The following is a 255600-nucleotide window of genomic DNA, read 5'->3' on the forward strand; positions in this document are numbered from 1 at the left end:
GTAAAACTGGATCCCCCACGGTAAAACTAGATCTCGCATGGTAAAATTGGACCTGGCAATTGACTCTACGAATATATTGCTGAAATAATCTCACGGCCCAGCTCTGAAACTTGAGTGTGGCTGCGAGAGAGGCGCGCGAGGTCGCTCCCCGCGGACAAAGTGGGGGATCCGTCACCACAGCGGCGCCCGCTTGATCATCCCCTTCCAGCCGAGAGACTCTGCGGTCTGACCCAGCACACATGGGGAGGGAAGATCACAGCGCGCCGACTCAACGCCACGTGTGTGCGTGCGTAGGCAGCATTGGTTCACGCAGAGCACCGCAAGAGGAGTTTACAGCTGTGGAAAACGCACGCTTCTGGCGCTGTACGCCGTGGTGAGTAGTAGATGCGTCCCAGAATTAATAAGTAATATATTTTTAAAAAGTGTTTTAATGCACCGTACTAGTAATGGAAGAACTCCACGACTCCAGGAAGTGGCCCCGAAGCTTGTCGTAACGAAAGGGGGCCGTGGTGATTTACAGGCAACGTCAGTTGAGCGTGGGCAATTAGAGCCGTTAAAACGATTGTTTAAACATATATTTTTATTTTTAATGATAGAATATAGTATTGTCATCAGTATGGCATAGCTATACCAAGTTTGCAGTCGATACGACATTGGGAATACGGTTTAAATTGAGTTACAAGATTTTTGGATACAACACATGCAGTAAGTTAAATAAAAGCGTGTAAAAAGTTTTAAAATATATGTTTTGCATTTTTAATGATAGAATATCGTGTTGTAATCAGTATGACATACCTATACCAAGTTTGCAGTCGATAGCACATTGGGAAGTGGGTAAAAAATGAGTTACAAGATTTCTTTTTGGAGGATACAAATCATACAACAGACGAAGTGAGTTCAATAAAAACGTCTTAAAAATTGAGTTTCAAGATTTCTTTTTTGAAGATACAACAGACAAAGTGAGTTAAATAAAAGTTTGAAAAATAAAAAAGGGGCGCATTCGAAAGCGTGATACGAACGCCTACCGAGTGTCGTGCACGGTACGCCCACACATTACCGCCCCACGTCCTGCCCCACCCGCATCTCAGTGATTTCAAATCGCACGCATTGGGAGAATTTAGGGTGGACCTAAGTTAGTCGCGTATGTTGAACTTATTTCGCACGGTACGTAGCCAACCGTGCTACTACCATTGCGTAAATAGAGCCGTGGGTGTGTGTGTGTGCACAGGTGTTCCGTGTGTACACATGTCCGCGTGATGCAGATGATTGCTTGGCGTGTCACTTGGGACGTGTTGAACAATCATCGGGCGCGTGCAGCGTGGAGCGAGTTAATTAGTCTTCTTGGTTCTTTCGGTAAAGTCACGTAGAAAGGAAATAATAATTTTATAAAAATTAAACAAAATAAAATATAAAATACAATTATGTTTTATTTTTAGTATTTCCCTTCTACGTGACTTTACCGAAAGAACCAAGAAGGTGAATCCCTGCAGTCACGAAAGCTTTAAATCGAGAGTTGATTAGTATTTGAAGGGGGAGTAATTTGGTGAATGCGGAAAGACAAAGTTGGGTGGGTCGCGAGGACTGGCGTTTGGGAAACCTTTGACCTGGAAAACCTTTGACCTGGAGAGAGCCCAAATCAAGTCCAAGATACCAGTTATTCACTCAACATGACGTTCACAAGGTGATGTGTGCGAGTGGATGGATGTCGTAGGGCAATGCTGCACAATCTCGACAACCTTGCCTCGATTGCCAGCCACCCACGAACGCCGGTGGCTATTGGGTATGCTACCAAACTTGGTTTGGGCCCCCTCTAGGTCACCTCAGCCCGAAATGAGTTCGCAGTCGCATTGTCAGCACTGTGGAGCACAGAGGTGGCTCGGTTTCGCGTGGCATTGGCGACACGGAACTCATGCGGGGACAATGCCAGCCTTAATAGGTGCTCGCAAACGGCGTTGTTGTTTTCGTGAAAAGAAATATACAATCAGTTTAATACAAATTTGACTGTCGCCTGATGAAGCTAGTTGTAATTACTGGCGAAACGTCGTACTCAGATTGTAAATGTCTGTGTGTCTATGTTGTGTGTCTCTCTCTGTGTGTCTCTGTGTTGTCTCTCTCTGCTTGTGTGTCTGTGTGTGTCTCTCTCTGTGTGTCTCTGTGTTGTCTCTCTCTGTGTGTCTCCGTGTTGTGTGTCTCTCTCTGTGTCTCTGTGTTGCCTCTCTCTGCTTGTGTGTCTGTCTGTGTGTCTCCGTGTCTGTGTTTTGTCTCTCTCTCTCAAATTTAGTTCTACATGATGACGATTGCTTGTGTTGCAATCGAAACGTCGTATTATATTTAAAAAAAATTTCTACGTGACTTTACCAGAAGAACCAAAGAGCAGATTGTAAATGTTGTGGCTTGGCTCTCCAACACACAACCGGTTAGTGCTGTAATAGTGACGAATAGGCCACATTCTGTTTACGTGACAACCCTTACTAGTTGGCTGTGTCGGGTAGTGGCGGGTTTTAACGACACATTCATATATTTACGCGATCTAACCCCCCCAAAAAAACCCTCTTATGAATTCTACAATCATGATTAATAACATAATTACCTCCATCCGCTGGTTTAGGAACAGCATCTGTTTTTCCAAGCATTCAATCTCCTGCAAACGGATGGGACAACAAGGTCCGCCAACCATTTTACACAATTATTATTATTTGTGCCATCATATGGATAATAAAACATTATTGTGTCTCTGCACAGCAGGTTGGTGAGCGTCGCCTGAATGCATTTCAATTGTTTTTGTATTTACGTTGCCACGGAATCGGCCTTATTCACAAACGCACAATGCGTACGTCCACCTGGACTACACGTCACGTCATTGGAACCTCATTTGCCAGTAAAAATATGATAATTGGTTTTTTACCCTTCTATCTGGCAACAAAACTGACACCTTTTTACAAGGAGTCATGTTTGCATAGACCACAAAACCTGCAGTCATAATGCAAACAAAAAACACAACTCTGATAATGTATGCACTGTCCTTGAAGTTAATTGGTCCACACCCGAGACAGCTTTCCTTAGAGCCTAGTCTCACATGGGTTGGACCAGATGACGCCAAAAGGCGCACAACTCAAAGACAATACACCATCAGAGTATGAGAGCTCGGGGTAAGCATTTACACCATTGGAACCTCATTTGCCAGTAAAAACTATGACAATTGGTCACGTATTTGTGTGTCCCACTCCACACTTGTATTCCAACATTTACCTTACGTTTGTAAATGTATAAAGCACACGGTGTTAGTGCCAGACTTGGCCTGCTTATGCCTGTGAGCGCACACACATATGTGCCAGGGCAGTGCAGTGGTAACGTACGGATATGGATATGTATTATGTTGAACTTATTTCGCACAGTACATAGCCAACCGTGCTAATCGGAGGTGCCTCCGATTGATGTTTTACCTACGTGACTTTACCGAAAAAACCTAAGAATAGGCAAGAAGGGGTATGGGTTCGATTCCCCGACTCGGGTGCCTTTCAGTGTGGAGTATGTACTACTGCTGTTCTTCATGGGTTTCAAATATCCCCGCCATTGTTCGAAAAGAAATCGTACAATACAACTGGTTATTGTCCAAACATGCCAATGCTGAAAATTAAGCTGCAAATTACTCATTTAGGATCACACAGAAGAAGCAGCAGCAGCAACATCGCCCCTTACTGCGAAAAAAAAACAAACTTGGCAGGACCCTCCTGAAAACGAGTTTTGAGACTCGGCGAGGCTTTACCTGGGCAAGCAAGCAAACACAACAATAATAACAATTTGGATTTAAAGCTTTCGTGACTGCAGGGATTCATCTTGTTGGTTCTTTCGGTAAAGTCACGTAGAAGGGAAATAATAAAATATTATGTTTTATTTTTTATTCTTTTATTATTTCCCTTATACGTGACTACCGAAAGAACCAAGAACAATAATAACAATACTATGTGATATCGTTTGAAACTCGAATCACTCACAATCCTCAGGTTCTCTTGTCGATGGCGGTTGATGTGCGGAAGATATCTCTCCAATCTCTCCACCTGACCCCACAGAGGTGGACGAACAACCTCAACACTTGGACTCGCACGCAAGCAGCATTGTGAACACGAATGACACGTGGTCTTCACACGTCTTTAAACGGCCACGGGTCAACCTATGAATTGACGCCAGAGGCAACGCGCTTTTGCAGCCCCAAGACGCACTCTCGATTCTCTCGTGCCACGTTTCCGAAGTCAACACGAAGTTCACTCGGCAACTCTTTCGCGTGCATTGCGTGCCCTAGCACAGCGACCAGCAATTGTTTCAGAGTTAAAGTTAAAGAACCATGTTGCACCAGTCTGCAAACACATTCCTGCGGAGGGAGCTGGTAGGAACGTTGGGTTGCTCGGTCAATGGCCAGGGTCAACGGCGGCGTGGTGTATTCCGCAAATATGCCCGACTGTGAGGGCGGGCACAAGCCGGCGTGAGTAGGTTAAACGTTGAATTTTATAAGGGCACCACGGGGTGACCAGCCCCTCCCCACCCAGCCCCTCCCCACCCAGCCCCTCCCCACCCAGCCCCTCCCCACCCTCCCCACCCAGCCCCTCCTTACCCTCCCTCCCCACCCAGCCCCTCCCTGCACGACGGACGGACGGACACAATAATCCCCTGTGGGCTGGTGGAACTAATGGGTTCCTACCAGTATAAGTCTAACACGTAGGCTGCAATAAGCTACTAAATTCCTGACTCAGAAATTATTAACGTGAGTGAGTTATGTTATTTAAGCGCCTACGCTTTTGGAGGTGGGGGGGGGGTCAACTCCTTTTAAGTTATACATACACTTTATATTTTACTTTCAACAAATCATCTACAATGTGTGCCTCATCTGGTCAGATATCGGAAGTATTAGCAGAGTTGAGCTTGGATAGTGCTTGGATGGGCAGCACTGCATGGCGAGCAGCAGAGGGCAGCAACAACAAACCCATTCCATCTTACTTTGCTCCCACGTCCATGCTCTCCACTTTCAACCAAACCGCACTGACCAGCGTGGTGAAGTATGGTCGAACCACGAGGCGTGGGGACAATTTAATCATGTAGTGGAATGACGAAAGGGATCTGCGTCGGTGTGCACGTTACGGTCATGAGACAAAAGACAAAGATCCCCCATATAGCCTGTAACAGACTTGGAGCAAGTGCTGTTAGCTGAGCACCTATGAAGACCGGCACGGCACACGAGGGGGTGGGTTGCCAGCAGCACGTCCAGCCGCCTTTGTCTCCCTAGTGGTGATGTTTACAAACGGCACCAGGTCCTCATTACAGGCTGAGTTGACCTATGGGAGGCCCAGGGCCAGTTCAGAAAACGTCACCAGTTGACCGTGAGCGGGAATCGAACTCGGGTCGCTGGGTTCGTAGCGCAGCGCGCTAACCGCTGCGCCACCGCTCCCCTCGGTCGACACGCACACAGTACGTGCACAAAACCCACAGATCACAGCGAGAAGATGCCATTCAAAGATCACGTGTCCCAACTTGCTGCACTGCCACCTCCTGGTCACCAAAACAGACCTCAACGAGTTCCGGGACCTTTAAACATTTTCATTCACAAACCCAGCTGCCTGCTAAGTGTTGGTTTATAGACAGGAGGCAATCACGTACATTCGCATGTTACGTGATTATTGTTCGGTATGCAATGTTCTGTACGTATGTATGCATGCTTGTGTTTATGTATGTTATGCATGCAGTAGGGGGGGCACAGGTGGCGGTGCATCGGCCAGTCATCTCAGTCAGTCGACCCATGACACCCGAGTCTGTCCCGTGACCTCCTCGCCAGCGTCCGTTCGACACTTCACGTGGCCCTAACGTGCACACAGCCTGGCACAAGCCTCGTGGTGATGTCACTGCCACTTAGTGGCTAATGGTTGTTGTTATGTATGTAGGAGCGGTTATACATTTTGGGGGTCCCACTGTAAATTCCACTTCTTCCCCTTCCTGTTTTAATGCCACCCAATTTTTAAAAAAATATTTAATACGCGAATAGTAAACCTAAATCAGAGTTAAAAACTGACACGACTATTTTAATTTTGGCACATCACTCACTGGCGGTCACGCACATTGCGATGCTGCGGCGTTTGGCTTGAAATTTCCCAAATTACTTATCGAATTCGTCATCAGTGCTGCAGTATTGCATTGCAACTATTATATACAACGGCGTCTTATTTTATATTCACAGAGCGCGTATAGTAACAAAAGTTACGTGATTTAGATGGCAAACGGAGGCGCGTGCAAGGGCCGAGGAATGGGTGACATTGAGAGAAATAGGTGACATTGAGAGGAATGGGTGACCTTGGTAGAAATGAGTGACCTTGAGAGAAATGGGTGACCTGGAGAGAAATGGGTGACCTTGAGAGGAATGAGTGACCTTGAGAGAAATGGGTGACCTTAAGAGGAATGAGTGACCTTGAGAGAAATGGGTGAACTCGAGAGAAATGGGCGACCTTGGGAGAAATGAGTGACCTTGAGAGGAATGAGTGACCTTGAGAGGAATGAGTGACCTTGAGAGAAATGAGTGACCTTGAGAGAAATGAGTGACCTTGAGAGGAATGGGTGACCTTCAGAGGAATGGGTGACCTTGAGAGAAATGAGTAACCTTGAAAGAAATGGGTGACCTTGAGAGAAATGAGTGACCTTGAGAGAGATGAGTGACCTTGAGAGAGATGAGTGACCTTGAGAGAGATGAGTGACCTTGAGAGAGATGAGTGACCTTGAGAGGAATGAGTGACCGTAACAGAGGACACGTAGGGTTCACGAGAGGACACGGGAGGGAACATTTCATGACCCAGGGCGCCGATCGTACCCGCTTGCCGATGCCTTGTAGCCGGGTGGCAATGATTCTCTCCAAGGTGGCCGCCGTTTCAGACCGTGCTGACGGCTCAACTGCAGCGCAGGCAACAGAGCATGTGCTTCTAACCTCTGGTTAGCACGGTTCGCTACGTACGGCACGAAATAACTTCAACATACGCACACTGTAACACGACCACTATCGTCTCGTGAACAATTTTGGAATTTAACATAAGATAGGCCCTGTTGTAAAGCCATTAATGGACTCCGATCATGTTCGTGAATGGCTAGAGCTAGGAGACTTTAACACATTCCTGCGGAGGGAGCTGGTAGGAACGTTGGGTTGCTCGGACAATGGCCAGGGTCAACGGCGGCGTGGTGTATTCCGCAAATATACCCGACTGTGAGGGCGGGCACAAGCCGGCGTGTGTAGGTTAAACGTTGAGTTTTAAAAGGGCACCACGGGGTGACCAGCCCCTCCCCACCCAGCCCCTCCCCTCCTACCCCCTACACAGTCCCACCCTCCCCACCCAGCCCCTCCCCACCCTCCCCACCCAGCCCCTCCCCACCCTCCCCTCCCCTCCCCACCCAGCCCTCCCCACCCATGCCCCTCCCCACCCAGCTCCTCCCCACCCTCCCCTCCCGACCCAGCCCCACTCCTCCCACCCCCCACCCAGCCCCACCCCTCCCCACCCAGCCCCTCCCCACTCTCCCCACCCAGCCCCTCCCCACCCTGCCCCTCCCCACCCAGCCCCTTCCCACCCTACCCTCCCCACCCTCCCCACCCAACCCCTCCCCACCCAGCCCCTCCCTGCACGACGGATGCAATAATCCCCTGTGAGCTGGTGTAACCAGGAGGTTCCTACCAGTATAAAGTGTCACCGAGTCCAGAACCTACAGGTTGATCCATTTACAGACGCCTCACTGATTTAGCCTGAAGACCCCTCCTGCCTTCTTGCTTGCTTGCTTCTCAGGAGGCGGATTAAATGTGGTGAAAGCGATGGCTCCGTATTCGTGGAGGGTATGAGAAGTTTGAACGAGGGATACTCAGATTGGCCGAGGATGTGGAGAGGCCTTGCAATAAAATGTTTAAATTTCGATTTAAAGCTTTCGTGACTGCAGGGATTCATTTTCTTGGATATTTCGGTAAAGTCACGTAGAAGGGAAATAATAAAATAATAAAAAATTAACATAATAAATTCTCACGACGTTTCGGCCACAACGCAAGCAGCCGTCCTCAGGTGAAGAACAGAGCTGTCGGAAAGACAGCGTCCAAATGATCAATGATCATTAGGACGCTGTGAGAATTTGATAGTTTTATTTTTATTGTGTTATTATTTCCCTTCTACGTGACTTTTCCCGAAAGATCCAAGAGTAACAATAAAATGTTTGTTTTCTCTGACCTATCCGTCACCTTTTTAAATGGGATATTTATAAATGGACCACTCTATAATTTGACGAAGATTTTTACTTATCTTCGGGGTTAATTATAGGGTGACCTGGTGGTAGACTTATTACCGTTTTGATGAGGCATCACAACTTTGAGGGTGAATGGCCTGGAAGGAGGGGGACAGGGGAAAGAAAACCTGAATCATTAAACAATAATGTACGGCCCTTTGGAACTCCACTACTGGATGAGAGCTTCCTAAGCAATGTCAGTTGTTTGACCATACTTCTCCACGCTGGTCAGTGCGGGTTGGAGTGGCAGGGGGAGCAGTGCCATAACCAGTTCAGGTATCACCACTGATGTTAGCCGTGGCCGGGATTCGAACTCAGGTTGCCGAGTTGATATCGCAGTGCGGTAACCACTATGCCACTGCTTAGTTATAGTATTGTGCAAAACAACCGTTTATTTCCCACTGATTAATCGCGAAATAGGTTTAGGTTTTTATCATGGCACAGGTAAACCCCATTGAGAAATACATTATAATGTTCAATGGGGACTTGGTTACAACATAGAAACCTGTTCAACAGCAAACAGTGAACAATATAAATACTCTGGAGTGGTAGTGCCTTCCGCTGATAATTATAATCGCTGCTGCAAGCCAGCCGAGCATTCTTCAAAATACTGAGACAGAAACTCAGCCTTGGCTCCACCTATGCATTGCCCACACCCGTGTAGGTGCCTGTGTGTGTGCGCGCTGTGTGTGCTTAGAGGGAGCTATAAATGCCCTTGGAAGAGATGAATGTGGTTGTTGATCGGCAACAGAGCCCCATCTGCAGTCCGCAGCTGGTGAGACACAGGCAAGAGGCTCGTTAGCATAGCCAAGATCCCGTGACACTCTTCACATGGTGCGGCCCCTGTTTGCCCGTGCCATGGCACCAATCACGTCTGCTTTCTCCTACCTTGAGAATGAGTGTATTGTCCTCGATTCCAAAAGCGTCCAGAAGGATCTGTCCAACATAGCAACAACAACAACGTTAAACTTATATTCTTGGTTCTTTCGGTAAAGTCGCGTAGAAGGGAAATAATAAAATAATAAAAATATCAAACAATAAAAATGCTCACGACGTTTCGACTGCAACACAAGCAATCATCGTCAGGTGTGAAATCCACAGCAAGAAAATCTAAACGTCGTGAGAATTTTTATTGTTTTATATTATTATTATATTATTTTCCTTATACGTGACTTTACCGAAAGAACCAAGAAGATGAATCCCTGCAGTCACGAAAGCTTTAAATCAAAACGTTAAACTTATAAAGACGTCGATCTGTAAGAGGCACACTAACTACTACCGGGCTGCAATGATTCGTCCCTGCCAATTGGCATTAGAACCTCAGCAACAGATGGCAAGCCGATGATGATGATGGAGACGATAATGATCGCCAACAGTGCAGGGCTGCTGCCAAACATTTATGAACCAAGCGGGCGCAGCTTTTCTAGACGTCTGGCAGTGCATCATCCTAAGTATGTTAGGCACAGTGGTAACACTTGTGGCTCACGGCAAGACGGGCCTAGGTTTGATTCCCTACTCGTGTGTATTTTGAACTTCTTTCGCACCGTACGTAGCCAACCGCGCTAATCGGAGGTGCGGGGCGGGTGAAGGACAACATACTAAAACACAAACAGCAGTTCTAATGAAATGCAATTTGAATCTAGATTTAAAGTTGCAAATCTCCAGCGGCTTCCTAATATCGGAAGGAAGAGCGTTCCAGACGGCCGTTCTGCGTGGATTTTATCCGGGTTCTGCGGTTTCTTCACCATAGCTTTCCTGGCGAGGCTTTCCTTGGTCAATAACGCTAATCGATCCATAGAAAGAGATGGTGGCACGCTCCAGCTTGTCATCAAGGGTACCTTTCTGACTGCGTGTGCGTCCGCCGCCCTGTTGATGCGCACGCACCGCGGACTCTCCGCTCGTTCACCTGCGAGGAAGGCACGGGGCAGATTCGGCTGTCGATGATCCGGAGAGATGGGAGCGAGGGGTGGCCGAGATTAAGCAACATCACACGTTATGCATAAAGGTGACAACGTGCGTATTATTATTTTCCCACCATAGCATGGGTAGTGGGGAGGGGAGATATAGGATGTGTCACGTGATTTCTTGGCAGCGATTTCAGCCGCATCATCTCTACATAACAAAAAGACTCAGTCCCTTTTACACGCACTTTTACATCATCCGCACCTAGTTTACACAACAAAGGCTAATTCCTAACAGCGTGCTTCAACCGCACCGAATCTCACAGAAATAATATTCAGGGCCTACCTTGGCTCCTCCCACCCTCAACCAGTATATATACAAATACTGTGTTCTTGTAATTTCTCTTACTTGATACAGCTATCGTGCTGTGACGGTTCCACCTGAAGACGGAAGCTTGTGTTGCCTCCGAAACGTCGTGATTTTTATTTAATTTTTATTTAACTTTTATTAATTTAAATTTTTTACCTACGTGACTTTACCGAAAGAACCTAAAAATATGAATCCTTGCAGTCACGAAAGCTTCAAATCTAGAATTAACACGTGATTATTCTTTATTAAAGTCATTGGATTACTCGCCGACATGCTTTGTGGTGTACGTGGACACTGATGGAACCAGCGTGTGTCAAAATATAATTTATTTGCAAGATCGGTTACTCCACCCCACGCCATCCCTGCCCCCGTGCATCCCGTTGCTGCAAGTCGCTGTCATTTGCACATCTTTCTAAAGTTGTAAATATCAGGATGGCCACCTGTTCTTGTTTTCCTAGAGGCATCCTCCTTTTGACGTCGCTGTCCTGGGAAATCTCGAGATATTAAAAATCTCTGTTATTGTAGTAGTAGGTTTTTACCCTTTCAACTGGTACAAAAACTGACACCTTTATACAAGGGATCATGTTTGCATTAACCACAACACAAGCAGTCAAAATGCAAACAAAAAGAAACAACTCTGATCATGATAATGTGCACTGTCCTTGAAGTTGATTGGTCCACACCCGAGACGGCTTTCTTAGAGCCTAGTCTCCATTGGTGTTGGACCAGCCACCACATTCCGAAATAATGTTCCAGTCATATTTATTTTGCACGCCACATCCACCTCGCCATGCTTTGTCCCCTTCATACTGCGGTAGTGTGAGTGTGTGGTGATGGGGGCCGTCCAAAAATGACGTCACGCGATTTTGGATGATTTTTGACCCCCCCCCCCCCTTTCGCCAAACGGCGTCACACAAAGACAGACCCCCCTACCTAAAATATGACGTCACAAAGCTCTGCCCCCCCACCCCCCCAAAAAATAAAACATGCTTCAAATCGCTATAAACTATTGTCATTGTAGTGCGTATTTAATGTGGCGCTGCACTCTGATGTTGTAGGAGAAAATATTTATTACAAAGTCTATTTAATTAAGGAGAACGTGTTCGAGAGGAACGTTGACAAATAATGAAGAAAGGACAGAATAGAAAATTTATGTCAGATTAAAATAAATACGACCATGACAAAACTATCTGAGAGCTCTAAACATATTTTTTATTAAACAATCAGTGCAGATAAAACAATTTACATTGAGAGAAAAATACAAACGGAGAAGGCTTCAGACCAAATCTAACACTTCCCATGAACAGTGAGGATATCATAGAATGAGTACATTTGCTATGAGAAACTGATCACATCTCTGATTAACTACGCACGGTGGTGATGCCACCATCAGCTCAGATGGTAGCATCACGACTGATGTGAGGTCACGAGTCAATGCGGCGTGGATGAAATGGAGGCAAGTCACCGGAGTCCTCTGTGATCGGAAAATGCCGGATAGGCTGAAGGGAAAAATATACAAGACCATCGTCCGACCGGTGGCACTCTATGGATCCGAGTGCTGGCCAGCCACAACTGTACACGAACAAGCTCTCCACACCATGGAGATGAGGATGCTCAGATGGAGCCTCGGGCTCACTCGATGGGATTGTGTCAGGAACGAAGACGTTCGGAAGCGACTTGGTGTGGCCCCCATTGCGGACAAGATGCTTGAGGCAAGGCTTCGGTGGTACGGCCATGTGATGCGAAGTGAAGAGTCATCAGTGGCCAAGACTGCGTTGCGTATTGAGCCAGAGGGCCGCCGTCCACGCGGACGTCCGAAGAAGCGATGGATGGACCGAATAAAGGAAGACATGAAGACGGTCAACGCATCCCCTGAAGATGCCCTGGACCGAGCCAAATGGAGAAGACAATGCCGAAAAGCGGACCCTGCGCCACAGCGGGAACAACGCTAGGAAGAAGAGAATGTGGTAAAGAAATCCAACATACACGCACACATCAGACCGCAAGGTGCGCGCAGATTGCAAGCAAGGCAAGGTAATAGCAAAGGCAAAATGAGACGGGGCTTCTTTGTCTTACCGTTGTTCAGGAAAGCCACCCACACCAAATCCCCGCCATCCGCCATGCTCCCTATTGCCCCAGAGAATAGGCGGCAGCGTCATTACTCAGTGCACCGCTTCAATACCCCTGCGCATACATTAGCACGGCACGCGGCCGGCTATGTAAACACACCGCACTGTAGAGGATTCGTCTGCTCACCATGTCCACATGGACAGGAGCAATTATAATGCGACTTGAAATGATGAGTTGAGCTGTAATTTAATGTTTAAAAAAAACACCATAACAGTAACTTCGTTGCTTATTTCTAGATTTGAAGCTTCGTGACTGCAAGGATTCATATTCTTAGGTTTTTTCGGTAAAGTCACCTAGGTAAAAAATTAAAATTAATAAAAGTAAAATAAAAATAAAATAAAAATCACGACGTTTCGGAGGCAATACAAGCTTTCGTCTTCAGGTGGAACAGTCACATCACGATAGCTGTATCACTTGATACAGCTATCGTGCTGTGACTGTTCCACCTGATAGCCGTATCACTGTATCACTTGATACAGCTATCGTGCTGTGACTGTTCCACCTGAAGACGGAAGATTGTATTGCCTCCGAAACGTCGTGATTTTTATTTTATTTTTATTTTACTTTTATTTATTTTAATTTTTTACCTACGTGACTTCACCGAAAAATCCTAAGAAAATTCGTTACTTATCTTTATTCTTCTGCATATTATCAATCCACTGCTGTACGAGGGCTTTCTCGCACCGTACGTGCCGTGAAGGGTTATTTGACCATGCTTCACCACGCTGGTCAGTGTGGGTTGGTGAAAGTGGGGGGCGCATAGGTGCACGGTACAACGATGGCTTTTACTGCGCTTCCATATGTTGGCTACCACAGAGCGCCACAGCGTATAACCACTTGTTTTTTAATGCATGGCGGTCACTCATTTAAAGTACCATCCAGACTGAACCCTGATTATTAATAAGCTTTTGAGGTGTGATGAGGTGGGATGAATTTCAGGTGATATGACAACAGGCAATTGGTATTATGTCATGTCCACGCTCACAGAATTGCAGCATGGAACCGAAAACAAAACTATTCAGAAAAACGCCTCAATGTTATTCGAGCTTCCTTTAACGTATGCTCTGTAGTGTAGGTTTATTCTTGATAGCGGTCAAATATCAAGCTTGTAAAATACGTATTGTTATTGATAAAAAGGCCTTCTCATCTGCAAAATCGAGTTACATAATACAAAGTAAAGGTACAGGCCCTGCAATGACTTGCTCGAGCCACTGCTAGAGGAAGGGCCTCCACGAGAGGGAGTTGTAGAGAGCCCCCATGGAGAGCATTTATTGACCCACTCTTTCATAATACATGGACTCAAACCACAACATGGGAAATCAATGGTATACTCGGGCCATGGTGAACTGGACTCCCATGGTAAACTGGTCTTCCATGGTGAACAGAACTCCCGTGGTGAACTGGACTTCCATGGTGAACTGGACTTCCATGGTGAATAGAACTCCCGTGGTGAACTGGACTTCCATGGTGAACTGGACTTCCACGGTGAACTGAACTTCCATGGTGAACTGGACTTCCATGGTGAATAGAACTCCCGTGGTGAACTGGACTTCCATGGTGAACTGGACTTCCACGGTGAACTGAACTTCCATTGTGAACATAAGTACCGTGGTGAACTGGACTCCCATGGTGAACCGGCCTTCCATGGTAAACCGGATTCCCGTGGTGAACTGGAATTCCATGGTCAGGGGTCGGCAACCAGAATAACAAGAAGAGCCATTTCTCTTTAGGAGTTCAAGAACCACCACTGCAGTCCTTAAAGAGCCACCGCATGCGGCTCTGGAACCGAAGGTTGCCGACCCCCGCTCGAAATTAAATACAGCTGTTCATCTTCTTGGATCTTTCGGTAAAGTCACGTAGAAGGGAAATAATAAAATAATAAAAATAAAACATAATAAAATAATTCTCACGACGTTTCTGCCACAACGCAAGCAGCCGTCCTCAGGTGAAGAACAGGTCTGTCGGAAAGACAGCGTCTGAATATTTAAGCTTAGATATACGCTGCCAAGCTTGGTGGTGCCCATTCAGACGCTGTCTTCCCTACAGACCTGTTCTTCACCTGATGACGGCTGCTTGCGTTGTGGCCGAAACGTCGTGAGAATTATTTTATTATGTTTTATTTGTATTATTTTATTATTTCCCTTCTACGTGACTTTACCGAAAGAACCAAGAAGATGAATCCCTGCAGTCACGAAAGATTTTAATCGAAAAATGAATACAGCTGGTACATGAAAGGGATACATGAAAGGGAATTGTAGTATCGATCAGTGTTTCTGATCACTGCTGCCATCGTTTGAGCCTGACCAGATAAACGTAAATACAGTACACGCACATTGTGATTTCGAGACAATTGTCTAAAATAACATGGCCATCATGTTTGAGACTCTTTTTTCCTAAGTTGGTGGTCCAGAACACGGCTGTGTGCATGGTACACGCGGCACGGTGATGGGGTGCGTCATTTATCATAAAAGCACTCTCTGTTTCTAGCCTGAACTAATTTTGTATCTCATAATGTACAGAAATCGAATTGGCTCCAAGCTCGGTTTATACATCATAATTTAAAAAAACAGACAATGCTCCTCCTTCACATCCACATTCTAAAAAAGAATACATCCCATCAGCCACACGGCTTTTTGGGAGTGCATTATTTCAGCGGCATTGGTTCAACGCGAGCAAACTGTGGACTGATTTAGACATTAATCATCTCATCGGCAGTCAGATTTGTTTGAACCATCGGTGTTTGAACCATCATCGGTTAAAACAAGCCAACTCTGGACTGTTTCAACAGTGTCTCATCAGAAGAATCAGCTGCAAATATCTGAACTGTTAATATATCAACTGTCAGATATTCACAGGCAAAGAAAGGGGCCCTCAGCGAGATATCGCGGTCGTTATACGGGACCTATTCCGTGTGTTTCCACAAGGGGGGGGCAACACGTGGGTAGGGCGCCACTGTGGCGAGATGTTAACTACCTCGCTGGGTCTACAGGAGGTCGAGGTTTTGAACGCGACCCTGATGCGTCCCCCCCCCCCTCCCCCCGTGGTCGCGTGGTTTTTTCTATGAGCCTCTGGTTTTTTTAATTCCCACATGAACCGCTTCGTTGACTTATCATTTGTGTTCTTGGTTCTTTCGGTAAAGTCACGTAGAATGGAAATAATAAAATCATAAAAATAAAACATCATAAAATAATTCTCACGACGTTTCGGCCACAACGCAAGCAGCCGTCCTCATTCAAACTCTGTCGTCTCGACAGACCTGTTCTTCACCTGAGGACGGCTGCTTGCGTTGTGGCCGAAACTTCGTGAGAATTATTTTATTATGTTTTATTTGTATTATTTTATTATTTCCATTCTACGTGACTTTCCCGAAAGAACCAAGAAGATGAATCCCTGCAGTCACGAAAGCTTTAAATCAAAATTTATCATTTGTGACCAGGTCGTTTCTGAAAAAGAGCTACATCGCTAAGTGTGCCTCATCTGATAACATCTAATTAAATTTTTTTCATTTAATTTTATTTGTTTGTGATTTGCATATCTTTCCTATGCTTTGCATTCCTAATTCCTATTGTGTTTTTTGTATTGTTGTTGTAACGTTCTGACCCGCCCCTACTGGGCATCTGTGAAGAAGAACTCTATAGCTCATCGGATTCATCCAGTATAAATAAATGTTTTGATTCTGACTTCGCTGAGATATCATTTGTGGCCAAATCGCTTCTGGAAAAAAAAACCTATAGCCCAGTGGGCCTTACCTGGTCAAATAAAAGAAAAATCAGTGGTTCTTAACATTTACTGCACCCCTTTGGTTTTCAATCGTTGGAACATGTATAACGTTAATAACTACATAGTTTTTTATGAAACAAAGTAGTTGTATTTACGTGCCCGTGTTCAATTTGTTTAGATGATTTACCCTCTAAAATTTGAGATGCACCCCAGCTTAAGAAGAAGAACCAAAGAGTTTAAGGGTTCCAATGTGCTCCATAATACAGGCTATTTTGGGTTAGATCGCGATATTGGTCGCGAAAGCCCTTAGGGGCCGTCCATAAATGACGTCACGCACGTAGGGGGGGGGGGTCAGACATTTGTGACGATGTGTGACGAAGGGGGGGGGGAGGGGGTGAGAAATGTGACGTCACATCAAAATGCGCAACTTTAAATAAATATAGACAACACGTTCTACTTAATTAAATTGACTTTTTGATAAATGTCTTCTCCTACAACATCAGAATGCAGCGCCACATTAAATACGCACTACAATGACAATAGTTTAAAGCGATTTGAAGCATGTTTTATATTTTTTATGGAAATGTTGTTTTGGGGGGTGGGGGCAGAGCTTTGTGACGTCATATTTGAGGTGGGGGGGGGGGTTACTTTTTGTGACGCCGTGTAACGAGGGGGGGGGGGTCAAAAATCGTCCTTAATCGCGTGACGTCATTTATAGACGGCCCCTTACGCAGTGCCAATGTGCGTTTGTGCCATAAACACATTTTAATTTCTTTTCCAAACGCGAAATTTCAACGCGCGGCTCACCCGCGGCGGGGCACCCGTAGTCACGAGACTCGAGGGGAAAGCCCCTCCCCCACGTGACCCGCGTGTTTACTTCAGAGTCGGGGTCGTCCGCTTCAGCGGTTCGCTCCGAGTGGCAAAAAAACTTTGTAACAAAATAATTTCTCGAACGTAAACGCCAGAGCCACTTTGTTTTTTTTGCTTTCCGCGTCGCCCTCGAGTTGCGTTGTTGGCGCCGCGCCAATAATATGGATAAGCTGAGGCGAGTGCTCAACGGGGAGGAGGATGAGAACGAGAGCGGCCTGGTCGGGCAGGTGAGCCTACGGTCTTGCCTGTTTCGCCAGCGGGAAAAGTTGCATGTCGTGCCCCGCCGCCAAAGCATCGTGCCCTGGTGGCGGCGGGCGCTGTGCACGGACCTCTTTGTTTTACGAGGGCTGTGACACCCGGTAAATTGTATGGTTGAGTTAATCTCCGGATATTTTGTTTGTTTGTTTGCCAAAATGTAAATGCCAGTACAATCAGGGCCTAAGTGTGTCTCTGCTCGCCTTCGATCCGGGGGCTTTGGAGGCGAAGGGGTTGGTGTGTCACGCAGAGATTTGTTAAACTCCAGAACCCGATTCGGCTGCGAGGTGGTAGGTACAGCAAGTAGGGTTTTTTTAATCCGCGTGAGTCTTAGAGTGATGTTACCCCTCCTCACCCTCGTGTGAGTGATTGGTGTTTCCATGTGCAGTACTCCGTTTGGCAACCCAGACATTGGTGCGTTCATTGATAAATAACAGGATATTGGAAATGTAATCGCATCCGTTGTTTGGGATAGTAGTTGGACTGCATAAAGACTCGCCCCTCCACCACAGGAATCTGGTATTTTGGCTGACTTGGAGCTGTAAGCGACTAAATTGAACGGGAAACAATTTTGCGTGAATGCAATGAAGTCTCAAGACGAGATACAAAAAACACAAGCCGGTTCCGCAGTGATTTGGAAGGCTTCCAAACTTGCTGGACTGCGAATGGGAATGCTTGTGACAAGCTGAGATTATCTTAAAAGTCTGCGGTAAGAATGAGGCGTTTCTACCTTAACAATAACTTGGCAGACAATTGTAATGGCAGTAAATACTCCGTTAGCAGAGGGGAAAATGCAAGTCTCCGAGAAAGCTATTCAATGAGGGAGAACAAGTGACAATGACGATCCCATTAGACAAATCACGTCGTTTGCCCTTATTCTCAACTTACGTTGGTATTGTGGAATCATTAAACGCGCTCTGTTTTTTAGCCCTCTTTCGCAAGTGTGCAACGTGTACTTGAAGTGTCGATTGAGTGTTTGCGTTCATGATTTGAATTGTTTTTTCTTTCCCCCTGATGTGACCCAACGGTATTGGGGGGCAAGGGTTGATGGATCACGCAGAGATGTTTGAAACTTCCTAACCCGCTGGGTCACGATGCGACCATGGACATGGGAGCACGGTACACCAACTGGTGTTTTTGCCGAATACAATTTGCCTGGAGCTCTTAAGTGTTATTAATTTGGTGTATTTTCTTAAGCTATTCCAGTTTTTGACCACATACCAAACACTAATGAATGGAATTTTCCTAACCTCACAATGTAAGACCCGCCTAGAAAACAATTATTTGGAGTCGGTGAGGCTTGTTAAGATGTGCATGGTGCGGGAAGGGTCAGGAATCATAGGGATTTCGTGACCGCCACACTTTGCGATCACCCTTCATTAATGACTAGAGATGGAGGCTGCTGTTCCAGCAGATTGATGGCAAGATAAGCAGTCTTAGTACTACTGGCCCTAACCCATTAGCCTACATTCGAACCCTTAAACCTTTACCCTGAGACTCAATCTTAACTCCGAACACCAAACCCCAATTCTTAACCCTGATAACTAACCATATTCTCTTAACCATGTATCCTAAACCCTTAATCATACACAAACAAAACTAAGCATTTCCCCTGAATATTTCATCAACTGAAACCCAAAGAAGGTTTGTGATAGTATTTAATTTAGGTTCTATGTAGACATTAAACATTTGTAGGGGTGGTAGTGCCACAGACGCTTTCTCATCGTCTGCGTGGACAGTTGTACGTTTTTTTAATGTACTGTACAGAAGTATGGTTCCTGTTTTTTGCCGCACCCTGTTTAAAAAGGTCTTAATATTAAAGTCAAACTATGTGTGTGTGTCTTCTCAGTTGAAGTCAAACTAAGTGTATGTCTTCCTCCGCTAATGAGTGTAGGGGTGGTGCTGATATCTGCCGGGCAACCTTGAATCGGTGGTGGAAATTCCACATTCCTATGGTTTGGGGAAAGTCATGCGTCATGAAGTGGCATACTGTACACGTTTAAGCGCTCTCTTTAATGGCTGTATCTTGTTACATGTGTACAGATGTGTGGGTGTAATGACCTTCTGAGGTTAATAGTATCCGTGATGTATTTTGTCAATGCATTATATATGACCTTTTCTCTTTCGCGACACACTTTGTTGAGGATTAGGGTAAGGTTGAGCCAGGTGAGTGCATTGTCCAGGCTTTGCCCAACCATGAGACGTCATTTGCAAATTGCATGAATCCATTTAATGCCAACATCAGTTTCCACTCTCGAAGAGCCAAGCCACGGTTGTTACGAGTGTATAACAAACATGACAGGGTACAATAATCATAACATATGTAGCAATAATTTTGTACATTGGATGAGTTTTGAAGAGTTGCGACTCTTGGTTTGAATGCAGATAAAATTATATTTCTCTTTTGACGCATTGTGAATGACCATCATGGAGCATTGTTACGTAGAGTACTTGTGCTCAAATCAGGGTGGCATTTAATGGACGAATTCCAAAAAATATTTCACCAATAGACCTGGAAGTCGCAACATGGTGTGTAATGTTAACGTATTAGGAGATTAGCATGTAAGCCATAACAAACATTGTCCCCCTTCCTGTTTTTCATGGGACACTAAATTTAGTTGGTTGGGGAATGTGTTGAGTAGAGACAAACCCGTAGACTTGCATAGAGACCCATAGACATGGACACCCACCCATAGATTATAGGGAAGATGCAGCGCCTTGCGACCTCTGGGTGAAACGCGCTTTATAAGTGTAAATTATTATTATTATATGGAGGTGCCACCGGATTAGCGAGAGACCGAGGGTGAGACCGGGGAATGTGGCAGATTGAGATATCAGGACAGTGGATGTGACTCGAGAAAAGGCACAGAATAGAAGCATATGGAGAAGGACCAATTGAGCAGCCTATTCCATGCAGTTATGGCTAATTTTTTTCTGAAAAATGGAGTAACTCCCTTTAAACAAAACGAGCTCTTGCTTGCAAACTTGAGCTTGTACAAGGCCCTTAGGCAACGAACTGCATAGCCACTAAGTTGACTCGCAAATGAATGCAGGTGATCCACTTTTCCCCTTGATAGCTTGGTCTGAAGGCTTTCTGACTAAAAATTTAAAGCCCCATTACATGATGGGTTTGGGATGCTGCCACTGGACTTGCATTCCAGGGGTCGCCGATTGATTTCATGGCGTGGCAGTTGAAACAATGGGACAAGTTTGTTAAAATCTCCCCGCCTGTGTCCGCCCAGCAGTATAAATGATAACACCATAGTTCATAGATCGGCAGATAACTTTGTTGTGGTAATGTGTGGGTACTCCCATCCCTTCCAATATGTCTGGTCAGTGTGGACAGTAACCCAAAATACACCCTTGTAAACAATTTATGAAGTTTTAGGAGGAGCACGGTATATTAATCCCATTCTCCTGACGTATAAAGGTTGATCCAACTCAAAGACAAACAGCTATTATCTTGTAGCACATGGGCTGTGTTCGGCTTGGCTGTCACAAGCACGTTTTCAGCTTCCTTCATGAGAAAAAGAGCCTTTTAAAATGCATTTACGAGCTTCCTCACAGCACTCCTGAGGAGTTGCGTTGCAATGAGGTTGTGAAGTATTGTGGGAGTAATGTTTGTGCCATAATAGCGGTTAACATTTCTTGGCAATTAAGCTTCACACGATCTGACAGCCCAGGACGCAGGCCTAGGTAAATATTTATAAGATTAGAGCTCTTTCACTAAAGACATATGCGCCAACGACTGCATAAAAAAAACATGTTAAATTAGTTTCTGCCCCAGGGTGGTTGGGAAGGCGTAAGCTCCCCTTACGGCACGGATTAGCGGTCACTTGAAAGGATCTTGGAGGCAACTCTGTGACATCCGCTTCTGTGGGCGGTTCTGCAATGCGAAGGGTTGCGCCGCTGTGCGAGCAATTCCCAATTGACATTTCGGGGGGCATGGCGTGATGGCAATAGCACAATCGGGATACAATAGTGGGGGGTTGGGGAAAGATAGAATGCATTTTTCAAAAAAAAAAACGTGGAGTGTGGCCAGCGTACGTGTGACTGCATGCAAGCTTTGCCTTCTGCAGCTCGTGTAGCTGTCTGCGTTCCGGAGAGGTTGTGCCACAGACGGGTGTTACATTTCGTTATCGTCGAGCGTGGATGTCAAAACCTGACACCGCCTTGCAAATTTAAAATTGGTCCCGAAGAAGGATTTACACTTTTACAGCCTGCGGTTATTGTCAATAAAATATTTAAGGGGGGGGCTGTAAATTGCTGAAAGTAATGTCACAGTGGCAATACGAAAGCGCTCGCAGAGAGGGCATTCCGAATTAAAAATGCATGCAAGGAAAGGGCTGCTTTGTCAGCTATACAAAATCAGCTGTTTCAAATTTGTTACCGGGCTACGTTTTGACACATATACATGAAAGCTTGTGCTGGTCAGCACACTAGCATTTCAATCCAGAGGTGGCCGGTTCGATGCTATCTCGTCGGCACGGCAGTTGAAAAGATGGTGGGGATCCTGTCTCTGTCCACCCAGGAGTGTAAATGGTTACACCACAGTTTCCCGCATCTCTGAGTAGTACGGTTGGCTGCGTACAGGGCAAAGGAAGTTCTACATACATGCATTCAGTTAGCCATTCGGCATCTGTGAAAAAGAGCTTCATAGCTCATCGGATTCCTCCATTGTAAACACATTTTGATTCTGTAAATTGTGGAGACTTTCAATGCTTCCATGAAGAATAGGCTAAATACCTAATATAGGGTCATTCTAGAGCTCCCTCTCGTGAGTGGAGGCCCTTCCGCCAGTAGTGGAGTGAGTAAGGTATTGCAGGATGGCACTTTTACCTTTTTTTTTTAAACATGAAAACTGTGAAGAGGAATTGCACAACTTGTAAGCACCGAGGAAGGGACATTAATGACTACAGTTCTTGTCATGAATTCACGTCTGCCATTAGGTTATTTTTTCATCATCATCATCATCATTTAAAGATCCTTGTTTGGGGATTGTCAGAGATGACTATAACCGCAGCATCTCTCAAATCCTCCTTAACAGGATCTTTATAACCCCCATGCCTGCCTGCCCCTTTTCGTTATTACTTTTCTTGTGTTCTTTCAAACAATGGCCCTCACTTCATTTAATAAGTTATGGGCGGCATGCTGCGAATGGGCTTAACATCTCCTCACACCTGTAAATTCAGCCCATCTTCCTGTTTGGCATGAAGCCCAATTGCCCCATGATACTGAAAGAGTTCAATAAAAAAAACCCTGTTGATAATGCATTTTAGCTGGGTGGAGGTGGCGCAAGTTTGTAATCCAGCATTGGAGGCGACGGTTGGTGGATCACTCAAACGTTGCGAAACTCCCCTCCGTTAGGCGTCGAAGTGTCATACCCTGGCTGGCCAGGAGAATTCCGTACAGCAACAATGCGGATTCCACCTGTTACATCTGAATGGATTCGAGTGTTTCTCCCTCACATGCGTGGGTTTGCTCCGGGTGCTCTGGTTGCCTCCCACGCCACGCATTAATTGGCCGGTGACGCCTCAATTGATAGAGGACTCCAGAGCGCTGGCAATTGTTGCTGCCTTCAAGCTTGTCTCTGTACGCGAGCGAGCAAATCCTGTGTGATGCGTTAACATTTTAAACTTCTTCTTCTTCTTGGTTCTTTCGGTAAAGTCACGTAGAATAATCATGAGGACGGCTGCTTGCGTTGTGGCCGAAACGTCGTGAGAATTATTTTATTATGTTTTATTTTTATTATTTTATTATTTCCCTTCTACGTGACTTTACCGAAAGAACCAAGAAGATGAATCCCTGCAGTCACGAAAGCTTTAAATCTAAACTTATTCTTATTATGCTCGATGTTGGTAAGCCAAACATTCACTGGCCCCTGTGCATTCATGTGATCTTAGGATTTGGCAAAGGACCTTGTGTGAATGAATACACCACGAGCATAATAAAAACGGCTTCGTGTTCATCTCCTTTGTAACCGTGCCCCGTGATGTTGTTGCCCCGTGCGACTCGCCACCCGCCGACCCCCTACGCCCAGATCGTGGAAGGATCCACGCTGAGTTGGGGAACACGCTTGAAGTCCTTCGTTGCGTGTTTCATCTTCGGAATCCTGTGCTCCATCCTGGTGAGAGAAGCTGCTGCATCTTCGTTCACATGGCGACACGCACATCCTACCGCAACCATAATAGAGGTTTTTTTTGGGTTAGCTCACGTAAATATATAAATGTGTCGTTAAACCCGCCACCAGCCGAAACAGCCAACTAGTAAGGGTTGTCACGTAAACAGAAGGTGCCAATTCGATACTAGTACAGCAACACTGGCGTGTTGGAGAGCCAAGCCACAAGATTTACAATCTGAGTACGACGTTTCGCCACTATTTACAACCAGCTTCATCAGGCGACAGCCGGATTTGCGGAGAAGTCCTCCTGTTTCGTTCCTTATATAGAGGCGTAGATGCGGTGACCACACTACCGCCGGGCGCGGTGGTGACGATGAGAAGGGTTAACTGCAGACCAACAGATGTGTACCGAGGCGCATCTGATAATTTTGTGATCGCTCTTCGTGTGGCTGGGTTTGAGCAGGCTGCCACAAGCTGGTTTAAACTGACAGCGGCAAAATCTGGCGGTTTCCAAAAAACTGGCTTTTTTTTACTGGTTCATGGTAGCTTTGTTTTTGGAAGCCACGTCATGCAATGCCTGGTCAAAACAAATAAGCTCATGGTCTTGCATGCACATCAGTTCTTAAACGTTTGAAAATGTTATGGCGATTGTATTATGTGTCCTAGGATATAATATTCGCGATAATCTCGTTTTTGTTAAATGTTTCATTTTGAGACCAAATATTGACGAAACAACAGCAATTAAAGTTCGCAATACTCATTAAAGTTAGCAAAATATAGCTATTTACCCATGAAATGTGGGCGTTTTCATATGTTTTATGGAGTAACTGACTACGTAATGGCATCACTTCTGCATTTCATTTAGAATGTATTTAGTAATGCCTCGTTTAACGAACAGCATGTGCATCATTCGTATTATAGATCATAATATCATTATTAGAAGATTTATGGCAGGAATACGTTTAGTGAACTGCAGTTAAAGACAGTTTAAGTCATCTTTATTCGTACTGGAAGAACATTAGAGCATACCAAGGATGCATTAAACTTGTGAAATCTAATTACAAAGTTAAGGGAAACTGATATAGCGATGATCGTCATGTTGTGGCATTTAGTCGTATTATGTAAGACTGTACGCTTGGCCAGATTTGCAAGTGTCTCTACGAGAGATAGTCTGTAAACAATTGACAGGTAAGCGTACACACATACACATGTGTGTGTGTGTACGCTTTCAGTTTAACATTCACCTCTCCTGCAGTTGGCCGAACTGTCACAAGGATGACGATTTAAAAATGTATTATTTTGTTGTTTAGTCTCTTTTGTATTATTCTTTGGGTCTTTGTGTTGCGATCGAAACGTCGTAGTTTTTTGTTATTTTCTTTGAACCTATCTACGTGACTTTTACCGAAAGATCAAAAGAATATGAATTCCTGCAGTCACGAAAGCTTCAAGTCAAGATCTCTTTTGTATTGTACGGCTCATTACATATGTCTGTTTTTCATTGTAATTCTGGCAAGTTCTGTCTCATTAATTGAATCGGCCTGAAAGTATCATCATGTTATAAAATTGTTTCCATGAACAATTGTTTTTTTTACTCGCACAATTTGATGCACATATCGTGAACGTCAACGCCGTTCTGATGGGAGAATTGTCATCGAGTTATTCTGTTTAAACTACTTTCTGCCACCAGGTGTCATCACGGTATTGGTCCCAAATTTGATCATCGGGCAAAGACCCATTTTTAAAAAGGGTTTACCCTTTTTTTCATGCTTGTGGCAGGCTTTTATTTTGTCTTATTCCCCCAACTTTATTTTATTGTGCTAGTGATGCCATGTCATAGATGATGCATCCAATCAGATGTCTCGCATAAGCGTGCACTCCTTTCATGGTCGAGAATGGCCCACGGAAGAGGATACAACAGAGCTACCTCTGAGTTCTCTTCAAGTTACCTCTGGTCTACACAGCATGGAAAAGGACTTCCCCACCCTCCCTGCCACAGGAAGTAATGTTCATCACGTGACAATCAAAAGGGTATTGTTAAGTGTCACACGTAGATTTTAGCTACACTAATTCGCCGAACCAAATTTAACGTGATATTATACTGGTAGGAACTCACTGGTTCCACCAGCCCACAGGGGATTATTGTGTCCCTCCGTCGTGCAGGGAGGGGCTGGGTGGGGAGGGAGGGGGTGGGGAGGGAGGGGCTGGGTGGGGAGGGTGGGGAGGGGCTGGGTGGGGAGGGTGGGGCTGGGTGGGGAGGGGTTGGGTGGGGAGTGGCTGGGTGGGGAGGGTGGAAGGGGTGGGGCTGGGTGGGGAGGGGCTGGTCATCCCGTTGTGCCTTTATAAAACTCAACGTTTAACCTACTCACGCCGGCTTGTGCCCGCCCTCACAGTCGGGCATATTTGCGGAATACACCACGCCGCCATTGACCCTGGCCATTGACCGAGCAACCCAACGTTCCTACCAGCTCCCTCCGCAGGAATGTGTTTTCTGCATAGTTATTGGTGGCAAGGCTGAGACCATCAACTCCCTTATACAATACTTGAGAACCAGGATTCATCACAGGCTGCTGCCTGGATTTGAACCTAGGATTTGAACGGTGCCAGCTCTGTGCTTTGACATCTGGGCCACACTTGGTCTGCCTTCTTGGTCCTCTTTCTCCACTCGTATTTTTCTCCTGGGCCATCTGCACATCCACTCCTCAGTTCTTCATATCTCTGGCTCACCTCTTCGAAACGCCTCTTCCTAGGCCTGCCCCCCGGTGCTTTGCCCTGGTGCTTCCTTGCTCCTAACCTTTCTTCCAATGTCCGTTTTATTTTATTATGTAACATCCCTGCCATCTGAGTCAACCATCTTATTACTGGTCCAACAGATCATCTATTTAATTAATAAAGCCTTTTATTTTTTGAGCCATCAAAAAAGACTGCTTGACAACTTTAAAGGAAGGTGGGGGGGGGGGGGCATGCAGTGAAAGGAAGAGGAGAACGCAAGATTGTACAGGATGGAGGGAGTTGAAGCCAACGATACTGCCCTCGAGCAGAGAAATACAGACATAAAAAAACGAAGCCTTTGTTTGTGAAACTATTCAACTCTGAAATGAAGTAATGTTCTGAGCGTGCTTGCCATTGCTTGATCTTTAATCCATGGCTCTCCTTTCCCCCATCACTCTGGGACAGGGCACTGTGTTCCTGTGGTTGAAGAATGGGCTCATCCTCTTTGCTGTGTTTTACACGCTGGGGAACATCTGTGCTCTCTGTAGGTAAGGTCACATCACAGCTGCCTTGGCCTTGAGTGGGCAACATACAGCCTCTCGGCCAGAAGCCCAGGGCCTGCTTTTTGTGTTTAGTTTGTTGTCCTTCCCCCGCACCTCCAATTAGTACGATTGGCTTCGTACTGTGCGAAAGAAGTTAAACGTACATACACGCGTGTTGCGCGCTTTGCGTGCTCGCTCGCTTGCCTGTGTGACCTTGGTATGTTCCCCCCCACAGCACCTGCTTCCTGATGGGCCCTCTCAAGCAGCTGAAGCGAATGTTCAATCCGGCGCGGGCCATCGCCACCAGCGTCATGCTGGTGAGGCCACTCTTGCCGCCATCGCATAGTCGTCGTCATCAAATCCTATCACATCATTGGAACGTTTGGTATTTCCGCCATTCTTATCGCGCAGGGGTCGGGCAACCGGCGGCTCCGGAGCCTCGCGCGGCTCTTGACGGCAGAGGTCGCAAACGGGTTTTGATTCCTTACCCGTACCCGTACCTGGCAGCACCAGGGTCGCGAACGGGTACCCGTACCCGTACCCTACCCGATACCCGGCTACCCGTACCCAGCCGGGTATCGAGTAGGGTACGGGTTACGGGTACCCGATTGCGACCTCTGGGATGAAGCCATCTTGCAGGCCCGGGTGGGTTGATTCTAGGAACTTGAATTGTGAGAAGAGACAAGACGTTGGGAAATGAGTGACAAACGGTGACTCACCAGTGACTCACGGTCTACCCGTACCCGTACCCGGCCGCACCAGGGTCGCAAACTGGTACCCGTACCCGTACCCGGCTGGGTACCCGGCTGGGTACGGGTAGCCGGGTATCGGGTAGGGTACGGGTATCGGGTACCCGGTTGCGACCTCTGCTTGACGGACTGCCTCGTGACGTGACGTATTTATGTATTCACATGCACTGGGGCTCTTAAAATATTGAGTTTTTTACCGAATTCGAAAAAACTGCCTCTTGTTATTTTGGTTTCCGACCCTTGTTATAGTGCAAGGCCCATCACAGAGTCTGTGTTGTACAGATAGAGTCTGCAGTCTTTTACCCTTCTATCTGGCAACAAAACTGACACCTTTTTTACAAGGCGTCATGTTTGCATAGACCACAATACCTGCAGCCATAATGCAAACAAAAAACATAACTCTGATAGGTGTCAGTTTTGTTGCCAGATAGAAGGGTAAAACAACAATTATCATATTTTTTACTGGCAAATGAGGTTCCAATGGTGAGTCTGCAGTCGTTTCGCAGGAGGGGGCGACATTGCTATGTGTTTTCCCCAGTTGAGTCATTTGCGGGTACATTTTACAAATGTATCAAATTTGGACCATGATGCTGGCACACCATGGCCCACTCTGCAATCGTCATTGTGTTGTTCCTTTCATTCAGGGTTTCCCACTGAAGGATTATTTCGCCTTGAGATTCCATATCGCCTAAATGTTTGATTAGTCCCACATCACCTTAACCACAATTGGGCCAACCCGGAGTGTCTCTCATCGTCCTCTCTACTGATGTTTCATCTCCGTGTGTGTTTATGTGGGTGGAGCGGTAGAGTGGTTTGTGCAGTGTTTTGTAACTTCCCAGCCATGGACACCATCGGTGCTACATGTCCTGACCCTCCGCTGGGTCAATTGAGTTTCAAATGAGTACCTAATGTCGCGTGATGTTTTCAGCACTGGAGAGACAAACCTGGTCGGGCTTGATGTTGGCCTCGCCACGCCATCTTTGCCCATTCCCGCCTTAATAGGTGCTCGCTAACACCACTTGCCCCAAACAGTCTGTTAAGGCGATAACGGGGGATCTTTGTCTGTGTATGATTATATTTGGCTTTGTGTGTGTGTGTATGCAGTGCTGTCTGGTGTGCACGCTCTGCTCTGCCTTCTGGGTAAGTGCGATGGTGGACTAAGCCTTGATGTGGTGGGCACCCCACAGTGCCGTGGCCAATGTGCGGCACTGCTTTCATCTGTCTTAAATACCGCTCGGCTGCCTTGGCGCTTGCTGTGTCAACACTTGCCAGTGACCAAATCGCCTAGAATGCATCAGATCTCGGATTCTAAGCAGGGTTGAGCCTCAAAGCTCAATCGTTACGTGCCTTATGCACACGTACGTGCCTACGCGCATTGAGTTTTGGCCTGCGTATGTTTATGAACCGCATTGATGCACATTCAAACCGCTTCATAGCCAATTGTTATACGCGTCATGTGGGCGTGGTTAAGGTGACCAACGCCAACATTGTCCATTGAGTAATTTAATATAATAATAGGGTTTCACCCCTTTTTTCTGGCAACAAAACTGAAACCTTTTAACAAGGAATTCATGTCTGCATTAGCCACAATGCTTGCAGTCAAAATGCAAACAAAAAACACGCTGTGATAATATATACATTGTCCTTGAAACTGATTGGCCCACACCAAGGGACCAGAGTTTTGTTGCCAGAAAAAAGGGGAAAAACCCTATTATTATATTTTGGTACTGGCAAAGGAGGTCTAATGATGACATTGAGTAATTGTTTCACAAGTGGCTAAGGCGAGCTGGCTGGCTGGCTGATGAAGGATCGTGGGTGGATGACGATAACCCGGCACTAATTGTGCTGTCTGCGTTGTCTGTTGAGCTCTTGCCAATGTGGGTTTCTTGTCCATGTGTCCGCCGTCTCACTTGTGTCGTTTTTGTCTGTCTGCAGTGGAAGAACAAGCCTCTGGCACTGCTCTTCTGTGTCCTGCAGTTCCTCTCCTTGACCTGGTAAAGATGATATCTGCCCATGGGCTCTGCCACCAGTGTCTGCAAAGGCAGTGGTGGTGGTGGTTAGCATGCTCTGTTGTGAGCCTGGCGACCTGAGTTCAAATTCCCGGCCACGGTTAACGGCAGTGGTGATTGCTGAAGTGTGGGTTGACAAGTTGTATTGAAGGAGGTTCCCCAGGACCCAGTTGAGCAGTCTGGGTTGACCCAAACTGATCAGCGTGAAGTATGGAGAAAGGTGCCTAGTGCATATGAGACTACGAGTGTTGTTATTCGTGGACACGTTTGCGTATACTTTCAGATTACAACAATTCTCCAATATTGGAGTTATTTAGTTATTTTCAGCACAATTTTGAACTTTTTCTCATTTTCAGACCTCCATCTATTCTGTACCAATGTAAAATGTCTTCATTCAGCATGAAAAACGGGACAAAAAAAATCGGATTGTCCTTATTTTCAGCTTTTTGAGATTAATCCAAAAATCGGGAATGCATCTCAAGGGTGCGCATATATCCAGTGTCCACTTCGTCTGTTAAATGTTATTGTTCTAACAAGTAAAAATGTTTCTGCTCAATCGTGTCGTTATAATGTCTAGAGCCATAAACGTCTTCCACCTGACACCGCCAAACAAGCCAAGTTGTCACGCGGGCAAATGTCCCAATTGATTTTGTATTTCAGAAAAAACTAATTATGTTGAAAAGAAAGGAAACATTTAGATAATTCTGTACGCTGTTGCTTTTCCGCACATTCTGCCACGTGACGACTTGCTTTGTTTGGCTGTGCCGGGTGGTAGACGCTTACAGCTCCAATTGGCGTGATACGCGAACGATCTGGCCTAATATAAACCAATTACAAATCGCAGTCTTGATCGTGAAAGCCTACAAATGGAATTAGTCTGACAAGCGTAATAAAGGTATTTCTGCAAGTCGTTGTTGCTATGATAATGCCAGTGTGTACTTGGCTTTACATTAGCGGCGGCAGCGCGGCCAAATCTAATGGGAGTGTCTTTATGGTCCTTTGCCAACAGGTACAGCCTGTCGTACATCCCCTACGCTCGGTAAGCGCCTGCATTCACTTCTTTCACATCGACACTGGTTTCCCCCCCCCTTAAACACACAGCAGCGCGGTTTGATTCCTCGCTGAATATTTTATGGGCTCTCGCTGGCTGACCCGGAGTCGGCGGCACGTGAACTCGGAGCCACAGCTCCTTTTGCGGGGAGGTCTACTGGATGTGGTGTGCCTGGTGCGGGCATTTTTGCCGCGTCACTGACCCGGACAGGTCTGGCTGAAATGAAGCCCTGGATAGCGGTGTTCACCTAGCAAGCATAAATACGATGTCTTGTGATAGAAAAGACAAGGTTAGTTGAAGACAAACGCCACACTGCCCTCAATATAAAAAAATAAATCGGTGGGGTTCTGTAGGTATGTTTGTTGAACTTCTCTCGCATCGTACTTAGCCACAGATGCTAATCGGAGCTGCAATTGCCGCTCTTCATCGGAGCAATTTAAGGGAATGTTTCTTGTTTCGCCCCCCCCCTCTCTCTGTTCCTCTGTCTCCCACTGCCACCCCTCTCTCCCATTCCCCCCCCCCCCTGTCTCCCATTGCCCCGTGCGCACACCGCTCTTGCTTGTATTCCCCCCCCCCCATACCTGTTCCCCTCCCTCTGTCACCCCTCGTCCCGTGCCCCCCGTGTGTATCCTCCAACAGGGACATGGTGAAGAAATGCTTCACGTCCTGCCTGGCTTAACCGCAGTCAAGGGGCCGTCAAACATTCCCTCCACCACCCCCCGCAAAGCTCACGGATTGTACCCTCCCACGGGGGCATCATCAGCAGCCACGATCAATCCACTGCCGAGTGAAGGCCTCACCAAGTCGTCGCGCCACCTCTTTCCGATCCTACGCACGAGCCGATCTCGTCGCTCCATCTCCCCGGGTGAACGTGCTGTCGCCCTGTCGTTATTGTTGACCGTCGGCCGCCATCACTTTCCTGCCATGACGTGTCTTTTGGAGGGGAAGGCCTGCTTACTTCCTTAAAAGTCTTAATGGTGTCTTTAACCCGCGTACGTTTCTCCCGCTGCGCGTAAAGACATAGCAGCCATGCCCAAATGAACGTATTGGCGGTACACCAGTGCGCGGAGTGTAATTTTATTTTGCTAATTTTGGCCAATACTTATTTATTTTACCGCGATTCGCAACCCGATCAAAAAGTCTTGCCTGGGTGGTGCGTCAACATCAGTTCTGGTGATGTCGAAGCAGTTGTAAGGCGAATGTCCGTTGAAATTTAGATTTTAGACTGGTGTGTTATGCTGCACCGGTGTACCGCTAATACGTCCAAATGCTGGTTTGGACATCTGCTACGTGCTTCAAGGGAAACTTGCTTACAGACGCCAATGAAGCTCAGTGTTCTGTCGCCTTAATAACGGTTGTGTTTTATAGGCTTATGCTGCAGTGTCAGATATGTTGAGCTGCATGCAGCACATATACTCAGAAGGCCCGGGCTCTGCAGGGCTCGACGAATCAACGAGGTTCATTCTTCACACTGACTGTGGTGTTTAGTTCAGCTTTGCCGATTCGTGCTGTCTGAAAGTGGCCTTTAATGACGTCGCGCCTTTAGATAATCATGATTGATTCCACACACACAATGTTAGACATTTATACGTGAATGGTTTTTCGTGGCTGTACAGAAAGGCACACAATGTTACATTTTCACTGAAAAAGCACACATTTAAAAGTTACAAAAAATGTTGAGGTGACTGGGTGGATCAGAGCATTTAAGTACTGTGCCAGCAATGCTAATTTCTTGGGTTCGAATCTAGGTTCACAAGTACAGTGAGTTAATGTTCTCAGCCTGGTCACCAAAAACGGCACAAAACATCGCATTGAATTCGATTTTGCACATAATTTGGCTAAATGTCGGCTATGATAATACAAAATATCGCTCTGTCACGCGATGAGCATCACTCAAATTGGCAGAGTGGGTGAAAAAATTGGTTCCCACTTCCGCATACACCAGAGGTCACTTAAGGGGATCTAAGCGGTAGCTCTCCGATGTCCGCTTCTGTGGGCCGTTCTCTAACACGAAGGGTCGCACTGCTGTGCGAGAGATCGTTTGGATACTTTGTCTCACGACACAATGGCGGTTGCACAGTCGGGATAATATGTGTCAAAATAAAAAAAACGGTGTACAAACATCAAATATAAGAAGTATTTAGGACATGTTGCCTTCTTTTTGTAACGAGGAATCCAAAAAAATACAAAAAGCAGAGTGGCTTTATTTTTACGGTATATTTTTCATGAAGGCCTTTTGAGCGCTGTTTATATTTCTATGTGCACAATATTTGTAGAAAGGTATTTTAATAACTTGCTGCGATGCATTTTGAATAATCTTAAAGATATATTGAGCTCATCGATGCGAGTGTTGTCAATTCACCAGCTACGAATACGCGAGAGGAGCTTTGCTTTCAAAGGCTGGGGGTAACCTCTTCTGCGGGGGAGAATATTCGTGTAACAATCGGCAGCACAAACTGGGACATCGAAACGCTGTACACCACAACCACAAAAACCGACGCAGGAGTGTATAACGTAAGTCGATCATTTGCGTATAATTTGCATCGTGTAAATACTGTAGCAGATGGGTGCATATTGAGCCTGTGAATTGTAATCGATGAGACTATATTCGTACATGCCGAATAGTTTGGGCTTTGGCCATCCAGTGGTTTAGTAACACGTGAAATTTCTTTGCGCTGATTAGCTTGCCAAGGAACTGTTCGTTACAGTCCTCTCAATGGTAACTGCTTATTTGCTTTCACATTCACACACTTAGCGGTGTTAATCTCTATTTTAACTACTTACATTGTTGTTTTCACCGTAATTATTTCTGTTGCATTATGGTGTTCCTTGTACGTTGATGCCAAAATCACGTCGTTCTTAAAGTGCGGTAGTTTGTAAAGTGTTATTTTGTAAATGCCTCATGTTAGAAACAAGTCATTTACGCCTCATTGAAAGATCACTAAGGGGTGCCATGGTGGCGAGGTGTTAACTCCCTCACCTGGTATGCAGGAGGTCGTGGGTTCAATCCCGACTCTGATGCCTGCTGTATATTTGGAGTTTGCATATTCTCCCCATGGTTGCGTGGATTTTTCTCCAGGTTCTCCGGTGTTTCACTCCATATTTAGAAACATTCGTTTAGAGTATTTGGCCGCTATAAATGTCCACATGATAAACCGCAACTTGGTTAAGCTATCATTTGTGGCCAGGTCGCTTCTGAAAAATAGCTCTATCGCTCAGTGGGGCCTTACCTGGTAAAACAACAATAGTTTAGTTTAGTACTGTATTCATGTCGTGAGCATCGCTAAGCACTACAGCTCAAGCACACGCAGTGATCCAGTGCCCTAGACGCAGCCATCTAGAGCAAGCAGCTGAGTGGTCATCATCATCGTCATCATCAGCCATGGTCAATCCCTGATGCACAAAGGCCTCCCCAAACCGCGGCCACCTCGCGCTTGAGCAATCCCAACGAGCACCTTGCACAAGAGATCGGGAAAATACTCGGAATATGATACGTGCGGCATTAGTCTTGCAAACAGCGGACTGCTGGGCACTATCCAGTTGTGTGCGGGTTTTATCTGCTAGATCACTTGTTATACGTTCAATCCATGCGTAGGACTACTTCATTCACCCGCAGGCGTTCTGCCAAATATTTTCCGTTCAGCGACGTTTACACACTCGCATGCCAACTTTCGCGTGCTGACCGCACACGTTTAGGAGTGCCCGTTCGTGAAAAGAGCAAGCCACGTTAGCTGAGGCTGCAGGTGGTCCCCCTTATCCCCTTCTTAATTTGCACCCTTATCGAGAATATGGAATGTGGGGAATGATAATTGATTTTTTAATAATGGTCCCTGACCTCCACGGCGCAGTAGACCTCCCCGGAGTGTTTTATTCAGTCGTGGAAACTAGCAGCAACTCGTTAGTCCCGGACTGGGTGGACACCGGGCCAAGCAGTACGTCGATTGTTGCTTCAAGCCCGGCGGCCTCTCTGGTTAATGCAAAAAAAATATTTCTCAAATCAGCATCAAGGCAGTGCCTGTCTCCCGTTTACAGCCATGAGAAAAATTGGACGCTCCACATTTCTATGGCGAAGGTGATTAAATCCGTAGTCGAACCACCTACCAAAAACAAAAAATGTGTACTAATTTCATCGAACCAAGTAAACCTCCAGCCTGGATTTGAACTCGCTTCCTTCCTATTGCGGCCCGCTTGCTGTGCTGCTGAGGCACGTGGCCGGTGTAATGCTGTCGGGGTATTGACCCTAAATATGCACCGTCTGCCTCGCACCGGCCACCGATGACTGCACGCCCCAAAACAAAACCCGACGCATTCCAATGTGGTTTCTGCATGCACTTAATTTGGCTACAACTCCAGCCTCGCCGAGCGTTCATCTCGCGTGGCAGTGCTGGTGGCAATTTGGTGTTGCACCTACCGCCCGGTCACTTGACCGGATTCCCCCGGGGGGGAGGGGGGGGTAGTTTTGTGGTATCCGCTTCCGTGGGCCGTTCGCTGACGCGAAAGAAAAAGCCGTGCGGGAGATGCGGACGGATGCTTTGCTTTGTCACGCGGGACCAATGGCGCTGTTGGGACGAAATGGTCGGGGAAAGTTTCAGGAGCGTTTCGGTGGTGACGTTGCCGAGCCCGGGTGCAGTTTGTCCAGCCGAAAACGTATACGAGAACAACATTCCAGGAGCGCGCGTCCACAAGCTCGCGATCGCAGCCGTATTGTTTGAAAATGAAAATGTTTGTTACAAGTTACCGTTTATTGTGCACCCACCGAAGGCGGACCGCTTCGTACTCGATCCTCACCCACCTTTGGTGTGATCACGTAACGATTGCCGCTTTAGTCTTGGGAGCGGCCGAGGATGTGGAGCATCGCACCTGCTTTAAGAAGTGCAGCGTGCCGCCATGCTGCGTCGTCGTGCGCGCATCGATTAGGGGTTTGGCAACCCGGTGGGTGTGCCGCGCACGACGATTGACCGGACGTTTCGCTCCGCTTGCTGGGAGCTTCTTCAGGAAAGAAAAACCAGAACAGGCACACGGGAGCGATATGCGGCGCGGCCGAGGAGGCAGTGTGCGTGTGTTGGGTATTCAAGGAGGCAGCTGCACAGCTTGACACGTGGTGTGTAAGTCCACGCCTGTTTTGGAAGTGCACCCCAAGTTGAACGCACATTTGTGGTGAGACCCAGTGGCATAAATAATGCAAAAAGGCAGTTATGCTCTTGACGTGGGATGTTCAACCTGGGCAGGAGTAGAGAATTGAGTATTTGACAACTTTGTATAAAAACACTTTGTATAGTTTACATTTGTGGTTGAATTTAATATTTGAAAGCTAACAAGGACCTTGTTCTCTGGATTATCGCCCCCCCCCCCCCCCCCCCCCATTTTAAAGCGACATTTATGGTGCGGCTTATAATCCGGTAGAGGGTGGAGGGTGAGAAAGACCTGATTTGTATAATTTTATTTGACACGGAGCACAAGTTTGGAGTGAGTCGTATCCTTTTAGGAGCGTCTTGCAATCCAGAACTTATAGTAGCTGTCCACATAGGAGCCTTTGTTAAATTTGAGTGATAATTAAGGATAGTTTGCCTTCAACGGAACTCTAATTGTTTACCTAAGGTTTTGTTGTTATGGTCAATGTAAGCTTTGTGTAGTGTGAAGTGCTGGAAGTGAATATCGTGATGGGCAGAGTTGAGGCCTGAATGGATGATTTGATTTCCTATAATTCGGTTTATTTTATTACCATGATTCGCCAAACTAAGTCGGGTTACACTTTTGCTGTAATAATCACAAGTTGATTCTACATTTTCAGTTAAAGCGATTATGATCAACCTTGCATTGATGTTTTTACATCGCTTGCCGTGTTTTTTATAAATTATTTTTTGGGGGGTTCCATATGTCCGTTCGCAATCGAGCAGAAAACAAATTATTCTCCCATGCTTTTCGCGCAATCATTTTACCAACGGGAACGCGTTCGAACGTGCCTCTGCAAGAAAAAACAACAGCTCCAATTTCCCCGTTGTATTCGCCTCCTCCGCTCACCTCTCGCGAGGCCCCAGAGAGTTGCTACTGTGAGCCCTGACAGAGCGCGGTCGAGTTTAGGTCTGCCCGGTCCACCGCCCGTGTCCACAAATGCGCACCCACCCTCGTTTCGCGAAGATTTTGTTGCTGATAATCCGTCGGGGGGCACCCACCGTTGGCACAAATTATCCCCCCAAAAAAATCCCAATTCCCTGCAGCGGTTGTCAAGTGGTGGGTTGTGTCAAAGGATGTTTAATCTTCACCCTCAATGTTATTCTTCAACAGGCGCCGGACCAAGAGATCACAGACGCGCGCGTTCGTTCGTGTGTCTGTGTGTGTGTAGCGGTTAGCGCGCTACGCTACGAACCCAGCGAGTGATTCCTGCTCAACGCCAACACTATTGACGATTATCTAAACCGGTCCTGAGCCTCCTCTAGGTTGACTCGGCCTCAATTGAGCACCTGCGGTGTGGAAAATATCGCCACTGGGGAGACAAAAGCGGCCGGGCGTGGTGCTAGCCACCCACACCCTCCTGTGCCTTCATAGGTGCTCTCCAAACAGCCCTTACCCCAACAGTCTGTTTAAGGATATACGGGAAGTACTTGCCTTCACATGCCATACCGATGTACCAATTTCCATAAGACACGACGCTTTATACACTTTACACCGTAACAATTCCGTGTACCTGCTCGTGCTTGTCTTTACCACCTCTGCAATGTCGCATTGGGTATATTTATTTAATTTTCCCTCCCCTATCGTTACTTCCCGCTAGTCGGCGGCTGTGTTGGGAATGCCGATGTTTTCACGAGTGCCTGGTTCGGGTTGTGTTATTTGCCACTCGTTGTAGTTACACTCGGCCATTTGTGCCATTGTTACTTTTTAACGAGCCGAGGGTTGTTGTTGTTGTTCAAGCCGGGCCAGCAACATGCCATAATTCACCTTCGTTGCACGTTCTTGTAAAATAGCCATTAGCAAAATAAATACTTTTAAGCAATCTGGCCTGGGGATGTGTTTTTATTGTTGGTTGTTGTTTTTCAGTCCGCTAAGTTGTAGACGCACGACTTTAACAATGCTACTGCATCTGCTTCTCATGGTGGCTGTGATATTAAACAATAGCCCTGCCGGTTTGTTTCGTGGCTCTACCGCGCATTGCTCGGTACGATGTCCGACGTTTCGCTTCACATCTTGGGAGCTTCTTCAGGAACTTATACACGCGCCCCCAACTTACTGCCAGCACGTAGAACGACGCGTCGAATGTCACTCAAAAGCAACACGCGGTACAACCCCAAAGCCACTTGGGAGAGCTGCCAGCGTGTTTCCTTCCATGTAAATGTAAGGTCCGCATGCGTGGGTTGGCCGGCTGATGACTGAACACCCCAATTGAAGCAAAGTCAACTCCACCAATAAGCTCCAAGCATTGTCTCGATTTCGGTGAAATGTTAATGTTGCCAACAATAGCAAAACGGAGTTTGCGGAGCACTTGTGTACGACAGTGTGTCTGTGTATGTTCAAGCGTCTACGGCCACGGGGCAGAATGTTCGGTGCGTCTCAATTAGCCTCTGCCTTGTCCGCAGTTCCGTGTGGTAAAAGCAATTTTGAATAGAGCAATCTTTGGAGCTCGCAAACCTGATACGGGGAGAGAGTAAATAGTACTTTGTGTGTGTCTTTGTGAGGCTGTAAGGTTATACTGCACTATTTTGTGAGCGCTCCAGTTGAGTGTGCGTGTGTATTGTACAAGCGACGGTGTAGCGCTTAGCTGGCCGCGGTACGAACCTGGCGACCCGAGTTTGATTCCCGCTCAGGGCCAACACCAGTGACGCTTTTCTGAACCGGTCCCGGACCTCCCCTAGGTCGACTCAGCCTTAAATGAGTACTGTACCTGGTGCGGTGTGTAAACATCGCCACTGGGGAGACAAAGGCGGTCGTGCGTGATGCTGGCCACCCACCGCCACGTGTACCGTAGCCGGCCTTCATAGGTGCTCGCTAACAACACTTGCCCCAGCAGTCTTGTTAAGGCTATACGGGGGATCTTTGTTTTGTTTTCGTATAGGCGTGATACGAAGACAGCGGGTAGCGTAGTGGTTAGCGCACCGATGTCCCGAGTTCAATGCCAGGTTACGGCTAGCCTAGCATCACTAGGAACGATCTGAGCTGATGCTGATCCTTGCCTCGGTCAACTCGGGAATACAAAGCAGGCTGGGCGTGTTCCTGGGCACACCATCCCCTGATACGGTCAAAATAAGTGTTCGCGAACAGCACTTGTCCCAACAATCTTCTCCGGCTGCAGGGGGGGGGGGGTCTTGTACTTTTAAAGCTGTATGCCCCTTGTGCTTTTCAAGAGCTTAATGTAGAATTTTCCTGAACTCAATAACGTGACATAATGGGTCATTGAATGAACGTTTAAAAGTCTGCCTCGGGAGATCAAACGTTGCTGCGTTTGCCAAAATGGCTCGAGGAGGGCGCGTAGCGCAATCGTCGACTTGCAACCAACGCCGTTGCATGGCTAAAAGAAGCGACATTAATTCGTTCAATTATAACAAGATCATCTGCGGCACGCCACACGGAATGAGAGGCGCGCAACGTGTTTGTTTTAACAGGCGTCACTGTCGATGGGACTCGGAAAGTTGAAACCCTGGCCGCGTGTTTGCTCAACCAATGATGCTGTTGGATAACATTGGCCCGGACTGAAGGGTTTAAAGTGATATTTGATGTGAAGTGGCGGTGGCTTTCGTCTGTTTATTAATGTGCAATTGTGGTTTTTGACGTTGGTGCCACAAAGTGCGTTGCTCTGTACACGAAGCCACTCGAGTCAAGTGCTGTTTGTGAGCAGCCATCGTAGTGGGGACGCACTAATCCCACGCTAAACTAATTCTAAACTTTTTTTTAACCGGGTAAGGCCCATTGACCTTTATAGTTCTTTTTCAGAAGCGACCTGGCCACAAATGATAGCTCAACGAAGTGGCCTATCATCATCGCGTGGAAATGTTTAGCAGCCCAAACACTCTACACGTGGAGGGAAAAGCCGGAAGACCCGGAGAAAAATCCACGGGGAGAGAGAGAGAGACACGCAAACTCCAAATATACAACAGGCGACAAGGGTCGGGATCGAACCCACGACCTCCTGTATACCAGGCGAGGAATCTAGCATCTCTGGCTTTACCCCAAAGCACCTTTTACAAACGTGTCCCCCTGCACCATGAACCCGACGACCTGAGTTCGTTTCCCGACGCCGAGCCAGAGGGGGGAGCAGGCGTTGGGTTAAGAAGATCGGGGAGAATTGCGGACATGGGGACTCAATTATAGATTGCTTGCAACAAGGCCTATGGCAATCACTTTGTCATACAGAGGGACTAACCCTGTGGAATTTCCGCGGTCTGTATCCGTGCTATCAACACGGACGACCATCGCCACGGGATCTCTAATCCGGCGGGCGAAAGCCTTTGACGGAGGACTTCTCCATGCAACCCAAACCCCGGGTCGCGTCGTAAACCCACCGCTTCTCTCCTGAAGCCCTTTTGCCGTGACCAGGAGACCTCGACATTGACATCCCGCTGCTGAACATACAGCTGCCATTATGCGCAAAACAAGGGCAGCCGATCATCATGGCAAGGACGACTTGGTTTCGCTATGCATCCGATCGCCCCGCGCGTGTGTCTGTGTGTGTGTGTCTGTCCGTGTGTGTCTGTGTGTGTGTGTCTGTGTGTGTGTGTGTGTGTCTGTGTGTGTCTGTCCGTGTGTGTGTCTGTGCGTGTGTCTGTGTGTGTGTGTGTCTGTGCGTGTGTCTGTGCGTGTGTCTGTGTGCGTGTGTCTGTGCGTGTGTCTGTGTGTGTGTCTGTCCGTGTGTGTGTCGGGGGAGCGGTGGTGTAGCGGTTAGCGCTACGCTGCGCTACGAACCCGGCGACCCGGGTTCGATTCCCACTCACGGCCAACACCCAGTGACGATTATCCGAACCAGTTGTGGGCCTCCCCTAGGTCGACTCGGCCTCAAATGAGTACCTGGTGCGTTGTGTAGTAAACAACGTCACCGAGGAGACAAAGGCGGTCGGGCGTGGTGCTGGCCACCCACCACCCTCGTGTTGCCGTTCCAGCACTTGCCCCAACAGTCTGGTTAAGGCAACACGGGGGGGTGGGTGGGTGGTCTTTGTATTTGTTTGTGGTGGTTGCCATGCCGTGGACAATGTCAACTGCGCTTGGCACGCGGGCGGAACGCGGACAAAGGGAGGCGAGAGGCGCGCCCCGCGTCGCCCTTTTCAGAGCGGCTCGCTGAGTGACAGCAGACGCTCCCAAAACCCATCCGCCAATGCCTCCTCCTCATCCTCCTCATCCTCCCGGCTTCCCCGCTGTGTTGCTGTTCCCTCCTCTCAGCATCTTGAGCCCTTGCTGCTACTGCCGCTGCACCGTGTCACATCGTCGAGTGTGCGGGGAATGATTTTTTTAAATGTTGCACCGGGCCAAGTGGTCGTGCAGGGCCCCCCATCGATTGAAGTGGCAGCAAATGGGCCGAAGATTTGACACTCGATGTGTTTATTTTATTTTATTTCCCGGAACGACTGTCTGGCTGTCTGGCTGTCTGGCATGCACGAGGGATGATCGGCTTAAGGCACTACCTGCACTGGAGGCACAATTTGCGTCGCAGGAAAGTAATCCCGTCGTGTTTGTCCCCTACATTGCTGTGGTAGTGATCATTGTTATGCTTGTTAGCCGAGGAAAGCCTCGCCCAGCCGGCTTCGTGCGTCGCGTTGAAATCACGCCCCCCTCACCCCCCTCCCCCTCACCCCCCCTCACCCTCACCCCCCTCCCCCTCACCCCCCTCACCCTCAACCCCCCCTCACCCTCACCCCCCTCCCCCTCACCCCTCCCCCTCACCCCCCTCACCCATCCCGCCATCACCCCTCCCTCCATCACTCCTCCTCCCCTCATCCCTCTCCCTCCCCCCTCACCCCTCCCGCCATCACCCCTCACCCCTCCCACCCTCACCCCTCCCACCCTCACCCCTCCCACCCTCACCCCTCCACCCCTCACCCCTCCCACCCTCACCCCTCACCCCTCCCCCTTACTCTCCCCCCTCCCCCTAACCCACCTCCATCTGCGCTGGATACGCCACCATAATCTCTAACAAAACAAGTTTTGGTCGCTGGCTGGCTGCCTGGCTGCCTGCCTGCCTGGCTGGCTGCCTGGCTGGCTGCCTGGCTGCCTGGCTGGAGTGAGAGCCAAGTCCAAAGGGCTTCACGTCCTTGGCTTTCCTCCCCTTGTCGCCGCGCGCCTTGGACCGCCCCCGGTGGCCAAAGCGACGAGTTGGGGCTCCCCCCTTTGACAAACGCCATGAGAGACGTTTTCAACAACAGTGAATAATAACAACAAACTTGATCATAGGGGTTTCCACTTTTTTCCGACAACAAACAAGCCTACGTGTTAAACTGTTAAGATGTTAGAACACCAAACATCTTGACACCTGTTTTGTTGCCAGAAAAAAGGGGAAAAACCTATTATCATATTTTGGTACTGGCAAAGGAGGTGCCATGATGTAAACAACTTATTTAAAACGCGGTTTCAATAAATGTAGTTTTCATTCAAATGTATACTCTTTGGTTCTTTCGGTAAAGTCACGTAGGTATAAATAACATTTTCACCTGAAGACGAGCGCTTGTGTTGCGTTCGAAACATCGTGATTTATTTTATTTTATTTCTACCTACGTGACTTTACCGAATGAACCAAAGAGTATGGATCCCTGCAGTCACGAAAGCTTCAAATCAAGATTCATGAAAATGTTTTCATTTACGTTCCACGTTTCGTTTTCATTTAATCATAGCGATAACGCAATATTGCAAAGAGTTACTCCTACGCAGCTGCAGTGGCTGCATTTTGCCAAGACGGAGGGCGCCTGCAGCGTTAAATGTTCGAGACCGTGAGGGTAACGACGTTGTGATTCGGGCAAGAGGAGCCGCGATGTAGAAGTGCCTCCAGGTGCGACCGTGAAGAGACGAACACAATATTGGGGCCCCACCTGATGGATCACCGCACCCCCTGAGCTGATAACGTCGTTACTACGCCACTGGTAACGTCAAGTTCAAGTTTCAAGTTCATTTATTAGGTAGAGCCCTGTGAGCCATTCGGCTCTTGAATCGGGTGCAACCGCATCAAACAAAAACATGAACAAGAAAACTTCTTAAGGTGAATATGTGACTAAGTGCAAACAGAAAATCCAAGAAAAGACAGCAAAATATTGCAGAACAAGTAAACCCGTAAAAACAAAGTTTTTCACTCTAAATCCTTTATATGCGTGGCGGCTAGAGTTCTTTCGTCCTCTGGCTTGAGATGGCTGCAATCTATGGGTCAGATGATTGTCTGCCAGTATTAAGCAATTGGTAATTAAATATTTAATTTGTTTTCCCTAAACAGTGTAAAATTTTTGAAAAAAAATTTCACGAACAATAATTGTCTGGCACAACGAGTCTGTGTGGAAAATGTCAGCTCGATTGGATCACGGGAAGTGGGTTAAAAAACGACCGAAAGATTTGCACGGTCCTAAGCAAGCAAGCAAGCACGCAAGCAAGCAAGCACGCGAACTTAATATAAAGGATTTAAAAAGCACCGTACACCAACGCTGTGTGTAAAAATCCCAATGGGATGCAAGTCAAACAACAACAACAACCACAAGACAATTTAGATTAAGACCATCAGTCTAACTCTGTACTACAACAAACAAACGTCGTTACTACGCCAGGGGGTGGGTGGCCGCCTTTGTCTCCCTAGTGGCGATTTTTACACATCGCATCAAGTACTCATTTGAGGCCGAGTCTACCTAGGGGAGGCACAGGACCGGTTCAGATAATCGTCACTGGTGTTGGCCGTGAGCGGGAATCGAACTCGGGTTGCCGGGTTCGTAGCGCAGCGTGCTAACCGCTACACCCACCGCTCCCCATATACTCGACACACACACACGAGCACACACACACACACGGGCACACACACACGTGCAGACACACACACACGGGCACACACACGGGCACACACACACACACACGGGCACACACACACACCGGCACACACACACACCGGCACACACACACCGGCACACACACACCGGCACACACACACGGGCACACACACGGGCACACACACACACGGGCACACACAGACACACACACGGACACACACACACACACGGGCACACACACACAGGGGCACACACACCGGCACACACACCGGCACACACACCGGCACACACCGGCACACACACACGGATACACACACGGACACACACGGGCACACACAGACACACTGGCACACACACACACACGGGCACACACACACACGGGCACACACACACGGGCACACACACACACACCGGCACACACACACACACACGGGCACACACACACGGGTACACACACACGGGCACACACACACGGACACACACACACACGGGCACACACACACACACAGAACCCGGCACACACACACACGGGCACACACACACACACGGGCACACACACGGGCACACACGGACACGCACACACGCACACAGAGGCAGGCCACTGGCACGACAGCTTTTGTCTGAAGCGGCGGTAGCCCGTGACGCATGCTCGGTTGACGCATTCCCGTGCAGCCGAATTAAAGCGCCCGCCGAGGCGCGCGCTAGAACAGAGGCGTGGCGCTGCTGCTGCTGCACGGTGCTGCGGTGCTGCTGGGCACGTAAGCTTTACACGTGTGTGTGTCTGTGTGTGTATGCGTGTGTGTGTGCCCGTGTGTGTGTGCACGTGTGTGTGTACCCGTGTGTGTCTGTGCGTGCCCATGTGTGTGTGATGTGTGTGTGTCTGTGTGTGTGTGGCCTTGTGTGCGTGTGTGTGCGCGTGTGTGTGTGCCCATGTGTGTGTGTCCGTGTGTGCGTGTGTGTGTGCCCGTGTGTGTGTCTGTGTGTGTGTGCCCGTGTGTGTGTCTGTGTGTGCGTCTGTGTATGCCCATGTGTGTGTGATGTGTGTGTGTGTGCCCGTGTGTGTGTGCCCGCGTGTGTGTGTGCCCGTGTGTGTCAGTTGTTGGGGAGCGGTGGTGCAGCGGTTAGCGCGTTGCGCTATGAATCCGGCGGCCCGAGTTCGATTCCCGCTCACGGCCAACTCCGGTGACGATTATCCGAACCGGTCTTGGGCATCCTCTAGGTCGACTCAGCCTTAAATGAGTAGTTGATGCGGTCTGTAATAAACATCGTCACTGGGGATACAAAGGCGGTCGGGCGCGGTGTTGGCCACCCACCCCTCGCGTCTCCATAGGTGCTCGCTTTGTGTCAGTGGTCGACTCAGCCTCAAATGAGCTCCTGATGCCTTGTGTAAACATTGTCACTGGGGAGACAAAGGCGGTCGGGTGTGGTTATGGACACACCACCCACTCGTGTGCAGTGCCAGCCTCCAAAGGTGCTGGCTGACGGCACTTGCCCCAAAGAGTTCGTTGAGACTACACGGGGAGATCTTTGTCTTTACTAGGCGGAGTGGTGGCGCAGTGGTGAGCGCACTGCACGGCGCAACGAAGCCCTACGACCCGAGTTAATTTCCCCGGCTAACATCAGTGGCGTAGTGAACTGCGATCATACATGACCGACACGGTAGTGTTGGGGGAGGACTTCATCCAACGGTGGATAAACATAGGACTGTAATTTATTTTCGCAATTCTTACGATTTGATAGCAGAATAACAACGTGGGACAGGGAACGTGCTCTTCGTACTATAGCTACTGTTTAACATGAGCGTCGTTCGGGCAATTATAGTTTGCAAATGTTCTTACACAGCCACCTGGTGTGATACATAGTCTCATTAAAATGTGAATAATGTATGGGCATGTGAGCATAGTATGGTAACTGTGCAGGGTCGTCAGCAACCCGGCCAGTTGTATCATTGGAAGCTCAGTTTTACCTTGGGATGTGAGTTTTACCATGGGAGTGCAGTTTTATCATGGAAAGTCCAATTTTACCGTGGGAGTCCAGTTTTACCGTGGAAAGTCCAGTTTTACCATAGGAAGTCCAGTTTTACCATGGAAAGTCCAGTTTTACCGTGGGAGCCCAGTTTTACCATTAATGTTGTGAATGTTAAAACTGAACTGCCATGGTAAAACTGGACTGCCATGGTACGAGTGGATTTCCCACGGATGTTGTGAATTACAACGGCGTGGATGAGTTGAGACGCAGTGGCTCTCTGTTCAAACGAGCAATGGGACAGCGCTCTTCACCGTCAATAACCAACCCCAAGCCAGCGGTGGAAACTCCACATTCCTATGGGGGGGCAGTCCATCCATGGGGTTAGGTTTAAGTGTATTAGGTTCACTTTCTTATACGCGAGGCTTTCATCCAGCAGTGGCTTGATCATGGCTGACGATGGTGTGTTCCACTACTTGGCTGCTGCTCTGTTGTTCCATCGACGTCGTTGTCCATCAGACCAACTTAGAGCGGCGGTTCTCGTCCGGAGAGGTGGGAAGCACGTGGCAATGTGACGCGATTCATACATCCGTGAAATTATATCGTACGAATCTTGCCAAACATTAAATAACTACGATAACATTTAAATCCACACGGTACCCGCCGGGGAGAGGACGACAAACTGAACACGAAAATAAAGTTCTCAAGAAATGAGCAGTCCAGTGTAGAGGTCTGCACTTGAGACAAAACGACGATTTTCTGAGGTCCTGCCGAGGTTTCGCCACCCAGCGGCAGCCGAGACCTCCTCTGTACGCAAGCGGTTCGGGCATCGTTCTGCGCAGATCGCCCTCGGCTCTTCCGACCGCCACGGAGGAAGAGTCAACAGGCGATTTTACGACCCTGCGCACATGCAACAGGCAGCGAAGCGACTCGTCAACAACACCGCGGCCTTCATAGGAACAAAAACACATCACAGGGGTCGACAATCTGCTACTCATGAGTCGCATGCGGTGGCTCTTCAAGGACCGCTGGCTTCGTCACGTTAGTCATTCCGAGACCGCCGTCTCGTATTCACCACACAGTCCATTGCGGATTTTTAAAATATATTTTAGGTGTTTATTTTGTTACCGAATTCCCCAAAAAAATTCCTCTTCTTGATAATTGTTTTTTTACCCTTTTATCTGGCAACAAAACTGACACCTTCTTTACAAGGAGTCATGTTTGCATAGACTACAATACCTGCAGTCAGAATGCAAACAAAAAACACAACTCTGATAATGGATGCACTGTCCTTGACAGTGCAATAAAAAAAGGTGTCAGTTTTGTTGCCAGATAAAAGGGTAAAAAAACAATTATCATATTTTTCTACTTGCAAATGAGGTTCCAATGGTGAATTCCTCTTCTTGTTAATTCGGTTGCCGTCCCCTGCGCTATGAGACAGAGTCATTGTCCAAAGCGTCGCCGGTCATATAAATGTACATATTTATTTATCCTATCATATACATTTAAATATTTATCACATCAAGGCCGCAGCGTTATCGACGAATCTGATGGAGAAGTCTCGGCTGGGGCGCAGTCCTCGTCATCTCAGCAGCCGCTGGAATCGCTCGCCGCCGTAGCTTCCACGCAGAGACGAGAGGTCCCGTGGTGATGGTGGTGGAGATGATGGTGGTGGTAGTCAGACTCTCGATCGTCAGCCCCATCCAGCGACGTTTCGTGCCCGAGGCCCAGCTAAGATTTCTGAACAATGCTACCGCCTATCTGTCAACCCCTTATTACAGACCAATTCAGACCGTATTGGTCACCACGTGCCCTTATAAATCCCAAAGTTCATCTTACAAAGTCCCATCGCAAGGGAGAAACACAAACGCATAGATACAAAATAATTACCCCTATTGAATCGCCTATACGCCGTATGGACCTGAAAACTCAATTTCGCTGCACAAGAATACGGAGTAAGCCGTATCGGTTGATAGCTATGCGACCGATGTAATTAAATCTGGGTATAAGGTGCAGACGAAGTGTGGGGCAAGCAGCGACTTGCGCGGTTTGTATTTTGGCAATTTGCATCGCTTCGTGTTTGTTGAACACGTCAGCCAGCAGCTGCCAATAACGCACGCGGGCAACACGCAATGATCGAACACACCGTGTTTACACTGCGTCTCGTACACACAGAGGCGACCAGTGACTCAACGACTGCTCTACATCATACCGGTGGTCTCGAAACCATTAGGAATCGGACATTTGTCTCGAATACAATGCAGTTATGAATTAGAAAGAAAAGGCGAGAAGCTACATTTTAGACTGCGTAATTGTTTGGGGCAAATATTGTTGACGAGCGCCTATGCATGCTGGAACAGCGCGAGGGGGGGGGGTGGCCAGCACCACAGCGCACACACACTGAATGTCAACACTGCGGAGGTGTTCGCTGTTGCCCTGCTGTATAACTCTCTGATGTGTTTGTCGTGGTTGCACCGCGTGTTGTTAGTTGCTGAAGAAGCTTGCACCACGTGGAGCAATAACGTCGGACATCGGACCGAGCTGAGCGCGGTCGAACCCAAACGCACGTGGTGGCGCAGCGCTGCGCCGAGTGTCAATGCTTGCTGCGCAACCTCAGGGCACCGATGTCTTCTGCAGCGAATCTTGGCTGGCACAGCATCGCCAAGGGTGGCATCGTCATCCCTCGCCCACCCGTGGACCCGAGAGACCGGGCACATCGTGGCACCCCCAGGGACCCCGTCGCGCTCTCCCTGCCACCCATCGGGAACCGCGGGGACCCCGGGCCCTGCACCCCAAGGAGAGGGGACCCAACTTCCTTTCGGGACCAGCAGCAGCAGCCGCAGCACCGCGCCACGCCTCGCCGTCTCCTCGCCCTGCAACCGAAGCAGACGCTGCGGCATTCGTGGCCAGGGTTTGTCAGGGGGCCCCAAGGGATGGGACATCGGGGATCCCTCCTCCTTGGGGGTCGGAGTGAGGGTAGACTTTGTCAGCCTAGGCCACCCGCGGGCGAGAAGGGGGGCACAGCAGAGGGAGGAGCTCTCCCGGGTGCCGAAGGAGACCCGGCGGCTCCGTTCTCCCTGTGCCTCACCCCGGAGGCGATCGGGGTCCTGCAGAAGAGGAGGCTCGCCCAGGGGCTGCGGCTGGGAGGAGTGGACGAGGAGGGAGAGAAGAAGCGACGAGGGCAGGCGGGGAGGGGGCGAGGTGTGGGCCACGTGGCGAGTGGAGAACTGGTCCAAGGTGAAGCTGCTGCTGCTGTTGTTGATAACGCGGACACAGACACGCACACGCAGGGATGGAGACGAGCACATGCCCACAGCGAGGCACACATACACAGCGACACATGCACAGAGCGATACGGGCACCGAGGAAACGAACATTCACAGGCTGTTGTGTATAGCTTGGGGCAAGTGCTGTTAGCGAGCACCTATTAAGGCCGGGATGGGTGGCCAACGCCACGTCCGGCCGCCTTTGTCTCCCCAGTTCTGATATTTACACACTGCACCGGGTACGGTACTAATTTATGGCTGAGTCGACCTGGGGGAGGCTCATGTCCAGGTATTAGATAGATTTGTGCATCGCGGGTCTGTGAGAGAGAGCAATGTCTGGGCGGAGGTGACGCCTTCATCCAGCAGTGGATAAATCACGGATGATGACGACGACGACGACGATGATGATGATGATGATTCGTGTGTTGTCACAGGATTTGGAGGCGAGATCTTCAGCGAGACGGAGGTACCAAAGGGACTTCTCAGGATTTCTCTGCTCAACGACAGACATCGCTACGACGACGTGGAGTACGAGGACGATGATGACGACCGTGGTGGTGGTGGTGGTGGAGTGAAGTCAGCCAGGACGCTGCACGTGGACGCAGGGGTTCGTGACAAGTGCGTGATGTGGCTGCGAGGGCTGGAGGAGGCAAGGGGAGGTCACAGTCTGCCTCACCTCATTCTCTAGACATCGTCAACATCTTTATCAGTCTTCACTTCGGCTGGAGGAATCCGATGAGCTATGAAGCTCTTTTTTCACAGACGTTCAGTAGAGGCAGTCGGCAAGTTAAATCATCATCATCATCGTCAGCATCGTCACGTTGCCATGAGATAATCAGGAGCATAATCGTTGAATTCACATGATTCATAATGATGTTTAATACACATTTGCATGTTATGCATTAAGAAAGGTCTATCACCATCATCATCGCTATCAACATCCACGTAATTTAATTCATATCCTCACAATCACAGATGGCTCACGTGATTACCATGAGTTAATCATTGACATCGCCATTCAATTCACATCATCATCATCATCACATTAAATTCACATTGTCATGACGCATATCGGGCCGTGGTGGCTATGCACGTCGCCTGCAATCCAGCGCTCTGGGGGCAGCAGCGAGGGTTGGCAGTGCCGGACTAAGCTGGTGCGGGGCCTGTTGCGTGATGTTATAAAGGGGCCCTAAAATAAATAAAAACACAGAAATATTAAAACACTATTTTTTTTACTTACGTAGTAAAGTAATTGTATTTTTTCATTTGTTATACAGCCAGATAATATGACACATAGCTAACCTTAAACATCCAGTCCTTCATAAAAGTTGAAGGCGGTATAGTACTATAGTAATAGAGCAAGTGCAGAATCACTGAACCGGAATTGATAGCTTGAAATCATTTAGCGCGGGGCCCATGAAAGTGTGGGGCCCGTAGCTACTACATGTGTAGCTACTACACGTGTAGTACCTACTACACATGTAATAGCTACTATACGTGTAGCTACTACATGTGTAGCTACTACACATGTTGTAGCTACTACACGTGTAGTAGCTACTATATGTGTAGCTGTTACATGTGTAGTAGCTACTACATGTATAGCTACTACACGTGTAGTAGCTACTACACGTGTAGTAGCTACTACACGTGTAGGGGCTACTATACGTGCAGCTACTACACGTGTAGGAGCTACTATATGTGTAGCTGTTACATGTGTAGTAGCTACTACATGTATAGCTACTACATGTGTAGGAGCTACTACACGTGCAGTAGCTACTACACGTGTAGTAGCTACTACACGTGTAGTAGCTACTACACGTGTAGGAGCTACTACTACATGTGTAGTAGCTACTACATGTGTAGGAGCTACTACACGTGCAGCTACTACACGTGTAGGAGCTACTACTGCATGTGTAGCTATTTTTGCTACGAGGATAATCCGGCACTGGGGGTTGGTGAATCACCACACGTGGGAGTCGCCACACTCCCTTACGTGGACGTCGAGGATGAGCCGTATACCCCGGCTCGCCAGGAGAAGGCGGGACAGCAACAAAATGTGGACTCCACCTGTCCCGTCTCTGTGGGATCGAGTGTTTCTCCCTCCACGGGTGGGTTTTCGCCGGGCCACGCCGGTTTCCTCCTACATGGTAAGCACTTAACACATTCCTGCGGAGGGAGCTGGTAGGAACGTTGGGTTGCTTGGTCAATGGCCAGGGTCAACGGCGGCGTGGTGTATTCCGCAAATATGGTCGACTGTGAGGGCGGGCACAAGCCGGCGTGAGTAGGTTAAACGTTGAGTTTTATAAGGGCACCCACGGGGTGACCAGCCCCTCCCCACCCAGCCCCACCCAGCCCCACCCCTCCCACTCCCCACCCAGCCCCACCCTGCCCACCCATCCCCTTCCCACCCTCCCCTCCCCAACCAGCCCCTCCCCACCCTCCCCACCCAGCCCCTCCCCACCCTCCCCTCCCCACCCAGCCCCACCCTCCCCACCTAGCCCCTCCCCACCCTCCCCTCCCCACCCAGCCCCCCCCCCCCACCCAGCCCTCTCCACCCAGCCCCACCCCTCTCATTTTTGGATGCACGACGGACGGACACAATAATCCTCTGTGGGCTGGTGGAACCTGTGGGTTCCTACCAGTATTAATTGGCAATCCATACAGCATCTACTGTTGCCTTGGATTGGTTGTAGGACCCTTAGCATTCAACTCTGCCATCTATCCATCATACAGCTTTTTGGGTTAGATCGTGAGGTCATCGTTGGAGGCCATCGATGAATTTACACGATCATCGTCGTCGTGTGTAAATCACGCGATCATCAGACATCATCCGCTTGATCATAATGCAACCTGAACCATCATCACAAGCAAGGCACGCTCATGATCATTGCTATTTAACCACCACCACCACCACCATCATCATCGTCGTCGTCATCTATGCACTTATATTCTTTGGTTCTTTTGGTAAAGTCACGTAGGTATAAAATAAAATAAAATCTATGCAGTAAACATGACAAACTTAATCGCCATAGAGCACCCTCTCCATCACAAGCCATCATTCTGTAGCGCAGTGGTTTTTAACCTTGACTGCAACCTTGCACCCATTTGGTTCTCAATCCTTAAAACAAATGTACACTTTTAATAAACACGTCGGGTTTGATGAAATGAAGTAGTTGTAACTCATGTGGCCGTGCTTAATTTGTGTGTTGCGATGATTTACCTTCGAAACAACTCTGGCCACGTTTCGCACCCCCAGAAAGGGCATCTCGCAGCCCCAGGTTAAGAACTCACTGGTGTAGTTTGTTGTTCATTAATTGCGTTGTGGACCGCTGCTATATTATAATGAGATTGTACAGAAATAAGCCGAGGCAGCCACGCGCCCCCCCCCCCAACTTTCAACTGGAGTGTTATTGTTTTGAGTGTGTGTGTGTCGAGCCAATGTGTGCGCGCGCGTGTGTCATTTGTAAATACGTTCGAACATTTTCATAATAAAACAAAACGAATAAAAGCAATGGACGAAGCCCAAAGTGTGACGGTGTCGTTGTAGTATTGTTATTGTAGTAATACGAGGGGACATGCCCGTGACTTCACACACAGTGGGGGGGGGGGGGGTATGGGGAGGTTATGGAGTTGGGTGGCTAGCGGCATACCTGCTGGTTGTGTAGGAGGAGCGGTGGGATAGACGTGTGTGTGTCTCGATGTAAAGCTTTCGTGACTGCAGGGATTCCTCTTCTTGGTTCTTTCGGTAAAGTCACGTAGAAGGGAAGTAATAAAATAATACAAATAAAACATAATAAAATAATTCTCACGACGTTTCGGCCACAACGCAAGCAGCCGTCCTCAGGTGAAAACCAGGTTTGTCGAGGCGACAGCGTCTGAATGAAACAGCACACGTGCTTGGAGTGTATATATAAGCTGGGTTGGAAGGGGGGGGAAAGGGCGCCTTGACAAAAGCCTTTTCCCCCCCTTCCAACCCAGCTTAAATATATGCTCCAAGCACGGTGCTGTTTCATTCAGACGCTGTCGCCTCGACAGACCTGGTTTTCACCTGAGGACGGCTGCTTGCGTTGTGGCCGAAACGTCGTGAGAATAATTTTATTATGTTTTATTTTTATTAATTTATTACTTCCCTTCTACGTGACTTTACCGAAAGAACCAAGAAGGTGTGTGTGTGTGTGTGCTGTGTGGTTGATTGTTGGTGGGAGAAGTGGCGTAGTAACGACGTTATCAGTGGCGTAGTAACGACGTTATCAGCTCAGGGGGTGCGGTGATCCATCAGGTGGGCCCCAATATTTGTTCGTCTCTTCACGGTCGCACCTGGAGGCTCTTCTACATCGCGGCTCCTCTTGCCCGAATCACAGCGTCGTCACCCTCACGGTCTCGAACATTTAACGCTGCAGGCGCCCTCCGCCTTGGCAAAATGCAGCCACTGCAGCTGCGTAGGAGTAACTCTTTGCAATATTGCGTTAGCGCTATGATTGCATGAAAATAAAGCGTGGAACGAAAACGAAATAATTTTCATCAAAAATATATTTAATTCTAGATTTGAAGCTTTCGTGACTGCAAGGATCCATACTCTTTGGTTTATTCGGTGAAGTCACGTAGGTAAAAAATAAAATAAAAATGAAAACAACTAAATAAAATCACGACGTTTCGGGCGCAACACAAGCGTCCGTCCTCAGGTGGGGGCAAACACAGCGAAACAACAATAGCTGAAGTTTGCCTCAGAGATAGCTGTGACAAGGGATTATATATGTACGCGATCTAACCCAAAAAAACCTCTAATTTATGATATTGGTCGCGAAAGCCTACGTGTTAAACCAAAATACACAAACTTTATTTCATTTGGATCACATGTACAACAGTTGTTGTGACGTCGCCTCTTACCGACAGACGGACGGAGAGACGGGCAGAGAGACAGAAGAACAGACAGACGAACAGAGAGACGAACAGACAGACAAACATACAGACAAACAGACAGACAAACAGACAAACGAACAGGCAGACGAACAGGCAGAGAGTCAGAAGAACAGGCAGACGAACAGGCAGACGAACAGACAGACAAACAGACCGACAAACAGACAAACGAACAGGCAGACGAACAGACAGACGAACAGGCAGAGAGACAAACGAACAGGCAGACGAACAGACAGACAAACAGACAGACAAACAGACCGACAAACAGACAAACGAACAGGCAGACGAGCAGACAGGCGAACAGGCTGACGAACAGGCAGAGAGACAAACGAACAGGCAGACGAACAGACAGACGAACAGACAGACAAACAGACCGACAAATAGACAGACGAACAAACAGACGAACAGACAGACAAACAGACCGACAAACAGACAAACGAACAGGCAGACGAACAGACAGACGAACAGACAGACGAACAGGCAGACGAACAGACAGACGAACAGGCAGACGAACAGGCAGACGAACAGGCAGACGTAGACATCGGCATCGATTTGAATGCTCCCTCCGCGTGCTGCATCAACTCGTGACGCTTTCCATACAGGGCCGCGCGTCACCGCTAGAGGGCGCGTGGAAGCTGTGAGTGCACAGTGTGGATGTTGATGATGGTTTAACACGTGCTAGGATTTCGCAAGCAATATCTTCCATAATCGAGGTTTTTTTGGGGTTAGATCGCATAAAGGTATAAATGTGTCGCTAAACCGGCCACCATGCGACACAGCCAACTAGTAAGGGTTGTCACGTAAACAGAACGTGACCAATTCGTCACTAGTACAGCACTAACTGGTGTGTTGGAGAGCCAAGCCACAACATTTACAATCTGAGTACGACGTTTCGCCAGTAATTACAACTAGCTTCATAAAAAACCCTCTATTAGAGATGATTATCATGATCAACATACAACTGCCGATGATGAGAATGCTGGTGATACTGTTGACGCCGACGATGATGATGGTGCCACTGATGATGGTGGCGTCTGCTTCTGCATCTGTTAAGATCGTTAGATATATAACATCACGATTGTGCTATATTAATTCTAGATTTGAAGCTTTCGTGACTGCAAGGATTCATACTCTTAAGCTTTTTCGGTAAGTCACGTGGGGAGAAAAATAATAGATCACGACGTTTCGATCGCAACACAAGCAACCGTCATCAGGTGTGACAACCACAGCAAGAAAAACCATCGTTCGCAGTTGCGCGGCCGCCTTTGTCTGCCCAGTGCCGATGTTTTCGCACCGCACCAGGTTACGCACCGGTTCAGACATCGCTCTGAAGCGGCCCTGGGCGTTTATTTGCGAGTTACCCGGATAACCACTTCACTGGACCGCACGAGAATGTATGCCCCTGCAGTAGGCATCAGGGACGCGTCTCATACTCACACCACCCAGCCAGCCACCCAATCCAGATCACTGCTCTCAAGATTGAACACAACCCAATTCGACAAAGCCTTTCTCGACTCGGAGTCTCGCTCATACCGGTCCGTTGTCTCTGCGGTCCGTCTACGTTCAACCACCACCACCACCACCACCGCATTGCAGCTCAACACACACTCACTTCTGTTCACGTTCATTCAACCACCACCACCACCACCGCATTGCAGGTCAACACACACACACTCACTTCTGTTCACGTTCATTCAACCACAATCACCACCACCGCATTGCAGGTCAACACACACACACTTCTGTTCACGTTCATTCAACCACCACCATCACCACCACTGCACTGCAGGTCAACACACACACTCACTTCTGTTCACGTTCATTCAACCACCACCACCGCATTGCAGGTCAACACACACACTCACTTCTGTTCACGTTCATTCAACCACCACCACCACCACCGCACTGCAGGTCAACACACACACACTCACTTCTGTTCACGTTCATTCAACCACAATCACCACCACCGCATTGCAGGTCAACACACACACACACTTCTGTTCACGTTCATTCAACCACCACCACCACCACCGCACTGCAGGTCAACACACACACTCATTTCTGTTCACGTTCATTCAACCACCACCACCACCGCACTGCAGGTCAACACACACACTCACTTCTGTTCATGTTCATTCAACCACCACCACCACCGCACTGCAGATCAACACACACACTCACTTCTGTTCACGTTCATTCAACCACCACCACCACCACCGCATTGCAGGTCAACACACACACTCACTTCTGTTCATGTTCATTCAACCACCACCACCACCGCACTGCAGATCAACACACACACTCACTTCTGTTCACGTTCATTCAACCACCACCACCACCACCGCACTGCAGATCAACACACACACACTTCTGTTCACGTTCATTCAACCACCACCACCGCATTGCAGGTCAACACACACTCACTCACTTCTGTTCACGTTCATTCCCTAGTATTGCTTGGAGTTCCCTCCCCATTGTCTCTCTACCCTCCCCCCTCACCTCTCCCCCCACGTTCTTACAACCTTGCACAACCTTGCTGGATTCGATAAACCGTATCGACTGCTACCTATCACAGCACAAACGGTGCCGTTTGTTGCCGACCGCTTGGCGTTTTTTTGGGGGGGAGGGGCGGGTGGAGGGGGACAACTGCCATGGATTGACTCATGCACCCGTCAAAGCATCTGCTCGGGAATTCAATTCCAATGTCAGCCCCTTCAGTCACCGCAGGACGACATTAGAATTGACAGCAGTCAGTCACGTGGGGATTTACGCGAATTAGATTTGTGTAGAACGAGGGGAGCGGTGGCGCGGCGGTTAGCGCACTGCACTACGACCCTAGCGCCCTGGTGATCGATTCCCGGCTACGGCTAACATCGCTGAGGGAACGATGTTTCCCACTTTACCAACTCGCACTGACCGGTGCGGTGAAGTATGGTCAATCAGTTTCAAAGACAATGCCGTACATCATCACATCGCGTTTTGTTTGCAAGTAGCGCGTGCGGTTAACGCAGACGTCATTCCTTGCAACATTTTCTATTCGGTGTTGGAAAAATCTTAACAACTCCTATGTTATTGATAATTGGTTTTTTACCCTTCTATCTGGCAACAAAACGGACACCTTTTTACAAGGAGTCATGCTTGCATAGACCGCAATACCTGCAGTTATAATACAAACAAAAGACATAACTCTGATAATGTGCACTGTCCTTGAAGTTGATTGGTCCACACCCGAGACAGCTTTCCTTAGAGCCTAGTCTCACATGGTGTTGGACCAGATGACGCCAAAAGGCGCACAACTCAAAGACAATGCACCATCAGAGTATGAGAGCTCGGGGTAAGCATTTACATCATGGGAACCTCATTTGTCATTAAAAATATGATAATTGGTCTTATACCCTTCTATTTATTGCCAAAAAAGGGGTAAACCCATTCTTATTTTTCATACGTTGCTACCGGCAAAAAGGTCCCATGATTTCCACTAAACATTGTGGCTATTTCATGGCATCCTCGTTGACCGGGCTGAGAACATCAACTCGCTACGCTTGAGAACCCAGTTCGATCCTGGGGGGCCCAAAATCCGGTTCAGCGTCTCCGACGCGGCCGTGATGAAGCCGTGCCGAGACAACCTTGGAGCTCCACTGGTCATTACTTGTCGGCAGCAAGGGCTCACCTCTGTGCTGCTCACCGCAATCGACGATACCATCGTGGCCTTAAGAGGAGAAATACATAATAATATATCACAATAGGCGACGTTTCGGGTAATGGCCCTTCTCCAAAGCGGTGTTTCGCGCAGCGTGCAGCGGATGGGAGGTGTGGACTCGAGGAATAAACGAAACCCCACGGCGTTCACACGGGGCGTGTGGACACACGCGGAATACACGCGAACCTGTGTTCATCTCTAAATACAAATATCTCCCCCGTATAGCCGTCAACAGGCCGTTGGGACCAGTGCTGTTAGCAAGTCGCAACTCATGAAGGCCGGTGCTGTGTACACATTTAGAAACATGCGTTTAGATTATTCAATGATTTGGCTGATATAAATTTCCACATTATAAGCCACTTTGTTTCGCTATCATTTGTGGCCAGGTAGCTTCTAAAAAATAAACTAATAGCTAAATGAAAAATAGTTTCGTTTTATTTTTCCTTGAATTTTTTGCGATTTTCCTTCCTTGCCTATACTTTGCACTCCTATGGTGTTGTTGTATTGGTTGTTATTATTGTAACGTTCTGACCCGCCCCTACTGGACATCTGTTAAAAAGAGCTTTATAGCTCATCGGATTCCTCCAGGAAAAATACACGTTCTGATTACGATCTACATCAGTAGCATTTTCGGAATCATAGGGGAGGGAAGGACCTCACTGTTCGCAAGGCAGGCAGACGAACTCTCCTCCATGCCGTTCAGTGGCCGATCCCCCCCCCAAACCCCCCCATACCCCACCCCCCTCTCCATTGGACGAGCATCGAGCGAGCTCGAATGTGTGCCCTGTGTGGTGGGATGAAAGGGGTTGGGAAGCACCCATCTCCATCATAAGCAGCACCTCACACTGCTGCTGAACGTTGGGCCCTGCGGTAGACGTTGGATGATGGTGCCCTGCGCCGTATCTGCTGCAGGTTACGACGCGGAGTTAACGACAGCTTTGCTGTCCTGCACAACAGCGTCACCACTCACTACCTGGCACCTCGGTCACCAGCAGGCCAGTCCTTGTCTCCGGATATGCATACTTTCATGAATGCATGCAATGATTCATTTGTTGTTCAATTCCATCGAAAGCATTCACGTGGAGAGTATTGCTCGTGGCGCAGGGCTAACGTACCCGCGCAGTAATTTTGGCAACCCACTGCTGAACGAGGACCTGCTCAAGCTGCGCGGGCCGTGGTCGTTATTTGACCATACTTCACCACGCTGGTCAGTGCACATTGGTCGATGACGGGGAGTGCAGGTGTGGGAGCGTAGAAGGTACACAGGGATTCCTTCCTCACCAAACGTGTCACTGTGTAGAGTGAAGGAGGGATCGGGTGTTGTGGCTTTACAGCCGACGCCGCGGCGAAAATCCACCGCTGCGGCAAGGATGATGAGCGCAATTCGCGTGATGATGGTTTGTGATGATCATCGTGCAGTGTGTCATGTCAAATTGTTTTTAAATCCTTTATATTAAGTTCGCTTGCTTGCTTGCTTGCTTAAGACCGTGCAAATCTTTCGGTCGTTTTTTAACCCACTTCCCGTGATCCAATCGAGCTGACATTTTGCACACAGACTCGTTGTGCGTGACAATGAACTTTCGTTAAAATTTTTTTCAAAAATTTTACACTGTTTAGGAATTTTTAAAAAAAATATTTATTTACCAATTGGTTAATGCTGGCACACAATCATCTGACCCATAGGTGGCAGCCATCTCAAGCCAGAGGACGAGAGGACTCTAGCCGCTCCGATGCCACGCATATAAAGGATTTATAGTGAAATACTTTGTTTTTACGGGTTAATTTTTTAACTAGAACTCTCCATCACCCGACAGTCATTCAAATGAAGTTGTCACTTCAGGGGCAAATACACGAAATGATTCGGCAAAATAAGGTAATTATGAAGCATGATTTTGCTTGTGCAAGCCTACATTTTTTACAAAGGTATTAATAAAATAGAGGTTTTTTGGGTTAAATCTCGTAAAATAAATGTGTTGTTAAACTCGCCACGACCCTGCGCAGACAATCAGTAAGGGTTGTCACGTCGTGTGGTTGGCAGGTTTAACGACACATTTTTGTTGACGCGATTTTACTCCCAAAAAATCCCTCTCTATTATGGATAACGTTGGTCGCCGAAAACCTACTTGTTAAATGCAGGTATTACGACTGTTTATGGTGTTCATATTAGAATTATACTGATAGGTCCCACTTGGTTCCACCAGCCCACAGGGGATTATTGTGTCCGTCCGTCCATCGTGCATCCAAAAATGGGAGGGGTCGGGCTGGGTGGAGAGGGGAGGGTAGGGAGGGGCTGGGTGGAGAGGGGAGGGTGGGGAGGGGCTGGGTGGGGAGTGTGGAGCTGGGTGGGGGTGGGAGGGGTGGGGCTGGGTGGGGAGGGAGGGTCTGGTCACCCCGTGGTGCCCTTATAAAACTCAACGTTTAACCTACTCACGCCGGCTTGTGCCCCTCCTCACAGTCGGGCATATTTGCGGAATACACCACGCCACCGTTGACCCTGGCCATTGACCGAGCAACCCAACGTTCCTATCAGCTCCCTCCGCAGGAATGTGTTAATATGATGAAAAAAACCCTAATATTTTTCTCAATGCAGACCTGCCATGCATGGAGTTTGTTTTTGTTTGTTGTTGTTGTTGTTGTTCGTGTGCCGCTCTCCAGTTCTGGGCTCTGGACGATTGTGCCCCCGTTGAGCTACACTGCCACCCCCCCTCCCACCTGAATCCCAGCCCTGGTGTGGCAGCGTCTCTGTGACCCCGTGCCCAGGGGCAGGCGGGGAGGGCTGAAGCGACGCTGCCACCCACGAATGTCTCTCCGTGTCTCATCCTCGCCGCAGTCGTCTCCCAAGACACAAGAGGAATGGAACGGGATGCTGTCGTGCAGGCTTCAAGATACCCGTATCACGCGGTCCCTTTAATGCGCAGCTTTGTACTTGCGCGCCATGGTGATTTGATAATGTAATCGTAATAACAATAAGGATTGTTTCCTTGAGCCAGGAAAGCCCCACTGAGTCTCAAGACACTTTCAAAAAGATGGCTCTTGCTACATTGGGATGTTTTTTCCCCCTCTGTTTCCATTGCAATGCTACTGGATAATATTTGTCTGGAACACCAATAGGACGATGCACTGCAACGCATTTGTGTTTTTAAGTCGACACATGACGGGAGTTTTGCTTATATGTACACTGTTACCCATGATGCTCCACTGGAACTCATAATACACGTGTGCTTTATTCATTTTTTCTTTTACGCTGAATGGTGCCCAGTAGTTTATGTGGAGTTGCTCTTGCCAAAAGCATCTGGCAATCCAGCGGAATGTGTTTCACGAGCCTGGCCCTGCTGGATGAGATCCTAGTATGTCGAAAACGGTGCCGAATTGGCTCGCTTCAACATAAAACATCACCTGGTAATATTGGTCTGTAATATTATCAAGCAGCAACGAGCTGAGAGACGCATGCAAACATATACGCATTTAAATGTTGAGGCACAGAATGGAGTGCTGCTGTTAGCGTTGTGCTTTAGTAGCATCCACTGATGGAAAACGGAGCCGCATCTGTGCCTCATACATTCGTACCGTACCTACGATCAGCAAGGTTGGCTACGTACGGTGCGAAAAAGCTCAACATACGCTACACACATACTGCCATAGACACACACTGCCCATAGACGCAACACTGCACCTCCGATTAGCGCGGTTGGCTACGTACGGCGCGAAAGAAGTTCAACATTCGTACAACGCACGCACGTACATGCATGCCTACCCTCCCTCGTTCATCGGAGCCAGCATCCCACGCATACACGATTTCTCCATAATGTCAATTACATTTTCAGCTTCTCGCTTCACCATTGGATGAAGGCCTCCCACCCTCCCCCCCCCAACTGGGTTATTTGACCATACTTCACCACACTGATCGGCGCGTGTTGGTGGTAGCGGAGGCAGGTGGGGGGGGGGGGGGGACGAGACCCGTTCAGGCTATAATTCGCCACTGATGTTAGCCGTGGCCGGGATCTCAACCTCAGGTCGCTGGGTCCGTTTCACATTACGCTAACCACTGCACCACCACTCCACCAGTCCCAACAACAACAAGAATCAATTATAATCAGCGGTCACATACACGGGTTAATTTTTTTTTATCAATTGCTCATTCATTGTGGCCAAGGTTTTGGGGGTGCCACCAAAACCAAGCCACAACAAAAGTGTGGGGGAGGGATGGGAGGGCGGTTGGGGAGAGGTGTCCCTTTAATGACCAGCCTCCTCCTCCTGCTGCTGCTGCTGCTCCTCTTACAAGGTGGCTTTGGAAACTGCAGCATTTTCGCTCTCCATCAATTGGCAGTTTCCATGGAAACGCTGATATTGTGACTTCATCCGGCTGTACCACGTTGCGTTGCGACGGGGTGAGGAGGGTGGGGGCGAGAAGCCTTGGGTAAGGTGACGACAATTTGTAGAAAACGAATGCGCACGTTGCTTAGTACAGGCCAGCACAGCAACGGATGGGCCTGGGAATAAACAAAAATGAAATGAACTGTGTCTTGTATTATTTGATGTTATAGGTAAATGCACAACGTGGAATTGGAGGTGGTTGCACCAATTACTTTGCGTAAATATTGTAGCAACCGCGGCTCCTTTTGTTGTTGTTGGTGTCGGTGTGCGTGATGGATTGAAACATTATAACAGCTTGGGTGGGGGGGGGGGGGTGCTGCGAGAAAAGAGTTAAAAGGGGAGAGAGAGAGAGAGAAAATGAAATAACTCGCGGATGAATGAATGGGCTTGTGCGCGTGTGCGTCACCGCTGTGGGGCTGACGTCATCGCTAGCCTCGGGGATCTATTCCACAATTACAATATTGAGGCTGGGGGGAGGGGGGAAGGGAATAAATAAAATAAAATGAAAGAAACAAAGAAGGAAATAAATTAAAGCGGGAATAATATTAATAATTAATTTCCGCCCCTCACGTAATGTATAATGCAGCATTTTTTGGGGGGTCTTTATTTTATTTGAAAAAAATTGTGTAAATCAAAACCGTTGTGGCCCTTTTATGGGAACGTGCTCGTTATTGAACGCACGTATCGATTCTGATTACGGAGAATCACACGAGAAGAGTCCTTAAAAAAAAGATATCGATTTTCATTCGCCAGCATGCATTTAATTATTCGTTCAATATCCCGTAATTCTCTAATGACTCAACTCGCCCCCGTTTTTGATCGCCACGTGGCTGAAATATGTAAGCTGCAATGCACGCGCGCGCGCGCTCGTGCAAAAGCGAGTGAACAAAGGATTGAATGTACGCGCGTGAATAACGATCGCGGCGTGCTCTGCTCGTGTCTGCTGCTTGGATACACGAGTGGAGTGTGGCTGTTGTTGTTGTTGGTGGTTGTGGTGGTGTGCAATTGGGTCGTGGAACCAGCGCAGGAAGAGGTGGCGAGATGGAATCACTCGAGTGTAGCAGCCACACTTCCCGATGTACGTCGCTTCGCAAACGCGTCGTCGTTTTATTGGCACCGCCACCACGATTTGTGGCGGCGGGCAGCAACGTCCGCTCCTCTCTCTCTCGTTACCCCGTCGCCTTTTCAGCCCTTCGCCTCCACCAGCCACCTGTCTGCCTACGGGGCCCGTGCATCGCTTCGATTTTGCGTCGTTAGTAACGTTCGTCGTTCAGGAACGCATCCCCGACGTAAAAGCGGGGAATTACTGCGCACGATTTTGGAGGGCACTTACTGGACACGGGGAGGAGGGGGGGGAACGTTGCCGTGGTTGTTATTGTGTCGCACGCTGGTCTGGTAATACAGAGGTCGGCGGGTTCCATTCGATTTCCCGACGCGGCAGTTTCAACGTTGTTGCGAGTTTGCCCCCCTCCTCCCCCACCCCCCGCCGCATCTGATCAATGAGCAGCTGAATTGGTTTAACACGACCGATATTATCCAAAGTATGTTTTTAATGGGTTAGATCGCGTAAATATAATTGGCTGTCGCCTGATGCGGCTCGTTGTTTGCTGTAATTGTAAATGTTGTGGTTTCACTCTCCAACACGAACGGCGCGCTCAACTCGTAAACGAATTGGCACGTTTTTGTTTACGCGACAAACCTTAACAATTGTCTGTGTCGGGTGGTGGCGGGTTTAACGACGCATTAATATCTTATGCGATCTAACCCAAAAACCACAAACCTCTTCTGGACAGTTTCAATTGTTGCGCAACGGTCAGTCGATGTCGTGTGATGATGGTGGTGTTGGTGTAAAGTGTGAGTACTCCCACTGCTCCCATAGCACATGGCCAGCGTGGCAGGCGAGTCAGGAGAGCAGTGCTCCTCTCTCTCTCTGCAAAGGCTTCTCTCGTGGAGCGCCTTCCAACTGCAGTGTCGTGAACGGGCAATTGCAGGGCTGCGCCTCTATCATTTGCTGGACTAAGGACGCAACGATTTCCCCCCCCCCACCCCCTTTTTATTCTTCCTCCGCAGCGGCAACTTTGACGGCTGACGACAACAACTTGTGCCGCAATGCAGGACGGTTCCATTCAACCACAGCACCGAATAAACTCGCACCCCCCCCCCCCCCCCACCACCACCATCACCCTCGCGTGAGCCCTGCGCATGTATCGTTGCGCTCTCGTCCTCTCGTCCTCCTGCACGGGTTTTGCATTCCGCCCTCCGCCTGCTCGTACATCGGCAGAGCCCTTAATGCAATGTCAATACATGAATACTTAACCCCCACGACATTTGATATGTTTGAATACACGCGTGTGCACGGGTGCGCTGTGTGTGTACTACACAAAGACAAAGACTCCTCCCCCCGTGGAGCCATAACAGACTGTTGGGGCAAGTGCTGTTAGCACATTTGAAGGCCGGCACGGCATACGACGTGAGTGGGTGTCCTGCACCACGCCCGGCCGCCTTTGTCTCCTTAGCAGGCAATGTTCACGCTCATTAGAGGCTGCGTCGAGTGAGCGAGAGGCCCGTCGTGCTCGTCACTGGTGTTGGCCGTGAGCGAGACTGGAACTCGGGTGGCCGTGCTCGCAGCGCAGCGCACAGACACCTGCGCACGAGAGAACCTCACAGATTCCTAGAAGAAACCGCACGTGGTAATTGTACACGGGCTGTCAGACAAAGCCCACTACGACTGGAGTGCGCAATGCAGACACAGAGACACAGAGATACACACAGAGAGAGACACAGAGAGAGAGAGAGACACACACACACAGAGAGACACACACACAGAGAGACACAGAGAGGGACACAGAGAGAGAGAGACACACACACAGAGACACAGAGAGAGACACACACACAGAGAGACACACACAGAGAGAGACACACACACAGATAGACACACACACAGAGAGAGACAGAGAGAGACAGAGCGGCAAGGAGTCTCGAATGCCCCCTTTTGCTCTGCGGCGCGCTCACTTGCCCCCCCCGCCCCCCAATAATAAAAACAACCCAGGCTGTTCGCCGCCGCTGTACGAGAGAGAGCGTGTAATTGGCACTTTACAGCGCGAAACGTGCATGGAATATATATCATAATTACAACAAAGCGTTTTGCTCTCGCAGCCTTATCCGCGCATGCTGCCGCTGCTGCCGCATTCGATGTGAGCGAAACGCTTCGCCGCGTGGCACCGCGGTCAAGGTCACCGGGGGTCTTTGTGGGACAATTCCAGTGCACCTCGCCATCACCGCCTTGCCTCTGCTCGGCTCGTTCAAGTCGCTGCACGAGCAACGCCCGGCGCCCCTAAGAACCGCCCCTTACATTCTCATCGTCGTCGTCGTCGACATCGTTATTACCACCACGACTACCATCTTGGGCTGTAGGTCTTCTCTTCCCCTTGGCCGCCCACCCTTTGGACGCCGCTCCAATGCCGCTCCTCGGCCACCCGCGTCACTCCACCCTGCGCGTCACGCGTCACGCCACAGCAGCCGCGTGGCACGGTTGGCACGGTTGGCAGGGTTGGCACGGTTGGCACGGTTGGCACGGTTGGCACGGTTGGCACGATTGGCACGGTTGGCTACGTAGGGCGCGAAAGAAGTTAATAACGCAGACGTGACAACCTCCTCTTCGTACTGACATCAACAGGAATGTTTTGTCACATTCTGCTCAAGACTCCCAAGCTGCTTAGCGCTATCCCGCCGTTAAATTACCAGCAGCCTCAGCGTGCACACATTTATATATATATATCGTTAACCCTTGTTGATCATAGTGGCTTTGTTAAGGTCCAGCTCTCTAAGCCACACAGCAGGCTGACACTTTGTACAATATGTAGAGACGACAGCTTCACTGTTAAGACGCGGGCATTTGAGGCGGAGAATAAATACCTGCTTTGCTGCGATTAATAATATTTTTTTAAAAATACAATGAAAAACAAAATCATCATCATCATCAGCTCCGGTCAATTCGCTGCTCGCAAAATGAATTGCAATGCAATAATAACTGGGTGGTCTCAAAACGAAATCACCACGAAGACTGAAACGTGGCGACGAACTCAACATTCCCGTTGCACCCCTCTTCGAAGACAAAGATCCCCCCGTGTGGCCTCAACGTGGTGCAAGTGCTTTCACGCACGCGCGCGCACGCACGCGCACACACGCACGCGCACACACGCGCACGCACGCGCACACACGTATGCACGCGCACGCACGCGCACACACGCACGCAAGCGCACGCACGCACGCATGCACGCACGCACGCATGCACGCGCACGCACGCGCATGCACGCACGCACGCGCGCGCACGCACGCATGCACGCGCACGCACGCGCACGCACGCACGCGCACGCATGCACGCGCACGCACGCCGGCAGGATGCGTGCTTTGCCTTCGTGTTTGCGACACGCAGAACCACGCCGTGGCATCTGCGATGTCACAGTCGGGTTCTGCGCGAGAGAGGCCGGTGGTGATACGCGCCACGACTCGTACAACGTGAATTCTTCTTCCGCTGGTCACAGCGGCTGTGTAGAGCAATACGCAGAAATCATCGTCGCCGCGACGATATCCGTGCGAGCCGTAGATATGGCAACAGCGTTCACGGAAAGAGAGAGAGAGAGAGAAAGAGAAAAAAAACCGACTCTGGAAAGGTTAAGAAAATGAAGGGGGCCTTCTTTTTCCCTCGTCCGTACGCGAGCGATCGAAGGCGTTGATTTGCGACACGCGAGAAATCTGCCGTCTTCTCACGATGAATGGGAGGTCTCCATTGACAGCGGCGCATGAGGGGTGTGGGAGGGATGCTGCTGATGCTGCTGCTGCTATGGCCACAGTTGCACGATAGCAACGGCGGTGAGAGAGAGAGAGAGGCGTGGTGGTTGTTGTTGGTGGTGGTGCACGCCTGCGACCCAGCACGATCTTGGGGTTCACCTACACGTGCTCGCTAGAGAGGCGTGGTTGTTGTTGTTGTTGGTGGTGCACGCCTGCGACCCAGCACGATCTTGCGGTTCACCTACACGTGCTCATCGTGTGACGTAGGGCTGTGACGACTCCGACGAACTCAGGGAGTGGTGGCACCGGGTGGTGCAGAGGTCAGAGCTCTGAGCCGGCGCCGTTGACGAACCTGGGTTCAAATCCGGGTTGCAGCCGCCTCCTGCGATTCAGTTTGGTTTTCAAGGGTGGTGAGTTGATGGTCTGAGCCCGGTCACTGATGACCGCACAGAAATAAAATGAAACAAAAAAACCCCCCATCACATTAAATTTTGGTTTTCCACTTAATTTGACGAGATTCCAGCTCTGAGCGGCACAATATTGGTTAGGATGTCATGCGACAAACCTTTATTTTCAGATGTAGAGTGCTGACCTCTGTCAGCAAGAGGCCGCTTGACAGAATGTCAGAAGTAGCTCTTTGATATCCACTTCTGTGCGTCGTTCTCCAGCACGAAGGGTTGCACTGCCCTGCAAGAAATCCGAATCGATTTTTCATCGCGTGACGTGAAGGCGGTTGCACAATTGGAGTAAATTTTGGGGAAAATTAATATAATAATTAAAAATAAACCTAGCAAGTTGGTGCGTAACATCCATCTGTGTGGCCCATCGAGTGTTAGTAGCAGCAGTAGTATTCCACTGTCATCAAGGGTTCTCTGGTTTCCTCTCACACGCAACACCCTTTCTCTACAGAGGAACTGGCCAAACATACCAACGCACAAGCTTCTCGAAAGAGTCTTAAGACCCAGTGCAGATGTCCTGAATATATGAATGACATGCACCTACGGATTATCACGGTTGGCTACGTGCGGTGCGAAAGAAGTTCAACATACAAACATACAAATGGGTTTTCTCTGGTAAAACACTGTCTTCTGATATTCCTTCCAAATTCCACTTAAATGGGTGGGTGGGGTGGGATTGTGGTGGAGAGAGTGTGAGGGTACGGTCCAGGGCAGGGACACATTTAGCAGAGAGAGGGAGATACCATCAGTCGCCATTCACCACAAAGTGACGGTGACGTCACCACGGCACCTGTGCCAGGCTAGGTGCACTCTGAGGCCACGTGAAGCGCCGAAGGCTCGCTGCTGGCAGGAGGTCACGGCAAAAACCCTGCAGGTGCCATGAGTTGGCTGACTGAGATGGCTGGCAGATGCACCGGTGGTGCCCCCCTACTGTGCCAACTTGCCGCACTTTAGCCACCCGGTGCTCCGTTCGTTGTTGTGAGCGTCGCTCCTCTGCCCTCCGTCGTTGCTGGAGGGCGACTGCCTCCACCTGCCCAGTAGCAGCAGCAGCGTCCTTCACGAGCCTCCTCCACAGAGGCCGATCTTGTGGGAGAAACCACCAACAGTAACAACAAGGAGCCCCAGGGGCCGCCACACCTACACCAATGGGTCCAAGGACATCCCCAGAGGGCCGTTGACCAAATGGGAATTAATACAATTGGCTAAAACTCTCAAAGTAGATTGTTTGGGGATGTTGCTGCTGCTGCTGATGCGGCGTTGGCAGCGGTGCAATGAAACACATTTAATGTCAAATGGAAACTCAGCAATAACGCAGCCGGTTACAATAACACAAAATAGGTGACGTTTCTGGCAATAGCCCTTCTTCACAGCACATGCATAGAATATGCCAAGGAGACAAGAGTTAGCGAGGGTTGGAGACTACTCTGAAGATCATGGACGCCTGCTGAGAACACATTTGCATATGCTTAGTTAGTCAATAGGAGCTATTGAAGACGACCGCTTGTGTTGCGATCGTAACGTCGTAGTTTTCTGTTATTTTTTATTTTTTTCTTTGAACCTATCTACGTGACTTTACCGAAAGACCCAAGAATATGAATTCCTGCAGTCACGAAAGCTTTAAGTCTAGATAAAAAAAAACATTCAACAATCAAATGTTAATACTGGTCATCAGAAAGGATTTTAAAAACGTTATTCTCATCAGGGCCCCGTGGTATTAAGTGCAGTCTACAACTCTGCATCCACTCCATCTCTTTGATGGCTCTACTCATGTGCTTTGAAGAAAGGCTATTCCCCAAAACCTACGTTATATAATTTTTTATTTTAAAGCCAGAGTGTTATTGACGAATGCGTTGAGTATTTATTTTATAATAATAATTAAAATGTATAAAGGACTCGCGTGAAATAGTGTGTGGTCGTGATACTCGATGTTGTTGTTGTTGTTGTTTTTCTGGACATATAAAGGGGACATGTATACGTGCCATTGCGAATGTGATTCATTACAAGAAGCACAATTGCCCGATAAACGCGCTCCTAACAACAGGAAGAGTTACATCGCATTGTTAAATCGATGCTTTGTGTGTGTGTGTGTGTTGATGACGATGATGCTGCTGCTGCTGCATTGGCATCAATGATTAAGCATAAATAACAACCATAATACAGGTTTTATTTTGGGTTACATCGCGTAATTATATAAATGTGTCGTTAAACCCGCCACCATCCGACACAGCCAATTAGTAAGAGTCGGGTGGTGGCGGGTTTAACGACACATTAATATCTTTACGCGATCTAACCCCAAAAAAACTATTGTGGATGATATTGATTGCGAAAGCCTAAATCATGAATAACAAACAAATAAAACGCAACACGTTGAATCTGGATTTGAAGCTTTCGTGATTGCAGGAATCCATACCCTTTGGTTTCTTCGGTAAAGTCACGTGGGTAGACAAAATAATAGATCACGACGTTTCGATCGCAACACAAGCGTCCGTCATCAGGTGAGAGACAATCACAGCAGGGAAACTGCCGAAGGGCTTCAGGTGAGACAATCACACGGTCGCTTGTGTTGCGATCGAAACGTCGTGATCTATTATTTTGTCTACCCACGTGACTTTACCGAAAGAACCAAAGAGTACGCAACACGATTGTTAATAGCACTGCTCTAAAAAGAAAACAAATATTAGTGACGTCTCAGGACTTTCTTTATCGGATCTCTGTGCTATATAAGGCCAGTGCCTGAAACGTTAGCTATGATATATCAGTATAATTTTAGGGCAGTGCTATTGACGAATGTGCCGATAATAATGTGTTACATTGTACGGCGCTACGCGGGACAACGATGTCCCAGATAGGGGGCTACTAGCTATGGCATCAGTCAACAAGCCAGCAGCATTTTGTTTACATTTGTAATGACCGAAAAAGACCCCAAGGCCAATGTTGCAGCCTAACGGCTACTCAAACAATACACCCAGGGTCTCCGATTGGAGGAAAGAGGCCTCCACAGGGATTGGCCAGGAAGGCGGAGGGGCTTTTGATGTGATTGGAGGGAAAGTTTTGAAGGCGAGTAAGGCGGAAAACAATGGGGTGGAACCCAATAGGCGACGGTTTGGAACCGTTAAGAGGGAAAGGGCAGTGATTGGCCGAGGGAACATTCCAGAAGGGGGGGGGGGGGCTGAGGGATATATAAGAGGAGAGAGCACGAAGAGGCGGGAGCTTCAGACTTTTGACTTGTAAACAACTTTTATTGCCGCCAGCAGCAACAGCACTGGAGGCGATTTCGATATGAAAAACACAAAGTCACCAGCAAACAAATGGAAATAAACGCTACAAATCCACGCGCTGTGGCGCTAAAAGCACCGCGCACAACACGAAGGAAAAGTCACGTGGTGGTATAAATCTTAATTTAGGAGCTTTCGTGACTGCAGGAATTATTCTTTGGTTCTTTTCGGTGGTTGTGGTGGTCATCGCGCACGCCACGGTGACGAGCGAGCGCTTCAGAAGGTGAACACCACGAGGGTGCCGTCCACGCTGGTGCAGAGAGGGGCTTGTCCGGCTCCCCAGCGTTCGAAGAAGACGTGCACATCAGCTTCAGAGACAGATACAAGCTGGAAGAGAGTCACGAAGCCTCGGGTCCTTTACTGTGTAATCCATAGTAGGGTTCCTTATGGTGTAACTAATAAAAGTGGCTTTTATATTCTTGCCGTCGGAGTCATTACACATTTAACAGGCAAAATTCTGATGATGGGACCTAAAAAAAACAGTCGAACCTGTCTCTATGGAATCCTTTTTGTTTATTGCCAGTATCAAGATGGCAATAATACAGGAGGCGTTACGGTGTTCGTACACCAAAATGAGCACCTATTGCAAGGCATCAAGTCTGGAATAATCACACGCACTTGTGGTGAAATGTGCAAACACGTGCGCTTTGATAACGAGTGCATTGTCCTTGACAGTGATTGTCTGACACCAAGAGAAGCCATTCTCTGCTAGATTTGCCTGCCCAAACGAACGCTACTCGAAAGCATAGGTGAAAAGCACTACCGGCTAATGGGCCAACATTTTTGTGATTAACAAACCCTTGTCTTTTGATTTAAAGTTGTCGTGACTGCAGGGATTCATATTCTTGGTTCTTTCGGTAAAGTCACGTAGAAGGGAAACAATAAAATAATATAAATATAAAACAATACAAATTCTCACGACGTTTCGACTGCAATACAAGCAATCATCATCAGGTGTGAAATCCACAGCAAGAAAATTTTCAAATTTTCTTGCTGTGGATTTTCAAATTTTCTTGCTGTGGATTTCACACCTGATGATGATTGCTTGTGTTGCAGTCGAAACGTCGTGATAATTTTGATTGTTTTACATTTTTATTATTTCCCTTCTACGTGACTTTACCGAAAGAACCAAGAATATGAAACCCTTGTCTGTTTATGATTTCAATATAAAAAAAACTTGGGTATTCCACAAAGGCCGCCTGCCCGGGGCAGTGCAGTAAACGTGAAGAAGAATGGAGAGGGACGGCCAAAGGAGATGGAGCGATGGAATGAGCTGGATGGATCGTAGCATCGCAACCCCGTGAGAGACTGCAGCGGCTTGGGGGGAAGCCTTAATCTAGCAGCGGATAGGTCATGGCTGGTGATGGTGAGAGCCCATCCGAAGGGGGTTTCTTAAGCAGGAAGGAATGTTCAAAAAAACAATGTTGAGAGCGTGGACAAGGAGGGTAAATGAGAGATTTGTATACTAAATTAGCACAAAATCTTGACTTGAAGCTTTCGTTACTGCAGGAGTTCATACTCTTTGGGTCTTTCGGTAAAGTCACGTAGATGGCACTGCCCGCGTATTTGCGTGGGATACATGGCCCGGGTGGAGGGGAGGGGGTGGGGGGATGGGGGGGAGGGGCGGGGGGGGCATTAAGTCAACACGTGACGTCAATCACGCAGACGGGCGCCTCGTCGCCCACGTGGAAGGCAGTTTCACGCCACTCTGCGTGATCCACCGACCCTCGCCTCCACAGTGCTGGGACCATGTCACAGGCCACGTGAACAGCCACCGCTGCCCGGCTTGGCCAAGGGGCTGCGCCGTGCATGTGCTGAGACTTTGGCCGCTGATAAGACGCGAGCCGCGCTCTTTGAAAAAGGCTGCGTGTGTTGTTGATGTGCTTGGTTCTTTCGGTAAAGTCACGTAGATAGCAAAAAAATTACAAAAAAATGACAAAAATAAAAAAATAAGAAAATGACAAAATAAAAAAAATTTACAATTAAAAATAAAAGCAAAAACCACGAACGCTTCAATCGCAACACAAGCAGTCTTCATCATACGGAGAGAGTGAACAGCGGTTAGCGCACTGCGCTACGAACCCCGGTGACCCGCATTTAATTCCCCGGCTGCGGCTAACGTCAGTGGCGAGCGATGGCTGAACCGGTTCTGGGCGCTTCCGCTCGGTCAACTCAGCCTTGCAAGTGGGTAACGTGGTGCAGTGCGTACACATCGGCACTAGGGAGACAAAGGCGGCCGCGCCTTGCGCTGGTCGCATACGTAGCCGATGGTGTACTCGTGCGCATTGCTCAAGGCAGCCTGTGCAGAGGCTACACGGGACAACTTTGTTTTCATCTTGAGGCCCACTATAATAATTTTGTTTCTTGCTGTGGTTGTCCCACCTGATGACGGACGCTTGTGTTGCGCCCGAAACGTCGTGATTTATTTTAATTTATTTTATACCTACGTGACTTTACACGAAAGAACCGAAGAGTATTTGATCTTGTTCTTGTTGCTGTTGTGTGGTGCTCACAGCATACACACACTAACTAAGCAATTTTATTTTTTATGTTACCAGCTAAGGCCCACTGAGCTAAATAACTCTTGTTCAGAAGCGACCCACAATTGATCGCTCAACGTGACGGCTTATCGGGTGGAAATTTATAGCGGCAGCGAAATGCCCTAAACGCGCGTCGATTCTAAACGTGGAGGGGGAAAAATTAACCCGTAAAAACAAAGTTTTTCACTATAAATCCTTTATATGCGTGTTCAATGGGCCACAACCCAGCCCACATTGGTCTTTGAAACGGGCGGCTAGAGTCCTCTCGTCCTCTGGCTTGAGATGGCTGCCACATATGGGCCAGATGATTGCCTGCCACCATTAAGCAATTGGTATTTAAATATAATTTATTTTTTCCTAAAAAGTGTAACATTTTTGAAAAAAAATTTCACGAAAATAAATTGTCACGCACAACGAGTCTGTGTGCAAAATGTCAGCTCGATTGGATCACGGGAAGTGGGTTAAAAAACGACCGAAAGATTTGCACGGTCGTAAGCGCGCAAGCAAGCAGGCAAGCAAGTGAACTTAATATAAAGGATTTAAAAATAAAATACAAACGGATGAAGCCGGAGAAGAATCGTTGCGAGCACGGTGAGAGCGAGAGACGCGCTCCAACAAGCGCCAGGGTCGGGGTCGAACCAGGCGGCGAAGGAGTTCACATCAGCCCTGGTCACGGTGGAGTTGATATTAACCTCGGAGCAAGTGAGGACAGCGAGTGGATCAAAGTGCAAGCAAGGTCTGCGGTTGTATGCGATGGGAGCGTTGGGGTGGAGTGGGTTACGGGAGGGGGGGGGGGGTCCACAATGCATGCGCAGGCATGCGCGTGGATGGAAGGCGAACTCCGCGTGTTGGTGCTGTTGATGTTACAGCCCAGCGCGTGTGAGTCGTCTATTGATTAACGGCCTCTCCCTCCCTCCCTCTCTCGTGCAATAAACGACGACCCGCAAGTTGGTTCCGCACGGTCACGGGCGATGGTGCACAACACCAGTTGCTATGGGCGCCCTGCACATTGACCTTGTCTTCTTATAGCCTCACGCCCGAGGTCCGCTGAGCACGGAATTAACAGCGGACAGCGAACGGAACGCGACTGAGATGCGAGGAGACCGCTGCTAGAGAAGTCTACGGCCACGAGCGAGGTCAATGAGCGTTGCTGAGTGGGGTGCCTGGGGGAGCGGTGGCGCAGCGGTTAGCACAGCGCGCTGAGAAGCAGGTGACTCGATATCGATTTCCGACCACGGCTAACGCCATCGGCGAGCGATACTCGAACCGGTTATGGTTGCCACCCCCCACCAAACCGCGATGACCAGCGTGGAGAAGTATGGTCAAACACAACCCCCGTGAACCAAATGTGGCTGCAGATCGCAAAGGTGACTTACAATTAACAGGAAAGAGTCGTATTTTCGGTACATAACTGGCAGTGAATCACGTAGTTTCGCTCTAACTTCGATTACCAATCCCCTACAGGATTGATCATACTGCTACAGTGTCGCGTTAAACGATTTTATAGCAGTGGGGACGATTGCCTTACCTCTTCCAAGACGTCTGAGCAGCGTGGAAGAGTAGGCCAAAGGACCATCTAGCGGCGCTCTCTAACAGCTCCCTTTAGTCGAGGCCCCTTCCACCGGCAATGTCGTGAGCCAAGCCATTGCGGCCATCTCTGAACCCTTAAAAGCCGCGGCAGGTTCACTCCTCGGTGACCGCGAATTGTCGAAGAGAAAGTGGCGCGTAGCAGCAGAATGTTCATCGTGAGCCACGCTGCTGACGACTGCACGTGCGGAGTGAGTGGGCGAGCAAGAGAGAGAGAGAGAGAGTGGAGAATGAGGGAAGCTGGGAGGGAGGTGTGTTAACCGAAGGAGAGAGAGAGAGGAAGGGAGAGGTGGGCGAGAGAGTCAGGGGGAGGGGGTAGAGGAGAGGCTGGAGGGAAAGAGAAAAACAGAGAGAGAGAGAGCGAGCGTACGGGCTGATTGTGTGTGCGCGCTCATGGGGAGAGAGAGATATAGCCGAGGCTGAGTGCAGTCAGTGTGCGTCTGGGGTAGAGGGAGGGAGGATACGCGGGGGGTGGTGGACGCATACAGAGAGTGCGCGCGTGTGTGTGTGTGTGGCAGAGAGATAGTGGGGAACGAACGGAGGGCCCTTGGTGCTTTGAGACTTTTGTTTTTGTAGATTTTTTTCGTGTCTCTCCCGGCTTGTTCCCCGGCTCGGCATGAACGCAACGGCACCGCGAGGCACGACGGCGCCTCGTGGCGACACGAAGATCGGCAGCTCCGTGCGCGGTCGCGCCTGAGATTGTCAGAAAGACCATGTAAGCTCCCGCGGTAGAGAACACTCCTCTACCTTACCCACCTACCCTGCTACCCCCCCCACACACACACTCACACTCGATGTCAAATAGCCGGCAAATGTCGAAGAAACGAAGAGCGGGCGAAGATGGATTACAACATTCATCTTCATCATCATCACCGTCGTCGTCATCATCGTCGTCGTCGTCGGCATCGTCTTCATCTCCGTCGTCGTCTTCGTCATCGTCCTCGCTCAAGACGAAGGACAGCATTGAGCATGGCGAAGGTGAGTGGCTCGAGCATGCATCTTATATTCCAGGTGTGTGTTGTGTGTTGTGTGTGTTGTGTGTGTGTTGTGTGTGTGTTGTGTGTGGTTTGTGTGTGTTGTGTGTGTGTGGTGTGTGTGTTGTGTGTGTTGTGTGTGGGTGGGTGTGTGTGGTTTGTGTGTGTTGTGTGTGTGGTGTGTGGTGTGTGTTGTGTGTGTGTTGTGTGTGTGGTGTGTGTGTGGTTTGTGTGTGTAGTGTGTGTGTGGTGTGTGTGTGTGGTGTGTATGTGTGTGTTGTGTGTGTGTGTTGTGTGTGTGTGTGTGTGCAACCGTCGAGGTTGATTCCGCCTTGCATGAGTATCAGAGGCGTTGTCAACATCAGCACGGTGGAGGGAGACAGAGAGACAGAGAGGACCGCATGAGCGTCGTGCCTCACCACGCCACCGCATTCCGTGCGCCCGTGTGTGCCCTTACAGAGGTGCTCGCTAACAGCACTCGCCCCAGCAGTCTGGGGGGAAGGGGTTAGGTATATCTTTGTTGTTGTTGTTGTGTGGTGTATGCGGGGACAGCGATGGGCTTGACGTGACCATCATTTTGATTGCGTGGTGCGCGCGCGCGTGCGTGTCCCGCGAATTGACGCGAGCCCCGCTGGGTGCACGACTGAAACGCACGCAAAGCTCCACTTATTGACACGCTGTGTATGCCTGCACACACGCCGCGTGTGGGCAGTGTGGTTTGCTCGCATTGTCGCTCTCCGCTGGCCACTTTGTTCCCGGCAAGCGGATCGACTCGGCGTGCATCTGATGACCCCTTGCTCGCACCGGCACCTCTGCGGAGGCGTCCGCCGAGACTCAAGTGTGTGACACTTTCGTTTTTTTTTAAAAGTCATGGTGAGCTCGGGGCAGAACGCGTCGCTCGGAGGCAATGACGCTCAGGTGGTTGAGACGAATGTTGGACGAGGTGGTGGGGGGGGGAGGTGTCCGAGATACGGAGCTCGGACCTCGGGCCGTGTGCGCGCGCAGGTGCGAGATGGATTGCCAAGGAAGGCGATGTGCACGCGTGCGGTGGGTTTCAGCATCGCAAAGTTGAATTGCACGCCGGTTTTTTTTGCATTCATGCCAGGCATCGGATTGACGACGAGAGACCGAGAGAGGGGGGGGGGGCACGCGCATCACAACAAACGCACGCGCGCGCGGTGAAACCACTTTACATGCAAATGATGTGCAGAGTAAATGGACTTGGGCAGTGCACGTGACTGAGAAAGGTCGAGGAGCGGTGGTCAAGACGAAGGTCGGAATGGAAGCCCAAGGAGGGATCGCGGCGCGGAGATGGAGCTATGAAATGAGCGCGTGTGCGGGTGCGAGGTGGACTGCTACAGCGTAGGGTTGTGAGAGACGGTGACAACTTCGGAGGCCTTGATACATCCAGCGAGCGGACTGCTCACGGCTGCCACCGACTTGATAATGATCATGGTGAATGCATAAGCTTGCGTTGCGTCATCGAGGATGATTGGTCAGTGCAATGTGTCACGTGCAAATGATTAACAATGCAAATATTGCGAAGTAGACAGAAAGCACGTGTATATAAGTTACTACATTTGCATACATGCGTTCACTGTAAGTGTAAGGTGAGGAGAAACCATTCATTCATTGGCGCCCTGAGAACGATTGTTTAAAGGCGCTTTATAAATTGAAATTATTATTATTCAAAAAACGTTTATGCAGTGTTGAAATATCGGTTGAGAAAAATGGGCAATAAATATTGGGAGAAAAAAAACAAGGATGCCAAAAATATTGCAAAATAGACAACTACAGCATGAATAACGCCACGGCATGTGGCACCTTGAGACGTCGTGAAAGGCGCCTTATAAGTGTCCGAATATTATTCTACACGGTTATGTGTGCAAGATAAACACGCGCAAACAGGAGCACACAACAACCAACAACACCTGGCAGATACATGTTAATCACAAACACCGGCAACCCATGACATCGTCGTCAGTATCATGCATTATATGAAGTACCATTACCTTTATAGAATATTTGTTTTCACGTAACATTGATCACGTGCCGAAACGAAGACGCCCCCGCCTTTGCCGGCCAGTGCTCGAGATCACCCTCGTCTCAGTGACAGAGCACCACACGCACTGACCCAGTTCGTGCAGATTGTCGTGCAATTGTTTTGGATACAAATTCAGCGACGCTGCAAACTTCACAAGAGCACATTTCATCCGGAGCGGTGGATTGACACATTTTTGGGGAACTTATTTCTCATAGTACGTAGCCAACCGTGCTAATCAGACACGTGTCTACGATAGCCACAGACGTGGTGAAATGTAAGTAGGATGTGGTGTGCCGGGTGGAGAAATGTATTTCCGAATCACCGTCCTCGATAAACCCGGCGGAAGTGAAGCTCTAGTGTTAGATGGCCGTTGTGAAATTAATCGCTTTTATTAAACAACACAGAAATGAGCGGACAATGAATTCATATTTGCCTGTCCACATGAAAATTTTAATGAAAACAAACATTACGAATCTCATCAGCCGCACGGCTTTCTGAGAGGGTACAGTTTCAGCAGCGTTGATTCAAGGAAAACTCTGGACCGATTTATTTTGCTACGTGGAGAGATGGATAGCTGAAGGAAACCTGTCGTCTTCCGATTTGCTTTGTCATTTATATTCTCCACAAGGACGCTCATGATTATTAGGAATTGTGTTTCGCGATGCACCGTATACCCATTCTTTGGGTCTTTCGGTAAAGTCACGTAGATAGGTTCAAAGAAAATGACAAGAAAATAACAAAAAAATTACGACATTTCTACCTGATGATGACCGCTTGTGTTGCGATCGAAACGTCGTAGTTTTTTGTTATTTTATTTGAACCTAGTTACGTCACTTTACCGAAAGACCCAAAGAATATGAATTCCTGCAGTCACGAAAGCTCTAAGTCAAGACTGTATACGTAATTTTGCGTCACTTCGTCGGCAAGAGTTTCTCCAATATTGATTCATGCAAGGCTGCTGATGAGACGCTGCGTGTCAAAACCAGTTTTGCTTGTCATGAAACAATGCTGCTGAAATTATGCACTCCCAGAAGTCCATGTGGCTGGCGGTGTGCGTAGGGGCTTGTGTGGAGACAGACAGGCATGTGAAGGGGACATGGTCTGCTTTTATTTGTTTTTCTTTTGCTATGAGCAGGTAAGAGGTGTAGCTGTTGGCCACGTGTTGTTCAATGGGCTACTGTCACTACTGCCACAACGCCTTCCACTCACGAGTTATTGTGACCGCTGGAACAAATGTATTTATTTATTTATTTTATGCACCAAATATAACGTCTCCAATACAGGGCGGCGGGGGGGTGGGTCACAGTTCACAAACTTCACAATATCAACCGTTTGCACCAAGGCCGTAGCCATGGAGTCAACATTGGGGGGCCAAAATCTTCCAGGGGATGTGAGGGTCCCCCCCCCTCAGAATTAAAAAAAAAAACTAATTTTTTGCCTAAAATATTACAAATATCAATAACACATGGGATGGACTTTTTATTTATTTTTTACAATAATGTCTAATAGTGTATTGTATTACATTGCTCTGTTTTTTCTTCTTTACCTTTTCTTGTTTCATTGTATGTAACGGCAGAGATTAGGGATTAATAAAGTACAACCATAACCACAATAATATAAACAGAAATCTATTTTATAGCAATATATTGGGGGGGGGCATTTTGAGCATATTTGATGTGTCCCCCCCAATATCTATTATAATTACGGCTTTGGGTTTCACCCGATAGGCTGGAATCGTAAAGATCTGTTGCCATTGTGACCATCGCAAATCGTGTCCATACAGGGCTAATTCTAAACAAACGCAAACAAACGTTGTACGCCACGTGATGTGCGTGCAAGCGTCGGGATAAGTCCGTCCGTCCGTCCTGCGTTCTGAGGCTCCGCTACCTTCGCCTTCGTGAGGCTGAGTCGACTTAGGGGAGGCCCAGGACCTGTTCAGATTTACCGGTGTTGGCAGCGGACGGGAATCTAATCCGGGTCGTCCGCTTCGCTTGACAACTCCCGGACACGCCGAGGAGGAGGTTCCTCATCCAGCAGTGGATTTAAAAAAAGGGCCGTGCGTGCATAATGACATTTCATAGTTGTGTGCATTCCTGAGCAGTCACGGGTGAGCTAATAACAGCCCAGGCGTTCCCGCAGAGTCCGTGACTATAATTGCCCACCGTAAGTGCGGAAGCTTCAGGGCATTTCGCCCATTCTGTTTGTCTCCAAGCACGCCGGTGTTGGGGAGAGATTCATGTAACGCGCCCCACCCCACCACTTGTGTATGGACTCAACGATTTGCGACTGATGCCCAAGCATTTGGGTTGATCCGATGTGCGAGAGATTTAGAATCACCGAGTACGGCGAGATATGTCAGTACGCGGTGGCTCTTTAAGGACCGCTGGCTTCGTGACGTTATTCGTTCAGGGACCATCGTCTTGTATTCATCACAGAGTGCATTGAGGCTCTTGAAATACTGAGTTTTTTTTTACTGAATTCGAAAGAAACGGCTCCTCTTCTGATGTTGGTTGCCGACCTCTGGTTCATAGACGGACGCTTCCGTGTCGTAATGGATAACCCTCAAGAGGCCATATTGCGCTGTCCAGAGCTCTCTCTCTCTCTCGAGTGGAGGCCCTTCCGCTAGCAGCTTGCGCTAGCAATAAATTGCAGGGCTGCGCCTTGACCCATAATGCTTGTACGTACAGGAATGACAATAACGACCAGCAGCAACAGCTGTGACCGCGTCGTCGTCGTCTTCAAAAAAATAATAATAGTTGAGCGCGTCAAACGTTGCCCTCGGAATGTCCCCTTGCGTAAAAACCAGTCCATCGAGTCTGGCGCGCCGTGAGCAGCGCAAAGGGAACGCCGTCAGATAATTTCAGCTGCCACACGTTTGACAACGCCCCCCTTTGATAATCGTCCACACCCCCCCTCTCCCCCTCGAGACTCGTTGACATATTTATTTATTAGTTCTCTCTCTCTCTGTATTCTTCAAGTGGAGTAGTCTAGTTCCCTCCTGGTCGGCACGGCAATCTACACACAAATACATACGATCATCACATGACCACCACGAACCACCACCACCACGAAAATCATCACCACCGCCACCACCACCGCCACCACCAACTGTGCGTCGCAATGGATACCTGCACCTGACCGGGAGAGTGGCAGCAAGCTGCTGATGTTATGGGTAACATATGTAAGTACCGTACAACACAATGATCATCATAATACTACTACTCATAATCTTGTTCCAGATTTCTTTTCACATGTCACATACACTCGCCTTTGCCCACGCTTTGCCATTGAGTTCACTTTGCTGCTTGGCACTGCCTTAATTTCATCTCGCAGTGTGTCTGTGCGCATACGTGTGGAACGGTGGCGCAGTTGTTAGCGCACCCATAAGCTAAGAACTGTTGCTGTTCGATTTTTCCGGTCACGGCTAACGCCAGCAGAGCGAGTGATAGGTTTATTGGGTCGGAGGGGGGGGGGGGGGTCATATTCGTTACGATGTATCTTCTTTAATGTGTGCACATATAACAAAACATTTCTCGTGATATAATTTGTATGTGAGATATATTATCTATACAAAAAGGTAACATCACGTGTTTTCTGTATCGCTATGCTGAACAAAGTTAGAGACGAAACAGTCAGTGCGGTAACTCGTGTTCCTCTACAGCGGTGCAGTGAGGGACTGTTAAACAGCGCTAGTAGCGATAGAAGAGTGAAAAGGAGGCGGCTGACCACCGCTGGTGAGCTCGTGACTTTGCAAACTAAAAAAATTAACCCGTAAAAACAAAGTTTTTCACTATAAATCCTTTATATGCGTGGCGGCTAGAGTCCTCTCGTCCTCTGGCTTGAGATGGCTGCCACCTATGGGTCAGATGATTGCCTGCCACCATTAACCATATAAAAAAAAATCCTAAAAAGTGTAAAATTTTGGAATTTTTTCCCCCGAAAATTAATTGTCACGCACAACGAGTCTGTGTGGAAAATGTCAGCTCGATTGGATCACGGGAAGTGGGTTAAAAAACGACCGAAAGATTTGCACGGTCGTAAGCGCGCAAGCAAGCAAGCGAACTTAATATAAAGGATTAAAAAATACCCGCAAATTACTCGAAGTTGATGCTTCCACGTGCGGAACATTTCCCTCCACTGCTGGCAGCAACGGCGGACTAATGCCCGCTTCTAGGCCAGGTGCCGAGTCATCTTGTGCCGCACAGGGATAGCTGGCACTGGGGGGGGAGTGGGGTGCCCATTTCAACTGTGTCGAGATGAGACGCTGCGTGACGTCGTGGCGTGACGTCACTTATCGCGTGCTAGCAAAGCATGATCGTTGCCATTTTTTTTTCTCTGCGAGCGCGCGTGACGCATAGGCCGGCCTGCATTTATGTTCGCACGGTGAACTTCTTTCGCACCGCACGTCGTAGTCAACCGCGCTAATCCGAAAGGTGCGTGTCGTTCACATATTCAGAACATCTTCAATGGGTCTTAAGATTCCTTTCAGAAGCTCGTGCGTTGGTATGTTTGGCCAATTCCTATTCAGAGAAAGGGTGTTGTTGCGTGGTATAGTGGAAACTGGAGAACCCACGACGGCAGTGGAAATCTACTGCTGCTACTAATACAAAGATGGACCACAAAGATGGAGTTAGGGGGCGTCCATAAATGACGTCACGCACCTAGGGTGGGGGGGGGGGGGTCAGACATTTGTGACGATGTGTGACGAGGGGGGGGGGTGAGAATTGTATGAAAAAAACTAATGATTGTTATGAAAGGACCGATGAAGAATGGTTTTATTAGAAATGTTTACATTTGAAGCTCTGTTTGCTTGTGGTCTAACGTAAGGCAAGTCCTCGGTTAACGCTTGGCAGTGTTCACACTACAACGCGTTTCCACTAGACAGCGGTTGTTACCGTTATAACGCGGTTTCTGAGCGGTCCACGAGGAACTACTTTCTTGAGCTGTGGCTGAGCGGAGTGATACAGCGACGCGGCGGCGTAACCTCAGTGCTTTGTCCCGCCGTCTCACTGCGTGGTATGCGTCGTAGTACATCGTTTCTCCTCAGTCCTTCGCGTTGCACTATATACGGGGAAATTGTTTTCGCTCAACCCGTTAGGGGCCGTCCATAAAGGACGTCACGCGATTTTGGACGATTTTTGACCCCCCCCCTTTCGTCACACGACGTCACAAAAAGTCAGACCCCCCCCCCCCTCAAATATGACGTCACAAAGCTCTGCCCCCCCCCCCCCCGCAAAAATCAATACAACATGCTTCAAATCGCTTTAAACTATTGCTATTGTAGTGCGTATTTAATGTGGCGCTGCACTCTGATGTTGTAGGAGAAAACATGTATTCAAAAGTCTATTTAATTAAGTAGAACGTGTTCTTGGTTCTTTGGGTAAAGTCACATAGAATGGAAATAATAAAATACTAAAAATATAAAACAATAAGTGAGAATTTAATTGTTTAATATTTTTATTATTTTATTATTTCGCTTCTACGTGACTTTACCTAAAGAACCAAGAATATGAATCCCTGTAGTCACGAAAGCGTCAAATAAAAATGTAAGTACAACGTGTTTGTCTATATGTATTTAAAGTTGCGCATCCCTAGGTGCGTGACGTCATTTATGGACGGCCCCTTTTTCACTTAACGCGGCACTGTTCAGGAACGCATCTAGCGCATTAAACAAGGACTTACTGTTCATCAACATCAGTTCAAGGCTCCCGTCAATCACGTACGCTTCTGCGTGGCCACCTGCATTTAAAATGTCTCTCTCCCCATGGAAAAATCCTATTACAAGCAGAAATGCAAGAGTTACACTTCAACATTTATCAAAAAACAACTTATCAAATAATTCAAGTAAAAATTAAAGTAATACATTCATTGGGGAAATACGAAAAAAATCACAAATGGACATCAAAATCAGAAAATCTGATTTCTTAAACAATGAGAAGTAACACTTTTCACTGGCATGTGGACAGAAGACAAGCGCGAACAGGTCACACACAAACACACACACTGCGGATGGGACTCGGCAAGTTGGAATTAATCCCGTGAAAAAACAAACATCGTTCCGTAAAGCTCATAGCGCCTTATCGATTAAAATATGAATGTATTATTCACGTGAGAAAAACCATACCCTTGCCTCTATTATTATTACGTTTTTTTTTAGCCTGTGGGCATCTCGTGTTCACGTTGCGGTCTACGTTGGGGCTGACGGATGACGCTCCCTCTCCCCCACCGCGTCTGTGCTCTCTCGCCTTCGCTACCTTTCCGATCTCGTCAAGGAGGTTATCACCACCATCACACAAACTCTCGTCATCCTCGCAGCGAAGACGGTGGCCACCGCATCGCACGGCGCTTTCAGACGCGCGCTTCTGCGGCCGTCTGGAACGTTGTTGCTTCCCATGTTAGGAAGCCACCGGAGCAATGCACTTTTAAATCTCGACTGAAAACTCATTTCTTTATATCTGATTTTGTCGTTGTCCTTCCACCGTCGCACCTCCGATTAGCACGGTTGGCTACGTACGGCGCGAAGGAAGTTCAATGTACACACGCACAGAGGCCGCACTCGCCATGATGGTCGTCTCGTAACTTCCATGACATGCATCAGGCACGGGGAGGCCCTCATCCAGCATTGTGATTGACAAATGGGCTGCGACGTTTACGTAAAGCTGCCCTCCTTGAGAAGCTACCTGTGCAACTTCGTGCAAAACAAGAATCGAGTAACGCTGAACGCACGTGACTTAGGCTATGCTACGTTTTTACTATTTATCTATGTAGAATTTAGGGGGGGTGGGGGTGGTGTGGGGGGGTTAAAGATGAAAGATTTGTGTTTGAGTTTTTATTGCTTATTAAAGTAATTGGTTTACTTTGCTGACGCGCATTGGGGCCACGTGGGCACCGGTTCGCTGACCCCCGACGGGTAAGGAGCGCATGAATAATGCCTGACGTGGAGCGTGCGCGTGAGACGTGCGGACGAGGGGCGGTGAATTCGCGACTCGAATGACCGCTGCCCACAGCGTTAATAGGCGGCGTCTTTTGGGTCATCAGCAGACAGATCTCTGTATAATTTGAAAGTACCACGAGACCCCCAATCGGTGACGTTTGGGGGCAATGGAAATGCTTCATAGCAGAGAGACCCTCTCGTATATAAAGAAGGGCCATTGTTTGAGTGAGTGAGTGGGTGAGTGTTGTGGTGAGTGAGTAGGTGAGTGGGATAGTTTTGTGACCTGCAGTGTGGTGAGTGACTGGGTGAGTGTCTTGGTGAGTGAGTGGCTGAGTGTCGTGGTGAGTGAGTGGGTTAGGTGGGTTAGTGTCGTGGTGAGTGAGTGGGTGAGTGTTGTGGTGAGTGAGTGGGTTAGTGTTGTGGTGAGTGAGTAGGTGCGTGGGATAGTGTTGTGACCTGCAGTGTGGTGAGTGAGTGTTGTGGTGAATGAGTAGGTGAGTGGAATAGTGTTGTGACCTGCAGTGTGGTGAGTGAGTGGGTGAGTGTTGTGGTGAGTGAGTGGGTGAGTGGAATAGTGTTGTGACCTGCAGTGTGGTGAGTGGGTGGGTGAGTGTCGTGGTGAGTGAGTGGCTGAGTGTCGTGGTGAGTGAGTGGGTGAGTGTCGTGGTGAGTGGCTGAGTGTCGTGGTGACTGACTGGGTGAGTGTCGTGGTGAGTGAGTGGCTGAGTGTTGTGGTGAGTGGGTGAGTGTCGTTGTGAGTGAGTGGGTAAGTGTCGTTGTGAGTGAGTGGGTGGGTGTCGTGGTGAGTGAGTGGTTGAGTGTTGTACCGTGCAGTGTGGTGAGTGAGTGGCTGAGTGTCGTGGTGAGTGAGTGATAGATGCGAGTGGCTGGTGGTCCCATGGACAGGAGCGGTTGCGGTAAAAAAAAAACCCTGCGGATCCTTCTATGAGTCGATCAATGGACTGCTCACCCTGCCATCGCATTCCCATCGCCGCCAGCCCACACACCCAACCCACCCCTGCCCTCCAACTTCCTAACACTCGAGACGGCCGCGGCTTATCTTCTTTCGAATGTCACCTGTATCCTGTGACCGTATCCTGTGTCCCGCATTACGCACTCGCTGTTTTGTGCGCGCACCACCGCACCACCGCCCTGTCTCCCCTGCGCCTTGGGGTACAAGTGGGGCGCTGTGGTTTCTGCTAGAGGATGGATCTGCCGCTGCTGATGCTGCTGCTGCTGCAAGCCACGAGTGATATAATAACGGCCTTGAATCATGCGCGCACTCACACACACACACACTATATATATGTAATGTGTACGTAGAACCGCGTGTTGGTGCGTTGCGGCGGGCACACTCAACTTTGAGAAGATGTGGAATTCCTGTAGAATGCGTGGGACAATCTCGACAAAAACAGACGTCAATGGCGCACAGCATTGGCTGAAGCTGCTCGGTTGCGTGAGAGACGGCGTCTTAGAGACACGGAGAAACAACGAGCCAGGAGACGCGGGGCTAGAAGTGGTTAGAGTGTCAACCGGTGCATCTGCATCTCAGGAGTTACCGTCAGCCCACCGTGCGTGCGGTCTACGCGACAAGGTGCGTCGCTCAAACGGCGGTCTTGCTCGTCACAAACGCAACGGCCACGTGAGATGACGAACGATGCCTGCCTGCCGATGCAAGAGAGCTCATCGTCCTTGGGGACGGACTTGCGTGATGATGAACTGTGTCTTTAGGGCATGTTTTAAACATGTTTTAATTTGTTTTTGATCAAGCGGCCTCTGATATCCCTGGGAACACTTCACACCTCGTCTAGAACACACTTGAACGGGGGCATCCCCAGTAACAGCTGCCCCTGTACGGGTCACGTGGGCATTAGTCTGCCAGGAGGGGGGCTTGATGATCGCTAGGTGGTCTAGCGTAGGGGCACCTCCAGTGGAAGCTGCCCCTGTACGGGTCACGTGGGCATTAGTCTGCCAGGAGGGGGGCTTGATGATTGCTAGGTGGTCTAGCGTAGGGGCACCTCCAGTGGCAGCTGCCCCTGCGCGGGTCACGTGGGCATTAGTCTGCCAGGAAGGGGGCTTGATGATCGCTAGGTGGTCTAGCGTAGGGGCACCTCCAGTGGCAGCTGCCTCTGTGCGGGTCACGTGGGCATTAGTCTGCCAGGAGGGGGGCTTGATGATTGCTAGGTGGTCTAGCGTAGGGGTACCCCCAGTGGCAGCTGCCCCTGTACGGGTCACGTGGGTATTAGTCTGTCAGGAGGGGGGTTGATGATTGCTAGGTGGTCTAGCGTAGGGGCACCTCCAGTGGAAGCTGCCCCTGTACGGGTCACGTGGGCATTAGTCTGCCAGGAGGGGGGTTGATGATTGCTAGGTGGTCTAGCGTAGGGGCACCCCCAGTGGCAGCTGCCCCTGTACGGGTCACGTGAGCATTAGTCTGCAAGGAAGGGGGCTTGATGATTGCTAGGTGGTCTAGCGTAGGGGCGCCTCCAGTGGCAGCTGCCCCTGTATGGGTCACGTGGGCATTAGTCTGCCAGGAAGGGGGTTTGATGATTGCTAGGTGGTCTAGCGTAGGGGCACCTCCAGTGGCAGCTGCCCCTGTATGGGTCACGTGGGCATTAGTCTGCCAGGAAGGGGGCTTGATGATTGCTAGGTGGTCTAGCTTAGGGGCGCCTCCAGTGGCAGCTGCCTCTGTGCGGCACAGGGTGAATCAGCACCTGACCTGCAAGCAGGCATTAGTCTGCTTGTCGGGGCGATTATTTGACCACACCTTGGTGGCGGGTTGGTGAAGTTGGTGAGCATAGATGTGGGAGCGTAGAAGTGCAGTCCAATGATCAGCATGGTCCCGCAGTCCCTAACATCTGTTTTCAGGATATGTATTTATACTGGAGGAATCCGATGAGCTGTAAAGATATTTTTCACGGATGTCCAGTAGGGGCCTGGTCAGGACGTTACAAAAACACACAATACAAAGACACAAAAAGAGTGCAGAGTATAGGAAATGTAAACAAATCACTTGAAAAGATATGCAAGTCAAACTCAACTATTTTTTTTTCTTACCAAGTAACGCCCGCTGAGCTATTATCTTATTTTTCAGAGGCGACCCAGCCACAAATGATAGCTCAAGGAAGTTGCTTATCGTGTTACACATATGGTGGGTGTCTATTCCCAGCACTAATCAGGCTCACGGCCTGCTTCGCTTCCAAGATCAGATGAGTTCGGGCGGATTCCGGGCGATTTCCTCCAGCTGCGTTCTGAACCCACTAAACCCGAGTTCAGTTCCTGGCCATGGTTGTGAGTGACACTGAAACTTTAACAAGTCCTGGGCCCGACGCCTTAGACCGAGAGCCACAGCGCCCGGCGTGGTGAAGTATGGTTTTTTAAAAAAAAACCACTGCCACCAACACGGTACAGGGGAGGCATTCATCCAGCAGTGAATTGACGGATGTCTGTAAGTTGGTTAATAATTACAGGCGTAACCGCGTGTGTCGGCTGCTCTTGAACGATTCTACAACGCACCACGCTGCACACACATATAGAGTAAAACCTTGCATTGCGAGCATAATTCGTTCCGGAAACGTGTTTGTAATCCAAAGCACTCGTATATCAGTTGTGATCACGTGACGCTCGGCAGGCAAAGCGTATACACGTGCTACTCGTATTGCAAGACCTCGCTCGTTTATCAAATTAATATTTATCTAAAAAATGTGCTCGTCTTGCAAAACACTCGCAGACCAAGTTACTCGCAATCCAAGGTTTTACTGGATATCGTAACAATGACGCCACTTATTTACCAAGGACAATCCTGATGAGTCTCACATCTCTTCTTCGGTGGGGGGGGGGGGGGGGGTTCTGTATTGGGAACGTTGTGGCCATTTCCATTAATTAATCGATTTGTGCTGGGGCCGAATTCCCCAGGGAAAAGGGAAAAAAGCCACCACACAAACGACGGGGAAAAGTGGTGGGGGGTGACACTCAACACTGCCATCTCCTGGCCACACGTGGCAAGCCGCAGGCCTATCACACCTGTCAAGCCCCTTCCGAGTGTCATTATGAAAAGGGCCAACCCAGTTTGGTTGACGAGATCCGGCGACATTGTCGCATGTCAGGGTGGATTTGGTCATAAGGCATGACCGACGTGTGACCGCGCTTCGTGATGGTTCAATGCTTTGGGTGGTATTAAACACATGCATTTGAGGACGAGGATACCTTTATGAAAGCAAACACGCTTTAATCAAGAAGTTGGCCTCGTGACCCTACGGCGAGCGGCCCACCCGAGCAAATAGTGCCGGGGTCAGGAGTGAGGCCTTTTCTGGTGGAAGATGTCACGACACGGAGTTGGATTTCAACGCGGTAAACACACGCGCGCGCACATGCTGCTGTCGTGAACGTGGGGCTAAAGGTAAGGAACACGTGGTGCTGGCCACCCAACCCCTCGTGTGCACCGTACCGGCCTTCATAGGTTAGCTGCTCGCTAACAGCGGCGTAGGTTTTTTTTGTTATTTTATTTGAACCATCTACGTGACTTTACCGAAAGACCCAAAGAATATGGATTCCCGCAGTCACGAAAGCTTTACGTCAAGATTTAACCTGCTGTTTTGATTTGGAGTTTGCACGTTTTCTCTCCCCGTGGTCGCGTGGATTTTTCTCCGGGTCCTCCGGATTTTCCCCTCCACAACGGGCGTTTTAGAGTTTTTGGGTGCTATACATTTCCACGTGATGAGCCACTTTCAACTGAGGCTAGGTCGGTTCTGGATAAGAGAGCGATGTAGCTAAGCGAGCCTTGCCCGGTAAGAATAAAAATTACTTTGTTAGGTGTTCAGTTTTCCACGAACCAATTTCATCGCTCCATCTCCGCTGTGGTTTATCCTCGCAACGATTCCACCTCTCTGGCTAATCTGGGTTCCTCCCCGACGAAGGAAATCAACAACGCCACCAGCAGCAGCAGCAGAAGCAGCAGCAGCAGAAGCGGCAGCAGCAGAAGCGGCAGCAGCCGCGGCAAGCCTCGGCAAATTGAGGGTCAAAATTTAAACTGCTCCGTTCAATTGCCGAGGAAGCTCCCGGCACGTGGAGCGCAACGTCGGACATCGTGTCCAACGACACCCCGGCACATCCGGAGGAGCCGCCGTGCAGCGCTATCGCTCCCGCAGTTGCGCTGTGCTCCCCCCCCCCCCTCTGTCCAACAAGTTTGGGGGAAGGTAATTTTTTGTTTGTTAGGGGGCAACTCTTTTTCAAGTGACCTTGTGGGTGCCTGAAAGTTGCCAGCAAGTTGCGCGTCTTTCGTGGGACGCTGATTCGGTGCATTTCTCACGGACGCCGTTTTATCCACTCGCTCTCTCGCTCCATCGCCCGCTCGCCCGTCCGCTCCGGCGACTCAGAGATGGCGCGAATATTTTGGGAAGGCTGCTGCACGAAGCGCTGCTACGGGTTGGGGATGGCCCGGGAGAGAGAGAGAGCGAGAGGGAGAGGCAGGCGACAAAGAGCGCCTGACTGTGACGTCAATGCCAGCCGTGCGTGTCCAGAGGGAGGGGGCGAGAGGGGATGGAGGCGGCGGGGGGGGGGAGAGGGCGGGGGGAGCTTTTAAAGACACGCGATCTGCGCTGCGCATGAAATGTGTGCGCTTTAAGCAGGAGCGGTGGTGCAGCGGTTAGCGCGACGCGCTGCGAACCACCAGCCACCCGAGTTCGATTCCCGCTCACGGCCGTCAACACCCAGTGATAGCGATTATCTGAACCGGTCCTAGACCTCCCCTAAGTCGACTCAGCTTCAAATGGGTACCTGGTGGGGAGACAAAGGCGGCCGGGCGTGGTGCTGGTCACCCACCCCCTCGTGGTGCCGTGCCGATCTTCATAAGTGCTCGCTAACAGCACTTGCCCCAACAGTCTGTTAAGGCTATACGGGGTATCTTGTCTTTGTATGTAAGATAAGTTTGATTTTGGTGAGCGTACTCGCTGCAAACCGCATCGTCTGGTTCGATTCCCAACAGCTAACATCAATGACGCGTGGTGTTTGAGCCGCGCCTGGATATCCCCCAGAACCCTGAGTTCGATTCCCGCTCACGGCCAATGAATATTCACCCCGGGCCTTCACTAACAGCACTTGTCTCAGCAGCCTACTCGACTACACGGGGGGTCTTTATCTTTGTACGTAATGTCTGTCTACGTATTGGCTGTTTGTATTCTTGTGAACATATTACAGGAACGTAGACAATTAATAATTGCGTGTGCACGTGACAGACGACGCTACAGCAGTGGATTCCTGAATCCATCTGTGCGGCATCGTCAAACAGCCCCCATGACGAACACTGCATGAAGATGCCTTTATCCATTGACAGATCTGTAGATTACCAATTTATTATGAATTGCCTATTAGTGTGAATCTTAGGGGCCGTCCATAAATGACGTCACGCATCTAGGGGAGGGGGGGGGGTCAGAAATTTGTGACGATGTGTGACGAGGGGGGGGGGGGGTGAGAAATGTGACGTCACATCAAAATGCGCAACTTTTAATAAATATAAACAACACGTTCTACTTAATTAAATAGACTTTTTAATCAATGTATTCTCCTACAACATCAGAGTGCAGCGGCGCATTAAATACGCACTACAAACACAATAGTTTAAAGCGATTTGAAGCATGTTTTATTTTTTTTGGGGGGGGGCAGAGCTTTGTGACGTCATATTTGAGGGGGGGTCGGGTAAAAAATCGTCCAAAATCGCGTGACGTCATTTATGGACGGCCCCTTATTGCTTCGGTGATCACAGTTGAAGTAAAAATAAAAGGGGGGGGGGGGAGGAGGGGCTGATGTGTAGGATTTAATTCTCTGTCTGCGAAATAAAACATAAATGACCGTCACCAAATGAACCATTTTGGTCACCCGCTACTGCCCGATGAACACACTGCTCAGAAGGTCCCCTCCCCTCCACCCCCCACTTCCCCCACCATCTCAACCTCCCCTCCAACACCCCCATTATGTAGGCTGCGTACAGGGGCACGATGCTCGTTTATGTCCAAGGGCGTTCGTGCGCTGCCGGGTCGCTTCAGCGTGAGGGTAGCGCCATGGGTGGCCGTCAGCGCCCTCGCTGTTTGTGGCCTGCGGGGTTCGCTCCACGATGGTGAAGGTGACGGTGGTGACGGTGGTAACGAGGACGATGATTTGAGGGGTTATGCAGCATAAGCCGTCACGCGAACTCCGCTCATCGCAGCAGCAGAATCAGCAGCAGCAGCTGCGGTTGCGTCGGTGGCTTTTGGCGAACCGTCGGACAAGAGGCGGTGGTCACCGCATCGCGCGGAGCATCCAGATGCGCTTCTGCGGCCGTCTGGAACGCTCTTGTTGTTGCCGATATTAGGAGCGGTGCACTTTTAAATAATCTAGGGCGAAAACGAATTTCTTTAAAACAGATTTTTTTGCGTGTGTTTAGTTCGTTGCCGTTGTCCTGCACCTCAGATTAGCACGGTTGGCTACGTACGGTGCGAAAAAAGTTCATCATACACACGTACATAGGCCGCACTCGCCATGCTGGCGTATGGTGGACACGTAACTTTTATGATGCACACCTGCATGGGAAGGCGAACATACATACATACAAAATACATAATACTGGTAGGAACCACCTGGGTCCACCAGCCCACAGGGGATTATTGTGTCCGTCCGTCCGTCGTGCATCCAAAAATGGGAGGGGTGGGGCTGGGTGGAGAGGGGAGGGAAGGGAGGGGCTGGGTGGGGAGAGTGGGGCTGGGTGGGGGGTGGGAGGAGTGGGGCTGGGTGGGGAGGGGCTGGTCACCCCGTGGTGCCCTTATAAAACGCAACGTTTAACCTACTCACGCCGGCTTGTGCCCGCCCTCACAGTCGGGCATATTTGCGGAATACACCACGCCGCCGTTGACCCTGCAGGCCATTGACCGAGCAACCCAACGTTCCTACCAGCTCCCTCCGCAGGAGGAATGTGTTAACGTTGTGAGCGATTCAACGTAGCCAACACAAAGTGATGCCCATCTGTCGCAGCCACTGGGTAGGCGAAACGTCATTTATCTGACTAACTGAACCGAGGCGCATTGCGGGTTTGTGTGAAGGTCAGACACGCGACACATCCGCAGACAATGTGACAGTCACGCCACCGCGCACAGCATGGCTTGCGAGCGGCACGTAAGCAGGCGTGCCAGGGGTGCCGTTTACGCGTTGTGTAAACGCAGACACAGATCAAGATTCCCCTCCCCTCCACCCCGTGGAGCCTAACACAGGCTGTTGGGGGCAAGCAGCTGTCAGCGAGCGCCTATCAAGGCCGGCACTGCCCTGGTGTGATGGCACTGCTACCATCAGGACATCCACGGCAGCATCCGATGGGTTGGGCAATGACCCTTTGAATAGGAGGCATTGACTCTTCACCACGTGGCATTGTTGAACAGGTCCTTGTGCAGGTAACTTATGAAGTCGGTCATCGTTACCTTAGGGGTCACTTGTGACATTGGCCATCTCTATGGGACTAACCCCCCTCCCCCCAGCAATTACAGCACATAATCAACGTTATTGGGTTTAGATCGCGTTATTTATAAATGTGTCGTAACCCTCCACCACCCGACACGGCCAATCAGTAAAAAAGTGTCACGTTGACAAAATACAAATAGTTCACTGCTTTAGCCCACCGGTGTGTTGAAGCGTGAAACCACAACATTGTGGTGGAGGGTTACGACACATTTATAAATAACGCGATCTAAACCCAAAAACGTTGATTATTAATAATATTGATCGCGAAAGCCTACGTGTTAAAATTACAGCACAACTTATTCGGCTGCTACATGACGTATTGTAGCCCAATTGGGCTTCACAGTGAGGCGTCTTGCGCATGTAGCAATGGGCAAGGGCGCAGCCCTGCAATGGCTTGCTCACGTCACTGCCGGTGGAAGGGCCTCCACGAGAAGGAGCTCTGGAAGGCCCTTTTAAATTAGGGTATTTGGCCTACTCTTCCACGCTGGCTAGACGTCTTGAACTAAGTGGGAGTACCCACACTTTACCCCACCACATGTCACCTGCCGATCGACTAGCATGCACGCTGCTGGGTGAACAGAGGTGGCGGTGGGATTTAAAGTGTTTTAAACTAAAACTAAAGTTTGTATTTTACCAGGTAAGGTCCCACTGAGCTGTGTAGCTATTTTTCAGAAGCGACCTGGCCACAAATGATAGCTTAGCGAAGTGGCTCATCATCGCGTGGAAATTTATAGCAGCCAAATGCTCTAAACGTGTGTCTAAGTGTGTGAGGGAAAAACCAGAGGACCCGGGATCGAACCCGAGATCGAACCCAGGATCTCCTGCATACCAGGCGAGGTAGTTAACATCTCACCACAGCGGCGCCCTAAGAGATTTGCCCTGTTGTTTGTACCATGCTGGGCGATCCAATTGCGCCGACGATTACCCCACGACAGCTTCTCTGCCAGTACAGAACTCTATTTGGATACGTCTAAGATTCTCAGGGCTCACTCGTGCAATCGGTTAGAGCTCATTTCCACTGGAGGCTCTTTAAGACAACGCAGGCAATTCCACATTCCCATGGTGGGTGCCAGTCGATCCATGGGATGACAGCTAATACAGAACTCTATTTTGATACGTCTAAGATTCTCAGGGCTCACTCGTGTAATCGGTTGGAACTCATTTCCACTGGAGGCTCTTTAAGACAACGCAGGCAATTCCACATTTCCATGGTGGGTGCCAGTCGATCCATGGGATGACAGCTAATACAGAACTCTATTTTGATACGTCTAAGATTCTCAGGGCTCACTCGTGCAATCGGTTAGAGCTCATTTCCACTGGAGGTTCTTTAAGACAACGCAGGCAATTCCACATTCCCATGGTGGGTGCCAGTCGATCCATGGGATGACAGCTAATGGGTACATGGGTGTTGTAATTCCAACCATTGGAGGGTAGCCATCTCTCACTATAATTTTTCACGGCACGATAAGATATTAGATTTCACCCTATGACGATTTGCAGCGATATCGGGTTTCCTTAGCTTAATTAATTTCATTTCACATGTTGTATTGCCTTGTTGTACTTGAGCTACGAAATAAATACAGCTTTAAATGTGTTCAGCTGCAGTCCACTTCCCAGTAAACATGGAAAGTCGGGCCAACGTTCCAGGTCGGACCGATGTTCCAACGTTGTCAATGCTCCAACATGGAACGTTGAGCCAACGTTCGGCCGAAGTTTGGCCGACAACTTCCAATCACATGCCAACTTTTCCCCAAGGTTGGCATGTTTACCTGGTGGACGTACACCTGTGGAAAGTCTTCTAACAATTTCAACGTTACGTTTTATAACGCTTACAAGGCACATGCTGTCCGAAAATGGCGATGTGATATTAACACCATTCTGTATATTAGTCTGGAAAATGTTTTTTTTTTACAAACCACTCATTTAAGTTTGTGATATTAATTTCGAACACCCTTGAATATGAGACCGATGTTCCACCCCAATGGATTTCCCAGGTTAAATATTTTGTAATACAAAGTTGAATAAATAAAAATTAGATACAAAAATATACTTTGAGAACCTGTTGCTATTGTTGTGAACGTTAATTGTCGTTATAAGAATGTTTTCGTTGCGAAATGAAATCGAAAACAACAAAAAAACGAGCAAAAAATAACCACAACGTAATTACATATTTATTTTTCCAAACGTGGATCCGACGATATATTGAAGCGTTGCCATATCGTGACAACTCAACTACCCGACAGAGCTGATCTAAGGAGCTTAACACGTTGTAGGCTTTCGCGACCAATATCATCCATAATACAGACAATTAGTAAGGGTTGTCACGTGAACAGAACAGTTGTAATTACTGGCGAAAAGTCGTACTCTGATTTAAATGGCTTTGCTCTCCAACACACCGGTTATGTGCTGTACTAGCAACGAATTGGTCACGTTCTGTTTACGTGACAAACCCTGTTACTAGTTGGCTGCGTGGGGTGGTGGCGGGTTTAACAACACATTTATATATTTACGCGATCTAACCCAAAAAAACCCTCTATTACGAGCCGTTCCAACATTGGAAACAATAAATTAGCCTCGCGTTGAACTGCGCAATGGTTAAACTTTTATCTTGTTAAACATTTCAATGGGAGCGCGTTACAGAGCGCATATCGCGACGTGAGAGGGAGAGGGGTAGAGGGGGGGGGGGTCAGAAAATCCGCGGACCTCTGTCCCGAGCGATGTGCAATGTGAGTTGAGAGCATGGAGGAGAGTCCACCGAGTGGGAACCACCAGCGGTGCGGACGTATGGTGTACTTTTATATTTGTTTTATTTAAACACATTTTTGTTTATTTTCCACAAGATAAGGCCCCACCCACAGAAGCGACCACGAAAGAAAGTTGATAACGAAGTGGCTTATCAAGGGGGCATTTATTGCAGCCAAATAGTATTAAACGCACGTTGATTCTAAATGTGGAGGGGGGAAAAACACCGGAGGAACCGGAGAAAAATCCACGCGAACACGGAGAGAGACGCAGACTCCAAATATACAGCAGGCGTCAGGGTCGGGATCGAACCCACGACCTCCTGTAGACCAGGCGAGGTAGTTAACATCTCACCACGGAGAGAGACGCAGACTCCGAATATACAGCAGGCGTCAGGGTCGGGATCGAGCCCACGACCTCCTGTATACCAGGCGAGGTAGTTAACATCTCACCACGGAGAGAGACGCAACCTCCAAATATACAGCAGGCGTCATGGTCGGGATCGAACCCACGACCTCCTGTACACCAGGCGAGGTAGTTAACATCTCCTAGCCACCGTGGCGCCCGATGTGGAGCCGCGGAATGTTTTTTTTTTAATGTCGAGCTGAGTTCTGCTTCCAGTGACCGTGGCGGCTGCAAGCGCGGCATGAATAGAGGGGCATGGATACACAGCTAATGTTTCCTTCACATTGTACCCAGTCGGGTCAGAGCGATTCCCTTTTAAAAGTGAAACTGGATACACTGGCAGTGTACAAACACTTAGACGCGCGCACACAAAGGGACACAGATCCCCCGTGTAGCCTCCGCAGACTGCAGGGGCTGTTAATGAGCACCTGTGAGCGATGGGATTGTGACCAGCACCAAGCTGAGCGCCCTTTGGTCTCTCCAGTTGAGATGTTTTCACAGACCGCACGGGGTACTCAATTCAGTCTGAGTCGACCTAGGGGAGGCCCAGGACCGGTTCAGATAATCGTCACTGGTGTTGGCCGTGAGCGGGAATTGAACTCTGGTCGCTGGGTTTGTAGTGCCGCGCGCTAACCGCTGCACTACCGCTCCCCACACACGCACACGTTTGCACGCAGCCATTCGTACCAGCTGGGGTGTCCGACGACAAATATGAGCCAATCTCTCTTGCCTCCCACACCCCAGCTCCTACGAGCACACACACACAGCCGATGAGCACACACACACACAGCCCACACACACACACACAGCCCACGAGAACACACACACACAGCCCATGAGCACACACACACAGCCGACGAGCACACACACACAGCCCACGAGCACACACACACAAAGCACACACACACAGCCCACGAGAACACACACACAAAGCACACACACACAGCCGACGAGCACACACACAAAGCCTACGATCACACACACACAAAGTACACACACACACACACAGCCCACGAGAACACACACACACACACACAGCCCCACGAGAACACACACACACAGCCCATGAGCACACACACACAGCCGACGAGCACACACACACACAGCCCACGAGCACACACACACACAGCCCACGAGAACACACACACACACAGCCCATGAGCACACACACACAGCCGACGAGCACACACACACACAGCCCACGAGAACACACACACACACACAGCCCACGAGAACACACACACAAAGCACACACACACAGCCCACGAGAACACACACACAAAGCACACACACACAGCCCACGAGAACACACACACAAAGCCCACGAGCACACACACACAAAGTACACACACACACACAACCCACGAGAAGACACACACACAGCCCCACGCCATGCTCTGCTTTTAATTACAACGAAACTTATCTCGTAATAAGCTATCGCGTATCGCCCCATTGTATACATTCATTACGTGCGTGCGTCACTGGACCAGCTGATAGAGACGAGGCCGACATGTCCAACACTGATACCTCGCGATATATATATAGAGAGGGAGCTGACAGTTACACACAACTCCCTATCTGTCCCTACGATTTCAATATCTTACCGGGCGTATGCGACACGCCCCGGCTTGCTGGTCTGTTGACTGTCGACTTTTATTGCCGCCCTCAAACGTACGCGGTGGCCCAAAAGTCAGGACACACACAGGGATGTTATATTTCTTTTGACGAGTCACGTGGGGTTATTTCCTTTGTGTGTTTTTTTAAAAACAAATCTTCGAACTGACTTCCGTGAACATGAACGGCCTCGCCACTTGAAATCAGGGCAATCAGAGTGGGTAGATATATTTAAATGTCGATTTGAAGCTTTCGGGACTGCAGGGATTCATCTTCTTGGTTCTTTCGGTAAAGTCACGTGGAATGGAAATAATAAAATAATAAAAATAAAACATAATAAAATAATTCTCACGACGTTTCGGCCACAACGCAAGCAGCCGTCCTCAGGTGAAGAACAGGTCTGTCGTTGTGGCCGAAACGTCGTGAGAATTATTTTATTATGTTTAATTTTTATTACTTTATTATTTCCATTCTACGTGACTTTACCGAAAGAACCAAGAAGATAGATATATTTAAGTCTGCTTTGAAAGCCCATCTCGTTTTTTTTAAAGTGGCCTTTATCTCTCTTTAGTTTGGTCGGTTGCCCCTGGTTCTATTTTTGTTTCCTGATTTTCATGCGTTGCGTATTGGGATGCTAGGATGGAATGCCACATTATACATTTGAATTATTAGGAACGCACGCATGGATTCTCTATTTAAACGAATAGAGGATGATTATTTTGATTATTTTGAAAGATTTGCAGGCGTAATCTTTGAACGTTTGTTAATTTGGTTTTGTCTCAATTCCCTCGGCGTTCTTGGTCGGGTTTTGTAAACAACGGATTGAAAGTGTCTTCTTGGTTCTTTCGGTAAAGTCACGTAGGATGGAAATAATAAAATAATGACAAGTAAACATAATACCGAAAGAACCAAGAAGATGAATCCCTGCAGTCACGAAAGCTTTAAATCTGGATTGAAAGTGATCGCGCAAAAAAGAAAAAAACGTTAAGAATGATAACGGACAAAAAATTATTCGCTTCAAAAATAAACAAATAATAGTTTTTTTCTCATGTCAGTGCTTTGAAATGAATGAAATAGCCACATCTGTGTGGGGCCACCCTGTGCCGCGATTTGAACCTGCGCCGAGCTTGAGAGCGAGCGGCCAAGCGCCGTCGTCTGCAGGATCGACAGACGCGGGGCCGTGCCAATGTCGAACAAAATCATGGACACCTCCTCCTCCTTCCCACCCACTCCTTCACTGTTGTTCCTCTTGCCCCCCCCTCCCCCCCACGTAAGCCAGGGGTAAGCCAGAGGTATCTACGGTATATAAACATGGTGTCCATAACACAGGACAATTTGTGGCTATAAAGGGGTGAGCGTATCACGTCATTTTCTTGACATGGGGTACACCCATCTGCTCTCTTGCCGCTCGGAATAACGAATAGCACCGATCGATCAAAAGACATCATCATTGAGTACTAGAACACTAATTGTACTAGTACACTAATTGTACTCGTAACGAATTGGCATGTTTTGTTTACGTGACAACCCTTGGTAATTGGCTGTGTCGGGTGGTGACGGGTTTAATGACACATTTATATTTACGCGATCTAACCTAAACACCTCTAGGATGGATAATATTGGTGGCGAAAGCATGCGCGTTAAACTCATAATAATGGATATCCACACCAAACAAGGATTCCTTGTTGATGACTGTAGTTGTTGTTGTTATTGTTATTATTCTGCTTGTTTAGCCGGGAAAATGTTCAGGATGGCGCCGCCAAATGCCCCCAGGAGGGGTGCTGACGGCGGCTGCCTGGAACCCTTTGAGCGATTTGCAGGGAATTCTTGAGCATTGGGATGTTTGGCCGATACCAGTTAGTACATTGTACGCGCGTGTGTTTGTGTGTCTGTGTGTCTGTGTGTGTGTCGCTCCGCACGAAGCTTCAGGTCTTCTCGGCCACGGTCATTCCCTCCCTTCTCTACGCTTGCGAGACGTGGACCCCCCTGGTGGAGCATCTTCGCCGGTTGGAAACATTTAGGCTGGCCTGCCTACGATCCATCCTGGGTTTAACCAGGCTGGATTGTGTGAGGAGCTCACAAATCCTTGAAAGATCTGGGCAAAGTCCCATCAGTGAGCCCCTCCGGCAGGCAAGGCTGCGTTGGCTGGGTCATGTAGCCCGCATGCCCAGCCACCGCATGCCTAAACAGCTTTTGTTCGGCCGGATCGAGGGGGCTAGACGGGCGCGGCACGGGCTGGAGAAGAGATGGAGTGATGTGGTACAGGAGGACGTGGAGCTGAGTGGACTTGCCGATGACTGGTACCAGCGGTGTCAAGATCGGCCTCAGTGGAGGAGGCTCGTGAAGGACGCCACTGGGCAGTTGGAGGCAGTCGCCCTCCAACAACAACGGAGGGCGGAGGAGCGACGCTCACAACAACGAGCGGAGCGCCGGGTGGCTAAAGCACAGCAAGTTGGCACAGTAGGGGGCACAGGTGGTGCATCAGCCAGTCATCTCGGTCATCTCGGTCAGTCGACCAGTGGCACCTGGGTCTGCCCCGTGACCTCCTGCCAGCGGGCTTTCGACACTTCACGTGGCCTCAAGGTGCACTTGGCCTGGCACATACATCGTGGTGACGTCACCGCCACTTAGTGGCGAATGGCGGTTGTTGTTGTTGTGTCTGTGTGTGGGTGTCTGTGTGGCTATGTGACACACAGACACACACACATATACAAAAATCTTTGATCTTTGTGTATGTGTGTATCTGTGTGGATCTGTGTGTCTGTGTGTTTGTGTGTGTGTCTGTATGTGTGTGTCTGTGTGTTATTTTCTTGTGGGGAGCGGTAGTGTAGCGGTTAGCGCTACGCTGCGTTACGAACCTGGCGACCCGGGTTCGATTCCCGCTCACGGCCAACATCCAGTGACGAATATCTGAACCGGTCCTGAGCCTCACCTAGGTCGACTCAGCCTCAAATGAGTACCCGGTGCGATGTGTGAGCATCGCCACTGGGGAGACAAAGGCGGCCGGGCGTGGTGCTGGCCACCCACCCCCTCGTGTGCCGTTCCGGCCTTCATAGGTGCTCGCTAACAGCACTTGCCCCAACAGTCTGTTAAGGCTATACGGGGGATCTCTGTCTTTGTTTTTCTTGTTAGTTCTCGGAGAAATCACCGCGTAGAGCAGGGAGAGAACATACACACAGGAAAGGCACCCGGACGTACATGTTGTGTGTTAAAGACAAACAACGCTGCTCGTGGCAATGGGTGCACACACAGGAAACGACGAACACTTTGGACGAGAGGGGAGAGTTCGGGCCAGAAATGTGGCTATGAAACTGGCATCGACAGCCCTCTGTAAATCCACTGCTGTAGACCGACCTCCCCATATTACTTGAACGGGTCCATGTTGTGGGTGTGGTGTGGGTGGGGGGCTATGTGACCACACTTCACTCTGGTCCAGTGGCGGGTTTGGTGATTGTATGAGGACGGTGACGCCAAGCAAAATCAAAAGGCGGTGATCCCTGGGAAAAGCGGGACTGGTGGCAACTGCGAGCGAGCGGGGGCGCTGTGCACACGGTGGCGCTGTCCACACGGGGGCGCTGTGCACCCGGGGCGCTGTCACCAAGGGGCGCTGTCCACAAGGGGGCGCTGTGCACACGGGGCGCTGTCACCAAGGGGCTCTGTCCACAAGGGGCTCTGTCCACAAGGGGGCGCTTGTGCACACGGTGGCGCTGTCACCAAGGGGCTCTGTCCACAAGGGGGCGCTGTGCACACGGGGGCGCTGCCACACGGTGGCGCTGTCACCAAGGGGCGCTGTCCACAAGGGGGCGCTGTGGCCGCGTGGCTGTCCAAGGCGCGACGCTCGCGGGAACTCTGCAGGTTTCACCCTGCTTTGCAGGCACGTGTCAAACACACGCACACACACAATGTGTGTCGGAAGCAGCACACAGCCGTTTGTGGGTGTGCAACAACAAAACAACAACATCAACAAAAACAAAAACAACAAAAACAACATCAACAACAACAACATCAACAACCCGTTGGCGTTTGCTTCTGTCGTTCAACTCTTTTCGTCACCGCACAGCCACCGAGGGCACGTTGCGACAGAATTCGCACCGAATTGCTTTTTGCTTGTCGTGAGAATTGTATTTTATTATGTTTTATTTGTATTATTTTATCATTTCCATTCTACGTGACTTTACCGAAAGAACCAAGAAGATAAATCCCTGCAGTCACGAAAGCTTTAAATCGAAATCTAACTAGATTGTGTTGTTTTTATTGTTGTTGTTCGGGTAAATGTAAGGAACCGGAAAGGGAGGAAAACGCAACCGAGAGAATTGCTTGATGACGCCGCGGGAGATGGGTGCCAGAGAGATGTGCGCACTGCTCGGGGCATGTTGGCACGGAGAGAGAGGAAAGAGGAAACGAACGGGGAAATGCGCAGTGGACACCTCACGGAGATTCTTCCCCATGGGTCGCGATGACGCTGACGGTAGATACTGATTAGCAGGCGGGGACCAATGTTTTTTTTGACTCGTCGGATGAGAATTGACCGACGGTACGGACCGCGTGTCATATTTGGTACATCATGACGGAGGCTTGAATTGAAGCTTTCGTGACTGCAGGGATTCATACTCTCTCGTTCTTTCGGTAAAGTCACGTGGGTAGAAAAATTAAATAAAACAAAGAATAGTATTTGGATTTGAAGTTTTCGTGACTGCAGGGATTCATTATCTTGGTTCTTTCGGTAAAGTCATCACGTAGAAGGTAAATAATGAAATAATAAAAATATAAAACAATACAATTCTCACGACGTTTCGACTGCAACACAAGCGCAATCATCATCAGGTGTGAAATCCCTTCTCTGTGACTTTACCGAAAGAATCAAGAACATAAACAATACTTTATCACGACGTTTCGATCGCAACACAAGCGTTCGTCCTCCGGCGGAAAAAAAAAATCCAGCTTGTGTTGCGATCGAAACGTCGTGATCTATTATTTTTATTTCATTTTTTTTTCTAGCTACGAGACTTTACCTAAAGAACCAAAGAGAATGACGTAGGCTGTTTACATCGCTTGACGCTAGATTTGAAGCTTTCGTGACTGCAACGATTCATATTCTTAGATTTTGTCGGTAAAGTCACGTAGGTAAAAAATTAAAATTAATAAAAGTTAAATAAAAATAAAATAAAAATCACGACGTTTCGGAGGCAATACAAGCTTCAGTCTTCAGGTGGAACCGTCACAGCACGATAGCTATCGTGTATCAAGTATACAGCTATCGTGCTGTGACGGTTCCACCTGAAGACGGAAGCTTGTGTTGCCTCCGAAACGTCGTGATTTTTATTTTATTTTTATTTAACTTTTATTAATTTAAATTTTTGACCTACGTGACTTTACCGGAAAAAAAACCTAAAAATATGAATCGCTTGACGCGTCACATTTGCCCGTAAACAAAATCGCCCAGAGCGCTCCCCGATCTCGGGATTTATCCACCGCTCAAGGATCGCGGTTGCAAGGTCGCGTTCCGGGCAGCAGACGGCATTGCAGCAAGATGCATCGTGTGCTGATGCACTGTGGGCCAGAGGTCGCAATCGGGTACCCGATACCCGTACCCTACCCAATACCTGTTTGCGACCCTGGTGCGGCCGGGTACGGGTACGGGTAGGCCATGAGTCACTGGTGAGTCACCGTTTGTCACTCATTTCCCAACGTCTTGTCTCTTCTCACAATTCAAACCACCCGCGCCTGCAACATGGCTTCATCCCAGAGGTCGCAATCGGGTACCCGATATCCGTACCCTACCGGGTACGGGTAGCCGGTTATCGGGCACGGATAGGGTACGGGTACCTGTTTGCGACCCTGGTGCGGCCGGGTACGGGTAAGGAATCAAAACCTGTTTGCGACCTCTGACTGTGGCCTCGAAGCGCCTCGTTCCCTCGCCTGTCGCTAACCCGGCATGGACCAGTGTGGTGAAGTATGGTCAGATAAGCTCCGTGACCCGCACGGCGTGTGGAGACCCCCCCCCTCTCCCTCCCCTCCCACGACGCCATCCAGCAGTGGATTGACAAAAAAGGGCTGTGGGGCCGTCCATAAATGACGTCACGCGATTTTGGACGATTTTTTTACCCCCCCCCCTCTTCGTCACACGGCGTCACGAAAAGGTAGACCCCCCCCTCAAATATGACGTCACAAAGCTCTGCCCCCCCCCCCAAAACCATATTTTCATTTAAAAAATACAACATGCTTCAAATCGCTTTAAACAATTGTCATTGTAGTGCGTATTTATTGTGGCGCTGCACTCTGATGTTGTAGGAGTGTTGTTATCACAATTAGTGTTGTTAGAACAATTATATATATTTTTAAAGTTGCGCATTTTTATGTGACGTCACATTTCTCACCCCCCCCCCCCTCGTTACACATTGTCACAAATGTCTGACCCCCCACCCCCTAGGTGCGTGACGTCATTTATGAACGGCCCCTGTACCGACACACCCAGTAGACGTTGTATGCTTCCTGGTGCAGTATTGTTACATTTAGGCTCACGGACACTAGATAATTAACGAACATTTTTTTTAACGTTACCAGGTAAGGCTCACAGAGCCGCTACTACGCAGCCCTGTTTCAGCAGCGAGCTGGCTGCCACCAATGACAGATCAACGAAGTGGCTTGTCGCGTGGAAATGTCGAGCAGCCGACTACTCTAAACGCGTGATGGCGATTCTAAATGTGGAGGGGAAAAAACCGGGAGGACGTGGAGAAAACATCCACGCGACCACGGGGAGAGAGACACGCAAACTCAAAATACACAGCAGCAGGCGTCAGGGTGTTCGGGATCGAACCCACGACCTCCTGCATACCGGGCGAGGTAGTTAACATCTCGCCACATTGGCGCCCCTAATTGATTTGATGAATCGAAAGGTGACCACCCTCCCTCCCCCCTCCGAGATTGTGATAACAACTCCTCGCCTGCAGGGTCACGTGTGACGTTCCTGCTCGTCCGAGGTGGTGGTAACGGGCGCTGGGAGTCGCTCAGCGGTCACAGCTGAGATCCCGTCGCACCGTAGTTACTGGGTGAACACACCGTGGTTACTGGGTGAAGCCACCATGGTTACTGGGTGAAGCCACCGTGGTTACTGGGTGAAGCCACCATGGTTACTGGGTGAACACACCGTGGTTACTGGGTGAACACACCGTGATTACTGGGTGAACACACCGTGGTTACTGGGTGAACACACCGTGGTTACTGGGTGAACACACCATAGTTACTGGGTGAACACACCGTGGTTACTGGGTGAACACACCGTGGTTACTGGGTGAACACACCGTAGTTACTGGGTGAACACACCGTAGTTACTGGGTGAACACACCGTGGTTACTGAGTGAACACACCGTAGTTACTGGGTGAACACACCGAAGTTACTGGGTGAACACACCGTGGTTACTGAGTGAACACACCGTGGTTACTGAGTGAACACACCGTGGTTACTGGGTGAACACACCGTAGTTACTGGGTGAACACACCGTAGTTACTGAGTGAACACACCGTGGTTACTGAGTGAACACACCGTGGTTACTGAGTGAACACACCGTAGTTACTGGGTGAACACACCGTAGTTACTGGGTGAACACACCGTGGTTACTGGGTGAACACACCGTGGTTACTGGGTGAACACACCGTGGTTACTGAGTGAACACACCGTGGTTACTGAGTGAACACACCGTAGTTACTGGGTGAACACACCGTAGTTACTGGGTGAACACACCGTAGTTACTGGGTGAACACACCGTGGTTACTGGGTGAACACACCGTGGTTACTGAGTGAACACACCGTAGTTACTGGGTGAAGACACCGTGGTTACTGGGTGAAGCCACCGGGGTTACTGGGTGAACACACCGTGGTTACTGGGTGAAGCCAGCATGGTTACTGGGTGAACACACCATGGTTACTGGGGGAAGCCACCATGGTTACTGGGTGAACACACCATGGTTACTGGGTGAACACACCGTGGTTACTGGGTGAAGCCACCGTGGTTACTGGGTGAACACACCGTGGTTACTGGGTGAACACACCATGGTTACTGGGTGAACACACCGTGGTTACTGGGTGAACACACCATGGTTACTGGGTGAACACACCATGGTTACTGGGTGAACACACCGTGGTTACTGAGTGAACACACCGGGGTTACTGGGTGAAGCCACCATGGTTACTGGGTGAACACACCATGGTTACTGAGTGAACACACCGTGGTTACTGGGTGAACACACCGTGGTTACTGGGTGAACACACCGTGGTTACTGGGTGAACACACCGGGGTTACTGGGTGAACACACCGTGGTTACTGGGTGAAGCCACCATGGTTACTGGGTGAACACACCATGGTTACTGGGGGAAGCCACCATGGTTACTGGGTGAACACACCATGGTTACTGGGTGAACACACCGTGGTTACTGGGTGAAGCCACCGTGGTTACTGGGTGAACACACCGTGGTTACTGGGTGAACACACCATGGTTACTGGGTGAACACACCGTGGTTACTGGGTGAACACACCATGGTTACTGGGTGAACACACCATGGTTACTGGGTGAACACACCGTGGTTACTGGGTGAACACACCGTGGTTACTGGGTGAACACACCATGGTTACTGGGTGAACACACCGTGGTTACTGGGTGAACACACCGTGGTTACTGGGTGAACACACCGTGGTTACTGGGTGAACACACCATGGTTACTGAGTGAACACACCGGGGTTACTGGGTGAAGCCACCATGGTTACTGGGTGAACACACCATGGTTACTGGGTGAACACACCGTGGTTACTGGGTGAAGCCACCATGGTTACTGGGTGAACACACCATGGTTACTGGGTGAACACACCGTGGTTACTGGGTGAACACACCATGGTTACTGAGTGAACACACCGGGGTTACTGGGTGAAGCCACCATGGTTACTGGGTGAACACACCATGGTTACTGGGTGAACACACCATGGTTACTGGGTGAACACACCGTGGTTACTGGGTGAACACACCGTGGTTACTGAGTGAATACACCATGGTTACTGAGTGAATACACCGTGGTTACTGGGTGAACACACCGTGGTTACTGGGTGAACCCGTCGTGGTTACTGAGTGAACACATCGTGGTTACTGGGTGAACACACCATGGTTACTGAGTGAACACACCATGGTTACTGGGTGAACACACCGTGGTTACTGGGTGAACACACCGTGGTTACTGGGTGAACACACCATGGTTACTGAGTGAATACACCGTGGTTACTGGGTGAACACGTCGTGGTTACTGGGTGAACACACGGTGGTTACTGGGTGAACACACCGTGGTTACTGAGTGAACACACCGTGGTTACTGGGTGAACACACCGTGGTTACTGGGTGAACACACCGTGGTTACTGGGTGAACACACCGTGGTTACTGGGTGAACACACCGTGGTTACTGAGTGAACACACCGTGGTTACTGGGTGAAGCCACCATGGTTACTGGGTGAACACACCGGGGTTACTGGGTGAACACATCGGGGTTACTGGGTGAAGCCACCGTGGTTACTGGGTGAAGCCACCATGGTTACTCGGTGAACACATCGTGGTTACTGGGTGAACACACCGTGGTTACTGGGTGAAGCCACCATGGTTACTGGGTGAACACACCGTGGTTACTGGGTGAACACACCGTGGTTACTGGGTGAAGCCACCATGGTTACTGGGTGAACACACCGGGGTTACTGGGTGAACACACCGTGGTTACTGGGTGAACACACCATGGTTACTGGGTGAAGCCACCGTGGTTACTGGGTGAAGCCACCATGGTTACTGGGTGAACACATCGTGGTTACTGGGTGAACACACCGTGGTTACTGGGTGAACACACCGTGGTTACTGGGTGAACACACCATGGTTACTGGGTGAACACACCGTGGTTACTGGGTGAAGCCACCATGGTTACTGAGTGAACACACCATGGTTACTGGGTGAAGCCATCGTAGCGAGTTGATGAAATAGTCCACCGATCATTCGGCTAATCGGATAGCCAGAAAGTATTTGGGAGTCACATTGCTGATTCTACGTGTGCCGCTGGACGGGAGATTATGGGCGGGGCTTAGTGAGTGACGTCATATGTATCATCAGGGACCTAAGTAATCCACTGCTGGATGAAAGTCTCCTCCCCAAGTCGCTGCCACCTTCCACGATCCTGCGATGTTGGTAATCGATCTTTATTTATACAGGGAGAAATCCGATTAGCTGTAAAGCTCTTCATCACAGATGTCCAGTCGTTACGCAGACGCGTTCCATCCCTTGGCTGCCACTCCGTGATTATTCTCGACCACCGGTCATCATCTCATCTTGGGAAGCCACCGAGCAATGCACTTTTAAATCTAGATTTAAAGTATTTTTAGGAATCGCTTTTTTCGTTCATTTTCTTGTCCTTCCCCCGCTCCCCCGATTAGCACGGTTGGCTATGTGCGGTGAGAAAGAAGTTCAACGTAAATACACAACCTCAAGCCACAGTGTTGTCATATTGGATAGAATATAACAGCGACGCTGCGCGGATGTCAATAATGTCTAACATTCTCTTTCAAGTTGGCTTTAAAAAACATTTTTTACGATACAGTATATAAAGAGGGGGGTATATCTATCACAGTTATTAAAAACAAATCTGACTCGCACATCTTTACACAATTATAGCGACCAACAGCTTTGCAATCCATGTATGGGGCGCGTTTAAGAATTGACAATCCAGCGCTCAAACACAACGATTGCGATTGATGCATCGTTGGGGCTGTGGGTTCACACAAACCCGCGGGTTAGTCGCACGAGAAAGTCTGTGAACGCGCACACTTGCACAACACAAGCGCCCGCCTCTCTCAGAAACGAACAAGCCAAAAAAAGCCCCCAACTAAGTCGTGTTCTATCATTCCAGAGCTGTGCATTTATCGTACGAACTTCAATCTGTACCCCGGGCGATTGCTGGTCACAAAGCCACATCGGAGTAACAACCCGCTCTCAAATGGTGACCGCCACCACCTAGACCGATGTATTCGTGCATCGGGACTCGTGTGCGCAATTGCGGCGAGCCCCGTGGCCCTGTAACTAAATAAGGCAATGCAGCACTAGCAGCCGCGTGGCACGGGTTGCCGGGCCCACGGATTCGAGCGGTGTGTGTGGGTGGGAGGTTCGGGCGAGAGCTCAGTCGGTGGTGGTGGTTGTGGCGGCAGTGAGGTCAGAGTGTTTATCTCCGATGTTGACAGGAGACGGTGTGGTTCTCGTCGCGATAAACGAGCAGCCGCGTGGACCTCTGGAGTTGCCACCTCTGTTGTGGAATAAATCCGGGACGCGTCGCGGGGAACTGGGGGCATGTCACACAATAAGTGTGCTGGATGATGGGACAAGCACACGCGCGCGTTGTCTTCAGTGGCGTATTATTATTATTATCATCAAAATATGTATCTGTACTGGAGGAATCCGATGAGTTATAACGCTATTTTTTCTCCACATGTCCAGTAGGGGCAGGTCAGAACGTTATATGCACAACGTTGCAAAGTACACAAACAAAATCCCTGGAATGATAATGCCCTGGGAAGACTTCATATATTTCGTCGGACAGCTATCTCAAGAAGAGGGCAATCCTGGAAACAAAACCAGACCAGGGCAGGTGGTAAATCTTGTTGGAGAGTGCTTCGGATCAGGACTGCAATCACCACTGACCGTCGTGAGCGAGCGAGTGACTGTCGGCATCATGTGATTTGCATTTGAGGGTGGTGTTTATTGTCATTATTGATCATATTATACATCCGCAATTGTATCCCGTGTCTGGTTAGGACGTGACCGCGATCTTCCTCCGCACGCCGTTAGGGGGGCGGGCAGCACTTTTCCCACGCGCTCTGCGCGTGACGGTAACGTTCGTCACGTGACACTCAAACCCGATATGATGGGGTTTAAAAAAAAAACGAAACTTTTTTCTTGTTAATCAAACCGAGTGCACATCTGGACTCCCGCTGCTTAAGCAAAATCTCGAGCGTCATCGTCTGCTGGCCGCGTTCGCTCCGTGAAACGCGCGCCCTGCGTGTCGGCGTTTCGCGCGTGTACGCGTACAACGCCATCTGTCAATCCGCTTCTGGATGAGGTGGCCAAAAATACGTGACGTGAAGGTTTCTGAAGCACAGTCTCGTTGGCGTCCGGGCTGAGGCCGTTTTCCAAACTCGCTACAGCCCACGCGAGAAGAGCCGCTCACAGTGTCATCAACGGGCTGCTAAAAAAAAAACCTGGCTCCTGAAACAAACCCAAAGTTCTCTCAGCGTTGCTGGCTCGGCGTTCCTGACCTCTCTATGAGCCACTCGGGCACCTTTTTATTTTATTCTGAGGGTGGCTTTCAATGCGCATGCCAAGGACACCGAACCCAACCACCCCCTCCCTCCCTCGGTGGCACGACCCCAAATAATGACGCCGATCCGCTGCTGCTACAGGACCGCACAGAGCGGACCCTTTCAGTGAATTCGGGATGACTGCGTCCGCGGGTCTTGTATCAACTGGCAGATGGCAAATATCTCAGGGGCGCTCTTAGCAAGACTTGGCGGCAGCGAGCGCGTTTCATAACCGACTTTAGTGTCACACTTAGAGGAGTCTTATTACCGCACAACAAACACGGCTCCGTTGTCAACACATTGCTCACAGACGCGGGCCACGCTGTATCAACGCTCTATCAAGACATTCATGGAGAATTAAGCTGCCCCCCTCCTCCTCCTCCTCCCCCGCGTCTCCCTCGGCGGTCAGCCCACAATGCTTTCTTGTAAACAAGCCGTTCGCAGGGTCAAGCTTCACAGGGCCTATCTTGTGTAAATACTCGGCTCAATGCAATGAATGAGCACCCCCTCCATCTCACCCCCTCCTCCCCCCCCCTTGTAAACACCGCCCAACGCACGGCTCCAGAAGGAGACTCCCCCGTGGAGAGACCTTCAAAAACAATGACTTTTTTTTTTTACGCGAGAGGTCAGACTCTGACGACCGTATCTCCAAACAATACCCTTTTGACATCCTTGATGTCGCAGAGAAGTGTGTAAACCGAGCACTTTGGGCGTGGAGTATTTAGCAAACGCACGCACGCACGCGCATGAAATACAAAGATAAAAGATCCGCCGGTATGGCCTCAACAATCTGTTGGGGCAAGTGCCGGAACGGCACGCGAGGGGGTGGGGGGTGGCCCCAGCATCACTCGTGTCCATGTTTACATACCGCGGCAGGTACTCATTTGAGGTTGAGTCGACCTAGGGGCAGAGGTCGCAAACGGGGTTTGACTCCTTTCCCGTACCCGTACCCGGCCGCACCAGGGTCGCAAACGGGTAGCCGGGTATCGGGTAGGGTACGGGTATCGGGTACCCGGTTGCGACCTCTGCCTAGGGGAGGGCCCGCGACGGGTTCAGATAAATCTCAATGGTGTCGGTGGCCGTGAGCGGGAATCGAACTCGGGTCGCCGGGTTTCGAAGGCGCAGCACGCGAACCGCTTGTGTCACCGCTGCCGTGTGTGGATGACTCACGTGTGTGGATGACTCACGTGTGTGCACGCACATGCCCAGGGACGGATTAACACAGAGGGAGCTTCAGGGGACTGCAGCCCACAGCCTCGGATTTTGAGGGGGTCCCCCAAAAATTATGAATACAAATCATGGTTGAAACTCAATAATGTGGCAGTAAGATATCCCCGCGATAAATCCGATTGGGAATTTGGTAATTAAAGCCCTGGCATTGCAATGCGTGTCGCTGCCAGTTGCGTGTCCAGTTGGAATTCATGGAACCATCCTTGCGGTTGAACTTAGGTTCTGAAGTTGAGCAGGTGCATGGTTTTCAGCTCGGTCATGAATGACCGCGTAAAAAAAATGGTATAATAATTAGCATTTTCACTTCTGCTCATTTCCATCTATGAGAATAAAAATAAAATGGTTCAGGGTTGAACACTGTCTGAAGGGTGTTCCCGTCGTGCGAATAAAAGTTTCAATTCAAGCAACTTCAGAAGTACTCTGAGCCGATGTCTGGGGCTGTTCCGTGGCACAAGGAGGTGCGCTGCTCGCTGTCAGAGTTGGGGGTGGATATATCTCTGGCGCCGATAGCACAACTGGCACAACATTGGGGTGAAAGCTAGAACAGTCTAAAGAGTCAATATGACCCCCCCCCCCACACACACACACAGAAAACGATGACGCACACGGATACTGACACACACTGGCAAAGATTCAACCTTTCAGTTTTGAACTGTCAAGTCAAATAGAGTTTTGCAAACACACGTGTGAGGACGTGGTCTGGTCATCTTTACATATGCCCAGCCGTCTTTGTCTTCCAAGCCGCTGACGTTGATCATACCACAATGGGCGCGGTACTAACTTTGAGATCAGTCGAAATCGGAGAAGCCCAGATAAAGTTCAGATGCCAATGGCGAGTTGGTTAATAATCACATTTTTTGCGGCAGAGATTTTCGCAAACATTGCGTTGACAGCTGCAACACACACATGCATAGACAAAGACAAATATCCCCCGTATAGCCTCAACATACTGTTGGGGCAAGTGTTGTTAACGAGCACATACGGAGACCGGGATGGCACACGAGGGGTGGGTGGACAGCACCATGCCCGGTTCGCAATTCTCGCCTTTGCGGCGATGTTTACGCACCGCACCAGGCACTAATTTGAGGCTGAGTCGACCTAGGGGAGGCCCAGAACCATTTCAGATAATCGTCGCTGGTGTTTGCCGTGAGCGGGAATTGAACTCGGCTCATCGGGTTCGTAACGCAGGGCGTTAACCGGCTCCACTACCGCTCCGCACACACTCACACACATCCCTCGTAGAGGCAATGCCGGAAGTTGGGGCAAGCACTGTCAGTGTGCATCTATAAAAGGAAGATTGTGGTGACAGCAATTATGCCTGGTCGCCTTTTTTTTCTACCCAGTGTCGCTGTTCAGGCACTGCAACTGGTACTCACTTTAAGGACGTGAGTTTGACCGAAGGGAGGCCCCAGCAAACCAGTAGTGCGGTGCACTGACCACTACGCTTCCTCTCTCCAAAACAACAACAACGTTATGTTTGCCACAAGATGTTACTCGAGATATTGTACCGGGCTAGGTGAACTTTGAAGGCACGATCCGTGGCAGGAGGTCACAGGACACACACATGGGTCTTATGGGGTGAACTGAATGAGATGATCACACGCATAACAGGCACCACGCCCGGCCGCCTTTGTCTCTCCAATGCCCATGTTTACACACCGCGCCAGGTTCTCGCTTGAGGCCGAATCGACCTAGGGGGAGACCCGGAACAGGTTCAGCAATTCGTCACCGATGTGAACCTCGAGCGCAAAATCGAACTGGGTTCGCCCGGGTTCTCACCGCAGCGGACTGAACCATCGCTCTTCAGGGACACGCGCCGTGAAACGCAGACGTACGTCTTGATGTGGCTATGGCAAGGACGCAGCGCGAAGCAGCCATCACCCCCCCTCCACACACACCCCACCGCCTCCTCCTCCCACAACAACCACCACCACCACCAACAACATTCCCCGTGCGTCACAGCAGTGGGCGCGGCACAAGCCGGCATGCCACAGCGTGCGTCAAGGGGCTCCGGGGAAGATTGCATCGCCGTCTCTGTGGTTGGCGCGAGTGCGTGTGTAGCGCGCGCGTGCCCGTGTATGTGCGCGTGCGTGTGCGCGTGCCCGTGCGTGCGCGTGAGCTGGGGGGGTGGGGGTCGTTGGCGCAGCGGTCAGCGCGCTGCGCTACGAGTTCAATTCCCCCGCTCAAGGCAAACATCGGTGCCTATTACAGGAACCGGTCCTGGGCCTCTATCCCGTTGGTCGACTCAGCCTCAAATGGGCACCTGGCGCGGTGTGTAAATGCCCGCCCACTGGGGAGACGAAGGCGGCCGGGCGTGGTTGCTGATGGGCCACCTATCCCGATTGTGCATTGCCGGCCTTTCAAGGGTGCTACTCGCGACCGGCACTTGCCCCAAAAGTCTGCTGAAGGCTATAAGGGGGGTGTCGTGGTCTCCGCCTTTGCGTGCGTGTGCGTGAGTCTCGTTTCAAATGGCAACACGCGTCAGCTTTGTTGTCTGCAATCTGCAATTGTGGCAACGGACGAAGCCTGCGCGCGTATAGAGAGTTTGCTGCTGCTGCTGTTGTTGTTGTTATCGCCTTGCACACAGAAAGAAGCAACGTTTATCTATAATTGTTATACTCGTGTGTGTGTTTTTCTTAATTTCCGTGACGACGACACTTGCCCCGACAGTCGGTTTAAAAAAAATGACGCCTTACGGGGGGACCTTTGTCACTGTGGGGAGCGGTGGCGCAGTGGTTAGCGCAACTGAACTTTGGCAGTCGCTGCAGACGCATCATCATCATCATCACCACGTGAGAGCCGACCGACTATTGCGTATTACAGCGGGTCTCTCTTTTCCCTTCTTCTCAAGAATGTGATGAATCACTCGGGGAGCGGTGGCGCAGTGGTTAGCGCCCGATTCCCAGCCACCGTGAACGATTCACAGCCACGGCTCACGTTGGTGACGAGTATTTCCATCGATCACAACCGATAGGGGGGCTTCCCTTTGGTTGAGTCAGCCTTAAAACGGTGCGCTACTCTATGTTGAACTTCTTTCGCGCCGTACGTAGCCAACCGTGCTAATCGGAGGTTGCGGATCGTAATTTCGTGCGGTGGATAAACAGCAGAAAGTGGGGAAAGCAGGAGGTGGGGTGAGCGTGGTGATGTACAGTGTGGTCCAGATGTCTTGTGTCCCCCAATTAATTCACCCCTAACGTGTTTCTCTTCCCCTTTGCATTAGCGTTTTTGTTTTAAATAAACCTTAATTGAAACAAATATGACGCTTTAGAGAATTAAACGGGGGTCACAAGACATTTGGACCACCCCATAAACCCCCATCCCCATCCCAACAGTCTGCATGGCTGCAATGGGATCTTTATCCGAGAGAATCGCTCATCCATACATTCACTCGTATGTTTGATAATTTGTTTTCATTACTCCCGTCTATAATTGCGCGTGCGCTTTTGCTAAGTTAATTTGATCGAAGTTGGTTTTAACCTCACGGCAATACGAGGTGCGTAGCTATATATAATGAATTGTTAAGATTGAGATGTCATTGTGTGCGCGCGTCGCGTGCACGCGTTCCACGTGACCACAGGCAGCGATAATTGCCCATCGCGTCACGTGGGCCGTGTTTAACAATCATCGGGCGTGTGCGGCGCGGAACGCGTTAATTTGTACTTGAGTGACGGTGGAACCGGAGTTTGGGTAACCTTGTCATGAGTAGTTCTAGTGTTTATTTAAGAATCTTTGACAACTTAAAGAGACCAACTTGCATTTAAAAAAATGCCTCGTTCAGAGAGTTTATTGCAAACGTAAAAACAATTGCACACTGTCATTATTAGTTAACTCCAAAAAATATATACTGTGCACATATTACGAAAAAAATATTACCAATAAAACATTTGATTCACTTGACATTAAAATTAGCGTGGGATGTGAGGTCATCGCCTGTTTTCAGCTGAGATCCAGCGATGAAAAAAATTCCATAATCCGATGGCAGGACCGGTCTATTTATAGGAAAATCACCGCGTACTTCCCACAAAGCGGTACTTATTTTATCGACCCCTGAGGATGAAAGGTTCCGACGGAATTGACCAGGACCGGGATTTAACTTCGCGCCCGGCTGGTTGCGTGTCACGCGTTCTAACCAGTGCACCATCCAGCCCTGATCACACGCACACACACGTATGTGCGCATACATCTAGTGTAACATGTTACATGTCTTATCGGTGAGATACCCAACCTGATTTGCCAATCCACTGACGGATAGATGGGGCGTGAGGGGGGATTCCCCCCCTTGATTTTCGGGTCATCGAGGTTAATTTGCCATACTTCACCACACGGGTCAGCGCGGAGAGCACGTGGGTGGGGAGGGGGGACATCACGATTCGTGACGCATGCGTTTCGGAATATGAATGAGCCTCAAGGCGAGAGTGCAGCGACGCGCCAGTTCAGCTCTCAAACGAAACGATGTCTGCACAGGGGCCGTCTCTGTCGGTGGGAGCGAGCGGCGTGGGTTTTGCCACGGCTATGACGCAAATGAAGGAGGCGAACGGTTGGAGTTACGTAATGAAAGCAAAAATTCGCTCAAAAAAATATGAATTTGCGTTTTGGTCGTGCGCCCGCCCCGATGAGGCGTACACAAAAAAAGAGAACCTCGAAGGAGTTTTATAATTATAGATTTGAAGCTTTCGTGACTGCAAGGATTCATATTCTTAGGTTTTTTCGGTAAAGTCACGTAGGTAAAAAAATGTAATTTATAAAAGTAAAATAAAAAAATAAATAAAAATCACGACGTTTCGGAGGCAACACAAGCTTCCGTCTTCAGGTGGAACCGTCACAGCACGATAGCTGTATCAAGTGAGAGCTATCGTGCTGTGACGGTTCCACCTGAAGACGGAAGCTTGTGTTGCCTCCGAAACGTCGTAATTTTTATTTAACTTTTATTAATTTAAAATTTTTACCTACGTGACTTTACCGAAAAAACCTAAGAATATGAGTTTTATAATCCACAATTAAAAACGAGTCATAAGCTTGAGGTGTGTTTTCACACGCGGTGTACAGTAGGAGCACAGCTTTGCCCCGAAGAATTACTTTTTCAACTTCCCTTCTGGATGACACAAACACGCGAATAGTCAAAGGGAATTTCGCGTTCAATCTTCAGCACGGACATGGGCGTATTCGTTTGTTTTTTGTTTGGAGTCAGATCGCGTAAACAAAAATGTGCGTCGTAAAAACCCTCCTTCAACCGACACAGACAATGAACAAATTAGTTACTTGAATGTAATAATGTGGCAAATGTATCGTTAGGGTTTAACGACACACACACACGTTATTTCATCGATATGAGCCAAAAAAAAAATTTACGAATCATAATGTTGGTGGCGAAAGCCTTCGTTTTAAATAGTTACAAATTTTGTTTTAAATGCGAGGATTGTGCGCCTGGGTTTAATACCATGAGAAACCAGCAACCGTCAGATGTTATAACAAGAAATTAACAAAAAATAACAAAAAACGACGACTTTTCAATCGTAACACAAGCGTTCGTCATCAGGGAGAGGAGGATGACGAACGCTTGTGTGGCGATCGAAACGTCGTAGTTTTTTGTTATTTTTTTATTTCCTTTCAACCTATCTACGTGACTTTACCGAAAGACCCAAAGAACGTGAATTCCTGCAGTCACGAAAACTTTAAGTCAAGATTTAACCGTCAGATGATTTGAACAGAGGCCGTTGCACAATCTGGTTTGAATCCAGGGTGTGATGCCGAGTACGAGAGTCTCGTATTAGTCATATGTTTGGGAAACGCAGCTCATAAGTTGACTATTTGCAAGAGGAAATTTGTTCATCTCGTATTGTATTGTCTAAGATTGCAACGGGAGCGTTGCAATTGAAACAAGTAGCATACACAATAACTTCGAACAGAACAACAATCGCTATGGCTCAATGATTACACTGGTCAACACACTTTTTCTGGCATAAGATATTCCAACGGTTTTAATGTAATTTTGTGGTGCTGATTCCAAATCTGGCATCAGTTTTTGTCCATCACATCAGGTTCTTGAGATATCAAATATTGCATTTTCAATAAAAATTGCAGAAGAAAAATATTAAATAAATGTGGATATCTACATAAAATTATATTATAAAAACACCATCCTAAAAATATAGCACCATTTTTTAACACTAAAGCAGTCACTGACTCGCAACAACTTGCAATCATAAGTGACAGAGTTAATTTCGGGTAAAATCAATGAAAATGGGGTATGCCGATAGCATAAATGAGATGTGATAGAGCAAATCTGAGATCAGATTTGGAATCAGCGCCCTGAAATTAAGTCTAAAACAGCTGCAAAAGTCCAGGCCAGAAAAAAACTTTTTTGTTGTTGTTGACCAGTGTATTTGTTCAAACCCATTTTCCTCCAATCTCTTTAAAGCCTTGCCTGCCCACCAATCCCTGTGGAGGCCTCTTTTGGTCAATCGGAGACCCCTTGGTTATCTTCAAACTCGCCGTCGGGCTGCACATTGGCTTGAGGTCATCTTCGGTCATTGCACTAAGTAAGGAATTGGCACGCTTTGTATCATGGAGACAATCATTGCTGCAATCGTTAAGTTCACTGCAGTGTAACAGCGTGGTCCAGATGTTTCGTGACCCCCCCTCCCCAATTAATTGACCCCTAACATTCATTTCCTTTGCCCATTCATTTGAATGCATTTGCTCGAGTGGACCTGGCGATGTTGCTTAACATGTTATCGTAGGACGTGACGGCTAATCATCCCGTGCAAATGAAAATGCTGGCTCTCATGCAGCCTTTGCACGTCCGTGTTGTTGAACTTCTTTCGCACCGTACGTAGCCAACCGTGCTGATTGGAGGTGCAGGGGAAAGGGCAGCAGACTAAACACAAAAAGCAGCTCGAAAGAAATTCGTTTTCGACCTCACTGGACTTACTGGACCCTTAACAAGGACACTGCTCGTATTTACAATAATAATGATGATATTTAATAACGTCATTATACGTTAAATCTTTTTTTTATATTTCTTACGTTACATTACACACCCATTGGTATGCAAATATTTTCTATTACGTTGTAGAGGATTGAAAGGCGGGGTCACAAGACATCCGGACCGCGCTGTACAGTGTAATTGTTTCTACACTGTAGCCGGCAATGCTGATGGTGACGGTGGTGACGATTTGCTATCGGCGTCTGTGTGTGCACAGCGTGACCCATTTATAGATGCCCGACGGAAACAACATTCATTACGGCTGGGGAGACATTCTAGACGTCCAATTCTTCCACAAACCTCCCACCAATCTCCATGCATTGAATTCATCTTGTAACCCCCCCCCCCCTTAAGATCTGGGAGCCATCGCCGGTAACAATGCCGCCTTTAATCGCCCGTTGAAAGCAAAGTAGAACAGAGGGCGTCAAGTGCCAGTGGGGTATCTGTAAATGGACCGGCCTGCGCTTGAGTGTGGTGTGATGATGGATGTGCACGACACACAGGAACGTGGACACGTGCGCAAGCGATGCATGTGGCAGGACTGTGGGGTGGAATAAAAACAATAATATTATTATTATTATTATCCACAGTAAGCGCTGTACGGTTGGAATGATAATGTTAACGCTGCGTTTTCGTTTTATTGAACGCAGCTGAGAATAAGGATGAACATTTACGCCTTTTTTACCAAGAGGCGCATTTTGCATTCAACTTTTTGCATTCAACTTTGTAACTAATGTGAAGTTTAACGTGTTATCAACAATAGAAACGTTGGTTAATTATTAAAAAATACACAATCGAATCACCCCCCCAAATTATAATCTTTGCTTAATCAATTTAATTTTGAGCACTAAAGTTAACAAATGGGAACTGCCAACCCCATATATGCAACATATACATATAGTCGCTGTATACGTATACTTGACACGCCAATCTAGACACACCGCTTCGGCCCGTGTACAGCTGTTTTTCACACTGTCGGAGGCAAGCGTCGTTAGCGAGCACCTATTGAGAGGGCATTGCAGTGCCATGTCTACAGCAACGCAATTGCATTGGGCCAGCACCACACACTCAGGACCGCCTTCGTCTCTCGTTGTTGTTGTTGTGAACTGTGGCTTGTTTACCACTGCCCACGCAGAAGCCTCACCCGACACACGATTTGTGTTTCATGTACATCCACCACTCTCCTCTTACGCAGGGGTTTGTGTTCTTGAAACCGGCGCGTTCACTTCGAAATCGCGTAAAATGAAACGTGACTTTAAACGAGGCAGAGTTCACGCGGACAAGATGTTAACAGTGGCACGCGAGGAGGGAGATGCTGATGCTGCTGCTGCTCCTGCTTGCGGATGGCGTACTGCTTTGCTGATTGTACCTCAGGCAGCAATCGCTCCTGAACTTTGCTGCCCCGACTAAGGATCGGCTCGCAAGCGCGTTCCGTACACACCCTGGCCAAACGCGGGACGGAGGTGGAGCGCAGTTATTTCAACGACAGCGCGCGCGTAACAAGAAGAAGTGTGAATTCTTCAAACGCGCTCGTTCAATAAAAATTGCGTGACGTTAACGCGCGCAAGGACGCGAGGCGACTGCACAACTGCGCACAAGATGTGTGGTGATATGGGGCGTTCCTTGCTTTGAGCTGTTCGTGGACTGGCGGGCAAACTTCTCGGGGGAATATTGCCCCTTACTCATTACGAGCGGCTTATTAGGTCACGACCTTACATCGCAAATCCCTTGTGTGTGAATTGTATTTTTCAAAATAAGCTCGTACTGTGCCCCAAGTTTTACATGTTGTTTTTTTAAACCACAAAAGGAGATCACCAGCAATGGGACAGGCTGGGCGAGCTGGTGTTGTTAGCGAGCACCTATTTTCTGTGATATTTTTTTGTTACAATGCTGGCCATAATATTGGCGATTTAAATGTTGTGGTTTACTCTCCAACACACCGGTATGCTGAACTAGTAACTCATTGGCATGCTTTGCTTATTTGAAAAACTTTACTAATTGGCTGTGTCGGATGGTGGCGGGTTTAACGACACATTTATATTTACGCGTTCTAACCCAAACATCTCTATTATGGATCAAATTGGTTGCGAAAGCCTACTGGGTTTATATTCTTGGTTCTTTCGGTAAAGTCACGTAGAAGGGAAATAATAAAATTATAAAAAGAGAACAATAAAAAACTGCCACTTTTTAAAAATAATTCTTGCTGTGGTTTTCACACCTGATGATGATTGCTTGGGTTGCAATCGAAACGTCGTGAGAATTTGATTGTTTTATATTTTTATTATTTTATTGTTTCCCTTCTACGTGACTTTACCGAAAGAACCAAGAATATGAATCCCTGCAGTCACGAAAGCTTTAAATCGAAAAAGCCTACTGGGTGTTGAACTGCCGATCACGACCTGATGATGGCTTCCTTCCATCTCCTCAGCTAGTGTGTTGACACGCCACATGCGTTTTAATTTTAGGCTGAGTTGACCTACGTGATTCTCGAGACACGTTCAAGACGAACAATAATTTTACATTTCGATTTAAAGCTTTCGTGACTGCAGGGATTCATTTTCTTGGTTCTTTCGGTAAAGTCACGTAGAAGGGAAGTAATAAAATAATAAAAATAAAACATAATAAAATTATTCTCACGACGTTTCGGCCACAACGCAAGTAGCCGTCCATTCTACGTGACTTTACCGAAAGAACCAAGAAGAATAATTTTACACTCCTACACACGTAAAAGTGTTGAGGTTGACACGCCACGTTGTTCCTTTATTATTTATTGGAAAGCTGTACACACCGCACAGCGTCGCATATCCGACTCTCGCATATCCGCCACGGTCCAAAATTGATGGCCCGCACCTAGTGAAGTTTGCACGCACTGGATGGATTTGTCGTCTGATACCGATGTACACACATATGACCATCGCACGCAATGAAACATTCTTAATCTCGCCGACACTCGTCCACTTTTGAAGCACAGAATGAAGCATCCCACCCACTTTTAAAGCAGTTTGCTATTTATATTGTCATTTTCTCCAGATGTTCAACACATCAGGCCTTCTTACGTAACTGCCTGTAAGCAGGAGCCGGCAGCCTGCGGCTCTGGAGCGGCGTGGCGGCTCTTTAAGGACACTACTGCCTTGTCACAGTTATTTATTGAGGACCACCGCCGTCTCGTATTCACCACTTGCATTACGGGTTTTGAAATATTTTTTTTCACCGAATTAGGAAAACAATACCTCATCTTGTAATTTTAATTGCCGACCCCTGACCATGGGAGTCCAGTTTACCATGGGAGCCCAGTTTACCGTGGAAGTTCAGTTTACTATGGAAGTCTAGTTTATCATGGAAGTTCAGTTTAACGTGGGAGTCCAGTTTACCATCAAAGACCAGTTTAACGTGGGAATCCAGTTTACCATCGAAGTCCAGTTCACCATGGGAGTCCAGTTTACCATGGGAGTCCAGTTCACCATGGGAGTCCAGTTTACCATGGGAGTCCAGTTCACCATGGGAGTCCAGTTTACCATGGGAGTCCAGTTCACCATGGGAGTCCAGTTTACCATGAAAGTCCAGTTCACCATGGGAGTCCAGTTTACTATGGGAGTCCAGTTCACCATGGGAGTCCAGTTTACTTACCATGGCAGTCCAGTTTACTATGGGAGTACAGTTTACCATGAAAGTCCAGTTCACCATGGGAGTCCAGTTTACCATGTGCAAGGGGTCAGCAACCTGCGGCTCTGGAGCCGCGTGCGGCTCTCTCAGGACTGCTCCGTGACCGTTGTTGTTGATTCAGGACAACCGCCGTCTCGCATTCACCACGCGGTGCATTGCAGCTCTTGAAACATTGAACATTTTTACCGAAATAGAAACAAAAATACTCCTCTTGCTATTTTGATTGCCGACTCTCTGCACTAATGCCCGAGTCCCCAGCAAGTGGGATGCATGACGATGTGCCGTATACATTTCATCGTGTACGTTTATTGCTCTATAAATGCACGTTTGTACTTGATGCGGTGTGTAAATGCTCCACTGTGTTTGGTTAAGTTGGAGTGCGCGCCTCCCAATCCGAAGCTTTTCACTTCAAATCTCGGCCAGGCCCTTTATCTAGCACGGGGCGGATATATTGTGTGCCACTTGATTGGAAGTAAGCGAGTGGAATATCCCAAGAAATTACTCGAACCCACTTATTGGAATGATGCATTTCTACCCATGGCTCAGGGCTGTCAGGAGGGAGATAATCACCAACCCGTGACGTTAGAGTGGGAATCCCCTTTGACTCTTGACTTTGATGGAACAAATGTATGTGGGTATGATGGCGAGATGTTCACTACCTCGCCGGGTTTGAAGCTTTCGTGACTGCAGGAATCCATACTCGTTGGTTCTTTCGGTAAAATCACGTGGGTAGAAAGATAAAATAAAACACCACGTTTCGATCGCAACACAACCTCATGCCACGGCAGCTCTCTCGCCTTCTTCAGCAGTTGTTTCTAGCTGTAGTTGTCCCACCTGATGACGATTGCTTGTGTTGCGATCGAAACGTCGTGATTTGTTTTTTTTATTTCTAACTACGTGACTTTACCGAAAGAACCAAAGAGTACCTCGCCTGGTTTCCAGGAGCCCGTGGGTTTGATTACGACCCTGACGCCTGCTGTATATTTGTAGTTTGCGTGTTCTCCCCGTGGTTGCGTGGATTTTTCTCCAGGTCCTACGGGGTTTCCCTCCACATTTATCAACATGCGTTAAGAGTAGTTGACTCCTGTAAATTGCCACGTGATAAGCCACTTAATTGTGCTATCATTTGTGGCCAGGTCGCTTCTGAAAAAGAGCTATATAAAATAAAAAAATGTGTAAATATTAAATGTTTGTGTTAATTGACAGGATGGTCCAAATGTCTCGTGACCCCCATTAAATTCTCTAAAGCGTAATATTTTTTCAAATTAGGTTTATCGAAAACAGAAATGTATATGGAAGAGATAGAAAATGTTCGGAGTCAATTAATTGGGGGGGGGGGGGGGTGCAATGCAAGTATCTGCATGTACCATCATTCGCGCATGCAGCTGTGCCTGGAACACATTCCTGCGGAGGGAGCTGGTAGGAACGTTGGGTTGCTCGGTCAATGGCCAGGGTCAACGGCGGCGTGGTGTATTCCGCAAATATGCCCGACTATGAGGGCGGGCACAAGCCGGCGTGAGTAGGTTAAACGTTGAGTTGTATAAGAGCACCACGGGGTGACCAGCCCCTCCCCACCCAGCCCCACCCCTCCCTCCCTCCCTCCCACCCCCCACCCAGCCCCACCCTCTCCACCCAGCCCCTCCCCACCCTCCCCTCCCCACCCTCCCCACCCAGCCCCTCCCCACTCTCCCCTCTCCACCCAGCCCCACCCCTCCCATTTTTGGATGCACGACGGACGGACGGGCTGGTGGAACCAGGTGGTTCTTACCAGTATAACAAGGCATTTACAGTGTGCGTTTAACCAGTGTCAGAGCGCGACCGCGTCTCAAGACGCTGTGCGGAGCGAGATAATTTCAGGTCATTTTGAGTCGGCAAATCTCTATCGTTTTAATGGGAGGGCGTGGCAGGTAGAATGCTAAAGGTCAGTGAGCGACCTTTGGGTAAAGGTGAGAATGACAACATTTCTTTGAGAGAGAGAGACGTTAAAACTGAACTAAAAACTATTTGTATGGCACCGGGTAAGGCCCACCGAGCTATAGAGCTATTTTACAGAAGCCACCTGCCTATCACAAATGATAGCTCAACGAAGTGGCTTATCGCGTGGAAATGTACAGATGCCAAGTACTCGAAGCGCGTGCTTCTAAATGCGGAGGGAAAAACCGGAGGAGCTGGAGAAAAATCCACGCGACCACAGGGAGAGAGACGCGCCAACTCGAAATATGCAGGTGTCAGGATCGGGATCGAACCCACGACATCCTGTATACTAGGCGAGGGAGTTAACATCTCATCGCCACCGCGGCTCCCTTCTCGCCACGGGAAGCGAAGACGAGGAAAATCTTGAGCCTGGTCTTGAACGGGGGCTTCCCCCCCCCCGCCCGTCTGTGCAGCTCACGATGGTTAGCGTTGACCATACCTCCCCACTCTGGTCAGCGCGCACTTTTTGAAGGTGCGGCGAACATAGACACGGGGGCATAGACGTGCAATACAACGGTGAATTTCGCTGCCGCCGTATGCCTGGGTCATGAGTTGACGTGCGGATGCGGTGGCGCGTTTGTTTAGTGCGTAGCAGGCTTTCGCGGGCAATATTATTCGAAGCAAAGGTTAGTTCTCGTAAATATAAATGTGTCGTTAATCCACCACCACCCGACACAGATAAATAGTAAAGTTTGTCACGTGAACAAAACGTGTCAATTAGTCACTACGTCAGCACTAACCGGATGTGTGCTGGATAGCAGGCCCACAACGTTTTTAATTTGAGTTAACGACGTTTCTTTGGTGAATACAACCAGCTTCACCAGGCGATGTTCCAGAATTGTGATGAAGCCTCCCTGTGTCCGGTATTAAATAGAGTAAGATAATGTCATCACTGTGTGCCTACCGGGTGCGAAGATCAGGGGGTGGGGGGTTAATGTAATCATATAAATTACAATGGATTATATTAAGCTGATAATGTGCAGTACTGTGCATATTGTGTGGACACACATTCAGCTCTTTTGTGCTTTTTCTGCGGCCATCTGGAACGCTCTTCCTTCCGATATTAGGAAATCACTGGAGCAATGCACGTTTAAATCATCATCATCATCATCTAGATTGCAAACTAAGTTCTTTAGAGCTGCTTTTTGTGTTTAGTTTGTTTGACCTTTCCTCGCACCTCCGACTAGCACGGTTGGCTACGTACGACGCGAAAGAAGTTCAACATGCAGAAGTACATAGCACCGGTTGGGTTAGCCACAGTTAAATCAATGTACACGATAACTAATCATTTTATTATTTTTATTTTTTATTATTATGAAGGCGCGTTTAAGTGCGTATACAGAGAGGCGCTCTCGCATTGCATGCGCGCACGGGCCTCCGGGGTGGACTTTGACCACGGCCCCCGTTCCATGCCAATACAGTAGTCGCCAATTGTCACGGCGGCAGCCAAAGCCGACGCGCCAACAAACAAATAACCGCCCTCCACCAAGTCACTCAGCCGAGCACGGGCGATGGACGAGCGGGGCCAACCACTCGCCGCTCACGTGGGGTTTGTGATGAGGAACGCCGGGGGTGGGTGGGTGGGTGGCTCGTTTGCGGTTGGGTTAGTGCGATTTGGCAAACTTGTGTTGTGCAGGTCTCATGGTGTACTTGCCAAAGAGGATCTTCGTCAAGCAGCGTTTGCCGATGGGCAGGATGACCGCGCCGTTATCGATTGTTGTTGTGATCACACGGCTTGCTCACGCAGGAAAGCCTCACAGAGTTTGAAGAATGGAAATAATAAAATAATAAAAATAGAACATAATAAAATAATTCTCACGACGTTTCAGCCACAACGCAAGCAGCCGTCCTCAGGTCTGTCGAGAAGACAGTCTAAATTCAGACTCTGTCTTCTCGACAGACCTGTTCTCCACCTGAGGACGGCTGCTTGCGTTGTGGCCGAAACGTCGTGAGAATTATTTTATAATGTAATATTTCTATTATTTAATTATTTCCATTCTACGTGACTTTACCGAAAGAACCAAGAAGATGAATCCCTGCAGTCACGAAAGCTTTAAATCGACATTTAAAGAGTTTGAAGATTTTTGTCAGGAAGGTCCTGCCAACTGTTTGCAGTAGTGGGTTTTAATCCCAAACAAGTATATATATTTTTGGCACTGGGATATTTTGTCCGATACCAACTATGGCGTGTGTGATTTCTTTTCTTAGCTGTTGAGGTTAACCGGAGAACCTGGAGCAAAGCCATGCAGTACAGGGGGAGAACACACAAACTCTACACAGGAAGGTGCCACGATTTGGGAACAGAAACCCATGCCCTTGCTGGTGTGAGCGTGGCACAAGTGTCACCACCGTGCCATCCTAGCCACTGTCGTCCTAACAGAGGAAAAGTGTGAACGTCGTAGAAGAAGTGTCACCGGCTGTTGGGATGCATTTGCTAAATTGTTGCGTACGAATGATATAGGGCACTTCAAGCGTGGAATTATACTTCCATCGTCATTTTATTCAAAGGATCATACAGCTGATTGGAAGAGTCTATTGAGCAATTAAGTGAGCGTATGCGCACAAGCTAGATGGATCGTTGCATTGCGAGTTTGCAACAGCTTTGTGAGGGCTTCATCCAGTAGTAGATAAAGCATGACTGATGATGAATATACGTAAAATAAATAATAGTTTCAATTCTGTTCATGTACATATTGTTCCCGGTTGGCTAATACCAGATGAATAGATATGTTTCATTTTTCCTGAGATCCTGGGTTTATGTACGTGGAATTATTATTGTTATTAATCTGCCCGGAACGATAATGCCGTGGAATCTACAGAAATAAACGGCAAATGTTGCAAGTTGGGTGGCCTCAGCTACAACGTCTCAAAATAGAAGCAAAAAACCAACCCCATCCCACCATGAAAACAACAAGGGGTAATCGCCCCTAATTTGGAGGGCCCCTATCCTCAGCGGATGAATCAATTGGTCAACATATTTACCCTTCTATGTCCAGATTAAGAGTGTTGCGTGATGGACGATGTGAAGTGAGTCCGATTGCAAGGACTATCCGTGATGGGAGAGGGGGGAGGAGGGAGGGAGGGAGGAATGGGGGCTAATACTCTTTCCGTGGCAGTTTCCTTTCATGACAAAATAATTCCTATTGTCCATGTGGAACAAAGGTGCTCCGTTGTTTGCCAGGTACTTATATAATTTGCAACACAACAGATTGCGACCGCCATCTTCAAGATTATGTAAACAAACAGCCTGCAGACTTGTTTGTAGAGAGAGAGAGGGATGGAGTGAGAGACGGTCGGTCATAGGGCAGAAGAAATAAGGAAGGTCTTGAGCCTGGACTTCACCAGGGGTGGAGAAGTCGACAGCACGGATGGGCTTGAGAAGGAGGAGGGCGTTTGTCAGCCATTTGGAGGGGTAGCAACAGAACAGAATGAGCGAGCTCTTGCTGAGAGAGAAGATTGATTGGGGCCATGGTTGATCGAGCAGATCGGTGGCGAGACAAGAGGGGAGAGGTAGGGAGGGGTGATCTTTAAGATGACGAGTGCCATTTTGAAATTGATTCAAGATTGCATTGGAAGCCAGTGGGGAGAATGGAGTTGTGGTGATGTGGTTTTATTTATAGGTGATTTTACTAAGTCTGTGGGGCACATTTTTGATCGTCTGGAGTTTGGAGATGAGGGATGTGGGTAGGCCGACGAGGAGAGGGCCGCAGTGGTCGGGTTGGGATATCCGGCGACGGCACGGACGAGAATCTCGGAGGCAGCAGCTGGGGCTAAGCAAAATGAGAGATGCGAACGATGGTGCTCAGATGGAGGTGCCCAGGTCCTCCTGCAGAGTTGAGATAAGGAGCGAGAGAACGATGGCTCGGGATCAACTCAGTCGGTGAAGTGGCTCGTGCATTTCCGTTATGGAATAAACCAAACAGTTATTTTTTTTAATGGGCGGTGTAAATGACTCCACTTTTATATGGCTTTACATAACGACTTATCTCTATTTATAACCCTGGGGCGAGGGTCGATTAAGGAGTGACATCTCTTGTGCAAGAGAGCCTGGGAGCACGAAGAATTCTAGAGGTATATTCTTGGTTCTTTCGGTAAAGTCACGTAGAAGGGAAACAATAAAATAATAAAAATATAAAACAACAACACAATAAAATTCTCACGACGTTTCGACTGCAACACAAGCAATCACCATCGTGGTGTGAAACCCACAGCAAGAAAAGAAAGAACCAAGACTATGAATCACCTGCTGTCACGAAAGCTTTAAATCAAAATTTAATTCTAGAGGTGTTGCAAAAGGGGAAATCGTCCATGCGGAGTGAAGCGAGCGACTCGGCACCGTGTCGCTCGCCATCGATTCATCGTTCCTTCACCGTTCTCATCGATTTTGCTCCCTCGTCCGCTGCTCTCTTCAATATGTCCACTACTTCGCCTGGTATGCAGGAGGTCGTGGGTTCGATCTCGACCCTGACGCCTATACATTTGGAGTTTGCGTGTCTCTCTCTCCCCGTGGTCGTGTGGATTTTTCTCCGGGCCCTCCGGTTTCTCCCCCCCCACAACCCACATTCAGAATCAACATCACGCGTTTAGAGTATTTGGCTGCTGTACATGTACACGTGATAAGCCACTTTGTGGCCAGGTCGCTTATGAAAACGAGCTTTATAGCTCAGTGAGCCTTGCCCGGTAAAATAAAAACAACGTTTAGTTTTAGTTTACCTGCCCGCACGTCCTTCTGTGTTGAACATCGTCTATGACAGTGGTTTTTAACTTTTACTGCAGCCTTGCACACCTTTGGTTCTCAAACGTAAAGAATATAAAATGTTAATACAAAGGTTTGATGAAACAAACTAGTTGTATTCACGCACCCGTGCCTAATTTGTGTTTCGATGATTTACCTTCGAAACAAATCTGGATTGTCTCGCACCCCCAGAAAGGGCATTTTGCATCCCCAGGGGGTGCGTACACCCCAGGGTAAGAACCACTGGTTTATAACGTCATTGTTCGCCCTCTCCTTCCCTGCTCCTCCTCATCCTCCTCCAGCAAGTCATTCCCTCTTACTACCTGCCCGATACCAACTTCCTTCAGTTCATTCCCTCTCACTCGCACGTGCATCAACACGTTCCCTCTCACGACCTCTTCCTGATTGATGGAGCGAAGTCCACATTGATGTCCCGCCTGACGCAGAACCCCTGTATTCTTACCCCCCCCCCCCGCTTCTTTGTCAATCAAGGGAGAGCAAATGAAAAGTTAAATCAAAGTAAGGGGGTTTGCTCAGAGCTGAAAGGGGCAGGAATTGTCTAGCTGTCGTCGAGTGAGTGTGTTTGAGAGGGTTTTTATCTAGACGGGCACGACATAGGCTGGAGAAGAGATGGGGCTGATACGCTACGGGGAGGATGTGGAGCTGAGTGGACTTGCCGACGACTGGTACCAGCGGTGTCAAGATCGACCTCTATGGAGGAGGCTCGTGAAGGACGCTACTGGGCAGTTGGAGGCAGTCGCCCTCCAGCAACAACGGAGGGCAGAGGAGCGACGCTCACACCAACGAGCGGAGCGCCGGGTGGCTAAAATGCTGCAAGTTGGCACAGTAGGGGGTACAGCTGGTGGTGCATCTACCGGTCACCTAAGTCAGTCAACCCATGGCACCTGCTGGGATTCTGGGAATGTCCCTTCGACACTTCACGTGGCTCCCCGACAGACCTGGTCTTCACCTGAGGACGGCTGCTTGCGTTGTGGCCGAAACGTCGTGAGAATTATTTTATTTTTATTATTTTATTACTTCCCTTCTACGTGACTTTACCGAAAGAACCAAGAAGAAGACTTCACGTGGCCTCAACGTGCACCCGCCTGTCACAGGCGTCGTCATTTAGTGGCGAATGTCGAGGTATATATATTGGTGTTGATTTAGTTTTTTGGCTCGGGGAGCTGTTGTTCAATACGTGAGTGGACCTCCAGGCCGGATGGGGAAATGATTTCGTCTCGTCAAATTTCTCGTGGACTTCCCGGGGTTAGCCGCGCACCGCCAGGATGAGCGGACGGGCTCGTTCGCTGACACCGCAAGAGCAACAACACGAAACAACGCGCGACTGAGCGAGCGAGCGAGCGATTGCCAGATCAAAAATTAACAGCACGGATGCATTCCGTTCAGTGCGGTCAACGCAGGACTGCGATGTCTCAGAAGAGGAAGACGAGTAAGGAGAATGGGAAGAAAAAAAAACCCAACTGCTCGGCAGTCATTGCAGCACCGCAGGTGCACGAGACGACACCGCAGAAAATAGCAGCAAGGGGAGGCGAGTGGAGGCTGCGTGATTGCGGGTAAAGAGTGGCAGTGTGGTGGGGGGTAGGAGGGGAGAAGGGGAACCCCCCCCTCCACACACACGCAGGAAAGAGAAGTTAAATATAAAATGAAATCAACGAGTGCGTAACTGCAATCTCGAGGGCAAATCAGCTCTCAGCTGACGTCACGCCAGGCAGACGATGCCGTTGCCACACCGCTAGGCTGCTGCGTGCGCGCGTGTGTGTGTGTCTGCTGTGTGTGTGTGTCTGCTGTGTGTGTGTGTGCCTGCTGTGTGTGTGTGTGCCTGCTGTGTGTGTGTGTTAGCCTGCTGTGTGTGTGTCTGCTGTGTGTGTGAGCTAGCCTGCTGTGTGTGTGTGATCCTGCTGTGTGTGTGCCTGCTGTGTGTGTGTGTGATCCTGCTGTGTGTGTGTGTTCCTGCTGTGTTTGTTAACCTGCTGTGTGTGTGTGTGCCTGCCTGTGTGTGTGCCTGCTGTGTGTGTGTGTTCCTGCTGTGTGTGTGTTAGCCTGCTGTGTGTGTGCTGCTGTGTGTGTGTGTGATCCTGCTGTGTGTGTGTGTTCCTGCTGTGTTTGTTAACCTGCTGTGTGTGTGTGTGCCTGCTGTGTGTGTGCCTGCTGTGTGTGTGTGTTCCTGCTGTGTGTGTGTTAGCCTGCTGTGTGTGTGTGTTCCTGCTGTGTTTGTTAACCTGCTGTGTGTGTGTGGATCCTGCTGTGTGGTGTTAGCCTGCTGTGTGTGTGTGTTCCTGCTGTGTTTGTTAACCTGCTGTGTGTGGTGTGATCCTGCTGTGTGTGTGTTAGCCTGCTGTGTGTGTGTGTTCCTGCTGTGTTTGTTAACCTGCTGTGTGTGTGTGTGATCCTGCTGTGTGTGTGTTAGCCTGCTGTGTGTGTGTGTTCCTGCTGTGTTTGTTAACCTGCTGTGTGTGTGTGTGATCCTGCTGTGTGTGTGTTAGCCTGCTGTGTGTGTGTGTGATCCTGCTGTGTGTGTGTTCGCCTGCGTGCGTGTGTGTGGGGCGTTTGCTTCGCCGTGAGGTTGGGAGTGGGGTGGGGGGTGGTGCATTAGGCGATGACGTAGGGAGCGAGAGAGAGTCGAGAGAGCGAGAGACTGAGTGGCACACACAGAGACACGCGCCGCAGAGCGAGAGCGAGAGGAAGTCACAGCGCTGCTGGAGAGAAAGAGAGATAGGGGACAGATGGTTTCGACAGAGCAGGAGATGGAACACAAGTTGGGTTTGTAGAAAGAGGCAGGCACGCAAGTTGAAAGAAGACGGACAGGCAGACACAGACACAGAGAGAGAGAGACAATGCTGCCAAGTTCACAGCGATTGATGCGTGCTCTTAGGGATGCATGGGATGGATGTATTTGAAGTCGTCTTGCAGCGCGATGGGACATTGCTGGTGCCGTGAGTCTGTCTGACAGGCCGTACATCACGAACGTCTCGGCCACATATACACCATAGACACACACACACGCGCGTTCATTTGTAATACGTATAACAGACATGCTACGGGAATATATCCCGTGTGGAATTGCAATATACACGTGGGGTGCATATTGGCCTTAGCAGTAGCAGCAGCAGTCCGCCGCTAAGCCAGTGATGCTGACGGGTTTTGCCTTGGCTCGTGCAAGCCTCTCGATTCGGTGCCATTCACGAAGAGGCAATCGTCAAGAGCGACGATCTCCACGACTGACGGCGAAACAAGTCGGAGAGACCTGCAACAGCTTGGCGCTGGCTGCTGCTGCTCCTACTGCTGCTGCTGCTACCAGGGTGCAACAGCTCCCGTAGGCCGGCTTGGAGCGGTGGGGGGGGTGCCGACTGTCAGCCGAGGTTTGAGAGGTTTGGGATACTAAAGCATTAGAGAGCTGCGAAGCGAAGAGCAGTGACCACGCAGCGTACCGCATCTGTGCGTGTGCGCGCATAGCTAAGACGAGGCTTGTTTAAAGAAGTGGGGTGTGGAGGAGGAGGAGGAGGTGGTGGTGGCTGCTATTGCCGGCCAGGCTACCTTGGCCGCTACCGTCCGCACCGCACCAGAGACGGCTGCCCTGGTCCGTGCCGGCACCTTGCTATGTGACACACGGGGGGTGGGGGGTGGGAGAGGAGGAGGGGAGGGGGAGGGGGGTGGGGGCTGACTCGTCGCATCAGCTGAAGAAGATTCCGAACGGGAGAAATCTTCATCATCATCAGCAGCAGCAGCTGCAGCTGTAGCGTCACAGCAACTATGGATAACGAGCACACCGGCTGCTTGCGGAGGCTTACGGACTGCTTCCTCGCCACAAGTACGTACTGCTGCTGCTACTACTACTGCTGCTACTACTGCTGCTGCTGCTGCTACTACTGCTATGGCTACTGCTACTGCTGCTACTACTACTACTGCTGCTACTACTGCTATGGCTACTGCTACTGCTGCTACTACTGCTACTGCTGCTGCTACTACTGCTATGGCTGCTGCTGCTGCTACTACGGCTGATACTATGACTGCTACTACTACTACTGCTGCTGCTACTACTACTGCTACTACTGCTACTGCTATGGCTACTGCTGCTGCTGCTACTACGGCTGATACTATGACTACTACTGCTGCTACTGCTGCTGCCTCGACTGCTGCTACGGCTGCTACTACTGCTGCTGCTCCTGCTACTACTGCTGCTACTGCTGCTGCTACTACTGCTGCTTCGACTGCTGCTACTGTTGCTACTGCTACGACTGCTGCTGCCGCTGCTGTTGCGGCTGATGCTGCTGTTTCAACTGTTACGACTGCTACTACTGCTATGACCTCTGCTGCTGCTCATGACTGCTGCTACTGCTGCTACTGCAACGACTGCTGCTACTGCTGCTACTGCTACTACTGCTATGACTGCTGCTACTGCTATGACTGCTATGACTGCTGCTACTGCTACTACTGCTGCTGCTACTACTACTATGACTGCTATGACTGCTGCTACTGCTGCTACTGCTATGCCTGCTATGACTGCTGCTACTGCTGCTGCTACTGCTGCTACTGCTACTACTACTATGACTGCTATGACTGCTGCTACTGCTGCTGCTGCTACGACCTCTACTGCTGCTCACGACTGCTGCTACTGCTGCTGTGGGCTCTGCTGCTACTGCTGCTACGACTGCTGCTACTGCTACTACTGCTATGACTGCTGCTACAACTGCTGCTACTACTGCTGCTGCTGCTACTACTGCTGCTGCTGTGGGCTCTGAGACGTTGGACTATTTCCCCGGTCTGGCTTGTCACGCGTCTGTCTCTGCCTCGTGCGTGATGGGGGGTCGTGTGGGGCTTGCCGACAGCACTTGGACCCCCCCACCCACCACTCCCCAGACAAGACGCTTAGAGGTTATGCAGGGGGTCTTTGCGTTTTGTGTGAGTGTGTTTATACTATACGTGTGTGTCTTTGTATGGTACGTGTGTGTGTCTGTGTGTTTATACTATACGTGTGTGTGTGTGGCTTTGTATGGTACGTGTGTGTGTGTCTGTGTGTTTATACTATACGTGTGTGTGCGTCCGTGTGTGTGTTTATACTATACGTGTGTGTGTGTCTGTGTACGGTACGTCTGGGTGTGTCTGTGTGTTTATACTATACGTGTGTGTGCGTCTGTGTATGGTATGTCTGGGTGTTCTGTGTGTTTGGTACATCTATCTGTGGTGTGTGTCTGTGTATGGTACGTGTGTCTGTGTGTGTGTCTGTGTGTGTGTATGGTACGTGTGTCTGTGTGTGTGTATGGTACGTGTGTCTGTGTGTGTCTGTGTATGGTACGTGTGTCTGTGTGTGTGTCTGTGTATGGTACGTGTGTGTGTGTGTATGGTCTGTGTGTCTGTGTGTGTGTCTGTGTATGGTACGTGTGTCTGTGTGTGTGTCTGTGTATGGCACGTGTGTGTGTGTGTGTCTGTGTATGGTACGTGTGTGTGTGTGTCTGTGTATGGTACGTGTGTCTGTGTGTGTGTCTGTGTATGGTACGTGTGTGTGTGTCTGTGTATGGTCTGTGTGTCTGTGTGTGGTGCATCTCTCTGTGTGTCGCTGGGTGCATACTCCGTGGGGAGCGGTGGTGTAGTGGTTAGCGCGCTGCGCTCCAAACCCGCGCTACCTGAGTTCAATCCCCGTTCACGGCCAACGCCGGTGACGATTTTCTGAGCCCGTCCTGGGCCTCCCTTAGGTCGACTCAGCCTGAAATTAGTACCTGGTGCGGTGTGCAAACATCGCCCACTGGAGAGACAAAGGCAGCCGGGTGTGGTGCTGGCCACCCACCCCTTCGTGTGCCGTGCCGGCCTTCATAGCTGCCTGCCTAACAGCACTTGCCCCAACATTCTGTTTGGGGCTATACATGGGATATTTGTCTTTTGTATGGTAAGTCTGTTTGCCTATTTGTCATTAAGGCAGTGTATATGGTAGCGTAGGCTTTCGCGACCAATATGATCCATAATATAGTTGTTTTGGGCTGAGATCGGGAAAGAAAAGCTATATTATCGTAGCCTATTGTGTTTATATAAGCTTGTGTGTTTGTATCTGTAATGTGTGTGTCTTGTTTGTTCCTGCCTGTGTCTTTGTCTTTGGTAAGGCTGTCTATCAGCCTCTATGTTAATCAATTATATCTCTGTATATGTTCCGTGCGTCTGTAGTGATTCTATGTACAGTATATGTGCATGTGCGTCTGCCTACCTGCCCATCAAACAGCCGTGTCTGTGGATCTGTTTGGGGTTTGTCAATTGTTTCTGTCTCCGCGTCTGCTCGTGTCCCCTGCTTTCCCTCTTTTGTAATATGCTTTTACATACGAATGCAGTTTTCTGTGACCGTCTGCGTGGCAGTCGAGCTGGCTGGCTGCCCATCTGTAAGTCTGCCCACATATCTGCGTTTTGTCTGTTTCTCGCCATGAGTTTCCCTATGTCGATATCAAGTTGTGTCTCCGTGTCTCTGGGGTGTGTGTGTGTCAGTGTACCCATGGCCTCGTATTAATGCGATGATTGTGTTCCTGTTCAATGATGCCGGAGGGTATTGTACAAAGCAAACTGAATGCGTCTCTAGAAACTGTGACATCTGGACAAATAACATATATCTGGTTCGTTTTAGCGTCAGCTGCACTGCGACCTTACAAGATCCCGCTGTTGTACGTGTCTGTGCAATACGCAATGCGTGTGCCCATGGGTATAATGCGCAACTTTTAAATCAATGAATTACAACCTCAATTATTTTTAAATGACAAAAAGTAGTATTTCAGTGTGCCTAAAGAGGAAAGTGTTGCAATCGGTCCGTATCGCCTGCTCGGACACGTGGATTGTAAATATGGACGGGTACAGTACGTTGAACTTCTTTCGCACCGTTCGTAGCCGACCGCGCCGATCGGAGGTAACAAAGAAGGTGGAATAACAACCCCGAAAAGTGCACACGGGGAGAGCCACGCTTGGAATCGCGCTGAGAGACGGGAACGTGAGTCCCGGAGGACAAAATCGAGGGACATCACTTTGAACCGTTTGGAAAAGTGGCTCCTGTACGCGTGGCTTAGACGGGGGGGGGGGTGGGGGATAGGTGACAGCTGACGGGGCGAGACTGGCGACAGAGTCGCAGTCGAAAGGAGGGAGCAAGGGGGAGAGATCGCCGCCCAGAGAGACACGATGGAACGATTCGGGCAGGAGCGAGATGGAAACCCGTCGTGGCAAGACCGTCAAAGCGGGGTGGAGGCGGCACCGGGGAGGGCCCCCACTCATCCAGCAGTGCATAGAACATGGCCGGTTATTTTCCTTGTGCAATTATGGTTCCGCACGCACAAATGCGCGCACGGTGTATGTGTCTGCGTTTGTTTTACAGTGCAGTCGTATGCACGGGACATTGCCTCCTCTGGAAGCCTTAAGCCATATTTAATTTGATTTCGCGCTTGCTCGCCCGCACGAGTAAAAGGCCCCCCTCGCTGCAATCGATTTCGATCGAAGTGTAACGTCACTTTGAAGACCCTGCCAGGGGCACCCCACGGCACTGGTGGAGTGTGGGGGTGCACATCAGCGTGCCCCCCCCCCCCACCACCAATGCTGTGTCATTCTGACCCCATTTGCCCACCCCCCCAATAGCTGCGCATTCAGCTGTTTAATAGGTCACGGTTGCAGGGCCGTTCACGAAAGCCTTCCCGACTCGCTCAAGGTGCACGCACGTACATTGACCGCGAGTCCTGATGACGACCGCTTGTGTTGCGATCGTAGTTTTTTGTTGCTATTTTCTGTGAACAATATCTACGTGACTTTACCGAAAGACCCAAAGAACGCGAGTGGAATGCACACCTGTGCCTTGCCGCATCGCGTGACTGAGGCAGTTGGCGTCGCTATCAAAGGGTGTAAGACGGTGGCAGCGGCATTGGGAGCCGACGGGCAAGTGGTGGCCCAGGATCTCTTTCTACGTGGCCCAGGTCATGGGCCACCTCTTTGTACGTGGCCCAGATCAGAGGCGACCTCTTTGTACGTGGCCCAGGTCATAGGTCACTGCCGTGAGAGACGACCCGAGATTTTCGAGGCCCTTTAATCCAGAAGTGGATGAAAGGTCGCGGCTGCCGCTGATGATAATTATGATGGCAACGGTAATACCAGATTTGACCCACAGTAGTTGTAGATGGGCTTGCCACTCGGACCAGTTTTTACGTTTATTTTGTTTGTAGCACTGGATCAACTGGTAATGCAAGTTCCGTGAATTCTACGCGTCTCGTCGACCGCGTTGTATGACATTAAAGAAGACATTTACACTATGAGACCTCCTTTACCAGTGGCAAAATATAGTAATAGGTTTTTACCCTTTCAACTGGTATAAAAACTGACACCTTATACAAGTACGCCTTTTGGCGTCATCTGGTCCAACACCAATGGAGACTAGGCTCTAAGAAAAACTGTCTCGGGTGTGGACCAATCAACTTCAAGGACAGTGCATATCATTATCATCATCAGAGTTGTTTATTTTTGTTTGCATTTTGACTGCTTGTGTTGTGGTTATTGCAAACGTGATGCCTTGTATAAAGGTGTCAGTTTTTGTACCAGTTGAAAGGGTAAAAACCTATTACTATTAAAGAAGACCCTGGTGGGTTAATTTTAAAGAGGTTTAATCGCTTTGGGCGACCATTATCGCCCCCCCCCCACCCCACCTCCACCACGCTGAACTTGACGATCACCAGCAGCCAAACAATGACGCTGAGGTTATCGATACACGCGTTAATGCACGGTCACCGAGGTCGCATATGCGGTCGCGATTTCCCATCACCGGGTGTTCTGGTCGGGGTTCCGCGTGAAACGTCTATCCCAGCGACTGAAATGTTACGCACGCGAGCCCCTCGTTCGTGCGTCACGTCTGCCGCCTGCATCGATTATCGGCTCGTGTCCAGTGCAGTGTGTGCGCGTGATGGTGCGACTGTCATTTCATTTTGGCGTGGACGAATCCGACCTTTTTCGCGTGCACAGCGACGCTTTCTCAATCACCCGCACATTCCCTTACAGTACTTGTAGAGCACAGTGAAGCACCATTCCACCCCCCCCCCCATCTTTTAATGCAGTTTTTGCACGTAATTCTTTGTCCGGTAACACGACAGCAATTGTGTATGTCGTAACTGTAGTTTTCTGTAGATGTTCTCACATCCAAGCTTTTGTCATATCTGTCGATATTGCAGTTACCAGTGATTCGGACGCTTGTGCTGTATTGTATGCATGTTGAACGTCATGCAAACCGTGCGAATCGGAGGTGCGGGTTGTTGTGTCACACCTGGATTGCCCTTTTGCGCTCACCTCTCTCAAGCCCTTTGCCAGGGCTCCTTCAAAAAAATCCCGCCCTCAGTGATACCACTTTGGACGTCTGTCAAAAAGTGATTCATAGCTCATCGGATTCTTCCGGTACAAGTAAAGAGTCTGATTCCATTTACTGTGTAGAGAACAAATATGTACGGCACTTGGTCTATCCATTGCGGGGTAATGCCCCCCCCCCTCCCAGACCATATGTCGGTCTTGGGGGTTGTTTGACCATACTTCACCACACTGCTCATGGAGAGTTGGTGAAATGGGGAGGGGGGGATTCAGAACTGCATCTCGCCGCTACGACCAACGTTAGAGCTGTGACCGGAACTTGAACTCAGGTAGAGGCAGAGGTCGCAATCGAGTACCCGATACCCGTACCCTACCCGATACCCGGCTACCCGTACCCGGCCGGGTACGGGTAGCCGTTTGCGACCCTGGTGCGGCCGGGTACGGGTACGGGTAGGCCGTGAGTCACTGGTGAGTAACCGTTTGTCACTCATTTCGGGTACGGGTACGGGTAGGGAACGGGAAGCCGTTCCTGGTCGGGTACGGGTACGGGTACCCATTTGCGACCCTGGTGCGGCCGGGTACGGGTACGGGTAAGGAATCAAAACCCGTTTGCGACCTCTGGGTAGAGGCCTGTGCGGTGTTGCGGGTGAGTGTGCTAATCACTGCGCCGCCGCCCCACCCACTTCATCAACACATCACCCAACAGATCGATTATCCCACTATTTTCCCGGCATCTCAGGAGTGTATTTATTATGCTATGACGTCAGGGCTATTTGGCCAAAACGTTGCCGATTTTATATATTTTTTCCTGTTTTTTAAAATTATTATTTGCGCTTGTGCACCATTTGCCAATGAATTATCGCCGAATAGTCGCGTTAAAAACTAAAAAGTGAGACAACTCAAAAGTTGCCACAGATTCTGGAATGGGCTTCACTCTTTGCGTGCCCACCGCAGACGGCGAGAGAGATCCACCGTCGTTGATTTCGAGAGCGAGACGTGTTTCTTAAAGTACAGCACTGTACGTTCGTCAAATCTTGGCTAGGTTCACGAAATGTTAAATGTTCCTAGACAATGCGTGCCTTCACAATGACTTGACGTAAGCCAGGTCGCCCTGGATCTTGGATCATGTGTCTCAACTGGCCAGTATTTCATCTCCCGGTTGAGTAATGTGTACGTATCACATTGCTGAATATTAGGGGTGAGTTTCGTATTCAATTTTGCGGGCCATTTTCAGGTTTTATTTCTCATTGCCATGGATTTAAACGTGAAAAAAATGTTCGTATAACGTTATTTGTTTATGACCCACATTAATGTCCTTTTAACATTTTGAACTAAAATTGAATTAAAAAAAACATAATTTTAATGTGAGGATGTTTATATATTTATACGTAAAGTAAAAAGTGATACCAACGCATCGTCTCAATGACTTCCCGTGGTGGCTGATCTTTTGGTGGGAAAAGCAAAGAAGTGACCCTATGGAAGTGACATCACTTCCTGTGACATAACATTTTTGGATCAGTTTTGAGAAAAAAAATATTTCAAGTCATCCAAAAATAAAATTTTTAAGCCGGCTTTTGATAACTTTCTTTGGATGTATGCGATAATTGAGAAAGTGTCGGCTTGTTTATGTGCGTAGCCAACCGTGCTAATTGGAGGTGTGGGAGGGAAGCACAACAAACAAAACACAAAAAGCAGTTATAAAGAAATGAGTTTTCAACCCTAGATGATTTTAGAGTGCATAACTCCAGCGGCTTCCTAATGTCGCAAGGAAGATCGTTCCAGACGGCCGCAGAAGCGTATCCGTAGTCGCTCAAGGTTGTCGGTGAAATTTTACGCGATGCTAAACTCCCACATTTGGCCAGGAAGGGCACACAGGGCGGGACGAGGGTTGTGGAGTTTGCACCGCTGAAGCCACGTGGCCAACAATGAACATCACTTTGCTGGACAACCGAACGGCAAATCTGCATTCCCCGTGTTTGTTGTTTAAACCGACCTCACTGAAACGTCAGTACATATCGTGCTGGTGCCAGAGGTCGCAACCGGGTACCCGATACCCGTACCCTACCTGATACCCGGCTACCCGTACCCGGCCGGGTTGGGTACGGGTAGCCGTTTGCGACCCTGGTGCGGCCGGGTACGGGTACGGGTAAGGAATCAAAATCCGTTTGCGACCTCTGGCTGGTGCACAGGTAGGTTTGTAATGGTGGGTGGGTGGTGGGGGGGTAGCCATCTGCTCAAAACTTATCGCACTTACAAACAAACATTATAAAAGATGAAAGAAAATTCCGCAAACTGACTCGGGTCAATTGATAGTGCGTTGGTGCTAAACACGGACAAGTGTTTTCAACCGAACCGTAGCAGCTATGCGCAAGCTGGCACGGGTCACTATTTCAATCAAACACAAAGCAGACACTGCACTCCTCTCTCAAGAGGGGGGGGGGTAACCCACGTCATACACCCCCCCCCTCCTCGCTGGGCCTGCTCTTGGCCCTAGGCATGCGGCTCGTGGCTTTGAAAGCAAAACCCCTCTTTGTCTAAGCCATGCGCCACGAGTCTGGCCCTCTCGGTCACTTGTGCATCGCGGACTTTGCCGGGCGAGTGTATGCGCGCCACGCCGCACATTGTCGCGTCACCGCCGTGTCTGTCTGTCCGTGCCCCGACTACGAGTTGGGGCGGGGGGGCAGCAGTGTAGGGGTTAGCGCTACGCTGCGCTACGAACCCGGCGACCCGAGTTCGATTGCCGCTCACGGCCAACACCCGTGACGATTATCTGAACCGGACCTGGGCCTCCCCTATGTCGACTCAGTCGCAAATTAGTACTTGGTGCGGTGCGCAAACATTGCCCACTGGGGAAACAAAGGCGGTCGGACGTGGTGCTGGCCACCCCACCACCCCCTCGTGTGTCGTGCCGGCCTTCATAGGTGCTCGCTAACAGCACTTGCCCCGACGGTCTGTTACAGGCTACACGGGGGATCTTTGTCTTTTGTCCGCGCGAGTCCGTGGGGGGACTAATCGTGCTCGCCGACGCTTCAGGACGGCGCGCGTGTCGCACAACGATAGCGCGGACACCCACCCCCTCGTTATCTCCGACCCTGGGCGACCAAGGAGAGAGAGAGAGAGAGAAACACAAAAACAACTTCCTCTCTCGCCGACAAGACGCCCGTCCGCAAATGTCGAGTTGCGAAAACGAACGGCCGATGTAGTTCGTTTAAAAAGCGCAATTTTCGTGGCGCGAGTTAAGGAACGTGTCGCGGGAAGGGGGAGGGGGCAGTTTTATTTTTGTTTACTGCAGCGAGAAATTTCGATTTAAAGCTTTCGTGACTGCAGGGATTCATCTTCTTGGTTCTTTCGGTAAAGTCACGTAGAAGGAAAATAATAAAATAATAAAAAGAAAACAATAAAATAATTTAAAACTTTCGTGACTGCAGGGATTCATCTTCTTGGTTCTTTCGGTAAAGTCACGTAGAAGGGAAATAAGAAAGAACCAAGAAGATGCGGCTAGAAAGTTCAATGCAACTGCGGTGCGCCCGGGAGGGAAATGAGAGAATTGTTTTTGTGCGTTGTGTGTGGTCATCGTGCTGGCTTCTGTGTCGTGAACATGCTGGCGCATCTTTACTGCAACTCTGTACCGACGACGGTGGTAAGATGTTGTTACCCGCCTCGCCTGGTATGCAGGAGGAGGGTCGTGGGTTCGATCCCGACCCAGACGCCTGTATATTTGGAGTTTATACTCTTTGGTTCTTTCGGTAAAGTCACGTAGGTAGAAACAAACTAAAATAAATCACGACGTTTCGAACGCAACACAAGCAGCGTTCGTCTTCGGGTGAAACTCGCAATAGCTGCGATGTCTGCTGCGAGCAGCACATCGTGTATGGATTCGTGTAGTCACGAAAGCTTCAAATCAAGATATTTGGAGTTTGCGTGTCTCTCTCTCTCTCCCCCTCCAGATTTTAGAAACGTGCGCTTCCAGTTTTGTTTGCCTGCTCATTGTGGCCTTACCTGGTAAAACAAATAAAAAAAAATAGTTTAACTATTAATCACAACTCTCAATAGTGCTGTTTGTTACTGGAGGCTTGGAATTTTGGAGCCTTTGGGAACGTGCTCGGCAAAACCGTGATTTTAACAAAGGCGACACGGCCGTGACGTGTATTTGATGTGCGGCTCCTTTTTTGTGAAGAGCTTTGTAGATGGTTGGTGTGTACTCTGTTCTAGTAACTTGCGTCAGTAGCAATACATGTAATGGGTGCGGAATGGTAAAACGTAACCGGTGTGTAAGCAAAGAAATAGGAGAGCGTGAGTCTGGACGTTTGACATTTATACGTGGGCAGGTGCGGTTGTGTTTTAATCGGCTGTGGTCCTGTATCATGCGCTCAAAAATCTGTCACGTGATATATATATTGATTTTTAAACATATCAACAAGTATTACGTTTTTTTTTAAGTCAAAGCGATTTCCTGCTCATGAGCATCGACACAGTGCTTATCATCTTGTTTGACACCGTCAACCAGCGGTGGAAATTCCACTCACCTATGGCAGGAGCCAGTCTCTTAAAGTAGGAAAACGCTGTTTTCCTGCTTTAAGTTTTAGCCACCAAGCAAAGTAGCAGGAGGCTGTTTCTTCCTGACCTGCTTTTTTGCTTTTACCATCTACATGGCAGAGGCTCGGTCCCATTAGTTGCAGCCGCACTTTAACAACTCTGGCACCCCCCCCCCACTTCTCTCAGCCAGTCTACATAACAAAGGCTCAGTCCTTTGTAATGTAGACTAGCCGTAGCTTCAGCCGCACCAACCTTATCATAATAATAAAAAACTCCTATCCAGGGGCCTGTCCTGGCTCCTTCCCCCTCAACCAGTATATATACTGGGGTCGGATCTCTTGGAATTTCTCATTTACTTGATACAGCGAAGCGTGCTGTGACGGTTCCACCTGAAGACGGAGGCTTGTGTTGCCTCCGAAACGTCGTGATTTTTATTTGATTTTAATTATAATTTTCTACCTACGTGACTTTACCGAAAAAACCCAAGAATATATACTCCAAGGCAACAAAACTGTGCAGTTACATTCGGGCGTGAGCAAGTTGACTTTATTTTGCCAATAAATACAGTGACTGGGCCTCTGAAATGACAGCTTACACGAACGACGTCAAATGACCTCTAGGTCCCCGCCTCGTTCTAATCGGGCGCAATAAAACACGTGCATCCGTGGAACTTGTCGTCACACGCGAGATAAAATACTCGAGCACTGCGAGTCTTCTCGCGCGTGGCTCTGTCTCGCAACTGACGTAGTCCATCACGTGCAGGGCAGATAGCCGGAGTACAGCCTCGGGTGGAAGCCGAGCGGGGGGTGTCTTCACAACGCCTCCGCTGACTTTAACCGCGGGTCGCGAGGCGGTCCCCTATGGCCCCCCCTACGGCCGTGGTCTGGATTTCTGCAGTCGTATGTCGCCGGGGCTCTCTCTCTCTCTCTGTCTCTCTCTGTCTCTCTCTGTCTGTCTCTCTGTCTCTCTGTCTCTCTCTGTCTCTCTCTGTCTCTCTCTGTCTCTGTCTCTCTCTGTCTCTCTCTGTCTCTCTGTCTCTCTCTCTCTCTGTCGTACTTGCTCCGGCAGTACATATACTAAAATTGGAACGATACAGAGAAGATTAGCATGGCCCCTGCGCAAGGATGACACGCAAATTCGTGAAGCGTTCCATATTTTTGCCCCTGTTCGCAAATCCGGTTCTGCCCGGCTTGCGGGGGGAGCACGCCCTGGCCGGGCGTTTTGCCGAACGCGGCATCGCAAGGGTCGGAGACCTGCTGGCGCCCGGACGGGTCACGTGGCGCACGGCCCTTGAAATCTCAGGAGCGGCCGGACGCCGCACAGTCCTGGCGGGAGCCAAGGTGCTGAGAGAGGCCCTGCGGGCGATGCGGGCGCTGGACGTTCGGCTGACGGAGGTCGGGGAGGAGGACCCCCCCCCGTTCCCTCTGCTGGCCTTTTCGGTCCGCGCCCCCGACGGCCACGTGGAGGACGGGGCGCTGCTGCACGTGGCGGGGTGCACAGAGGTGCCGCTTGACGGCGCGGGCAAAACGCGGCTCTACGATGCCTGCTTGAAGGCGGCGCTGACCGCGGAGCTGGCGGGCCAGCCGGACACGGCATGGAGAGAACATTTTGGGGCGCTGGACACCGCGGGGCCTCAGTGGAGGAACCTGTATCGCCCTCCCACCACCAAGCGATGCGGTGACCTGCAGTGGCGGCTCGTGCACCGCACGCTGCCAGTGGCCGTGTGGGTCAGCCGCGCCGTGCCGGGGACCCCGGACACGTGCGTGTTCTGCGGAGTGAGGGAGGACGTGGTCCACGCTTACCTTCAGTGTGCAAGGCTGGCCCCGCTCTGGGATTTTGTGAAAGAGGTGTTCCGGGAGCTGGACGTACCGGCCAGTGAGAGCGCCTACATATACGGGGTGACGGGAGTGGCGAGCCCCGCCAGAGACGTGGCAAACTTTGTGTGCGCGCAGGCAAAGCTTGCGACGTATACCACAAGGAAGCGTGCGCTGGAGGGGAAGGTCGGCGGCGCGGGGGTGCTGCAAGTGGCGCAGGCCCTAATAAAAGCGCGCGTGCGTTTGGAACTCGCCCACTACAGACTGTCGGCGGCCGAGGGGGAGTTCCTCCCGCGGTGGGGTAGGGCGCGGGACGCCCTGTGCACGGTCAAGGATGGCGCGGTCCGGTTTTCGTTTGACCCCCCCCCCCCCCCCCCTGAGCGGATGCCCCCCCCCCGCCCCCCCCCAGAACCCCCCCCCCTCTCAGTGCAAACGGAGCCTGCATACTGACGCGAGCGCGACGTTGGTTGTGGTTTGTGCGGTTTTTGTGTTTATTGGATTTATTTGGCGCACATGGGTGCCACTGCATTTTGCAGACGGTGCCGAAATAAAGACATTCAAAAATCAAATCTGTCTCTCTCTCTCTCTGTCTCTCTGTCTGTCTCTCTCTGTCTCTCTCTGTCTCTGTCTCTCTCTGTCTCTCTGTCTCTCTCTCTCTCTGTCGTACTTGCTCCGGCAGTACATATACTAAAATTGGAACGATACAGAGAAGATTAGCATGGCCCCTGCGCAAGGATGACACGCAATTCTCTCTCTCTGTCTCTCTCTCTCTGTCTCTCTGTCTCTGTCTCTCTTTGTCTCTCTCTCTCTGTCTCTCTCTCTTTGTCTCTCTCCGACCGTCCGCTTTGAATGGGCGGTGGGTGCCCCATCTGGCGTGGGCGCTGCGGGTCGTTCACTTCAGCGTGGCATCATTATTCATCCGAGGAAGATCTGTGACCAGTCTGTAGTCAAGTCGGAGCGATTTCTTCCTCAAATGTGCCCTGACGTAGCGCATATCTCTTTATAACCTTGAGGCCAGTGGTGGACATTCCGCATTCCTATGGCTAGGGGTGAGCCTCTCCATGAGGACAACCCCACTGTGGACCTCCCCACAAAGTGGGCGCCTATTTCATTGCCCCTTCACGGAAGGACGATGGGCTGAGTCAATCCGCCCACACAGGAGTTGAACTCACGACCTTCCGTTCGCTCGCAGCTCGCTCTACAGCTGAGCCACCTGGCTGGACACCCGGACCTCCGGGGACCGAGTGTCAACTCTCTTCTTGTCACGTGGACATTTCACGAGTAGCTTGAAGACCGAACGAGCGGTGATTGGCACGGGTCCAGCGAGCGTCAGCGCCACAAGGGTGCGTTGCCGATGTGTATCGCAGTCCGTCCAAAGTGCCCCGCAGTACAAGGGCACTGACCTCAATTCTAACTGGCAGGCTGATGGCCAGTGGCGCGTGTGTGTTCGTGCACATGTGTGGGGGGAGTGGTGGCGTGGTGGTTGGCGCACTGCACTACGAAATCCAGTGTGCCCGAGTTCGATATTCCGTTCGAGGCCAATAACAGCGACGATTGTTTGAACCGGTCCTGGGCCTCCCCCAGGTCGACTCAGCTGCAAATCAATACCTGGTGCAGTGTGCAAACATCGCCCACTGGGGAGACAAAGGGGGTCGCGCGTTGTGTGCCGTGCCGGCCTTCATAGGTGCTCGCTAACAGCACTTACCCCAAAATGATGTCAAGGCTATAAAGGGGATATGTGCCTTTGTGCATGTGAGTGAGCGAGCAATGTGCATGGGAGTGGATGTTTGCTATCGCGACGCAAACCACTCTGCTCCCTCGGTGTCTGCGTCGTGTGCGGTGGGAGAGGGAGGGAGATGAGAGGAGAGTGGCCTACAGAAATGTGGAATATGTTGTTTTAGAGAAATAACGCGAATACAGCAGAATGCAGCGGATGGTGACGTGGTTGACGCACTGTGCTTCGAACCCGGCAACCTGGGTTTGATTCCCCGGCATGGTTAACATCAGTGGCGAGCGATGTCACAACTGGCCTGCCCCCCCCCCCGCACCACCCTACTTCCCCCCTCCCACCCCACCACTTGATCATCAAAGCATCTTGCACTGACAAGTAATAGTGAAGTATGGTCAAACATTCACCATGAACAGCACGGCGCTGGAAGCCTTTAATCTACCATTGGATTGCCAAAGCGTTTGTGCGCGTTGTTGCAAAATAGTAGAACGGGATTGCATTGAATGGTGATTGGGAAGCACTATTAAGGGGCAATAAATAGATGTTAGACATTCATGCTGTGTTTAAATAGTGGTCCCATTTGATATGTGTACACCACTTTTGACTGCATACTTGATTTAGATTTCAATCGTATTTAATCGTCATTTTCTGCACCTATGTCAATCAACTTCTGGATGAATGCCTACTCTTCCCCCCACCACTCTGTCGCTCACGGAGGTTGTTTGAGGATCCTTTAACCACGACGGCCGGTGCAAGTTGCTGAACGAATGTCCCGGCAATCGGTTCGCGGAATCGCTCGCCCTGCTATTCGTGTTGGCCGTGGCGGTGCGTCGTGTTGGCCGTGGCGGTGCGTCGAACTCACTCGGCGAGATTACACAGCGAGGTGCCCTGACCATTGTACGTTGAACTTCTTTCGCACCGTACACAGCCGAATGACAACAAACTAAACGCACGCAAAGACGCAAAAGATATCACTCGTTGGGCGCCCTACCCATAAATGTGTGCGGCACTCTTGTGCATGCGCATGACACGCAGCGGGAGAATGGAATGCACGATGCAGATGAATACACAACTTTAATTCGTTACATAAAGGAGCAGCGGGCTCAGAAGAGACGTTGAGTCAAAGCAGTGGGGTCATCGACGAGGGATTTTCCTTCGCTCTGGAATTCGTGAGAGGAATGCTCGCCGCACACGCGCGGACAGCGAGGCAAGTGTTGTTTCAGACAGTGGGACCTACACAGGAGAAGGAGAGAACCTCGCGCTATGCTCACCAGAGAGACGCGGGGGGGGGGGGGGGGGGGATGGGGGGCAGTATTTGGCAGCGTCAGTCATAGGAACAAATTCATAAAAGTGCGTGGGGTCACGTCTGAGGATACGTACGTATGTTGAACTTCTTTTGTACCGTACGTAATCGGAGGTGCGGTCATGCCGGGGTTGGTGGTGGGGGTGGTGGGGGGGGGTTGATAAAACGTCACCACGCCGGTCAGTGCAAGCTCGAGAGGTACGGAGGAGTTGTGCCGCGTCGGATTTTAAGGACGGTGACAGCAGAGCCCGAAGACACTCGATGACAACTCGAGGAGGGGGGTGTGGGTGGTGGTGTGGGTGGTGTGCCCTCTTTGTGAATGGTTCCCGGTGGGTTCTGGTTTCTCTACAGACAGTGTCTGTCAACTTCGCCCACCACCATCCGGCTGCTGCCGACTCATTGCTGAGTTCACTCCGCGTGCGCCACTCTGACGCTTTTGAGGCTCTGCGATCGGCATCATGAACGTTTCTTAAGAAAGGGAGGGGGGTGGGGGAAATCGCAGAATCAAAGAAACAATGATTTTTTTGTCAAAATGCTGTGGGTGTCTTTTCGCCACATCCACACGTTTAGGGGGGGGTGACCGGACTCCCACGACCCCTGTGACCCCCATGACCCCCATGACCTCCATGACTCCCACGACGTCCGTGACCCCCACGACCCCCACAACCCCCATGACCCCCATAGCGAGCTGTAGTGAGATGTCAATACATTATTACTACGATATATTGTACGATGTAAGGTCCACAGAAATACATTGTCCGTTTTTTAAAAAGAATCCTTATGCCATAATTGTCGTTCGTTCATTTAATAACAACAAATATACGTTCATATCTCTGGTCTAATATTTGTGAAATAAGAATAATTAAAGTTTTGAATAATATATAAACGGCCAAAAAAATCGCCGTTACTCATCAAAGTATAAACCGTTTTCCGGAGTAATCAACGGCATGGTGGTTGTACATAGTCGTAATTTTCTGACCGTGTGGACAACGTAAAGATGCAACGATTGGAATACTTGGCAGGTAACGCGTCGAGTGACACTGCAGCCGAATAACTTTGAAGCAATCGCAATTCGTGCTCGAGATACTTCCGAAGCACGAAAAGGAGACGGCAAAATGTCGTGACAGTTACGGGAAACTGACGTCGCGTTCAATCGTCGCGGTGTGAAAGGAATTCTGTCGCGAATCGCTGCGTAGAAATTTAAGCCAAAGTCGTGCTGTCGACTTGTTTTGTCGCAAGTATGCTCGCTCGCTCTCTCTCTCCGTGTCACATCATTGAGGTGGTGGTTTGTTTTTAATAGACACTTCCCAAATACTAGACCTCCGTAAACATCCGGGCGTGGACTGGTCTGGAACGAAAGTGCGCTATTGTTCATTGAGGCGACCGGAGTTTATATATAACGTTTCTCTCTCTCTCTTGCGAGACTGTTACCATCCTGAATTGCTTGTCCCTACATAAATAACAATGCGGGCTCTCCGAGTGGTAACATGCCTTTTTAGCTGTATCAGAATTGTACGTAGGACAGTGTACGTTGATTTGCGTTGTGTTTACAACCTGATTACACCGTGGTTTATTCTCGAACACACCGGCGGGCTGAAGTAACTAACTGGCACGTTTTGTTTTCGTGGCAAACCTCACTCATTGGCCGTGTCGGGTGGTAGTGGGTTAAATGACACATTAATGTTTTATATTTACACGATCTGACCATGGGCGGAGTTTGGGGGAGGGGTTCCAACGTGGACACCTTCATTTCATTTCAGCAGTTTACAATTAAGATTCAAAATAAATACATTGATTCTATGCGCCCGCGATTCCTAATGTGAGGGACAAAGCGAACCTCCTGCCCTCCCCAAGTATAGAAGTCAAACTCTGCCTATGGATCTAACCCATGACACCTTTGCGGTGGATAATGTTGGTCGGGAAAGCCCACTCCCTCGGACAGCCCTCACTGAGTCACGCGGCTCTTTTTCAGGAGGGTCCTGCCCAAGTTTGCACGGTGGGTGTCAGGGCTGATTGCTGTGGATATTCCAGTGGAGTCATATGTTGCAATGAGGTGGGAGCCGTCGCGTTCCCGCCCGCATTATTTATTCCGAAATCTCAACAGTTCCCCTTTTTGAAGTTTGGAGCGGTTCATCCTTTTTTGGGCTGGACGGACGAATCTGTTCGCGTGCCGTTGGGCGTCATCGTCAGCCATGGTCGCATCTGGATTCAAATTGGCGACGACTACTTCTCGCCGAGATGACGGTACTGTTAGTCGTGGTTCAGGCTGAGTTTGTCAAACTCCAATGCTCGCCACCCACCGGCACACTAAAAGTCTTTACCCCGTTGAGCAATTTAGCAATTCGACTCCCCGTTAAAATACGAATGAACTCGTCCCACGCGCCCAATTATTGTTAAACACTTCCCACGTGACGTGCTGAGCCAATTAACGCCGTCTTAGATGGCATTTGGCCTACTCTTCCACGCTGGCTTGATGTCTTAGAAGAGCTGGGAGCGCCCACATTGTACCCCACCGCTAATGTAAGGCAGGAAAGTAGCAGACAAAACTGTTTATACTGCTGGGTGGAGAGAGAGCGAGAGAGAGCGAGCGAGAGAGCGAGCGAGAGGTGGGGGTTTACATAAAGCAAAGTTAAAAATTTTAAATTAAAAAAAATAACGAAATGATGAACGAAGCAAAGTGCCGAATACACCGAGCATCTTCTTGTTTCCACTGATCGTAAAAAAAAAGAGAGAGAGGTGGTTGAATTTCAGAAAACTCTCCCCATTATTTCGACTGCCACACCGGGAGATGGATTCCAACCGGCTACGTCTGGGATACCCATTACACCATTTGTGGCAGCCCGCCTTCTTGCTATGCAACTGAGCAGCGTGGATAGGCGAGCGAGCGAGAGCGGGAGGGAGGAAAGAGTCGAGGGTTATTGCGAGGCCATGGGATAGCCAGGAGAGAGAGAGAGAGTGAGGTTGACGGAAGCAGCTGAATATTTCAGAGTGCCGGAGAGAGAAGCAGGCAGTGGGGGGGTGGGTGGGGGGAGAAGGCATTTGCCTGTAATGCAATCTTCAAATAATGACACGAGTTCAATCAATACGCGCTGCTGCGATTATCTTCGAAAAGTGCTGCGTTGGACAGCATGAATCATTTATTTATTTCTTGTGTCTGCGAGGAGACACCGACCTGTGCAGTGGCCGTGGGGACAATAAGGCGGGGGCGGAGGGGCTTGACGGCGACAGTGAGGACCTCCTCGGCTTACGTTTCCTGTTTTTCCGCCAGCCGTCCGTGTGGATGAGATGGAGAGAGGGAGTGTTTTTTTTGTGTGCGAGCGTTATGTGTGTGTGTGCGTGGTTGGGGTCGTTGCGTGTTTGCGGGGGTGCGGCTGCGGTGTTTCTAACCCGCTTGTTTATCCAGGAAAGAGCCTCCCTGAGACTCGTGACTTCTTATTTATACGTTTTGTTCTTCACGAGGGACCCCCTGTCAAGGTTTCGCAGTGGAGGGAGGCGACGCTCGGTTAGACGTGATCCCAATCTAGTACATTTTGCCGGGGGAAGGGGGGGGGATTTTTGTTTGAGGTTTGGGAAAAAAAAACCTTTGGACCGTGACACTGCATGGGACTAGGCCGGGTACTCTTGAGAATGCCGTCACGGGATCTTGAACGTCCATGGTAGTGGAGCGGACGGTGCGAACGGTGCGGAGTATTATTACGGTTAATGCGCACTGCGCCACGGTATTAACCAGGGCGGCCGCTGCATTCGAACCACGAACCTCTGTAACTCGCGTCGAACGCACTACCGCGAGACCACGTGACGCTGTAGTGTGCCCCGCTATGCGGTGGGTGCGTGTGTGTGCACGCATGCAAGATATCATCGGCGCTGGGGAGACAACGGAGTCTGGTGTGGTGCTGACCAACCACCTCTTGTGTGCCGTGCCGGCCTTAATAGGTGCTCGTTCACAGCATTTGCCCCAATGGCCTCTCCTTGCATGCCCGTGGGTAGAGGCGTAGTTACGAACCCAGAAACCTGCGTTTAGTTTCTCACGGTTAATGTCAGTGGTGAATACCAGAACTGGCTCTGCGCCTCCCCTACGTGGACCCAGCCTTACACGAGTACCTGGTGCAGTGTGAAACATCAGCACTGGGTAGACAGAGGGGGACCAGGAGTGGCGCTGGCTCCACCTTATGCGCCGTTCTGGCCTTGCCCCCCGACAGCCTGAACAAAGCTGTACCGGGGGGAGGGTGGGTACCTCTGTCTTTGTGGACGAAAGTGCATCCACGGCATGAATTTAACTGCACCGAGTGCATTAGCGCAACACGGTTTCATCCACGCCATCGTCGTCATCGCCATCGGAGGCACGGTCAGTCCGCTGCGAGCTGAGAGAGAGAGAGACTCATGCTGACCTAAAACGTTCTTTCAGAGGCGACATGTGCACGACGCTTTTCATTACCAACCTCGGCTTTCCGAAAGCGCTGCACGAACCCCCCCCCCCCTCCTCCACATCTCGTACCGACCTCTTTTATTTGGCCGCTTGGCTGCAGCGGTGGGTACCCGTGAGCGCTTTGTGCTGTCGTGCCGCGCAAAAGTTTAACTGGCGGACGTGGTCTCCGAGTGGAACTGACTGCGACGGGATTGTGTTCGTTTCTTTGGGAACCCCTCCAAAAAACACACACACATACATACACGTACGTTTACATCACATTAATAACATTTTAGAGTAAATATTTACTTCATGTTTCGGCGTTGCTTGCCCATCAATCAATTATTTTGAAGTACAGTTGTAGCTTTGCCACGTTCTGCTGTAATGCTCCGTGTAGCCCGATATTCCAGCATCGAATTTCGCAGTTGCATTTAAAACATTATTATTGGGATTATTCTTGTGTGCGTGCATAAGAACACTTAATTCTCTTTAAAAAAATAATAGTACATACGGTGTAAAATTCAGATAAATAATATCAATACTTTACTGCGCTTTGACTTTTATCTATTGTCAATATATTTTAAGAATATATTAAACACTAATAATATAATAATTTACAGTCCATTGTCAGTGCATTTCCAGCTGAAAAATCCACGCGCCATGCTGGTTATGGAGGTTATTTGACCATACTTCACCACGCTGGTCAGTGTGGGATGGAGTGGGGGGGGGGGGATTTGGCTGGGAATCAAACTCAGCACGGTAAACATGAAATGTTGGGCAAATATTGGCCCAACATTGGTCCAGCGCTGCTGGATTAGTGGGTGGTCACTGCATTCCGAATGCAGTGAACTAACCACTGCAGCCACCACGGCCTCCGAGTAGCGGTGATCGCAATGCACACTGAACCTGGAGACCTGAGCTCGATCCCCAGCCTTGGCCAACATCAGCAGTGAGTGGTGTATGAACCGGTTCCGTGATTCCCCCCCCCCATCACCAGCCCACAATTACCAGAGCGGTGAGGTATGGCCACCCCCCCCCCCCCCAACGACTAACAGTGTAGAAGAGGCCGCGATACTGAGACAGAGGTGATAATTTATTACATCAGCATCTGTCTTTCTGACAGACCTGTTCTTCACCTGAGGACGGCTGCTTGCGTTGTGGCAGAAACGTCGTGAGAATTGTATTTTATTATGTTTAATTTTTATTATTTTATTATTTCCCTTCTACGTGACTTTACCGAAAGAACCAAGAAGATGAATCCCTGCAGTCACGAAAGCTTTAAATCGAAATTTATGACATCGTTATTGGGATGTTTTGTTGTTGTGGCACAAATACCAGTTACATTGTGTGTGCGCTTTAGTTGCTACGGGAGGACAGGCACAAGAGAGAACCCAGAAAGAGAACCCTGCGCAGAACACGTGGGCGGGCAGAGAACATCGAGGGCGCCCGAGGCAGGGAATGGAACCCGTGCGGCTCTTGCCGGCGAGGCGCGAGCATCGCTACTGGGCAGAGGTGGCACACGGGTTTTGATTCCTTACCCGTACCCGGCCGCACCAGGGTCGCAAACGGGTACCCGTACCCTACCCGATACCTGGCTACCCGTACCCGGCCGGGTATCGGGTAGGGTACGGGTACCCGATTGCGACCTCTGGGATGAAGCCATGTTGCAGGCGCGGGTGGGTTGATTCTAGGAACTTGAATTGTGAGAAGAGACAAGACGTTGGGAAATGAGTGACAAACAGTTACTCACCAGTGACTCACGGTCTACCCGTACCTGGCCGCACCAGGGTCGCAAACGGGTACCCGTACCCCACCGGGTACGGGTAGCCGGGTATCGGGTAGGGTCGGGTATCGGGTACCCAGTTGCGACCTCTGCTACTGGGGGTGGCCGCCATCCTTGTCGCCCACGTTCAGTTTCATCCACGCGACGTGAACGTGACACGCGCCAACGTGGGTTCTCCCCCGTGTCAAGTCACACTTTGGCCTCTTGATCGCGGTTTTTGTTGTTGTCGGTGTCGATGCTGTACCATCGTCCGCAGCCGTGCACCGTTTCTGAAACGCCACGTTTGGTGCCGGCGGTCAGCGTCCATCGCTGACGAACCACACCCTCTCAAGGTGTTGGCGCCTCAAGGTGTTGGCGGCATGGCAGCGTGGGAGGGCCGGTATTAAATCGCACGGTGACAATGATGATGACGATGGTCTTTACAGCCCCGAGCGAACGGTCGAAGCTTCACGTGCCTATGGCAGGGCTGAGTCACAATCGTTGTTACGTTTCCTGAGTGGTACTCCATTTGTGTTTACTCAGCAGCGACGCGGTGCTCAGTCGACCTCCCAACTGGGGGATTTACTTTTATCTGCTTGCGTGTTCGTGAGTCATGTTCTCTAAACCCATCCCATTGTTCGGCTAGACCTGACTCCATGCACTGGACGCATAGCTATATCTCCATGCTACCGTATACTCACGGCGATTTGATGCTGAGCCTGGTTAATGCTTGAATGGGCGACCATAGTATATAACAGGTGTTATAGGCTGCGGAAGCTATTCTACATCGTGGGCAGCAGAGGACAGTTGCAGAAAAATCCATTGTTGTACCATACCTCTGCTGCCACGTCTACGCTTAGCTGCCTAGTCCAAGGCGTACTTACCAGCGGGGTGAAGTATGGTCATATAACCCACACCACAACCTGCTTGGCATTTGGAGACCCTCATATAGCAGTGGATTGATGAAGAGCCATACGTTGATAACATTCTGATTGTTGTACAGGTCAGTGTATACAATGGCCACAGTGCCGGACTAAGCTGGTGCGGGGCCTGTAGCATGATGTTATAAAGGGGTCCTAATTAACAAAACACATAAATATGAAAACACTAATTTTTCACTTGTATAGTAAAGTAATTGTATTTTTTCATTTGCTATACAGCCAGATAATACGACAAATCGCTAACCTTAAATACCCGGTCGTTCATAAAAGTCCAAGGTGGTATGGTGCTATAGTAATAGAGCAAGTGCAGAATCACTGAACCGGAATTGGTAGCTTGAAAGCATTTAGCGCGGACCCCTTGAAAGTGCGGGGGGGGGGGGGGGGGCCCGTGACATCTGTAGCTACATTTGCTACTAGGATGATCCGGCAATTGGATGACCATGTGGTGCACGGGTTATTCGTGATCGGAAGGATGCGAGTCCAAATCTTGACTGGCGGTCAACCCCGGCTCGAGATTCAGCACGGGATTGTCAAACGGGCCGTCACGTGCGCGCAGACGCATGCTCGCCGTGCCCTGTGTATGCATGGCCAACGTCATGTACTGTATGTTTAAAGAGCAAAAAAAACATCGATGGACAAAATTACGTCAATGAAAAGAGGGGTGTGGGACCTTAATATCGTTCGTTTTTTCGTTGTTGTTGTGCAATCGTCTTGCGCTTGTGAGCTGAGGCAACCGTCTGGCCAACCCGGTTTTTAAATCCTCGCCGCCGCATGCGCTTGGCATTTGAGATCGCCTCGCGTGACGTGGGAGCGACGGGCATTCTTTGTGCGTGCGGTCCATCTGCCGGGGAAAATCCCGTTGCAGGGACAAGAAGAAAAACATTTATTCAGCTCGCTAAAAAAAGGAGACAGGCAGGCAGTGTGGGAGGGGGGGATGATATTTAAAAACTAACTCGACTGCCTGTTGTGTTCCCCGGGGGGGTGTGGGCGATGCAGTGCCGCAAACATTAACACAAATAAATGGCGTGTGCGCCTTGTTAAATTCCGCTTTTGTTCAAAGGCTTTAAAAAAAAACATTACGACGAAACTTGCAACGGGGCACATCCGCCGACATCAAAGTGGGTCTGGGGGCTTTTTATTTATTTATTTCGCATGAGCACGTGACGCCCCCAAATCGGCCGCCGCTTTTTGGGGGGGCATCTCTCGCCGTCGGCAATGTGTCGGAGGCACCGCGGCTGTGGCCATTGTCTGGGAGTTGTTGTTTTTGTTCGGGGGGGGGGGGGGGTGGTGTGTGTGGGGGGGAGAATTGCGGAATTACAGGCAACACCACGTGCCCCCCACCGCCTATAATGCCGCACGTGTTACGTGTCGGGCTGCGGGCGAAGTTGAAAAGCACCGGCTGCCCATTAAAAAAAGTGGGGGGCGACGAAAAAGGGGGGGGGGGGGTTGAGCTGTGGGGGGGGGGGTGGTGGTGAGGGGGGGGGCGGATTTCACACAAAAGTGCCCCCCCCCCCACCGCAACGGGACCAATTTTTAGTTTTCTCTCGCTGACAAATAAGGGGGGGGGGGGGGGGGGGCCTCGAGTGGAATTTTCTGCCCCCCTGGGGTTTTCTCGGAAAACCTCTGGGGCAGCGTCGGGTTACGTGGTCACCCTCCCCCCCCCCACGTAGTTTGGAGTTCGTAGTAGTCGGCTCGCAGGAGGGAGGTGTTTTTGATTGTCCAGCGGAAGCTTGCCTCTATAAAGCGTAGCAGGCTGAACACGTGGCAGGCTTTCGCGACAAATATCATGCATAATAGAGTTTTTTTTGGGGGGTTAGATCGCGTAAATATATAAATGTGTCGTTAACCCCGCCACCACCCGACACAGCCAACTAGTAAAGAGTTGTCACGTAAACAGAACGTGGCTTATCGACAGACCTCTTCTCAACCTGAGGACGGCTGCTTGCGTTGTGGCCTAAACGTCGTGAGAATTATTTTATTATGTTTTATTTTTATTATTTTATTATTTCCATTCTACGTGACTTTACCGAAAGAACCAAGAAGATGAATCCCTGCAGTCACGAAAGCTTTAAATCGAAATTTAGAACGTGGCCAATTCGTCACTAGTACAGCACTAGTGTGTAGTGTATAGTGTTGTGTATAGTGTAGTGTATAGTAGTGTATAGTGTAGTGTATAGTAGTGTATAGTGTAGTGTATAGTAGTGTAGTGTATAGTGTAGTGTATAGTAGTGTATAGTGTAGTGTATAGTGTAGTATACTAGTACAGCAACACCGGTGTGTTGGAGAGCCAAGCCACGACATTTACAGTCTGATTGCCGTGACGTTTCGCCAGTAATTACACCTGTGATGAAGCTAGTTGTAATTACTGGCGAAGCGTCGTCCTTGGATTGTACTCGTAGAAGACTTACTCTGGCAATGCAGTGGGTGTGCCGTGCACACGCGCAGAACACGCGGAGAGGAAATCAAAACGTTACTTTATGATAATCTGTTCCAGCTGGTAGCAGAGTTTTTGTTTTTTTCGTGCTGAGACATTAATGCCGGGCTGTAACCATCACATGCAAAGGCTGTTTACACTTCCCCCAGGTAATGTTTACAATAAACACCTGTTGCCCATGTGCACACAGCCTTGATATTTTGAAACGAGGCTTTCAGAACATTTTTTTGTTCTTGCTGCGCCCAGCGTTTAAAGTTATCTTGTTTAAAACGCGGCACGGCGGGTAAATAAAATTGTGTTTCTTCTTTTTCATGTCAACGTTTGTTGCTGCCTGTGATGTTAAGTTTTCCTCTGGTGCTCTGGGGTTGGGGTGCTGGGAACCCTGCGAGATGGAAATGTGGAGGATTTGGGTTACGGGGGTTCAAAGCTCCCTCATTGTTGCTCTGAGCAGTCATCAATCACAGTTATAAATCCGCAGGTGTCCCGTGTACATTTATGAAAGGGAATTTTTTTTCTCAAAAGCTTCTGCCGCGTGTCTGTCAGCGCAAGCGACATTGTACAAATTTGCTGGTAAATGAAATAGTGCGGGCGATGAGCATGTGCGCGCAATGTAAACTTGAGGGCAGTTCGTGGGCTGGTGTCGGAGCGGTGGCGCTGTGGTTAGCGCACTAGCCGTGCGAACCCGGCGACCCCGAATTTTTAATTCCCGGGAATGGCTCGCGTCGGCGGTGCTCGATAGCCAAACTTGTGCCCGCTGCTCGCCAAAATCGATCAATAATCGCCGGGCGAGGTACGGTCGAACTAATCTCACATGGCGCGGGCCTAAGCCTCCAACCAGCCGGGAGTGGATTGACAAAGGGCAGTCGTGTAATGGCGAGGCTTGTGTTGAAAGCCGCTCGTTGTGCCCTCGCCATTGCGGTTGAATACGCTCATTCACGTTGGAGGTTGCAATTTTGTACTTTTCTGTCCGGCGAAAATTAAATCATTGGGCATGAAACGGTTACGCACTTCACATTTTCGCGAATGCTCCGTTGACAAAAAAAATTGAATCGAGCGCAATCCTTGCCGACTTTTTGTTGTTGTCACCATGACCGCATGGATGTGTGTTGACGCAGTTCAGTCGTGAATTATTGATGGTGCCTTCCTGTCTCGGACACATCAATGACTTTGGGTATATCAAAGTGACGCGTGCACTGACGTCCTGTTAACGTTGTCCAGCGAACACGGAAACGTTGCGACGTGAAGCGGTGAACATGTGTTATAGAACCCTGGAAACGTAACCCCCCCCGGTTTTCCTTCATGCCCTCCCCACCCCTCACCGTCCCTCGGCGTGAGTGCGTGTTGACACTGTTCGTGGGTACATGTCCATGTTGACTATACACTCGTTTGCTCGTGTGTCTGTGTGGCTAGCACATGTACACACGCAGAGGTCAACGCTGGGCCGCTGGATAACATCAGTGGCAAGTGGTGTCTGAATCTGCCTTGGCTCCTTCGCCAGGCTGGTATTGTGAGTCCGAAGCAAGCGCCTGGCGTTGTTTGTACGTGACAGCACTGGGGAGACAAAGGCGGTCGGGCGCGATGCTCGCCATTCCACCAGCCATTCCACCAGCCATTCCACCCTCAAGTGCACTTACTAGATGCTCGCTATCAGCGCTTGCCTCAAGAGTCTGTTAAGGCTATGTCGGGGGATCTTTGATCACGGCTGGTGGCTAATGACGACGATGTCTAAGACATTATCGCGCCGCCGATATCCGTCCACGGCATTCGCAATGTACGATTATTATTCCCAGTGGAGGATGCGTAATGCCGCCGTGTGGGTCCGAAGCGAATCTAATATGATCACTCCCGCTTGCCCAGCAGCCGCTTTGAGGGGTTGCGGCGTTAGGAATCGCCGTGTCAGCGAAAACGTTCAGGCAACCTCCTTCGCCGGTCATTCGAGGCATCGGGGATGGGCAATGGAAATAAACGTTCTCGCCGTACCCCCACGGGGACACTGACCGTCTCCAGTGAGACAATTGGTACAAGTTTATTATTTTGAGAATTTTTTTTTATTTCATCATGCCGCCGCTTGTTTATCCGGGAAAGTCTCGCCGAGGCTCAAGGCTCTCGTTTTTTTACGGATCCCGTAAAGATTTTCACAGCATAGCGGTGATGTTGCTGCTGCTGCACCACAGTGGCTAGGAGATGTTAACTACCTCGCCTGGTATGCTGGAGGTCGTGGGTTCGATTCCGACCCTGACGCCTGCTGTATATTTGAAGTTTGCATGTTCATCCCGTGGTCGCGTGTATATTTCTCCAGATCCTTCAGTTTCCCCCCTCCACATTTAGAAATATCACGCGTTTACAGTATTTGGCTGCTATAAATGTTCACGTGATAAGCCACTTCGTTGAGCTATCATTTGTGGGCAGGTCGCTTATGAAAAGAGCTATGCAGCTCCGTGGGCCTTATCTGGTTAAATACAAAAATAAATTCGTTTAAACAGTTTTAGCTTCGTGTGTCATCGCGATTGAGTAATTTGCAGGAAATCTTTCAACATCGGGATGAGGTTTGGCCATGCAGAACAGAGGGAGAACATATAGATTCCACACAGAAAAGGCGCCCGGGTCGGCAATCAAACCCAGGTGCTTTTTGCTGTGAGGCACGGTGGGGGGAGAGGGGCTTAGCGTGCGGTGTTGAGGGGGGGGGCGCAATCGCTGTGTGTGTGGGGGGGCAGCACTCTTGAGTAAACACGTTAACGTCACAAGCCCTTTCTACGCGAAAGAAAATAAACCGATCCAGTGCAACCCATGGAATAGACCGTTCGTCTAAAAGGGGAGATTTCAAGCCATTTATTTCTCTAAACGTCGTTAATTACGATCCGCCTCGAGGAGTTTTGGTTCGTTAAAAACGGTTGCAACCAAACCGGTTTATTTATTTCCTGCAGAAAGTGATTTAGTTTTGGTTGAGATAAATCAGAGTTGCAGTGTGAGCGAGCGGTAGGAGTGTGCGGCGCGATGTCAAATCGATCTTTTTCCACTGCCGCAAGTAAGCCGTGCCGGGGCCATGCCAAGCCAGCCTGGCGCAGCTCAAGAAGCGTTATAGGATGCTTGTTTTTCCACTGCAAGAAACTTATCTGGTGTGTCTGCGCATCCCCGTTTGGGGCCTCTTTTGAGTGAGGTGGAGGTGATGATGTTCCATCAGATCCGTCGAAAAGTAGGAAAGACCTTGACTCTCCATCACCGTGTAGAGCTGTCAAGTGTGCAGGTGGCGTGACTGCACACTGGGGATTATGGACGGGCTGACGGAGGGACCCAAGTTCCAGGTTACGAAGAAGGGTTAGGGTTTCCGCAGCTGAGGCACGCCAAAGCCAAAATTACCCGACATATATCGTGCGAAGCAGAATTAGAATATCTCACGAAACCGGAAGTGGGGGGGGGGGAGAGGCACACGTGAATATGTCGCCTTGAGTGGTATTTTTTGTTCGCGCAATTGACAAAAGCCAGAATCTTCTTTTATGTTATCCTGGCAGCACTTACATATATTTTCTGGACAGCTATCTCAACAAGCAAGAGGGATGATTCCTAGGAAAATCGGGACGAGTGGCAACTCCCGACGAGCGGGGAAATTGGACAGGGGGGGGGGGTCCCAATTCGTTTGTTGCACGAGGGTCAATGCCAACCAGGCTGTACCACTGGCCTATAACCCCTCCCTCCCTCCACCCCTGCCTTTTGAATTAATTCCAACAACAAAACACAGATTTAGCAATGCCCACAATTGAAGCAACGTGCGCACGGACCTCTTGTAAGGTCCTGTGTGGTGTCTTTTGGCAACATTACGGCACAATTATCAGCAACGATGTGATGATTCATTTATGCGGCGGTTGTTTCGGACGAAGGGCCTCGTTTGAGTGTCGTGCGCGGAGAGACCACGCACGTTCTGACCACTCAGCGACTGCCTGCCGCCTGTTTCGCGTTTCGCGAGAACCCCCTTTCGCAGGGAAAAAAGCGACTCATCGACTCGGATCTGCCGAGCTGAACAATTCACGCCACAACCAGCCGTGACGACGTGTAAGCTCTCGGTCACAGCGGCTGATGGGCATTTTGGACACCGACGAGTCGTGGACAAAGTTTGCCTGGAATTTGGGAGCTTTCTTGCCAGTATTGAAATATAACAATCTGTTTTACCCCTTTCTGGCAATTAAATATTTGTGTCAAGGTGTTTAAATACCAAACGGAATCCTTACTCAAGGAATCCTGTCTGCATTACCGTGACCACACGTACTTGCGGGGAACAGAAAGCCGTCTCTGGCGTGGACCAATCAGTTTCCAAGACGATGCGTCATCTATCGTCGGAGCATGTTTTTTTTTTGTTTGCATGTCCACCACAAGCACGTGTGCTTAATGCAGACAGGATTCCTCGAGTAAGGATTCTGTTTCGTGTTTTAACACCTTGACACCTCCTGTTTAATTGCCAGAAAGGGGTAAAACCTATTGTTATAGTCTTGAATTATTGGAGCCAAGCGGGGGGTTGGGGGGGGTCTGTTGGGCACGGCCTCTCTCCTTCCCGCATTGATGTCGTCCCCTCCGTCTACCGCAGTCCGCTTTCTGGTGGTTGAAGGCTGGCAGTGTGTGTAGTAGCAACCCGCACCCGCACCCACCCACCCCCTACATTCCTCTCTGTCCTGTCGGCCAGATTCGCCACCCTGTCATTCATCTACATCTCCCCCCCCATCCGTTCACCAACGTGCGTCATCTGCACATCCCCCCACAACACCCACCCCACCTACTACGGGATCTCTGACCACGTGTTGTTGTTGTTATGATCTCGTTGCGATTGTACACAGCTGCCAGGTTTGTGGGATCAGGTGAGCAGATGATGAATGCGATGGCACGCGGTGTTTGCCTTGGCCTGGTTGGTGCGAAAGGAGTTCAACATTCATGCGTCAGCCATGATCAATCCACTGCTAGATGAAGGCTTCCCCAAGCTGCCCGCCGCTGCCGCCACCTCTGTCGCGATCCTTCCGATATGATATCGCTCTGTGCTCAAACATGATGGTGCAGCCCTGCGATTGCTGGGTGGACAGAGGTGGGACTAGCGGGAGGGGGAGACAGTAGGTGGTGGGAATTGAATAAATGTGCCCACCATTGTTTTGATTCCGGCTCGGAAGATCAAATCGAACCTGACGACCGCCGGATCGCAATCCCGGTGTGCCGACCGCTACTCTGCGGGCAGCAGCAGTAGCAGCGGCAGCAGCAGTAGCAGCAGCGGCAGTAGCAGCGGCGGCAGCAGCGGCAGCAGCAGCGGCAGCAACAGCGGCAGTAGCAGCAGCAGCAGCCCCATCTCGCTCTGTGTTATCGGAATCGGATGATTATGCGCGCGGGCCCGCAAAAGGCTCGTCTCGAAAAATAAAAACAAACTCTGATAATGTCTTTGCGGGTCATTTGAAGAAACGGATGTTGTAGCGATCGCTCACCCCGTGCCTCTCTCCCTCCCTCTCTCCTCCGACAGGCCTTACGGACGAAAAGGTAAAGACTTACCTGTCGCTCAACCGGCACGTGCTGGATGAGTACGTGGCGGAAAGCGTCAGCGTGGAGACCCTGGAACGGTGGATCCGCAGGAAAAACAAAAAATGCGAAGGTAAGTGATTTGTTTCGGGGGGGCGGGGGGTGGAGGGGGGCGTGGAGGGGGGGGGGGCTGTCGCGGTCGCCACTTTACTTGCTCGCGCGGAGTGCTTTGATTGCGAACGCCTGCAGTGCGCAGAGCGCTTTGTCAGCAGCGCCGTCTGCCTGAGTTGAGGTGCTTGGGGCAGTGTTTGGGGGGCGGGGGGGTGTGGGTGGATCGCGTGAGGATGGGATTATCGTGTGTGTGTGAGGTCTTTGTCGTTGGGGTGCACAGTGCTGTGGGATGATTTGTTTGCCGTGACAAGACCTTGATATGATGGGTTCGATTTCTGGCTGTGCTGTTCAGTGTAAAGTGGTATTTGGTATTTGAGTTTGTGCTTTAAGCCCCCCCCCCCCCCCCCCCGCTGTCGATACCATAAAAAAATAAGCGGGACCAATTGTCCGAACAAAAGTATGAGACGTCTGCAGAAAATTCGTGCACGCAAATGAAAATCCCTAAATTTATAGAACGATGCCTCGAGCTTGATTCGGCATTCAATGCGTGCCCTGTACGAGTTTGTGTTAACAGCAGCATGCTGGAGATCAAAGATGGCCAGGCTGTAAAAGTAATAATGGAAATAAAATAAAATAATAAATCACGACGTTTCGGAGGCAACACAAGTCTCCGTCATCAGGTGGGACCGTCACAACGTCGTGATTAATTATTTTATTTTATTTCCATTATTACTTTTATTAACTTTTAATTTTATTTTTTACCTACGTGACTTTACCGAAAAAACCTAAAAGTATGAATCCTTGCAGTCACGAAAGCTTCAAATCTAGAATGGCCAGTCTGGCCGCATCCCCGCTGTGTGTGCTGTGCAAAGCCGGCCTAAATAAGTGCTCTCTGACAATGTCGTTTGCCCCATAAAAGTCTAAACGCCTAACTGGGTGGCATGAATAATTTGTCGTGCGTGGTACATTGGCGTGCTCGTGATTTTCTTGTCCATTATCTTAGGTTTTTTTGGTCGACGGCTTTGGGGCAGAAGGATGGAAATCCACAGGCCGTTCAGAGGGCGTTAAAGTGCCCTCTGCGCTTTATCGAACGAGTGATTTTAATGGAAAGAAACCAAGCGCGATCGTCAGTGTGACCAATCAATTCGTTTTTATTTTAAATTGCGAATCCGTCGATATTCAAACTTCGCTTTCGTAGGTCGGGGTGGGGGGTGCCTTTTGTCAATGTTACAACAACAGTAAATACCGATAAAATCGAAAGCTTGACTTGAATGACGCACATCGCCTTTTAAACGACCGCACGACTCAAAACTTTGACCGTCTTCCACAAACTCCAAAAAACTCGCAGCGGTGCCGTGTTTTTTTCCAGCCACCTTACAATTACTCTTTTCAAACGAAGGCTGTCAGCAGAATTCCGATTGACGCAAGAGGCTGCGATTTTAACTCTTCGAGCCGTTCCCAGTGCGAGCCTGAGTCACGCCCCAGTCGCTCGCAACCCCCCCCGCCCAGACCGAACGTTAGGGGGGCCGCACGGACGCTGCCATTCAACCGCTGCCGGCGAAAAAACATGTCCCGCGTCTCTTTTCTCAAACCGGGTGGCGAGGCCCCCAACAAATCCTCCCGCCCCCCACCCACCCACCCACCGCAAATAACAACAGACGGGCAAATTTCCCTATCTCCTCTCGCCAAAAAAACAAAACGCTGCGAAATGCCGGTTGTTTGCGCCGCTCCGCGCTGTTGTGCGTTGTCGTGCCGCGCGAAGGCGGTTCGTGCGGGCGGCTTAACCGTGATTAAAGCACGGGAGAGGATGAACGGGGTGCATGTGACGGCGGAGGTGAGAGATTAATGATCTTAGACTAATGCACGTTACGCATGTGGCGTCAGGAGGCTGCTAATCTGGAGGCCCCTCCTTTGAATCATCACCGTCATCGGGTAGCGTTTAGCGTTTCTGCACCTGTTGGCAACGCGAGTTTCGTACACTTCTCATAATCTTTCGCCGCTTTCTCTGCTAATGTAATTTGCTATTTTCCGCCTGGGGCCAAGTCTCTGTCTCCTTTTTCTTCCCGTTTGGCCCGAGGTCCTTCCTGCCGTCTTGCTCACATCAGTTTCTCACTGCATCAGTTTTCCTGGTGACGTCTCTGCGTTATCCAGCCTTCTTCTTCTTCTCGATAATAAGACTGCCGCGCCCTCGTCCCATCCTCATTCTGACTTTGTTATGGCCTGCGACTGTTGAGTCGGTAGGGTCTTACGGCAGGCAACCCTGGTGGAATGCACATAAGCGTGCTTTATACGTACGTACGTTGAACTTTCGCACCGTACATAGCCAACCGTGCTAATTGGAGGTGTGGGGGAAGGACAACAAACTAAATACAAAAAGCAGTTCTAGATTTAAAAGTGCATAGCTCCAGTGGCTTCCTAATATTAGAAGCAAGAGCGTTCCAGACGGCCGCAGAAGTGCATCTGAAAGCGCGTGACGCGGCGACCGTCTTTGTTCGACGGTTAGCCAAAAGCCGCTGCTGCTGCTGTGACGGTGGTTTGCGCTCCTCAACGAGATCAGCGAGGTGTCGTGCGGTTCATTCGTGGTGAGCACTTTGTGGTTGCGTGGGCTCCATTCGGGTCGCACTTGCGTGCATGTGCATGCGTGCCCTCTGCAGTGTGCAAACCCTTTCTCCGAGGTCGTTTTCTTTCGATGGCTTGCCGGTGACTGAGCCGCCCACGTAGGCAACGGTCTCTCGAGAGCAATGGTGCGGCCTTTCACGTGGGAGTGCTTCACGGAGCCACGCTTATTCATTAAATTGGCCAAATTTTCCAAAGCAGGTCGCTGTTGGAAAAAAAAGCGTTTTGCCATTCCGCGAGTGCTTTCCTGGAAAAAAACTGAATGACTTAATGTTTTTATTATTATTAATTATTTGTAAAAATGTGATATCTAATCTAGAGCTTGAACGATTGTTTGATTCGGTTGATTAATTGGCGAAAGTTTTGATCGAACATTTTTTTTGCGGGGCCTCTTTTACAAACGACGTGGCTGACGGTGCCGATGGCGTCGCTAAGGTCTCGCTCGTCACCTCCCGTCCAGCGGCACAATGTGCGGACAAGAGGAGAGAGGTTTCTGTTCTAATCTTCCCCCAAACAATTTTTATCGCGTTATCCGACCGGTCGAACTTACGAGCGGTAGAGTAATCGATCACTGATATAATCGAGTAGTCCAGTTCTCGTATAAACCAACACCACACGCTTGAGGTGGCTATGAAAAGTCAAATCACACGGCGGTGGGACAGGGCGGGGTGGCGCGGTGGGGGGGGAACAGGGGGCGCGGCAAAGAGCCATGAATTCTATACAGTCCTACGTCACTTTAACTTGTGATTCGAACAAAAAACAAATCTACGGTTGGATTACTTACACGTGTTGACAAATCATCCCCTCCTAAAGACGGCACTCTCGTGTTTTATCGAAAGTGGGGGGGGGGGGGGGGGCGCATGCACTTCAAGGCCAAGCCGGCTTGGATTTCCTGTCACGGAAAAAAAGAGCAAATTGATTGTGACGCCCTGACGGACAACGCTATCGACTGTTCGCCGTTCATTTCCGCCGATGGGCAGCGACGGCGAGAATTCCTGACCCCCACTCCCCGCCACCTGCACTTAGACTTTATAGGTGCTCACTGACAGGACTTACCCCAACAGTCTGTTAAGGCTATACGGGGGATCTTTGTATTTGTATGGATGGTGGATGTGCCGCTTCGAGAGGAGACGACGTGGCACTTTCACCGAGTGTCAGCCAGTTCTGCAATAGGCTTAGGACGGAAATGTTCCCAGCAGCTTACAAAGCGTCAACATAGCACCTTCATTTGTGGGATGATCTCTGAGCCATACGTGTGGTGTGACTAACAAATTGACTCATTATTATCATTAGTGTGTTATTCATAATGGCCACCCCTTTCTCTCACTCAAACTCAACAGCAATTCAATCTTGATTTGAAGTTTTCGTGACTGCAGGAATCCACGCTCTTTGGTTCTTTCGGTAAAATCACGTAGGTATAAAATAAAATTAATCACGACTGTTTTAAAACGGTCTGCATCAGCAGCAGACCATGCTTTCCCACCTGATGACGGACGCTTGTGTTGCGCCCGAAACGTCGTGATTTATTTTATTTTATACCTACGTGACTTTACCGAAAGAACCAAAGAGTATCAACAGCAATTCGTCCATAAGTGATTTAGCCTTTGATTTTTTGTCTTTCTTTCTTTCGCGAAGTCCGTTACAACTTCTACGGACGATCGCGGCACTGCTGTAGGGAGCACCCTCTCGGGATGGACATGTGCCGCCGGGAGCCGTGGGGCTGATCTATTGTGCGGACACGCAGGAGGTCAAGTTAATGGACGGGCTTGCCAAGCTTGTAATGATTTGTCGAACGCTAGTTTTGCAATGTTAATGCATTGCTGCTCCCTTAACGCACTGACCGTTTGTGACTTTCGTTCCGCGCAAGAATCGTTCATTCTCGCTGACTGGACTGACTTGCTCAGTGTGCGAGTCAACTTGAAACGTGGCAAAAGAATCACACACGTATCGCCTTCTATAATTATTAGTGAAGTGATGCCAATTGCTTAATTTGTTACTTACAGCCCTCTGTCAATCCACTGTTGGATGAGGACATCAACCACTCTGTGTCGTTCATGTGGGTTGTTTGACCATACTTCACCACTAGATTTGAAGCTTTCGTGACTGCAAGGATTCATATTCTTAGGTTTTTTCGGTAAAGTCACGTAGGTAAAACATTAAAATTAATAAAAGTAAAATAAAATAAAAATTTTACTTGATACAGCTGTCGTGGCTGTGACGGTTCCACCTGAAGACGGAAGCTTGTGTTGCCTCCGAAACGTCGTGATTTTTATTTTATTTTACTTTTATTAATTTTAATGTTTTACCTACGTGACTTTACGGAAAAAAACTAAGAATACTTCACCACGCCGGTACGTGCGTGTCGGTGAAGTGGGAAGCTCAGGACCTGTTTAGATATCACTCGCCACCGATGTTAGCCATGGCCAGGAATCAAACTCAGGTCTTTGGGTTCGTAGTACCGCACAATTACCACTGTGGCACTGCACCCCCTACCCGAATAATGCCAACAGGCAACTAAAATGTTTTGTTTACTCAGGGGAGCCTGACGAGTCTCAGGGCTTTCTTACGAGGGTACTGCTGGGGATATTTACTCATCATTCTTTCGTTTTTTTTATAATTTGGGAGCAAAAGCAAAAAGTTCCCGGAGAAAACCCACGCTTACGAGGGAGCGACGGTCACGCACATCTTCAGAGAAAGGGTATTCCAGAATCCTGCTCGAAAAACTGTGTAGCCAGCTTAACACGTGTGAGGCTTTCGCGACCAATATTATTCACAATCAACGTTTTTGGGTTTAGATCGCGTTATTTATAAATGTGTTGTAACCCTCCACCACCCGACACGGTCAATCAGTAAAAAAGTGTCACGTTGACAATAGACAAATAGTTCACTGCTTTAGCCCACCGGTGTGTTGAAGCGTGAAACCACAACATTTACAATTTGAGTACGACGTTTCGCTGGTAATTGCATCCAGCATCATCGGGCAATTCGCCAGCGTTCATTTGTTTTAATGCCTGCGCTCGGCTTTTGTTTTATGTTATTTCCAGCCCCCCCTCCCCCCGCACCCTCAGTGTTATCCCGATTGTGCTATCGGTGTCATGCATGAGACAAAGTCTCCATTCCGACCTCGAGAGAGCAGCGCGACCCTTCGCTTCAATTGACCTTTAAGTGACCTCTGGTTTACGCAATATCGGGCAGCAATGTCCTACCCGCACCGCCACCGGGAGTAATGTTCGTCACGTGACGACATGAACTGATATTGTCATTCTCTGAGCTGGAATTCGGGCGGATTATTGAACGTAACATCGTGTCGAAATTTGCGCAGCCATTGGTGACTGGGCCGAGCCCATCTAACTCGCTTCACTTGAGAAGCCAATTTAATCACAGGCGGCCTTTCCGGAGTTCAGCATGCGCCAGTTGAGCGCTCTGACCTCCAAGCCACCCGGCCTCGTCTGGGCTGTGCTTGTGTTTGGCAGCAGTCACAGCTCAGCTCCTCGGTCGGCACGGAATAAATCTCTCTTTAGGCTGAGTCGACCCAACAGGAGGAGAGTTTGCACGGTCGGCAGTTAAGCTGAACTAAACTATTTTTTTATTTTAGCAGGTAAGGCCCACTGTGCTTTATTGCTAATTTTTCAGAAGCGACCATGGCCACAAATTATAGCTCAACAAAGTGGCTTATCGTTTGGAAATGTATAGCAGACAAATTCTCTAAACGCTTGTCGTTTCTAAATGTGGAGTGAAAAACCGGAGGGTCCGGAGAAAAATCCACGGGGCCACGGGGAGAACATGCAAATTCCAAATATACAGCAGCAGGCGTCAGGGTAGGGATCGGACCCACGACCTCCCGCATACCAGACGAGGTAGTTAACATCTCCTAGCCACCGCGGTGGTCGCCCGTTACGAGCGTGAGGCCGGGCGTGAGCCTGCACTTTGCGATTGGACGCACAGTGGAAGGGGACCAGGGGCAGTGGAAGATAAACAACCTGGTGGCTATATGCAGAGGTAAAATTAAAATGATTGAGTCTGAGTGAGACTGGCTAGAGAAAGGTGGCGGTGGGGGTGGACCACATCTTCAATAAATGTGTTCGGTTACTTCGTTATTAATGGCTCATGGAAGGGACAAGTATTGTTGGTGATGGTGGTCGCAGTGGATTTGTACCCCCCAAACGCACAGCTATTCCAAGGAGGCTCGCTTGATGGACTGGCTTGCCCAGGCTGCTATACCCTGGTACATTTTTCGCAATTGCCCTCACCTGTGGCAGGTAACCCGAGAGCCTGGGCACAGACGCGCATGACGTGGCGCAAATAGAGAGATTACCAACAGTGCGTTTCAAACCAAAACAAGCCATTGCGGTTTACTTACCGATGTATATCTAGGAGAGGGGTCGTTCGCTTTAATTTTTAAATATGGCTTACTCTCCATAGACACGCTTGGTTTGCTCGCATTGTCGGCTCGGGTTGGGGTTGGGGGGGCGCGGTTCGGATTGCCGCGTTCACGCGGCTCTTCCGGGCATGCTCAGGAAATTGGAAGGGGCTCTTCTCATCCCTCCCCCCCGTCACTGGAGGTGAACTCGAGTACGAGACAGAAAAGCACCGCGCCAGGGCACGCGCACGCCACCTGGACAGGCCAGCGTACACACGCGCCGTCGTGGATGGGATGGCGGAGCTTAAGTGCACAATTTTGACGGACGCTTACGACCGCATTTAAAAAATAGCTTTTTTGAATTAATAAAAAAACGTCTTTCTAAGCACGTCACCCGCTTGCTGCCTTAATATCAGCCGGTGAGCGTGGGATATGCCAAATAACTTTCTAATATATTTTTTAAATTGTTGGGTGGACAGATAGCTGACTGCAGGGACAATAAAAGCTGTGCATATGGGTAAGCAATTAGCGCGGTTGACTTCGTACGGTGCGAAAACAGTTTTAGGTACGCACATGGCATGGCTACACGGGTGTGCGATGCTGCGGAGAGATGAGCGCATCGCTCAGAGAAGGAGATACACGAACGGCACAGGTGTGTGTATGTGTAATGGGATACGATGTCTACACTGTCCCACCTGTACTGAGACTTGATAGGTGCTCGCTAACAGCACTTGTCCCAACCCTCTGTTAAGGCTATACAGGGGACATTTGCCTCTGTATGGATAGTGGATGTTCCGGTTGGAGAAGTGACGAGATTTTCAGCGAGTGTCAGCCCAGAGCCATACGTTTGGTGTGAGTAACAAATCCACTTATAATTATTGTGTGTTTACAACGGCCACGCTTTTATCTCACTCAACAGCAATTAGTCCAGAAGTGTTTGGCCTTTGACAGGAACGTATGTCCGAGTGGGAGGTCGACAGGGATTGTATGCCTCGGTCGGGCAACCAGGAGGATGGAAATAGGACGTCATGTGGACTCGGTGTCGATGTAAATCGGGAAGACGAGGAGGAGGTTGGAGGAGGAGGATCGGATAAACAACTTGGAGCTTCATAATAGGATGTGACCTGGGGGCATGGAGGGGAGGGGGGTGTTGTAGATGTAACGAGGAAGACGAGGAGGTTGTGATGATGGAGGAGGGCCATGCCACCGAGAGCTTCATTAGACTTCTTGGTTCTTTCGGTAAAGTCACGTAGAAGGGAAATAATAAAATAATAAAAATAAAACACAATAAAATAATTCTCACGACGTTTCGGCCACAACGCAAGCAGCCGTCCTCAGGTGAAGAACAGGTCTGTCGAAAAGACGCTGTTTTATTTTTATTATTTTATTATTTCCCTTCCACGTGACTTTCCCGAAAGAACCAAAAAGATGAATCCCTGCAGTCACGAAACCTTTAAATCGACATTTAACTTCATTGGAGTTGCACTCGAAGGCGGGCAACCAAGTGGGACAACCCCAAGCCGGACGGCCGCGACGTCGACGGCTTTGAGAGTTTTGTGCCCAACATGCTGGCGGTGTCCAGCAGGAGGTAGTTAGCGATGGGTAAAGGTCAATGACGGGTGGCACCGTTGCCATTGGCCACGGTGACCTGTTGACCTTGAACATGGTGGTTTTCATGCCCCGACGAGACAAGTCGGTAAGATCGGGGCCGCAGCCGCAACTGTGGAGGTTGGCGGTGTCCTTGATCGCGGGCGGTTCTCGTTGGTTCTTGGTGCGATGATAGGGAGGATCCGCTACTTTGCCCCCCCCCTACTCCCCCCACTTCGTGACGGATAAGCGGAGTTCTACTCCACTGTGTTTATAATCAATCTACGCAACAACTGGCTAGGATTGAATCGGTGCTTAGACGACTGCCCGTGCGCTACTGTGCACTGTATTTTAATGGTTCCGTGTCATCGGCAACAGTCAGCAATTATGCCGCCTTGACGGAGATGTCACAAAAATTGTGGACTCAAGTGATTGTCGTTGATGTCAACACTAGCGGTCATGATGACGAACGCTTGCGTTGCGATCGAAACGTCGTAGTTTTTGTTATTTCCCTTGAACCTATCTACGTGACTTTACCGAAAGACCCAAAGAATATTAATTCATGCAGTCACGAAAGCTTTAAGTCAAGGTTGTCCTAAAATGTTGTGGGTGTCTCTTCAGCGAATTTAAAACCTCGTCGATCGAAAGATGATCGCTCTTGCTCCTCGCAGCTCGACCTTTTTGTACGCTCTCGCCACGATTCCCACAAGCCGCCTGACGACGATGACGATGATGATGCTGATCACCGTCGCTGTATTCCTGCTGATAGACGGGGGCAGGGCACGTTGCACGGTCGAAAACCAGTCCCTGCTCTCGGCTGCCCCCCTTAATCCCGAGGTGGGCCACTTCTCGCGAAAGTGAATCGGGAGGGATTCTGTACCGCATCATGACCCTGTGTGCACGCCTGGGCGTGTGGCGGAGGAGGAGCATGGGATTAAGCAAGTAAATAAATGAACGGCGTGCTGGGGCCTTCTGACGAATGTGTTTGTAGCCTGGTGGGGTTGTAGGGGGTGGTGTGTGTGTGGGGGAACCCTGCCTCAGGTGTCGTGTCTGTAGAGAGGGGTGGCATTGCCATGGCGATGTCCCTGCGTCTTCATCCTTCACCCGGCCTCGTGACCTCGTGACCTCGTGGCCTCGTGACCTCGTGAGCTGAGCCAAGACGCTTTTCGCGCCGTGCCAGCGGAGGGTCGAGCGGTGCGGACGGTCGCCGCATCTGCGCGCTTTCAGATGCGCTTCTGCGGCCGTCTGGAACGCTCTTCCTTCCCGGATTGGAAAGCCACTGGAGCTATGCACCTTTAAATTATCTAGATTGAAAAGTCATTTCTTTAGAACTGCTTTAGTTTGTTTATAATAACAATTCACATTTATTTGTAAGGTGCCTTGCACTAATGTCTCAAGGAGTTGTCCCTTCCTCCGCATTCTCCGATTTGCACGGTTGACCGTCTCATCACTTTCTCGCATCACAGTCACGCTCATCACTTCATCTCTCATCACTTTATTTCTCTCTCACATCACTCCTGCTCTTTCTCCGTCGATAGGGCCGCGTAGAGTTCCAGACGCTGTTCGCGGACAGCGAGTGTCGTGAATAACGAGGTAGTACTGTAACGCGAACACAATTGCTGACTCGCCACGCCACGGAACGCCACGGGAGGACGTCGAGCTTGAGCCCACCGTCGAAATGGGAAATGAACCAATAACCTCAGGTCAGGGATTGAACCTAAACCCATGGGGTAAACTGCGTGGTCATGGCCACGGCGCATCCCTTCCCAAGGTCCCTGAAGTGGGATTTATAACCGCTCGACGCACCGGCCGCTGCGGGCGTCACGTTGTGGAGCCCGCGCCGATGTACAGTGGCGCCGTTCTTGCGTGTCGCGCGCGATTGCCGGGAAGGAAACCTGTCCACGCGTGCGTGTGTGTGAACGCATCACGTGACGGCCTTAATGTGCACGTAGCCTGGCACACGAAGCGCTTTGGTTTGACCGCCCCATCGCTTCGTGGAGGACGGCGGTTGCTGCGGCTGTTGCTGTTGTTGTGTACGTGCCGGTGAATTGACGTGGGCGTTTGTGTTTTCGTATATGTTTGAGTGTTTTGTGTGTGCGAGCGAGGAGTGGTGGCACATCGGTTATTTGCCCGACGCGATTGAACCCGACGAAAGCCCCGAGTTCAATTCCCGCTCGCAGCGACGAAATATTTGAAACGGACCGAGGCATCCCCTCGGTCGACTCAGCCTTAAATGAGAACATCGGCACTGGGGGGACAAAGGTGTCCTTGTGTGCTTGCGAGCGGCACTTGCCCCAACAGTCTGCACCTCTGATTAGCACGGTTGGCTACGTATGGTGCGAAAGAAGTTCGACATACATACATACAGCCTGTTAAAGGCTATACGGGGGGATCTGTGTCTTCTTATGCGTGCGAGTGTGGGTGTGTGTGTGCATGCGAGTGTATGGGGAGCGGTAGCGTAACGGTGAGCGCGTTGCCCTACGAACCCGCAACGTACATTCGAAGATTATCTGAACCGGGTTCTGGGCCTCCCCTAGGTCGACTCTGCCTCAAATGAGTACCTGGTGCAGTGTGTAAACATCACCACTGGGGGAGACAAATGCGGCCGGGCGTGGTGCTGGCCACCCACCTCTTTGTGCGCCGTGCCGGCCTTCGTAGGTGCCACTCGCTAACAGCACGTGCCCCCGGCAGCCTCTTAAGGCGGGATCTTTGCAATGTTTGTGAGATGAGACGAGACGCAGTGGTTAGCATATTAGCCGCGACCATCTTGGTGACCTGGGTGCACGTCCCTGCCATGGGTAACGTCAACAGCAAAGTGTTCTCGCAACCTTCCCTGGTGCCTCAGCAATGCGCGGTGCGGTATGTAAACAAGATCCGCGTCGGGGAGGGAAAGGTGGCTGGACGTGATGGTGCCTACACTGCCCCACCTGTACTTTGTCAGACTTAACGGGTGCTCGCTAACAGCACGTGCCCCAACAAACAGTCTCTTATGCTAACAAATGGGAATCTTAATGCATGTCGCTGTGTGTCTATGGTCCCTGCACGTGTGTGTGTGTGTCCGTGCGTGTGGGGAGCGGTGGTGCAGCGGTTAGCGCGCTGCGCTATGAACCCGGCGACCCTGAACCGGTCCTGGGCCTCCCCTAAGTCGACCAAGCCTCAATTGAGTACCTGGTGCGGTGTCTAAACATCGCCGCTGGGGAGACAAAGGCGGTCGGGCGTGGTGCTGGCCACCCACCCCTTTGTGTGCAGTGCCGGCCTTGATAGGTGCTGCTCGCTAACAGCACTTGTCCCAGAACTATGTTAAAGATATACGGGTGAATCTTTGTTTTTGTGTGCAGTGCCTGTGTCCAAGGATGCGTGTGTGCACAGGTGTCTACGCAAATGCATATGTGTGTGTGTGTATGCATCGTGCGTACGATGTGTGTGTACGCTCTGGGCTTCTGTCAATATCTGCAAGTAACCGTGTGTTTTGTTGTCTTTTTGTTGTCGTTCTGTTTCACCGCACTTACACTTGCACGCAACACGCAAACACGCACACGCCGCCGCGCACTCACACGCACTCACACGGACACGCGCACGCACGCACGCACACATACACGCCGTGGGTGTGAACAGACAATGCGAGCGTTCGTGAGGTCACACGGGTGAGTACGTCGCCCCCTAACTCATTACCACGTCAGCATGCGGCCTCGAAGGTGCTTTACGTGATATCACCCACGTACACGATTCTCTCTCTCTCTGCCCCCCCCCCTGCCCCCCCCCCATCGCTCTCTGTCCCCTCGTGGTGTTCACAAGCCCCTTTGTTCCCGCCGTTCTCTTCATTCTCTGTCCCCTGGGGGAGCGGTGACGTGGGCCCAGCCATCGCCCCGTTCCGCCGCCACCGCCGTTGCAGGGGGTCGCCGGTTCGAATCGAGCGGCCGCCCCTGGATCAATGCTGCGGGCGCGGTGATAATCAGCAGGCGTCCGTGGCCCATTGTGCACTGGCGCGTGTCGCGGTCGAAATTTTGCTAAAATTCGAAAGTTGCCCACAAATGGTCTCAACCGGGACTGTGCACGGCCACCGTCGTCACCCCAAAATTGTCAGACTTTTTCACTCTTGAGTTCCTCACCTGGGGTGAACGAGATAAACGCGCAACTTGGAAGTGAACGTCTGGCTCCCCACGTCGCCCCTCCTTTGCCTCTTCTTCCTGTGCTCTTCTTCTTCTTACGTATTCCGATTAATGCCACGGGAGTGCACACACGGGGCGAAGAAGCGCCGCAAAATTCTCGTCCGGTATACCCAGCAGAAACATTAGCCACGGGATTATCGGGACGCTGAGTCCTGGATGAGGTGGCAACTGACCCTGGGAAATCCGTAAGTCTTCCCAAGAATATTGAAAGCTGCCGGTGTTTGTCAGCAACGCGATAAAACACCACTCGAAGGCGATGCATCGCACATGTAGTTCCTCGCCCTCTTCAGGCATTGTAAAGATATTTGTTCTTTTTTTTCGATTTAAAGCTTTCGTGACTGCAGGGATTCATCTTCTTGGTTCTTTCGGTAAAGTCACGTAGAAGGGAAGTAATAAAATAATAAAATAATAAAACATAATAAAATAATTCTCACGACGTTTCGGCCACAACGCAAGCAGCCGTCCTCAGGTGAAGAATGAAACACCACCAAGCTTGCAGCGCCTATGTGTCTCCGTGAAGTTAATTCGTGTTTCATTCTTCACCTGAGGGCGGCTGCTTGCGTTGTGGCCGAAACGTCGTGAGAATTATTTTATTATGTTTTACTTTTATTATTTTATTACTTCCCTTCTACGTGACTTTACCGAAAGAACCAAGAAGATATTTGTTCTTGCCACGATACGTCCCGGTTTTTTTTGTCGTTGTACCTCAACAGGTGGCAACGCTCGCCACACGTCGCATTGGGGGAGGATTTCAAGGTGACGACAGAAAGGGGCCTCCCTTTGTGCGATGTCCCCGAGCGTACCGTGTCGGGGAGCGTGCCGTTTATCAGCACGGTTTACCGAGCGCTTCACTCCACGCGCCTCTCTCAATTAATTTGACTTAGCTCTCATTCCTGGTATCTGCTAAATGAAGCGCAAAACCTAATTTGTACGTTACGGGGACGCGGGGGTGGGGGGGAGCGGGGGGGGGTTCCTCAGGCCAATACTTGAGACCATGAAACTCACCGCACTTTTACGAATCTGGTTTTAATCATATAGTTCCTGAAAAATAACATATCCCGGCCCGTGGAGTGGAACATCGGACGTCGTGCCGAATGACGCGCGGTACAACCTGAAAACACGTGGGAGGAGCGTCGCAATGCGGTGGTTGCAAAACAACAGAGTGAGAGAAGGAGAGGCAATGGGACGACTGACAGCAACAAGTCAAAGAACGTCACTGTCTGCATCCAGTGTTCTCCACATAATGCATCGGCAGCTGGCACATTAGCCGCAGCAGCTGCAGCTGTATCACAGCCGGCGTGCGGACAGCTGATCGCGGATCTCTTGAAGGGCACGTGCGTCACAGATGGGATACCTTTACAGCGCGGGGTCTAGCTTTCAAAGGTTCACGCTGCCCGGCATTATGTCATCCGCGCAGTGCGCTCATTTTCAGCTGCATCGACCGCATCGATGAATGTAGACTTATAAATAGTGTGCGCATCTTATGCCGCGTGTGTGGCGGAGCAGTAGCGGACTAAGGGTTTGGAGAAGAAGATAATTTAAAAGTGTTGAGGCCATAAAAAATAATTTTCAAAAAAAGTGTGAGTCTAGGTGTGGTGGTGGTGACACTGCAAGTCTGTAAACCCAGCGACTTGGAATTTGAATTGGTGGATCGCAGCTGGATCATGGCCAATGTCGTATCTACGATTAGCACGTTTGGCTACGTACGGTGTGAAAGAAGTTCAACATACATACATACCAGAAACCCACCCTGACAGAAGCAGCGAGGGTTTGATACCTGGCTCTGGGGAAGGGTCGCTAGTGGAAGTCGGAATTGGCACTTGGCCCGATTGTGTCTCCGTGAAGTTAATTCGTCCTAAAACAATCATACCTTTTTTAGTATCTCGTTCCCAGTGGTTTTTGGCATGTGCCCTCCCGCGTATGTAGTTTATTCATTCTTGAGCCACGGGCAGTGTTCTGCCGAAGCTTATAAAAATACGCGGTGTTTACATAACCTTCAGTAGATGTATTCAAATGCCACCTTTTACGGTATGTATATGGGTGAGTGAGTGTGTGTGTATATGCTCGGATATACACACACGCGCACGCACACAGTCCAAATCACTGGTGGACAATAGGTCATTCCCCGCGCGGACGGAAGAGAGAAAGATAATGTTAAGCCCTCGGTCTAAAAAGGATGCAGATAAGAGCCCATTAATTTTCCCCTAAAGCAAACAAGCTCGTGCACTTTGAGGCGTCGTTCATTACGTGGCCTCTTGCAAAGCAACTCATTATTATGGCATCAAAAATGCATCTCTCTGCGTCGAACAGCGGCGCGCATCTGCCTCGTCGATTCGGTTCGCGACAATGATCCTCCGCTCCGGTGCGAACTAAGCGACAACGCGGGCCCCTAGTGGCAGGCGCTGCGTTTGGCCGCCGCTTGCTGCAGAGGTTCGCGGTTCGACTTCCGGCGGGCCACCCTGGTTATAACCGCCCCGGCGTGAGAACCGTACGTGGCGCCGTCTGCTTCACGGAGGACGTTAAAGATCCCTTCCCCTCTTTGGCGTTATTCGCAAAAGAGAAAGCCAGGCCGTTTGCGCGCCTGCGTCACGGCGTAATTCGAGATCGGGCGAACACAAATCTGGCTGTCGCCTGATGAAGCTGGTTGTAATTACTGGCGAAACGTCGTACTCGGATTGTAAATGTTGTGGCTTGGCTCTCCAACACACCGGTGTGCTGTACTCGTGACGAATTGGCCAAGTTCTGTTTACTTGACAACCCTCACTAGTTGGCTGTGTTGTATGGTGGCGGGTTCAACGACACATTTATATTTACGCGATCTGACCCAAAAAAACGCGTATTATGGACTCTGGGGTGGTTTGGTCAGATTGCACCCTCCGTATAGAGCAGCTGGCAACCCAGCAGCCGTTAATTCATTTGGGCTTACTGCCGATGAGATGCGGAAAAGTTTAAACTCCTCAAAGAGTTTTGCCTGCGTACACAAGTCCGCCTGTGGAAGGCTTTTAGGCCTATGAACAACATTTTTTTTGGGGGGGGAATAAATACATATTTAATTGTTAATATATGGACTAATCGTTTTTTTATTATTCATTTAATTATCTTTACTTTCACCCAAATCTCCTTGACTTTCACCCAAATCTTTGTGTTGGGTCTGGAGCTGAAAGAAACTCTAAGCCCAGCAGGCACCAGCTCGGATCACGTCAGTAAAAGTAATAATGCACCGACGTTTTGGAAGTTTTGCACACTTGTATAAAACACCGATGTTACAGTCACGAGAGATGAAAATCTTAGTTTCGTGGAAGCAGGAAGCACACATTTGATCATGTTCCGATTCATCTATCCGCGTGCTTAAAACTTTCCATTTCAAAATACGACGTTAAAAAACACACGACGTTATGACTCAAGGGCCAGTTCACAACAGCGGAGGAGGCCGATTCATCGCGGACCTTTCTCTCCACGTGCTGGGGAGGCTTCCTCAGGAACGGAATCCAATTCCCCCAGGAAGTTCCTGAATTCAGTTTCTGAAGCTCCCCGGCATGTGGAGAGAAACATCGGAAGGCAGCGACGCACAACCGCGACAACCTAAGCGGTGGATAACGAACTTTCATCGACACTCGCGCTTCTCCCGATATTTTTCCTGTGGTCACCCAGAACAGGCCGTGAAACATACAGCGTAGACATGATGCCCGATTTCACGAACGCGAAGAAGGACCAGGAGGCATAGCGCCGCGATGCGTTACTCCGCACCTCCTGACGCAATCGTCTGGCTCAACCACCTCAGTGTAAAATGATAGTTGTATGTACGTGTGTTGAACTTCTTTTTCACCGTACGTAGCCAACCATGCTAATCGGAGGTGCGGGGGTGGAAGGGCAACAGACTAGTTGTTGCACTTGATCATCAGCCGTGCGAGGAGGAAGATGCTGTTGTGTTTGACTCTGCTTCTCTCTTGTCCTCTGTCACCTTACCCCACTCCGGCTCGTCATACCATCTCGTGTTTTCTCTTCGGGTTGTGTCTCTGCTACCTCTCTCTTCCCCTCCCCACTCTCCTCATGTGCACACACGCGCACACACACACCACACACACACACGCGCCACACACACCACACACACACACACACACGCGCACACACACCCCACACACACGCGCACACACCACACACACGCGCACACACCACACACACGCGCACACACACGCGCACACACACTCACACACACACCACACACACACGCGCACACACACACCACACCACACACACATGCGCACACACGCACTAAACACGTGCCACACGCACACACGCACCACACATGAGCACCACACACACCAAACACACCACACACACTACACACACACACACCTCGTTGCGCATCCAATCGTGTTAGCTAATTACCTCCGAACTAACCAATTATCATGGCAGTAGGCCGCTAATTGAGCCGCTCTGTTGCTGGTAAAGATGATCACTTGGGGCTGGGGCAATTTGGAAATTAGTTTTTTACTTTTTACGTCGGGGAGATCAAAGCGACAATGCTGCCGTGCCGCTTTCCTCACGCGGTCAGCATCAGGAAAGGGGGGTGATGGTGCCGTGTCATCTTCGAGCGATGATTAGCAAACGGATTTAATTTGGTTAATGACCGCTTCGTGGATTGAAAGATCAGGGCTTGCCTAGCAAGCCTAGGTTTAGAAGTTACGCAACACACGGGATTGCCATCAGTGTTTTGCAGTTCCTGAAAACCATAGTGTTTGTCTCCCTGGCGTTAACTGGAGTCCTAACCCACGTGGCTCGAACGGAGTCGGCCCGGGCGTGACCTTATAGCTGTAACACCTTCTTTTGATAAATATCATCGACGGCATTGTAGCGACTTCAGTCTTTTGAATCGAAGACGAAGGCCCTCTGCTCCCTATCTGACGCAAACCAAAATGTAAACTCCCTAATTTGGTTTTCGGGTTTCTACCGCGCATTGTTCAGCATGATGTCCGACGTTTCGCTCCGCGTGCTGGGAGCTTCTTCGGCTCCCGAACGTCGGACGTCGGTCCAAACGACACGCGGCATGCTCCGAGAAGCACGTTGGACGGAGACAGCCGGCCGTACAGCGCAAGCGCGCGAACACCCCGTCACAAGGGAATAGCGACTCACGAATAGAGGGAACGGCACAATTTTTGAGCGAGCGACGCGGCATTTCGCCAGTTGACGCTCGTTCCTCTGCCCCCCCCCCACCTCTCCCAGCAGTACCAGGACACGAACGTTCAGGCGGTCGTGTACGAGCTCAACAGCCACATCGAGCAGAGGCTGGACATGGGCGGCGACAGCAAACTTCTGCTGCACGAACTCTGCTACATCATCCACAACGGTACGCAACTGCGGGGCCGGGCGAGCAAGGCAGGCTGTCGTCTCCTGTGTGACGGCCTGAACCAGTGGCAAACATGGGCGACTTCGTGCCCTCTGGTGTCAAAGTAAAAAAAAATATTGCTGAAATCAAGTTTCTTTTAGTGGGAACTCAACAAGAGACCAGGATAGTCTCAGTTTACAAGGGTGACAATTGGGCATTGTTTCATCAGCCGGAGGCGATGCTCGCCGTGCGTAATTACAATTGAGTAATGTGCGGTGTGACTTTTGGATTGTTGGAAAATGTGGACCCTGGTGCCCGTCACACAGTGGCTTGCTCTTGCGAGCGACGCCAGGGGATCTTGAAACCGCACCGCGGTAAACAATGAGGGCGGCCGCTGGATTCGAACCGTGAACCTCTGCACCGGGCGGCGAAAGCGCTTCGTTTTCCATTTACAGCCCTGAGCCCGTAGTGGTCATTCCACATTGCTGCGTGTCTGTGCATGTTGAACCTCTTTCGCACCACTGAACGTAGCCAACCGTGCTCATCGAGGGTGCGGGAGAAGGGCAACAAACTATGATGAGGGGGCAAGTCACTCCATAGGAAGGCCACTGTTGATTTATCCATGAAGTGGTAGTCACTTTATCTATCCCGGAGGGATGATGGGCTGCGTCAATGCCCACCCAGGATTTGAACTTGCAGCATACTGCACGTGAGCCGCTTTCTCTACCGCTGAGTCACCTGGCTGTTATAGGAAGCTGATAAGGGTCTGTGACTTTGTATAGAAAGCAGTTACTGACCTGGATGATGCAGTGTTATTTCTGTACATGCGGTCCCCTGCCTAAAGCGCAATGCACTTGGTCTATCATGATCATCAACATCATCATTGTCGATGTCCCAAGGCCTTAATGCCCAATCCGTAAGAACTCTTTGTCTCGCTCCACAAAACCACAAAACCACAAAATCACAGGCAGTAATTCTATAACTGTGGAGACATATGTGAGGCACTGGGAAACAGGCCTCGAAATCATGGGTTTTCTCCAAATTTTCACATTTTATTTTATGCACGAAGATGTGCAAAGATCAGATTTAAAAAAATGAACATTCACCATTTGTCTTGTGCCAACACACCGGCCAGTCATGGCTTCCTTCATGGTGAAATTCACTACGTACCGTTTTTGGCGCCTACCTGACGCGGCTCAAGGACTCACTGGCCTGGCTAGTTTATAACGACTCCCTGGCCTGGCTAGTTTACAATGACTCACTGCCCCAGCTACTTTAACCACTCACTGCCCCGGCTAGTTTACACGAAACAATCGGTGCGGTTTTCCTTGCAAATGAGAAAAAAGGCATCCATCATTGCGTGTTTGTCTTTCTTTAGAGTAAAAATCCCCCCCCCCCCCCCCCGTCTCAGATCAGACGTGGCGAACACAACATTGGCCGTAAGCGAGGACTTTGTACCGGACCTTTCCTCGCAGGTGCCAATTATCTCACAGAGCCATTGTTGGAAGCCCAGGCAAATAATGTACGTGCGTTTGTTGAACTCCTTTCGCACCACCGTACGTGGGCAACGGCGCTAATCGGAGGTGCGGGGGAAGGACAACAAACTTAACAAAAAAGCAATTCTAATCCTTTTCTAACGCGGCCAAATGATGGGCCACACATCGGACTCGCCAGTTAAATGCAATCTCTTCAGACCGGCAGTTGAAACCATGGGGCAAGTTTCTCATCTCCACCTGCATCTGTCCACCCAGCAGCATTATAAATTGTTAGTAGATCGCCAGGTTACTTGTGAGTGATGGGATAAAGTGTGGGTACTCCCCCGCCTTGGCCAGTCGTGGAAGAGTAGGCCAATATCCCTTCTCTCTAAAGTAGTTCCCTCGAGTGGGGAGGCCCTTTTGTCGGCAGTGGTGCGAGCGAGCAATTGCAGGGCTGTACCTTTACACCAAAATGCGCGCAACGTTAGATCTGAGGATCTAAGCAGGCGTTAGGCCTGTAGTGCGTCTGGACGGATAACCATCCAGAGAGGGTAAATCGGCGCGTGTGTATTTGTGTACCTGTGTGCACGCACTTATACGTGTCCACGTGCTTGCGTGCGTGCGTGTCTAAGTCTTTGTTTGTGAACATTCGAGTTGGCGCAGTGTGGTGATACTATGATATACCGTCCAATATAATGTTCATTTTACAAAACATTGCAATATAGTGGTTTTATCGATGCGCATGTTCTTTAAAAATATATATATATATTTTATTTGCTGACGGAAATAATTGTGAACTAGCAAGAGCATAATAATTACAGTTTCCAACAAATGTGCATTAGCAAATAAATGAGCGCTTGGCTACACGTATATTTCCGCCTTAATTTGGCGGAATGGTGGTCATATGAAATCATGATATTTGTGGCTAATATACCTATTTTTTTTATTACGTTACGCGCTGGTTACAACCACGGTTCCAACACGTGCTAATGTTGAGACCAACGTTGCACGTTTACTGCGAGGGCGCAACACCGAGAAGGCTTCTGGCAGGCGAAGAACACAAGCCAATTAGAAAACACTTACAGGGTTGTGGGAATATTCTAACGGCAGCAACAAATCGTCAAAGTGCGAAAAGTCATCTCGTATCATCGTATTGTGAAGGATTTCTTATCACGGTGACCCTGGTGCGCGCGCGCTGTGTTAACATCACCGCCCGTTGTGGACTGTGCGGGCGGCGCACTTCAGGAGGAGTAGGCCGAACGCGAGTTGCTAATCCCGTGCTTTTGTCGCTTCCAAATTCCAGCAACGAACGCCGATGGATTTTCCCTCTACTTCCTGGGCGAATGCAACAACGTGAGTGTCAATTGCACGGTGACCACCGTCATTCAGGTCTCCCCTGACATACCATCGCTCTGCAGTCTCTGCAGGTTCTCAGCTAATAACAACAACAACAACGACGGTGATAGTAAATGAGTACTTTGGGCACCAGGGCCATTCTTATAACGCAAGGCTACGGTGGTGTGTCTGTGTTTCACAGGCGAGTAGTGCCTGCCAGTATAGGGGGGCCCATGTTGTCAAGTTGCGTTTTCTTCCCAATTCGATAATAGACGAGTCTGCAGACGTTTCACAGCAGGACGCGATGTTGCTACGTGTGATCCCAGTTGAGGACCTTGCGGTGTCATTTTTCAAATTAATAAAAACTATAAACTTTTTTTTTATTGAACAAGGTAAGGCCCCACTGAGCGGTGCAGCTCTTTTTCAGCCGCGACCTCGCAGGAAATGAGAGCTCAACAAAGTGGCTCATCAATGTGGAAATTTATAGCAGCCAAATACTCTGAACGCGGGGAGAGAGACGCCACATACTCCAAATATACAGCATGCGTCAGAGTCGGGATCCAACCCACTAACCTCCTGAATACCAAGCGAGGTAGTTAACATCTCCTAGCCCTTTAACGTCCACCACGGCGCGACTTTAAAGTTCTTGCCCCCGTCTGTAATTAAGCCGTGGCTCGAAACGCGAACCTCTGCAACAACGAGCGGCACAAACAAACTCGCCGATCCGCAGCGCTCGGAAACGGTAGTCGGCTAAAAGGCAACGCTTCGGTTTACACGGCAGTGGGGGGAAGGGGGGCAGCCCTCCATAGTTGAAATGCGTAAACAAACATCGAACATCGCTAGTGGAATGGTACGCAGATGTACGCTGCGACGCGGTTCAGGACGAGTGAAAACACTGAATATATAAAAAAAAAATGTCAACAATCTGAAAAACTCGCGCGCGAGCGAAGGCTGGGAAACTGGGCCGAGGAATTTGCCGTTTCGCCGACGCGCATCCTAAATCTGCTCCCACGCGCTGAACTGTAACTCCGCGTCTTTATTTGCTTTGGTTTCATGGGCACGCACGGCATGATTGCCCCCCGCGCTCGTGTCCTCAGAATCTTCAAAGCACTTAAATCAAAACGCAGTAGCGCAATGGGCAGGCACGTATGGACCATCTTGCGCTACTGTGAAACCCGGCCGTAGTATGTCACCCCACGCCTGATACGGGCCTCTCTTCACCACTACACGTTTCCTTTCCACCGCTGGGATGTAGGGGGCTGTCCATGACGATGTTTTTTTGTAGCTGCCAATGCATCTCAGATGTGACTTCATCGTTGGGTCCCTCTCGCTTTAGCTTCGGTTCCATATATGGCCTCGCCGCTTGGTGACGGAGCGGGGAGTGCTGCTCGTGAAGCGTGAGGCTCAGCAGTATTTGCAGCATGAAACGCGGAAGGCAGGGACAAGTCCACTCAGAACATTTCTCCCACCGATGCCGTAATTTTGCTAATGATGCCTCGGCGTGTAATTTCGCAGGGGCCGGGCATTACCGCTGAATTCTAAGAATGCTAAATACAGCGCGTGTCCAACTTTGGCTGTTGAATTCTCTCAGTAAAATGAGCCATCACTTAAGGCGTTTCGTTCTTCGGATTCTATGATTTTGAAAAACGTTATTTATAGTACAAACCGTGTGCTATGGAGAAGGGCCATTACCCGAAACGACACGTATGATACATTTTTCCTTTTAAGGCCACAGTGTCATTGACGAACGCGTTGAGTTTATAGTATGGCTGAGCCACACAATTATTTAAATAACCCGTTACCGATTATCGGCTAGATTACCCGACTAGTAACGAAAATAGTTGCGGAAAAAAAAGTTGCACTTCTGTTCCCGTGTGTGTCGCTGTATGGGAGGATATTATGGGAGGGAATTGGTGATGTCACTGCAATCATCAGCTGCATAAACAAAAGTTTCGGAAGGTCAGAATTAGGCTTGGAAGGGGAGTGGGTGGGCGGTCAAACTTCCAGTCCACCCACAGGTGTGGGAGAGTTGTGTTCAAAATTGCCACATTATTTCTGTTCAATATTTCTGTAACTTAATCGCAATTGTCCCGTGAGCAATCATATCTTGATCATTCCAAATATGGTCTGCGTGGGCCGACTTGCTCTGCAGGGATTTATTATTTACCGCCGTTTAATGTTTGCGTGATATTTTCGGTTTATCGTGTGACGCAGTTGTTCTTGCCGCTGATTTCTACTCGCTTCAATGCCGTCCTTTTCTTTTTGACTTTACTTGATTTGCCTTTGTGACTTCGGTGACCCGTGTCACTCTTACAAGAGGGACACTATCCCGTCCCTTGTTGTCGTCTGATACTTGAATTAATATACAGTGGAGTGTTCTGACCCCAGCCGTGAGAATTCTATGGGGGGTCAACTCTATTGTGTCTCACTTTGACCTTTGCGCAGAGCTTGTGCCTCTTCACGCCGACCGGAGCCAAAGAGGGTCAGCAGAGGCTGATCCCGGCTGGGCCCGTGGGTTTTGGCGCCACCGTGTCGGCCTATGTCGCCAAGGTGCGACAGACGGTGCTGGTGGAAGACATCCTAGGGGTGAGCACGGTGGGATGAGCACGGTGGGGAGAGCGCGGTGGGGAGAGCGCGGTGGGGAGGGGGTGGTGGGGAGAGCGCGGTGGGGAGAGCACAGTGGGGAGAGGGCGGTGGGGAGGGGGCGGTGGGGAGGGGGCGGTGGGGAGAGGGTGGTGGGGAGAGCGCGGTGGGGTGAACGCTAAACTGCACTTGCCCCAACAGTCCGTTGTGGCTATGGATGAGGGTGGGGATCCTTTATCTTTGTTTTTGTGTTTGTCGGTGGCAGGATGAGCGGTTCCCCCAGGGCGTGGGGCTGGACCCGGGCGCGCAGGTGCGCTCCGTGCTCTGCCTGCCGCTCATCACCGCCAACGGGGATCTGCTCGGAGTCCTCGAGCTACAGCGGCGCTGGGGAAAGGAGCCCTTCACAATCCGGCACCAGGAGGTGAGTGCGTCTGTGTGTGTCTGTGTGTGTGTGTGTCTGTGTGTGTGTCTGTGTGTGTGTGTCTGTGTGTGTGTGTCTGTGTGTGTGTGTCTGTGTGTGTGTGTCTATGTGTGCGTCTGTGTGTGTGTGCCTGTGTGTGTGTGTGTCTGTGTGTGTGTCTGTGTGTGTGTGTCTGTGTGTGTGTGTCTGTGTGTGTGTGTCTGTGTGTGTGTGTCTATGTGTGCGTCTGTGTGTGTGTGCCTGTGTGGGGAGCCGTGGTGTAGCGGTTAGCGCGCTGCGCTATGAACCTGGCGACCCGAGTTCGATTCCCGCTCTCGGCCAACACCAGTGATGATTATTCGAACCGGTCCTGGGCCTCCCCTAGGTCGACTCAGCCTCAAATGAGTACCTGGTGCGGTGTGTAAACATCGCCGCTAGGGAAACAAAGGCGGTCGGGCGTGGTGCTGGCCACCCACCCCCTCGTGTACCGTTTCGGCCTTCATAGGTGCTCGCTAACAGCACTTGCCCCTACAGTCTGTTAAGGCTATATGGGGGATCTTTGTGCCTGTGGTGTTGGCCACCCTCGTGTGCATGTGCCGGCCTTCATAGACGCTGCTACTCGCTAACAGCTACTTGCTCTAACAGGGGGACTTTGTCTTTTGGGTTCTTATGTTTGCATTGTAATGTTTGTGTGGGTCTACATGTTTGTCATGTGTGTGTGTGCATTGTATGTGCGGCCGTTGGTGCACAGGTGGCCACCGCCTTGCTGGCGTGGGCGTCTGTGGCTATCCACCAGGTGCAGGTAAAGAACAACTCGCCAGCACCTCGCTCGCTCGCTCGCTCGCTCGCCCGCCGCTGGACGCTCACTCACGGCCCCTAAGCTAACCAACCCATCACCGCCAACTCCCCCATTGCCTCCTACTCAACTCACCTATTATATCGTCTTCATTAAAACACATTCACACACCCGGAATATCGCGTCCTGCTTGCCTACCGCAATGTGGCTACCACTAGTCACGTGCCGCAACATTGCCAGTCTGTCCGGCGGCTCACGATATACTCCGTGAGATATTAAGCGCTGTTTTTTTTCATCCGTGCGGCGGTTTGAGTTGGTCTCAATGCCAACTCATTCGTGAGTTTTCAATTTGAAGCTGAGCCCACCCGTTGGCTCCGTGAGTAAAAAACCCCACAAAACAAAACTGAGAAACGTCACAGTCACACGACTAGCCTTTAAGAAACAACCCCGGGCCTGACCCCTGTCTGTGAAACGCAGAATTGCTCTTCCACTAAATCACGAGCGAGGGCTCGTGGGCTTCGTGGCCAAAGCTGTGGGGTAGACGGTCAGTGCCGATTAGGGCCCTTTTAATTTGGTGCCTCGACGTCGATGCACTTGACGTCCACGGCTTTGGGTGCACCGCCTCGCGGCTGTCAAGGTGAGCGCTCAGCCCACCATTGCTTTATTGAACGAACGGAAGGACCGGTGGTGTACAAACAATAATCGAGAGAAAATAAAGTAACACTTTCCTCATGGGAGGGATACGTGGGAGGTGGCTGGGTGGCACCACTGAGGTTTTGGGTTCGATTCCAGGGAACCGGCTTATGGTTATATCGGGTCCTCAAGTGTCGTGAGTTGATGGCCTCAGCCCAGTCACCGATGATAGCACGAAATCAACGAGGGCTCTGGATTGGGCAACCACGCGTAATTTGGCACAGCTTCAGGTCTGAGAATTAAAACATATAATTGTAATTGTCATGCGACACACACTACTCTATGTTGCAGGGCGGGTGGGAAAGTGCCGCCCCCAACTGTGTGGACCAGAGGTCACTTGAAGGGATCTCAGAGGTAGCTCTGGGGTGTCTGCTTCTGTGGGCTGTTCTCTAACACTGTGCTGCGAGAGATCTCAATTCGTTTATCATCTCTTGAATTTTCACGGTGCAATGTGAACTTCATTTTTAGGATGTAACGATTATCGTAGTCTCATTTCCCCTTTTGACCTTGTAATGGGATTTACAATTTGTATTCAATTGTGCTTGTGCTTTGCAATGCTTTCATTTTTAATAAAGAAAACTTAACTAAAAGATAACTGCAGTTAACTCAGCACAAGCCTGCCGGAAGTATTCGATACATTTCAAATTCACAATCTATAGCACTGATAAGACACGTGCTGTCAGTTACAGAAGAGATCATTACATAATTAAATTAATGGTGAAAATAATGACATACTATAATTACCACGCCGTTAATTACTCTGGAAATAAATGAGCAAAACATGAATTGGAAGGGTAATTGCTAATCGTAATTATTTCGTATGGAAATTAAATACAATTAAGAAAAAAACATTTAACTGTTGATCGGGATGTGGTGATATTTAGCGAATGGAGCGATACGGTTATCACGGACCTTGGATCGGACGATTTGGCAGCAAACTTAGACACGACTCCGATGGCACATTCAGGGATACAGTTGGTAGCGAAGACAAAATAAAAGCAAAGACACCAACAATATCTTGTCGCCTCATTGGTTTCGGGTTTGCCCCCTTCTTTCACCGCTGAGAGACCGACCGAATCATCGTTGGAGGTCTCACTTTACACTTGAAAGCATGGGTGAAAGTTTACGCACAAACGGTATTGAATTGGCACGTGGACCACTTTCCCTTCGCGGATATCAAGGAGCAGTCTCGGAGTGCTGTCACGTGCCCCCCCCCCCCCCTCCTCCTCTCCCAGGTGAGTCATGGGCTGGCCAAGCAGACGGAGCTCAACGACTTCCTCCTGGACGTTTCAAAGTGAGTCCACGAGATCGGGATGGGGAGCAGCGTTAAAGCGACCGCTTTACCCGAGCCTGTGGCTCTTTGTGTTTTGTGTCGTCGGAAGGTTTAGACTAAAGATGATGAGAACAAGCACAAACAGAAAATACAGCCATTCTCAATCCACCAATGTCATTCATATGTATCTATTTATTTCTTTGTTCAATCATACTTCGTCAACGCTGGTCAGTGCGTCTTGGTGAAGATGGGAGGCTCAGGACCTGTTTAGACATCACTCGCCACTGATGTTAGCCATTCCCAGGAATCAAACTCAGATCCTCGGCTTCGAAGTGCAGCGTGGTGACCATTGCACCCCCTATCCGAGTAATTCCAACTGGCAACTTTCATTATTTATCTGCTCAGTGGAGACTCACCGAGTCTCATGACGATGTTCCTACGAGGATACTGCTCGCGGGATATTTATTCTATAAAAACAGTGAGTTTTTTTTGTCATCATTTGGGAGCAAGAGTGCCCAGAGAGAAAAACCCAAGAGGGGGGGGGGGGCGGACCGGTTCAGATATCACTTGCCGCTGGCATCGGACTCCGGTCGCCGGGTTCATAGCGCAGCGCGGTAGAAACACCGTGCCACCGCTCCACCCCCTGGCAAAGGTGACGCCGTGTGTCAATGTTGTCCCGTTGGCGAGCGGCGCAGCGCTTGCTTACTGTGAAGTGCGTTCTTCTGTCCGTGACACCCTTTGCCTTCCCCTCCCCCCCTTGAAAATGCCCCCCCCCCAACTCCACTTGCGATGATTAATTCACCCTTGGCATCTATTATTTAGCGCGGGATATTGTGTTTGCTTAACGAGTCCCGAGCACGTGAGCAGGGGCCGCGCTGCCGGTCTTGTCGAGAAATGTACGACCCTGGGGCAGGCACCGTGGCCTACACTACGCACGTCACTGCGTCGCAGCTGTTGCAGCGCCCGCACCGTCGCTCGCAACGGAAATTAGAGGGGGGGAAAAAACGATGATAATTAATAATTTATGACATCTCGCATTCCGCGCAAGTCTTAAAGCGCAAGGATACGGCGAGGGGAGGCGTCGCTGCGTCTCACGGCCAAGCTCTGCGGACGTTTGCCGCTCCGCGTAAATCCCAAATCGAGCAAATCGCGGTGTGCATTTTTATTTATTTATTTATTACAAACTTGTGGCATATTTGGGCCATGACGCCAGCACACGGTGGCCTCATAATTTCGAATGACGTCACGTGATCTCTGATGCCCTCTGGGAGGCGGGCGGCGTAGTATTCCCACGGTTCGAGCACCAGGCTGGCCAGACGGCCGCATTCCAACTGAGAACGTCGGTAACAAGCGGGGAGCGTGCCACCGCCGGGCAGCTGCGCGGGCAATCAGCGGCGGGTTCGTGACATCGCCACCAGGCGGGACTGTTATGAGTGATATTCTTAGGTTTTTTCGGTAAAGTCACATAGGTAAATTTTTTTAATTAAAATTAATAAAAGTAAAATAAATAAAAATATCACGACGTTTCGGAGGCAACACAAGCCTCAGTCTTCAGGTGGAACCGTCACAGCACGACTGCTGTATCGAGTCAGAGAAATTCCAAGACAACAGTCCTTGTATATATACTGGTTGAGGGTGGGAGGAGCCAAGGTAGGCCCTGAATATTGTTTTTGTGAGGTTCGGTGCGGCTGAAGCACGCTGTTAGGAATGAGCCTTTGTTGAGCCTTTGTTGTGTAAACTAGGTGCGGCTGATGTAAAGGTGTGAGTGACCTCTGAAAAGATGGTGTTCTGATGAAGAACAACCACGTCATGTTATTGGCCTTCCTGTGAAAGTGATATAGCTGTCCTATTTATAACCAATAGGAAACAAAACAACAACGCACTCAAATGCTGTCCCCATGACCCTCAAGTCCACACGACACAACCCCGCTGACGCTGCCAAAAGCCGTGACCTGCTCTATTTGCACGGTGCAACCTCGCGTCGTGGCCACGGGCGTCTTTTCTCCGCCCTGAATGGGTCTCAGATGGTGCAGCTACAATGCTAGGAGCTCATCGCAACGAACGAAGGGGACATGTCTTGCTCGTAGGACGCCTTCACAGCCGCCCCGAGACCTCCCCGAGGCACAAATCAGACTGTGAACAACTTAAAATGTTACCTTCACGAGGCAATTCACGTTGAAAGAATAATTACAAAAAAAAATGTTTTAATGGTTCTTTCGGTGAAGTCACGTAGAAGGGAAATAATAAAATAAAAAAAATTCAACATAAATTTTTTTTTTATTTCCCTTCTACGTGACTTTACCGAAAGAACCAAGAAGATGAATCCCTGCAGTCACGAAAACTTTAAATCGAAATTAAATTTTTTTAACACGACAAAAAATTAATAGATTTTTTTATTAGAAAAATCATTTCTCAACCTCCAGCTGCTTGATGAGGCGTCGCCCCAAAGCCCCTAGTGGACACGAACCGCGCCTGCGGGAAGTTGTTGCAGCCCGTTTCGTCAAAAATCTACTGGCCGATAAGGGGCTTCTGCACCACAAAAATGCGGGACACACGTGAAGTAGAATCTCTCGCGATACCGGCAGAGGGGAGAACTACGTGTGAAAGCGTTGCCTTGACTGGTGCATCGTCATTGTCATTAATATTCTAGTGACAACTAACAAAACCCTGGGCCTTTAATGACCCAGAAACACACTTTTTTTTGCCAGGACAGCAGCTTTTTCAAAAAGAAAGCAATCCTGGAAAAACCTGGACAGGTGGCAACCCTAGCCATCAGGGATATTTGACCATACTTCACCACGCTGGTCATTGCGGGCTGGGATGCAGAATAAACATAGGTTGTGCTGCATTGCCCTCTACTGCCCACAATGCCTACTGCTACTGCTCCGGTCTTTTGTCCGTGGTGGTCACCCATCTTGCACACTAGGCAGGCTCAAAACACCGGCTGAGCTTCTTGGATGTGGTGAGATGGGGTGCGCTCTGGGCGAATTGATCATCGCTTTAAGAGTGTCCCTTCTTTGCTTTCCACGGAGAGTAGACCGCCAAAGCGTCCGTAGGCACGGACCCCTAACCCGCCCTGTTGTCCGCCCTGCCTTCAATCCCGCAGAACGTACTTTGACAACATCGTCGCCATCGATTCTCTTCTGGAGCACATCATGGTGAGTCCGTCACTTTTCGATTTAAAGCTTTCGTGACTGCAGGGATTCATGTTCTTGGTTCTTTCGGTAAAGTCACGTAGAAGGGAAATAATAAAATAATAAAAATAAAACAATAAAATACAATTCTCACGACATTTCGGCCACAACGCAAGCAGCCGTCCTCAGGTGAAGAACAGGTCTGTCGGAAAGACAGCGTCTCATTCAGACGCTGTCTTTCCGACAGACGCTGTCTTTCCGACAGACCTGTTCTTCACCTGAGGACGGCTGCTTGCGTTGTGGCCGAAACGTCGTGAGAATTGTATTTAATTGTTTTATTTTTATTATTTTATTATTTCCCTTCTACGTGACTTTACCGAAAGAACCAAGAAGATGAGTCCTTCACTGTTTCCGACCGGCAGTTGATTTGCGCCGTAGACGTTGCCGCTCAAGAATAGGGGGGGGGGGGGGGGGCGAGCCGATAAATAATTGTGCGAAGGTGCACGTTGGTGAGTGTGTGCGTACGCATGTGTACGTGCGCATGCGTGCATGTGCGTGTGTGCGTGCGCGTGCATGCGTGTGCATGTGCGTGCCACGTTTGCCGTGGCTGTGTACACGAGAGAGAAGGGGGGGGGGGGGACGTGACAGCGGCACCGTGGGATGTTCGGTCGACGGTGGAGCACCACAGCGCGTCGATGGCGCTTTGCGTGTACGCTACCCGAGTCATGTTGACGCCCTGTGTGTACGTTGAACTTCTGTCGCACCGTACGTAGCCAACCGGGCTAATCACCTTGCCAAAACAGTCACGGGGCGCGCGCGCTCCACTGTCCAGGACAGAGATATTAGAAAGCCACTGGAGCTATGCACTTTTAAATGTTAGATCGAAAAGTATTTCTTTAGAACTGCTTTGTGTGTTTGGTTTGTTGACCTTGCCTCACACCTCCGATTAGCACGGTCGGCTACATAAGGCGCGGAAGAAGTTCAACATTCTTACAGATCACCTAAAGTAGCGACCCAAGTTTGATTCCCGCTCATGGCTAACACCAGTGACGATTATCTGAACCGGTCCTGGATCTCCCCTAGGTCGACTCAGCTTAAGATGAGTACCCGGGGTGGTGTGTAGACATCGCTGCGAGGGAGACAAACGCGATTGGGCATGGTGCTGGTCACCCACCCCTTCGTGTGCCGTGCCAGCCTTCATAGGCGCTGGCGAACGGCACTTGGCCCTTACAGTCTGTCAAAGGCTACATGGGGGATCTTTGCCTTTGTGTTGTGCCGCGCGTGCGCGGGGCGATGCAGATCTACGCCAAGAATCTGGTCAACGCGGACCGCTGCGCTCTCTTCCAAGTCGACCACAAGAACAACGAGCTCTACTCCGACCTGTTTGACATCGGGGAGGAGAAGGAAGGCCAGCCTGTCTTCAGGAAAACAAAGGAGATCAGGTGATCCGGCGCTTGGGAGGCGAGAGTGTGGATTGTACAAACGTCGTGGAACTCCCTGTAACCTTGGGCGTCGAGTCCGCCATGACACCCACATCCAGCAGTGGATTTGACCACAGGACCTGTAGACGCGCTTGTTGTGACGGGTGTACAAAGGGGGGGGGGGGGTTAAAGTTCTGGAAACGGCTGATAATGGTCCCGATGGCTTTTCCCGGTGAACAATTTTAACCAGAATCTCAGTTGTGAGGCAGCATCGATGACAGAGGAAGTCAGAGACCACGGTCTTTTTGCCGCTAATCGAATTCTGATGAGAAGTACGTGAAAAAATAATTCCGATGACCGGTCATTTTCCATTTGGCCTCAACCCAGGTAGGAAGTTGACTTCCGCGCGGCGCAAAATCACTCGGCGGTTGCCACTGTGATCACCCGTTTGGGTCCTCCTCCTTCGTCTCCTTCATGTCATTCGTCTTCTCACCTTGCAGGTTTTCCATCGAGAAGGGCATCGCTGGGCAGGTGGCCAAGACGGGGATGGTGCTGAACATTCCCGACGCCTACGCAGACCCGCGCTTCAACCGGCAAGTGGCTCGCACTCACTGTGTAAAAATATGATAATTGGTTTTTTACCCTTCTATCTGGCAACAAAACTGACATTATCAGAGTTATGTCTTTTTTTTGTAATATGACTGCAGGTATTGCGGTCTATGCAAACATGACTCCTTGTAAAAATGTGTCAGTTTTGTTGCCAGATAGAAGGGTAAAAAAACAATTATCATATTTTTACTGGCAAATGAGGTTCCCATGGTGTAAATGCTTACCCCGAGCTCTTATACTCTGATGGTGCATTGTCTTTGAGTTGTGCCCTTTTGGCATCATCTGGTCCAACCCATGTGAGACTAGGCTCTAAGGAAAGCTGTCTCGGGTGTGGGCCAATCAACTTCAAGGACAGTGCACATTATCAGAGTTATGTCTTTTGTTTGTATTATGACTGCAGGCATTGCGGTCGATGCAAACATGACTCCTTGTAAAAAGGTGTCAGTTTTGTTGCCAGATAGAAGGGTAAAAAACCAATTATCATCACCCACACTACCCACACCAGCCACACCACCCACACCACCAACCCACCACACCAACACCACCCACTCCAGCCTTAGCCACCTGGCTGGGGGAAGGAAAGATAAATCTGACGGAATCAACAAAAGGGCTGACCATGTACACATGTTTTAGTTCTAAGACATCGGTTTGTGACGATGTATGTTGAACTTATGTCGCACGACGTAGCCAACCATGCTGAACGGAAGTCTGGGGGAAGGACAATAAACTAAACACAAAAATCAGTTCAGAAAAAAAGGTTTCAATCTAAATATAAAAGTCCACAGCTCCAGCGGCTTCCTAATATCAGAAGAAAGAGCATTCCAGACGACCGCGGAAGCGCGTCCGAAAGAACGTCTTTGTTCGATGGTTAGCCAACACCCGCTGTCGCGGCGATGGTTTGAGCCCCCTCGACGAGATAGGCGAGGTGCTGTGGTTCGTTCGTGGCGAGCAACTTTGCGTGCAACGTGCGCGCCCTCATAATGCTTTCGTTCGGTGGCTGCGGCGGTGACGGCGGTGACGGTGGCGGCGGCGATGTTATTTTGAGTGTGCATTTCTTCACCGCTCCCAACGTGGTGCCATATTTTAATTGCATTTTTTTTCACAAATCGTTTATTGAACCAGGTGAGAAGCCCGGAGAGAGTGGCTGTTTGTTTCAGGAGACATCCGGATGATTGCAATTGCTCCTGGGCAGCTATTAACGTGCAAATTTAGTCCTGGGTAATTGAGCAAACGTTGGCATTGGGCAATGTGGCCGGCATGAGCCGATGGTTTGTAAATGAGGATATCGAAGGGTCTTAAATGTACACTCAGTACCAGGTTAAATGCGGAAGCTTTAGGGTTTGCAGTCCAGGGTGTTCATCTATATAGCTTTATAAAATGCAGTCCTGTGCATTAACCATTTGTGTAAATTTTACTGCATTTTTCTTTGGGTCTTTCGGTAAAGTCACGTAGATAGGTTAAAAGAAAATAACAAAAAATAACAAAAAACTACGACGTTTCGATCGCAACACAAGCGGTCGTCATCAGGAAGAGGGGGTTATTTTTTGTTATTTTCTTCTACGTGACTTTACCGAAAGATCCAAAGAATATGCATTCCTGCAGTCACCGAATGCAAACGGCCATTTATCTGTTTTTTTGTTTTACGTTCAGAGATGTTTAGAGATGTTTAGTGGGTGAGATACAAAACTTGCCCTCATCCGGTCTGCTAGCAGTGACACCGAGGCAGGATCCCTGATCTTATTTTGTTATTACTGGGTTGTTGAGGTTTTGGATCCGTTATTTTGGATGACCGTGGATTTGAACTGGGCGCAAAACCTTACGACTGCGAGAGCCGGAACGTCACACGGTCAGTCAGCCCTTCGATCGTCCCAGAGAATGATGTGGATCGGAGGAAGGCGGTGGGGGGGGGGGAGTCGTCGTCGTTTACGCCACACATGACCAACCTGACGCCAGCCGCCCCGTCTCCTCCGTGACCCTGCTGGGTTGCGAGCCAGATTTGGATGTCTTCTTGCGAGGCCTGCGTTTGCACTACGAACCCGGTGCCCCGAGTTCCATTCCCGCTCACGGCCATCCCCAGTGACGATCATCTGAAACCGTCCTGGGCCTCCCCTACGTCGACTCGGCCTCAAATCGGTACCTGGTGCCGTGTGTAAACGTTGCCACTCGGGACACAAAGGTGGCCGAGCGTGGTGTTGGCCACCCATCCCCTCGTCTGCCGTGCCGGCCTTTATAGTTGCTCGCTAACAGCACTTGCCCCAACAGTCTGTTAAGGCTATATGGGGAATCTTTGTCTTTGTGCACGCTGCTCAAGATGCAACCGTCTCGCGCGGTTTCGCTTTGTGCGCCCCTTTTTCTGGAACGCATCTTCCACTACGTCAAGTGAGGCGGGAAACCTGTAAAACGGCGTCCTTCCGTCTCTCCGTTTCAAAATCGATAACCTCCCCCCCCCCCTTGCATCTCTCCTCCCCACCCCCTTGCATCTCTCCTCCCCCACCCCCTCTCTTTCCCCGGCTGCCCCCCCAACAGCGAGGTGGACCTGTACACGGGCTACACGACGCGTAACATCCTGTGCATGCCCATCGTGAGCCGCGGCAGCGTCATCGGCGTGGTGCAGATGGTCAACAAGCTGTCGGGCAGCGCCTTCACCAAGACGGACGAGAACAACTTCAAGATGTTCGCCGTCTTCTGCGCCCTTGCGCTGCACTGCGCCAACGTGAGTCCTCGACCGGGGTGGGGTGGTGCGGGGTAGGGGGGGGGGGCTCTCTCGTCCTCTGACTGTGCGCCGCGCATCGTCCGGCCTGCGCCCCGCGCGTTGTTCGGCAACGATGCTGTCGCCACGTTTTGTTGTCCACGTGCTAGGAGCTCAGCCGGGGGAGGGGGCAGGAAACTGAATTGAGATTCAAAAGTGGAACTGAATTGAGTTTCAAATTAATAACTCAATTGAGTTTCAAATACACAACTGTATTGAGTTGCGAAATAAGAACTGAATCGAGTTTTAAAACCGCAACTTGATTGAGTTCCATAACTGGGACGCATTTCAGCTCCTGAAGTAGCCCCCAGCATGTAGGATGAGACGTCGGACATCGCGTTGAACGAACCGTCGTAATCTCCGAGCAGCAATGACTGCACGCAAATAATTTTGCGTAAAATTTCACTCGGCTCGGTTCAATTCCAACGCGGAGACAAAAACGTAAGACATCGGTCAGAGCGATCCGTGCCGGTGTGCGGCAAAGTGCTTCCCCCTAGCGTCCACAACTAAACGTGGACTTGGAGCGCCGTGGAAGTCGTTTAGGGGAACGTGTTCACGAAATCAGCGTAGGCGTCCCCTCCATAAACAGAGGCGATACACCCCCTTGTTCGGCAAGACTTCTGAGTTGATACTTTTTTCCCCTGACCGATCAAATTTGGAAAGAAACGCAAACTTCGTGTCAGTTTTGACTTCGTGAGGCTCATCGGCAAGTGTCAAACAAACGCTGCCGGCTTGCCTGATGTCGTAGGCACGGACACTGCGTGGCCTTTTCCACAATGCCAATGGCAGTAAAGGGCTGCGTTTGGAGCACTGGCAAGGTGTCTTAGCGCACCTGAGTTCAGATCATGACTAGGGTTGACATTGGTGGCGAGCGATATCTGAACCGGTCCTTTTCCCCAATCAGCACTGACCAGCGTGGTGAAGTATGGCCAGACAACCTCTACGGCCGACATTGCATTGGGAGGCTTGGGTATCCACAATCAATCAGGTATTCACATTCGGCGGGAGCTATGCATTGATTTTATTTCCCCCTTCCCGGCGACTGTGTGGAAACGATAAACGCGCGACAGATGTACCACCGGATCCGGCACTCGGAGTGCATCTTCCGGGTTACGCTGGAGAAGCTGTCGTACCACAGCGTGTGCACTGCGGAAGAGTCGCAGAGCCTCATGCAGTGCACGTTGCCCACGCCCATCGCCAAGGAGATAGAGCTGTGAGTAACCATCCTCGCTTTTTTTCCCCTTCATTTGCATGTACATTTTTTTTTCCCCCACGAAAATAAGCAAAACTAAAAAAACGTAGAGAAAGCAGAACCACCCCCGTCGCCCTCCCCCCCCCCAAAGCAATTGCCGCGTCTGCCACAGACTTTGAACGCATCGACAGAGGAAAACCTCGTTGTGGTCTCGGGCAGGAAAGAGCAGCATTCGAGAGAGAGAATAAGAAGAGAGAAAGATGATTGTGACGATAACAATGATTTGTTTTTGATAGCGCCAATAGAGCAAATAGAGTTAGTTTTAACCCCCCCCCCCCGCCCACGCCCCCCGTAAAGCCGCGATGAGACCCAAATTGCTCTCGAAATCGCACGCAACACAGGCGAATTGAAACGGTGCGTTCGGGAGTCCCGAGCAACCAAATACCCGGCGCCACGAATCGCTGCGAGCGTATCGACACTCGAAAGAACGAGTTGGTCTCCACTGCAAACAACCGGTTTCCCGACCGCTCGCAACGGGTTGCGAAGACATTCCACGTTTTCGCGAGATGTTAACTACCTCACCTGGTATACAGGAGGTTGCGGGTTCAATCCCGACCCTGACGCCTGCTGTATATTTGGAGTTTGCACGTTCTCCCCGTGGTCGTGTGGATTTCCCTCCGGGTTTTTTCCTCCGCATTTATAAACATGCCTTTAGAGTATTTGGCTGCAATAAAAGTCCACGTGATGAGCCACTTTGTTGAGCTATCCATTTGTGATCGCCTAGGACGCTTCTGAAAAAGAGCTACACAGCACAGTGGGGCCTTACCTGGTAAAATAAAAAAATAGTATTCGTCTTTTATAGTTCTGATTCAGTTCGCGTGCAACCGGCCGCTCGGCGGTGGACCCGAACCTTCTGTGAAAGCGGCGCTGGTGACCGTGGTCGGTGAGAACCGGTGCTGGCTCTCGGTGCGCGCGCCGGGAACGGTGATCTCGTGATCAAAGAGCCGGGCGTCTTGCCAGGAACCTGAAAAGGCGACTGGCAAGCTGGTTGCGGCTCGCAGTCCGCGCCGAAGGAGCGAGCGTGACGAATGTGGAGGCGGCGTCGCAGTCGCTGTGCTGATTGTGTGCTCATTTGGCGCTGTGTGCTCACACAGGTACCACTTTGACATTGGGCCCTTCGAGGACCTGTGGCCTGCCTTCTTTCTGCACATGGTGCACAACTGCTGTGGCCAGAGCAGGTGCGTGTGGGACACATGTACTCGCGTGTGTTGTGTTGTATGTGCGATGTATGTGTGTCTGTATGGTGACGAGTGTGTGTTAGATACAGTATATATATTCACACATTAAGGAGCACAGCTGCTGGATCTGCCAATCATCTCAGGCAGTCAACCCATAACACCTGGGTCTGTCCGGTGACCTCCTGTCAGTGAGCCCACGACACTTCACGTGTCCTCATAGTGCACCTAGCCTGGCACAAGTGCTTCGGAGACGTCACAGCCACTTGGTGGCACATGGCGGCTGCGGTGTATATACATGTCTATGTCTGAACCTCCCCTAGGATTACTCGGCCTTAAATTAGTACCCGGTGCGGAGGCCGGTCATGGTGCTGGTCACCCGTCCCCACGTGTGCTGCGCTGGCCTTCACTGGTGCTCGCTAACAGCACTTTGCTCTAACAGTCCGTTAAGGCTACACGGGAGATCTTTGTCTCCTTTGCGTGCAATGTGCACGCAAGCGTTTGAGTGCGTGCGCGCGCGCGCGCGTGTGTGTGTGTGTGTGCGACATGGATGTGGATAAGGATTAACTCTGCAGTCTAATCTGGCCCGGCTTTGACACAGAGCGTCACACCTAATCTTGCCCTATACCGCCTCACTCGAGCTGCGAATAATGCTGCAATTAAACGTCGTCGTAGCTGCCTTTGGTAAATGTTAACTGGGCAAGAGGGGGGGGTGGGGGGGGCGGGAGAGCTGAGTTTGTGGGGGGCGGGGGGGGGGCTACGATTGCTCTTTGTGCCCCCCTGGAGTCTGCTCACGGTGCCCTTTGATTGGCTCCCTCTGGGAAGCTCCCATCAGCCCCTGCGAGCCACCTGATTGGCTCCCTGGAGGAGTGGCTTTTTCGTTCCCTCTTCTCGTGCGTCAGCGCAGTTGCGTAATCGCGGCTCTGGGGACAGAAATTAATTATTTAAAGTGGTTTCAAATATAAATATATATATATGTTTTGGAGGTGGCCCAATGGCTCAGAGGGCTCTCACAATGCCCTTGTGGAAGCCATTGAACGCACGGCACTGTGTGGCTTGGGTTCAAGTCCGGGTATCGGCCAGATGCACTGAAATGAAAACACAACAGCTCTGAAAGAAAGCAACTCTTATTTTGGCGAGGCTAGCCCAATCGGCAGGCCCGAAGCTTAAAGCACATTCGTAAAATCCTCGTGAGAAGAGATGCGCGTGTAGCGCGATGAGAGAATTGTAGACGAAATAAACGTAGATGAGATAGATTATATTGACGTGTTGTGTTAATTGTCTTGCGTTGATTATTTACGGCGTGAATTTTGCACACTGATATTCGTATGAATCCAGGGTTCTTGAGTTTCTTGGGGCCGTAAACATTCCCTTGATTTGCTTTTGCCGAAACTCTTATAACCTAGGTTCATCACGAGTGTGCGATATCGATGCAGTTTTGTCTTGAAATGTTTAATTTGCTGGTTAATTGTCTGTGTAGAGTGTCGAACATCGTGCAATGGTAGTGAGTTCCTGGCCAATGGACCGCTGAGTCGGTAAGTGAGTGGGTGAGTAGGTGAGCGAGTAGCTAGGTGAGTTCCAAGCTGATGGACCGCTGAGTGGGTGAGTGGGTGGGTGAGTGGGTGGGGGTGAGTGGGTGAGTAGGTGAGCGAGTAGCTAGGTGAGTTCCAAGTTGATGGACCGCTAAATAGGTGAGTTCCATGCCAATGGACCGCTGATTGCAAAGCTTGCTAGGTCCAAATCTCGCTGTCCCAAGTGTGCGGGACGATCCGGAGGGCACCACACGAGCCGCCAAACGGAGATGGCGACGATTGACAACGGAGTGGACCGGTACTCACGTGCCCACCAGCTGTCAGACAGACGTTTGAAGCTTCAGCAAAGTGAAATGAATCCGTTAATGCTTGGCCAGCCGTACTATACGTGATGTAATTATTGCCTCACTGTTGAAGACTTGAATAAAACTTCACCCGCGGTGATGTTACTAGAGTGCAACGGTGGTGCACTCCACTGTTACTTCGGATGCTTTTTTATTTTTAATTAAACGTCGGCGACGACGACAATCCCCGCCGTTGCCGAAGAGGCCTCTGTCGGGTCGAGCGCCGTTAGCGAGCGCCCACGAAGGACACAGGTGTCGCACCACGGGCTGGTGTAGCCGGCACCGTGCCCTTGCCGCCGCGGTCTCCCCGGCGTTTACACGAGGACACGCACTCGCGTTTATTTACCCGTACCGTTAATTAATCATGCCTGCGGGTTCGAACGCCAATTTTTTCATTCAACGTTTCCATTCGATGGCACTTCGGCGACGTCTCGGTGTGCGCTCTTCCAACGGCTCTTAATTGCCTGCCCTCTGTGGTATTGCTTCGCAGTACAGACATGGGTGTAGGCAAAGGTGCAGCCCTGCAATTGCTTGCGCACGTCACTGTTCATGGAAGAGCCTCCGCCAGAGCGAACTATAGAGAGGGTTTACACCATTGGAACCTCATTTGCCAGTAAAAATATGATAATTGGTTTTTTACCCTTCTATCAGGCAACAAAACTGACACCTTTTTTTACAAGGAGTCATGTTTTGGCGTCATTTGGTCCAACCCATGTGAGACTAGGCTCTAAGGAAAGCTGTCTCGGGTGTGGACCAATCAACTTCAAGGACAGTGCATATATTATCAGAGTTATGTTTTTTGTTTGCATTATGGCTACAGGTATTGTGGTCTATGCAAACATGACTCCTTGTAAAAAAGGTGTCAGTTTTGTTGCCAGATAGAAGGGTAAAAAAACAATTATTATAGAGAGGGTGTTTTGGCCTACTCTTCCACAATGTCCAGACGACTTAGCAAAGGTTGGAGTACCCACACTTACTACCCGACCACGAAGCCTGCCGATCAACCGACTCTGGCATCGCACGGTTTGGTTTAGTGGTGTATAATAACCAACGATTCCGATAGATAATATATTGACCACATTAGTAGAGCACACCAGTTTCTTGCCTTTCCCACACACCTCCGATTAGCATGGTTTGCTACGTACCGCTCTAAATAAGTGCAACATACGTATGTACAACATACGACACCGCACCGTGCCACACCGGTCCAAACTACACCACCTCTTACCCCACCGTTATTCGATCGACGCGTGGTGTGTTGGCGTGGTTGTGTATGGAATGACCACAGCAAAAGGAGACACGTGGGAGGTGGTTGCGTGAGAGCCACGGGGCGTGTGTCGGTGGTGTTTAATGCAGCGTTCACCTGTGAAAAAGAGCTTTACAGCTCAAAGGATTCCTCCAGAGTGAATTAATACTCTGATTCTGATTCGACCAGGGAGTTGCGTAGAATTGTCGTCATCGTAGTAGTAATAACAATATAACACCGCAGCGTTAATCTACGCAGGGAGCCGGGTGAAGTCTTTATGCCCTTTGGCGGAGCTCCGTTTCCGCCCTCTAGCGTCCTCGGTGTTTGACGACCGTCATTATAGCGTGGAAAAAAAAAACCCATTGGCGAATGTCACATTATATTTGTGACGTCAAGACGGGGAATTAATCTGCCAGCTGGGCTTATGCAATGATGCAATGCGATCGGCTTAATTGAGCGTCGTGGGATTACTTATTCTGCTGACGTCTGGGGAGGAAGGATATGAAATGTGTCCTCGCGCTCACTGCGGAAGTAATCGCACTCGTGCAGGGACTCTGTGTGCAACTGTGTGTATCAGTTTGATATTTGGCACGGTAGGGGGCACTTGGTAGTGCATCTGCCAGTCATCACCGTCAGCCAACCCATGGCACCTGGGTCTGTGCCGTCGACCTCTTGCCATCGAGCCTTTGACACTTCACGTGGCCTGAAAATGCACATAGCCTGGCACATGCGCCGTGGTGACGTCACCGCCACTTAGTGGCAAATAGCGGCTGTTGTCGTGTATATTCGTGTGTGTGTGTGTGTGGTTAATGGGGAGCGGAAGCGCAAACATCGCGAGAAGGGAGACAAAGGCGGCCGGGCGTAGTTCTGGCCGCAGCACCCACTCGTGTGCCATGCCTGCCTTCCTAGGTGCTATATCTAACAGGACTTGCCCCAACAACCTGCGTAGGTTACATAGGGTATCTTTGTCTTTTGTGTCTGTGTTTTGGCTGAGGGAGTGATGTCACCACAGTTTGTACATCATGGCGCATTCTCTTCAACACGAGGAGCAAAACACGAGGTCACTCCCTAAGTCAACTTGGCCGTAAACCGTTGGCCTGCTATTGTAGGGAAGTAAGCAATTTATTATTGAAGGCTTCAGTTTCTTTGCCTTCTGGGCAAATGCTAAACTGTTTGCCTAAACGTGGCAAAACCAGGGGCCGGACTTTCATATCCTGCAGGGCGTGGCCCAATTCCCAAGTTAAGTTCAAGAAATGTGTTCATTTTCCTCTCCGCCGTGGCTATTCCGTGGCTCCTCGTTGTCAACTGCACACTGGGCTCTTCTTCTTGGTTCTTTCGGTAAAGTCACGTGTTCTATTCGGCAGAGAGTAGCAGAATTTGCTGCCCGTGCTGCGTGTGGCCAGGAATAGAATTTCGCAGCCGGGAAGGGGGAGGAGCGGTGGGTGGAGGTGAATGCACAGAGACAGCGAGAGGGGCCGCAGCAGCAATTGTTATTCAGTCACCTAGGATCGATAGCCCTCCACGCCCCGGGGTCTGTGGCTGCCATACATTTACACGTGATGATAAGCCATCCTCGTTGAGCTATCCATGTGTGGCCGCCAACTCGCTTCTCAAAAAGAAGCTATTAGCTCAGTGGGGTTTTTTCCTGGTAAAATAATAAGAGTTTAGTTTTATTTGTGCATTTTTTTTTTCAAGTGATTAATTTTGCCTTTCCTATACTTTGCACTCCAATCGTGTTTTTGTCTAGTTTGTTGTTGTTACGCTCTGACCCGCCCCGACCGGACATCTGTGAAAAAGAGCTTCATAGCTCATCAGATTCCTCCGGTATAAATAAATAATCTAATTCTGTCCTGCGCTCTTCATCGGTCATATTTGCCATTTTGACGTAAGCATCATCGTCCTCATCGCCATCGTGATCATCATCGTTGTCGTCAGTAACACAGACAATATTTAGCACTTCACTTTTATGCGATGTCGTTTTTTGTGTTTAGTTTGTTGTCCTTCCCCCGCACATACAATTGGCACGGTTGGCTATGTACAGTGCGAAAGAAGTTAAACACACACACATACAGTTGACAAAGAGTTTCTTTGTCATTATCGTCATCATCATCACCATTAAAAGTTGCTGTTACTGATAGAGAATGTTCATTATTGTCATCAACATCATCATTCTTATTATCATACCAATGCCAATAGGATGTAAATAAACATCATTGAAATGTACTGTTACAGAAAGAGCTTTCATAATTGTCATCGTTATAATAACGATCATCATAATCATCATCACCGCCCTCATCGTGGCACTAACGATGGATAAATGTCACCTATGTGTACGGGGGATCTTTGTCTTTGTGCCGGTGAGCAGCTTCGAGCTGGAGAAGCTGTGCCGATTCACCATGTCTGTGCGCAAGAACTACCGCCGCGTGCCGTACCACAACTGGAAGCACGCGGTGACGGTGGCGCATTGCATGTACGTGCTGCTGCAGCGCAACCCAGGGCATCTTCTCCGAGATTGAGGTGAGGAGGGCCGGTGGGGGAGGACTGCATGCCCGTCGCTGCTGAAGGCTGAGCCAAATTGCTGAATATTTTAGTACAAAAATGAGTACAATGAGCAATGGGCAAGTCTTAGCTTCATCTATTCACAGTCACCCATTATAACACTGGTCAACACACTTTTTCTGGCATAAGGTATTCCAACGGTTGTAAGGTAATTTCGGGGTGCTGATTCCAAATCTGGCATCAGTTTTTGTCTATCACATCAGATTTTTGAGATATCAAATATTGCATTTTCAATAAAAACTGCAGAAGATAAATATTAAATAAATGTGGATATCTACATAAAATGATATTATAAACACACTATCCTAAAAATACAGCACCCTATTGTAACACTAAAGCAGTACCTGCCTCGCAACAACTTGCAATCATAAGTGACAGAGTTAATTTCGGGTAAAATCAATTAAAATGGGGTATGCCGATAGCATAAAAACGAGATGTGATAGAGCAAATCTGAGATTAGATTTGGAATCAGCACCCTGAAATTAGTCTAAAACAGCTGCAAAAGTCCAGGCCAGAAAAAAATGTGTTTTTTTGTTGACCAGTGTAATCAGTCGCAGTCAATCGTGGACGTTGTCCTCTCTTAAAGCCTCAGCCTCTTCTCCATCGCCCGTTCTCTTCCCTGCCTTCGCCCCTCCACTCTTTCCCATCCCTCCCCTGCCCCTTCGTGATCCCCAAGTGCCCCTCTATCACGGTCATCCTTTCCCCAATCCTTGTAGCACGCCCCTGCCGTGGCGGAGGGGCACAAGCACAAACGAACAAAGGCACTCGACACATCCGTCAATAACACTGCGGCCTTAAAAGTCGAGCAATGGCCCTTCTTCACAGCGCTTTGAAGGGCCGTTGCCAGAAATATCGCCCAATTATATATTGTCCTATTAAGAATATCTCGGCCTAGCAGAGAACACCAACTTCTCTGGAAATCGCAGAAGTAAAAAATAAAGACGCGAACTCCGCATCTGATCGTAACAAAGCAAGCGGCGCTGAATGCTCTCCTCCCAACAGTGCAAGGGCTTGATGGTGGCGTGTCTGTGTCACGACCTGGACCACCGGGGCTACACGAACACCTACTTCCAGAAGTTTGAGACGCCCCTCTCTGCGCTGTACTCCACGTCCACCATGGAGCAGCATCACTTTGCCCAGACCCTCTCCATCCTGCAGGTTGGTGGCTCGTAAGGAGGAGGAGGAGGAATGAACCTTTTGCAATTTATGTGCCGTGGGGTGGTGAATTGTTCCGATTTAAAGCTTTCGTGACTGCAGAGATTCATCTTCTTGGTTCTTTCGGTAAAGTCACGTAGAAGGGAAATAATAAAATAATGAATTCAGACGCTGTTTTCCCGACAGACCTGTTCTTCACCTGAGGACGGCTGCTTGCGTTGTGGCCGAAACGTCGTGAGAATAATTTGATGATGTTTTATTTTTATTATTTTATTATTTCCCTTCTACGTGACTTTACCGAAAGAACCAAGAAGATGGTGAATTGTTGTGAACTCCCTCGCACTGGAATGCTGGATGGAGTGGGTTCGATTTGTTATCGTCGTCATCGGCTGCCTTTTCATTTGCGTGCCCGGCCGCGTGCGAGTTGACGTGCCGAACGTTCCTCTGCCTCTGCGCCTCGCGCGTCTCTCGCCAGCTGGAGGGGCACAGCGTCTTTGAGAACCTGGACTCGGCCGAGTACGAGGAGGTGCTGGAGATAATTCGCAAGGCCATCATCGCCACGGACCTCGCGCTCTACTTTGGCAATCGCAAGCAGCTGGAGGAGATCCTGCAGGGAGAGCAGCTGCAGATCAAGAACCAGGCCCATCGGTGAGAACCGTGCCACCTCTCCTGCTGATGCTGGTGGTGGCGAGCGATTACCTGGTGGGGTTGGGGGGGAGGGGGGGTGGGGGTTAACCCCAGGGGCACTTGCCTCAACAGTCTGTTAAGGCGTTACTGCGGATCTTTGTCTGTGTGTGCTCAGGGACCGTTTGATTGGCCTCATGATGACGGCGTGTGACCTCTGCTCCGTGACCAAGCTGTGGCCGGTGACCAGAGCCACCGCCAACGACATCTACGCGGAGTTCTGGGCGGAGGTCAGTTGCCGCTGGAGCGTGTGTGCTGTCGCTAGCTACCATCGCACCTCCCCCTTGATTGCTCGCGATGCTCTTTTTAAATGAACACTTTCCAACCGAACCTGAAAGGTATCATCTATATCCTGCCCCCCCCCCGAGTGAATCTATTGGCCGCCCACCCATTAAAATGTGTGAGTGTGTGTGTGTTCTGAGATGCGGTGGTGTAACGTTTAGCGCGCCGCGCTACGAGCCCGGCGACCCGAGTTCGAATCCTGCTCACGGCCAACACCGGTGACGATTATATTATCTGAACCGGTCCTGGGCCTCTCTAAGATCGACTCAACCTCAAATGAGTACCTCGTGCCATGTGTAAATGTTGCCATTCGGGAGACAAAGGTGGCTGGGCGTGGTCCTGGCCACCCAACCCCTCGTGTGTCGTGCCCGCCTTCATAGGTGCTCGCTAACGGCACATGCCCCAACAGTCTGTTAATATCTTCTTGATTCTTTCGGTAAAGTCACGTAGAAGGGAAGTAATAAAATAATGAAAATAAAACAATAAAATAATTCTCACGACGTTTCGGCCACAACGCAAGTGGCCAAAACGTCGTGAGAATTATTTTATAATGTTTTATTTTTATTATTTTATTACTTCCCTTCTACGTGACTTTACAGAAAGAATCAAGAAGATGAATCCCTGCAGTCACGAAAGCTTTAAATCGAAGTCTGTTAATATGCCATATCGAGGGGTGTTTTTATTTTATTTTGAGATCGAGGACCATTGCAGACTCGTGTGATCTGGAGCCTTTACTGAGCCCTTTGTGTCTGTTCCTTATTTCCCGAAGGGAGACGAGATGAAGAAGAATGGAATCCAGCCGATAGCCATGATGGACCGAGACAAGAAGGACGAAATCCCTCAGGGTCAGGTGAGGGCCAACTTTCTCAGCAATTCGTTCATCCACTCGGTGAATTGACTCGCACTCCAATTGTCCATTGGCTCACTGTTGTAGATTAAAGTCCCCAGAGCCTTCACTATGAGACCTCCCCTTTACCAGTGGCAAAATATAGTAGTAGGTTTTTACCCTTTAAACTGGTACAAAACTGACACATTTATACAAGGCATCATGTTTGCAATAACCACAACACAAGCAGTCAAAATGCAAACAAAGAGAAACAACTCTGATGATGATAATGATATGCACTGTCCTTGAAGTTGATTGGTCCACACCTGAGACAGCTTTCCTTAGAGCCTAGTCTCCATTGGTGTTGGACCAGATGACACGAAAAGGCGTACTTAGGTGTGGACCAATCAACTTCAAGGACAGTGCATATCATTATCATCATCAGTTGTTTCTTTTTGTTTGCATTTTGACTACTTGTGTTGTGGTTATTGTAAACATGATGCCTTGTATAAAGGTGTCAGTTTTGTACCAGTTTAAAGGGTAAAAACCTACTACTATCCCCAGAACCTTCTTTGCGATCGAGCGCACAGCTCTCGGTGGGGAGCAAACCCTGGGACAATGGCAGCACCCCTCTTCTAACGAGCGAGCGACTTGATTCTGACCCCCTGCTGACGAGCCTCTCGCATTTACCCCGCAGACAATAGCCCGTATTGAACCGCGACATTGGAACGTCGCGTCGGCGATATGGCCGTGGCTACGTACAACCATGGCTGGGGCGTCACGGAGGGGAGGGGAGGGGCTGCCTGCTTATGATGTGTCCCGGTTGAGCCCCCTATGAAGTTGGTAGCTTTAATTCACAGCTAAAGTATTTATACAACTTTTTATTTTACGAGGTAAGGCCCCGCTGAGCTATGTAGCTCTTTTTTTCCGATGCGATCTGGCCACGAATGATAGCTCAACAAAGTGGCTCATCATCACGTAGACATTTATTGCAGGCACATGCCGTACTCGAAACGGACATTCATTCGGAAAAAATAACAAAGGACCCGGAGTAAAATCCACACAACCAAGGAGAGAGAGAGACATGCAAACTCCAAATATATAGCAATATAGCAGGCGTCAAGGTCGGGATTGAACCCACCACCTCCTGTATACCAGGCGAGGTAGTTAACATCTCCAAGCCACCGCGGTGGTCGCACGTTACGAGATTGAGGCTGGGTAGGCGATTGGACGCACAGTGGAAGGGGACCAGGGGCAGTGGGAGATGGACAACCAGGTGGCTAGATGCAGAGGTAAGAGATCCAGGAGAAGAAAATGTATCGAGACTGACGGAGGCAGTCATACTGCCTAGAGACAGCGGGGGTAGAGGGGGGCAGGAGAGGTGGGCCAGGAGAGGTGGTCCAGGAGAGGGGGGCCAGGTAGGGGTGGGCCAGGTAGGGGTGGGCCAAGAGGTGTGCCAGGTAGAGGGGGGCAGGAGAGGTGGCCAAGGAGAGGTGGTCCTAGAGAGGTGGGCAAGGAGAGGTGGGCAAGGAGAGGTGGTCCAGGTAGGGGTGGGCCAGGTAGTGGTGGTGGACCATACCCTTCTACTGCAGAGGATTTGAGGGCACGTTCGATGGCATGGGTTTCGTGCAAGGCCATCGTCGTCAGGGTGGCGGCATGGCAAGAAGGGCTGTGGGGCTTTTCGATTTCTCACACGGGCGCCCCATCAGTGTGGAATTTGTGAGTTCCCGTTTCCTGGCGTGGGTTTCCTTCTTCCGAGTTCTTCCCACAGATAAAATACGAAACAGTGTAAATGGTCTCGGCCGTAAACATCCCAAATGCTGAACAATTACCTGCGAATTACTCAATTGCGATCGCACACAGCGGCAACAACAGCAGCAGCATCGCCTCCTGACTGCGGAAACTGGGCAGGATCCTCCTGAAAAGGGACGTAAGGCTTTTGTGGGTTAATAATAATAATAATAAGAAACAACAACAATATTACACACAACACCGCACAGCCTATACAACGACAACACGCTCCCCCCCATACAGTGTCAATAACGCGTTCACTCATGCCTGATTGTGACCGTCCGTGCCTTTCTTGAGCGCGGCTGATGTGATGTTGCGGTGCGTGCCTTCCGTGGCGGTGCTGCAGGTGGGCTTCTATAATGCGGTGGCCATCCCGTGCTACACCACCCTGGTCGAGATTCTCCCCACAGCCAACCCCCTCCTGCAGGGAGTCAGGTGAGGCCTTCGGTCTGTGCGGCCCTCGCTGTCGAGTATGCAGCCTGTAGCGCAGCTGTCGAGCATGCAGCCAGTATGCGCAGCTGTCGAGCATGCAGCCAGTATGCGTAGCTGTCGAGCATGCAGCCAGTATGCACAGCTGTCGAGCATGCAGCCAGTATGCGCAGCTGTCGAGCATGCAGCCAGTATGCACAGCTGTCGAGCATGCAGCCAGTATGCACAGCTGTCGAGCATGCAGCCAGTGCAGCTGTCGAGCATGCAGCCTGTATGCACAGCTGTCAAGCATGCAGCCAGTATGCGCAGCTGTCGAGCATGCAGCCAGTATGCACAGCTGTCGAGCATGCAGCCAGTGCAGCTGTCGAGCATGCAGCCTGTATGCCAGCTCTGTCGAGCATGCAGCCAGTATGCGCAGCTGTCGAGCATGCAGCCAGTATGCACAGCTGTCGAGCATGCAGCCAGTATGCACAGCTGTCGAGCATGCAGCCAGTATGCACAGCTGTCAAGCATGCAGCCAGTATGCGCAGCTGTCGAGCATGCAGCCAGTATGCGCAGCTGTCGAGCATGCAGCCAGTATGCACAGCTGTCGAGCATGCAGCCAGTATGCACAGCTGTCGAGCATGCAGCCAGTATGCACAGCTGTCAAGCATGCAGCCAGTATGCGCAGCTGTCGAGCATGCAGCCAGTATGCGCAGCTGTCGAGCATGCAGCCAGTATGCACAGCTGTCGAGCATGCAGCCAGTATGCACAGCTGTCAAGCATGCAGCCAGTATGCACAGCTGTCAAGCATGCAGCCAGTATGCGCAGCTGTCGAGCATGCAGCCAGTATGCGCAGCTGTCGAGCATGCAGCCAGTATGCACAGCTTGCATGGCCCAGTATGCCAGCTGTCGAGCATGCAGCCAGTATGCACAGCTGTCAAGCATGCAGCCAGTATGCGCAGCTGTCGAGCATGCAGCCAGTATGCGCAGCTGTCGAGCATGCAGCCAGTATGCGCAGCTGTCGAGCATGCAGCCAGTATGCGCAGCTGTCGAGCATGCAGCCAGTATGCGCAGCTGTCGAGCATGCAGCCAGTATGCGCAGCTGTCGAGCATGCAGCCAGTATGCACAGCTGTCAAGTATGCAGCCAGTATGCGCAGCTGTCGAGCATGCAGCCTGTAGGCGCAGCTGTCGAGCATGCAGCCAGTGCAGCTGTATGGGGGCCCACGTGCTAGAGGAGCCCAGGCACTGGGCTACGAAGTTGGGGTGGAAATTAACAGGGAGCTTTTCTATTTAGGGCGCCACAGTGGCGAGATGTAAACTACTTCGCCTAGTACACAGGAGGGCGTGGGTACGATTCGAACCCTGACGCCTGGTATGTATTTGGAGTTTGCGTGTCTCTAGCCCCGTGGTCTCGGGGATTTTTCTCCGGGTCCTCCGGTTTTTCCCTCCACGTTTACAAACGTGCTTTTTAGAGTATTTGGCTGCTGTACATTTCCATGTGATAAGCCACTTCGTTGACCTATTGTTTGTGGCCAGGTCGCTTCTGACAAAGAGCTGTGTAGCTCAGTGCGCCTTACCTGGTAAGATTAAATAGTTTTAGTTAAGTTTAGTTTGTTTAACTCTTTGCGTCAGGGCCCATGCTTACGACCCTTCGCTACTGCACTTTAGAATAATCAATGGTGGGACGGCCAAGATTTGGAATGATAAACTCGTCAAAGCTTTAGGGGATTAAAGCCCTGGAGCATTGATGAAGGACCAATTGCATCACATCCAAAGGGAACCATGCAAAGCAATCATAACATCTTAATGAAATCGGAGCCACTCATTGCTTTCTGTGATGGATCAGTTTATCTGATATTTAGGATGATCAAGGGCTGTGAAATAGAGGGTCATGATGACGAGGGTTGGATGGTCTTGGTGGCTCTGGGTAATTGTGTGGCCTAGCACCCAGCACACTGTGTCCCTTTCCACTCCGCTTCTCTGTGTCGCTCGTGCTGGGAGGGAGAGCGATCAGAGCTGAGACGGCTGAGATTCGGACAGGTCAGCATTTCGGACTATTGAGATTCTTTGTGACCGTGGTTGAACGATCGGGGGGTGACCATTTGACGAACGTGTGGCCTTGCACTCGACACAGCGTGTGCCCCCTACATCCGACCTCGTGTGTCTCTCCGCTGTGTCCTCCGGTGTGCGCAGGGAGAACCTGGCCCAGTGGGAGAAGTTGGTCCGAGGTGAGGACACCTCGGTGTGGATTCAGTCGCAGTCCCTCCCCAACGATGACACCATTCCCGTCGAGATCGACAACTGAGAGAGCGAGAGACGTTGAAAAGGAAACAAATATACGAATCGGAAAGGAATGACGACGGAAGAAGAGCGGGAATGGCGAGAAAAGAGCCCGCTCGTTGCACGTGGGGCCTTTTCCCGCGCGGCAGGGGGCAGCGCGGGCGGCGTGGCAGGGACGACGCAAGGACGGCGCTGTGGGTGGGGGATGGTCGCGGCGGGTCTCCTGGTTCGACGCGCGCGGCGCACCGTCTGCATCGTTGGGGACGTCACGCAAGCGCGCGCTTACGTGAGCCGCGTGCAGGGAGACTGAGAACGTGCGAACGGCCAACTTTGGTCCTCAAAACGGGTTGCCTTAACAAGAAAGCGCAGAAATAAAAAAATGTCGCGCTTCGAAAACTACTACTACAACAACAACATCGACAAAAGACACCAAACGATTTTTTAAAAAGTATTTTGTTACGTTTTATGAAATACAGCGATGCTGTTAGCTGCCTGCTAATGTCGGGTTCAAGATAAACCGGAGCAAAAAAAAAAGAAAATATATATTTTTGTTTTGTTTGCCAAAACAAAATCGCACCACAGCGAGACGATGACTGCGGTTGTCGGCCGTTCCTTCGCGCCGTTTTGTTCACCATGGACCTCTCCCCATCGCTCCCCCGGCTCCAGCCTCACCTGCGCCGGGCTCGCTGCTGCCCGGCCATGCCGCTCACTCCAGCGTGCCTGCCAGCCATGTGCATCGCTCGTCGGCACGTCACGTGATCAAAACCGGCCAATGGAGAGACCGCCAGAAGGCCAATGCCGTTGGAGAGTGTCATCGATGAATGATTCAGTTTAGTCGATGAGCCAAAAAGGAAACGTGGTCGTTCCTCTGGTTTTGACTCGTGCAGACGGTTAGCACGATTGGCTACGTACGGTGCGAGAGAAGTAAAACATACATACGCACGATGGTCTACACTTGCTGTGGTAAGTTCAGCGACTGCGCAGGAATGGGGCGGCCTTATGCGACAAGGCACGCTCGGTGGTTTGGGGTTTGGACGTGGGGACTGACAGTCCAGACAAGAAGAAACAAGGCCTCTTCTGAAGGGGCCTCTGTCCCAAAGGTCTCCATGTCAACTTTCCACCAATCTCGCATTCGCGAGCTCTGAAATGAAAATAAAAAACAAAAGACTGAAATGAACGAAAAGACTTTGAACAGAGGAGCATTTTTTGCACTACATCTTAATGGCTTGCCTGCAATTTTAGTAAGGAATAAGTTAACCCTCAAGAGTTTCAGCCTCATTGTAAGAGACTTGAGACTGGAGCGAAAGGCCCGGCTCATTGGAACTCTGTGAAGACGATGTGTGAAACTGTTGCATCGGACAAAAAAAACTAAAGATTTAACCATTGGATGCAAAGTGGCGGGCACGAGTAATTTTTGCAAGACGCCTTACCGGGGGGGGGGGGGGGGGCGGGGGGGGGGGGGGGTGGGAATTATTTTGTTGGTTGTCTGAAGTCAAAAAAGATCAGGGCTTTTTCTTTTCATGACTGCACTTTAGAGCAAATGTTGGGTAACACTCCGATGTATGTGTCTAATACGTGGGTGAAATTACTTTATAATTAACTCATTAAGCTAATTGTAGTCACCACCGAACGGGCGTGTAACACGATGTACTTCAGCAGCGGGTAACTTTTAGCCTCTTGTTAATAAATAACCCAACCATAATCCTAACCTATAACTGATCGCATATACCTGCCACATACCGTAATGCATGATGTACACATGCTGACGTGAATTTGGAGTATTATTGAATATTTATATTTGATAACACATCACCGCAGTGGGCACAAGTTACTCCGTGGCGGCTCTGTAATTGCCGTCCGGCTGCAGGCGTGGAAGTTTTCCACGCACGCAAAGGACAAATGGTGAGTAAGCAGCGCAACGCGTCCCTTCGTTTGTGACTTTCGCTTGGTAGCGTCGCTGATAGGTCAACACCTGACCATGACTGCCCGCAGTCTCTGGTCACGATCCATTTGAAAACAAGAACCCACCGCCTTGCATTCAGCCACGACTCGCATTACAGGACAAATATGTTTTGTTCCCCCACCACCGCCCCCCCCCCCAGAAAGGTCAACCCTTGCGTAGCCGCACGTATCTTGCGAAACGAACAACATCAATGCAAGAAACGGTCCAATCTCGGCGATTGGTAACCATCAAATTAATAATAATTTCACAATGATTTACACTGATAACGCAACCCTGATATTACAAGGCAATGTTCAGCGGGACGTCATTCGAAAAAAAATAGAGCAAGCCCACGTCTGTGCCGGGTGTCATGGTTCAAATCTTGCCAAAATCTGGCAAAATTGACCCAATTGAGTAAAACCACATAGTAGCAACATCGCCTCCTACTGGCAGATTATACCTGCATGTTAAACGGCGCCTTTTTAAATCGTTGCGCACGATAAGAATGGCATTAATACTACTACTACTACGTACTGCCTCGTGCTTTTTCAAGACGTGCATTGGACATGGACTCGGATAGGGGGGGAGGTTCCGTACGTTCTCCGCCCGAGTTACTCGGCAGCACCACCTTCACACCGCGAGCTTCCCCAAACGTTCGGTTGATCGTGCCAATAATCTAATGGTCGATATTTGACAGCTTTAAACAAAAATCTTGATTGTCCGATGGGGGTCCCCCCTGCACTTTCTCGCCAATACGAATTTGGCGGTGTGCAGTGCACACGTGGCATTCTCATGGATTAAATGACCGAACTAGAAAAAAAAAACCCTTTAGCGAATATAAGTAGCACGCGATTATATGCGAAATGTAGCTTTGGTTTACTTAAAAAAAATTCCTGCAGGCTTATTAAGATGAAAACGCATTTAAATTATCTGTGAGAAGAAATATATTTTTTATTTTACATTTCAAAGCAGGTTGTTGCAGTTTAAACATACATTGCTAAAACAATGCATGTAATATGTAAATAGATTGACCGGTTGAGGTCTTTATTATTTGAATATCCAACTTTTTTTTCAATGAACTGATTTATTTTATTAGAAAAAAAAGACAAAAAATGCTTAAGGGCTTATCTTTTGGTGTTTATTTATTACTAATGTCAATCTTGGGCTTTGAAAGATCCCTTTTTTGGTTCGTGGTGGGGGCTGTTCTTAACCTTTCTTTACATTTTTAAATCTGATATGTGTAATGTTCTTAAAATAAATTCAGTTTCCTTTTCTTTTTGTGTATGCCCAGGAACGCGTAAAACCTCCACTGCTCTACCGCGTCGATGCAACGGTTTTCGTTGTTGTGTGATCTGAAAAACACCATCCGTTTCAGTTGAATGAAAAACGTTCATAATAGGCGAGCAGTCACTCCCAGTTACATTATTGCATTTTTTTTGTATCGTCATCACTTACTCGTCACTTAATTTAGACACCGTCCCATTCACCTTCGGTTAAAAAACCCGAATGTGGCAGCCAACACGCGTATCAAGTTAATTTGGTGTTACTTGACGAAAAAAACGAAGAGCCACAGAATCCAATTAGATGTTGATTAGGCTTTTGTTTTTTTTGCTTTTAAAAAGCAATAACGTTATGTTACAGACGCTATTAATGTGACAGATTTGGTGTCATCTTCAACATAGCTTTGTTCTAAGTATCGCCATTATTTTTTTTGTATTTACTCGTAATACAAAAATGAATGCGAATGAATGACAATCGAGCAGATATTGTTTCTATCTCTCTCATAGCTACTTACAACGTTGTTTAGGATGTAACGGTTGTGGATAAGTGGCATTACACGTACCTTCCCCAATGCATGTTTGCAGATTAAGGTCTTTTTAGGATATTCAGGTTCAGCCGGATTTCTTGTTGTCGGTGGAAGGAGAGGCTTCTCTCTGCACATTTCAATTATAAAACACCACGTACAAAAATCAACACGCTGAAATCAAATGACTGCTAATCTGCATGTGTCACTTTTATCCTACGGTCGGTATTTAAGAATTGGGTCTCTCTTGCTCGCCAAATGTGTTTTTTTTTCTCTCTTCGTTTTTTTTTTACTCGCTCGTCGTTGGGCACGGCGTCTGAAACGTCGGACACCGTCGCCCAACGTCGACACCGGCGGCACAACCCGGGGAGGCGCTGCGCAGCACAAAGGCGAAATCTTACACGGCGACATTTGGGTCTCTCATTTCCACGAACGGACACACGCACACGCGCACTCGCACGCGCGCGCACACAACGCGAACAAAGCTCCGATGTTATTTTAACGGGCGCCCTTAAGATTGCTGCCGCTTAGAGAAAAAATCAACTGTGAACCAGAGGCCGCGGCGTTTAATCGAGAGATCGGAAACAAAATATCTATATATATTTAAAACATCAAATATCCCTGCAAGTGGTCTCCTCCGCTACTGATGATGTGTGTTGTTACGAGTGCTACCGGTGGTGTAAGATCACTGAACTGGAGAGACTGTTCCGTGTGTGTGGGTTTTTTTTTTGTTTTTTTTGGGCGCGTGTAATTTATTCTTATTATTATTGATGTCGTCATGATGATTATTACTGCTGCGTTGTTATACAACCGTCGCCGTCGTCTCTGGTGAAGCCACTGCTTGGAAAAATGGGATTAAAGGGGTCTTTTAATTTTCGCTCCAGCAGAGGGCAGCAGCACGCCCTCATCTTCATCCTGATCTCAAGATGCACTCGCCCGTCTGTGTGTGTGTAGTGAGGAGCGGTGGTGCAGCGGTTAGCGCGCTGCGCTGTGAACCCGGCGACCCGAGTTCGATTACCGCCTACGGCCAACACCGGTGACGATTATCTGAACCGGTCCTGGGCCTCCCGGTAGGTCGACTCAGCCTCAAATGAGCACCTTGTGCGGTGTGTAATCTGGCCACTTGGAATACAAAGGCGGCCGGGCGTGGTGCTGACCACCCACCCCCTCGTGTACCGCGTCGGCCTTTACAGGTGCTCTCTTGCCACAAAAGTCTGTCATGGCTACACGGGGGCATCTTTGTTGAGCGAGGTTGAAGGCATCAGTTGGCGCCGCAAGGAGTTTAAAGAGACGGGAAGCAGACGTAAAAATGCCGGCTGATTTCGATTTCACACTATGTGATATCAATTCAACCTGCTTAAAAAAAAACATACAAGTTGGAATCGATTGAATAATATTAACTATAGATTTGAAGCTTTCGTGACTGCAAGGATTCATATTCTTAGGTTTTTTCGGTAAAGTCACATAGGTAAAACATCAAAATTAATGAAAATAAAATAAAAATCACGACGTTTCGGAGGCAACAGAAGTCTCCGTCATCAGCTAATTCGGCTGTGACGGTCCCACCTGATGACGGAGACTTGTGTTGCCTCCGAAACGTCGTGATTTTTATTTTATTTTATTTTCATTAATTTTGATGTTTTACCTACGTGACTTTACCGAAAAAACCTAAGAATATTAACTATATTGCGACTGAATACCGTTTTTATCGTGGCAGTCCGTGCACTGGGTAGGGACATGAGACCCCCACCACCACGTGCTGTGTGAACGGCAGCTGGGCTGTTGAATCATATCCGAGGTGGCTTCTGCTTCTGTACCCCCTAAGCGCACGTACTCGATGTGAACCAGAATTATACATTCGCAAGGGACTTGCGATCCAGAGGGTCCGCCAGTTCTCTCTCCCGGCGCGGCACTTGCGGCAACGGTGCAAAGTGTCTACAACTCTTCCCCACCAAAGCAGTGTCGGTGGATACCACCGCAGTCGATCGGCAGGCCGCGTGCGGTGGAGTAAAGTGTGGGTACTGCCACCTCTTCCATGACTTGTGTCCAGAGCTGGAGGAGTAAGCCAAAGTAATTTCTCTCCAGAGCTCCGTCTGGTGTAAGGCCCTTCCGCCAGCGGTGGTGCGAGCGAGGTAAATTGCGGGGCTGCGCCTTTAAACTTAATTTAGTCTGCGGTGGAGGAATGCCGTGAGCGTGTTTGAAATGTGAATATTTAAACTTATATACCCATTGGAATGCGAGTAGACTTCACGAAAGCAAAAATAGTGGACTGCATTGGCAATCGCACGGGCGTGGAGTGAGAAGCTGTTTCCCATATCATCGCGCACACAGTGCCCCGTAAATTGAACACCCATTTCTTGTCGTCCTTCACCCCGCACCTCCGATGAAGCGCGGTTGGTTACGTACGGTGCGAAAGAAGTTTCACGTGCGTACACACGTAACAGAATGATAGTGTAGATGGCAGGGTCAATGATGAACGTGGTGGTGAGGGTTTTGGGTACACGTGTTAATGTCCGTTTACAACAGTCCCTTTGGTCAATCCACTGCTGGTGACATACAGAGGCAAAGGGGAGCCGTCTTTTCACACCGGACGATGCAATCGATGGTTGCCAACCTCAACTCGAGTTGCAAAACGCTGCGACCTTTTTTTTTTGGTAGTCATCGTTAACATTTGTGCACCATTGGAATGGTTTCCCCAAATTCACTTTGTTTTTGTGAGCTCCGTAAATGCATTCTGGACGGAGTGGTGGCACAGTGGTTAGTTGACACAGCATTGCATCCGGTCACCTGAGTTGGATTCCTGGACACGGTTAAGCGGTGATATTTAAGGTTCTGCCAGCTCGTTCGATTCTGATTTCAAGCCTTGACCAACGTTTAGTTAAAATTTTTTCATTTAAATGAAATCGCATTGAGAAAGATTAAGGAACGTGTGGATTAGAGAACATGCACAGTTTATTGGCATCATTAAGATGGCTCGGACGAGTATGTGGGCTTGGGCAGGACCACGTCACGAGAAGAGAAGATGGTCAAGAAGACCGGGAGAGTGGCGACCTAGGAAGCGATCATTCCGCGTGTAGCATCGTGGGAGATGGCGACAGACTGGGGGAGAATCTTCACTAAGGAGTGGATTGATCGTGGCCGAGTAATGATGTAGTCAGTTGATCCTCTTGTGAGATAGTACGATGGCTCCACTCGGCAGAGGCGAGCGATGAGGTCGGCTTGCTTGCAGGATGCTCGATTGAGTTTTACCTTGCCGCCGTAATCGTCAAAGTGATGGAGGAAGTTTAGGGGGGGGGGGGGGGGCGTCTGTGCCAATTCCTAACATCGGTGGCTTTCCCTTCACGGCTATTTTTCACACACGTCCAGTGGAGGGGGGTGGGGCCGGGGGGGGGGTCAGGGTCAGGGACAGAGGGGTCACTGAGACCGGGGCGCAGTTTGAGCTGCGTGAAGACACGACGGGGGAGTGGAGAGAGTGGCGCTTGAGAGGATGAGCGAGGGTGGGTAAGACGCCTTGGTGGAGCGCGGTGTGTGTGTGTTCAACGAGGGTGGCGTGTCAACGCGACTCCACGCGCCGTCGCTAATCGCCGGTTGCGTCGCACGGAAACAGTTGCGTAAATACAATTCCACAAAGTCGTGTTTTTTTAAACAAATTCCACCGTCATCAAAGCGAGCGGCTCGTCATCATTGATTTTGAAATCACTTTGGGCTGTGCTGCGCGTGTCCGAGGAGATGAAAAGAATGTTGCAAAAGGATATTCTTAGTCGTCGTTGGTATCTCAACATTTCGTTTATTATTATTTAAAAAACATGTTATTGGTTTACTAAAATAAAAGACTTTGAAATAAAAGAAAATTGCATATTTTTGGGGAGGATTGTTTTAAAACGCGCGACACAAAAAACAATGCGTGCTTTTATTTTTACGGCGTCCCTGATTTTCTTGGTCTGTCCACATTTGGTGCGGTGCCACTTTTACTATCGCAAACAAAATACGGAACACTTTGACACAAAACTCGTGTAGGGCCAGCGTCAGGGTGACCCGTCAACACAAAGATACACGTTCCAGTTTAAGCAATCTTACGTAAGCCTTGTATGTACATACTAACCGTTCATATATGTGTCTGTGAGTGTCTTCGTGGATAGAGCTATACAGGCTGGCCCAAAAATCAGGACGCAGGGTTATTATATTTATTTTAACAACTCAAATAGGCTTTTATTCATTTTAACAAATTATCAAACCGACTGCGATTAACTTTAATGCAGGCATTAATTTTCTTTTGAAATTAATTCAGGATTTTTTTTAAACTTCTACATCCGTTAATGATCTTCTGTCATCTTAATCCATTTCAGGGTTCTTGATCGAGTTTCGTAAACAATGATAATCCCCACAATGATAATCCCCACAAGAAGAATAGTTTTTTTTAGAGATTAATAATAATCACAGATATATCATTAACTCAAAGAATAAACAACATGTTTTAATGCCAGTTTAAAAAGTGTGTGAAATCACCCAATGTGTCCTGACTTTTGGGCCATGCTATACAGTCAGTATATGTACACTTGATATATGCATACACGTACAACACGTGCACACACACACACGTGTGTGTATATTTATCCAAGGCGATGAGCAGAGTGCATCGTCTGGCAGTCGGAAGTTAACGCTCAACGATGGTTGTGGATTTCCATCACTGGTGATTTGGAATCGACATACAGAGACGAGAGGCCCGATCTCAGTTGAGAACGGGGTCACTGATGCTTTAAAACATGTATTTAGTATGTACACATAAATTGTGTATATATGTATGAGAGCCCACATTCATATGGTGGGCAGACATATATAATGTATTATATGCATTTATAAACATAGAGATGAATATACGTGTACATACGATTGCTTGTATACTGTATATATATGCACACATATAAAATGTTGACCTGTATTATATGCTATAGAGTGCAATACCGTATGCAGTGTCTTATCATTATAATAACTTCCACGTGTGTTTTATAACAATAATAATGTTCCTAGGATGCAAAAGTTATGTTGACTGTCTACTGGGTTGGGCAGGGATTCTTGGGAGGGTGGGCGGGCGGGGGGGGGGGGGGGTGTGGGCGGGGGGTTATGAAGTGGGGGGGGGGGGGGGCGGTGTTGGGGCAATATGAATCATGCACATGTGGCAGTGAATATTTATAAATAAAATGAATGCTTGGGCAATGGAGTGTTTGCTTTAATTGAATCGTGTTGATTGTCGCTTGCAGGAGCGTTCGTATTTCACCGTCTCATCACTGGCGATTGCGTCTGCCGGATCCCCAGTAAACACGGAACGTTGGGCCAACGTTGGTTCAACGTTGGGCCAACGGTTCCAAGCCACATGGCAACGAAGTGGCAACTGTTTCCATGTTTCCTGGGTCACATGCTGCATTGGTCACTTGACAGCACTGTTGATGGTCACGTCTGGAACTTGAGCTGGTGGATAGCAGATGTTAACTACCTCGCCTGGTCTACAGGAGGTCGTGGCTTCGATCCCGACCCTGACGCCTGCTGCTGTATATTTTGAGTTTTGCATGTCTCTCTCTCTCATCAGCATCATGGTGGCTATGAGATGTTAACTACCTCGCCTACTATACATGATGTCGTGGGTTCGATCCCGACCCTGACGCCTATTGTAAATTTTGAGTTTGCGTGTCTCTCTCTCTCTCATTAGCATCACCGTGGCTAGGAGATGTTAACTACCTCGCCAGGTATACAGGAGGTCGTGGGTTCGATCCCGACCCTGACGCCTGCTGCTGCTGCTGTATATTTTGAGTTTTTCATGTCCACGCGATCACGTGCATTTTTCTCCGGGTCCTCCGGTGTGTTTCCCTCCACATTTAAAATCATGCGTTTGGAGGGTTTGGCTGCGAAACATTTCCATATGATAAGCCGATTCGATGATTTATCATTTGTGGCCAGGTCACTTCTGAAAAAGAGCAATAGCTCAGGGGACCCTTACAGTGAGGGAAAAAAGTATTTGATCCCCTGTTGATTTTGTACGTTTGCCCACTGACAAAGAAATAATCAGTCTATAATTTTAATGGTAGGTTTATTTGAACAGTGAGAGACAGAATAACAACAACAAAATCCAGAAAAACGCATGTCAAAAATTTTCTAAATAGATTTGCATTTTAATGAGGGAAATAAGCATTTGACCCCCTCTCAATCAGAAAGATTTCTGGCTCCCAGGTGTCTTTTATACAGGTAACGAGCTGTACCTGGTAAAATAAACAAATAGATTTCGTTTATTTGAGAAATTGATTACACTTACCGATTATCGGATCGATTTGCTCGACGATTCAGAAAACACGAAAACACTTGGGGACGGGGGGCAGGAGGGGGAACAAAAACAATCTCACCTGGTTTCCCCATGCGTGCCGCTGGACGGGAGGTGATATGGACATGAGTTGGTAAAGGCATCATCCACGACGTCGTCACACATGATAATTGTTCGTCGATTAAGAAACCTCAGTAACTAATCATCTCGGCTGTAGTCACATTATCCAATGCTGGAACAGTGTTACGCATAAGATGGACTCATTCAATGCGGAGAATGCAAAGAACAATCTGCAATGTTTTTTGTTTGGTTAGGCCACGAAATGATCTGGTCAAACGTGTGCCGTAGGACCTTCCACCATCGAACATAAACACATTAAATTGTCACGTGGTGTACAAGCGTTTTCACAATGTGCCAATTCTTATTGCTTCAGCCCACTGGTGAGTTAACGGACAATTCTGAAAACGGAGTTTAGCAATTAGATACTTAACGCAGCTTTGCACATCGGTGGTTCGGTCATCCGTGTGATCGCGGTGTTGCGGCTGCCACTGCACCCGCCGTACACACATACAGACCGGGACTTACAAGTGAGTCACATGGGCTTCGGTGCTCACTTTTCAACATTAAGGGCCTTTTGGGGGTAATCGTTGACCACATGCGTACCGGTGCAGTGTCAACCGCACTCCCGTGGTCGCTCGGATGACCTAACATCCATGTGCAAAGCTGCGTTCTAATTGCTAAACTTGTTTTTGAGAATTGTCCCATCAACTCACCAGTGAGCTGAAGCAATACGCATTGGCACATTGTGAAAACGCTTGTACACCACGTGACAATTTCATTTGGCGAGGTTACATCGTGAAGGGTCTTACGGCATCCATTTGCCCGGATCATTTCGTGACCGAACCAAAATAATCAATCGAAAATAAAGAGAGTAATTTCCCACAATGTTTTCCCAATTGTGCTATCGGTGTCATGTCGTGAGACCAGGCATCTCTTGCAGGGTGGTCCAACCCTTCGTGCTAGAGACGTGAATGTTACAGGATTTCTGCCAAGATCCCTTCAAGTGGAACATTGGTCCACAGAGTCGGAGACAATATGGCGGTAAAACTGATATATATTTTTTAATTCTCTGAGCTGTACTTCTGCCAAATTAAGTGCGGAACACAATTTAATGTGATGAGTTCGTTGGTGGCTTGCCTGAGACTATCAACTAAATGCACTTGGGAACCTGAATTAATTACAGGCGGCTGGCTGGATCTTAACGGAACGTCTCTTAGCGGTGCCAACTCAGCCCTCGTCCTCCTTTACAAATTTTGAATCTTACCCTCAACGATGTTGTGAAAAAAAAATCATATCAATCGCCTGCCTAAAGGTGTTACTTTGTAATTTGCCGAGTTCCACTGTAAATGTGTTTGTTCCTTTTAGACACTGGCGATGGAGTGTTGCAAGTCTGAAAAGGTCCTTAACGCAAATAGTTTTTGTTTTTTTCGGTAAAGTTACGTAGGTAAAAAATAAAATAAAAATGAAAACAACTAACTTAAATCATGACGATTCAAAATCACTGTACTACAGTGTACTACAGTGATTTTGGCTGTACCGGTTCCACCTGAAGACGGAAGCTTGTGTTGCCTCCGAAACGTCTTGATTCACGAAAACTTCAAATGTAGAATCAAATCGTTTTTTTCAGAATCGGAATCAGAATATAAATTTCGACCAGAGGAATCCGATGAGCTATGCAGATCTTAAATTTCGATTTAAAGCTTTCGTGACTGCAGGGATTCACCTTCTTGGTTCTTTTGGTAAAGTCACGTAGAAGGGAAATAATAAAATGATAAAAATCAAACATAATAAAATAATTCTCACGACGTTTCGGCCACAACGCAAGCAGCCATCCTCAGGTGAAGAACAGGTCTGTCGGAAAGACAGCGTCTGAATGAGACGCTGTCTTTCCGGCGTCTGAATGAAACGCTGTCTTTCCGACAGACCTGTTCTTCACCTGAGGACGGCTGCTTGCGTTGTGGCCGAAACGTCGTGAGAATGATTTTATTATGTTTTATTTTTATAATTTTATTATTTCCCTTCTACGTGACTTTACCGAAAGAACCAAGAAGATATGCAGATCTTTTTCACAGATGTCCAGTATGGGCCACGGGGTTAATTTTCGAATGGAGTAAAAGTTGAAAAGTCTTTAATATATTAATTTGAAACTTCTGCGCTGAAACTTCGGTGAGTGTTTTTTTTCTTGTCGTGACCCAAGTCTTGGGTTCGTTTGTTATCGCGCGGATCTGTTTCTTTTTTTCTTTCTTTACGAGCCATGTTCATTGCCCTGCGCTGATCTCATCCCATCCGCCGTGGCCTTAGAGGTACATTTCTCGCCGGTTGAGGCCAGTCATCGCGTGAAGTTTTCATAATCCTTTCATGGATCAGCGGATGAACGTGTCGAGTTTTCTGTGTGCCAGCGCGTCTGTGCAGGTGAGGTTAGCTCCACGGAAAATTACAACGGAAACGCTCCACACTGTAGCCCTATTAACTATTCATATAAATATACATAAGTTCACACGGCTGCTAAGAGCGCCCTTATTTATTTTTAATTGATTTTTAAATACCGCGCAAAAAAAAAAAACATTTCAAGCGCGTGCGTTGAATATTGCAACAGCTGGCATTGATCTGGCATCGTAACCCGTTGCTTGACGTCAGCACCGAGCCGCAGATTCACGCCGGAATTTGTTTCTATTTTTGCCGCGTCTCCGCGAACGGACTATGTTGGCAGCTCTCAGTCAATCGTGGACTTTCCACATTGCTGTGGCGGGGGGCCAGTATGTCCACAGAATGAACCACTGTTGACTTTTCACGCGGTGGTACTTAGTTATATTGACACCACAGATCTGATGGGCTGAGTCAATCGCCAATTGTATACAAAGCACGCAGTACACTAACTTATGCTTGCAGTACAAAGGTAAAGGTGCAGCCCTGCAATTGCCGTCGGAAGGGCATGTATGTATGTTGAACTTTTTTAGCACCGTACGTAGCCAACCAACCGTGCTAATCGGAGGTGCAAATCCGAGGCTAAGTAGTCAGCACCACCACCATCACCACAGTTGTTGGCGGTTGCGGTGTCACGGCTGTCTCGTGCTGGTTACGCGTTGCTCAGCGTAATATCCGCTGTTCAGGAGCTGAATTAAGGATTCCTGCAGAAGCTTATTTTCGAAATCGAGCAAAACGTCGGACTTCATGCCTGGCAATGCGCGGTAAGACCCCGAAAACACGTCGGCGGGGCCGTCAGTTGGTCGTCGTCTGCCCTGGTAGTCGTACAAACGTTGGACCAACGTTCCATGTTTGCTGGGTGGTTCGTACTAAAACACGTTGTTTATTGAATACAACGCCACCGTTGCATTGAACCCCCTGGAGCGATTTTGAAAGGGAGGCTCACCGAATGTGCTCACGTGTTGGGCTTCTCCTCTTGCAATAATAATACTAACAACAAAAACAATAATACATTCACCTTGCAACGCACCGCACGATATCCGCTCGTGACTCATCGGAGAGACACAGCGAGGGAGAACGACTCTCGAACGAAGGCGGCGGCCACCGCATCGCGCGGCGCTTTCAGAAGCGCGCTTCTGGCGGCCGTCTGGAACGCTCTTTCGTCCAATATTGGGAAGCCACTTGGAGCTATGGCACTTTCAAATCATCTCGGTTGAAAACTCATTTGTTTAGAACTGCCTTTTTTTGTGTGCGTTTAGTTTGTTGTCCTTCCCGCGCACCTCCGATTAACACGGTTTGGCTACGTACGGTGCGAAAGAAGTTCAACATACAGCACACACATACGAGCCACAGAAATGCAGCAGCAGTAGCCAAGCGGTGAGCCAGCGCTAGCTACCAACAATTGCCCATGCCCTGCGGCCGTCCATGCATTAAGGCGTTAGCGGCCAGCGAATTCGTGTTTACACTTCTCAAAGCGCCAGTCTGGCCTAATGGGCGACGTCATCCTCCTTTGGTTTAGGTGACGGCGAGTCCGGCTTTCAGAGGCACTACCCCCGTGGTTCTGAACTTGGGGGGCACGCACCTCCCCTGGGGGTGCGAGACATGGCCGTGTTTTATTTTTAGAAGGTGAATCATCGAAACGCATGTTAAGTACAGGTACTTCGTTTCATCACACCATATGTATTTTTTTGTTAACGTACATTATTACAAGGTGAAGGTCAAGAACCACTGCGCGAGAGCTCTGTATGGCGAATGTTTGTTGCTTTGTACGTAAGTACGATGAACTTCTTTTGCGCTGTACGTAACCAACTGTGCTCATCGGAGGCGCGGGGTAATCTGAAGCTGCCGCAATGTCTCTGCTACCTGAGCCTGGGCATTCAAGCCAGTTATTGGCATGTAAATTACCGTCATCATCATCATCATCGTCACTATCAGTGACGGTCAATCCATGCAGAAAGATTCGGCTACGACCTGCAATCAACCACATCGAGGGAATTAACTGTGCGTGATTGCAGGCGTGTGGTTGCTTGCAACAACACTTTCATACATCGATATTTTCAGTCGAATAAGCTACATTTTTGATTTTACAGCCCATTAAGATAAAAATAGGCGTTGGAGGAGGGATGGGGGCAGGAAGGGAGGGGGGGTGCAAGCCGGAGGTGGCCGCTTTGATTTCACGGCCTACAGGAGTTCAAACCACGGCGCACGCTTTTGAAATCGCCACGGCCTTTGTACATCCGGCAGCGTAAACGGGTCTCCTGCGCGGTTAGTCAATGGACAGGCCGCGCGTGGTGGGATGAAATGTAGGAACTCGCATCTCTCCCGAGGCGTCTGACTTTCTTCTAGACTCCGGAGTCGCCTGTTGTGGACAGCCTCCTAGGGCAGCAGTGGAATGAGCAAGACTCTACGTGGGCTGCACATTGACCGTTTTGCCATTCACGACCCGCAAACTGTCCAACGCCCTTCAGCAGCCGTGCCACCCGTTAGATGTGTAGGCAGATCGTCTCAACGCCATACGAAGCCCAAACAACATTCCACTTTGTTCACAATGACCGTTATTGTTAAAGTTTATATTTGATTCGTATCATTGCACCCTCCCAACAATAACTAACAAAGAAGGCCCAAATGGGTCCGCCCGTCTATGAGAGAATGACGAAATATCTGCCCAGAGCGTTGCCTCTCCGAACCAGGGCTTATTGACCGCCCCCTCCCTCCAGCCTGCTGAGAGAGGACAATGAACACAAACGTACCTGTGGCACCAGACACAGCATGCGGCGTTGCGAATCCATGTCACAAACTGAGCGTTATGTGTCGCTGCCTTTGGCAATGGTGCACAAGCAACAGCAACAACAGCAACAACAAAACTCACCTTCTTCGTTCGTAACCCCGTGACCTTTGAAGGAAGGTGGGAAAAAAACACAATAGGTGATGTTTTTGGCAACGGTTCGGCTTCGTAGCAGATTCGATTCTATTGTTGTGCAAGGTGGCGATATGTTCAGGAGATAGATCCCAATGCCAATGACAATTATTCATAGATCCCAATGATAATTCATAGATCCCAATGCCAATGACAATTATTCATAGATCCCAATGATAATTCATAGATGCCAATGTCAATGATAATTTATCAATCTCGATGTCAATGATAATTCATAGATCCCAATGTCAATGATAATTCATAGATCCTAATTCCAATGATAATTCATAGATGCCAATGTCAATGATAATTCAGAGCATCACAGCAGACAGGTGATGGGACTTTTTTTTATATAGTATCAAATAATGAGAAAAATCCCAACAACAACAACCACGCGGGGAACAAGGTGTGGATACCTCCTCCGTAAATTGAAGATAAATGACTCCGCCAAACTGCGAATTCGGTGAGGTGGAAACCCATCAGGCGCATATCGCACGCAAATTCTAGCAGAACACACAGACTACTCCACTCAGCTAGCCCAATACAACTCGCCGTGTTCTGGAACGGGCGGATTCCACTCAGCTACCACCCCCGGCATGGCGTGCGTTGGCTGGCGATATTCGACGCGCACACACTTTTACTTGCACTTTAAAAGTAGAACATGTATTATTCTGACCCCAGAATTAATCAAATTTGATGCGTTGAATGAAAGTGGGTGGCTTGCATAAATAAAATTAAACATTTCGAGAGGAAGCCACCCACTTTTATTCAGCACATCAAATTAGATTAATTATTTATGAGGTTAATTACGGGGTCAAAATTATGATTTTTGTTAAAACTTAAAGTTCAAATTAAAGTGTGCACGTTGAGAAAATAGTTTTTAATCAAATGTTTTTAAACATTAATCTATACATATTCATTCCAAGATCTCAATCCAGACAATGACAATAGTCTATTATTGTCTGGCTAATTCTAATATATTTGAAATAGCACAATAATAAGAATAAGAAGAGAGGCCTAGGATTGGCGGGACCTGGACTGGTTCTGTGAATGAAATCTTGAATTGCCACGCGAGACAGCGAGGCTGTGCACAACATTTCAGCTCGTTCGGCTTCGTAGATCCGACTATATTAAGCGTCAAAGATTAAAACATATATAAACAGACAACGGAGCAAGTTAAATAAAAGTATGTAAATTAAAACACAGTTGTGTAACCGCAGCTTTGTCAAATGAAGCTGTATCAGACTGGAAAATCCTTCCTTCCTACATTGAATGTTTTATTAATTGCACGTTTCCACTATTTTAACAGCAGATGGCAGCAACAGATAGAACGTGATGAAAGGTCCAGTAGGAAGTGAGGATGTGGAGTGCATGTGCAGCTGAGTTGGCGTTGATTGACTTAATGAGTGTGTGGGTGATGTTTTTTTTTTTAATCTGGAAAAGCAAATAGTAGCAATGGTACAGATCAAGGTGCAGCCCTGCAATTTCATGCTTATACCACTGCAGACCAAAGGGCTTTCACTCTTCGGGCGCTCAAGACCTTCTAGGGGGCATTTGAATTCCTGGCCCACGAAGGCCAGATGTTTGGGAATTGGTGGGAGTACCCACGATTTACCCCACCACGTTCCACCAGCTGATCGACTCTCTGACATTGCACGCACGTTGTTCTGCTGGGTGGACAGAGGTGTGGGGATTTGAGAATCTCGTAACCGTTTGTTTCAACTGCCACGCCAGGAGATGGAACCGAAAAGGTGACCTGTGGGTTGCAGGTCTCGTGAGCTGACAATTACACGACCGTGCAAGCATTAGAGCAGAGTTGTCTTACAATGCTACGCTCCAGCAAATGCCTGCCAGCAGTGACTTGTGTTTGCAGTGGGGTGTGCGATAATTAAGGTAAAATACCAAGGCATTCGAGTGTTAGAAAATGCGTGGTGTTGCAGCAGATGTCAATAGTTTTAAAACCTGCAACTCATGCAATTAAATATAATTTGAAATGTTTTTTTTTATGAACCATGCTTAACAATTAAAAAAACGCACACAATTTCAAGCAAAATATCTGAACAGGTGTTCAAGTTGCTATATTGCGTTTGATAGGCTTTGTGTTATTAGCTGTTATAATTCTTCGCTGAGTTACATTTCAAAACGCCAGTTACATTTCCCGTGGTGGTGGAGAGCCTATTCATCAAAGTGGTACCTATGTTATCGACCCCAGAGGGATGATGGGCTGAGTCAACACCCCAACTAAGATTTGAATTTGCAACCTCCACACTGCGAGCGGCTCGCTCTACTACTGCCGAGACACTTGGCCAGACACATTAAAAGTCCTCATGAATTCTCTATAAAAAAGCTGCAAAAAATAAAGCCAATAAAATGAACCGGTGAAATAAGAAGCACACAACTTGTTTAGAATTCATACAAATCCTATTAGGAGAAGTGGATATAGCCTCAGAAATAGTTTTTTCCTGGTAACCAAACGGGAACAATTGCCAAACTCTTAAAATGCCGTGGTACTGAGAGCAATGCATCAATCATGGTACCCGAATGTTGAGCAAGCAACACTATTCATTATGTTTCCTCCGGCAAAAAGTATGCGTGACCTGCCATTACATAACACACGTTACGAAATCAGACATTTGTGATCACGTGGGTTATTATTATTTATATTTGTATGATTGTATTTTATTTATTTCTAGATTTGAAGCTTTCGTGACTGTAAGAATTCATACTGTTAGGTTGTTTCGGTAAAGTCACGTAGGTAAAATATAATAAAATAAAATAATAATAAAAATGATAGAAAAAATAATATAAATTAAATAATAAATTTAGCATTTTATTTAGTTTGGTGATGTTGGTGACTCACTCACTCCTGCACATGTGCACACGAGACTCATCTTGGTCTCTTAGGTTCTCACCTGGGGAGGTGGGCGAGAGTGGCAAGCGAGCAATAATGCAGTGGTTTCCACACTGCGCTTTGAACCTAGCCACCTGTGTTTGAATCCCGGGCATGGGTTAATATTAGTTCCAGCATCTGAACGAATCCTGGGACCAAAGCTTCACCAACTCACACTACCAGGGTGGGGAAGTATGGTCAAACAGCCACCCATCGATGAAACAACACAAGCTTAAAACGACGCTCCAAGCCTGGGGTGTGTCATTCAGACTCTGTCTTCTCGACAGACCTGTTCTTCACCTGAGGATGGCTGCTTGCGTCGTGGCCGAAACGCCGTGAGAATTATTTTATAATGTTTTATTATTTATTATTTTATTATTTCCATTCTACATGACTTTACCGAAAAAACCAAGAAGAAGACAAATAAAACCTTCACACCTAAGGCTGTTGTGACGAAGGGGTTGTAAAATATAAATTATTGTACTATTATTGCTGAATCAGAGTTGATAATAGCTGTACCAACCTCAAGTGCTATAAAGAATCGCCAGTATAATTGGCAGGGGTGTCTAGTGTCTTTTATACAATAAATGATGGGCCATTGATGTGTAATGAAATACATTGTTATTTGAAATCAATGCCACAACGTTATCAATAATAATAATAGTGACTATACTGCCAATGTTGCAAACAATTACAAAAGAGCGCAGTCACAATGAGTCCTCTGCTCTGTCGCGATATTTTTCCTTTATCCAACCCAAGGATTCAACAAACCCAGAGGCACAAGACAACTGATGGGCCGCTTATTGCGAGCGCGACGAGAGCTACATCAAGACACAATTTAAAGAACACAATACATTTGTGTTAAAAACCTTTCGAGTTAACAAGTGCGTCGCATTTGACTGGGTCAGTAAACACGCTCGCATCATAAATAACCGTGTGTGGTGGCCCTGCTGCAGAGATGCGTAGACTGCAGGCCGGTTGACATGCGAAACGACACAGACATTCGACAGATCGCCATACGTCTCGCGTCGTTACCTTGCAACGTCTGCGCCGGGACCCGACTCTGTTATGAAACCTAACGAGGGAACGGACACCGCTTCTGAATTCTGACCACGGCTCATCCGACCCGTGACTGCGGATCTGACTGTGGCACGAGGCCAGTGTTTCTTCACCTTCTACTGCACAGCCTTTGCACCCTTTGGTTCTCAATCCTTACAGCACGCGCAATGCTAATGCACACGTAGGTTTTAGAAACAAAGTAAGTTGTACTTACATGCCCGTACTTAATTTGTGTTTAGATGATTCACCTTCCAAAAAAAAAAATCTGCCCGTGTCTCACACCCCCAGAAAGGACATCTCGCACCCTCAGAGGGTGCGTGCACTCCAGGTTAAGAGAACTCACTACAACAGACCAAGCGATGCCCCAATCCACGGCACGACCAGCGCCTCTACTTTAGCTAAGGGGGGTTTGATTCACGATCTCTCCTTGCGTTAATTGCACACACCACCAGCTTGCTCGCTCTCTCTCCCTCTCTCTCTCTCCCGTGCTAATTTCGAAGTAAATCCGTGTGATTACGCCTGCGCAGCTCATTCCCAGCAATGCCTCGCTCGCGCACCTGCGCGGTGTGTCTTGATTATCAACGGGGGCCTCACGCATCGTGGCGTCGCTATGACGGCCACGCCCGTGTCCCAGTGTTCTCACGCCGACGCCGATTCCGCCTCCGGACCCCCGCCCCTGAGCCGTCATCGCAGCAGCCGCTAATTGACGACTTGCGCGCAGCCGCTAATGAGTTGTACCCGCAGATCATCATCATCATCACCACCACCACCATCATCATCATCAGGCCGCTGCACACACTTGCCGCTCCCGCAAAAACCCACGTTTTAAACCGCGAGAGGGCCCTTTGAAAGCGGCGAATTCAAGCAACGCGCGCTATTCTACGTGAACATGTTGTTGGCCCGGGGGCAAATGACACCGCTTCGTTCGTCTGGGCCCAAATTAAAATTAACGGGGGAAAGAGGCACGCGCCACGCGCGCGTCGTGCACGCGCGCGTGGCGTTGGAGACCTGCGATCCAGAAGCTATATCGGTCGGGTTGGTGGTTCATGCATTGACGGGACCGGTGTGGAACACCAGCTGCAGGTGGCTTTTCCAGGATCATCCTCTTCTCGAGAAGGGATCTGTGCTGGGGAATCTGTCAGTCGTCCCGGGGACATGTTCCAATTTCTGTTTTTTTTAAACATCAGTTGCTTCAGACGGCAATACACAACTCAAGTGCGTTAACGCGTACAGTAGCTGCCCTGTCTTCTGGTATTGTGAGATATTAGTCTTCGCATGATACGTCCTTGGGTTGTATTGTACTTCAGAGGTGGCAATCCAGGGTGCAGGACAATGCAGTGCTTCTAGGAATTTGTCCGGCAGGTAGGTTTCTGAGAGCCCATCCGTGCGGAGATGGAGCACGATTTCCCACTTGTAAACGTGTGGGCATTTTGGTTCCCTGCCGACAGACAAAAAAAAATAGAAAATAAACTCAAAACGGAAGTGACCACACTTTCGACGTATGTTGAACTTCTTTCGCACCATACGTAGCCAATCACGCTTGTCGGAGATGCGGGAGAAGGACAATAAACTAAGCTCAAAAAGCAGTTCTGAAGAAATTAGTTCGTCAATCTCGATGATTTAAAAGTGCGTATCTGCAGTGGTTTCTTAACATCAGAAGGAAGAGCGTTCCAGACGGCCGCAGAAGCGCATCTGAAAGGGCGGCGCGATGCGGTGGAGCGACTTTGTTCGATGGCTGAGCCAAAAGCCGCCGCTGCCGCCAGGATGACCCGGAGTTTGCAAATTAGAACTCCGCAAAACAATCGTGACATTCGTGAGGCTTTCACAGCTGAAATAATAATCATGATTTGGTATTATTATGATATTCTGTACCGTAATCTAGAGGGGCTCGCTCGAGATTCATCTAGTTGAGACCCGTTGGGCAGCAATGGCGTGTGCAATCAATTGCAGGCCTACGCGTTTACTGTTAACCCTGTTACTAGTACGTAATTCCAGAGCTGAAAAAATAAATCTCATACTAAAGTGACTTTAGTCGAGTCTTTAATTTTCATATATTTAAGACCACTCCTGGGTGTGCTGTTAAATTCTATTTGTGCTTGTCTATTATAATCCTATCAACCCATATTAGATTCACCGACCTTTGATAACATCTTCGGCAAAATTGGTTAATAAATTTAACGTTAAGCCTCCTCTAGGTCGACTCAGCCTAAACTGACCAGCTGATGAGGTGTGTTATCACCATGCCGGACGAGATGAAGGCATCTGGATACACAGTAGAGTGCTGGCCACATCACCTGTTTGTGTGCTGCGTTGGCGTCAATAGGTGCTCGCTAACAGCATTGGCCATATCGCTCAATAATGCTAAGTGGTGGGGGGGGGGATGATTGGCTTTTTAATCAATACATTGTTTGGCGGTTGCTGTGCTTGTAATTAAACATTTCCTTCCGTGCCTGTTGCACTACACACTGACCGTGCCTCAAGAATAATAATCATGATCTTTGCCATTCTTGGTACGCTTGTTTACCCAGAAAAGCCTCAGTCTAGGGAGAATTTTCCCGGAGGGCCCAGCCAGATTTTGGCAGTCACGAAGCGCTGTTACTGTGTAATCCCATTGAGTAATTTTTCTGGTATTTTTTTTTGTTACATGCGGTTGGGATGTTTTGGCCAATAGCAGTTAAATTGTATGGTTTTAAGTAAAAACAAATGTTTAATCTCTGATTTGAAGCTTTCGTGACTGCAATAATTACTCTTTGGTTCTTTCGGTAAAGTCACGTAGAAGTAAAATAAAACAAGTTAAGTCTGATTTGTGTGGAAATCCTCCCCGTAGAGGTGGTTCACCTCGATGGCGAGGTAAGATCCACTGAGCTATGGAGTTATTTTTTTCAGAAGCGAAATGGCTATCACAAATGATAGCTCAACGAAGTGGCTTTTCAAGTGGAAATTGATAGCCGCCAAATAGTCAAAACGCACGTTTATAAACGTCGAGGGCAAACACCAGAGGACCCGGGGAAACATCCACGCGGCCACGGGAGAGAACGGTGCTAACTACGAAAATACAGACGTCACTTTCGGGATCGAACCCACGACCTCCTGTATACCAGGCGAGGTAGTTAACATCTAGGTGTAGAGGGGAGGGTGGGGAGGGGCTGGGTGGGGAGGGTGGGGAGGGGCTGGGCACCCCGTGGTTCCCTTATAAAACTCAATGTTTAACCTACTCACGCCGGTATGTGCCCGCCCTCACAGTCGGCCATATTTGCGGAATACACCACGCCGCCGTTGACCCTGGCCATTGACCGAGCAACCCGACGTTCCTACCAGCTTCCTCCGCAGGAATGTGTTAACACCAAAGCCTCGTGTTAAGAGGTTCAAACACCACATAGAGACCCATTACGAGGCATCAAGTTTGCATTACCCACGCAGACGTGTGGTAAAACATGCAGAAAAAAACATGCTTTGATAATGTGGATGTATGTTGAACTTCTTTCGCACCGTACGTTGCCAGCCGTGCTAATTGGAGGTGCATTGTCCTTGAAACCGAATGGCATACACCAGGGACAATGCCTACATTATCATTGCACATTTGTTTGTATATTTCCCCCCAAAGCATGCGTGGGTAATGTCGACATTGATGCCTTGCAATAGGTGTGCCTCTTTGGTGTTTGAACATCTTAGCACCTCCCGTGTAATTGCCGGAAAGGGTAAAGCCTATTATCTTGTATTCAGCATCATCATCATCTTGACACTGGCATGATGATGATTATGAAGCTTGTGCATCGGGACATTCCGTGGCGTGACTTAAGGTTGGGGAGCTCAGACGAGAGGGCGAGCGGACCACACAGGCGCGTGTCACCTCCACACGGGCGCGTGTCACCTCCACACAGGCGCGTGTCACCTCCACACGGGCGATGCTGACAGATGTCATCATCATCATCATCAACCGCCCAATAAACCGCCTCGCGATACTAATTGCAGGCGCAAGGCTAATCACCGGCGTCCTTGCCGAGACCAACTAACTCACTCACTAACGCGACAAATGGAGAAGACATCGCCAGCCTCTCGCTCATCAAATCTGTACCGTCTCGTTCCCGAGGGCTGGAGAGACGTGACGAGGCCAGGGGGGAGGGGGGCATGACGCGTTGGGGGGGGGGGGGCATGACGCGTGGGGGGCGACAGTTCGCGTTGTCGCAGCGTTGCAGACGGGTGACCTCGTCACCCCCACCCTGACCCCGCGGACTCGAAGGTGGAACTTGGGGAGGGAGGGGGGCCTCCCAGGGGGGGGCCCTCTCCTCCCCTCCCGGCCCTGTGGGGGGGGCCCTCTCTTCCCGGCCCTCCCCTTCACGCCGCTGTTGTCTGGCTCGGCAAAGCGAGCAGACGAAAATCGGTAACATCATCGTAATCTTCTTGGTTCATTCGGTAAAGTCACGTAGAATGGAAATAATAAAATAATGGAAATAAAACATAATAAAATAAAATAATATAATAAAATAATATAATTCTCATTCTACGTGACTTTACCGAAAGAACCAAGAAGATGAATCCCTACAGTCACGAAGGCTTTAAATCGAAAATCATCGTCATCATCGTCGTCGTAGCGCGAACAATTGGAAGGGAATGGAGGCGGCATTGTTTGCCTCTGCATTGTATTAAGACGCTGATCTGTGTCCCCTGCGTGGAGGCGCAGGCGTGGGAAGGAGGCATTGGCCGCTTATTTGTTTCGTTGCCCCCTCGATATTCTCCGACAGTGACGATCATTGTTATGTTCGTGCGCGTTTTGCGTATTGTCGAATACGGTGAGTGCATCCAACTGAGACTCATTCTAGATTTGAAGCGTTCGTGACTGCAAGGATTCATATTCTTAGGTTTTTTCGGTAAAGTCACGTAGGTAAAACATTAAAATTAATAAAAGTAAAATAAAAATAAAATAAAAATCACGACGTTTCGGAGGCAACACAAGCTTCCGTCTTCAGGCGGAACCGTCACGGCACGATAGCTGTATCAAGTGACTTTACCGAAAAAAAACCTAAGAATATGAGACTCATTCCTAAAAAGAGGGTCCTTGTCTATGAACATCAGCCAGTTCATTGTATTTTATTATGTTTTATTTTTATTATTTTATTATTTCCATTCTACGTAACTTTACCGAAAGAACCAAGAAGACGAATCCCTGCAGTCACGAAAACTTTAAATCGAAATCCTTTTCATGTTCGTGTGAAAGGGAAAGATACGGGAAGGAGGCGGATTGCCTTCTAATTTATGTTGTTCAATTTATCCGTGACGAACATTTTAATGCATTTGTGGTTCAGTTGTTTGCGTACTCGAGGCACTTTCTAATGCCTTTTGTTGCATGCACGAGGGGATTGCACTCGGCACAGAAGAGCAGCGTGTTTGTTTCCACCACCGAAGGGTTGTTGTTGTTGTGTTGTTGTTGCTTTTGGAGGCACTGGAGGTTAGGCGCGTGTTTACATCACAACACGGAAGCACGCTGGCCAATGTAAATTAGCCGCAACTGCCGTAACAACTTGAAGTGAATTGCCCAGGAACGATAAAGGGCACATTAATTTGCGAACACTTGTACCCACTAAAGTCATGATCACAACATCTGCTGTCGTTTGTTCTTTAAAAAGAAAAATGTAACCTTGTGGTGGGCATATGTGTATGTGTGTGTGTTTTTAAATTTACATTTGCCTCGACAACATAACAATTGTGATGGGACTGGCGTGCCTTGCTCGTCAGGATTTCTGCTTCAAATGGGACTTTCGTAACCTTTCCCAGCACGCGACAATAAACGCTCAGTCATTGTCACCGTGTGATTAGTAACATTGGAAATATTGATCCATTGGTTGAAGATAGAGAGGGCAAGTATCATCATCGTCGGCCACGTTTAATCCACTGCTGCATGAATGACAGTCTAAGCCGCATACTCGTAGGTTTTTTCGGTATAGTCACGTAAGTAAAAAGGAATAATAATAAAAAAATCATTATTAGAAAAAAAAATTATATTATTATTTCTATTATTTTTATTATGTACTATTTACTATTTATTTTTACCTACGTGACTTTACCGACAAAAACCCAAGAGTATGAATCCTGGCAGTCACGAAAGCTTCAAATCTAGAAAGTCTAAGCCGCCACCACCACCACCTCTCACGATCCTGCGATGTAACAATACCACCTAGCACCTGAACGTGAGCGGATTTCACCGTTCCGTCTCTGCGATGGACGTTTTCTCTCTGGGGCCCGTTCCATATCCCTGGCTGTGCCGCTGTGATATCATCCGTCGGCCATCGCACATTTCAGGCGACGCATCCTGCCCAAGGGCCACCTCCTTTTCGCGATAGTTGGAACGATGTCATTAATTCACCTGCCGCGTGGTCTCTAATCCACGCGTTTCTCTTTCTGTCTCTCGGTGTGATCCCAAGCACGTGGCTGGCAATTTGCGGCAAAACGCGGTGCTTCTGTACGCACCGCAGCGCGCATTCGTGAGTGGTTTCGTTGTTGTTGTTGTTGTTGTTAAACAGTTGAACAAATATGAGTCGTGTTTTTGTGCTCGAAAATGTTTGTACCACTTAAGATAATTATCATCAGTGCAAAGTGCCGAAGGTAACGTTACACGTCGCTTCATATTCGTAGCTTGCCTGCAAATGTGCAAATACGGGACTACACAGAGACCCCCCCCCTCCCCAAAGCATGCCGTTCGACAACATTGCAAAAATTTGTACGCGCGATTAATTTGACACTGCGCGCAATTTTAAACAAAGTGAGAATGTTGTACATTAAAAAAATACCGCACAGGGCATGTTTTTTGTAAACAAAAAAGGAAGACTATTTAAAAAAAAATCTTGTATCTGGGCACGTCTGTGCTTTTGCACTTAACAGGTCTTGAAAAGCAATTGGCTAAGAAGGGACATGCTGCGATATTGACACAATTGTTTTATTACCATGGTTAACAACACCGAAGGTTAAATTGTGCAAGGGAGCCAAGCGGAAGGGCTCTTTGTTCATTGTGTGAAATCGAGCGGTACTGCTTAAGTGTGCGCGTGTATGTGATTGTGTTGAACTTCTTTCGCACAGTACGTGGCAAACCGTGCTAATTGGAGGTGTGCGTGAACCCTTTGTTCGCGCGGTGTCTTAGCGCACGGCGCTACTAACCCGGCGAGCCGAGTTCGATTCCCTGTTCGCGGCCAACATCAGTGGCGAATGTCTGAAATTTGTTCTGGGTGGCCGGCCGTGGTGTTGGTCGTACCGGCCTTCATAGGTGCTCGCTAATAGCACTTGCCCCAGCAGCTTGCGTAGACTACACGCGGGGAACTTTGTCTTCTGCTGGATTTAAAATGGCAATGTTTGGCGCATGTTTCGGCCATAATTGGCACTCGCTAACAGCACTTATCCCAACAGCCAGGGCAACAAGGGGATATTTTTTCTTTGTATGCACATCTGCGTGTGTTTACAAGTGACGGAGGGTGCGTGCGCATATGCGTTTGTGCAAATGCGTGGGCGTCTGTGCGTGAATGTCACTCTGAGCGTTCTGTGTTCCTTTCTCGAAATTGAATATTCAAATGAGAGAGAAAAAAAAACCGGAGCGAGGGAAAAACTTCCGAAGATACTTTCTTACAACTCATATTGCCACAATGGCCTGTGCCTTGCGTGACACATACAGGACTCTGTGAGTATTTTTCCGTGAAAAAAAAAAAAATTCTTACCATCAGCGGCAGAGGTATTAACAGATGGGTTTTTATAAATCTAATAACGGTGGCATCATTTAAACGAGAATATGCAAGAAGTGGTTTGAAATTGCCACCATGCAATATATCTCTTTTAAAAAATAATAATAACAAGACGCGCGGAGTCAGAGCTCTTACAAAATACACACTGGTGCAATTACTGACACTTCGAAACAACAAAGACGGTGGAAGAATTCCAGCAGAATTCTAGATTTGAAGTTTTCGTGACTGCAAGGATTCATACTCTTAGTTTTTTTCGGTAAAGTCACGTAGGTAAAAAATAATAAAAATAAAATAATAATAAATGAAAATAAATCAATTAAATCACGTTTCGGAGGCAACACAAGTCTCCGTCTTCAGGTGGGACCATCACAGCTACATTTACTGTATCAAGTGAGGAGAAATCCAAGAGACAAGCTCTTATATACAAGTTATACCCCTCCCCCCTCCCCTTAACTTGTATTTAAGATCTTATATTTATTCTCACTTGATACAGTAAATCTAGCTGTGACGGTCCCACCTGAAAACGAATACTTGTGCTGCCTCCGAAACGTCGTGATTTCATTGATTTATTTTCATTCATTATCTTATCTTATTATTTTTTTACCTACGTGACTTTACCGAAAAAACCTAAAAATATGAATTCCAGTCGAACCCGTGCTCGATTTAAGAAATTACCGTGGATGGCGTCCCACGATGTTTTAAAATGTCAACCTCGCCGAGATCACCGACGCCGGTTCCGTGGGGCAGCGAACGGAGTTCGGGGCCCCGGTTCGGTGCGCGTGCCGACGCTTCGGGCAAAACCAGAGCAGCTCGCCGGTTCGGCGCATTGAAACGGCGAGTGGCACCGCGGTGGTCCAGAGATGTTGATTCTCCCTCACCCGGAATGCGGGAAGGTCCGTGTGAGGGTGCAAGATTGCTGACCCTTGACGCCCGCTGTATATTTGGGGTTCGCATGTCTCTCTCTTTCTCTCTCCGTCTCTCCCCGTGGTCGCGTGGATTTTTACTCAATTCCAATATTAGAAACAACGTGCGTTTGGGAGTATTTTGGCTGCTATACATTTCCACACGATGACAAGCAACTTCGTGGAGCTATCATTTGTGATTGCCAGGTCGCTTCTGAAAAAGAGCTAGATATTCTAGATTTGAAGCTTTCGTGACTGCAAGGATTCGTACTCTTAGTTCTTTCGATAAAGTCACGTAGGTAAAAAATGAAATTAAAATTAATAAAAAAAAATCACAACGTTTCGGAGGCAACACAAGTCTCCGTCATCAGGTGGGACCGTCACAGCCAGATTTGCTGCATCAAGGTATGGAGACTTGTGTTGCCTCCGAAACGTCGTGATTTTTATTGTTTTATTTTTATTCATTTTTATTTCATTTTTTACCTACGTGACTTTACCGAAAGAACTAAGAGTAAGAGCTATATAGCTCAGTGGGCCTGACATGGTAAAATTTTTTTGTCCAAATCAATAGTTTCTTAAATACGCACACTCTTTCACCCACCTCTGTCCAACCAACAGCATAAATACAAACGTGAGATGTGCTGGGTTAAAGGGAGGATGCTTCTGCCTCTTCGAAGACGTCCGGCCTGCGTGGAAGAGTAGGCCAAATAACCCGCTTGAGAATAGCTCGATGGAGTTCCCTCGAATGGAGGGCCTTCGGCTCGTGGTGGCATTAACGAGCAATTTCAGGGCTGCCCCTTTACCTCTTCATCCTTTTACTGGGCTCAAAACAACGAAGATGTCACGTGAGGGTGACTGTGAGGCTGTGAGGGTAACTGTGTGGGTGACTGTGTGGGTGACTGTGTGGGTGACTGTATGGGTGACTGTGAGGGTGACTGTGAGGGTGACTGTGTGGGTGACTGTGTGGGTGACTGTGTGACTGTGAGGCTGTGAGGGTGACTGTATGGGTGACTGTGTTGGTGACTGTGAGGGTGACTGTGTGGGTGACTGTGAGGGTGACTGTGTGGGTGACTGTGAGGGTGACTGTGTGGGTGACTGTGAGGGTGACTGTGTGGGTGACTGTGTGGGTGACTGCGTGGGTGACTGTATGGGTGACTGTGTGGGTGACTGTGTGGGTGACTGTAATACTGCGAGGCTGTGTGTGATGCGTCATTGTCAGGGGCGTCTGGCCAGCATGTCCGAGGCCATGAGCTTCAGCATGAGAGCAGCGATGAGTGAATATGAATGGCTTTGTCAGTGCACTTGTGGACTCTTTCTCCTTCTCTTGGTCTGGTCAGTTGAAACAATAATACTAATCATAATAATCATAATAATAAGTATTACCTGTAAAGCATTTATAGTGTCTCAGAACTTGAAATAAATATTTATCCATTGAAATCTGTTGCTCGGAGTGGCAATGATGTGGTTATTGCCCGATGTGCTAGGATGTAGAGAAGCGTGGAGAGTGGTGCTAACGCTCGGCTTGGCTTTGACCACAATTTTGGTGGCAGAGCAGAGAGAGAGAGCGGTGAGAGAGAGAAGTCCGCACGGCGAGATACGAGATAGAAATTGTTTGCTGCCATGGCCACGAGTGTGGAAATTGTCGCTGGACGTTGTAAAAAAAGAAACGTTAAGATGCTTCCATCCCTCAGCTGTCCCGGGTGCAGAGTTTTCTGTTTTCTCAGTGATTTGGAGGCCCCTGTAATGGAAAGTTGTCATGCACTGTGACAGAGGCAGTCTGTTACTCTTGGCGGCGGTGGGAAATCGTCTGCTGGGTGTGTGTGTGTGTTTTTAAAGGCGGCAGTGCCAAAATAAAATATCTTTAGCAGAGGGGGCAGACGGTTATGGTTTAGCTTTTACGCGGTGGCTTAGGGAATAACAGCAAGGAGTGGCTGATAAAAAAAAATGAAACCGGCTTCCATCGCTCTGTCGGAAATTCCACATAACTCGGTCCGCTGCGCGGGTCCATGAAAACAAAATGTAATAAAGTGAGCGAGCGCTTCTGTATTCTTGACCACGGTCCCTACCTTTTTCCGCCCGCTCTCATTTGTATCGAGGGGACGGGACTGCTCCTCTCTGCGGCGTGACAAGCGAGCGACGTGCGCTCTGCGCTTAGCCGTGTGCGTGTGTGCGGTTGACAGTGGCGTCAGTGGTTCGTGAACTATCCAAAGTAACCGGCGGCTTGGGTTCAACATTTTCCAAGCGCGCTACGTTGGCCGCCACAAACCGGGCCACCCGACTTCGATACCCGCTCACGGGCAACACCGGTGGCGATCATCTGAACCGGTTCTGGGCCTCCCCTAGGTAGACTCAGCCTCAAATGAGTGCCTGGTGCGGTGTGTAAAACATCGCCCACTGGGGAGGCAAAGGCGGCCGGGCGTGGTGCTGGCCACCCAACCCTTCGTGTGGCCGAGCCGGCCTCCATAGGTGCTCGCTAACAGCATTTGCCCCAACAGTCTGTTCAGGCTATACGGGGGATCTTTGTATTGGGGGGGGGGGGGGTGCGGCGGGGAGGAAACAGCGCCGTAAGTGGTGAGTGAACTGCCCTAAGTACCCGGCGTCCTGAGTCGCCAACACACGGCCAACATCAGCTGGTGATCATAACAACTGTTGGGGTCGATCCTGGACCTCCCGTGGGTAGACTCAGCCTTGAATGAGTGACTTGATGGGGGTGTCTAAACGACAGCACTGGGGGAGAGACACGACGTTGAGTGGTGCTCGCGAACGGCATCTGAACGTGGCCCTCTCGCGTGATTCAGCCCCGGGGAGTGACTTGAGCCTTGAAATGCAGAATGTGTTTAAGGACGGCCAATGCTGATGAGTATCTGAAATATCACCAAGGACAATTGAGAGATCTATCTGCTCGAAAAATGCATCATGATCTATATTTGCACTGCACTGTATTGTGATGTTAATGATTGTGTGTAGAACTTCTTTCGCACCGTACGTAGCCAACCGTGCTCATCGGAGGTGCGGTTTTGGCCTTGTTCAAAGTGCAATTGCTTTTACTCGTGATATGCAACTTACAAATATAATTTTCAATCCACTGCGGGTGAAGGCCTCCCAACACCATTCTGATCACTGTAGGGTTCTTCGACCATGCGGGCTGGTGAAGCGGGCAAGGCGGGGGTAGGTGAATTCGAATACCACTCTTCACCACTCTGGAAGTGCACGTGCTCATATCACTGTGCGTACTGAAACTCTCAGAAACCCTCCCCCACCCGCTTAATGTTCAATTTATAAATAATTAATGCAGAATATATGAAAATACAAATAACCCCGGACAGAAATTTGGAACAAGTTATGTTAGCGAGCACCTATGAAGGCCGGCACGGCACATGAGGGGGTGAGTGGCCAGCAACACGCCCGGCCGCCTTTATCTCCCCATTGGCGATGTTTAGACACCGCACCAGGTCCTCATTTTTGGCTGAGTCGACCTAGGAGCATTTCAGATAATCGTCACTCGTGTTGGCCATGAGCATGAACCGAACTCGGGTCGATGGGTTTGTAGCACAGCGCGTTAACCGCTGCACTACCACTCCCCATATAACAACATCAACAGACATTTGGCACTAAGTTGGGGTCACATGAGCACGTGCTTGTGCCAGGTAATGTGCACTTTAAAGCCAGGAGGTCACGAGACATACCCAGGTGGCATAGGTTGACTGACTGAGATGACTGGCCGATGTACCAGCTGTGCCCCCTACTGTGCCAACTTGCTGTATTTTACCTGCCCGGCGCTCCGCTCGTTGTTGTGAGCGTCACTCCTCTCTGCCCTCCGTTGTTGTTGGAGGGCGACTGCCTCCAACGGACCAGTAGCGTCCTTCACAATCCTCCTCCATTAATACACACAGACACACAGCCGCTATATCATAAGTGTAGAGACTATAACTACTCTCGCGGTGGCTTCTCTCCTGCCATTCCTATTAGCATCCAGGCCCTGTTCGTATCAACCTGTCCTTCTCTTCGTCACAGCGCGTGCCCTCTTTCTCCCCGGCACCGCTGTTCAAATGTTTGCCACTTCGTCCTTGTTGATCACGTGGCTGTTTGGCTTCGCTAGGTGACAGTGACTCCGCGAGGCGTGGGGGGAGGGGGCGGTGGCTGTGAAATCGACAACACCGTCGGGTGGTGGATGGGTGGCGCTGAGGGTTTTTCGACCAAATTTCGCAGCGCTGGTCAATGCGGGCTGGTGAAGCGGGCAAGGCGGGGTAGGTCAATTCGAATACCACTCTTCATCATCCGTGGAGTGCACGCGCTCATAACACTGTGCGTACAGAACCACCCCCCCCCCCTTAATGTTTAATTTATAAATACTTAATGCAGATTATATGCAAATACAAATAACCCCGGGACAGAAATTTGGAACAAGTTCAGTTAGCGAGCACCTATGAAGGCCGGCACGGCACATGAGGGCGTAGGTGGCCAGCACCACGCCCGGCCGCCTTTGTCTCCCCATTGGCGATGTTTACTACACACCGCACCAGGTCCTCGTTTGAGGCTGAGTCGACCTAGGGGAGGTCTCGGAGCATTTCAGATAATCGTCACTCGTATTGGCCATGAGCAGGCGGGATGCGCTGATGCATATCGTATTCTAACCATGAGGCTTGGCCGCTACCAACTAGGGGGGTGGACAACTTCTAACTGGTATCCACCATGGGCAGTGTTCACCACGCGGAGCGTGACCCGCGGGCGGTGTCCACCGTGAAGAGAAAGCTGCGTGTGCAAGCCGCCCGTGCCACAGACACACTTGCTGTTGACGTTCACATTCTGGAGGCATTTCATATCACGTCCCCCCTCCTCCCACCCCGCTATGGTAACCCGTTCAATGACACATTTTTTCATGCAAAGCTAACCACGGTGAACTTTCTCTCGCATGTAAAATTTTAACCAATTATTTATTTTACCAGGTAAGGCCCCACTGAGCTATATAGCTATTTTTTTAGAAGCGACATGGGCACAAATGAGAGCTCAACGAAGTGGCTTATCACGTGGAAATGTAAAGCAACCAAATACTCTGAACGCGTGTTTTAAACGTGGAGGGGAAAAAAACCGCAGGACCCGGAGAAAAATGTACGCGACCACGTGGGGAACACGCAAACTCAAAATAAAGAGGCGTTAGGGTCGAGATGGGGATCGAACCCACGACCTCCTGTATACCAGGCGAGGTAGTTAACATCTCTCCACTTATTTACGGTTGAGAAATATCATGCTTTACGAACATTCTTGTTGGTATTTGGCACTCTGGGTGGTTTCCGGTAAGCCAATTTTGGGTCACTAGCTCCATAAGCAAACTAAGAACACGCGCAGGGGCCCACGTTGCTCAAGAGGCCCCCAATTCATGAAACTAAAAACAGACACGGGTGAACCAATATCAGCCCAAATATGAATCCTAATAAACATTAAAAAGCCAAATCTCCGTAAAAAGGTAAATTAATCTCTCTCATCATTATCTTGTCTGTAACACTATCGTGTTGCTACATTTCCTTTATCGCTTGAACTGATCTCTTCTGTCATTTCACTGGGAGTGTTTGCGAATAGAGAGATGACCGATGTGGCGAACCACTCTTTGCAGAGCACTTTGAAGTGAATTCGGTGCGGGTACGTCATCTAAACGGGAATCCAAAGTAAAAGGCCACGCGGGAGGGCATGTGGGGATAGTGTCACAATTGCGGGTGATTTTAGAATTTGACGCCGGCACACGCAATGGCCTACTCTCGCGAAAGACATCAGGGATGTATTTAACATCCGCTGTGGAGCAGCCGGCACGCGGTATCACTCCGGTGGATATCGCACCGCGGTATTAACCAGGGCGGCCGCTGCGTACGAACGGTGAGCGAGCGGCGAACGCGCTACCGGCTAGACCTCGTCGCCGGCGGTGCGCGTGTCCGTGTTTGTGCATCCGCGTGCACGCGAGCTCTTTGGGGAGATGAACGCAGATGTGAGGTCACCGGTAAGCGGGGTTGACGTAGCGACACCGGTGGGTTTTTCATTTCATCCTGGAATGTTGCATTGGTCAGACTCAGCAGTCTCGGCAAATCCGCCACCTCTACGCGAGTCCCAAGATCTGTGAGCGTCACCACTCGCACTGAGCCACAGCAGCCCAGTAAACGTGTCAACGTTGGGCCGACCTCATCACGTGTTTGGAGACCCGCTGGACCAACGTTGCGCTGACGTTGGCGCAACGTTCCATGTTTACTTGGGAGGCGACGTGTTGATCAAATGTCATTATCGCCGCATTCTCTTTCTTCCCAACCGTATGCGTTTTAATTAACTTTGCCCGTTACGTTTGTTTCTCTTACTCTGTTCAATTTCTCTGTCTCTACTATCCGCGGAGACAAGCTATCAGGGCAGGCACCAGCGAAAGAAACCCTTGTGGATTTCTGAGGGCTAAAGTAGGAATTATTGTGATCCCCCCCTCCGGCGACATAATGAAGGCTCATCGGTGAGGTTACCTCTCATTGGCAAAGTGCTCATGATTGACACTTTTAATTACGGGCAGGGCCTCAGCGATTTTTTTTTAGTTACGTGGACGGCGCTACAGCGACTCAAATGCGCGTCGAGAAAATTTCATTATGATCCGGCATTCAGCCGTGCGCGTGTATATCAAATTACAATATGAGACATCCAGAATGATACGGCAACGGCTTAATTGGGCTCGGCATCAAGTCCTTCTGAATGGCAGTGGCAGGAACGGAACACCTTAAACCCACCCCACCCCATTCCCTGCGCATGAAGTGAGTTGTGGCGTACGTGCCCGCCAGTAATGCCGTGTGTCCTGTGCTTTTTTGTGTCGGTCTCCATCAATGGTACTTTCACGGAGCGCAAGGAATTGATGCGTAACATGACCAAAACGACGGCCCTTTTACGCACGACATTTGCTACAGATGAATTTGCAGCGTTCTAAATTAACGCGCGGCTAAGTTCGCCAGATTACCGGAGCGAGGCTGGATTAGCGGGGATGCGCATTTCACTTGGGCAAATATCAACATTGCTTTGTCATTTTTTCGTTGCCAATTTTGCACGTGCGTGAGCGTACGCAGAACGATCCGTGTGTGTGAGAAGGCAAGGGCGCAGCCCTGCAATCGCTCGCTTGCTCCAATGCCGCCGACAGCGGAAGGCCCTCCACTCGAGGAAGCTTGCTGGGAGTCCTCTTTAGAGACATCTTGGATCGGAGACGGGAGCGCCCACACTCTACCCCACCACGCGTGACCTGACGATCAAACGTGGTGTAGACATCCGTAGTCCTGCTGGCGGGGTGGGGGTAGGTGGGTGGGGTGGAGGTGGGGGGTGGTGGGGTGGGCTTCGGGGGAGGGGCGAGGGGGGATTTAAGAAACGTGTTTCGTTGTTTCAACTGCTGTGCCTCGAGGTCAAGGTCAAATTAAACCGTCGGCCTCCGAGTTGCAAGCACAGTGTCTAAACCATCATACTACGGCAGCATCCCTGAATCATGGTTTTATATATGTATAAATTGGACAATGTTTTGAACCAACAGCTTACTCAACATTTTCAAAGCACCGCCGTTATAAGACGTATGTAATTCAGTCATCCGAGACCTGCAAGTCTGCATATTTCAGAAACGTTCCGTGCAAAAGCCGATACGAGACGCAGACCGCCGGCGTGCGAGGCTGTGTTCGGAAAGAAACGCTGTAGAGAAACACCCCCCCCACCTCATCCCCCCCCCCCACGGACTCCTTGAACCCTGGCGAACGGAGACGCGTGCCAAAAAAAAAGAACGTCTGAATATACGTAAATATTCACAAGAATAACAATAATACGAACGCATTCCATTCACATCCGTGAAAGGAGATTTTGAATGGCCTGTACAGAAATATTCCAATGCAGATCAGAAGTTCAACGAACCTACATTGGCACGGCAGTTGCAACAATGGTGCAAGTTTAATGAATTCCCAGCCGCCTCTGTCTGCCCAGCGGTGTACATTGCTTCTGTACAATTAGTCCCAGGTTTGGTTTACGCGGTGTTTTTACTGGGCAATAAACGCTCCTTTTTAATGGGGACCTGGTTTCTCAAAAGAAACCCGGTGACGGCAAAAGAAAAGTGAGCAAAATCGAGCACACGAAATACAACAATGCTGGCCAAAACGCATAACATACAATAAGTACTGGGTGAAAAAGAGCAGCGAGGTTGTTAAGAGTGTAAACAAAAACATTCGTAATTTAAAGTGTGCAAAGTAGAGCAACCGATTGCACGTATCTGGGAAAGGACATTTTAGGTCCAAAAGTTATTTTAAAGATGGACAAGGATACTAATAGGGGTTTTCCCCTTTTTTCTGGCAACAAAAACTGACACCTTTTGCAAGGAATCATGCTTACATTAACCACAATACTTGCAGTCAAATGCAAACATCTGGTCGAATACCATATGAGACTAGGCTCTAAAGAAAGCTGTCTCTGGTGTGGACCAATCAGTTTCAAAGACAATGCATAAATTATCAGAGTATTGTTTTTTGTTTGCATTTGACTGCAAGTATTGTGGTTAATGTAAGCATGATTCCTTGCAAAAGGTGTCAGTTTTTGTTGCCAGAAAAAAGGGGAAAACCCCTATTAGTATATTTTGATACTGGCAAAGGAGGTCCCATGATAGACAAGGATGCTAAGGTACTGCCGCCTCTTCCAAGACGTCTGTCCATGCAAAGCTCCCCCGAGTGGAGGCACATTCCGCCAGCAATGACTATGTCACAATTTTTCATTTTACCAGGTAAGGTCCACTGAGCTATGTAGCTGTTAGTCAGAAGCGACCTGGCCACAAATGATAGCTTAACGAAGTGGCTTATGATCATCACGTGGAAATGTATAGCTACCAAATATCCATAATAGAGATTTTTTGGGTTAGATCCGCTAAATATGTAAATGTGTCGTTGAAAAAAAGTCTGGCTGTCGCCTGATGAAGCTAGTTGTAATTACTGGTGAAACGTCGTACTCAGATTGTAAATATTGTGGCTTGGCTTTCCAACACACAACCGGTTAGTGCTGTACTAGTGACGAATTGGCCACGTTCTGTTTACGTGACAACCCTGACTAGTTTGCTGTGTCGGGTGGTGGCGGGTTTTAACGACACATTTATATATTTACGCGATCTAACCCCAAAAAAAGCATCTATTATGGATGATATTGGTCGCGAAACCCTACTTGTTAAACCAGCTACAAAATACTCTGAGGACACGTTTCTAAATGTGGAGGGGAAAACCGGAGGACCAGCAGAAAAACTCCAAATGTACAGCAGCAGGCGTCAGGGTCGGGATAGAACCCACGACCTCCTGCACACCAGGCGAGGTAGTTAACAGGTATAAGGAAGAATTTGCGGGGCTGAACTTTTTACCTTTTTTAGAACTCCTTCGCGCATGCGGTTGGTGGAGGTGTTGGGGGTGGGGGGGGAATCCGCTGTCGAGTTCACGGAGAATTTCGTGCCCATCTTGCGGTGATGGAGCGCTGTCCGCGGTGCTGAAATCAACGCCGGGGGAGGGGGGGGGGTCGAGACATCAGGTGACGTTTGTGCGTGTGTGTTTGTGTGCGCGTGTGTTTGTGTGTGCGTGTGTGCGCGTGTGTGTTTGTGTGTTTGTGTGCGCGTGTGTGTATGTGTGTGCGTGTGTTTGTGTGTTTGTGTGTGCGCGTGTGTGTTTGTGTGTGCGTGTGTGTTTGTGTGCGCGTGTGTTTGTGTGTGCGCGTGTGTGTTTGTGTGCGCGTGTGTGTTTGTGTGTGCGTGCGCGTGTGTGTGTGCGCATGTGTGTGTGCTTGTGTGTGCGTGTGTGCGCGTGTTTTTGTGTGTGCGCATGTGTGTGTGCTTGTGTGTGCGTGTGTGCACGTGTGTTTGTGTGTCCGCGTGCGCGTGTTTGTGCGTGCGCGTGTGTGTTTTTTTGTTGCGGCCGGAGTTTTTTTTTATTTTTCAAAACGAAGCGGCCGCCGTGCTTGATGGGAGGTAAATCTGAGGTGAGATGGCGGCGTGGAGGCCACGAGCTGCACAACGGCCCGGGCGAGCACGGCGGGGGGGGCGGGGGGAGGGGGGGGGCGATGCATCAGAGAGAGGCTTCCAGGAGGGCCTGAGAGCTGTTAACGTGACATCAGAATGGTATACCGCGCCACGGCCAAGCCAAACGGGGAGAATTTACGATACGTCCGCGTGGCCTACGTGAGTGTTTGCGCGAGGGCATTTATATATCTGTGTGTGCGCGCGTGTGTGTGCGAGTTTGTTGTGTGGGGGGCGGTGGCAGACCGGTTAGCGCACCGTACTGGCGAAATATCGGAATCGGTATCAGGACCTCACCATGGTCGACTGGCCCTCAAATGAGTACCTGGTGCGGTGTGTAACCATCGCCACTCGAGCGACAAAGGCGGCCGGGCGTAGTGCTGGCCACCCACCCCCTCTAGTGCCGTGCCGGCCTTCATAGGTGCTCGCTAACAGCACTTGCCCCGACAGTCTGTTACGGGGGATCTTTGTCTTGTGAGAGTGCATTTAGCATCAAAGCCAGTTGGCTCAGCAATCGAGCAACCGGGCTGCTAATCGGAATATTGAAGATTCAAATCCGCTTTGGGCGTTCACTCAACTAATATTGCGGGGAAGTTATACTCTCCTACATCATGTGTACTTGCAATTTACACCACTGGCTCGCGGGGCAGTAAACGGGAGATGAGCACACACGAGATCAATGCTCATTTGAGCAGGAGACCACTTTTATTTTTTTGCTACCTTAAACACCTTTTTTTTTTCTTCCATGAATGCGATATATTGTAAACAGTTTGAGTTCGCACCGAGATCGAAGCGGCCCGTGAAATGAAACGTCGGCGGCGTCACTTTAGGCGCACGCGTCTCCGTGACGTCTCCAACAGCTGACTGCCTTTCGCTGTCGTCCTACTCTGCGCGCACTTTGCAAAGGGATTCCTTTTGTCTTCATCCCGAGAAGACGAAGCGCATCGAGACGTTCCCCCTAGGAACAACCAGAAAAAAATACATCCTCCGCCACCAAACCTCGCGGTTTGCCGAGATGGTGACACAGTGTATTGTCGCGAGCGACGCCGTCGAAGGTAACGGGCTGATGTGAGTCAATGGCCTCAAGGGAAAGTTCACGTGTGTATCCATAACAGAGGTCGCAATCGGGTACCCGATACCCGTACCCTACCCGTACCCTACCCGATTCCCGTACCCTACCCGAAACCCGGCCGGGTACGGGTAGCCAGGTATCGGGTAGGGTACGGGTACCCGTTTGCGACTCTGGTGCGGCCGGGTACGGGTACGGGTAAGGAATCAAAACCCGTTTGCGACCTCTGATCCACAAGCCGGCAAACGCGTTCGCCGATCCGACGTACGGGTCTGGTGACCTCTCTCATCATCATCATAGTCCTTTGTGTCTCGAGAGACAATTCTTTTGCGCCGTACGAGGTCAGCTGTAGGTTTTGCAGCGCCTAGAATGACTTAGTAGGCCAATCCGTGAGTGGCAATCCTTGCCACAGCAATTGCAGGTGAATGCGGTGGCAGCTCCAGAGGTGTGTGTCGCTTGTTCTTTACGTCGCTCCCTCTTGGTCTACCAAGCGGTGCGTCTTTTCTCCTCGCCTCTCCTGAGGCCTGTTTTCACAGCCTGCTACAAGCTGAGTCGGTCGCCGGCAGTTTTTCCCAGTCATTTGGGTTGATGTCGCAGCTCTTCATGTCCCGTTTACAGACATCTTTGAAGCGCAGGACCGGGCGACCAGTGGCCCGTGTGCCTGATGCCAGCTCCCCGTACGAGACATCCTCGGGTGTTCTGCCATCCTGCATGCGGAGCACGTGACCAAGCCATCTCAGGCGCCTATGACTGAGTAGAGAGTACATGCTGGGAATATTGGCCAATTAAATTTCGATTTAAAGCTTTCGTGACTGCAGGGATTCATCTTCTTGGTTCTTTCGGTAAAGTCACGTAGAAGGGAAATAAGAAGACAGACGCTGTCTTCTCGACAGACCTGTTCTTTACCTGAGGACGGCTGCTTGCGTTGTGGCCGAAACGTCGTGAGAATTATTTAATTATGTTTTATTTTTATTATTTTATTATTTCCCTTCTACGTGACTTTACCGAAAGAACCAAGAAGAATATTGGCCAAGTTCTCTAGCCTCTATCTAATTACCACACCACAACAACAACAACAATACAAATAAACAATGTAAGCAATGTGCCAGCGGCTCTTCGAGGACATGGGTCAATAATAATTAATAAGCAGTACATTTGATTCTTTGTTTTTTTTCGGTAAAGTCACGTAGAAATAAAAAAATAAATTAAATAATAGCATACGACGTTTCGATTGCAACACAAGCAATCATCATCAGGTACGAATGAAAGAGAAAACAAACCTAGTAAACTTAGAAATATAATGCAATACAACGCAGAGAGTCGGCTAGCATAACAGTCAACACCCTACCTGGTTAATTACGTTCTTCCAAAGATGTCTACATTTGAGAGAGAGACAAAACACAGACACGGAGACACTACAGACAGACACACAAGCAGAGAGAGAGATAACACAGAGACACACACAGAAAGAGACACGCACATAGGCACACAGAGAAACAACGCCTCTGTGTCGAGGCCTTAAATAGAGAGAGAGAGGGGCAGAAAGAGAGGGGGGGGGGGGTAGAGAAATTAGCAGGTCATTGATAGATTTGGAGCTTTCGTGAATGTAGGAAATAACAGAGCAACAACACATTTTTATATATTCTCTTTCTACGTGACTTTACCGAAAGAACCAAAGAATAGATATTGGCGACATTATTATTTGTAGCGCAGGCATATCACGAGCGTGCTACGTGTCATAGGCGTAGTAACGTTGCTATGTGGAATGGCAATTGAGTAATTTACGGGTACTTTAAAAAAAAAATCTGCCACGTTTGGAATGGGATGCTATTATTTCCGATCAAACGCCTGCTAAGGAGGCCCCCGTGTATCGTAGGCATTTGAAGGACACAAGGCTAAAATGGCCTCTGAAGTCAGTTATCAGAGCCTTGTTTGTGGTGAGAACCAAAAAAAAAGATACCAGCCCACCTGGATAACATTTATGTTGAAAAAAATAATAACTTAAAACCAATTTTTAAAAATTTTAAATTATCATCTTATTCTGCAGAGGACATAACACTCGAAACGGACGACGTGAACATGCGTACACACACACACACACGGGGACAAAGAGCCCCTGTGTAGCCTACGCAGACTGGGCTCGTGTTGTTTGCGAGCACTTTTGAAGGTCGGAAAGGCACATGATAGGGTGGTGTGGCCAGAACCACGCCCAACCGCCTTTGTCTCCGCAGTGCCGTTTATTACTCACTGCACCGTGTACTCATTTAGGGCTGAGCTGACGTAGGAGAGGTTCGGATATTAATCACTGTTGGCCATGACCCGTATTCAAACGTGGATTGGCTCAGCTCAGAGCGCTGCGCGCTAACCACTGCACTGCTCTCACAAAGACAAAGATCCCCCATACTGTATACCCCGTAACAAACTGTTGACGCAAGTGCTGTTAGCGAGCACATATGAAGTCCGGCACAGCACACGAGGGGATGGGTGGCCAACACAACGCTCCGTCGTGGCGATGTTTACACACCGCACCAGGTACTCATTTGAGGCCGAGTCGACCTAGGGGAGGCCCAGGACCGGTTCAGATAATCGTCACTGGTGTTGGCCGTGAGCGGGAATCGAACTCGGGTGGTAGCCCGGCGCGCTAAGCACTACACTACTGCTCCCCATCGTTTGTGCGCGTGTGTGCGCGTGAGTGTTCGTGAGAGCGCTGCACACAAATCAAGGCACACGCATTTAAAATCCAGTCTCGTGCTTAGTTGACTGAAGTTCAGTGAGACGAACCTGTGGTTAATAAGAACTGTTGACCGTACCCATGACAATTGGCCTCTTCAAATGGCCTCAGAGTCTCTTTGGAGATGAACACGGGGATCATAGATTTTTTAAAAAAATACGGCCTCCTCCTGTAGACACGTGCCTACTTTTTTTTTATTAAAGCGTGTTAACAAAAGGTCCACGTGCTCACCACACAGAATTGCAGTGGTCTTGTGCCTGTGCGTGTGTGATGTTTCGGGCAGTGGTGCAGTGGCTAGCGAGCGCACTGTGCTACGAGTCTGGTTCTCCACTCACGGGCCAACCTCGTGTAACGAATATCTATCTGAACCAGTCTCGGGCCTCCACTAGGTCGACTCAGCCTTGAACGAGTAGCTGGTGCAGTGGTGTGTGTAAAAGTCAGCATTTGGGGAGACAAAGACGGGTCGGCGTGGTTGCGAGCCACATCTCCCACCTCCCCCCAACCCCCTAGCCTTCATCGCTGCTCATGAACAACACTTGTCCCAACAGTCTGTTCGAGGTTATATGGGGGTAGGGGTGGTCTTTGTCTGTGGATGTGGTTGTATGTGTCTGTGTGTTGAGAACACATTTTGATGCTTGCTACCAACATTCAAAGAGGTGTTACAAAAATGTTCCAAAGAAAAACTGTTTACATTTTTGGAGGCTTTCGCGACCAATATCATGCACAATATAGGTTGTCGGGGTTAGATGGTGCAGTGGTTAGCGAAATGCATTGTTAGGTCCCCCAAAAAATAACCATTTTGCGGCCACAGTTAACATATTTGGCGAGTAATGCCCGTGCCAGACATGGAGTTTCCTAGATTTGAAGCTTTCGTGACTGCAAGGATTCATACTCTTAGTTTTTTTCGGTAAAGTCACGTAGGTAAAAAATTAAAATTAATAAAAGTAAAATAAAATAAAAATCACGACGTTTCGGAGGCAACACAAGCTTCCATCTTCAGGTGGAACCGTCACAGCACGATTGCTGCATGACCAGAGTGGTGAAGTATGACCCAGATGGTATTGGGCAATGTCTTCATCCTGCAGTGGATTAACAACCGGCTGTAAGTTACTATTTGGGAGTTACATGAAAGCATATGCAAATAGATGTATTGAAAGCGCTTCTGTATTCAATCA

At 49.3% G+C, this 255600-nt stretch overlaps 3 protein-coding genes, 1 long non-coding RNA gene and 2 other non-coding genes across 10 annotated transcripts in view; 5 read left to right on the forward strand and 1 right to left on the reverse strand.

Moving 5' to 3' along the window:
- Positions 1–17271: 17271 nt before the first annotated feature.
- LOC133352431 (vesicle transport protein SFT2B-like) lies at positions 17272–37714 on the forward strand. Of its 2 annotated transcripts, XM_061568076.1 has the most exons (8): positions 17272–17507; positions 23576–23662; positions 26831–26913; positions 27143–27224; positions 28761–28796; positions 29592–29650; positions 30675–30704; positions 31356–37714. In XM_061568076.1, exons 1-8 carry the CDS (start codon positions 17442–17444, stop codon positions 31393–31395), a joined length of 483 nt encoding a protein of 160 aa, XP_061424060.1. In that variant the 5' UTR covers positions 17272–17441; the 3' UTR covers positions 31396–37714. The 2 variants fall into 2 exon arrangements, with proteins under 2 accessions (XP_061424060.1, XP_061424068.1); XM_061568084.1 differs by lacking the exon at positions 28761–28796.
- Positions 37715–44325: 6611 nt separating this feature from the next.
- PRR18 (proline rich 18) lies at positions 44326–50273 on the forward strand. Of its 2 annotated transcripts, XM_061569125.1 has the most exons (3): positions 44326–44412; positions 48108–48856; positions 49320–50273. In XM_061569125.1, exons 2-3 carry the CDS (start codon positions 48244–48246, stop codon positions 49571–49573), a joined length of 867 nt encoding a protein of 288 aa, XP_061425109.1. In that variant the 5' UTR covers positions 44326–44412; positions 48108–48243; the 3' UTR covers positions 49574–50273. The 2 variants fall into 2 exon arrangements, with proteins under 2 accessions (XP_061425109.1, XP_061425099.1); XM_061569115.1 differs by lacking the exon at positions 44326–44412 and having other exon boundaries at positions 47323–48856.
- Positions 50274–75009: 24736 nt separating this feature from the next.
- PDE10A (phosphodiesterase 10A) lies at positions 75010–214023 on the forward strand. The gene is given in 23 exon segments (XM_061568096.1): positions 75010–75505; positions 162402–162530; positions 174687–174715; positions 180467–180587; positions 183345–183394; positions 185822–185962; positions 186225–186380; positions 187111–187161; positions 189084–189142; positions 192228–192279; positions 193555–193697; positions 194177–194273; positions 196816–196998; positions 198105–198247; positions 199381–199464; positions 204949–205075; positions 205077–205100; positions 206145–206300; positions 206773–206945; positions 207100–207211; positions 208033–208113; positions 210227–210315; positions 212486–214023. Coding segments are annotated over 23 exon segments (2496 nt in total). The 5' UTR covers positions 75010–75321; the 3' UTR covers positions 212598–214023.
- LOC133353111 (U6 spliceosomal RNA) lies at positions 143578–143684 on the forward strand. The gene has a single exon (XR_009756342.1). It is a non-coding gene; the product is annotated as a U6 spliceosomal RNA (small nuclear RNA).
- LOC133353122 (U6 spliceosomal RNA) lies at positions 145003–145109 on the forward strand. The gene has a single exon (XR_009756343.1). It is a non-coding gene; the product is annotated as a U6 spliceosomal RNA (small nuclear RNA).
- Positions 214024–249969: 35946 nt separating the features above from the next.
- LOC133352451 (uncharacterized) overlaps positions 249970–255600 on the reverse strand; it is an 18089-nt gene continuing 12458 nt past the window's right edge. For 2 of the 3 annotated variants that reach the window (XR_009756258.1, XR_009756263.1), the window contains 2 exons: positions 251408–252401; positions 249970–250102 (listed from right to left, as the gene is read on the reverse strand). This is a non-coding gene — a long non-coding RNA (uncharacterized LOC133352451). Of the gene's footprint in view, positions 250103–251301; positions 252402–255600 lie in introns of those variants that run through there. The other variant, XR_009756259.1, reaches the window with a different exon arrangement.

Source organism: Lethenteron reissneri, chromosome 5 (assembly GCF_015708825.2).
Source record: "Lethenteron reissneri isolate LAM-NWPU_2019-01 chromosome 5, ASM1570882v1, whole genome shotgun sequence".
NCBI lineage: Eukaryota > Metazoa > Chordata > Hyperoartia > Petromyzontiformes > Petromyzontidae > Lethenteron > Lethenteron reissneri.

Bases quoted from the DNA above. Each gene is read 5' to 3' on its own strand.
- LOC133352431 (XM_061568076.1), top strand. From the start codon at position 17,442: ATGGATAAGCTGAGGCGAGTGCTCAACGGGGAGGAGGATGAGAACGAG. The intron at 23,663-26,830 runs GTGAGAGAAGCT...ACTCTGGGACAG, and splicing joins GAATCCTGTGCTCCATCCTG to GGCACTGTGTTCCTGTGGTT. The intron at 29,651-30,674 runs GTAAAGATGATA...CTTTGCCAACAG, and splicing joins CAGTTCCTCTCCTTGACCTG to GTACAGCCTGTCGTACATCC.
- PRR18 (XM_061569125.1), top strand. From the start codon at position 48,244: ATGTCTTCTGCAGCGAATCTTGGCTGGCACAGCATCGCCAAGGGTGGC. The intron at 48,857-49,319 runs GTGAAGCTGCTG...GTGTTGTCACAG, and splicing joins GAGTGGAGAACTGGTCCAAG to GATTTGGAGGCGAGATCTTC.